A 288,358-nucleotide genomic window follows, 5' to 3' on the forward strand; every position below is an offset into this window, starting at 1 on the left:
GTGGGGGAGTGTGTGATAGCAACCCATTTCCAGCAGCAGCCACTAGGTGGTGCCACTTCCCTCTGAGAAGGGCATCAAACTGTGTGGGTGTGGAAGAGTTCTCAAACTGCTGTCAAAACCAGTTGGCTGTGCTCCAGTGTTGCTGTTTGTTCTGCACTAGTGGGGGAGGAGGAGGCAGAAAAGCAGGTCATTACAGACAGCGATGACAACTGCGACTACTCCATGTATTGAACAGCTGGGAGATAGAATAGGACCCTGCTGCTAAACTCTCCAGGCTTGTAACTCCCTTCAGGTGCAGTACTGACATGCTATGAGAATTACTACAAATGCTTGTATTTTACAGCTTGTAAACATCTCTTTCATACTGGTATAAAATCTCCTTTAAGCATGCCTGGAAGGAAGCCTGCACGAGTATTGGTTATTGGCAAAGGTTTTATACAAAGGAAATAGTACAAACACATTGCAATATTGCTTTAGCCCTCACCTAATTCATCTGTGTTAAAGTGGGAACCACAGTATAATGGGCTACGTAACCACTGAAGTTTATGTAACTTGGGTGGGAGATTTCCGTGATTCTCATGCAACGCTTTCTCTCAAAAAGAAGTTGCATGTTAGGAAGTCAGTGTAACCCCTTTTACACTGCCTAATATAGGGCCGTGCAAGGATGCAGATGAGCTCTTGTTTGCAGTGCTTTGAAGGCACTACTCCTCAGCTGATCTGTGACACTTTCACACGGGCTGATTATTATGCACTGAAGGAGTGTTTCTAGCAGCACTACTTGTGTGTAATCATCCTGTGTAAAAGGGCCTTAGGGGTATGGTTACAAGTGGGGGGGTGGGAAGCCTGTCCCAGCTGATGAACCGTCCTGCTCCAGTCATTGAGTGGCCAGTCCATCACCCAGGTTGTGATGTGTTAGCTTCAGATATCCCAGAGCCCGGTGGGGGTCCTGCCGCTCACCACGGGCAGAGGTAAGTTAGTACTTGTAGTCAATTTTCCCGCTGCCAGATTTTATAATCTGCCACACTTCTCCTTTTGATTAGCCATTGTCTAGCAGCAGCTAACCAATCCTCTCTCCTTTGACAACACATGAACATTCATGTGTATGCGGAGATCATGTAAGGCCACTGTATCACATCGTTCTGATGCCAGACTAAAAAAAGTCCATGTATTAGATTTAAGTGACCACACATGTACAAATGAGTGAACTTCAGGGTGCAGCCATATTTCGCACGCAGCCTTAAAGGGAACCAATCGGGCTGATATGGTTCCCTGAACTGCTGTTACAGCTCCTGCAGCAGCCGAGCACGTACTAGCTGCAGCAGAAGCTGTAAACACGAAAAAAAGGTGCATAACAGGCACCGGCGAGGAAGTAGTCATTTGGGTGGCTTCCCCCCTGTACCTAGTCACTGTGCTCGCAGGGATAATTGACAGGCAGAGAGGCCAGTAAAGGACCTCTCTGCCTGTCATTCATCCTCTTCGAGCATGCTGACAGGCAGAATGCGGTGACTAGATGCGGGCGGGGAGCCACCCCGATGACTACTTCCCCGCCGCTTCCTGTCACACACCCGGGGGATTAAAGTCCTTTTTTTCGGGTATGCCACAGCTGCTGAAGGAGCTGTATAGTGCAGTTCAGAGAACCATATCAGCCTGATTGGTTCTCTTTTAGCTGGGTTTACATGTCCATGATATACGGCACATAAGCTTCCTGTATATTACAGACTAAACTCTTTCAGAGCTCCCAGCATCATAATAAATTTATGATGCAGAGAATTCCGTAACAGTTAAAGCTCCATGATACTGTATTGATACACAGATGTGTCAGTTCAGCAGTGGAGAGCTAGAGCTGTTATGGAATTCCCTGCATCATAACAAAAAAAAAAAATGAGGCCGGGAGTTCCATAAGAGTTTACTCCTTGAGATACAGTCCGCTTACAGACCATAGATCACAGATGTATAAATGCAGCCTCAAGGCTGCATCCAACTTTTTTAGCCACTGATAAGCAAAGGCCACATGTTAGGTTTGCTCATCTCTAGTAAGGATATATTCATTCAGCACCTGCTGCAAGGAAAAGAAAGGGTAGTAAGTGAAGCATAGATCATGGGTGTTCAAACTCCAGCTGTTGCAATACTACATTTCCCATCATGCCTGGACAGCCAAAGCTTTAGCTGTCCAGGCATGATGGGAATTGTGGTTTTGCAACAGCTGGAGAGCCGCAGTTTAGAGACCCCTGGTGTAGATCAACATGATGGCTTCAGTCATGTACTGTTGCAAAAAAAAAATTAAAAATGCACCCATTGGGGGAAAAAAAAATGGCCCAAACAACCCTTACAAGTACAGGACCTTAAAGGGTGTACTACACAGCCTGACCTGCAATGTAAGCAAGCTAAATCGCTGCCTGCTTACCTAGCTCTTTGCCTTGATACGCCATCGGCCGTGCATCTCATTACTTGGAGAGAGAATTTTGACATGCTAAATGACAAGTGTTCAGCCAATGAATGAGCACTAGCTCGCTCGCCAGCTGATTCCTGGCTGTATTACAGAGGGAGATATTTGCCTTTTGGCACATTGGGGGAGATTTATCAAACTGGTGTAAAGTACAATTGTCTTAGTTGCCCCTAGCAACCAATCAGATTCCACCTTTCAAAGAATCTGTGAGGAATGAAAAGTGGAATCTGATTGGTTGCTAGGGGCAACTAAGACAATTCTACTTTACACCAGTTTTATAAATCAGTGTAATAGGATCTTAGTTTTACTAGATCTTGTATTTCCTATAATAAAGACTGTATTAGACAGCCCAACCCGCAGGGTAAGGAAGCCTATTACATGTCTCGATCTTGCAGGCAGGGCTGCACAGACATCATTCCCAATGTCCCTGCAGTCCTTGCCATAAAGGGGCGCACTCCAGCAATCTTCCCTCTCCTCTCCAAAGCCACCACAACCTGCTCAGCCAATTGCTGTCCCCTCTTATGGTGCGTTTACACAGAGATTTTTCTGACAGATTTTTGAAGCCAAAGCCACAAACAGACCATGAAGAGGTCAAAGAAAAGACTGGAAACTCTTGTTTTCAAATCCATTCCTGGCTTTGGCTTCAAAAGTCAGTCAGATAAATCTGTGTGTAAATGCAGCATTAGTCCCTGATTGGCAGAGCGGGCTGTCACTGCAGAGACGGGTTAGTCTGTGGAAGTGTCAGCGGGGACCCAGAGACTTGGCAGAAGGACCCTGGGGTAGAGGCAAGCATAAAATCTTTATTATTTTATATAATATATATATATATTATATATATAAATAATATATATACACACACACACTCACTGATGCTTGAGTGCCATTTTAATCAGCTGTCGGCTGTGCATCCGCTATAAGATGAAGCATTGCATGGCCAGTGATTTTTAAACTTGAAAGAAGGGCGAACGATTAATTGCTCCTCGGCCGATTTATTGCCTTTATTACATGGGAACAAAGTCACAGCAAAGCAATAATGATCAGGTTCCACCACCTATTATTCCAAGAAAAAATTAGCTACAAAATTATGTGGTGTATATCAGTCTAAACCATAACGTTTAATACTACTCTTAAAATATACGGACTCACAACAAAACATAAATTAGAAAACTCTGCCACATCACAATCAATGGCCACACTTATTTGATAATGCAGAGTGGGGACAGAGACAGTAGGACTTATGGTTCTGATGTTTTCAAGGTCAGCCGACCCCAAACTCAGTGATGGTCTGGGAAACAAAAAATCCCACAGTGAGTCACATTGATTACTGTACCTCAAAAATTAAAAGAACCTTGATAGCTGGGAAAATGCCCTAGTCAGCCCTTAATACAGACCAGGCTCTCCCTAGTCTGTCCCTGTCCCAAGACACAAGGCCATTGAAAAAATCCTATGAGGGCTCATACAGACAGGGATCACATCACCATAGTGCAGTCAGATGTGATCCTATCCAGACCCATGTTATACCAGGTAAGCTCCATTTACTTCAATGAAACAGAGTTGCAACCCCACCCAGGCTGGAGACAAGAGGGGGGAAAAGTGGCCATGTTTTTTTAGCACTGGATAACCCCTTTAAGGCAGCCTCACCACATGCCTGGCAATCTGGAGCCATGATAGGAACAGATAAAACAAGCAGCAGCTAGCGTCCTTGAGGCTGGAATTGAGCATAGCCCTGAAGCCACCTCTTGCTATTATCAATCATGATTGTGGTTTAAAAAAAAAAAAAAAGCTGCATACAATTTTTAATAAAGCAGACACCAGTATAGCAGACATATTGCACCCCACTTCCGTTTTGTAAAACCATGTATAAGATGTGATTCCTGGTCTTATGGCCATAATACACACTCTCTTTGGCTATTAGCACCAAGTAAACCATTCCATCAATCTTTCTCTACACTAAAACAAATCATGCATCCCCCTCCTTTTGACAAAGGAAGTCTACAACCATGCTTACACATCAAACCACTGCACTGTATTACAGCAGATGTTACTGTGTAACAGGGAATAGGAGTCTACAAACATGCACATGGTTGTGCAGGTGTAATGGAGCGGTCCATCAGGCCTCCATATACTAGTCATTGAAGATGATGTCTATATGTAAAAACACTATATTTGCTCTGCCATACTACATGCATAAAGTCTAGTTCACATTAGTGCATTTATGCCAATAATATGAAAACCAGTAATAGGATGACAGTATGCAGGAAAGATTTGTACCTCTGCTGTGTTCCAGACCACCTTCCCATTTTGGCTTAGAAATACTGATGACACAAGTGTGAATGAGGTCTATTGTAGTATAATTGCTGTCCCTCCCTAAAGTCAGAGTATGACCAACCCCACAGTAAATGTATGGGAATGGTGCACACGTTTTTGTATAAAATCACTTTCCTGTGACAGATTTTACTTACTATAATGGAATAAGAATCCCCTGGGTTCCTCTCAGATCATGTCATCTGGCATTCATGCTGCTTTAAGTAGAGTCCTGCCCTGTATTTTCCTACTTCCCAGTTTAGAACTGTGTCTGCCCTGAAACTATTTTGTGTGTGGAGCAGACCCACCCTCGCTGCAGCCCTGCAAACTGGTGAATAGGAGCATCAGATTACATGTGCCGAGCGGAGCAGCATGGAGCCAGTGATGTCAGCCACTTACAAACTACACAGCAAGGCATGTTACTCACAGGCAGACAAGCCAGCCTGTGCCTTATTCCTATCTTCCCTCCCCTTGTGTTCTCCCCTGTAGATCGTGTTGACATGACGGCCTAGATTGGTGGGGGTTGGCCAGCCTGAGCAAAAGACAGCAAACAGAAGTGATTGGGGAGACTGAATTTCAACATAGGATTTCCTTTGTTGAATCAAGAGAAGTCTCAGTTAGTTTATTTCCCTCTCCCATTGAGAAACAGACACTCATGGGAGAGATGGCTGTCAGATCATCAAATCTAATACGTGGAATTTTAAAATTAAAGTATCTATCATTTAAACAAACCTGCGACATGTCAGATTTGTCTAGAGATGAGTAAATCTACAGTAGTAGCAAAGTGCTTCATCATTCAGGTTGCTGCTTTGGAACTCCAGGTGCCTGGAAAAGCTGGATGCAGCCCTGGAAAACTTCTCCCAGGACTCCATCCAGCTTTTTCAGGCACCCAGAGCAGAGTTCAAAACCAGCAGCCTGAAAGCACGACGCTACTACTGTAGATTTCCTCTTTATTAAATGATAGGTACACTTGAAAGACCTCTGGGAATTTGTTTCTTACATGGTGCAGCATAGGCTATTAGTAGAGAATAACGTAAAGGTTCTTGTGTATGCTTGTACTTACCCGTTTTGGCATGCGTATGTTTTCAGCCATATTGATTTCTACTTCCACACTAAAGTGGTTATCTAATACTGCCTCCATTTCCCATGAAACCTCTGGTTTAGCAGTGAGAGGGGGGTGGAGCCAGATTATTGCCGTTCCCCAGAGGAGATCACCAGCCAGGTGACTGTCATACGTGGGTTGGTGTCATTTCACAATATATCCGTTTTGATGCATTATTAAAAGGAATTTTGCCATGATTCATATGAGAGAGAAGCAGCATACGCATGGTTGGCAAGGGGTCTGGGGGCTGTCAGAAGGGATCTGATGTGTAGTTTACAGGAAGTCAGCTGACTTAGGACAGACCACATCTGACACAAACACTTTTCTGCGGTGCAGGACGCAGCTCACATGACCCACTTACAGTAATGTGTGGGCTGCAGCTGTGCTGTAATGATGGTACTCAAGGACTAGTGCTCATGAGTGTGCAAAAAGGAAAAAACCTGGGAGTGTTTCATTAACCTAATAGCATTAAAGGGGTAGTGCGGCGGTAGAGAATTATTCACAGACTACACATTACAAAGTTATACAACTTTGTAATGTATGTTATGTCTGTGAATGGCCCCCTTCCCCGTGTTCCACCACCCCCACCCGTGTACCCGGAAGTGTGGTGCGCTATACTCACCTGTCACGTGCAGACACCAGTCTCAGATCTTCAGCGAATGACGTCTTCTTCGGGCGGCCGGTGAACAGCTCCGACTGTCCCGAATGCTGGCCGCCCTCTGCAGCGTCATCCGATGCTCAGCCGCGATTGGCTGAGCTTAACTGTGCCACGGCGGAGGGGGGACGGGCGGCAGCGACTCGGCCGTCCGTCCGAAGATGACGTTGGCACAAGATGGCGGACGGCCCTCGACACTGATCAGGTAATGTATAATGCACCAACACTTCCGGGTACACGGGTGGGGGTGGTGGGACACGGAGAACGGGGCGATTCACAGACATAACATACATTACAAAGTTGTATAACTTTGTAATGTGTGTTATTCTGTGAATAATTTCTGAGCGCCGCACTACGCCTTTAACTGCTATAAACAGCCATAGGCTATTTCCATGTTTTCCAGGACAACCTAGGGCTGCATCCAACCTCGGGAAGTCAAATGCAGAATGCTCAGGTTTAAATACATTGCCGAACCTGAACAGTTTGGCTTCTGTGCTCAACACTAATTCCGACACTTTAGTGGTCTCCACCAGTATTCATTCTCCTTCAGCAATGACATGATATACAAGAATTTTTCATCGTCGTGTCACATCACAAACATTAGGCCCAACTAGATTTGCCGTGTAAGCCTAGCCTAAATAAGCAGGAGTCCGACTCCTAAAGCCCCTTCAATCAGCTGATTTAAGGGGTCACAGTCCTCAGGCGAGAGGCACAATCTCTTTAAAGTTTATGGTGTGTTTACACAGATTTGTCTGACAGATTTTTGAAGCCAAAGCCAGGAATGGATTTAAGAGGAGAAATCTCAGTCTTTCCCTTATAACCTGTTCTCTGTTTATATTGTTACTGACTTTGGCTTAAAAAAAAAAAAAAAAAATCTGTCAGATGTCTGTCTGTGTAAATGCAGCCTTACTTCTGCTCATAGACTGCTCACAATCCTGTAGTAATTGTAGCAATGGTGCAAGGTAGCACTTTGATCACTTGAATGAACCACCACTTCTGTACCCTGCACTGCCACTGATAGTATGGTGACTGCAGGTACACAGCACAGATACACAATGAAGAGGCTTATAAAAATGCATCTGGCATGTCATACGGCACTGTGTTCAGCTATTACAGAGGCACATGGTAATCTGCTGTGTAGGGCCCTTCATATTTATCTATGAACGATAAAGCAAGCCTATAAAGTATGCACACGTCAAGCAATCCTGGCAAAGAATCTATGAGTAAACAAGGCACCTCCCAGCACGCTCACGTGGAGCTTTTACTATTAGGCGGTTTGTCACCAAACACATGTTCACTGCTGGGCTGTTATATATATATATAATACATTATATGTCAAGATCACTTGACATACAGAGGATCTGGCAACAGAGTGAGGTTGGTTGTGAGATATACTATAATGCTGATAGTTATGCTGGGCACCCTTCCCCATTGAGCAAACCTCAAGCACGCTCGGGTTTTTCCGACCCTAAACACACTGCATTAGATTACCAGCGGCTGAGGAAGTTGGGTGCAGCCCATGGCTATGTTCATCATTTTATTTTATTTGGATTGTGGGCACATTTGGGTGTGCCTGCAATCCAAGCCACCATAGAACTTAGGACAGCCAAGCATTGCGTGAACAGATTATGAACAACGGCCGTTGCTCACACTCTAGTGGCCAGAAATAATTGACACGTCAATTACCACAGCCATACCGAACAGCCGTTCAATGCAGTGTGTGAACAACGGCCGCTGTTCCCCATAGAGTTAAATACAGTTCATTATTTTAAGACAAGAACGGTCATTGTTTTATTTGCCAACAGTGTCTGTACTGGTCTTAAAAAAACAAAAAAAAAACCAAAAAAAAACACACTGTGTGAACGTAGTCATAGTCTGTATCCATGTTTTCCAGGACTGCATCTAACTTCAGCCACTGGTAATCTAATGCCAAACTTTTAGGTTTAGATGAATGAGCGCGTGCTCAAGATTTGCTCATCTCTAACATCCAATCAGAATCCACTTTTCCAATTAGTTCCAAAAGCTGTAGTGGAAAATCCCCACGGCTTGGTGTGGAAATGCTGTGGATCTTCTGCAGCAGCATTTGCTTAGAATGTAGCCGTACCCTTTACTATTTTTGGCTTACAAACGTCTATGAAAAATACCGGCCACTGTAGTGTCAGAGGAAAACTGTGGGAAACCATTATTAAGGTCTTGTTCACGTGGCAAAATTATCCCTGACAGTGTCTGAAATCCAGACAGGTCTCATGCAGATTTACCTACAACATGAAAATGTGCAGATAAGACACATGCAACATGTACAAGTAAGGGGATTTTCTACTCTAAAGGGGGGGGGGTGTATCTCATCTGGACTAGTTATGTCCAGGTACAGAGACCATCACTCAAATTTCAGGATCCCCGTTTTCTGAAGTCAATGGTAAAAGGTATTTCAATATGAAAAGACTGATTTAGATATTGGTGCATATTCAACATGAAAAATCTATGCAGATTTTATCTGTGTGAACATGCCCTTAGAGGGCTATGACACGTACTTTTAGACTACACATGAGGAGTAGCTGCTATAACATTTTGGGAACAGAGACACTGGCATTCAGTTTAGCATGATGCTGGAAAGTGTCATTTGTGTGAGTAGGGAATGTGACATGACCATGCCATCAGATAACGGGCCACATGGCTGCTTAAACACTGAAGAATGCATCTCCGCCTCTGGGAGCTGTAACCACATTCATTAAGGGTTAATGGCCCTATTCCACGGGTCGTTTAGAGAAGCAATATCGTTCGTATTCGGCCGATATCGGCCGCTACAAACGATATTCGTCCCGTGGAATAGAGTGCAACGATCAGCCGACATCGTTCATGTTTGCTGATCGTTGCAGTCGCTTGTTTTTCAACATGTTGAAAAACAAGCGACTGATATAGCAGCGATCTGCTGCCGTCGCTCTGTTGAATAGCCCCCCCAGCAGCTCCCCGCCACCCCTCCCGCACTCACCCGCCGCGCTGAATAGCGGCGGCAGCGAGCGGGAAACGAGGAGCAAACGAGCGCTAATAGCGCTCGTTTGCTCCTCCAAACGACTCGTGGAATAGGGCCACAAGTCCCGAACAACCAAGTCATTGTTTAGAGTGGCAACAGCCATCAGTCAGTCAATGTTAGGGATGTTCACTTTTACTGTAAAGGTGGTATGCAGATATTGGGTGATCGATACCCTTTACACAGCCTGTAGAGCTGCTTTACTACTACACTGTAATACAGAAGCATGGACGCAGTTCACACAATATTTGACAAACATATCTGGACTGCAGCCTCAACAGAAGGCTCTGATGACCTGCACGTACAACATAACTACACAATATAATTTATAAATATAAATCATCACCTTATTTTGCAAAATATCCTATGGGGAATACCAACTTGTGTGTGCCTGACATCCATATCAGTATATATGGCAAGCCTCAAACACAATGTATGCTATGCAATGTGTTTCTGTTGAACAGCAGAGCTCACATTCATTGCTCAACATGGGTGTGACTGCCTAAAGGCGTCTGGGGAATACGCTTCATACAAGGTGAATACTACAAAGACAGTGTAAAATCTGCATTATGCTACTACTGGCCAAACCACATACCAATGAGGAGTGCAAGAGTGTCACAATGTTTAGACGCTAGCAGAGGATCCGCGTGGAGGCACGTGACACCATGAGAAGGCTCTGGTATTGGAACAATGTCACTGAGTAAATAAGTTGTAAGTTGTATTTCAGTGTCAATTCTTCTATACAGGATCAACAGCAAGGGAGACTGATGACACAGCCGAACTGAAATAATCCAAGCGTCCCACACGACAGATGACCTCCCTCCATGGTACTAGGTTACGAGCAGATCAGTAGGGTCACTTATGAAATACACGACACACAGTATACCAATACTGGCCGATAATTCCACCACTTTATTCTGCATTGCCTATAACAGCAGCTGTCAGTCAGATACAAACAGAATATTCTTTTTTCTAACAGAAAACCACACGGCCCAAACCACTGACCACAGTAGGAACATTCTCATGTTATTTTAGTCTCTTACATCAGTAAAGGGAAATACTCCTATCAGACTGGTACTGCTTCAGACTACCAAACAAGACTTAAAGGGGTTATCCCAGGATATAACATTATCCTGTAGCCACAGAACAAGGGATCTGACCACTGGGGCCCCTGCAAGAGTACAGAGGCCAACTGTCCCCCAAAGTGCTTAGCCACAATAGAGAAGTGCTTAGCCACTTCTCTATTCATTCACTGTGAGACTAGCAGACATTTCCAAACACAAAACTCAGCGATGTTTAAAAGTCCCATATACAGTAAATGGAGTGGTGGCCAAGCATATGCTCTACTCAATTGGTTGACACTTGCCCCCTCCCCCCTCATTCCTTTGATCTGAGAGGGTCCCAGCAGTCAGACTTCCAACAATCAGCTAGTTATCCCCTATCCTGTGGCACACCAATTGAGTTTAATAGACTGCAAATGGTCTAGTAACTAGATGGAGCGAGCGAGCGCAGACCAGTCAGGCCAGCGCTCACTGTCGGTGCTATTACACTCGCCAACAGCGAGCAGCAGCCGGGGTGCGGGGAGCAGCCCAGGTGATCGCTAGATCGTCCGGGCAGCCCATAGAAGATAGCGACGGCAGCACCTCGCTATTGTGATCACTGATCTTTCGCCATCGTACATTAAATCTTCTATTACACAAGCCAATTAACAAATCGCTTTGTGCAATAGGGCCTTAAGACTAAATCCCTTAAGTGCTTCTTACATGAATCAGTAAAGTATATGAATGCTGCAGCCACTAGTTTGATAAACCATGGCAAAAAGCAAAGCAAAAGCCTGGTCCCAATGTCTGTATAAGACATATGTAGTTCTTAGAACGTCCGTTCTGTCTGCACATTGTGCCACCTACCTACATTACTAGTTCCTCTAAGAACAGACAGAAGGACAGAGTTAGTCATCTGTTCCTCTCAATGTACCAGGTGTCCTGATATGACCCAGGGTCAACTAAAAAGCAGCTGCTCGCAGCATAAAACGTAGGGAGATCGCCCACCATAGACAACAGTGCCCGTGTATTCCTTGTGCTATTTGCAAATACAGAGAAGCTGACATGAAACGCTTCCTCCAGCTATAAATAGTCATCACTTCCCTGGAGTAGCTGGAGGAGCCAGCTCATACATACGCTCAGAAGCAGAGGAGGAGCAATGGCCGCCCCCTGTAGGGACAAAGCAAAGAACGTTACCACAGCAACACCCGATGCTATGTCACACAAAGAGCAGCCCTCATGGAGGATGCCGCAGCTGTGGGCAGCATCTCCCTCAATGAAGCAAAAATCGCTACGACATTTTATGAATTACGTGGAAACAGCAACATTTCATCCAACATGTTATCTGCAAGTTTAGGATGGATTTACACATGACAACCGGATACATGGCCTATATCTTTATATAGATTCCCATAACAGTTCGGATGTATAAGAACCACCTCAGCAATAACATCATACAGGAGTGTATGTATCTATCAGAAGAAGGGACACCACCTCGCAAGCTATGAACAAAAGTTATGATGGCTGCAGGGCTCTCGGAGTAGGTGAAGTCTGCAGACTGTTTTTTTTTTATTAGAGATGAGCAAATCACCTGTCTAAACGAAACTTCTCCTAGTTTCCTAGGACTGGATTCAGCTTCTCCAGACAGCCGGGGAAGAGCGACAGAGCAGAACAGGGTTGAAAGGGTTGACAAGCCGCTTGCTGATCAAATAAAGCTCTTTGCTTTCTTTAGACGCGTGATTTGCTCATCTTTACATTAAATACACAGGGAGGCATTACCTGTTTGGTTTCCTTGGGGAAAAAAAGCCTTTTAAGCAATCTGTGGCACTCCAGATGTTGCAGAACTACAACTTTCAGCATGCCCTGAAACCAGGAAGCACCAATCTACAAAAACTTAGTGATTATTGGCCAAACCAATCCCAACATGATCTCTGGAGACATCGGTATCTGCAGGACTAGAACGATTTCTTCCTATGGCAAATTAAACTGAATAGAGGAGACTTTGTGAATCATTTACTACCCCCAGCACACAGCAGGATTGTTGGGCCCAGTGTTACCATGCTATGTAATCTAGCAGCGTTATTTAGTCGCCAAGATGGCACTATTCAGTAAGAAGCATTGAATAACAGCTCTAATTCTTTACATGTGAACCCCCACCATAAAACTTTAATGCTCCTGTCAACTGCAGGCAAGTATATTTAAGGCTTTTTCATGCAGCTCCTCCCTATACAGTATAATAGGCTATATATCTGGAAATACGCGTGATGTATATTTTCAATAAGTGCTGCAGCATACCAGTCAGCAATTTTGAGCCATCAGAACTGCTGACAGGCCTATACAAACATCAGGGCGGGGAGCCCTGCCATGCCTGATGTCCCAGCCATGCACCTTGCATGACCAAGATAAACATTGCTGAAGGTCCTGGCCACCTGAGCTGCCCAGAACACTGTGTACCAACATCATTCCTGCACCCTACTCTCAGCCAGCACTGATAGCTATAGCAGTCTCCAGATTTGATGCTAAAGCCGAGAGAAGCTAGGAACACCGAATACAGAGTGGTCTGCACACCTAACAAAAAGTGGCAGCTACCAAAAGCTTCAACAACCTGCCCGGTTGGACCTTCGTATAGGCTTGCCAGCAGTTCTGCTGATGGATCCACATTAAAGTTTTGATTGGTCTGGGTCTGAATGCTCAGACCTGTACCGATCAGGACATGGAGCAGGAAGAGGAATGCAGTAGCACTCCATAGGAGCCCATCAAAAGTTTTTTTTTTTTTCCTTCTTAATTCACAGCAAAGAGTGGATGTGCTGCAGCTCGTCTTCTCCCCACTTGTTCTCCCAATCGGTACAGGTCTGAGACAATGACTGATCAAAACATCTGACATGTCAAAAGTTTTTTTTTTATAACTACAGGTACACTTTAAAAGTATTCTGGATGTCACCACTTAACACTTAACAGTGATTGTTTTGTGACTTTAGCAGACTTGCCGAACTGTTCACTGAACCCAAATGCTTAGCATTTGACTCCTTGTTGCTGGAGAAGTTGGATGTCGCCCTAGGGCTGCCAGAACTGCCTAGGGAGGCATCCAACTTCTCTAGCTATCGGGAGTCAAACAGTGAGGGTTCAGAGAACACAAACACACACAGAAGATCAAAAGAACCACTCATTTAGAGGTGAATCCACACTAGTAATATTGTGGAAAAAAAATTGTCTGCAGCACAATTGTAACATGGCTATTTTCAATCTGAATGGGCTTGAGAGCGAACCACAGCAAAAGATTGTGCTTTTAAAAAGCCAATGCATCACTTCCCAGCTTCTTACCCTAACAGGTACCTATCATTTCAACCAACTTCTGACATGATGGCATCTCAGTACCATGACCTCCAGTATAAAGGGGCAGATAATGCATGGCTGCATGCAATGCGACTCTTCATCTTTGCTCTTAACAGCCACGTACAATTATAATTAAAGTCTATGGGATCTCCTGCATGTGAAATTGCCAAAAGAACCATAGACTTCCACTATAGACTGCTCACTAAAACTGAGATCTAATGGCACAGCACGTGCCCTGCTCCTTCATTCTAACAATTGTGTGAGTAAGCACCTGGACCCCAATGGACACAAGTGCCTTGCATTTATTTGGACCCGTAGCCCTGCTTGACACAAACACTGAAAATTCAGCTCTTCTAAATACAGGGTACACCACATTAGGACAGATCTGTAGATCCTGTAATAGATAGAACCGCAAACCATTTTCATCCAGAACTTACTGGTTACATGTGAAACTAGGTATACAGAGACTCATCCTGAATAACTAATGCTTTGCTGAAGACAAGCTCTCCCACAAGGCGTTCCATTTCCTTCCCATGTATAGTAAATAGAAACACGTCAGCAGTAAGAAGCAGCCATCTACAAGGTATTTCCCTGAGGGCCTACACTTCACATGCAGAAATACAGCAAGATATAATCAACATGAAAATAAATCATCAAGGACAGTAACCTGCCAAGTCTAAGTGACTTCTACTGGTGCCAACAGACCCTTAACAGCTTGACCAAGCCCCTACAGTGCATTTTGTGAGCTGACAAACAAAGCAGTTTTCTGGCAGCATAATTCATTGCCTATATGGAAGTACTAGAACTAGAGATTAGTACAATGTTTACATTTAGATATAGAGTCAGTGAGCAGGTGGACATGTTACTTGTCAGCAGACAGTGTATACATAATTGAAGGAAGCCATGCGCTGCTCACTAGTGTTCTGTAAAGAATCTACTAGGGAAGTCAATGTAAAGGAGGTCCCTAGCACATTTGTCAAGCAGCCTCTGCTCCGATGGCATCTATCTATGTATAAGTAAAAGATAAGGCCACAAAGTGAACATTTACTGATCAGGATGGTGGTAAAGTTGCAATTCAAGGGGATCTATAAACTGGATACCAATCTTGCTGAAAGAGAATAGATATTCCCCATAAGCAGCTGTTAAAAGGGGTATTCCCAGCTCAACTCGCATAGATAAACTTGTAGGGCATGTCAGGATATTTTGGCAAATGTGTTCTTGTAGAAACCTCTCTCTATGGGAGGAAAAGGAGAAGATGCAAGTATTTGCAAAAACATCCTTGATGTGTATGTGTTCAATTAAATAGCAACCGACTGAGGGTAAGGAGAAACCTGTAAAATGCGGCTGCTCCAAGTCCAAAAGCAGGTCTCACCTCTACAAGGAATGAGAGGGTTTCCTCCCCTATGCCCTAGGACAGGGATGGGGAACCTTTGGCCCTCCAGCTGTTGCAAAACTACAATTCCCATCATGCCTGGACAGCCAACAGCTCTCCAGGCATGATGAGAGTTGTAGTTTTGCAACAGCTGGAGGGCCAAAGGGTCCCCATCCCTGCCCTAGAACAGAGGACACACATAGGCAGAGATTAGCACTACTGGAGTGTTCGCCATTTGATTACCCGTGGCTGAAGCTGAATGCAACCCTAGGGGAATGCAAAACATGAATTCAGCCTATGGCAGGCAGCCTTAGGGCTGCATCCAACTTTACCAGTAATCAAATGGCGCACACTTGAATTCGGACGGACCTGAGCATGCTCAAGTTGTACTCATCTCTAACAGGCACCCTTTTTATTTGCAGTTAGAACCTTCGGCTGGCTTCTGGGACGTGTTCACCCTTGTTCTACATCTGCCAATCCAGGGGGATAGATAGCAGTGTGAACGCAGACTTACTATTGGCAGTCACTGCTGTAAGTATAGTACCTTACTGCATTTTCTTGCCAATTTTTACACCAAAGAAACAGTTTGGGTCCTGCACAAAAACTACAAGCCGCACCAATGGATGTTTATCAATTTGACAATGACTTCAAAACACACTCATCATTGGAAATAGCAGTATCAAACTTTATTGGAATCTCTCAAAACATCACAATTACAGAAGTCATCATCTACTCTGACTAACATACATACAACGCTGCAGATCACTAGATCAATCTCGCTTATAGAGCTGATCTGAAATGTATTACAGATCATACAGGTTAAAGGTCATTATATATGACAAACAGCCAGATAATACTGTGGCATAGAACGGAAAGTTTAACCCTTGCAGCAACTCACAATTAGCTATACCAAATCCACCCACCTGATATAAAGTATTAGAGACTTGTTGACAAAACTTTGTGAAGAATGGGAACAGACAATAAAGGGAAGTTTTTCTAAATCTTTCTTTCCAATCTCCATCAATAACCATGCCTGCACATCCCACACCACTCTTATGGCGTTTTACCTGACCTCAAAGATTACAAGCATCTGGTAGCAAACAAACAGTGCGGCTCCAGCTTCTCATGTAGTCCCAGTCATTCCTGCAAACAAGACAAACAGAATAAATGGAATGAAGTGATGCAGCAACACAATGAAACGATGCAAGACTGCAACGAAATAACCAATTACTGCAATTAAATGATGCATTCACATTGTCACTGCATGTGTGAACAGCCTCAGAAAGAAGATGAACTAATGGACAAATATCTATGTGTGTAAATCAAAGTCTCCATGACCACATTTCTGAAACTCTTATAAGCTTCTGGCGAGTAAATCAGCCATCCACTTAATGGTCTTAGAAGAGTTGTTCTGCACCACCAGGCTGCCGATTCCGTGGAGAAGTCTGTAATGAGACCATCCTGATAATAACTTGTACAAGACTAAATAGATCAATGGCTTACTCATTAGGTTAAGTGAATCTCCCTGTAGATCTGCTCTGCAATCACTTTGAGGGACTTATCCAGCATAATGCTACGTTTACACGAAACTATAATTCGCCCGATCGTACGATTAACGATGTCGGAGTAACGATTTTTTTTCATAACGTTCAGCGTTTAGACGGTACACTATCGTACGGAAAATTCGTTTTGAGATCGCTTAAGCCTATCTCACACATTGGTTAAAGGGGTTGTCCAGCGTGGGGGCTATTTTTTCATATGGCCGGGGAGGTGGCTGAAAGAAAAGACGTCCACTCACCTCCCCGGTTCCAGCGGCGGGTCCCGCATCGCTCCGGTGCCCGGCCGCTTCCGGGTGTCTGACGCAGGCCCGAGACCTGACATCTCAGGTCCGCTCAGCCACTCAGTGAAGGAGGCGGAAACCCCCGATAGCGGCCGGGAACCGGAGCAACGCGATGGAACCGGGGAGGTGAGTGGACATCTTTTCTTTCAGCCACCTCCTCCCCGGCCATATGAAAAAATAGCCCCCACGCTGGACAACCCCTTTAAGTCGGCGAGCGACTGTTCACACGGAACGATCTGTGAATTTTTTTGCAAACGATCAACAACAATTTGAGAAGTTGTTGAAAGATCAAAATGAACGATTTCTCACTCGTCGTTTGATCGTTCGCTGCGTTTACACGTACGATTATCGTTCGAATTTGAAAGTTATCGTGCGAATTCGCACGATAACCGTTCCGTGTAAACGCTGCATTAGACAAACATGGCAGATTTCTTCCAAAAGACAACGCAACACACCTGTTGTGGGAAGTGTCAGGTATCACAGCTACATCAAAGTGAATAAGGACCCAGTTGTAATACCACACACATTTTATCAATATAAACTATTCCACAAATACCAGTGAGGTGTACTAAAAGTGTTAGGAACAGTTTCCTGCATCTATTGACTAGTTGTAATAAATTAAAATACCTGTGTGGTGCATCCAAAGCATTCCACCAAGTGAGCACAGTACTCCAGTTTCCATGTTTAGCCGAGTTTCTTGGACTTTTCATAGTAATTGAGCTCACAAGTGACAGCAGAGCCACACTTCAAGGAGACATCTGTCCAACACAGTGATCATCCTCTCCAATCCTCTTCACCATTTCTTTGTGCATCTGTGCCTGGACACCGAACTGGAAACTCCAGGATGAAAATTTTCTGTAGGAATTCTTGCCCATGCTGGAATATCTCATGGTTACGCCAATTCTATGTGTAAGTTTTTATCTGGGAAAAAAAAAAAAAAGTCTAACTAAAGTCAAGTGACATCTCCACCAACACAAAGTCATCTCATCTCTACGGATGCCCATAAATAATGAGTATGTTCACCAACATCTGAAAATACCTTTGGAAAAGTTCCCCAGCGACCATAGGCGTTCCACATAACAGGCCATGGCAAATGGGAGCAGAAATTTAGGACAAACATTTCTCAGCCAGGTTTAATAATGGATTTAATCAAAGGAATACAGTACATTTTCTTAGGTGGAAATTAGAGATGCGTGAACCTCAAGCATGCACGGGTCCCTCCCAATCTGAGCGTGCAGCACTTTGATTTCCAGGACATACAATTTCAGCCACTGGTAATTAAATGCTGCACGCTCAGATTGGGACTGAATTCTAGGTTCGCTCATCTCTAGTGGGAATTGTAATGTGCTTAATGTGACTGTACCACTAGGCCCAGGCAGAAGCACTGGAGGCGGGCGACCCACCCTTAGTGGGAAGAAACCCCAGCTCCTCCATGACGTGACTCCATTAGAATCAATGGAACCCTATCAGAGGGGCGGGGGGTTCCTCCCACTAAGGGTGGGTCGGCCCTCCTCCTGTGCTTCAGCCTGGGCCTGGTGGTACAGTCACTTTAAAAGAGCCTCCACTTTTTTCTTATTACAGACACTCACTCTAATATAACAAGCAGTCACTCACCTTCCACATTACCTGCAGGTCATTCAGTGTGACACGCCATACATGATCAGTGACTGTTAGATGTCAGGTTCTGCAGCTCTTCCTTCTTGTTTGGAAACCAAGACCTGAGAGGAGGGAGGGGGGTTTAAAAAGAAACTTACTATACACACACACACTTATAAATGGAGTTGTTATGATATATTGAGATATATATATATATATATATATATATATATATATATATATATATATTAGTATTTATTAAACAAATGTACACAATTTCTATAAATGCTACAGCTACACAGTGAGGGGGGGGGGGGGGAGGAATAAAAATCACCAAAAACAGCAATCTTATCACATGCTGCTATGTAAAAATGTAAGCGTTGCTGTGATTGGTTGCTATGGAAGAGTGTTAGCAAAATAAAAGAAATCTACCCCAACAGTAACCAATCACAGCGCAGCAATCAGTTGAAAATCTGCTTTTATAAAATGAAAGCTGTGCTGTGATTGGTTGCTGTTGTGCAGATTTATGAAAACTAGCCAATCACAGGGCAGCAATCAGTCTACGTTCTGCTTCTGAGAAATAAAAGCTGCGCTGTGATTGGCTGCTACTAGAAAGCGGCTTTCCTGTTATATTACACGTCTAGCCCGGTATGAGTTCCTCATTATTATGTGGCGCAAGGCCTCCGGGATGCCGGTACACCAGAGCCGCCATTAGCAGCACGTAGCCGCTGTCCTTAGTCACCACACGGCCGTACAGCACAGGGTTAACCGCACGCGGAAGCTCAGCTCCTTTGACAGTCATGACTTCCTGTGACGCCGCTGATGTCACCTCAGCAAATGGATTCCATTGCCAACAACGTCACAGCCTTCATATGACCTCTGAGGCTGCTCAGCAGCTAATATCTTACCGGTACATGCCGCTACGGCGTCCGCACCGCGTCTACGTCCTGAGGGAAAGGCAATAGAGGCAAAGCAGCCGGTCTCCATGGCGTCTGTCCGTCTCTCGGAGCCCTATGCCTCCCGTACCGCTCGCTCCTCCTGCCCGTCTAAGCATAAAATGGGAAACTTCCCCCTTACAAAATGGCGCTGAGCCCTTTGGCGAGCGCATGCGCACTGGATGTAAGCGCGCACCAGTTCCCACCCCCTTGCGCAGCCCTTTCAGCTCACTCTAAACTCGGCTTTAGTTCCGTTTCCAGGAAACAGAGCGGCCAATTGTATGACAGGGACGGCTTCATCGCTCAAGTCGCTTAACCAATCAGCGTTCTTCTAACTTCATCCGGATCCTTGCTATCCAATGGTAGCTAGAGAGGGACTGACTTAGCGGAAAGCCGTCCAATGAGCGACGCCAACCTCTGGGAACCAATCAGCGAACGGAATTATTATACCTGTATTCCAGGCAGCCAATGATGTTTTTAACTTCGCGCAGCCAATGAGCGCCCTGTATTCTCTCACCAATCAGGCGCTGCGTCTGCTCCCCACGGCATGAGGATGAGCCAATAGTCTTCGGAGAAGGACTGGTTCTGCTCAACAGCTTGTTATTTCGTTTATTGCTTGCAGTTCCGTGCAAGTGGGGAGTTGTAGGAGCCGAGTGTGTGAGTGAAACTTTCACCCGTTTTGGGGTCACTTTACGGTTTTGGGGGTGCGCTATGGGGAGCGGAGACCGGTGGCGGTGCTGCTGGTGGTTGAAGGGGGGGCGGGATCCTTGAGCTCGGGGCATCCGGCTTGGCCGAGAGCTGACTTCTCCGGCGAGAGTTTGGAGGTATGTGACGGGACTGGGGACTGAATGGTCGGCGGCTGCGGAGCGCCGGGGTGTGAGGGGGACGAGGGGGAGACGGGGAGGGAAGTGCGGGCAAGTGTGAGCGGACGGCTCCGTGTGGAGATCTGCCGGGGCCGGGGAGGGGGGACCGGGCATATGGGGAGTCCGGCCGGGTGTCAGAGGGACCGGAGGGGGCGGGGGCTGCTCCGTACACACTACGGGAACTTGTACATGAGGAGGATGCGGGAGGTGACGGCTCTGTCATAGGCACCGGCCAGCAATGGCGACCTGACATTCCGCCGCCTGGATGAGGGAGAAGCCGACCCCCGCACACAGCCCGAGACCCCCGCACACAGCCCGAGACCCCCGCACACAGCCCGAGACCCCCGCATCTAACGCCAGGGACCCCTCATCTCCCCGGACCCCTACATGATGTCAGCCCCCCCCCCCCCTCATCTCTGCGGCCTCCACATCATGTCAGGGACCCCCTCATCTCCCCCAGCCTCCACAAGGTGTCAGGGACCCCCACATAATGTCAGCCCCCCCTTCATCTCTCCGGACCCCCACAATATGTCAGGGAACCCCTCATCCCCCCCCTCCACATCATGTCAGGGACCCTCTCATGTCCCCCGGCCTCCACATCATGTCAGGGACCTCCACATGATGTTAGCCCCCCCCCCTTCATCTCTGTGGACTCCCACATTGTCAGGGACCCCCTCATCTCCCCCAGCCTCCACAAGGTGTCAGGGACCCCCACATAATGTCAGCCCCCCCCTTCATCTCTCCGGACCCCCACAATATGTCAGGGAACCCCTCATCCCCCCCCCCCCCTCCACATCATGTCAGGGACCCCCTCATCCCCCCCCTCCACATCATGTCAGGGACCCCCTTATCTCCCCCCCCCCCCCTCCACATCATGTCAGGGACCCTCTCATGTCCCCCGGCCTCCACAACATGTCAGGGACCTCCACATGATGTTAGCCCCCCCCTTCATCTCTGCAGACTCCCACATTGTCAGGGACCCCCTCCTCTCCCAAGACGCCCCACATTATGTCAGGGACCCCCTCATCCCCTCCTCTCCCCCGGCCTCCACAACATGTCAGGGACCCCCTCATCCCCTCCTCTCCCCCGGCCTCCACAACATGTCAGGGACCCCCTCCTCTCCCCCGGCCTCCACAACATGTCAGGGACCCCCTCCTCTCCCCCGGCCTCCACAACATGTCAGGGACCCCCTCCTCTCCCCCGGCCTCCACAACATGTCAGGGACCCCCTCCTCTCCCCCGGCCTCCACAACATGTCAGGGACCCCCTCCTCTCCCCCGGCCTCCACAACATGTCAGGGACCCCCTCCTCTCCCCCGGCCTCCACAACATGTCAGGGACCCCCTCCTCTCCCCCGGCCTCCACAACATGTCAGGGACCCCCTCATCCCCTCCTCTCCCCCGGCCTCCACAACATGTCAGGGACCCCCTCATCCCCTCCTCTCCCCCGGCCTCCACAACATGTCAGGGACCCCCTCCTCTCCCCCGGCCTCCACAACATGTCAGGGACCCCCTCCTCTCCCCCGGCCTCCACAACATGCCAGGGCCCCCCACCCCGGCCTCCACATCATGTTGGGAATCCACCATCCTCTCCAGAGCAGCCATATCTTGTCAGGGACCCCCTGATCTTTAGACTGTCCAAGTCATGTCAGGCCCCTCTTAAATTCTTAAGACCACCGCAACATGCTAGGGATTACTTCATTTCCATCAGACTATCTGCAACATGCCAGGGGCCCCTTCATTTTGTGAGGGATACTGTGCGGTAGGAGGTGGCGGGTACTGTGCGTATTGTGCGGTAGGAGGTGGCGGGTACTGTGCGTATTGTGCGGTAGGAGGTGGCGGGTACTGTGCGTATTGTGCGGTAGGAGGTGGCGGGTACTGTGCGTATTGTGCGGTAGGAGGTAGCGCGTATTGTGCGGTAGGAGGTGGCGGGTACTGTGCGTATTGTGCGGTAGGAGGTGGCGGGTACTGTGCGTATTGTGCGGTAGGAGGTGGCGGGTACTGTGCGTATTGTGTGGTAGGAGGTGGTGCGTATTGTGCGGTAGGAGGTGGCGGGTACTGTGCGTATTGTGCGGTAGGAGGTGGCGGGTACTGTGCGTATTGTGCGGTAGGAGTCATCAGGTGATTGCTTTGATCAGTGCCACTGTAAGACTAGTACAGACTGGGGGGTGTACATTAGTATTGTCCATTAGGGGCCCTGTTGGCATTATTCAGGCAGCTCTGGAAAAGTTCAGTTGCCCACCAGCTAGCATCGCAGTTCATACCATAGGTGACCCCTGCGGAGATCAGTGCTGTCACTCACTTTACGGCATAAGCATTGGGGATACATATTCAATGTATTTCAATTCTTCCCCCAAAGTGATAGGAGGTGGTTTCCCAGTAACACCCAGGGTTTTCAGGGGGTTTGGTACATGTGCTTTTTAGCGGGTGGGCAGTGGGAATAACATTATTGATGAATTTATATCGCCGTCATAGGTAACGTGTGTTGTCTTCCTCTTTACAGTTGTAGTGAAGACAAATCTTCGAGCTGGAATCCCTCAAATAACCTTCGACGATGAAGGTAAGAGCCTAAAAACCTGCAGGGGGAACTGCTTTCCAGACAGCAGTGCTTTCTAGGTGGGGTTGGTACCATGCCGCCTCTCAAGGCTTCTGTGTGTCAGCCGTTGCATGGAGGATGGAACCTTTTCTGTCATACTTGTGGCTATGTTCCCACTACGTAAGCAGACCGGCCGTTCCGTGACCCGGCCGGGTCATGGAACGGCCGTCTCTGCAAAGATCTTTCCGGCCGCAGTGTTCTGATGCGGGCGCATCAGCGCGCACCCGCATCAGAACTTCACACAGTACACAATGAAGCTTGCGGCCGGAGCCGCTCGCTTCATTGTGTGAACTGACAGGTCTTTGCGGCGCCACATGGGGTCCCGTCCAGAGCGTATACTATGTGTATACGCTCCAGCCGGGATCCCACAGAAGAGCAGGCTGTGTTCCACACCGTACAAAGTACGGCTGTTGTGGCCACTACTTTTACGTAGTGTGAACATAGCCTGTAGCTGCACGTTCCTTTATTTTGTTTTCCTTCCATGTGACACATCCTCAAAACATATAGTAGTGTGTGTGTGTGTGTGTGTGTGTGTGGATGGATAGATAGAGATAGAGCTGCGTCTACAGATGTAGCAGTTATGTCACTGTTCATCATGTGATATCCCTGAAACTGCAGTGACGTGTAACATTGAGATCACACTGCAGTAAGGAAATGGTTAAATCAGGCAGCTGTGCTGCATCTATAAATGTTTTGCTCCTAGCCTTTTGAAGGGAAATCACTGGAGATTTTAGGCATTGTGACTCTCAGAGCTTTTACTAGGGTTAGATGGGAACTTCTTTGTTCCTCTGGTTCTTTACTAATCTATGATGAGTATGTTATAGATGTCTGTGCTCTTGTCAGGTAGCTTTGCATTCTGCTGTCTAGAGTAAACTATCACTTCTGTCATTTGTCTCTTTGGCTTACCTCTGTTGCTCATATGCACACTTCAGTTACTAGCTTGATGTGTGTTTGCCTCATATTTTTCTGTGTAAGTCACATGGGTGTTATAGGTGTTAAAAAGTAGGGCAGAGCTAACTGGATGCAAGACGTGATCTTTTTTCACTGTTGAAGACATGGGGTATGTTCATAGGAAGCTATGTACTTATCCCATCCACATGGTGGAGCCTGTGTAAACAAACACCCTCCTTTTGCAGTCCCTGAGATCAGCCCTCAGACCTAAACTTCTGTACTACAAAGCTGAAGCTTGTCTAGTACTCTCTTTCCATTAAAGCCCTCTAAATTTCATAGTCGGCCCGTATATTCCTTTGATTGTTTTTCCTTAGTCTTAGATTTATTTTTTACAGATCTGTCTGGTAAATTATTGTAATGTGTAGAGTGAATTGCGCAACATAAAAAGTATTAGATGCCTTGTGTAGGCTGCGCATACTCACTTCTCCTAGCCTCTGTAGTTGGGCAGTAAGTGACCATGACTTAACAGAAGGATCTGTAGGGGAGAATAGATGTTTATTAGCCTGAGCACATAAACCTCACACCCTGGATGTCTTATTTCTAGATTGACATCAGAGTTATTTTCTTTGTCTTTTGTTTTTTTTTGTAGTTGAGGTAGCTCTTTTTTTTCCTGCCATGTCTTTTAATATCTGCAGCTGTCCCCTGTGCCACATGGCAAGAGGTGTTAACCACGCAAGTTGGCCACATTGAAATGAGGCAGAACTCTCATTCCATTGTATCATATAGTAATTGCATTTATACATATAGGCATATGTTAAAGACCTATGTTTCTCTTTGTCTGTTTAGGCAGCGGATGAGCCTGCCTACCTAACAGTGGGGACCGATGTCAGTGCTAAATACCGGGGTGCCTTCTGCGAGGCGAAGATTAAAACCGTTAAACGGTTGGTGAAAGTTAAGGTAGGTTGTAATAGTAGCTCTACATAATTCTGTGCTTTGCAATGTGCTCTGTTCAGAATGATACCAGTAATTGTGGTGATAAGCTGAAATGTAAAACAACTTTCTTGTTGAACCACAACTGCCAGGATAATTAAACCAGTTGCGGAGTTTGGCTCCCATGTTAGGAGGGTGATTCTTTGCTAGCCTGTAACCTTTCAGCTGGAGTGCACTTTTGGATTTGCTGCATCTTCAAGATTTTTAGTAGTTAGTTCTTTTTTTTCCGTCAGTGGAGGTATAGTTCAGCACTAGCTATCAAGAGTCCTTTGCATACGTTCAATGTTCATTCATTTGCTTTCTTTAGTGTCTTTTGAAGGGGTCTGCATTTAAAAAGGATCTCCTTCGTTCCTATCTCCTTCTCTTAATGTGGCTCAGGTCATACAGCTTTATTTTACATCTGTCAGTGTAATGAAAACAACATGTCCATAACACTTACTATAAGTATCATAACAAAAAGCTAAACTTTAATATTCTTTTTTTTGCATGCAGTAAGGCTAGGGCGATGTGGCGATACGGCGATGTAGCCCCATTGATTTAAGTGATCCCTGCTGCATCACCACTAATGTGGTGACTTTTTGCTTCGAAGTTTTACCATGTGTTGTACATGGATTTTGCTGTGGATTTCACCTCTTGCCACATTGTAGGTGGAGAAAATCTGCAGCATGTGGAAAGGTTTAGTAAAAAGATTGCCTCTTCCCTGCTACTGTAATTTGCCCCAGATTTTCCCTGTGTGAGCATTTCAACCACATGTGAACTTAGCCTTACAAATACCACATATTTCTATCTTTAAAAGGTGATATATCTGAACTTGAGACCTCCACCACGTTAGATAAAATAGACACTGCAGTAATAATGTATTGATGCTTTCCCTGCTAAGGGCCAGTTCACACTGAGAAAAATCGGCGGCATTCTCCGCTGCAGAATACTGCCTGCCTCAGTGCCTCTTTGGGAGGGCTTGCACGCCTCCGCTACCTCCACTCTCCGCTCAAAGAATTAACATGTCAATTCTTTGAGCAGAGAGCGGTGGGGGCATGCGAGCCCTCCCATAGAGACAATGTTTGACACTGAGGCAGGCGGGATTCTGCGACGGAGAATTCCACCAATTTTGCTCAGTGTGAACTGGCCCAAAGTCTTCCCTGCACTGTGGTATTTCCAGTCACCAGACTGTGCATCAAAAAGTAGTGGCTTTAATCTATTTTTCATGAGATGGGAATAACCTTTTATCTTTATATTTTGCTGTTTTCCTTTACGTGCTGGTTTACTGTTTATTGGCCTCACCACCTTCACTGATAATCAGCCCGTATAAGATCAGCCAAGGAGAGAGAGAGAGAATGCCCGCTCATCTCGTCGACTGATCTTTTTTTTTTTTTTTGCGCGTGGTGCTAAAATTTTTTGTATTGGCCGCACATCTTTATGTGTAAATAGATGTGTGAACAATAACAATGTATTTAAATGGATGCGCAATGAATCATTTGTGGCCACAGAGGGCCAGAGATCCCGTTTGGACCCTTTCCTTCGTGTCATGTAGTGAAGTCGGTTTAGTTCTTCTGACACATTCACCAGTAAATGCAGTAGGACTACGGGCCAGCAGCATTGGTACAAAGTAAAATTACCTGTGTGTGACAATTTGTACATTTTGTGTCCTTATAAGGGTGAATTCACACGCTGCAGAGTTGTTGAAGAACAGATGAATGGGGCAGTCGGGGAAATTTCTGCCACAAATCTGCTGCCTGTGAATGTGCTCTATAGCTCTGTGGCTGTGAAGGGCCATAATAGATTTCAGTGCTGTTCTGGTAAGAAAAAAAAATAAAAATACTGGTTCATAAACTTTTGGTGATTCTATGCTAACAGCACAGCTTAATAAAGCTTATAGGTCTATGTAACACAGCACTTTGTCATCTACTTAGTTAAGAAATGCCAGCGGTGTATTCCCAGTGACCCACCTCTTCACGTCTGTGCCAGTTACTCGATAATTGGATTTTCAGACCTCTAATTGATTTATTCTTCTTTCCTCCACAAGGTCCTGTGTTTGACAGTGCAGGCACCAAAACATAGTTATCTGATTGTGGCTTCATTTACAGGTCACTCTAAAACAAGACAGCTCTACACAACTGGTACAGGATGACCAAGTTAAAGGGCCATTACGGGTAAGTTTGTGTATTATGCATCATCTTGTATGACTTATGTATGTATGTTCTACTTGTTGTTGTTGTTTTTTCCTCTGTTCATTTAGTGTAACTGTACTTAAAAGTTTTGGTCATAGAGAGGTTGGGTGTAAAAAATGGGGGTAAGTGCTTAAGTGAGTGCTGTCTCCTCTCGCTTGCTTGAGACCGCTTTTATGTAAGTTCAAATTTCAAGTTGAAAAACAAACTAGGATTCGGGTAAATGGCAGCAAAGTGGACATATACCACAGCTTGCTGTTGAGCAAGTTTGCTGAGATTTACCAGAATCCTAGTTTATTTTTTAGAAGCAAACTTACATTCAAGTGTAAGTATTTAAGAAAAAACTTTTGAAATGTCATAGCAACATGTCAGAAGTGTGTATTGGTGGTGGTGGGGGGGGGGCTAGGTGCTGGGATGCCCACCGATCGCTAGAACTAAAGGCCCTATTCCACGGGTCGTTTAGAGGAGCAATATCGTTCGTATTCGGCCGATAACGGCCGCTACGAACGATATTCGTCCCGTGGAATAGAGTGCAACGATCAGCCGACATCGTTCATGTCGGCTGATCGTTGTAGTCGCTTGTTTTTCAACATGTTGAAAAACAAGCGACTGATATAGCAGCGATCTGCTGCCGTCGCTCCGTTGAATAGGACCGTCGGCAGCAGATGCTGCTATATCCTATGGGCTGCCCGGACGATCAGCGATCCCCCGGGCAGCCCCCCCCAGCAGCTCCCCGCCGCCCCTCCCGCACTCACCCGCTCGCTGACGCCGCGTTGAATAGCGGCGGCAGCGAGCGGGGAACGAGGAGCAAACGAGCGCTAATAGCGCTCGTTTGCTCCTACAAACGACTCGTGGAATAGGGGCATTAGGGGCAGACTCACTCGGGCCCTTCTTGTTTGCTATAAACTGCTAATGCGAGCACTCTGAGCTATAATGGGAGCATATAGAACTTCTGGTATATGGAATTGCCGGAAGTTCCATAGACTCCCAACGCTCACAGTTTCAAGCTTGTCTGCCCTAAAGACTTACCTCTTCAGACACTCTTTCCCTAACATTCCCTAAACTTGTCTCCCCCTTCTACTCTGTATCTCCTTCAGTGACATGTACTTTCTACCTGTACTCAGACAATGGCATGTGACTGGCTCACCTAATCACCTATAGGATTCTATGTACAATGGCTGGACCATCGGCAAATAAAGCACTTGTTGTCTCTTGTGACACCCCTAGTCCTCCTAGTCCTAAAGCTCTTTTGAGCAGGTCTCTCACCCCCTTTGTATCTTTATTTTAATTATTTTAGTCTATAATGTGTAAATGTAACCTCCGTATTGTGTATAAAAAAATCTATTGGCGCTATACAAATAAATATTTATTATTTCGTAGACCGCTTGTTATAGTGGAGATGAAAGGTCTGAGTGCGGGTCTGCACCTTCATTCTAGCAATCGGTGGGGGCCGCAGCACCCGGACCTCACCGATACACACTTCTGACATTGCTATATGTCAGAAACCTTTTTCTTTGTATGACAATGACACTTTTAGCTGTCTCCAGCGATTGAGAAGAGAAAGTAAAGCGATCGGGTGTTTATTTTCTGTCATGCCTGCCCCTGCCTACACCGATATCATTTGTCAGAAGAGCCCCATATACTTCATACTGACAATGAAATCCTCTGCAAGTGGGAGGTACTGATGACAATAGTAAAGTGTATGAGGACCTTTTAGACTTTCTAAGAAACCCGTCTTAAGGGAGTGAGCAAAGACTGTGCTTATCTGAGAATTTCCTTGTATTTGGTCGCAATCAGTGGGGTCTCAGTGTCTAGACCCCAACTGATCTAAGCATCTAATATATCAGAAGTTTAAAGGTAATGTCCAGGTAAAAGAAACCATGAGAGAGATTCACATACTCTCTCATCTCATTTCCTCTCATGAGCAGAAAGGCTGCTAGTTTCTTATTGGGATGCAATGTTATTTTCCTCTGTGTATCCTCCTAACATGGTTTAATAATGATTTTTTCCACTGTGCTGGTGACTTTAGCCCAGTGAATTTTGGTTTAGCCCAAAATAACTGACCCAAGTGTGTGTAGGCGTGAAGTTCATTATAACCAGCTCACTGCATGGGATTAACTCGCTGTGGGTATACTTCTGTAGAAAAACATCCCGAATTATTGAAAATAAAGTGGGAGTGCAAATTATTTTTAGGATATACTGTACTATTATAAGGAGATAACTGGATTGAGTACTTGGTATCCTCCTCTCTTGTTAAATATGTGGTTGGCCTTGTCTCTCCATAAAGGCTTATCCCCTATTGACAGGACAGATTGCGGTGGGTCTCACTCCTGGGAACCCCATTTTCTTGAGAATTGGGGGGGGGGGGATGTTTTCCATTGCAATGGACACTTTAGCAGTTCTGTAGATAGTAAATGGTGCTGCCGTGTGTGTGTTCATGATGATGGCAATGGGTTCTTATTGTATTAGTCTATTAGGACAACTCATTTATTTATTTTTTTTTCTCATATGTTAGGATGTTCTGGAGGTCTCTCTGCTACAATAACATCCCGACAAAACTTCTTGTCTTTTATGTACACGTGGCACAGCCTGGTTGATAGAGATGTGCTGTGACAATCTTGTCAGGTCCTGGATAGTAATTGGTCAGATGCTAAGCACAGAGATGCTTTGGTAATGTTCTGTAGAACAGACAGAGAAGCAGCCTCACATAATGACCGCCCCATCTCACACTGCAGTGTTAAGGCCCTATTCCATGGGACGTTACGGCCGATAATCGTCCCATGGAATAGAAGGCAAGGATCAGCCATCATAGTTCATGTTGGCCGATCGTTTACTGTCGTTTGTCTTTCAACCATGTTGAAAGACAAAGACTGTGATAGCAGCGATCTGCTGCCGTCGCTCTGTGGAATAGGAGCAGCGGCAGCCAACCGCCGCTATCCTCTATGGGCTGCCCAGACAATCTAGCGATCACCTGGGCATCGAGCAGGGAAAAAGGACCAAACAAGCGATGACATCGCTCCTTTGTTCCTCAGTCGGCCCGTGGAATAGGGGCTTTAGTCAGAAGACCACTTTATAGTCATTGGCTTTTTGCACAGCAGCATTTCTAGGAACCTTTCTTAGCTCTGCTTATTTAAGTAAAGCCAAGCACAACAAAATGTAATGTTACTATGTGTATTTTTGGCTGTTCAGTATGGTTAGGAAGTCCATATGTGGATGCTGACAATAAGCTGCTAGTCGCTGCTCATTTAGCTCCGGCCCTCTGCATTTAGAGCATGAGATGATGTCTCATTGTTTTTTCCCCGTGCGCTGGACACTGGGGAAGAGAGATGGAGGTGGTTGGAGAAGACTGCAAGCTCAGCAAGAAGCACTTTACTTATGAAGGTTAATCAAAATTTAGGAAAGAAAGGTTCTTGTATACCCGGGGGGATTCTGGGTAGCCACCAGCATCAACTATTCTTTTATCTTTGAAACTTGGGAATAGTTATAATGAATGCAGTTATGGTATCTATTTTGAAGGTTAAAGTGTCTGTGTCGTTTGTAAAAACTTTTAACATGTAGGACTTTCTCTTTTCTGTTGATGTCAAGCAGATATGTCAACAGTTTAGATCGGTCCAGGTCTGACTGTGCAGGCCCTTACTGTTTGGTGAAATGAGCGGGGAGAAGACAGAGCTGGTGCACATCCTCTGTGTTAAAAAAAAAAAAAAAAAAAGGTCGGGCTCCATAGATTTACATTATGAGCCCGACTCTTCTCCCCACTCGTTTTCCCGATCAGTAAGGGTCTGAGCAGTCAGATCTAGACCGATCAAAACTTTTGTCTCATGTCTCTGACAGGTTAACATACTCGCAGCGGATTTTTCACACCACTGCCTGGTTAATACATTACAGGTCCGCGCTCCAGCCTGCTTCTGTTTCTCCCGGCTCCCTTACTTTAGAAGCAGACCGGAGAATGGACCAGTAATGTATTTTACAGGCAGCGGTGTGAAAAAAAAAAAAAGACGTAACCCTACAGAATGACAGGACACAGGATTGCTGCGGATTTCACTGCAGAACTCGCAGCGTGAAATCTGCTGCAATCCTGTATGTGTGAAGGTTATTTCTAATATGGTTATAGCTGTGTATGTATCCTAGTAATTAAAACATTGATAGGGGTTATCTGCAGGATAGGGGATAACTGATGGTGTGCGTCTGACTGCTGGCAATCACTGGTTTCAAGAATGGGGCAGCAGTGTACATATATGTGCTTGCTTTTTTTTCTTTTTTTGGGGGGGGAGAATGAATGGAGCAGCTGTTGGGCATGAACCCCCCCCCCCCCCCCCTGTGGACTTGGGATATCCCCAAGGGGACTTCTAGTCTGGTTAAACTGATAATGTGGTGAGGGTGCTTACATACTGCTGCTGGCCCCTACAATCAGCTATTACCAGTTTGAGAAGTGGGCTGGGGAAACCCTCGGTTCTTCAGCAGTGAAATTCGGTTTTACTTGTTGCAGCACTTAATAGTAGATGTGCCTTTCATTTGTTTTTTTCTTTTGTTTGTGTGCTTGAGTTACATATGTATTGCATATGAATGAACATATGTTTGGGCTGCATGTTGGTATACACTGGGTTGGCATACTTGTTGGTATACGCAAGGACTCAATAATGTGGTGTTCCCTACTTTTTAATGTCCAGGCAAATAAGCATGTACCAGCGGGAAGTGGCCTGAGCATAAACACCAGCTGACTACATTTAGGAGATTGAAGTAAATGTGGCAATGTGAACTTAGCCTAACTTTGTATTATGAACTTCAGTTTAGTTTTGCACAGTGTCACAGTTCAGTGAAACTAGATGCAAACAGCAGTGACATAAAGGATGAAAACAACCACTGTACGTTGCCTTTGGGGACAAATAGAAATACGTTTTTTGCTTTTAAGTGAGTTATGATAAATTCTGATCAGACCTATTGTAGTGTAGTGGGGTCCGTCATTTCTGGTGTTTAGATAGCACCTCATTCTACCCCAGTGTTGGCTAACCTTGACACTCCAGCTGTTGCAAAACTACAATTCCCATCATGCCTGAGCAACCAAAGATATGGCTTTGGCTGCCCAGGTATGATGGGAATTGTAGTTTTGCTACAGCTGGAGTGTCAAGGTTAGCCAACACTGTTCTACCCCATGCTTGCCGTCCAAAATACTTAAACCCTTTTGGGAAAGGAGTTAAATGCCTGCACGCTTCCAGATAAAAAGATGTATAATAATATGCAGACTCTGATTTTACACTTTGGTGTCTCACTGTAGGTTGGAGCAACAGTTGAGATGAAAGCACCTGATGGATCCCTCCAGGAAGCCGTAATAAGTAAGCTGACGGATGCTAGCTGGTATACTGTGGGTGAGTAAGATTTTGTCATCTTATTGCTAGATACAACTGCACAGAAATTCAGCCCTTTGATATAAGGTTTCCAGATAATATATATTCCAGATGGGATTTGTGTGTGTTGGTGCAAGAACCTGTCCATTCAACCAATCCCTGTCCCATCTCAGACATTGACATATATGTGTTTCATTTTGTAGTAATTATCTGGAATAATCATTTAAAGAGTAACTACTATAGTGACTCTGAAGTTTGATTGGTGTGTGTACGTGGTACTGTACTGACACAGCCGCGCTGTTGGGAGGTCTATGATTCCCTTGATCCTCTGGTCCACAGTGTATGTGATTCATGGAACGTGTGAACGTAACACTTTGTTGCAGTTTTAATCGTCAAAGTTATAGGCCCAAAGCCTGCAAAAAAATATATTCTTATTTCCTCCGGATGGCAGTTCCTGCCTGCACTCTGGTTGCAGACATCATTGCCATAGGACACTGTGCATGTGGGCTAACTATACACAAACGTCCAGAACACACTCAATAGATTAGCTACATTTTTACTACAAAGTTACAAATATTTTTTACAGTGCTTGACATTGACTTTATTGTGTAACTCTAAAGTTCATGTTGTGCTTGCCCTCAGCTCTGTCATGTTATCTTGCACTCCAGAGGATTACACATAAACACAGGTAAATGGTTTAATAGGTAGACACTGGAGACATGATGAGCTCTAAGTGTCCTGCGTGTTGTCACTACTTAAAGATTAGACATGTCCTGTGTAAAACCAGGAAGGAAGTCGCTGTATGAGTCAGTATACTTTTTCAGACCACATAATGGCTGCCTTCATTGTAGCGAGAACTTTTTGCCTTTTTATTAACGTTATTTATGTATTTATTTTTTTAAGTATTTGATGATGGTGATGAAAGGACCTTGAGGCGGACATCATTGTGTTTGAAGGGGGAAAGGCACTTTGCTGAGAGTGAGGTAATCCTCAAGCAATTTTCTAAATGAGCAAATGAGCATCCAGTATATTGAATACCAAGTACAGGAATTTTCACATTTTTTTTCTTTTAACATTTCTACTTCTTTCTCATGTAGACTTTGGACCAACTTCCACTAACCAATCCAGAGCATTTTGGAACTCCTGTCATTGGGAAAAAATCTAACAGGGGAAGAAGGTCGTCTCTTCCAATGTAAGTAATGATGATCTCCCCCCTGTGTAGATTTCCTATACACTGTTGTATTTATACTTTTAACCCTCTGCTCCTCTCAGATCAGCTTTACTCTGAAGAACCTGCAGTGTGAAATGGAAACTTTTTCTCTCTCCACTAGGGTATTGTAACATGATAGCGGCGTGATCAGAATTTAAAGCTTTAAAATATTCACACCTGATCATAATTCTTCTGCAATTCTTGAAAGCCTGGGAAATTCCAGTCCAGCGCACTGTTTACTGGTTTGCCAGCCTCTCTTTAATTATGAGGTTACCATAGAGATTACTCCCTTGTCTACTAAAAGCCCATTATGTTCAGTTTAAATATAGAGCACCTCTGGGTGATATTGGACTTAAACTATAAGCCGTCTGTGGCTCTAAATATTAAAAAAATTATGAAACTTTATCTGCCCATACACCTTCACTAGCTGTTGGGCAAGCACTTCAGCTGATGGCTAATCCTTTCTTCCCCCATCGCCATATGCATGTATGCTCTGTTTAGCTGAGCCTGCTTGCTGTGGCAGCTTATCTTTAGGGAGAACAAAAGGTTTGTGCTTTAAAATTCAACATGTCTGATCCTTCTTTCCAAGACAGAATGTTGGGGAGAAGCGAAGATGTGTAGGAGGCCTTAAAGGGGTACTCCGGGGAAAAATGAACTTTTCCCCTATCCACAGGAAATCGCGGGGAGCTCCGACCCCTGAACCCCCCGGCGATCTCCATATCAGACCCTACTGGCTCTGTTATGAATAGGGCCCCGGGTCGGCACGTGACCTGCGGCTCTATTCATTCCTATGGATGGGGGAAATGTTAATTTTTCCCGGAATACCCCTTTAAGTCATTTGGTATCCTGACTTATCTCATTATAATCAGTGAAAGCCTGACCTGTGGGCCCCCCACCAATTCCCAGAATGGGGTAGTGTTGCACTGGACAAGGAGTTCTGCTGAGCAGGATCAGTGGCTATCTCAACAGTCAGCCTCCCAGTAGTCTGATAGTATCACCCACTAGCGTTATGCCATCATGATTTATCACGGTGAACCTTCTTTCAGTTTTGACTGGTTATGGCCTGTATTTTAACTGAGGCACCTGCAGCGTGTTAACTCTGTAGAAGTACACTTCTGACATGTACAAAAATGAAAGTACCCTAAGCTCTTAATCAGTAGTGTATCCCCTTCTCTCCAACATACAGTCATATGTCAAAGAGTTAAAATAATGCATGTTTATGAGGAATAATAAAAAAGTTAAACTGTATAAAATCATGTGACCTTTAATTGACATTGTCATTCTAACTTTTAAAATCTGAATCAACAGGGGATGTGATATAAAGCATGTTTGCAATTTACAATAATTATTATTTTTAGTTATTATGCGTAAGCTATACTAACTTGTATCCAGGTCAAGTCTCCTAAAGGCAGCTTTTTATTCTTGTGCTCATTGAAAAAACAAGTCCAGGTCATCAGAGGGCTCAGAGAGAAGGCAGTCATGTGATTGATGGACACATTGAGCTGTGACTCTCTGTACTGGTCGGGACTTCATTTGTTTAGTCTCTTTTTTTTTCCAAACAGTACAAAAACTAAAAATCTGCCTTCAGGACACTGGACTTGGTTTTCTGGTAAGTATAGTTTTGTTATAAAGCCTAACAAAGTATATATATATATATATATATATATATATATATATAAAATATATATTTATATTAGTGGTGCCTTGGAATACGAGCATAATTTGTTTCGACACCGTGCTTGTAATCCAAATCCACTCTTAAACCAAAGCAAATTTTCCCATAAGAAATTATAGAAATGCAGACAGTTGGTTCCGCACACCACAAAAATAATGATTTATTATACTGAATAACATGTTAAAATTATGAAACTAACATCAGAAACAGTGGAATATGTCATATTATAAGTTTCTGTACAGTAATGGAGAGGATGGGAAACACAAGGGCTGACAGACTGCAGGGAGCAGGAAGGAATGAGCAGGGCAGATGTGGTCACAGTATAGCAGCACTGTCTGTCCGGGGAGAGAGGGGTTACAGCTATAGAGCTATTACCTCCACAGCCCTGTCCCCTGATGCAAGCCCCAGCCTGAAGTGGATCTGCTATGATTTGGAAGGTGAGGGAGACTTCCTAGGTCAGACTACAGTGCTGTAGACCCCGCTATGCAGACCATGTCCCTCCTCCACTTGCGCTCCCACCCAGTATAGGGAGCTCTTAAACCAAAGCAATGCTCTTAAACCAAGTCACAATTTTGAAAAACTGTGAGCTTTTAAACCAAAACGCTCTTAAACCAAGTTACTCTTAAACCAAGGTACCACTGTATATATATATTATATATGAATGAATAATATTGCAAACTTTCTTCATTTCATATCCCCTGTTGCCTTATGTTTTTAAAGTTAGAACAACAGGTTCACTTTTAAAAAAAAAATATATATATATTACAAATTTTATACTAACAGACATGCAAAATCATGGTGAAATGTATATCCTCATGATACAGAACAAATACTGTCTAGATGCAGCTTCTATTTTCCTTCTTTTTATTAATCTAGGACGGAAGATGAGAAAGAAGAAAGCAGTAGTGAAGAAGAAGATGAAGATGTAAAACGCATTGGGGATGAATTATTGGGAAAAGTTGTGAGTGTGAACTGCAGCACGACAAAAGAATGTTATACTGCTGTGGTGAGTGGCACCTTTTATAGTCTCAGGGTTGGAGTTGTTGGCTGGGATATACACCATGAGGCTATGTTCACACTTTGTAAGAGACTGGCCGTTTCGTGACCGTGCCGGGTTATGGAACAGCCGGTCTCTTCCCGGATCATCCCGGCTGGTACTGTAGTACCAGCCAGATGATCTTTCTGGCAGTGTTCTGATGCGGGCGCAGCCGAAGACTGGAGCCGCTCGCTTTATTGTGTGAACTGACAGGGTTTCCTACGGCCGCAATTCACTGAATTGCGGCCGCAGAAAACTGACGTCAGTTATTTGTGGGTCCGCATGGGATCCCGGCCAGAGCGTATACGATGTGTATACGCTCCGCCCGGGATCCCATTGAAGTAGAGGCAGTGTTCACAGTCACATAAAGTACGGCCGTTGTTGCCAATGGCAACAACGGCCGTACTTTTACGTAGTGTAAACATAGCCTAATACTCACTGTTTGATCTAGTCAGTATTTAGATGTCTGTTGGTTATTTTGGGCTTGTTAAGTAAAAGTTTGTTGAGTAAGCTTGTTGAGTAAAAATTTTAATTTTATCAAGGGGGAGAAAAACCGCTTTGCATCACATGGCAAAAGTTCCTATATTAGCCCCATATTTCACATATTTTTACTCTTTGACACTGATAAGCCATTAGCCCCATTCAGTGACCTAATCTGCACTCCTTTTTTTCAGTCACTTTAAAAAAAAATAATTCTAAAATACGAGCTGTAATTCAAACTATAAATTTCACCATATGGTAACATTGAAAAATGTCATGCTCAGGTTTTGTTCACCTCATGTTCAGGCTATGTGTGCAGCAACATACAGGGGGCTTAAATGAGAACTCCAGGCAAAGGTAAAAAAACAGAGAGGGCAGGGGTTAGTGAAAGCAAAATACTGATGTGATGCCAATCCTGCTGCCCCTGCAGCTCATGTCCCCCCACTGGTCTCCTGTATCTCCTGAACCTGTAACAATACGACCTGGCTTGGAAAAAGGCTGCTAGCCAGTCAGTGACTGAGGCAGGACATCCCTGCAGTCACTGACTGGCTGAGCGGGGTAGTTCCTGTCTGGTCACGACTATACAGGAACCTGGGAGATTCAGGAGGCTGACAGGAAGTGGTGGGCGCAGTCCTGTGGGAGCACCGGGTTGAGGAAGTATCACTTTATGATCACCCCCTACTCTCCATGGTGTTTTTTTTTTTGGTTATTTTTCCCTACCTTTGCCCGGATTTCTTCTCTAAAGTAAACCAATCACCAATCTTCTGTAGAACCTTTAGCTGATGAAACAAAGTCTTTTATTCTGGCACGCAAGATAGGCAGGGAGTCGAGAACTAGTCTCCTGGCCCATGACTAGTCATGGTTCTCTGCTTGTCAGCATGCTGCAGGGCTGATAAACAGGAAAAGAGGCTTCTAACTGTCTGCTTTTACTGTGAAGCATCCTGCAGAGCACGCTGACAAGCAGAAAGCCATGACTAGTCAACGCCCTATCTTGTGCACTGGAATAAAAGACTTTGTTTCATCAGCTAAAGGTCTTAGAGAAGACACAGAAAACATGGTAAGGGAGCACTTGGCACATCTTCTGGGCGCTGCTAGTAGCGTTAGCGTTACCCAAAAAATCTGAGTGACTGGTTCGCTTTAATGCCAAGAGCTCTCATTGTGAAAAATATATGCACTTTTATGTTTTATAGTATTAGATAATGATGTGTACAGAGCCTTCGAGAGACTGTCAGCAGGCTCATGATCCTATCTAAGGGTAGCGTAAACTAGTGACAGAGAAGCCGAACAGAATGATGTATCACTTACATTGTTCTGTGCAGCTCATCTAGAGAGATCCTCCTGAGTAACATGGACAATAAGTAGTCCTTTCCATTATGTGTGTGAAGCCAATAGACCTGGATATTCATGAGAAGCAGAAAACTGGCCAGATGGTTATTTCCCCTTTAAGTCTTTCTTCCCTTCGTTAGACTGCATTCACACGTGTGTAATATGAATGTAAGTTCTTGCCTGCCAGCAAATCTTATGACCCAAAATTACACTATATTAATTTACTATGATGTTTTGGCCTCTAGACCCACTGGGCAGGACATATAACACACACCAAACTATTACAAAAAATTAGTTGCATATATATAAATTTATTATTTTTCCAAAACTGTTCAGTGAGACATAAAAGGTGTCTGAAAAGCATAATAAATTTGGCGCACAGCATGAACGCCAGTGCTTTGGCACACTTTGAACAGGAATTTTTAGTAAATCTCCCCTTTTGTTTCTTAGGCTAATGTCTGTTGAATAGAAATGCTGAATAATGGTTGGCTTGTGTGTATTACATTTTAGTTTTGATGTCAGCATATACAGGAGGTTTTCTTAGTGGTATATACAAAGGCTTTGTATTGGATGTGGTGTTTTATAAGGGGTCTGGGAGATGCCAGTACATGCACAATGTGGTGCAGTATATAGATGCAGATGTGCTTTATTATCTCGGCTCATAATGATCAGTATATGCCCAGGTGCTGGTAAAGATCTGGTATTACAGCAAGGTTAATGTTACGGTCACTACACAGTGAACTTGGTAGCAGTCCTGTAAATGCTTACATTGTAATCCGGTCTTTAGCAACGTATTCCTGACTCTGTGGAAACAGTCGTCTCTATGTAACATCTGTTTATTGCCTCTTTAAAGTTGGCTTGGCACCAGCAGCCCTGTCTTAGCGGTTTAATACAGCATACATAGCTGGCATCCTGTCTGGGCTGCGTTGCTTTTCTTTGTTAGGAATTATCTAGAAAAGGCCTATTTATCCAGGTTGGGCTGGAAATTAAAGCCCATTGCAACACAGCTGAGAGGAGAAAAATTGAAAGCTATTGTCTGAGGAGGGCAAGGAGTGACGTCGGTGTGCACCCATTTTTTGTAAAAAAAAAAAAAATATATTGTAGGAAATGTTCAATGTAATTTTGCTTGACCGGCAATGCACGTGTGCAGATACACCCTTGACCATATTTTTTTGGCTCTTTGAGAATTGGTGCATAATATAAATGAGTGCAACTCGTGTGAGCGACATTTGATTAGCGGTGACTGCATAAATTAGATGCTGTACCCATATTTTCCAGGACTCCTTAGGGTTGCATCCAACTTTTTCAAGCCACCGGAATTCAAATGCTGCACGCCCTAGTTCAGACAGATCCGAGCATGCTTAAATTGCTCTCATCTCTAGTGTGCATAGCTATAAGTAGTTCTGCAGAGATTACTCTAACACTTCCTTCATCTTGCAGCAGGGGTATGTTTGATCAAGACCGTATTGGAGGCCAATAAATTAAACATTGCCATGTTATCTTACCTCAGTTGATCTTTGAAGTTCTTACAACATAAGGTATATCATAGGATGTCAGGAGTTCTGAGGGCTACAGCGCCTCCTCATCTCTTTTGATATGTCATCCAACTACCAAATTAAATAGAGTTTGTGCATATCTGATACATATACATATTTTTTGTATCAATTCTTTCATTTTATCCGAATTTTTATATTTTTTTTGTTCACCCCTTTCTTGCTTCAGGTTGTTTCTCCTAGTTGCAGTGACGAGACATCCGTGAAAAAAGACCAGTGTTTGGTTCGATCCTTCGCGGATGCAAAATTGTAAGTGATTTTTAAAATGTTCTTCCCTCTCTTAAAATATAGGAAGTTTTATGTTTGTGTGTAATTATAATCTCCTCTTACAAATATTGGGTCATCACGTCTTAGGCTATATTTAAAAAAATAAAAATTGTGACATCTTACAGCTTTCTTACTGACCAATGACCATCTGCAGTCATCTCATTATCATCATGAACAGGATTACAGTGACAGGTAACTCCTATATATAGAGATAACACAGGATCTACCATTCACAGCTCCCCTCCTCCTCCCTGCACAGTGACCTCTGTACAGGTCACAAACCATGCCCTTAATACTCTCCAGTAGATGTTAAAGGGAAGCTGTCAGGTGCTTAATGCTGAGCCACAGGCATAGGCTCCCTCATTACAGCACTCTGTGACTTACTTCAAAATCCTGTCGAATTTTGGAGAAATCATAATTTAAAAGAAGCCAAGATGAAAAGTTATCTGTAGTGGGTCTCTCACTAAACGCAGATAGGGAGAGATCTGTCAGTCAAGGCCAGAGGGACAGCGAGTAGCTGATTATCAGTGCCTCTTTTACTCCCCCCCCCCCCCCCCCTTACAATTGGCTAGGCTTTCAACCATGATTAGGGCCTGTGCAAACTGAGTAAAAGAGGCGGAATTGAGGGCCAGTTCACACAGAGTAAAATTGCCGTCTGTTTCAATGGGAAGGCTTGCGCGCAGAATTGACATGTCAGTTCTTTGAGCGGAGGGTGGCAGAAGGGAAGGCGCACGAGCCGTTCCATTGAAGCAGGCGGAATTCCACTGATTTTACTCTGTGTGAACTGTCCCTAACGAGCGAAGTCCGTGCAAAATTCTGCCTATTCTTGTGTTTAAATGTGCTTTTTATGCGCCTCTGCTCTCCATTCAAAGAATAAACATGTTAATTCCTTGAGCGAAGAACAGAGGTGTACGAGAAACACATGCATACACTGATTTGCATGCATACACTGATATGATTTTATCTATTTTCTGCAATTTTGAGGTGTGGGGGGGCACTTCTGTAAAGTCCCTGCTGTAACCTATAGCCATTTTTAAAATGAGCAGTGCCACCTTGTGGTCAAAGCCAATTGTGTGCTTTAACAATAGGCAAGGGCTACAGGGCAAGGCATAGTAAATTGCCTGTGGATGTTCACAAACTTACTTCCCCATAGGGTTTCTTATTAAATTTCCTCAAAGATAGGTAATATTGGTTGTTGCATTCTCTGGCAAATTTTATGTGAAATGCTGTAGAATTTGTTAGCTTTTTATTAATAAAGGTATTATTATTATTATTATTATTATTATTATTATTATTATATAATTTTTTTTTTTGACTGGTTAGAAAAAACAGTAACCTAGAAATTTGTATAATCTCTAGCACCCCCATGATATCGATGCTGTTCCTGAAGGGCTGCAGCACTAATTCATCTCTAAGGCCACTTCACCATTTTCCCCTGCATAGTACCTCCACAGCTACGTACTGTACAGTGGACAGCAGCAAAGCTCCATACATGTCAATGGGTCATTGCTGCAGTTCCCTGCACAGCAAGGTAGCTAAAGGATGGACTACCAGTGATTAGTGAGGTGGAAATGCCATCACTTTACAAAATAAGATTTTGTACTGTGATGCGCATTTAGGTTATAGATTATATTTATGACATGAAGAATAGTCTTTTTTTGTATTTTAAAATAATATTGGCAGTCATTACTAGCCAGTGATCATTGCCAGTGTTAAAGAATCAGGAACAGTGTTGTGGTTTTAATTTATAATGGAAAGCTCAGTACATATGTAAATAGATATTGATCCATACCTACTCCTAGTACACGGCCCAATACCTCCTATAAGCAAGCACTGATCTGTTAGATCGGTGCATGTTTACCGAGCCTATTACACCGCTTTTATAATCGCTTAGCTAGGGCTTCACAGACATTGTTAGCGATGTCTGTGCAGTCCTTGCCCTTAAATTGTAAATACGTTACCTCTCCACACTCCCCAGTCTTCTGTCCTCTGCTTGCTTCTCGGAGCCGCCGCTGCAGTTTCAGAGTGGATCTCTGAACGGACAGGCCGCTCAACCAATCGCTGTCTGGGCCAGTGATCTGCTGAGCGGCTCGTCAGTTTAGAGACCTGCGCTAAAGCTACAGTAGTGTAGTAGCTTTAGGAGGCAAGCAGAGGGCAGAAGGACACCGGGACCGTGTAGAGGCGCACACACACACACACACACACACACACACTATTACATGTAGTGATGCAAGGTCGAACAATGATTTTAGGTCCATGCCAAAAGACATGATCTGCCGATTGTTGTCATCGGCTGATCTTTGTCTGTATTACACAGAGCGATAATCAGCTTGATTCAGCTGATTATCGCTCTGTATAGTAGGGCCCTTATTCCAGTGCTTAAACATAGGAATTTGTGAATGTCGGGGATAAAAAAATTTCTATATATATTGTTTATTATTGCTTCTTTATACCTACTGTTTGACTACATTACTTTCTTGCGCTTTAATATTCATTCTCTCTCCCCCCCCCCCCCCCCCTTTTTTTTTTTTTTTAGCCATTCAGTAGCAAGGAAAGATATTGAAGAGCTGGACATGGAGGCACTGAAATCGGAGAGCTCTGCTAAGCCAGGTAACTGTATAATTGTGCCCATCTTGATTGTACAGATCATATTTTTTCCACATCCAGGGTTTGGATTTTTTTCTTTTAATACTGCACTTTGAACTGCCATGGGTTGATATAAGCAGAGACTGGTTTTGCTAAAAGTGTTTGTAAGCTTGGGGCCTAAGTGCATAGTGGATTTATATGGCTAAGCTACTTATTACAGTATGTAAAGCCAATAGGGTATTCTTGAAGCTTATATCATGCAGCTGCTACAAGTGTTGCTTTAGAAAAATTAGTAAAATCAGCTCATTGCTCCGGAGTCGCAAACTATGGTTTACTTCTAGTTTGCATCTTTTTTCTCTAGGAATGTGAGAAAAGACCCCAGAGACTGAAAAAGGCTAAAGATTGCCACAATTAAAGGGTTAACCCAACACTTTATCCCCTGTATCTTATCCTGTTGCTGGGATCCCCACCCATAATGGGAATAGAGGGTCCTTGTACCCTAAACGAATAGTGTGCATGTTCCATTCACTGACTGCAGGACTGCCACAGAGTCCTGCGGAGTACAGGCAGCAGCTTTCCTTTTGGGGATCTGATTTCTTGGGGTCCAGCTGTAGAAGTCCCTCTGCGGTCACCTATGCAATAGGAGCTTGTGTTTAGTTTAATACTTTATGACGCTCCTTAGAGGGGGACCGGTCTCTATAGCAGCTCTGGTTAATAGTGTGGGGTCTTTGATTCCCTCCCCCCTATATAACATTTGCTTAGGTTGTCAGGAGATTTTGAAAAGTTTTACAGTTTTGTGCTCAATTTTCTGTAAAAAATTGTTTCCAAAGTGATAGTTTTGGATAATTCTGTTGGCACAATCTCTATACGTGGATCTCAGTTTTTACAAATTAAAATGTTTGGTATTAAAAAAAATAGTGCCTTAAGACTAAGCTTCTCCTCCACCCCTCTCCAGGTATATTGGAAGCCATAGCCTTTTTTAAGTCCCGGACAGTACCCAGTAGTTGGAAAATGGACATAAGTGAAATATTGGAGTCTTCCAGCAGTGATGATGAAGAAGATGGGGATGCAGAGGCAAGTGATGGCGAACATAACAAAGAAGAAGAGGATGAAGCTGAGGTAAGTGTCTCGTCATCACATACTGTTAGGGTGCGTTCACACCTACAGGATCTGCAGCAGATTTGATGCTGTGTTCAGTTATTTAAATGAAATCTGCTGCAGAAAATCAGCTGCAGATCCTGTTGGTGTGAACGCACCATTATAGTGTATAATAATAAAGTTGCACCTTTACGATGCTTGTTTGATCTTATATGGGTATTGATCTTTAACAGTGTGGATTGAAGATATGTTTATGATTGTAGTTAAAGCGTTGCTGTCACTTGTACTAATATTTGGCATGTCAGAAGTTACAGTCGCATCCTGTCACACTGCAATGCTGAGATGCAGCAGTGCACTCCACTTCCCAGCCGGCTGAACATAGACTGTAAGAGTAAGAGTCAGATGTGATTGACAGCTGAGACGAGCAGAGACTGCTGCATCTCAGGATTGTAGTGACTTTCTGCAGTAAGGTCTCTGATGACATGTCAAAAGTTGAACTTCTGTTGAGTCATTGCTCCAAAAAGTAATCTTATACCTGTTTGTTCTGCTGTTGACAACACCTATTGCTCCCTGTTATTAGCCATTTCATGGTGGGAAAAGGTCGACTAATGGTGCATTATCCATGTTAATACAATACCCAATGCGGGGCCTCTTTAAGGGTGTGTTCACACGTACTGCATGTTCTGCAGTGAAATCAGCTACGGTATGCTGAACAGTTGTCCTGACAATGCTTTGGAGTTTACTAATATCAGGAAGTAAATGCACCTGCCATGTGACTTACATTCTGGACCCATGTCCCTTGCATAGCAAACTGTACTGAATAAAATGGCAGCAATAATACACTGCACATTGGAGCCTTCAGCAGTTGCCTGCGCTAGGTCACCTGACATAAGATTAGACATTGAATATAATATATTATTGAGATTTGCAGACATGCTTTGATATAGTTTAAGGGTAGCTTCACACATACCGTATCGCAGCGGATTTTTTGCTGCAGGTCCACAGCAGATTTGACTAAATGAATGAACACTGCATCAAATCTGCACCATCAAATCTGCTGTGGATCGGCAGCAGATCCCCAGCAGATTGGACTAAATGAATGAACACCGCATCAAATCTGCTGCGGATCAGCAGCAGATCCGACAGTGTGGATTAAATGCTGCGTTCATTCATTTAGTCAAATCTGCTGCGGTTCTGCAGCAGAAAATCCGCTGCATTACAGTCTGTGTGAAGCTACCCTAAGATTAGGTTCACTGTTTATTTTGTACTGTATACTGAACACCTAACATTTCTTTCATGTTATTTGAGGAGTTTGATTCTTTATTACTTCTGCTGGTCAGCATATAAAGATATTGATTGTTAACAATACTTATCCTGTTCAGCGTCAACAAAGCTGTCTTGTCAGCTGTTCAGCAATGTGATGTGGTGGTCTGTGTTTTTTTTTTTTTTCCCTTTCTTGTAATGAACATTGTTTCCATGTTCTTATTACTTCTCTATATCATGCAGTACTATTTTTTTTTCCCCCTCTTTCTCTTGGGTCTGAATTTATTTGGCGTCTTGTCTGGTGGCCGAGACTTGTAATTAACTTAAAAAAAATCTCAAGGCTTTTAGTATTTATCAGCTGCTTTATGTTCTGCCGGAAGGGGTTTTCTTTCCAGTCTTAAGAGCAGGAAAGGTTTTCTATGGGAATTCGCTGCTGCTCTGGACATGGACAGAGGTGGCAGCAGAGAGAACTGTGTAAACCCGGAAATCATACACCACTTCCTGCAGGACTAGCTGATAAGTACTGGATGACTTGAGATTTTTGAATAGACGTTAAATACAAATCTCTGGCACTTTCTGGCACCAGTTAATTTGAAAGAATTTATTCTTTTTGCAGAACTACCCCTTTTAAAGCGACTCTGTACCCACAATCTGACCCTTCCAAACCACTTGTACCTTCGGATAGCGGCAGTTACTGTCCTAAAAAAATACTTTTAAACTTGAAGCCCGTGCCAAACGGGAGTATCTGTGCCCTAACTTTGCACACCCCTCCGGACCTCCTCCCCACCCTCTTCATCATTAGGAAGGCTCCAGGCAGATTGCCTCCTATTTCCGACCTGTGGCAGCCCGGCACATGGGCTGGATCGTTAAGGACCTGTGCAATGTTCAGCATGGAGAAAATGTTTCAGTGGCATTCCTAATGATGAAGAGGGTGGTGCAAAGTTAGGGCACAGATACTCCCGTTCGGCACGGGCTTCAAGTTTAAAAGTATTTTTTAGGACAATAACTGCATCACCTGCTGAACGAGGCCGCAGGACAGATCTTTGATTAAAAGCAGCTATCTGACGGTACAAGTGGTTTGAGGGGGTCAGATTGTGGGTACAGAGTCGCTTTAAATTGAAACTGACAGCTAGAAGAGACATCCCAAACTGGTTACATAGTTATGTAAGCAGTGAGACTAAACTGTCAAAGAGATGTGGCCAGGGCACCTTAGTGCATTTTAGTTCCCAGGCCAGGTCTCTGTGACACTTCAAAGCTGTAATAAAAAGCATTTTATGGGTGCATTCACACCTACAGGATCCGCAGCAGATTTGCAGCAGATTTGATTGTGCAGATTTGTTGCTGTGTTCAGTTACTTAAATGAAATCTGCTGCGGATCCACAGCGGAAAATACGCTGCGGATCCGGTAAGTGTGAACGTACCCTATAGGTGATTGCAGCCTTTCTAACTACAATCTAAGTATGGATAATCTCACTGCCTACATAGCTATGTAAGCAGTTTGGGATGTGTTTTCTAGCTGACACATGTAGGGTCTAGAATGGGGTCTGAATTTTTTTAAAGGGGATTGCTTAAGAACACAGTGCTTCTTTCTCATATAATAGCATTGTGCTTGCATAGGGTGCTTTCATTGCATCCTATATTATATACCACCTACCATGACCCTTTCACAAAATCCTGCACATGCCCCTGACATTGTGCCCCCTTGATTCGGGTTTTTGGTGCCCTGGGTCATATGATTTTATGTGCAGTTCTTTCGGACTAGAGAAGGTTTTCTGACGCCCCATGGTGTGGATTTAAAATCTGCACCAAGTTGTCATCGGGGCAGAATAAAAGCCAGGCAGATTTTTCTGCAGCAGAGGAGGCTAGTGTACACTCATATGCAGGTCTAAATGGTTGCTGGTACAATATCCAACAAATATATCAATAAATCTGATGCATTATTGGTTGCACATGCTCCATATCTACACCAGTCACAAGTTGCCATAGGTTTGTGATAATATAGAAATAAGTATTTGTTGTAGTGGAGGCCCTGCTGCCTACTGCTTATCCCCAGCCACTCAGAATATGTGACTGTAGTTGGCCTACAGAGGATGATAGATTGCCCCCCTTTGTGTGCAATCTGTACCCTGCTAATTTCTTTTCTTTTATTCCAAGTATGTATTGTGCTGTCTTGTATGTTATCATACAGGAATGAGACATAATTCAACATCCCGATGGCTCTTTATTATAGAGTGTAGCGCAGAATAGTGCCTCTCTACAGCAATGTAAGGTATTGTATTGTCCCTTAGAAGCAATGGGAAGAATACCTAAGTAATAGTGATGTGAATGGCTCATTTTTTTTTCCTATTGGATTCCATGAGGTTATAGGGAGCAGTTACATATATTGTCTTATACCACACAGCTGGCTACATAATAGAAGTTTACTCCTACCCAGGCATCAAGGGAAGATACAGCCACCCAGAGTCTTATCTATGGTTTCTGTAGTCAGTGGCAGGCAAATCACTAGACCCCATAGATACCCTTAGTGACGGAGTCCTGCTATATATGGAAACTAAGGAGGTGGTGCAGAGGATTTTTGAAGATGTACCCCAGTGGTAAGTTTTATGCCAAAGCCCGGAGTGGATCCAAAATACAAACAAGGTGCACATCTTTTCATTTGGGCTACAAATACTGATTAACATACCATGTGTGAGCCCAGCCTCTTTCTTCCAATGTTGGATTGGTGGGAGTAATATTAGTCTATGGGCTGGTTCAGAAACATTTACCTTATACTGTCATTTTTCAGTCTTTGTTGTAAAATAACCGTTTTCAAACAATACAAATAGGTTACACATCCAGGCCTGGCAGTAGATGACTAGCTGTCTTAAAGGGGTTGTTTTATCAATAGACACCGGTGACATATTTAGCTAAAATTAAATGTCAGCAGTGGTAGGATATTGCTAAGCTGCTGTGTCTGCTGGCAGCTCAGTTCTGTTTTTTTCTGGGCAGCTTCATGGACCCCCCTGGCCCATTTGTCTTTCCTGAGACCATGTGTTTATCACTTAAGTGGCGTATGTCATGTGTGTGCATACATCAGAAAACCATAATAAAGGTGTCTGCAAAAATATTAGCTGCATGCCCGTAGAGAGGCATAGGCTGAACAATACTGTCTTTGTGGCTGTATTTGGTTTGCCTCACTGCAGTATACAACTTATTTGTGGGACAGAATATTATAATCTATGACGCAACGTTGTCCAGCAAGCGAAACATATGCTGCAGTATATACAGAACCTTACACCATATTCAGTCTATTCATTTATGAGCATGCTGTGGTGTGTGCTGTGGCTTCGCTGCATTTCCGAACTGTGCCGCTTTCCTCAACTTACCTATATATGGCAGCCATGAGGATTACTGTGGTAATGCAGGAGTATTGTTGCTGAGTGAATGCTGTCCACAGGTAAGATTTTAGATCATTGTGAATTTGTCAGTTCGAATAACGTTCTGCCCTTGGCCGGACGGCAACACATGCAAACTACTATGCACATGCGCCATCTATAAAACAGAAGTCTTATGGTCTGTGACTAAAAACAAATCTAGACGTGACAGATGCATTATAGAAAATGGAATTGCCGATGTTGTACCTATAAGTATTTTTCATTGTATGTTGCTACACAGCCATGTGACATTCAGTCTAAGGCTATGTTCACACAACGTATATTTTCATAAAATCATGGCCGTTTAATGGCCGTGATAATGACGAAAATATACGTCACCTTTCCTTTTATGGGATCCTATCTGGAGCGTATATGCTCCGACCGGGATCTCTCGTGGCACCGCCACTGACATGTCAGTAAATAGCGGCCGTAGAAAACATGTCAGTGCACACTGTGGAGTGAGCGGCTGCGGCCGCACGCTCCATAGTGTGCTATGGAGAGTTCTGATGCAGGCGCGCACGGATGCGCCCGCATCAGAACACTGCAGCCAAAAAGATCTTTTCAGAGACCTTCCGTTCCGTGACCCGGCCGGACCACGAAATGGCCGGTCTTTTACGTCGTGGGAACATAGCCTAACGTTGGAAGCTCATTTAGGTTACAGAGCAATCCAGTATCCAAAGGAAAGAAGATAACAATCTGATCTGTGGGAGCTGACCATTGGGACCCCCACCCCTCACAAGAACATGTCCGCTGCATGAATGAAGTATGGTGTGCACCATTCATCCTCTACGGGGCTTTCGAACGTTCCTCAGCACTGCCGCTTTGTAAGGTCCTGTCTGAATTCTGTCATTTGTTTCTCTTGGTCCCAAGTTTTTGAAAGGTCCCCATACACTGTAGACTTTTGTCAGCCAAATTTGGCCACTCATGGCAATTTCGGACATCATTCTAACGTGTATGGAACAGTCCTGAACAACCACCAACAGATGATGTTGGTAGTGATAGGGGTTCCATCATGATCGACCTTTATCACAACCAGTAAGATATAAGCCACAGAAAGAATGCTCTTGCTGCGGCTTCCACCTCCCTATAGAGAACATAATAGAGCTCGGCCGTCAGGTATTGAAGGTTTATGGCCACCATAACCCTAAATGCAAATGGGACGAACAGCTGGGAACAATGCAGACTTGATGCTACATCAAAGTGAGTGCAATGTAAAGCCCCAATTACATGGGGCGATCTCCAGGAGCAAGCGAGAACCCACTTGTTGTTTTAGCGCTCGCTTGCTTCTCTTTCCCCGCTCGCTGCCAGCGCTATTACATGAGCCAACAGTGAGCGAGTAAGTGCGAAGGGGGTCTCTGGGAGCTGCTGGTGGGCTCCTTGGACGATCTTTAGATCGTCGAGGGTGCCCATAGGCGATAGAGACAGTCTGCTGCCACCGCTCAGTTTCACGCAACGATTATCGTTCGAATTTTTGCAATAACAATTGCATTTCATCGATAATTGCCTCATGTAAACACAGCGAATCGACGAGTGAGAAATCGTTCATTTTGATCTTTCAACATGTTCTCAAATGGTCGTTGGTCGTTCGCTAAAAATAAGCAAATTGCTTTGTGTAAACAGTCTTTCACCGGTTCACCCTATGTGTGAGATGGGCTTAAGCCATCTTAAAACGATCGCAGTAATGATTTTCACTTCGTCTAACTGCTGATAGTTACAAAAACCAAATTGTTGCTTCAAAATTGTTAAACGATCGATTGGGCGAATTATCGCTCCGTGTAAACATAGCATTTCCAAAAGAAAAACGCAATGGAGAAGAACACGTCAAAAATTTAAAGAGTTATCTTTTAGCCTTTTTGTTAAGATGTGATCATCTCTGTATTTTTACACAACTGTTTTTCTGACAGGGAAATATTTATTGGATGGGAACAGTGTCAACTCCGGCTTGTATCATTGGCTGCAATTTAACAAAACTAGCATGGAGCAGCAAAATGCCCTGAAAAAAGACTGCAATGTGCCAATTTTTATTTTATTTTAGCCTTTTTTTTTTATGTGGGCAACAATGCCCCCTGATGTGTATTCTGCTGCTGAAACATGCAGTGTGAGCCCAGACTTACTGTGATCCACTAAAGCACAGGGCTATCCGCAGAAGTAAACTTTAAAGTTTCTTTTCAGCTTATTTTGGTTTTTACTGTAAAAATTGTGCAAACATTCCACTGTGGGAGAACAATAAAGTCTTGGAGTAACCCTTGACTTGTGCTACATCCTGAATTTACTGTTAAGCCTTAAAACTGTCTTCCCCAACCTGTGGTTTTCCAGTGGTTGCAAAACTACTACTCCCAACATGCAGAGAGAGCCACAGGTCGCAGAGCACTACCTTACAGGTACCAACAGATCCCTGATGAAATGCTATCAGACAATTTCATAGCTCAAAAGTAGCGGTCAGCCCTGCAGTCAGTGGCAGAAGTCACGCTGCCACATGTTGTCCTAACCTGAATGCAGCCGGTGCCTATGCAGTCCAGCCTCTCCGCTGAGTAGGAGCAGGCCCGTGTAACCCCTTTGTGTCTGGATTTCTCATAATGATCCTAGCTGCAGTATAATAATGAAGTCACTCAGTCAAGGATGTCCCCGACTCTCGTGTCCCAGAACAACCTGCCGCGACACGGCCTAAAGCTACAAAGTTAAAGGACAAGGGGCGTTGCACTTTGTATCAAATCCTAAAGACTAGAGTAAAATAAAAGAAACACTATGCACCATAAGTTACAAAGACTAGATAGACCCTCATGCTTTGCACGGCCATATGTATGGTTATTGTGTCTAGTTGTTCAGAAACATTTCCTTTTTCTTCCTCCCCTCCCTCCCTACATGCCTGCTGATGGTATTTTTTGTCTATGTGAAAACACAACGCTTTCTCCCCCTACTCGGGGGCTGCCTAGAGTGTTACCATGGAAACATGGTGCTGGGCATAAAGCACGCATGCTCTACGGAGACAGGAAGGTTGAGCAGAGGCTTGGCAAGCTGCCAGGGGAGGTTCGCCAGATGCTTTGAAACGGGGCTGTCTTTTTCTTTTTTCTTCATGTAATGTCTGATTTTTTTTTTATTTTTTTTTTTCTTTTCCCCTATACGGGAGGGAATAATGCAGGCAAAGCAGCAAGCGTGTAGCTATCCCGGGCAGGCAGGAGAGCTGTAACACCAGGCCTGTCTGAGAGCAGCAGCATTGAGGCTCGCCTGCTAGCTAGGACATGCATGAACAATTCCCATTCTGAAAGGGGGGGAATAAAGCTGTGGTTAGGTAAGCATTATGTGATGTTATTTCTGCTGCACCGCTCACATCCTGCTTCTGCATTGTTTTATCGGGAGGCTGCATGGCCGTCATCTCATCTGCTAGGGGGGCAGGGAAAGAAAAAAAATGCCCTGGAAAAGTGAGATGTGTTAGTGCTGGTCTGGAAGGGAAGTAGCGTGTGCATGGCTCTAGCAGATTGACATGAGGAGGCTGGGCAGGCTCGCAGACAATAAGTGGAATCTGTCACGCTGCTCATATCTTTTAATAAAGAGATCAAGAAGAATGATCTGCCCCCCTCTTGTTGTTGGGTGGGAGCTACTTTCAGCCTGCAAATCATCCATCGCTTGTTTGCTTTGCATGTATGTTAAGTTTAAGACGACCTGAGGTAAAGAGAGAAGAGGAGAGAAAAAAACTGCAAGGCCAAACGGAGATCCAGCCCCTTGATGTCTTCAGGAGTTAGGTGGCAGCAGAGCAGAATGGAGACGTGTTTTTTTCTTTTTTTCTTTTTTTCCCCTCTTTTAAGGTGGCCATAACAGTCCATGGCCTGCCTACATGAGATTTACATTAAGGGGGCTTAAACGTGAGTATCTTTCTTCTTGGATGTGGATCTTTTGACTTATTTGTGACAGGGCATCCAGAGATGATGGGGGGGGGGGGGGGGCAATGATTGATTGGCTGCTGCAATTTTACCCTTGCAAAACTGCAGGCCGTCTATAAAGAGAAGGGCTTCTGCAGGCAAGGATCTTGTCTTCTGGAGTTGGCACTGTCCTGGGCTAGGATGGCTGTGATCCGGCAAGGGTGATATGTTAAGCAGGTGGGTGTGGAGCAGCAGCTCGCCTTCATTGTTTCTGTCTTTTTTATTGATCAGTTTGATTTCCTTCTATATAATGTTTGGGGTTTCATACAACTAGTTTCTTGGGATGGGATAGGATGTATTCAGCCATTTAGCCCCCCTCTATGCTGTACTTGCTATTGTGCATGCAATTTGCAATGAATGTCCTCTTTTCTGACTAGCCTGCCAGCCTGTGTCTCTCCTTTCTCTCTCCCTGCTACAGCACAATGAAGGAGACATACACCCGTGGGCAGAGCACATCCAGCCATACATTTTCTCTTTAGTTTCTTGCATGGAGATATGCTATAAACATTTTTCTTTTATTCACATAGCATGATGAAAAATCGAATGCACAATACCAGTGTATACACAAAGGACATATCAAGCACGTGTGTCAATGCAATGACCTGCATACGTGGGCGATGGGGATGGCAAATGGTCATTGTATTTCAAACAAAATGTGTGTGTCACCTACAGCTGTATTCCAGTAAAGATTTCCCTCCATATACAGCGATATGTATGCAGGGAAATTAGATTGTAAGCTCCTCTGGGGCAGAAATAGATGTTATTGCTATAAAAAGGAACATCTAGACCAGTGAAAAGCTAAAAAGGAGCACATTTAGGATAGTATTAATATATCTGCTCCTATTTACACAAACTCTTTCTGTTTAACTTTATTCCACCTCTCTGTTGCCGTACTTTTGACCCGTGTTTATGCACCAAATTTATGGCATAGTGTGGTGCAAGTAACCTCTAATTGTAAGAGGGCGTGTGTGTTTGTTTTTTTTGTTGATGTTTTTTTTTTGCAGGACAATTTGTATTTTTTTAAAGAGAATTTTTCTACAAAGGAAGTATGGGTCCAACTGCTGGAACCCCACTGGTCACATGAAAAGGAGTCCTGTATCCCCCTGGTTGAACTGAGCAGCAGTTGTTAATGTTTGTTGCCACTCCATATCACTCTAGGCCTAGGGGCTTGATAGCCTGAAGATAGTGAAGCACTGTATTCTTATAATATACCATAGTATTTTTTTTTATGTTGTTGTTGTTGTTGTTGGAGTAGAATCAGAAAGTACACACTTAAAAAAAAAAAAAAAAAAAATTGACTGCTGCAAAGTTATGATCAATAATACACGTCCCGATAATAGTTTAGCAAGGGCTGCACGGACATTATTGCCGATGTCCGTGCAGCCCTTGCCCTAAACTGTTCATACATTACCCATCCACGCTCCCGGTTTTCTCCTGTCTTCTGCTCTCTTCCCGGCACCACTCGCTGCAGCTTCTCTGAGCTGACAGGCCACACAGCCGATCACTGACTGTGGTGGTCCCAGCCAGCGATTGGCTGAGCGGCCTGTCTGCTCAGAGAAGCTGCAGTGAGTGGCGCCAGAAAGAGAGCAGAAGGCAGTAGGGGATGGGAGTGTGGACAGGTAATGTATGAACAGTTTATTTATATATTGGCCACCTTGTAATAGCAATGCGCGGTCCGTGGCTGAGGATTTAAGATCTAGACCTAAAGAAGCAATCAGCCGTTAATCATTGTCTAGTTGTCTTGATACACAGGCCTGATTCGGACGATTATCTCTTCATGTAATAGGGCCCTTAGAGAACCTGTTATAACTTTCATGCCTACATAACCCATTGTTTTTGGGGGTGGTCCCTGGCAGCTTCTCCCCATCCCAAACAGGAGGCTAGGGGGCGAAGAAAAGCAGTCTGGGACCCATGTGTCTAGTAGCATGAAAGTGATGACAGATTCCCTTTAACTTTATTCTTATTCTAACATGATACTAAGTTTATATACTCTATTATTTCTTAGTTTTACAAAATTAAAATAAAAAAAAAGAAAGTATATCTATAGATCATGTAAAATAGAAAAACATACAAAAGGCAGAGCGCTTTATAGGGTGATACAGTACCAAGAATCAACAGATCAAGGTGAAGTATAGGTTACTGCTCACCTGGTCACAACCAACTATGAAGGCAGTCGCAATGTATATCACAAGAAATGGCCACAGCTGGAGATTAGCCACCATAACACCCACGAGTAAAGTTAAACATAGGAAGCTCCAAAGCAAAAAGAGGGAATAATACAGTACGACCAACAAAGATCTAGCACTTGTAAAAAATCTAGTCACCAATTATATTAAAAAAACACCATTAGTGAATTGGATAATGGTTAATGACTGCCTCCATTCTATCCTTAATGATAAAGAGGAGCTATTTCAGAAAGTTTGGCAGCCCTGGATGTCATATTTAGATCCCACATCTAGGGGCCTTGGGGTCACTTAGGTAGAGGTCGCTGCAAGGGTTTCTAGCGAGACATTTCTTCTTCTTTCTTCCTCCCCCACTTTTTTTTTAATTTTTTTTATTTTACTTCCTTTTTTTTCTGTTTTTATCTTGTCAGTTGGTGTGTGAATGAATGACTGAATGTAAATGTTCCTTGTTGAATTTCTAGCTTTAACATTGGCTATGGGCAGAAGTCCTCTTAGTTCTTAGGCCTATAAGTTTCAGTATGGTTCACTGTCTACTGTCTAGACTAATAGATGTAATTACAACATACAAATGTTGATTTTCTGTATGGTATTCCTTTTTTTTAGGCTTTTGCCTTGATTTCTCTTGTCGGCCTACTGTTTGTCCTTGTTATTAAGCCTATGTTAGGCTATTTGTATGTATACAATAAAAAAAAACTAATAAAACTCTTTGAAAACTGAAAAATCACTATTAGGGGTTAACCCAAGATAAAAATTATAACCTATCCACAGGATATCCACATACTGATGTGAAGGTCTGAATGTTGGTACCCTCACTGATCCCGAGAATGGAGATCTTTCTATTGGACATCTGAAAATTGCCAAGTAAAGTTCTTGACTATCTTGAGACGTCCTATAGAGAGAGACTGGGGCATTGAGGATGCATGTGCTCTGCCGTTCAACACAGGAAAAGGGACCTCTGTTTTGTGATCAGTAGGGTTTTCAAGAACTGCACTCCCACCATCCATTATCCTCTTTCCTATAGATAGATTGCACACCTAAGGATGAGACGTTCTTCTGTCCTCAGCTCATCCCTGTCACTTTTTCATGGCCTTTTTATTGGCTGAAGGAGTATTTCTAGCAATACTCCTGGCTCATATTCAGCCTGTGTAAAAGGGTCTTTAGACAGTCCGACCGTGTCTGTAAGTCGGAGATTGGTGTCCATTTACAGACTTCTCACAAGGCACAATCATTTTTGCGGCCCTTTCCTGCCCTTTTCCGTCGGCCGTACATCTTTTATTACATGGGGAAGTGTGTGGCTGATGGTTTTGCACAAGTAGGAATGGCTCGATCGGCTAATGATCAAGAGTTTACTTATTCCATGAGCAGTTCCTACCCCCACGTTGGTTGTCATCTGCCTTCCCTAAACTCCTGAAGAGCAAAGCTTTCCTAGTTGTGCATTGATTTGTCTGCCTGGTTATATCACTACATAGCATGGCGTTTGCTATCCAGGGATGTGAGGAAGCTGGGTAAAACCCATCTGTGAGAGAGACAGTGTCACAGTTGTCACCCAGGTTCTTCATACAATGTCTTATAAAAATGTTTTTATAATGACTGCTTTGCTGTGTTTCTTAGCCTTCAAGGAGCATGTTTAATTGTGGATCATTCTGTTAAAATGGCAAATCTGATGGTCTATGCTGTTATTTGAAAACACAACTTGGGAAAGAAGCCATAGTCAAGTAGGCTTACCATTCAGCTTTCCCTTTGCCCTGTCCTCTGTGGAAGCTGCAATGGTTGGCTTTTTGCATGTCACCCAGCTTGCCAAAAAATAGGATATGTAATAAGCTGTATTTGGAACAGGTTGGCCGAAGAGGGCACCCCAAAGACTTACAGGATTTTGTGATCTTTTAACTGGCTTATTATCTTCTGAAGGAATACTCCTTTGCAGTGTTGTCTGGGATTCCAAGCAAAAAAATAGCTGAACTTGCATTTTCATTAACATGTTTACTTCCCTTTTAAGTGATAGAGCTGCAGGAACCTTGTACAGTTTCTTATGTTTGATTTTCTTTCTTTTCAATGTAGCCAGAGGAAGAAGCTGACCCGGTTGAAAGGGACAACTTCCTGCAGCAGCTTTACAAGTTTATGGAAGACAGAGGTAAGTTGCAGTGAAGCCTGATGCTTCTGATGTGTATACATGTCTTTGGTGACCAGGCTACAGCCAGTAGTGATGAAACCTACAAACGCAGAGAGTCCTCTTTACCACTACCCTCCCTCTGTTTTGTGCTTGTAGACTAAAGCACCACCATATGTATATCCAGCAGGCATCAAGATGGCAAAGTCATCAGGTGAGGGCAAGTTAGGCTAGGTTTACATCTGTGTGAAAGGCTCTGTTTAATGCCTCCGTTTGCCAGTGCAAAAAGCAAGCGTCAGATGGGTCTCTGCATAAAAGTCACGAATATAGCCTGACAGATGCCGATGACTGTCAATTTTTCTCTTGTGCCGTTTTGTAGAGCAAACAAAAATGGTGTATTTTTGCTTCGTAACTCTGCAATGGAGGCCAAAGCAAAGCCTTAGATGTAACTCCTTTACTGGATCCTGCAATGGAGGCCAGAGCAAAGCCTTAGATGTAACTCCTTTACTGGATCCTGCAATGGAGGCCAGAGCAAAGCCTTAGATGTAACTCCTTTACTTGATTCAGGTTGGCAATACAAAGAAAGTGACTTGTATAGACCGAACACATCTTGTTTGCACGTCCATTTTGGATTCAGTAAATGTATTTGTCTGGCGTGGTGTTCAGGTACCTTACACATCACTGATTTCACTCATTCATACACTTAGTTCTCCATTACGTAGAAGGATTTCTTTTGAGACTTGAGTAGACTTATTAGAGTATACTTCCTTTTACTTTACAATAGAAACCTCACAACAATATTTTAGGCTCTAGAAGATTAGGTTTCCTAAAGCAGGTATACCTCAGAAGTGTGTACCTGCTTATTAACTAGGTGTGGCAGGAGTTCAGCTTGGCAGCTCATACCTGTCGCAACATGGTCTCCCTTCACTTCAGTTTTTATGCTGCACATTCTTCGTAACCTAAGCACAAATATAAATATATATATTAAATTTTTTATTTATTTTTGTATTGAAAACATGAAAACACGCTGGAATTGCCAAAAGTGGGCAACGAATTAAGGACTATGGAATCGAAGGATCACCAAGTGGACAGAAAAAAACGGAAAGGGGGCAGATCTTTCAGAAGCACCTGTTGATGCTAGTGGCCAATGCCAATACACCACCAATAAAGAGAGAACTTAAAGGAGAAGTCCGGCAAAATGTTTTATTAAAGTATTGTATTCCCACCCCAAAAGTTATACACCAATATACACTTATTACGGGAAATGCTTATAAAGTACTTTTTACCTGCACTTACTAATGCATCAAGGCTTCACTTTCTGGATAAAACGGTCATGTCAAGACCCGACTCCCAGAGCTGTGCGGGCTGTGGCTGCTGGAGAGGATGATGGCAGGGGGATGCTCAGTGTCCCTCCAGTGCCTTGTGTCCCTCAGTGTCCCCCTGCCATCATTCTCTCCAGCAGCCACAGCCCGCACAGCTCTGGGAGTCTGGTCGTGACATCACCATTTTATCCAGGAAGTGAAGCCTTGATGCAGTACTAAATGCAGGGGAAAAAAAAGACTTTATAAGCATTTCCTGTATATTGAGGATTTGTATAATTTTTGGGGGGCAATATAATACTTTACTAAAAAAATTTGCTGGACTTCTCCTTTAAGGATAAATTAAAGTCTATCTTGAAGGCTTACTACTTTGACCCAGTGACATGTTTGCCTGCTGCTCCCCCTCTTACAGTATGTAGTGACACAGGGAGAAGCTGTAGCTGCACCCCACCTGCCTTGCTATTTTGTTTATGACATTTTTTTGAGAATTGCAAAGAGAACTTTGCTAGGGAAAGGAAAACTAGAAGCCATTGGAGGAAGATGCTCTTAGATCTATATTCTTCATAGCAGGCAACTATAGGTACACCTTAAATGGGCACCGCACTTCAGAAAATGTTTCCATAAATAGAAGAAGCGAATATACCAAATTCTGTAATACATATTAAGAGAATGCCGCCTCCTCCACTTATTAGCCACTTCTGCTCCCCTATGCCTCTCCTCTTGCCGCTTTCTTCTCTGATCATTCACACTGTTGATTGCAAATGTCTTCTGAGAGCTAAGACACTGTCATCACTGAGTGATCAACTCATCTGCTGCCCATAGAAGCCTGTATAAGGACACGAAGGAGGCAAAAGTGGCTGGAGAGAAACAGTGGAGAATCTCCCCCCCCCGCCCCCCCCCCCCCCCCCAGTGCTGGAGTTACAGCAACACTGCTTATCGCTGTTCTATGTCTCCAATGTGGCTGCTGTTCACTAGGGTATGGTATAGAGAGAGGCAAGCAGGATCTCCTCTTTTGTGTGTGTGTATACATTGTATGGGAGACATCCTCACAGCTAGTATCCACCCCAGAGCTGAGCTCGGGAGAACCACCAGTTGCCTGTAAAGAAACTAAATCATATATAGATAGGCTAATAACTAGTAGTATTCCTCATGTACACACCGGATAGCTTATTTGAAGAGTCTCCTAAGGGCCCTATTACATGGGACGATTATCGTGCGGAAAATCGTTAGTTTATTCAAATTTAAACGATAATTGTCCTGTGTAATTGCAGGCAACGATCAAAAAATCGTTCATCTGTCGTTGATTGTTTATCTAGATTTGACCCTAAAATCATTGTTCGCTGTAATACCACATTCATTCACTGTAGTTCCGCATTTGTTCATTTGTTCAGTGTAATTGCACAAAGTCCATTCTTTTGCTGGGATCAGATGGAGTAAACAATCCACTATCGTTCTGTGTAATATGGCGAACAATTTCAGGTTAACGGTAAACAAGTAGTAAAGGCTGTAAAACAGCTCCCTATATCTCAGCTTCCTGGAACGTTTTGAGTAGGATAATGGGATAGAGGAGATAGGAGTATTGATGAACTGAATCACATTTAAATTTTCTGCTTTTGGGGTTGTTTTTTGTTACTGTGCTGTTCAAGCAGCAAGCTGCCCTCTAGGTTTGTCATGCTGACTCATTGAACTGGATTAGTCTTAGGAAAAATACGTAATTTCCATTATAGAAAAACATGTCAAGAGAACATCTCCCACACATTCACAGGAAGCTGGAATTAAGGGGTACCTGTCGCCTACGTATGGAGGGAACAGCCGTCTTGTGGGATGGAAGAGTAGTCAATGTTAACTGATTAGGAGTGAGATATAGCCCTTTGAAGCTAGTTCTCCGTCCCTCTCTCGCATGGCGGCAAGTAGACAGGAGGTTGTTCAGAACGAGATGTGTACGCATACATATTACTTGAGAAACTTTAATAGGTTTTGTCATTGTCATAGAGCGGTAGCCGAGCTAAATTTGTCATTGAGCTGTCCCTTCTTGTGCAACGTAATAACTCTGAGTTGATATGATGTGTGCGTAACCTTCAGTTCTATGATGATCCGCTGCTGTGTATCACTAGTAGCTGTGCCAATTTAGCTCTGCTTCACCCAGGGGTTACATCAAAGAAAGAGGGGCAGTCGGCAAAGGTAAAAATTGCACCTGATTATTGTGTTGGCTGGGACAGAATGGCTGATCCTTCCCGGCCGCCAACCTTTTACATAAAACAGAAGATTGTCAGCAGAAATGGACCACCTGGGCCCTGTAATCTGTCCTTTATATTGTTCCCTTTATTATTATATTATGTAGCTACACTATGTTTATTCCAGACAGGTTTATATACAGTTACTGTACAATTTCCATCATGATTATGCCCTTGTTTGCTGGAGCAATATCCCCTCAACTTGTGGCTCTCCAGCTTTAGGGAATTACCAATACTGTAATATTGATTACACCATAGCGCTATGTAGAAATGTATCTTTGTTTACAGTATGTGATAATATTGCTTACTTTTTGCCTTAGCATATAAAAGATGCTTTAAAACAGGCAAGATTAATCATCTACCAAAAGTGCTGGTTTACGTTTCATGCAGCTGTAGGCCATGTACCTCCTCATAAACCTGATTTCAGTTTTTCTACTTTTGCAGCGGCTGCCTCCAGGCTTCAGACTGTAGGCTGTCCCTCACCCACTGACCCGACCATGGGCCCACGCCGCGGGGGGTGTTCGTCTCCCCAAGGCAGTGACTCGTTCTGTAAGTTCGGTCGGTCTGTGTAGGGGCCCTAAGGTTTTTACTTGCCTCTTCGGGAAGGTGTCTGTTCCTATGCAATGTAATTCCATTTCATTCATAGACTTTTATTAAAAAGGCATCTGCAATATTAAGATCAGATATCCTTCTTCTTTTTTTTTTTTTCTTTTACCCACAGAAGTTAAATTGTCATGACCAATGGCAACTTTTAACCTGTAGTGTAGCTGTTCTTTAATGTTTTCAGTTTTGTAATATTCCTGGACTTTTTTCCGGCCACTACTACTAATGGCCACTACATCTCTAGGACAAGTCCATCTAATATTAAAAGGTTCTTTCTTCCTCAATCTGCTTTGCACTTTAATTTTCCCATTGTTCACCCTGGGTTCAGTAGTAGTAGTAGTACTAGTAGTTTACACTAAAGCCTTATACAGCTGTGTTATGTGCTTGATACTAAGAAATAAGGATGTTTCATATGTCAGCTGTCCTGGCCTGTCTGTTTTAGCAAATTCTTCCACATAAAATCATTTTAGAGCACCTTTTCTTAAAGCTTAGTACTATTCTTCTTTTATCCCTCATGGAAATGAATGACTTAAGAAGGCCATAGTGCATCTGTCACTTTAAAATTTCTTTTGACATGTTGTATAGACATGTTTGAATCATTGGGGGTCTGAGCGTTCATATCCCCCACCGATCGCTAGAACATGCAGGGAGAAGCAAGATTGAGCGCTGCTTCTTCCCTGCAACAGGAGATGGTCCCATAGACTTACTGGAAGTCTGACTCTGCACTTGTACACTCATCTAGACAAGTTATGATGATCGCTGATGGTCTGAACAGCCAGACCCTGTGCAAAACTTTTGGCGTGTCATGATTTTTATTTTATTTTTTTTTGCATGCCCATTTAAGACATTTTGCTGACCACCCTCTTTCCCAACATGACGTTTTTATTCTCAATCGTGCAGTAGCTTTCCTTCTCTTTTCTATTCAGAATACATGTACATTTAGCAGAGCCAAAAGTTTTACACTAAGTGCATTCTCTCCCAGACTTCCATGGTATGTGTATGGGACCATCTCCTGGTGTGTGCACAGAGTGGGGAGAAGCAGTGCTCAACCTCGCTTCTCCTGCATGTTCTAGTGATCTGTAGGTGTTAAAGTGACTCTGTAACCACAATCTGCCCATCCCAAACCGCTTGTACCTTCGGATAGCTGCTTTTAGTCCAAGATGTGTCCTGGGGTCTGTTCGGCAGGTGATGCAGTTATTGTCGTAAAAAACTACTTTTAAACTTGCACCCTTTGTCAAATAGCCGTGGCCTAGAGTATCTGTGCCCTAACTTTGCACCACCCCTCCGTCCCTCCTCCCCACCCTCTTCATCATTAGTAATGCCACTGGCAGGATATTTCCTATTCCTCTGCAGTGCCTTAACAATCCAGCCCATGTGCCGTGTTCACACAGATGATGAACAGGATAAAATCTGCCTGCAGCATTCCTAATGGTGGGGAGGAGGGACAGAGAGGTTGTGCCAGCCTAATGCACAGACACTCTAGGCCATGGCTGTTTGGCACAGGGCTGCAAGATTAAAAGTAGTTTTTTAGGACAATAACTGCATCACCTGCTGAACGGACCCCAGGACAGATCTTGGATTAAAAGCAGCTATCCAAAAGTGCAAGCGTTTTTGGGGGTGGGGGTGGGGAGACAGATTGTGGGTACAGAGTTGCTTTAAACTTTCCTTTGTCGATTAGGTCTACCCCTACATAGTCTGGCTATGTCCAGTCAGTGCTTACTATTTAAACTATAGACAAGGAAAATGGTAGCACTCAGTTCACAGTTTACATGGATTTCCAGGAGGAATAATAGAGGCATTCTAAGGAGGGATGCTCTCACAATATTTAGATCATGAGTAATATAGGAATCTGCTGGAAGACTTTTCAGGATAGCGGACAGGTCCTCTGTAATGCATCTAATATTGTGAATGTTACCTATTTTTATATACAGTACAATGTTCTCCGCCTATAGGCCTCTAAGATGACTATATAGTAACGACATTCACATGCTGGTTCATTGCAATATGTTCTATTGATTTGTCACCCTTTCTGTATGATTAAAATCTATACAAGTGACTATTCAGGTGTCAGCTTGTGTTCAGTTTTAAAATTCCTACCTTTTTTTTTTTTGTTTTTATCCAATTATTAGGAACACCAATCAACAAGCCACCAGTATTGGGTTACAAGGATCTGAACCTCTTCAAGCTTTTTCGACTGGTTTTTCAGCAGGGGGGTTGTGACAATGTAAGTAAAAAGCAAACTTTAAGCTAATATTCTGATGTCTAGTTAAATAATGTCAGTATAAATTAATCTATGCTTATAAATTATATATAAATTAATGCTTATAACTTTTTCATCAGATTGAAAGTGGTGCTGTATGGAAGCAGATTTATATGGACCTTGGCATTCCTATTTTGAATTCGGCAGCATCTTACAATGTAAAAACGGCATACAAAAAGTGAGTTGGTGTTGTGTCATTCAAAGCGTCCTGAAAAGTATTTTCCCCTTGAAAATGGAAATCTAATTTATCGTTTAATGGGCGACTACTATAGGAGCCCCATATCGCCCTTCTCCAGAGCTCGCTGTGCAGTCATTCTTTCACTTATTATGGGCTTTGTGAAGATCACTGTCAGAGGAAATCTATTGCTTACAAGAGCTTCTGCAATGCAGAAGTGTGTGTAGCTCAAGGAATGCAGCAAACTCATAGCATTCTATGGGTAATATAGCAGATACAAAAGCTAATTGTCTTAAAGTGATTATCCAGCGCTACAGAAACATGGCCACTTTCTTCCAGAGACAACATCACTCTTGTCTCCAGTTTGGGTGGTGTTTTTGTAACTCCGTTCTATTAAAGTGAATACAGCTTAATTGCAAACCACACCTGAACTGGAGACAAGAGATTTGCTGCCTCTGGAAGAAAATGGCCATGTTTTTTGTAGCACTGCCCAACCCCTTTAAGATGTCCCTATACAGAGCCCTGGGATACTTATTACGAGTTCACTCGTCCACCCTAGTTAAGCTGCACTTATTCTACCCCTCATGTGTCTGTCAAGTCTGTGTTCACCCCCTGTCTTGTAGTATGTTTTATCTTTGTGTTAGTTTATAGTGTTTCTTTTTATGGTTGGTTGGGGGCTGTTACCCCCTCTAATGAGTCTGCCTTCTTTACTTACCAGTCTCTAGGGAGCCGCACATATTCTTTGGCTATGCGGCGTAGTCTCATGGCTATCCGTTTTATTCCTGACCATTGAGTTATATTCTAAATTCTGTTGTGGGTTGGACCTACCTCTTTGCTCATATAGTTTGAGACCATGTTTGATTAATGTCTCCATTCTCTTTATATTGATATTGCAGACTGTTTGACTGTTATATTTGAAAAATAAACAATTTTATACAAAAAAAAGATGTCCCTATACCTCCAGTTATACCACTATACACATGAACACTCAGCCCTGCCCAGTTCGTGTTCTCTGAGAGAGATAAGCCACTACTCCTCTGGTGGCTTATCTCCCTGAGAACAAAAGGACCAGGTAGTTGAAATCTAACATTCCTGATCCTTTGCTCTCACAACGTCCTTTGTTTGGAGACTGAAAGTTGTACTGTCCTGAAAAAATATAGAAATCAGTAGGTTTGGATTACTTATCTCCGTGTATTGGGGCTTTTAGAGCTCTATAGCTCAAGCTATCTATTTATGCGTGTGTGTATATCTAGTTAGAGCATTTCAATTAAAAATAAAGTAATGTTGCTGTATATGACTTTTGCATTGATTGTAATTGCAGGTATTTGTATGGGTTTGAGGAATATTGCCGTTCTGCAGAGATTCAATTTAGGACTATTCACCATAATGACCCTAGACCAGTAGAGGAAATCCCAGCAAAGGTAGAACCAATGGAGAATAGTGACAAGAAGGAAGCCACAGAGCCCCCAGTCAATACAAAGGTTAAAGAGGATGATGACACTGATTCTACCAGTGAGAATGAGAATGAAAAGGAAGAGACAGAAGTCAGATCACCAAGGGTAACTACTATTTTTTTTCTTCTCCTAAATCAAAGTTATCTGAGTATTAAATGAACGGAGGTGATAGTTATACGACTGGTGGATGTTGGCGAATGCTTGGGCTGGCATTTGGATTGGGGAAGCATTTTAAGAAACTACAGCTCAGAAACCCCCTCTACATGATGGGGAAAAGTCAGGGCAGATCATAACTTTTTTTATTTGCACTTTTTCTATAGGGGAGGCGAAGGCTTGCTTGTAATACAGTTTTAGTCACAAAGGATCCTGAGGATTGTGACAAAAGGAAAGACAACAACAAGGAAAACAAAGACGTAGAAGAAGAATTGGAGAAAAGCGATGAGAAGAATGAAAATGACACTACTCCAGGAAGGAGGAGCTTATCCTGCAAATCAAAGGAGAGGAGAAGTCGGAAACAAGAGGAGTCTGACCGGGAGTCTGAAGAGGAAGATGATAAGCTCTGTGATGAGTGAGTGAAGCAATTGTCTTAAAGGTGGAATAGGACATCACTTTATGAAAAGTTTGGACCCTTACCAGGGAGCCTGTCATGCAGAGGAACTGCAGCAACGATTTAAGTAATTGTTGCCAATTGAAGTTACTGGTCTGCAGTGCCAAATAGTCTTGTTAATTCTCCAGATCAGTGGGCCTCTGAGGGATCTCCACTGACATTGCTGGTCCTGTATGCCATCACTTTGATGTGAAAATACCCGTTTGGGCCAATGGATGTATAATTGGGTGCCTTATATGAGGTTTTCATTTAGGTGCAAAGCCCTTACTTTGATTTCTTCTAGGTTGTCATTAGTACAGTCATGTTTGCATACTCATTCCCTATAGTAAAATAAAATATTAAAATAACATTTGTATTGCTGTGAAGTCCACTTGGAGTCCACTGATCTGTAAAAGAATGTCCCATATAAAATGTATAAACACATGCTTGCTCATTTAGTTACCATAAGTGTAAGCCAAAAGGAAAATGCAGGTCACAACAGACTGCTTTCCTGTTAGTAACAGTGGCCGTCTTTAGTTTGCCATGCCAACATAATAATTAGAAAGGCATTTCTGCCAAGGTCCACAACCTTCATAATAGTTTGTGCCTTTTCTTTCTTTTCCCTGTTGTGTTATATATATATAATATTATAATGTTATAATTTAGAAGTCCTGTGGCATTTTTTTACCACCTGTAATCTTACATATTGATTTTCTTGCTATTTACCTTGATATTGTTACCATGTGCAGAAGAGATGATGAAGAAGACCATAAAGGAGACAGTGAAGGAGATGAGGACTCTGAGGATAGGGACTGTCTCGCAGGCACCAAAGTGAAAGTCAAATATGGACGTGGGAAGACCCAGAAAATCTATGAAGCCAATATCAAAAGCACTGAGGTGGATGGAGGGGAGTTGCTTTACCTCGTACACTATTATGGTTGGAATGTAAGGTAAGTCAGAAAGCACCTTCATTTCGGGTGAAGAAAGGACAATTTAATGGAGAAATTATGGTATTATTGCATTTACCTTTAAAATTTGTTGATTAATCTACTTAAAGTGAATGTACCATCAGGTACATTCGCTTTAAGTGTAGCATATCAATAGAACGGCGCGGGTGCTATGGTCCTTTCTTTTGAACCGTGGCCCAATTCCTGCACACAGCCCGGGCTGACCAAACCCCCCGCCCCTCTGACGAGACTCCATTAGAATCAATATTAAAATAAAGCTCACACCTATTTGACTATTAACTGCATTGTCAGAGAGGAGGGCATATCACAGACTGTAAGAAGTTGTGTACTCTGGGGACCTTAAAGTGACACTGTCACCCCCATTCTGACCTCTCTACACAGGTGTAAAGGGTAAATTTAGCGTTTTTCATATCATATGTCCTTTTATCAACTGCAGATTGTATTAAGTGGGCGTGGCCTCACAGCATTAGCGCCACTTAGCCCCTCCCAACACTGCACAGTTGGCCCTGCCCCTTTGACGCCTATATGGTATGCCGACGTAAAGGGGGTGGGGTCTAGACCTTTCGGCCAGCCTGTTCCAATGATCGGCGAGGGGGCAGGGCCAACTGTGTCGTTGTGGGCGTTTTTATCAATCTGCAGTTGATAAAAGATCACTCATCTCTAGTTACCACATATTCATCTTGTGTCCTTAGTATTTTGCCAAAAATTATTTCACATTAAATCCCTTTATGGGTATACGTCACATTCCCATTATTTTACACTTCGTGTTATAATATTCTGTGATGTTTCCGTTTAGAGCTTTCATCTATGAGAAGCTAATGTTTTGTTTGTTAGGCAAACTGAAAAATACAATTTATCTTACAGATACGATGAATGGGTAAAAGCTGACAGAATCATCTGGCCATCAGAGAAAGGTGGAACAAAAAGAAAGCAAAAGAAAAGAACAAAAGTAAATATAAATGTTACATTATACATGCGTGATAGTCTCTAGACAGATTTGGTGTTTGGTTAATTTTGGAGAGGGTGGGTGGAGCAGATATACAGCACAGAACATTCAACTCCTCCATTCTTTCAGAATAAAGATGAGAATGAGGAAAAGAAGGAAGATGATAGAAACAAAACAAAGCGAGGACGCCCTCCCTTAAAGTCAACTCTCCAGACTAATGTGGCCTGTGCCTTGCCCAAGACTCCAAATAGTGAGAATAAAGCAGCCGGAAAAAATGTGAAAAACAGCCTGCCTGATGGTAACTTCTTGCCGAATGGCTTAGAAGGTAAGAGCACCGGTACTAAAAACCTACTGACCTAATTTATTGAGTTCCATTATTTGTATTTTTAAAAGACTAAATAGATCACGTTTGTAAAAGTCAGGTCAGTCTGACACAAGGTGTCAATCCATCCATATTACGTAGAAGTAGCTTGATGATTGAGCAATAGTGAAGTGTCTGATGAACATTTGCTTTACTGATGCAGCCATACACATTTTAAACCCTATTGTCTGTGGCATATGTTTAGACTAGCTAAAAAAAAAAAAATAAGAATAATAATAATCTGTGACAGTGCGCGAACGTAGAAGATATTCTGAGAGCATTTATTCCTAGAAGATCTTTTTTTAGACCATAGGACAAAGATTAGAGCTGCCATATTCTTTCCCGATGATGACAGGCTGTCATTTATTGAGTAAAAATTTTCACTGCTTAAAATATAAAACAAACTCATTTGACACTTCCTGAAACCCATACAAATTTGCCATTTTTGGTAGATTTAATTTATATGCATCCCTCCCCAATTTTCCTTGACACTATAGTTCTTGCTTTGGTTTGTGACTCTCCTCTAACATTTATATTGTGTTCTTTAGGAGCTGCACGGAGAAGGACGAGGAGGAGCTCAGGAATGTATGATTCTGATAGATGCTCTAATGGTGAGTTTACTTCACCGGCAGTATCGGTGGGTTATGTTGGCCTATGTACTGCTGACCATTATATATTATTATGAGAAGTTCTCGCTTAATCATAGTTAACTCTGGTTTTAGATTCATCAACATCGGATAGTGAGTCAGAGGAGGCTATCGAAAAGACACCGGTGAAGGAGGAGATTCTACCAAAGGTTGAAAAGGAGTCAGAGGAGGCCAACAGCTTGGCTGAAAACATTATCGAGCAAGAAGCAGCTCCAGTTGTTAGTGCTGTAAATGAGCAGGAAACAAGCCCGGTAAAGCCAGTCGAGACCTTACAGCAAGAGGTAGAAGAAAGTGAACAAATTGTTCAGAGTTACGGGAAGCAAACAGAACAAATTGTGGAAGTCAAGGAGACAGAAAATTTGCCAAAAAAAGGGCGAAGAAGCAAAACAAAAGAGCCTTGTGCGGAGACCATAAAAAGTGTTCCAGTAACTCCAGAGGACAGTGTGCTAGAACCCAAGGTAGAACCCAAAGTGGAACCTAAAGCATTAGACTTTTCATCATTTGCTTCCTTACAAAGTAAGGAGTTGCTCTTTATTCCAAAAGACTTGGAACTTCCAGATGATCAACTGTTAAAAGAGAAGAAAGGCTGTAAAAGGAAACCTGTGGAACAGACGTCCCCCGAAAAGAAGCAGCGAACGGAGTGTGAACCAGAGCTACCCATTATTACTGCAGAGGAGAAACCAGTAGAAAACTGTGAAGCTCTGGAGGCCATCAGCATCATGAAGGAAGAGCAGGTCCAGGATACCAATGAGGAAATGCCCTCTTTAACCGCCGAGCTAGAACATGTACAGAGCACTAGGACTGAGGACTATGACATGCCACTCAGCGAAATCACAAGGATCTCGTATAAAGAAGAGCAAGAAGACATAATGCCCATGATTGGACCAGAAACTCTGGTTTGTCATGAAGTGGACTTGGATGATTTTGATGAAAAGGACAAGATAGAGGACATGGTAATAGTGAAGCCAGAGCCAGACCCACAGACTGTGCTTGCCCCCACGCTGCAGCCAGCTATCCTCCCACCTCATACTTATTCTGAGCCTTCTCCCCTTGCACTGAGCCATGATGAGTCTCACAGTATAAAGAGTGAGAGTGACATAACCATTGAAGTGGACAGCGTGGCAGAAGAATCACAAGAAGGCCTTTGTGAGAGTGAATCAGCTAATGGCTTTGAAGCCAGCACTACATCTAGCAATTGCAGCATAACTGCTCAAGAAGCAGAGATGCGGGACAAAGGTAATATTTTCTTATATGCCAAGATTGCCATTAGCGTGTATCATTAACGGACAGGCGTTGGTCGTGCATTTCTGAGATATTCCTAAAATTGTGGTGCTCACATTTTACCTAATGGCCTGTCTCATATCCCCCCCCCCCCCCAGGGAAAGAGCCACTTTTGTCAGTGGGCTATGTTTGCTATTGTAGCCCAACTGAAGCATGACACCATGGACATGAGTGGTAATATTCCTTTAGCATTTCTGACGTAATGACCAAGTACTTAAAGGGGGTTTCTGGCCAAAGTAGACTGTACTATCCACAGGATAGTTCATAAGTCACTGATCGGTGGGGTGCCAGAATCTTTTTGCCTCAGTTCACTGTGTAGCTGTGGCAACTTGTAACTACAGCTCATTTGCTGTTCACTTGAAAGGGAGCTGAGCTGCAGTTACATGTTGCCACCACTACACAGTGAACGGAGACAAACTGCTTTCTGCCCCATTTACTGTTTAGTGCGGGTGGCGGATGTCAGCACCCTGCCAATCAGTAGCAGTCCCGTGGATAGCTCATCAGTCTAGTTTGGCTGGAAATACCCTTATAATGGGATTGATTTTTTTGTTTGTTTGTTTTCTTTTCTTATTATTATTTTTCAGGCCATAAAAGGATTAGCGACAGCAACATTGGAGCACTAGCAAAGAAACAGAAGCGTACACCAAAGCGAATAAATACGTCATTGAAGACTGAGAAGAATGGAATAGGTGAGATGTGCATACAAGATCCTTCTAATAAAAGACCTTTGTTATACCAATATAAAGGAGATACTTGCAGAGATCTGGCTGGTGTAGGAAACATTACAGGCAATGCCCCCCTGGGCAAAAAGTATGCAAAATAGCTCTGCTCCAGAAGGAAGAAAAGTGACACTTATAAGAAGTTTTGCTAGAAGTCATTGTTTGTCCAGTTGACTGGCTATCAGTCTCTTTTGTAGCTGAATTGTAGTTTTGTCTGGAGGGCTGCAGTCAGCCTTGAATTCTTTTTTTAATATTTCCTGCACCTAGCTATGAATCCTGCTTCATGATTGAATTTGTTTTTTATTTTTAGGGCAAAGCAGTGACAGCGAGGACCTCTCTGCTGTGGACAGTGCCAGTAAATGTTCTCCAGCTAAACATGTAAATGTCCCCAAGCCTCAGAAGATTATGAGATCGCCAGCAAGAGTCACGTCTCCGCACACAAAAGATATGGACAAGGATAAGCATCGAGAGAAACACCAGCACTCCTCAAGAACATACAAGTGGACATTACAGCTCAGTAAGTAGATAGTCACTCAATGTCCCTGTACTCAAGCACATGTGATCCATGACAAAGAAAAAAGTGTCAGAGGGAAATAATATCTCTATCTATCTCTGATATATTATATACTACTGCAGTTTAAAAAATGTATCTCGTCATGTTGTTATGCAACATTTAGTTGACTGCAAGTGGTTGTGTTTATAGTCAACCGATTTAGTAACAGGAGCAACTGTGCGCCGATCGGGTGAAAATTTCTAATGACAGGTATGCTGTCGACGTCTGGTTGGGGACCAAACATGGGACCCTCACCAATTACAAGAATAGGTTTCTCAAGAGCCTGTTTGTTTCTAGCAGCTGTCAAGCATGGGAACTGCTGCTCCATTTAAATTCTGAGACTGCCGAAGGTAGCGGAGTACAGTTCTTAGGTATTTTTGGCATTCCCATTGAATTTGAGTGGCTGTCAAGTACAGGCACTGCTGCTCCTTTCATACTCTTAACAGTGACATTGATCTTTTGATTGGGGTCCAACCCTGACTGATCAGACGCTTGTCACCTATCCGGTAGATAGATGATGATAAATCATAATCTTGAGATAACATTGCATTTAAACATTTAATCCTTGAACTATTCTCTGTCATGGCATCTATACTGGTTGTCAGTCACCCGTTGTAGCCGTTTTTGTAATATCACACTTGAGATCATATAAATTCTATTAATTTACATATATTTCTCATATTTCATAGGTGAGTTGGATAACATGACTGGAGCTGAGAAGATTGTTTTTCTCCAAGACAAGCTGCAAGAAATCAGGAAATACTACATGTCTTTGAAATCTGAAGTAGCTACCATAGACAGGAGGCGGAAGAGGTTAAAAAAGAAAGATCGGGAAGGTATGTTGTTTATTTATTGTTGTTGGTTATGTTGGGTCTTACATATTTCTTATACAACCTGTGCCTTTTGTAAAACAATAAATATATAGATGTGTGTTTTATAAATGTATAAATTACCATTACTTGAAAAATAATATAATATATATTTTTTTTCCCCCTTATTTAGCAGTGTCCAATACAGGAGCATCCATGTCATCTGCGTCTTCTGAGACTGGAATGAGCCCCTCATCGTCTTCTCCCCCACAGAACACACTTGCTCTGGAGTGCAGGTGATATGCGCCCTCACTTCCACCTTAGCAGCCTGCTGCCATGGACACTTATTTCCCCCCCCCCCCCCCCACATAAAAGCACTCAACCGGTTTTGACATTGCCAAGTTTTTTTTGTTTTTTGTCCAAAATTTCCTCTGCTGGATTGCTTTTTTTTAATTTCCATTTCATGTGTCTTTTTTTTTTTTTTTTTTAATAATTATTTAAATAAGATTATGATTTAGGAATAGGAGACTAGCAGTCAGCGTGCCACAATGGCTTCTTACATTGTTCAACCTGAAGATATTTTTAAGAGAATTTGACAAATGTCTGAATAAAATTTTGAGGGGGCCCCAAAAAAAAGGTAACCCCCCCCCCCCCCACACCCCCACATTGTGCCCAATACAAGAAAAGAAATAAGCAAGTGCATACAACAAACATCAGCATGCTATTCTGGCAGCTGCACTTTACGACAAAGCTGCAATTTTAGCTCCTGTTGGTTTTTTTTCAGGCTGTTTTCCGAAGCACTTGCAATGTACAGAACTGCCAAAGTCCAATGTATTCAGCAGAGTGCCCAGTTTTAAAGCTGTAAGCAAGACAAAATAAGTTGTGAAAGGGAATGTAGTGAACTGAAAACTACGCGAAGAAAACTTGTCTTCCACTTTTTACAGGAATTTAGAGCACAGCATTATGCAAATATTTTAAATGTTTATTAATGTTTACAGTGGAATTGTGAATACGTTTTCAGTGAACTATCTTATCCCTTGACAAATCTATTTTGTCTTTTTTTTCTATGTAATTTCAGAGTTTTTATTTTGTTACAAAAAAAGACAAAAAGAAAATATATGACAACAGCGAAATTATTTAACAAGATTTCTAAAGCTGAATTTTTTTTTGTGTAAAATAAGGTATTATCTTGCAACTTGTTAAATATATTTATTCAGACATTGGATGTTGTATTTTTATGTATTTTTTAAAATATTAATAAAATAAAAAAAAATAAGAGAAGGGTCTTAGATTAGTTCTCATTTCCAATAAACCTCTAGCTCTTAGTTGGGTTTGCACATTGTCATTGCCAAAAGCAGGAGTTATTTCTAACATTTTTTTTTTTTTTTTTGGAGGAGGGTGCAAGTCCTCTTTTGGCAATTAAAAAATACATCTACTCTGTGTAAACCCAGGCTTAACCTATTTTACTGCGTTTTGCTTTACGCACTGAAAATAAAATTTTCTGTATTCTTTGTTTCCTCCTTTTTAAAACCTCCTTGCTCCTTCCCGTTTTTAGGTAGCCCTTCTTTTTTGTACATTTAATATACTGCCAAACTAATTTTTTCTATCAATCATGTTGAAGAATTTATCTCCAGTTGTTGAGATGCAGCATTACAGCAAAGAAGCGTATACACATGAGGACTGTGGTTCATTCCATAGGCTAATACATTATGTAAATACTTCTTCCTGAAACCTGTATTTAAGAGTTTTTTTGCATATACATTATGTACAAAAAGTTTTTTATCAATTTTTTTATTCATGTTTGTACATTAAAAAAGAGGGTCTTTAACCCTATCTTGTGTTTAATATGTGTAGAATAATGTAGATTTCTCTAGAGCAATGTTTTTCCACCATCCAAGCATACCGTTGTCTTAGGCATAACCCACTATTCATACGGTCTGAACATCACTGAGATATCATCCATGATTTCTTTTTCATTTCTTTTCCATTTTCACATAATGAAGTTAACACCCGGAGCCTTTGGATAGTGAGGGAGGCTCAGACTATGGCTGGGTTGTGCAGAGAACAGCGGTCAGGAATGGTTCTAGACTGTATATCAGAAACTTGTTCACAATAGCTGATAATCTGAGCGAAACACTAAAATGGGTAATAATTGCTAAATTAGAGATTTCTTTTCTTCATTTTTCTGCATTGTGAACTTGTCTGATTCTTTCCAGCACAGATTTATGTTCTTTCTCAGCTGCCAGAGGGGTTCTACAGAAAATACTCCTGTAATATGCACTTTTTCTGTTTTTCTTAAGCAACGCAGAGTTGTGTATGTAAACAGCGCTCACTGAAGAGCATCAATAAAGGCCATGGTTTAAAATTAGCTTTTTTGCTCCTTTCTGTATGGTTTTATTTTCCTCTCTTAACCAAACCACACACCAATAATGTCATTCTAATACAGACATATGTGGAACTAAATTTAAGAGAAATTAGCCCCCCACCCCCTATGAAAAGTTATATAATTTTCTAATATAGTTTCTGTAACCAATTCTCACAGTTTACAAGATCTGATTCAGAAAAGGAACCTTCATACTGGGGTTTTCCAGGGAAAATTATAATCCACAGAATAGGTCAGCCAATTCAGCACAGCCGCAGTGCCTGCACTAGTTGCTTGGGTGTAGTGGAGGCGCTGGGTATTGTACTGCAGCTTGTATTCACTTAAATGAGTTTAGCTGCAGTACATAGGTACCACCACTATGCGCTATATGGAATTGGCTGGTTGGTGTAGTACAGGCACCTGTTTGGCCAAACAGCTGATTGGTGGTGGTGCTGGGTGTCTGAACCCCAGGGTCAACTACTACTGTTCTATCTTGTGGACTGTGAACTCATTTTTTTTCTTAAAAATCCCTTTAAGGTGTGTTCACACATACAGGATCCACAGCAGATTTGATGGCGCAAATTTCATGGCTAAGATTTGATTTGCTTTGAATCTGCCACTTCAGATCTGTTGTGGATCCCGTATGTGTGAGTGCACCCTAAAGAAATTGACCATAAAGGCTTATCCCCTATCCCATGAGTACAGGATTAGTCATAGCAGGGGGTCTAACTGTGTCATTTTATTAAGAATGGAGTACCAACCATGAGTAATTGAGACAAAGTGTACATTAATGTGTGTGTTTTGTTCATTCCCCCCCACCCACCACCACCTTTTTGTTTATGGAGCTGCAGCAATGACATGCTATATATTGCTTAGGCCAGTAATATGTAGGTATATGAGCATATTATTACTGCAGCCAAGTAAATAAAGCTGATCAGAACAGTGTGGGTTAAACAAGTGACTATATAGCTTATTTTTCTTATCAGTAAAAGTTAATTAACAATTATAAAATTACATAATTTCATGAAATAGTGCATTGCGTCCAGTTCTTATACATGCAGGGGTCTGATGCTTGAACCGCCACTGGTGTGAATGGAGAACCCTTGTCCCCCAAATAAATGGAGCAACTGCATGCTTGCTTGGCTCCTATTCCTTTCGCTTATCATGGGACTGCTTAAGATGGTGTACAGGACTCTGAAGGGTTAATACTTTTGGGGAAAAAACATTGTATTCCTTGAAATGCCTTCAGCTTCACTTCAGTCATCTGGGAGACAAGGGACTTCTGTTCTTGCATTCTGTGATACCTTATCTTGGAATAACCTCTTTAATAACTGCTTTCTTGTGGGCTTGGCACAGATACCTTTTGATTTTTATTATTAATTTGTTGCTACTCTAATCAAGAAAAGTTACATCAGACACTTTTTGCTCTCTGTGATAGAGATGGCAACAGTAAGGGGGGAGAGGGTTACATACCAGTTCAGATACTTAGCAGGAGAGAATTTATGGAGAAGAAAGCATATACACTGGCATCTATAGGCAGTCTGGGGAGGGGGGAATCCTGGGCTGTGTACAAGAGCAGGAATAGAAAGCCAGTATAGCATCCCATAGACTTAATTTCACTTCTTGAGACTTGTATTTTTCTTTTACAAAAAAAAACTATGGATTGTGTTTTTACAATTAAAATTAATTTACTTTTTAATTAAAAATACTTTACAAAGGGTATCTATTCCTCTATTCTAAAAAAACAAAAAACAAATATCCAGTAGAGTTTTACAAAACCCCATAGTGACACATTTTACAGGCCTGGGTTGGCAGGGTACTTCTGGGATCAGGATTTCTTCTAACGGTTAAATATCATGTTGCCATCCATTTTCAAAGTAAATGCATCCCATCAAGATTCATCTGTGGATCTGGCACGAGGGAACCTCCTCCAGAGAAGGAGATGATCTAAGTCCACTGAAATGAATTAGATAGAGTAAGGCCTCTCCTGTATATGACCTTGCTGTGCACTGGCCCACAGAATAGAATAAGCCGTATACTATCCACAGTTGTAGCTAGCATACTGACAGGTTTACCGATTTATGTGGGTAGAGCTTAAAGGCTGGTTCACACTGAATTAATGCAGCTTTTTTTTTTCCACACTCATTTGTACCTGTTGAGTATACTAAATATTTCATTAGATCCATACTGACATAGTTTAAGCCCAGAGAAGTCAATGGGTTTACATCTATATTTCTGCAACCTTACTAAAACTTGTGCCTCTATAATGGTTGCTGACACACCGCAGCAGAGGTTCAGAGTTCTCTAGGGCTGCATCCAGCACTGCATTTTTTTTTGTTTGTTTTTTTAAAACATAAACCACAATGTAGTTATGAAGCACTACTCCACCCTCACTGAATATTCTGACAGCTTTCAGAATGATCTATATCAACAAATAGCAATATACAGCCACAATTCATTCTCATAATCATGTTTATTTCACTGGCATATTATGACTTCAGCTAGTGAAATATGGAGTCCTCCCCTTGAGCTCCACATCACTTCTGTATTTTTGTCAGCATAAAGACAATGATATTTATTAGAAAAGTATTTAGAATGTCTAATGATGGAGACTTAGGGAGCACAGTATATGAGTGCTTCCCTGACCAGTCACTTCTGATGTCAGGCATTCTTCGGCACGATCAATGCTCAAGTCCTGGGCTCTGCTGGGAGTGGACCAGCACACCTGTCACTCGTGGGCGTCCTCTTCCGGGCAGCTCCTTGTTGTCTGTACTGGTAGGACCTTGAACAGAAAAGTCTCCACTTGGCTCTTATCGAGGCTGGCCAAGAAGTCCTGCTTTGGCGGCCAACGCCTCGTTCTGCTGTATGTGGTACTCCTGAAATCTCATGGATATTCTCTGTGTCATTTTCAGATACTTCTGTAGACAGTGCTCTGAACAAGTAATCTAACAGTGGAGAAAGCAGAGCGTAAGTTAGCGAAGGATAGATAAGTAAGGATGAGAGAATCGGCCGAGGTTTGGGTTCGTTCGAACCTGAACTATCGACTTCTGATTCCCGCTCCGTGGAGAGGGTGGATACAACTTTGAGGACCTCCTGGAAAACTGGGATACAGCCATAGACATAGGCTGTATCCCAGTTTTCCAGGCAGTCCTCAGGCTGTATCCACCCTTTCCACGGAGCAGGCAGACAGCGGGAATCAGAAGCAGATAGTTCAGGTTCATACGAACCCAAACCTCAGCCGGTTCGCTCATCCCCATAGATAAGCACAACTTTGGGAAATTTTACCAAATTTTCTAATGGTATTTGTTTACTAAAACTTTTTATGTATGTTGGAAAATATCATATCTTGGTCATATGACGGCTGGATGGCTGTAATAGCTGTTACTATGCACCCACCACATGACCAGCCCAAACTTTTATCCATTATTGGTTCTTAATGAATGACCGTAAGCAAAGGACTAGGCTTGGCAACCATTGTTCAGCCCACAACATTAAAAGAGTCATCCACACTTATAAAAACATGGCCACATTCTTGCAGAGACAGCACCACTCTTGTCCCTCAGTTTGGGTGTGGGTCTTGCAGGTCAGTTCTTCTGACAATGGAGCCTGAATTGTAATACCAAACACAACCTGGGGACGGGTGACACTTGTGGCAAGAAAATAGCTGTGTTTTTTTTTTTTTCTAAGCCTGGATAACCCCTTTAAATGGAGCAGCAGAAACCAGTGCTAAGAGATCAGGGATTAGGCATTCATCAGCTGTCCTATGGATAGTGTACTTGGTTATTGGTAGGGGTCTCACTCAAGCACTCCAGCAGAAGCCACCCTTTACTGCACCACCCAGCAGAAATCTGCATCTTTAACTACAATGAAGGGTCTGCAGTAGAGATGAGCGAACCTTGAGCATGCTCGAGACGATCCGAACCTGAACGATCGGCATTTGATTAGTGGCGGCTGCTGAAGTTGAATAAAGCTCTAAGGTTGTCTGGAAAACATGGATACAGCCAATGACTATATCCATGTTTTCCCACATCCTTAGGGCTTTATCCAACTGCAGCAGCCACCGCTAATCAAATGCCGAAAGTTCGAGTTCGGATGGACTCGAGCGTGCTCCAGGTTCGCTCATCTCTAGTCTGCAGCATTCCCATGATCACTGCGGGTCCCTCACAGCTTTGTACTGAAATATTATTTTCACTTAACAATATTATTGTAAAATAGTGAGAATAATTAAATAAGAACTAACTAGGTGTCCAAAAGCGGCCTATACATCAGTTCCCATGCATATTCCATATGGAAGTAGTGTATGGAGCAGTATAGGCTATTAAACTGTCTAGATGACCTCTGTGAATCTGTATGAAGAACGCGGACATACCTCTTCAGGTTTCACCTCTCGTGTAGTAAAATCTTTGACACAGTCCAGGAAGCAGTTCTCTGTCAGCTTATTATAGGTCCCAAGAAATTCTCTGAACTGTGAATAAAGAAATGACAGTCAATGAACTGCAGAGCTGAACCAATTACACATGAACCTGTGGATAGGGGAAAAGTGAATTGTTCCCAAAATACTCCTTTAGGGTTCGTTCACACCTACAGGATCTGCAGCAGATTTGATGCTGTGTTCAGTTATTTAAATGAAATCTGCTGCAGATCCTGTAGGTGAGAACGCACCATTAAGGCTAATTCTCCAGCAGACCTCAGTCCTGCCATCTCTGCCTATACACAGTGGCACTTACCTGAACAGGTATTGCTGTTAGTGTGGGTATGGGGCCGCTAAATTGGTCTGGACAAACAGTCAAAACAAATCCCCTCTCTGGAGGCTCTAGCGCTTATATGAATTGCAGAGTCACCATAAGGGCACCATGTAATGCTTAGGTGGCAATGGTGCTGCAAGTGAACTGAACATTTGCTGTCAAATTCACTACAACATCACAGCAGATCACTGGGAGTCACAGCAGTGGAACAACCTGCTAATGGTTTCTTTTTGGCAGACTCCCTGCAAGAAAAGGATACCCATCCACTGCACAGAGAAGCCTTCTGCTTCTGTGAAGGCTGGTGATACAGACACTGTAATGTATGGCTGCTTAGCAACAAATAACACAATACATCCCGCACCCATCAAGAAAGTGAGGTAACTATGAAGTCACATATACAGGATGACACGCCGTAGATGGAAGCTGCTCATTGTGTCCATTTACCTGTTTCATTTGATCAGCTTCTGAGATTTGAGCCGCCATGTCTTCCAGAATTTATAAATTATGTTACCTAAAAAAATGAAAATAGGGCAAGACATCAAATACACATATCTTAAATAAATCCTTTAAGGGTTAAATGTGAGGGGATGAGAAATTGTGATAGATGGGTTAAAGGGGTACTCCAGCGAAAAGCTTTTTCCCAGTAATTGAAACACATTACAAAGTTATAAAACTCTGTAATATGCTTCAATCACCTATCTGCCTCCCTTCCCTGTCTTTTCTCTCCTCAACCCCCCACAAGGAAGTGAAGTGAACTCCTTCTCACCTAATGACTGTGTGTTGACCCTAGGCTTTACTGTGGGAGCCATTTTGTGACAATGACATCATCAAGAGGGAGGCGGATCTAAGCCCTGTTAGGCCAGCCTCCCTTTGTCAGATGACTCAGGTTGCTCAGCTCTAATTGGCTGAGCAAGATGTAAGCCATCTAAGAGTTTTACAGAGTCAGTTAGACATCACAGGAGACAAAGACCACCATGGGAAAGCCCAAACCAGGAAGTAAAGAAAAAATGAAGACACCAACTGGAGCAGAAAATTCAAACGGAGAGCAAATTTGCAGGGATGGTAAGTGGGAAAACTATGTTTGATTGATTGCTTTTTTTTTTTTTATCAGCGCTGGAGTACCCCTTTAAGGTCATAGATTGCAGGGTTCCTCTCTGGGGAGGTCTCTTAACACATTTCTGACCAAGAATACAAATGACAGCAGGGTCATTCAAACTTATTGCTATTTAATTTAATGTAAGATTTCAACTTAAAGAGTGGTTTTGAAGGCTAAAACATGTAACTAAAGGGGCTGTGTGGGAAGCAGAAGACGGCTCAAGTTTTCGGCTCCCTGGTGCTCACTTCCTGCATTAACAGGGAGGGCGTGGTAGTGTATACTCCAATCATCACATTCAGTCATAACCATGCTCGAACGATGAGTTATACTTGTTAGGTATACAAGTTAAACACAGACCACCACTCTCCTGTAAAAACAGTGATATGGCTGTTGTATATTTATTTTGTAGATGTATAGAGAGATGGAGAAGATTTATCAAAGGGTGTAAAATAGACACTGGTGTAAACTGCCCACAGCAACCAATCACAGCTCAGCTTTCAGATCTAATAAAGTGAAAAAGGAGCCGTGATTGGCTGCTGTGAGCAGTTTACACCAGTGTCTATTTAACACCCTTTGATAAATTCCTGTTTAAAAAGAAACACTGCTGAATCTTATGGCACATACACACACCGTATACTATACCTATACAGTGGTACCTTGGTTTAAGAGTAACTTGGCTTAAGAGCTCAGAGTTTTTCTAAATTGTGACTTGGTTTAAGAGCTCCCTGTACTGGGTGGGAGGGGGAGTGGGGGAGGGGCATGGCCTGCATAGTGTGGTCTACAGCTCTGTACTCTGACCCAGGAAGTCTCCCTCACCTTCCAAATCATGGCAGATCCACTTCAGGCTGGGGCTTGCATCAGGGGACAGGACTGTGGAGGTAATCTCTTCATAGCTGTAACCCCTCTCTGCCCACATCTGCCCTGCTCATTCCTTCATGCTCCCTGCAGTCTCTGTCAGCCCTTGTGTTTCCCATTCTCTCCATTACTGTACAGTATCTTATAATATTATATCTTATAGTATTCTGCTGTTTCTGAATGTTTGTTTCATTTGTTTTACAGGTTATTCAGAATAATAAATCATTATTGGGGTGTGGAATTATCTGGATTTCTATGATTTCTTATGGGAAAATTTGCTTTGGTTTAAGAGTGGATTTGGATTACAAGCACAGTCCCGGAACCAATTATGCTCGAAATTCAAGGCACCACTTTATATGCCAGCAAGACCACTGCTTTAAGAGCAGAGTGGTGGTGTAAGCTAGACAATGAGCTGTCAGCATTGAAAGGAAAACAGCAGGCATATCTGGGGAAGGAGGCAAATTTGCTAATGTAATGTTTTTAATCTGATGAGCCCTATAGCTATGTTAGTTGAGATGGGAATACTCCTTTAAAGGGGTTTACCAAAGGCAAAACATTCTAATGAGAGATCCACAGGATAGTCACTGATCAGTGGGGTGCTGACGCTGGCATTCCAACCAATCAGATGTTCACTACCCACACTACACTGTAAAGAGGGACAGAAGCAGTTGTCTCTGTTCACTATAGAATGGCCAGACCTGGTTATTTCAGCTCAGCTGCCATTCATTTGAATGGGAGCTGAAGTATTGATGTGTTTACACAGAAAGATTTTTGAAGCCAAATAGTATGTGCACTCTACAGAATCCCGGTGGATCACCCGCCACGGATTCCGCAGCTCGGCCACGCGCATCTCCTCTGGTCCCATAGGCTTCATTTTATAGTTTGCCAGATTCCGCCATCCACCCGAACAATGAACCCGCTTATTCTTCGGGCAGACGGCGAAATCTGGAAAACCATAGAATGAAGCCTATGAGACCAGCGGAGATGCGCGCAACCGCCAGCGTCCACAAGCCGCGGAATCCATGGCGGGTGATCTGCCGGGATTCCGTAATGTGCACATAACCAAAACCAGGAATGGATTTAAAAAGCGGAGAAATCTCAGTCTTTCCTTTAGGTTATGTGCACTGCACACTGAGTAATTTTGACGGAAACTCCGTCGCGGATTTCTCTGCTCGCCTGTCTCCAGTTCAGGTGCGGTTTGCAATTAAGCTCCAGTCACTTCAATGGAACTGAGCAGCAAAACCCCAACCAAGCTGCAGACAAGAGTGGTGCTGTCTGGAAGAAAGTGGCCATGTTTTTGTAGCGCTGGATAACCAATTTAACTAGTGTGTTTTTCCTGAAAACTACAACTTATGCCCTATTCCCAGAATAGGTGGTAAGTATCAAGCTGATAAAGATCTGAGAACTAGAACCTCCGCTAATCATAGGAATGGGGTCTCATGTTCCCTGGGATGAACAAAGAGGCAGTCAAGCACTCCTAATGGGACTATCACAGGTAGCCAAGTACAACACTCCGCTTTATTGAGAACAGACCTCAGTTTTCATAATCGTTGGGGTTCCCTGCAGTCAGACCCCAACTGATTAGATACTTATTACCTATTACGTGGATAGGTGGGGAATCTTTGGCTAATCCCTTTAAACAGACAATTGTATTGATGGCCTATTACTACTTGGTCAGTTGGAGGACAGGATGGCTGCGGTCCAGCATAACATATAGTGGTGGGTGTTCAGGTGGCGGTCACACAGTATCAGTCAATGACATAGTGTGATATTTGCACTGTTTTCCATAGAGAAGAAAGTCTCAGAGATCAGACTACATAAAACAGTGGATAGCACAAGCAGAGATGAAGGCTAGGAGTAGTGATCTCCTGGATATATGTGATCTGCCGGAGATTTAATAACCACATGCTTCCTCCCATATCCAAGGGTGTCCCTAGGACACAGCAATGGAGACCATGTGACCATCACACAGGCTGCACCCTCTATATCCTGCCGCATAGTAATATATAATCGGGCGGGCTCCCCCTCAGTGCCCCGTACCCCCTCCTCAGCTGACCCCTCACCCCAATAGTCACTGACCTCCTACTTACAGCTGCAGCTCCGCTCTGATCTCCTCGTCCTGCAGGAGGAACACGTGGGCGGGGCGTCTGCGATTTCACCGCCGCACATTCGTCACAGCTTGGAACTCCTACACCATTAAAACGCTTAGTAAAATATTCTCCTCACCCCTAATGAATAATGGTGTATCACCCTATGATCCTCATTTATAGTCGCTAATGGAATTGCTAAACTTGTCATTTTTATATTTGTGAAATGTTGTAATGATAAACGCCAGGTAGATTTACAGCCGGCTACCAGGGAGTTCTTGTGCATCGCTATTACCCTTCCCGCGGAATCAAGAACCCGTTTCACGCCGTTCCTAGAGGCTTGCTATGTTCAGTTACATGGCCGGAAGTCCTAACGCCGAAATATGGGGACCATAGTATTTGTAATAGGTTTATTATGTTTATGTATTAGATTGATTGCTTACCTCTTTTCTCCTGGTTTAAGCTGAAACACAACAATCATTTTTGTTACAATCAAAATTATGGAAAATGTGTGTGGGTCCCTTCACCTGTCCAATTATGGAGAGGGCCCATTAAAGGGTAATCCAGGTTTAGAAAAACATGGCTGCTCCCCCCAGAAATAGTGCCACCTTTAGTCTGAGTGTAGTATTGAAGATTAGTTTCATTTAAAGGGATAGTCCGCTTAAACATAAATTTTTAATATGTTGCTTCCCATGGTGAGCCTAACAATTCCTTCCATACTTGTTATTATTTATTAATTCTCCTTCCTCCAGTTTTTAGCTTTTTGTCTGATGTAAACACGTCCCTGGCAGGCTTTATCTGCAACTTTGTAGCTTCTTTGTAATGGCAGGGTTAATCTGAGGTAAGGTTGCTGATGAACGCACTGTGATTAAAGAGGAAGTCCCATGAAAAGAAAAAACTGCGGTGGGGGGAATAATAAGCAAGTAAACTCACCCCTTCCCAGGCTTCCATTGCGCCGTTCCAGGATTCTGCAGCTGGAAACAGGGTACATCACATACCCGACTCTTCCAGCTGCAATGTTACAGCTTGGATGAGTGATTGCCTGCTCAGGCAGTCAATGACTGATGCAGGTCCCCCCCATCAGTCACTGATTGGTTGAGCAGGCAATCACTTAGGCGGGGTCTCACTTTGGGGGAAGAAGGGGAGACAGAGGAAAAACTCACAGTTTTTTTGTCTTCAGAAGAAAGCAGCAGTTGAGAACTGGAGGAAGGAGACTGAATAGATATTAACAAGTATGGAAGGAATAGTTAGTCTCACCATGGGACGCAATGTATGAAATGCAGAGCATACAGGACTGAGGATCGCTTTATGGACTGAAACATAAACATTTTAGTCACATAAAGATCACCAGATTATTGCTGCCCTATATATTCTCCTGGTGCCATACAACTGATAATCACTGAGTGAGTGCAATATTCATGAGCTTCACAAAAGTGTACCTGTCTCAAAAATTTTCAACAGATGTTGTAATTACAAGGACCCCAGGAATCTCTGCTACTAAATGTGGCCAAGAGCAGTGAAGGGAGACACCTAGTGGCCATATGTATAACATTGATTTAAACATATAAAACTTAAAAAAAATAAAATAAAATGAGTATATTGCAAAACTGCTTGCGGTTACAACCCCTGTTTAATTCTCAAAAAAAGAAAAAAATTGCCGCATTGCCTTGTTAAACATTCCTTCAAGGGGCAAAATATACAAGAATTATGCTGCGTTTACACAGACAGATTTATCTGACAGATCTTTGAAGCCAAAACCAGGAACAGACTATAAACAGGGATCAGGTCATAAAGGAAAGACTGGGATCTATCCTCTTTTCAAATCCATTCCTGGCTTTGGCTTCCAAAATCTGTCAGATAAATCTTTCTGTGTAAACGCAGCATTAGAATGCAAAAATGTAATGGGTTTCTGCAAGACACAATAGAACTCATGTGGTATGTCTGCAATTAATGGTGCGTTTACACAGGCAGATTTATCTGTCAGATTTTTGAAGCCAAAGCCAGGAACAGACCATAAACAGGGAACGGGTCATAAAGGAAAGACTGAGATTTCTCCTTTTTTCAAACCCATTCCTGGTTTTGGCTTCCAAAATCTGTCAGATAAATCTGCCTGTGTAAACGCACCATTAGTTCTAATGTGTCTTGAAGAAACCAATTAGCATTTTTTTTTTTTTTTCATTCTAATTTTTTTATATTTTGTTTAAACAACAGGTTTCTGCAGAGGGTGCGAGATATAATTGGCAGAAGAACAGTTACTGAAGGTGTATGGCCATCTTTACCCAAGCATCCTCACTAAACACTAGTAATCACCGCTTGGTGTACAGAGGCTAGCGTACTGTGCTATAAACCTTATATTTGTTGATGTGGGATATAAATCTTATAGTATTAGCAATATACTGCATAGTGATGAAACAGACTTATATCCCTTATAAATGCACATTTCTGAAAACATATTTAATAACCAAAATGCATTTAAAATGTTCAAGTATCTGTCCGTAGCTGTACAGGACCTTATTCACATTCAGACACAGTGCTTTCTGCTGACATCTCTGGCCGAGATGCTGCTGCTCAGGACAGTTCCTGTCCCGGCCAGAGATGTCAGCAGAGAGCACTGTGTCTGAATGTAAATAAAACACCACCTGCAGGATATATAGTAGCTTATAAGTATCGGAAGACTTGAGATTTTTTAAATAGAAGTAAATTACAAATCTGTATAACTTTCTAACACCAGTTGAATTGAAAGAAAAAATTTTTGCTGGACAACAGTCATTACACTAGGAAAGACATGGAGCAAGAAGTAAAGAAAAAATGTATACATGTTAAATTCTAACATCCGTGTATAAGAAAATATCAAGTTCAGCATCAAGGCAGGTGAGATTAACCCTTTAAGGACCGTGCTAACTTTCGTTTTTTTTTCGCGTTTTCGTTTTTTCCTCCATGTGCTTAAAAGGTCATAGCACTTGCATTTTACACCTACAGACCCACATGAGCCCTTATTTTTTGCGTCACTAATTGTACTTCGCAATGACAGGCTGAATTTTTCCATAAAATATGCTGCGAAACCAGAAAAAAATTATATGCGCAGTGAAATTGAAAAAAAAAACTCAATTATTTTTCTTTGGGGGGGCTTCATTTTTACGCCGTGTGTCCTATGGAAAAAATTAGTTGTTATATATGTTGCTCAAGTCATTACGATTAAAACGATATGTAACATGTATAACTTTTCTTGTATCTGATGGCCTGTAAAAAATTAAAACCATTGTTAACAAATATACGTTCCTTAAAATCGTTCTATTCCCAGGCTTATAACGCTTTTATCCTTTGGTCTATGGGGCTGTGTCAGGTGTCATTTTTTGCGCCATGATGTGTTCTTTCTATCGGTACCTTGATTGCGCATATGCGACTTTTTGATCACTTTATATTACATTTTTTCTGGATTTGATGCGACCAAAAATGCGCAATTTTGCACTTTGAGATTTTTTTGCGCTTACACTGTTTACCGTGCGAGATCAGGAATGTGATTAATTAATAGTTCGGGCGATTACGCACGCGGTGATAAAAAACATGTTTATTTATTTATTTATTTTTATTTGTAAAATGTGAAAAGGGGGGTGATTCAGACTTTTATTAGGGGAGGGGATTTTTTACTAATAAAAACACTTTTTTTAACTTTCCCTTACAGTAATATGAAGCCCCCTGGGGGACTTCTATATACACAGAACTGATCTCCCATTGAGATCGATCCTGTGTATATAATAGAGCAATGATCCATCAGATCGGTGCTCTATTATAATGGTCTGCTGCAGACCATCTGAACAGATTGCCGAGCCGGGATCAGCGTCATTCCGACGCTGAGCCCCGACCGGCTCATTAGAACGGATCTCCCCTCCGCGATCGCATCGCGGGGGGGAGATCCCCCACTGGACACCAGGGAGAGGGGGCACAGCTGCTATTCAAATGCAGCTGTCAGCTTTCACAGCGGCATTTGAATAGTTAATTAGCCGGCTGCGGCGATCGGCCTCGCCGGCTAATACAAGCGGTCCCTGGCTGCACTTAGCAACCGGGGACCGCGCGCTGCAGAGAGGGCTCACGCCGAGAGCCCTCTCTGTTTACTCTTAACGGCCGCATGACGGGTACACCCGTCATGCGTCGTTAAGAGGTTAAATGACTTTATTTTTCTTTACTACTAAATGTGCGCACACTGCGGCATAGATGGCAACGTGTTTCTGGCTGTGTAAGGAAGGAGAAACAGTTTGGCAGTGAAAGTGACTGTACCACCAGGCCCAGGCAGAAGCACTGGAGGCGGCTGACCCACCCTTAGTGGGAGGAAACCCCAGCCCCTCCATGACGTGATTTCATTAGAATCAATGGAACCCTATCATAGAGGGGCGGGGGTTTCTTCCCACTGGGGGTGGGTCAGCCGCCTCCAGTGCTTCTGCCGGGACCTGGTGGTACAGTCACTTGAAGCTCGGTGGAAGCGGTAAGCCAACTTTTCTTCCTTTCATTATGTGCTAAATTCTAACATGTCTGATCCCTTTGTTCTTAAAGTGTCACTGTTAAAAAAAAACTTATGATATGCCATAGGGACATGTCAAAAGTTTTGATTGGTCCATGTCTGAGTGTTCAGACCCGTACCGATCGAGAGAACAAGCGGGGAGAGAATGTGCTGCTGCACGTCTACTCTGAGTTAGAAAAAAAGAGTTGGGCTGCATAAAGCTCTGTTATAAGCTCAACTCTTTTTTCTAACTTAGGGTGGGTTCACACTAAGGAATTCTCACGGATAAACTCCGCGGAATTCCGTCGGCTGTCTGCGCGCCTTTCTGCCAGCTCCATAGACACCATTCTATGGGCTGGCGTATTCCGCTATCTGCCAAAAGAAGTAACATGTCACTTCTTTCGGTGGATAGCGGAATACGCCGGCCTATAGAATGGTGTCTATGGAGCCGGCGGAAAGGCGCGCAGACAGCCGACGGAATTCCGCTGAGTTTATCCGCGAGAATTCCGTAGTGTGAACCCACCCTTAAAGTGGAGAGTGGACGCGCTGCAGTGTGCCCCTTCCTTACTCATTCTCCCGATCAGTACGGGTCTGAACACCTAGACCTGGAGCAATGAACACTTTTGACATGTCTCTGTGACATATCAAGAGTTTTTTTTTAAAGCCAGTGACACTTTAAAGGGGAACTCCAGGTAGAGGGTAAAAAAATGAAACTTCTGCAGAAGCATATAGCATTATTTACATATCCATCCCAGTTTTGAAACTACTAAAAATCCATTTGTTTTGGGGGGTTTTGTTCTGTATTTCGTGCTTAAGCAGTTCCCAGATTGCAGTACTGGTTCCAGAATGCAATGCTTTCCCTCAGCTGTTCATCACAGTCTACAGTCCTTGCAGCACCTGCTTCTGGCTGGTCAGAGATGATGAATCACCCAGGGGATTGGGGGATCCAGCCAAGCCTCCTGTGACATCACGGCCTGCCCCCTGTCTGCATCATCAGCCTGTGCTCAGCAAACACACACAATGTGAGACAGAGGCATGTAATATTTGTCTCCTAAGGTGGGAGAGCAGTGGGAGCAGGAGACAATGTGAATTGGCACAGAGGCCAGTTTTCTTTACTTCCTGGATTTCTATCAGCTACCAGTGTGGCAGAACCGTACAGATATGGTAATACATTATATAATTTTTTTTTCTTATGTGGAGTTCCCCTTTAAGGAAGATTAGCCGCCATAAGAGGTGTCTGACAGCAGTATATTCCCTTCTGCTAACTGAAGACATGCACACTTGCATAAAGCGGATGTGTATGGGAAACTTGGAAAAGTTAACTGCTGGCTGTGACAGCTATCTAAGTTGTATGTCCAGCCATCCAGAGAGAAAGTTGGGGCACATTTTAGAAATCTGCATTGTGCAGTTCATCTTATTAATCCAGGAAATGAGTGGAGAATTGGGCATCACTATTGCCATTGTGCATAGGGTGAGTCCTTACACCGACTGACTGGAAAGTGTCCTGCGTTTAGACACACAACCCTCTGATCCACATTACTTTCTTTCCGGAACTCTGCATATACTGTTTGTTCCTCACGGAAGACTAATGTGCGCGGACATTCCAACCGTTACTAGTTGTAGGAGCTTACAGGAATAGCTAGAGGTCAATGTACTTCAACCTTTGTTGTCTCGTATGCGGCAGCCATTTTGGGAAAGACATTTCGCTCTGTTTTAACTAACAAAGAGGTCGTTGGAAAGATGGCCGTCTACCGTAGTGTAGCCTGCTGAACTAGCGACACATCATACATAGGTTGTTATACAAAGCACACGATTACCATACTGTCCGCCCCTATTGTCTTCCCCCTGTTGATGTTTTGCAGCCTAGTGACCGGGTAGCAGCCATATAGAGCAACAACGTTCTCCTGACTGGTGTGAGAGGGATGGGAGAAGAAGCCTCTGATATCAGCCTGGATTCAATGGCTAGCACTACCGCCAGTGATGTCCTCATCCGCTCTACCAGCCTCCATATGACCTCCTCCCAGAAGAAGATGGACAGCAGACCCTCCACTTCTAATGGCAGACTGGTGGCAGGTGGCAGCAGTCCCCTGCACACAGCTGAGGTTGCAGGTGGCCACCATTATACTGGGGCTGCCAGACAGGTGACAGCCATTGATGACAGTGATGGGAGGAAGGTGCACATCTCACTAAAGAGGCTGAAAGAGGTGCCAGCTCCTGTCCTGCCAGACTTTGCCTTTAAGAAGCGAGACCCTTCGTATGTGCCCCCGGCTCTGCCTGTAAATAAGTATCCTGAAGTCTCCCTCACCCTAGTGGATGGTAAGTTGGCACTGCCACCTGTATATCTGCCTGGTTATGGGAGCATTAGGATGTGTATGTGTCATTCAGGGCTCAAGGAAAGCTGGGTAACAGCCCAGTGCTAGCCACGTTATGGTCGGCTGTGTCAGTGGCTATGCAGCTTTTCCTGAATCGTGTTGCGTAGATATTACCAGATACAATTCGTTTCTAACACAACAACTGGAGACACTTTTCTTAGAGGGACACATTGTGCCGTCCCGCTATCATTCCTCCTGGAAATCTATGAATTAATGAATAACTGGGACTGACCATTCTACCTGTTAAAGGGGCATATTCTTGCACAGTGTAGGGGCAGCAGCACCACCACTGACAGATGCCATGGCCTTTCCTGAGTTGCATTCACACATACAGAATTTGCAGCAAAGTTGATGCTGCAGATTTTATTCCGTGTTCATTTAGATACGTTGATATCTGCAGCGGATTCTGTATGTGTGAATGCACCCTAAAGAAATCTTTTGACTTGTTGAAATCTCAGTCTTTTCTTTATGAGCTGTTCCCTGTTTATAGTGTGTTCCTGGCTTTGGCTTGAAAAATCTGTCAGATATCTGTGTGTAAAAGGACCCTTAGTGCGTTCTGTGAACATAACCAAGATGGCCTGTAAATTAAAGGGGTTATCAAGTGCTACAAAAACATGGCCACTTTCTTTAAGGGTACAAACACACACCGTATACGCAGCGTATTTACTGCTGCGATACGCAGCAGATACGCAGCAGATTAGATCTAAATAACTGAACACAGCATCAAGTCTGCTGCAGGTCTGCTGCGTATACGGTGTGTGTGTTTGTACCCTTATAGTGCGTTTACACAGACAGATTTATCTGACAGATTTTGAAAGCCAAAGCCAGGAATGGATTTGAAAAGAGGATAAATCCCAGTCTTTCCTTTATGACCTGATCCCTGTTTATAGTCTGTTCCTGGTTTTGGCTTCAAAGATCTGTCAGACAAATCTGTCTGTGTAAACGCACCATTAGAGGCAACATGACTCTTGTCTCCAGTTCAGGTGTGGTTTGCAATTAAGCTCCATTCACTTCAATGAAACTAATGGTGCGTTTACACAGAAAGATTATCTGACAGATTATCTGCCAAAGATTTAAAGCCAAAACCAGGAACAGAATATAAACAGAGATCAGGTCATAAAGGAAAGCCTGAGATTTCTCCTCTTTTCACATCCATTCCTGGCTTTGGCTTCAAATCTTTGGCAGATAATCTGTCAGATAATCTTTCTGTGTAAACGCAGCAAAACCCAGCCCAAGCTGGAGACAAGAGTTGTGTTGTCTCTGGAAGAAAGTGGCCATGTTTTTGTAGCGCTCGATAACCCCTTTAATGGCACCATATCGTGTTGCGTGTACAGGGAAAAAGGAGAAAAGAGCCCAGCTGCAGGCTTTTCCAAGCTTGTTCTAACAATTGTTTAGGGTAAAAAATCTGACATGTTACAAGGGTTTTATTTATTTGTTTTTTGTTGTTGTTTTTATTTTAATTGGTATTCTGGATACATATTTTTGTTAAATGTTTCTAGGGCCAAGCTGGGGAGAAAATTTTACTCTTGCTGCTTTAGTGAGGGACAAAGACAACCCGTTAGGCCCCCCTCTTGTATACAGTTGACTTGGCTCACTTGACTTGGCTCACTCCCACCTGTTATACATTCTTGGCGTGTTCTGTGGAAATACGATAAATATGTGGACATGGGACAGATCATACATTTTTGCTGTCTGTATATAATTTGAGAAGCCACTCTTTACTGCATTGAGTGACGTCACGCACAAAGCATTGGTTTATGCTGTAGGCGTTAGATGTAGGATCTACTGTAGTGACAGGATCTAAGTCATAATAGTCTGAAGGAAAGGCAGAAAAGGAGGGGAAAAAACCTTCAAATATGGTAAAGCTGTAAGAAAGGTTTGTGAGAGAAGTATTTTTTGAATAAAAAAACTGAACACAGGTGGGGAAAAATTCAGAAGCAAGATGAGAAAATATTACTTTACTGAAAGAGTAGTAGATACTTGGAACAAACTTCCTGCAGATGTGGTTGGTAAATCTACAATAACTGAATGTAAACCTGCCTGGGATAAACTTATATCTATCCTAAGACAATATTCTATATTTCTGAGTATTATTCATGGCCTTTAAATTTTTTTTTAAATAGAAACACAGTGACACCTAGTGTCTAAATTGTGAATTTATTGTATATTATGCCGCTCATATGTACACTCAGTGCAAATGATCGGTCCAAGTTAGAAGGAAGGTAACAATTTTTCTGGGGGCAGTTTTTTCTTTGGTATGTATAAGTCTTTATTGCCGATACACTTCACTGTAATGATAACAGGAAGGAAAGATGAACTAATATGAATAAATGCAATCTTCCACATTGAAATTGCAGCACCTAGAAGGAAAACCTGTAGAGTTATGGAAATGATGGAATTATTAGACGTGTTAATGATATGTCTCAGATACACTCAATAGAAGACAAGTCTGGAGATGCTTCAGGCTATGGTAGCATGTTTAGGCTTTTTAGGCTGCTTACAGTAGCACAAGTAACATGAGGCCCGGTGTTGTCATGTTGATAACTGACTCCTGCGACACTTTGGAGAGATGGCCATACCAATGGTTCCATAACCAGCAATGTAACACCGAACTCTTATTAAACCTGGAATGAAGATTAGAAGGACCCAGCTACTGTACATTTTTCCCAGCATACGCCATAATCATGGGGTTGCCCTTGTGGTCCCCAAACAAATCTCTGGCTATCATTGCATATTGCATCGGAGACAAAAGTGGAATTTATCTAGTTGAGGGGATAGACTTCCATGCCTCTGTTGCTGTCCTGATTTATACTATAATCTCTAAAAAAAAAAAAAAAAAGTGTGGATGTCCCATGTTTTTGAGACCTAAACGGCCCCCTTGCATTGGGGGGTCTTTGTCACGTGACGCAGGGCCTGTAAATGTGCTAATTGCAGCTTGTTCTTGTGATTGGTCGGGGGCTGAACATTCAGACCCTGGCCGATATAAACATTTGATATGTCTCTATGACATATCGAAACGTTTTAGTTTTTTTTCTGTAATAGGTACTCTTTATGGCTTTGACTTCTTGACGTTGCACCTTCAATGTGATGGGAATATGTTATGTTACATAATCCTTATCTTATAGATGCAAGAAGTGGTTCCATCCTGCAGAAAGCAGATTCGCCATCGCAAAAGGTAAGAAAGAGCCTTTTTATTATCGTGTAGGATGTATAAATGTGTAGATTGTATATAGCTGACTGTATAACAGCATGAAGGTCTGAATAATTTTCCCAGTTAGCAGTCTCTTGCTTTAGTCTTCAGCTCCTGGTCACACACTTCATGTAGCTGATGGCAAAACTCTTCTTTGGCAGGAAACACAAACAAAACTCCAATACACATGTACGTTTAAGCAAATGGTACATCGCTCATCCGTGCATTATAATCAATGGAGCTGTGTCACAGATGGGAGAGCGTCACATTGGGTTCTGGCGGGTCCACCTACAGTGCTTCATGCCCGGCTGGTGCTCAGTTATGTCTATTCATGTAAAAAAACAAAAAAAGTCATGTGCCTAGTAATACATTCGCTTTAACTCGACTGGGTATGCATATATTCTCATCTGAGTGGAGTAACTTGCACACCAAAGGCCTGATTTAGCAATCCCTGTGCGGAGGAGCAGTGGAGCAGTTGTCCATATCAACCAATCAGATTTAAGTTTTCATTTTGTAGAGGTCTTTTTAAAAATGAAAGCTGGGATCTGGTTTTACGGGTTACATCCCTGTATCTGCCTGTCATTTAGGAGAAGGAAAATTGTCATTGCCCATTACATTTCCTGCCATTGACAGCCAGCCACTGTCGCCTTTATCTGCAGTAGTGTCATCAATTAAAAAAAAAAAAAACTGAACTGGAAACGTATTGTTTAAGCGACAAATCCAGGTTCTGTTTGGGGCTCAGTGACAGTCAGGTTTGAGTACAGAGCACTTGTGGTGAGCGCTTCAGTCCTGTCTTTGCTGTGGAACAACACTGCCCCCTGCTGATGTGATGATCTGGGGAGATGATTTCCCTCAACATCATTTGGCTGGGGAGAGTCAGGAGGCACATCAGATGGGCGTTGGGTCTGGATGACTTTGCTTTTGTTTGTAAAATTTTAGACCTTGGCATCAGCTTATAAAATGGCAGCTTACTCATTCGTATTGTGATACCTGATATATCCCCGACGTGTGTGACTGTGCAGATGTAGATGTCTATCACTGACTTTGGACAAGTCTATTACATCCTCTCCGTTTAACTAATAGCACAACATAGGCTTACCGAATCTATGTTGCATAGAAGAAAACAGCATAACATATTATTCCCAGAATTATTCTTGTTCTTATTCTTTCTTCATAAGGTTCTTGTGACAAAGCACTTTAAGGACGACGCAGAAGAGAAAACTGTCATCAAGAAACCACTAGATGGCAGCATACAGAAAAGTAAGTCTTATCCTTATTGAGTGGATCCCTATCACACTCATATTTATAAGAGACAAATCATTGTCACCTTTTCCAGCAATTATTTTTATTGTCATTTCGTCACATGTATTTAACTATTACATTGGCATGCTTTGTTTTTAGTGTGATATAAATTCATTATATTGTTCTGTCTATACATTGCAGGTAAGGACGTTCAGATTTCACAGTTTACTACAGGCCAAAAAGAGACTTTTTTGGCAGCATTAAATAAAAGGTGGGTTCCTCTAATGAAGTATACATTTATAGAGCACACTGGTCTTGGGGCCTACTTTTAGTATATGTTCTTTTCCACATAGTCACTGTATGGGTAAACTGCAAAAAGACCCCCCCCCCCCTCCCATACAGCAGTGATTCTTGTACAGTGTGTTGTTTACTATTGGAGTCTAAACCAGTTGTCCTGATCTCTGTAGAGCACAGAGTGGTCCAGTGACCAAACAAGTTCCTGTTCAGCTGCTTGAAGATGTTTCTGGGAAAGGTAAAAAGAATGGGATCAGCGCTGAGAATAATCAGCAGACCAATGAGATCCAGATGGCTTCCATTGCTGCTGCCACGGCTGCTGCCATCGCTGCTGCTGCTCCTGTGCTGAAGGTGAGCGATATTTCATCACATGTCTCTATGCATGGATCTGCTGTTGGCTGAATTCTCATATATTGGATTAGAGAAATTTTCATAATTTGCCTAAGTGTGAAATGTTAGAATTTCCACCTTAGAACTAGACAGATAAGCAGATAATCTAATACTGTGAATAGAGGCCGGCAAGGGAATTCTCAGCAACCTCTGTAATAATCTGGACAGTGTCACCTATGGGAGCGACACAACAAGACAGAACATATGTGATGAAGTAATAGCTGTTCTCTTATCACAGCTTGTCACTTTCCTCGCCCATGTACTGATGTAAGGGTTGAGGTCATTTGTCATCTTTATTCCCCTAGGTTCAGGGTAATCTGGAGGCCCAAGTGAACTCCGTGTCCCAGCTGCTTAACAAACTCCAGGAGGCTGACAGGCAGCTGCAACTTCTCACAGAACAACACAGCAAGATCCAGAGCCAGCCACTGGAAAGATTGTATCAGGGGAGAGTCGGCGAGCTGGAGAGGCAGCTGACCCTGCTGACAGAGCAGAGGCTTCAGCATCTGGAAAAGCTCCAGCAGCAGCAACTGGAAATGCAGGTATATACTGAGAGATGGGGCTGTGTGCAATTCATGGGGTCCTACAGCTTTCTTTGCAAAACTAGAAAGACAGCCAATTACAGCCAAGGGCATCTCTGGCCATTCCATAGAGAATTAAAGGGGTACTCCGGCACTGATTAAAAAAAAAAAAAAAAAAAAGTCAATCAATGAAACATGGTTTTTACATTTACCATCCCTCCTGAGTCTGTCTCAATTGGAATTTCCCGCTGCTTGCATGTCCCTGAAGCTCCAGGTTGTGGCTTCATTTTTTCTTTACTTCCTGGGTTTTCCCATGATGGACTTTGTCTCCTGTGATGTCTGACTCTGTAAAACTATTAGATGACTTACAGCTTGCTCAGCCAATCAAAGCTGAGCAACCTGCGTCATCTGACAAAGGGAGGCTGGCTTAACAGGGCTTAGCCCCGCCTCCCTCTTGATGATGTAATTGTCACAAAATGGCTGCCACAGAAAAGTCTGTGGTCAACAGTCATTAGGTAAGAATGAGTTTACTTCACTTCCTGGTGGGGGATTGAGGGGGAAAAGATAGGGAAGAGGGGCAGATAGGTGATTGAAGCTTATTACAAAGTTATATAACTTTGTAATGTGTTTCAATTACTGGGAGAAAGCTTTTCGCTGGAGTACCGCTAAACGAAATTTCAGCCAAGCATGCTCGCCGCCGCTCCATTCATTGAGGTCAGTTGGGTCTCTGTTCTTGAGTTCCTATCAAGAGCATAGAGCATATCTTGTTTCTGTAGGAAAAGCGCTTCAAATGAGAAGTCCGGAGAAAATTTTTACTTAATTTAATAAGTATTGTATTGCCCCCCAAAAGTTATACAAATCCCCAATATACATTTATTACAGGAAATGCTTATAAAGTTCTTTTTTCCCTGCACTTACTACTACATCAAGGCTTCACTTCCTGGATAACATGGTGATGTCACGACCTGACTCCCAGAGCTGTGCGGGCTGTGGCTGCTGGAGGGGATGATGGCAGAGGGATGCTCAGTGTCCCTCCAGTGCCCTGTGTCCCCCTGCCATCATCTTCTCCAGCAGCCACAGCCCGCACAGCTCTGGCACAGCTATTTTTCAGCTTATAAGACAAGATTGTCAGGGGTTCGCCTTATATGCCGAAAACTGCAGCTAAATTAAAAAAAAAAACAACAATTAACTCACCTGGGGCTCGTTCCCGTCCTCCGCGGACCTCCTCTCCCATTCCCGATGCAGGCAGTGGGATGCACACTGACTGCGCCGGGGATCCCCAAAGCTCTCCCGAGCGGCTCATCGGAGAAGCTCGGAAACGCTTGGATTCCGGGAGGGCTTAGGGTACTTTCTAAAAATTTTGCCAATCTGTCAGATATCTGTTGGTGTAATAGGGCCTTAAGTCTCCCTCATCCGGGGTACGATGTTTACATATTCACTCATATCTTCCTACTAATGCATAGAGTAGGCTATTCAGGACTGTGGTGTTTTGTCCTGCTATGTGGCTCACCTGTAGATGCCAGCCAAGACCACCCAGACCAGTAATCTAAGACTGAGTGTTCTGCCTATGGCTAATCTGTAAGCTACGGACAAAAACTATTGTTGACTTATGAGAATTTGAGTGTTATTGTGTAAAGTACTGCTGCTAAGTCTTATCACAGTGTGGAAGATTGGCGACTCAGCCAGTGCTTGTTTTCCTTGGCACATACACCAACTTCCAGACACAATTTTACTAATTGCGAACTCCCCCCAAATTCCTTTGTTGTCATGCATTGGCTCAGACATTGCATTCCCATTCACAGAGTTTGTCAGATGATTTGGCCGCACTCCATGACTGGGGTCTTTGTGTAACATAATTCATGGATAGGGTTTATTCGCTACAGACATTGATCATTCATTCTTGTTCACTTCCTTTCTTTCTCCTGCTGCATGGTTGAGGTAAAAGACAATATTGAACAAACCTGATCCAAGATGGTAGATTGTTCACACAGTGCAGGTTTTTTTTGTATGTGATATATCTAAAACAGAAGAAAAGCTTGTGCGTCTGCTTCTTTTTGGACCCAGTCCTCAACTGAACTTATTTTGACTTATTTTGAATAAAAGTAATGCAGTAGTTGCACCAAAAGCAAACTGTGTTTATTAAAGGGGTTGTTCAGCTTTTTAATATCTTGCTGCTGTTATGTAGTAAACAATAAAGAGTCAATGCTTACCTGTCTACGCTCCCTCTGTGTCCCCCGCTGACTTCAGTGTTTCCACTTCCGAGACAAACTTGTCTGGGGAGTGACAGCCCACTCAGTCGCTGATTGAGATGGGACAGCGCCGGGACCAGTGATTGGCTGAGCGGGCTGTTGCTCTGGAGACAAGTTTGTCCCTGAAAGTGAAGGCCCTGCAGTCAGTGGGGACTCAAGCGATGCTGTAGAAGGACACTGGAGAGGTAAGTATAGTCCATTTATTGTTTTCTGCATAACAGCAGCAAGATATAAAAAGTTGTCTAATGCTAGACAACCACTTTTAAGCCTTAGTTTTTATGATTTGAGGTATACAGAGGGAGGGGCAAATGTGTAATTCTTAAAGGGTTTATCTGGCGCTAGCTCATTTTTTACATGTTGCTGCCATATAACAAAACATAACAAACATGTTATGTGTTTCCGCGCTCCCCTGGTGTCCTGTTGCGGTGTCACCGCTGTTACTGCTAAGACAAGCTAGTCAGCCAATTACTGGCCTAGGAGCTGTGCCATATCGGTCAGTGATTGGCTAAGGGGGCTCTCGCTTCGGGGACTAGCTCATCTCGCAAGTAAGGGCAGCTACAGACAGCAGGGACACCGGCAACAGGACACAGGGGAGTGCGGAGAAGTTGGCATAACAAGTTTGTTAGGTTTTCTTATATGTCAGCAACATGTTAAAATAACCCCTTTAAGCCCATTTACACTGATTAATCGTCGCCATCTCATTTTCATAATAAATTGTGCGGTATACACAGGGCAATGTACTGCAGGCAATGTGCTTTTACACGGGCCAGTTGTAGTTTGTATATGGTATTGCTGCTCACTTACATTGAAATGAATGGAGCAGAATTGTAAAACCATGCAAAGTATGGAAACAGATATGGTGCTGTTTGTGAAAAATATTTAGCTATGTTTTATTAAATAAGGTAAAAATTTTAAATTGCAAGAGACAGACAACCTCTCCTGCTCTGGACAGTTCCTGCCACGGACAGAGGTGGCAGTAGAGAGTGCAGTGTTAGAAGTAGCAGATGAAAAGCATATTTATTATTTAGACGTAACCAGTCGCTTCCGTTCTATTCAATATGTGCATTGCCATCCAATTTCCCATTGACTTCAATGGAGCACATTATTATATTGAAAATATTGCTATATCTTTACTTCAAAATGACAGCCATATTTTTATTTTATGTGTGTCCGGTGTGTGCCCAGAAAATAATTTTTAGGCGATTGTTGTAAATTCCACAGGTTACCATTCCAAGGAGCTTACGCATTTCTTTAAAACCTTTATTATTATTTCTCAGTCACAGTTTATGAACTCTGCGGTCAAGGTTAGTGCAAGTCATCGTGAGACTGTGGCTCCAGTTTGCTCTCATATTCCAGTCAGCGTTCCTTTGCCTCAGACTACTGCACCTCCAAAGAATAACGAGAAAGGTTTGATATTCCTTTTTTTTTATTCTGATTGCACCAGATGGGGCTTTTAACATATACTGTGGTCAGAATAGATGTCTTTAGAAAATTCTTTGTAAGTCAGCCATACAGTTATGTGACGATTCTTAATCATCTATTCAGAATTCATCATCCACCTCTGCCCTTGCGGTGATATCTTTTAAATGCAGACAGGGAGCTTTTGCAATCCCATTACAGTCTTTTCTTTTTTTTTTTTTTTTTTTGCATTACTCATTATTAAACATACATTTAGTAAACAGAAGCGGAGATTTTTTTAGGCTATGTTCACTTTACATTTTCTCTGCACATTCTAGTGATACCTTGTCATTCTATCAAATGCAATGGTCCCATTTGTCTATGTGTCAGTATACATTGGCAACCCTTTTGTTTGACAGATTGCCAATCACGTTTTTCTTAAAATGAGATCTGAATGATTTTGGACCTTGGGATATTCTGTTTTATATACAGAACTTGTTTTAACACTACTTTCTAGGTTGCTTTAATTCATTAGTTGCTATTTCGAGATGAGCGAACCTCGAGCCCTAAGGCTATGTGGAAAACATGGATATAGTTATTGGCTGTATTCATGTTTTCCAGACAACCTTAGGGCTTTATCCAACTTCAGCAACCCCCACTAATCAAATGTGTGTGAGCTGTTCTCTCTGCCCCCCCCCCCCCCCCCACCTTCCTTCTGAGACTGCTCATGTAAACGCATGTAATTAGCATCCCTGGCCGGCTGTATCTGCACTCTGTAATGCCGAAAGGGTTATTCACTTTGAGGTCGTCAGCAGTCTCAGAAGGGAGGGGGAAGGAGGGGGAGACAGAAAGCTCACTAACAGTTTTAAGTGTCTTCAGAAAGCAGCAGCTCAGAACTGGGGAAAGGGAACTGGATAGTTAACAACATGTATGGAAGGAATTGTTAGGTCTCCTGGAGGGGGAATGATTCAACATATATTTTACCTGAGTGTGGTAATGTTGAGTTAAAAATGTGGGGTGAAAGGTGTTTTATAGTGTTCAGCCTTTAAATCTAAAAGTATGTCCACGCTACGGAATCCCGGAGGATTACCCAGCTTGCGGCTGCTCACGGCCGCGCGCATCTCCGCTGCTCCTATAGGCTTCATTCTATGGTTTGGCAGATCCGCCGTCTGCCAGAAGAATGAACCCACTCACTCTTCGGGCGGACAGTGGAATCTGCCAAACCATAGAATGAAGCCTATAGGAGCAGCGGAGATGCAAGCGGCTGCGAACTGCGGAATCGGCAGCAGGTAATCCTCCGGGATTCCATAAAGTGGACATACCCTAAATCAGTAAGGTAGGTGATGTTTTCTGCCCTGGCTACACTCTCAGCTCGTACATTTATTATTTATTGAGTAGATATAGGTTCAGTTTCTAGAATTCGTTCAAAACTGTACACACAAAAAAAAAAAATCACACAAAACGTTTCTTTGGGGTTCTGTAATAAAGTTTTTGTTATGATGTTTTCCCACTAGTTACTGCTGCAGCCATGCAAGAAATGAAGCATAACACAGGAAAATCTCCATTAGAAACCCCAGCTCCTCGCAGATATGCTCCAGTACCAATACCTATGGGTGTACAAGTTCCATCAAAATCATTGATAGAAAAAGAAAATATGGAGGAACCCAAACCAACAACCTCTGGTGAGGCAGTAGGGCAAGAAGAAAACTCAAATACATAAATGATGATTGCTTCTAACCAGAAGCCTTCTGTATTATCACCTTGCAATGTTCATGTTGTCCTTGCTGCTTACCATTATTTATGGCGCAGCCACAGAGTGGCGCTGCTTCCGTACCTCCCAAGTTATGGAAATAGCTGTTTATGCAAGGCGTAGTCATTTCTGTGGGGGAAAAAACTGTCTTTTTTCAGAATTCCCTCTAGGTTCTAAGTAATGTTCATAGACCCTAAATGCATATATAGAAATGGGTTGGTCTTTGGGTAGTATCTTTGGATTCACTGTTTCTTAAAAAATGTAATGTAGTAATTACTTGTCACCCTTACATCTCACATGAGTATCATGTTTTTATGTTGCAGATAATGTTAATTTTTTACGTGAGATCCTAGGACATGACTATACTCCAGTACCAAGATCAACGTATAAAATCCACACGCCTTTAAACCTGACGACCGACAGTCAGCCCTTCAGAGACAGGTAATGAAAGCTTCATGACTCACTGAGTTTGTTATCATTCAGATAATGATGTCCTCTCCTGACATCCCACCCAAACAGATGACTAAAGGGGCTCTAGCAGTAAGCAGCAGCTAACCCTGATATTGCAGCTCATTCCATTGAAGTGAATGGACTACAATACTAGGTGCACTCTCCCTCATGATGATAACCCCTTTAAAAAATGAGGCCCCCCCTCTAGGCATAATGAGTTGATTATGATGGTTCTGTTTTTTTTAACCCATTACAACCAGCCTTTTGTCTAGAGGTTTATGTAGTAATACAATTGGACTAATCCTAGAGCAGGAGGTATTGTTATGTATCCCTTCTCCACTGTGGCTCATAGAGGTGGGTGTCTTTAGTGAATATTGTCACATTTACAGGCTACTTATGACATTTAAAGGTTTATTCTTATCTTATGAAGTGATGTCATATACAGGTAACTTGGATACGCCATCTTTTTTTCCATTGGTGAATATCTGCTTCTCTCGGACTCCCACTGATCCTAAGAAACAAGGGACTGTAGTGATAGTATTGCTCTATAACCCTCTTCCATAACATGGAACCACAACAAAGAGACTAAAAGGCCTTTTACATGACAGATTATCGTCATGGAGTGTTGCTACAGACACTGCTTCGGCCAATAATCAGCCCATGTAAAAGTGTTCGCGATCAGCCAAAGAGCAGGAAACCGCGTGATCCTCAGCTGATTGCATTTTTTCTGCTACACTGAAATATATCACTATACAGCAAACATCTTCCTGTGCACAGCAATATATTTAAATGGCAGCACAAACTATGCAGGTATCATTTGTGATTAATTGTGCCTTCTGAAGTCACTGCAAACAAGCGCCGTTCTCGCTGATCAGCTATTGTTTGCTTTCATAGACTGCCCAATATCAGTCTGTCTAAAAGAAGACCCTACGGCTGTGACTCCCAGGTTACTAGCCTTAGGGCCCTATTACACGGAGCTATAATCGGCTGAATAAGGCCAATTATCGCTCTATGTAGTAGAGAGAGTGAAATGATCATCGGCTGATCGTTTCTTTAGTTCCTGTGTGTAATAGCGATGCACGATCTTTGGGCCGTGTAATAGGCCCCATAAATGAGCAACCATTTAGCAGATTAGCGTTCGTTTACATTATTGATCAGGGTGTCGTTGGACCTTTTAGTGTGGTTATTGTTAGCAGCTGCTGATGTGGACATAGTGTGGTACAGAAGGATGTAGCTAAGTGTATTCTTTCAATGAGAGGTCATGTAGAGAATCAGGGCAAATGGCATGGTAAGCAGAGAACAGAAAGAATGGTAAAAGGGCAAGCCAGGTCAAACAAAGGAGAAGTGGGGAAAGCAAAGTGCTGAATAAGTGGAGATGGCAAGCCTGAGGGAGCAGACATGCTGAGAGTAGAGTCAAGTATGCTGCTAATTTTATGATGGAAATATTGATTTTAAGGTAGAACTATCTCTTTGGAAGGATGTCTGTTCCCGACTAAGTTCTTTAAGAAGTATGAACTTATTTGGAGCATTGTTCAGCTGTGGATTAGCATACACATGACACATGTAATAATGACATGACAGTGTAAGAATTATTCCTTGTAAATAGTGACACCCACCTAATTGTACGTTGTCATTATCCTCAATGCATACACAGATTTCTTCAATACCGAATAAATGCATGGAATCACATCCACCCCAAGTCCTCATTCAGCAGCATTGTGCACCATATCATCCGCAGCTTAGGAGCTTGTCGCCGCTCCAGCTTCCTCTTATAAATTTGACTTAACTATACTTATCCCATTAAGGGAAAAAAAAGAGCTTGAAAAAGTTTGAGCTGTAACATCTGCCGGTTCTGTCTCCATGACGACCAGCATTGTTATCGATTCTGCTCGAGTGCGCTAATTAGAGAAGCGAGCAGCTGGCCCTGCTCCAAGCTCGCCGCTACAGGAGAAGCACTGTACTGCGCTGTTGGCACGTCTTGAAGGTTGTCTGGGCTGCTTAATGTTTATAGTGTCTGAGTAGATTGACTTGTGTCGGATTCCAGCTGGAACGTCTCCAATATTCCGGGTAGAGGAGATTGATTTAATGAGATAACCACAGCATAGAAATGATCCTGCACTGCGCGTGACATAATAGCGGTAGCACTGTTAGACCAGGTGCATTATTATACTGTCGGGGAATCACAGCTATGCGTTTTATGTATTCTTCACCTTCTTCTAACATTACTATTTGTCTGATATATATATAATGAGGCAAATGTAACCTGCCGTCTGGTACGAAGTTGGCATGTCACCCAGCACACACACGAGCCAAGTTTTGCTAGACAGTAGCTACATGGCGAAGAGGATGAAGTTTTAATCAAGCCAGAGTCTCTTCTGATCATGTCTGTTTGATTCCAGCCACGTCCAGAGTAAGGAAGCCCGTGGTGCTCAGACGTCCTCCCTTACATCTAGTACTGCAGTGCAGAAGGCCAATGATGTATTGCAGGATTTAAATGTGTTAAAGCAAGAAATGCAAAGTATGATGAAGGTGAGAATCTACAGGCGTAGTGTCATCGGTGCCTATGTGTTCTTGTTTGCGATGTTTGTGTCTATATATTATTTACATGTAGTCACTTAGGGTTGTCTTATAATGATAATTCAAGCTGACATGATATGAAAGTAGTTGTTTCCACCAGCAACCACTTGCAGAAAACTGGTGCATATTGTCTAGGAGGGCTAGTCTGTCTCGACCAAGAAGACTTTGTTTAAACAATTTATTGTGCTCTTAAAGGGGAAGACCAGCGAAAATTTTTATTAAAGTATTGTATTGCCCCCCAAAGTTATACAAATCACCAATATACAATTATTATGGGAAATGCACATAAAGTGCTTTTTTTCCTGCACTTACTACTGCATCAAGGCTTCACTTCCTGGATAACATGGTGATGTCACTTCCAGAATAAAATGGTGATGTCACGACCCGACTTCCAGAGCTGTGCAGGCTGTGGCTGCTGGAGAGGAGGATGGCAGAGGGATGCTCAGTGTCCCTCCAGTGCCCTGTGTCCCTCAGGGTCCCCCTGCCATCATCCTCTCCAGCAGCCACAGCCCGCACAGCTCTGGGAGTCGGGTCGTGACATCACTATTTTATCCGGGAAGTGAAGCCTTGATGCAGTAGTAAGTGCAGGGAAAAAACACTTTACAAGCATTTCCCGTTATAAGTGTAAATTGGTGATTTGTAAAACTTTGGGGGGGGGGGGGGGAGGGGGCAATACAATACTTTCAATACTTTAAAATTTCTGCCAGACTTCTCCTTTAAGTGCAACAAATGGCTAGTAAACACAGTAATATATTTGAAAAAAAAACATTCATATATATATATATATATATATATATATATATATATATATGTATGTATATATATATATATATATATATATATATATATATCACCACCTCTTTAAAGGGAACCAATAAGTATATGGTTCCCAGAATGAGAGTATAGGTCTGCCGTGCAGCTTGCAGAGCATACTAGCTTCCACAGTAGCTTTGCAGAGGAAAAAAAGATGTTTCATTACGGCGCACGAGGGGCGGCAACTAGTTATCTGGGCGGGGAGCTTCCAGTGACTAGTGATGGCTCTCTGCCTTTCAGCCTGCAGTGCGGGGATGATTGACAGGCAGAGAGACCTATTAGTGGCCTTTTTGCCTGTCAATCATCACCACACTGTGCACTGACAGGCAGAGAGCCGTGACTAGTCACTGGCAGCTCCCTGCCCAGATGACTAGTTGCTTCCCCTCGCACGGCTTACTAAAACAACTTTTTCCCCGATGTACAGCTACTGTTGCAGCTGCGGCTGGTATGCTATGCGAGCTGCACAGTAGATCTATACTCTAGTGCTGGGAACCATATCAGCACAAGATGCCCCCTTGACTGCATGTCATATGTTTGATGGCGTTTTGCATGTTGTATAGCTTGCACCTTCTGTGTTCCCTGTCCTATGGCTCTCCAGGCTGTCAGAGCATGCTTGGCGTTACAAAGTTGAAGCAGCTGGAGAGCCACAGGTTAAGGAAAACCACACTCTCTTGAATGGCCTGCAATAATGATTTATTGTACATATCGTAAACTTAGAGCACATTTAGTGCTTAGTTATATGATATTTATTGCTGTAAAACTTATGTGGCTCTACGCTGGAGCTCCAAGGCTAAAGCAGACAGGTGAAATGTAATATGTCTTGTGTCATAATGGGATGCCAGCCAACAATGCCATTCTGTACTTTCTATGGCAGGCTGAGCATTATGACTGCCGAGAGCCCCATATAAAAGCTGTGCTGTATAGCTGTGGCTTCTTGATCTCTTTAGGTTTTAATGAACTTTTTTTTTTATTTCACTACAATAAAATCAATGTATCAGTAAGTTGTGTTTGGTATTAGTTGTACTATTGTAACTTAAATGCTCTTTTATAGCGTTACTGTCATTATTAGTAACTTTTGACAGGTTAAGAGTTACTGGTCGCATTGGGTCTTACTTCTAAGACCTGATGCAATGCTAAAATGCAGCTGGGGGTGTGTAGGGCGTGTCTCCCTCTAACTGTCAATCAAATTCAATTCTTTTACTTCCTTTATATTTTATAAAGTGAAACAGTTGAATGTTCTGCCAGCCAGGAGGAGCACTGCTGTGCACTCCGCCAGCTGTATCGGGATTGTAGTATCAGGAGTGAGACCCGGTGTGATCAGTGACTGGAGCTGGAGCAGCCCTCATCAATAATTACCAAAACTAATGGTGCGTTACACAGAGAGATTTATCTGACAGATTTTTTAAGGCAAAGCCAGGAATGGATTTGAGAACAAGAGAAATCTCAGTCTTTCCCTTATGACCTGTTCTCTGTTTATAGTCTGTTCCTGGCTTTGGCTTCAAAAATCTGTCAGATAAATCTCTCTGTGTAAACGCACCATAAGGGCTGTATTACACAGCCCAATTTAGTAATGTAAACGAGAGTCAATCGGCTAGCTCAGTGTTCGTTTACTGAGCCTATTTACGATAATTGTGCAGTAAGGGCTGTATATGTATATTGTTAGAGATGTCCGTGCAGCCCTTGCTTTAAAAGACTCAAATAGTAAAATATATTCATTGCCTTTCCCAGCTCCCCGTTGCCTTCCTCGCTTCTGTCTCCGTCCACCGGTGGAACTGCACATCTCTGAAGCGACAGGACGCTCAGCCAATCACTGGCCACGGTGGTCCTGTCTCGGCCAGTGATTGGCTGAGCATTTCCACCGGCAGTTGCAGACAGAAGCGAGGAAGGCACCGGGAGTGTGGAGAGGTATGTATATACTTTATTATTTTCTTTACCGGTTCAACAGCCGGTGCGTGGTGCGCGGCCAATAGCTGATGATTATGTAAAGAAAATAATAATCAGTTGGCGGCTGATGATTTTTGGTCAGGACCAAAAGAGACAATGAGATGATTGTTGTCATCGTCTGATCATTGTCTTTATTACAGCCTGATTCGGCAGATTATCGCTCTGTGTAATAGAGCCCTAAGGGCAGAAGTGATCAGTATCTGCACAAAGCTTGTGAAACCGTAGAAAGAACTTAAACTATTTATCCCACTACCTTATTGGAGCTCAGCTTTACAGTTGGGGATATAGTCACAGGCTTGCTGACTGTTTCCAATGACGGCTATTAGTTTCACAGTAGTAATAACTTGCACTGTAGTTATTAAATCCCGATACTGTATTCATCGTTGTTGCATCATTTTAAAAGTGTATATTCTTTTTTTTTTTATTTGTTTTAGGATGCAAAGCAGTGGAGATCTGAAGAGCCTGATCTGAAGGTGTGTGTGCTCACCGTGGTTTTATGTTAACCCCCTGCCCGGAGTACCCCTTTATTTTTAGGGTATGGCCGGGAAAGGGGTGGAAATAGAGGCTGCCGGTCACTTATCTCCCTGGTTCCAACTCCGCTACGACCGCTGAATGGCTGAGCTGCCTTGAGACATTCCGTCTCAAGCCGCAGCTCAGACCAGGATGCGGCGGCTGGACGGTGGAGCGGAGCAGCACGATCCAGGACCCGGCGCTGGAACCGGCAAGTAAGTGACCGTCTGCCTCTATTTTCACCCCTTCCCCAGCCGTACCCTAAAAATAACCCCCGCCTGGAGTACCCCTTTAACCTCTTTTATGCAGTAACAAGTTGAAGAACTTAGTTTAATAGGGGATTAATGTTGGGATTTTCCCAAAATCCGATTAACCGAGTTTTGTCTTTAGCCCAGTGAAAAGCCGACATTACTCTCAACTTCTCTGCCTAAATCTCCTGTGCTCTGGAGAAGAACGGCGAATCCCCCAAAGTCAATGACTGAAGATGCGGAGCGCATCTTAAGAGAAGTACAGAATAAAAGGAAAGTACTTGAAGACAATTTAGAAGCTATTGCCCGAGCCAACGATGGGGCCCGCAAATATGCCCTTGTCAATGCCCTGGCTACAGACAGGTAACGTTCCTGTTGGTAATTTACTGATAATTGGTTATTTAGCTTTGAGGTTACGTTGGTAATAATAAGCCTGAGCAGAAGAACATGGAGACTGTGAGGGGCCTTTTGGAGCCACCACCACTTCTAAGATAGACTGGTCTCAGGAGTGACAGCCCGCCAGCTAATCACTGTCCACAACGCTGTCCTGTCTCACTCAGTGATTGGCTGAGCAGGCGGTCACTCCCAAGGCAAGTTTGTTTTGGAAGTTGCAGTGGCTTCTGTTGCCAAACCCGAACATTTTGACAGATCCTCTCAAAAATAACGACGAACTAATGCTTGAATGAATGAGTCATTTTCATGCCATGTTAAAATTTTCTTCCTTTTACCTTGGATTTCTCATTTTTGTTGTCCTCCTCCTCAGTAGTGACGCAGAGAAAATTAGAATTCAAAAGACAGTAGATGCTTGGATTACAGAAATCACCTCGGAAATTCAGGTTAGTCACATTTTGGAAATTTTTATATTTTTTTATATAGATCACAAAGGGCCTGATCCACCTGCTTTTCTTTTTATATATACTTTTATAATACCCGTTATTGTTCACTGAATATGTCTAGTGACATACTTAAAATTGTAAAATAAAAAGCAGGGCTGTGGAGTCGGTAAGCCGCAGCTCCGACTCCAACTCCGAATTTGCTCAAGACCGACTCCAACTCCTGAATTTTATCAGGACCGACTCCCGACTCAGACTCCTGCTTCTTCATAAATGGCGGGTCATATACCAGGGGAGTTATTTATCACACTGGCTCAGCAGCTTCTCCCTAATGTCCTACATGATTTCTGAGGGAATAAGGAAACATATAAAGCAGATTCTCCTGTGTGTGCAGTGGATGCAGCCAGTCTCCAGCCTCCATGTCCTGAACAACTCAGAACTGGACTAGATGGAGCAGGGGGTCTTTTCCTGCTGACAGTCTTCTATGTTTCTAACTAAATATTCACCATACAAAAAGAAACACTGCTAACAATGCCAGATCCCTGTGATATAGAGGTCGGCCATAGTGATATACAGGGGTCACACATAGTGATATAGAGGTCACACAGTGATATAGAAGGTCACTGTGGGGGCACCTAATAGCACGCACACACACACAGTCTGCTGCAGCCATATCATACACCCACACAGCCTGCTGCAGCCATAGCATACACACACACAGCCTGCTGCAGCCTTAGCACACACACAGCTTGCTGCAGCCTTAGCACACACACAGCTTGCTGCAGCCATAGCGCACACCACACACACACACACACACACGTGACACACAGCCTGCTGCGGCCATAGCACACATACACACAGCCTGCTGCAGCCATAGTGTGCACACACAAACACACAGAGCTTGCTGCAGTCATAGCACACACGCAGCCTACTGCAGCCATAGCACGCACACACATAACACACAGCTGCAGCCATTGAACACTGAAGAAAAACACACAATATTATCCCAGAGAGAAAACACAACACTGAGGACAGAGGTTACTGCTATACTACTTTTGTGTTCTCCTCCTCCTCCTCCTCCTCCTCCTGTATATTACACAGGATATCTTCATATTACACTGCTGCTCATATACAGTCATCCAGCATCCAGGAAGGGAACAGCACAGATCTCCCCCACACAATGGACTCTTCCAGCTCAGAAACAAACTGCCAAATAGTGACTGACAACTTTTCCCTGACCACCCTTATCTAATAGGGCCAGTGTCCTATTACTGATATATTCCCTGACCAGCCTTATGTAATAGGGCCAGTGTCGTATTAGAATGTGGCTCATAATATATATTCATGAGCAAAACTTGTAAAATTCATATCAAAATTCAATTGTACTCTTTCTTATGGATCTGTATTTGACTCTGCAATTGCTTTGTTATATTGCTGTTAATTTTCATATATGTAAAAAACTGAATAAATACTACAATTAAAAAAAAAACAATTCTACATTTTTTAAAGATTTTTTTTTAAAGCTGGAGTCTGAGTCGGTACATTTTTTTCCGACTCCAACTCCGACTCCAGCCAAAGCTAGCTTCGACTCCGACTCCACGACTCCGACTCCACAGCCCTGATAAAAAGTACTAAAACAACCTGTTTATTCTTTCATTTTGCCATCTTCCTTCTATTTCTTTCATTCCCAACTTCAACTTCACCGTTATTGGCTTACCAGTGAGACCATTCAGAAAGTGATTGGACAGTGTCTGACTGTAGACCCCACCCCAAGTTGGTAACACCCACTTGTCAATTTATTAATTTACTTCTAGGAGGAATAACAGCAATGCAGTGATCTATGACAAAATGCATCAGCATTGCTATTTTATGGGGCATACAGGTATTTACATATGACAAGTCATCTTTAGGAAGATACCCATGGTCAATAGTCATTACAAAGTTATTTAATACACAAACCATGATGTTTACTAAGCAGCTTAGACTGGTGTCGCTACTACTACTACTTAATTCCTTTGCCAACATAGGAAGATAGATGATGTTTTAAGTTGGGGTGTCACTCACCAAAATTTATTTATCTTCCCTCTCCTTAGGATTGGGGTTTACTAGTGGGTATCTGACCACCGGGGCCCTCACGATTCAGAGAATGAGGGCACATTCACTCTGCGCATCCATTGAGGTTGGTGCTCCATTCATTCTCAATGGGGCTGCCAAAAGCTTCCGATTTCAGCGCTGAGCACTCCATTCATTGCTAGGCGATTGCGTCCCTGTTCTTAGGATTGTGCTAGGACCCCCAGTGAATAGCCTGTTATCTCCTATTATATGGAAAGGGCATAACTAGCTTAAAGTGATATTGTCACCCCCTTTCCATATCAGGAGTTCTGAGCACCATTCTTAAGCCTATATTGTGGACATGTCATATCTTAGCCTATAAAGGATTTCTTTGTGGTCTCTCCCCTCAAAAATGCAGTGCCGAAAGGACAGGGCTTAATGACAGTGGAACCCCATATCTCTGCCCACGTTGGCACTGTAGGCCCCACCCCCTCTGTGACATCATCAGCTAGGCCATTGGAATGGGCTGACCTAGAGGGTGCGGGCCTAGGCTTCTAGGTCTGCCCAATGGCTGAGGAGGGGGCGGGGCCTATACAGTGATGACGCCATGGAGGGGGGGCCTACAACACCGATGTGGGCAGAGTTATGGGGTTCCAGTGCTATTAAGCCCTGCCCGTACTGCACTGTCCACCAACAATAGCATGCATTTTTGAAAGAAGAGACAACAAATAAATCCTTTATACCCTTTGGCCCCGTTTACACTGAGCAAGAGCTCTCCGCCGTGGAATCCCGCCATGCTCAGTGTCTTGCTTTGAGTGAATGAAAAGGCGCACACCGTCTGCTTCCTCCCCTCTCCATTCAAAGAAGTGACGTGTGACTTCTTTGAGCGGAGAGCGGTGGCAGCGGAGGAGCACGCGCCCTCTCATTCACTCAAAGCAGGAATTCTGCTTGTATTCCACTTGCATTCTGCTCCTATTCTGCCAGAGCTGAATAGGCGAGGAATTTCAAGCAGAAAACTTTCCTCTACAATTCCTCGAGAATTCCTCAGTATGAACCTACCCTTAAGGCCCTATTCCACGGAACGATTATCGTCCGTATTCGGCCGCTACAGACGATAATCGTCCCGTGGAATAGAGTGCAACGATCAGCCGACATCATTCATGTCGGCTGATCATTGCAGTCGCTTGTTTTTCAACATGTCGAAAAACAAGTGACTGATACAGCAACGATCTGCTGCCGTGGCTCCGTTGAATAGGAGCGTCGGCAGCAGACGCTGCTGTATCCTATGCACTGTCCGGACGATCCCTGCTGTCCCCGCCGCCCCTCCCGCACTCGCCCGCTCGCTGCTGCCGCGTTGAATAGCGTCGGCAGAGAGCAGGGAACGAGGAGCAAACGAGCGATGAGAGCGCGCGTTTGCTCCTCTAAACGACCCGTGGAATAGGGCCATTAGATATGAAATATCCATAATATAAGCTTAAGAATGGTGCTAAGAACTCCTTATATGGAAAGGGGGTAACAATATTACTTTAAATGGGAATACCCCTTTTAAGTCAATGGGAGTACAGCAAAATGTGCAAAGGGGCCTGCTTGGCTGTTTTCAACTTTCTGAGCACCTCTGGACAGTACAAGAAAATAGGCTCAGGTTTTAGAGGTGGGACCCACTTGATAAGTGTCACAGATGGGAATACTTCTTTACCCACACCACTTTTGTCCATTCATCTATATCTATTAGTGCCAGAGGACACCCACAAATCTTGATTTGTTATATGGAAGTATTTTCTTACTGATCCAGCTGCTGGGCACTGCAATGGTAGACCTAAGACTAAAGGCCCTTTTACATGGGATAATTATCAGGTGAATGAGTTTTCCCAGGAATGCTCATTGCCAATTATTAGCATGTGCAAAACAGCTAGGGATCAGCCGGGAAACAGCTGATTGGATCAGCTGCTAGTAAAATAATTGATATTGTCCGCACATCACTCTGTAAACAGCATGAGCAGCTGATAATGAATTTAAAGGGCTGCAAGACTGAAAGCTCAGCAAACAAGAGCCGATCACCAAGACTTCTGCAGCTCATTGGCTCATCTAAAAAAGGATCCTAAAGCTAAAGATATGATTAAGCCAACCAATGAATGTGAAGATTGGAGGCGGAAACTGTTAGACTCCATTGGGGCTGGTTTAATTCCTCAAGTATCGGGCAGTTGGATGTTTCTCATGTACCCTATATGTGAACTGCTTATCTGACTATTCTGTTATTGTTACTACTGTTAAAGGAGAAGTCCAGTGAATGTTTTTTTTTTAAATATTTTGTATTGCCCCCTAAAAGTTATATAAATCACCAATATACACTTATTACGGGAAATGCTTATAAAGTGCTTTTTACCCTGCACTTACTACTGCATCAAGGCTTCACTTCCTGGATAAAATGGTGATGTCACGACCCGACTCCCAGAGCTGTGCGGGCTGTGACTGCTGGAGAGGTTGATGGCGGATGGATGCTCAGTGTCCCTCCAGTGTCCTGTGTCCCTCAGTGTCCCCCTGCTTTTTTCCCTGCACTTACTACTGCATCAAGGCTTCACCCTTATAAAAAGCACCTTATAAGCATTTCCCGTAATAAGTGTATATTACGGATTTGTATAACTTTTGGGGGGCAATACAATATTTTAATAAAATTTTTTGCCGGACTTCTCCTTTAACAGTTGATATTTTTTTTGCCCAGGATGAACTTGCAAAAGAAGACATAAGAAAAAAGAAATCAGATGATAGTCGTAAAGAGTCTGCAGTGAGGAGAAATGCAGGAAGTACTAAAGACATAAAAGAAAATAGATATCGGGACATCAAAGCTCCAGCAAGCGGTGCAGTGAGAAGTACAAAGCCTTCATCTGGGGTCTCAGCCAAGCCTCAGTGTAAGAAAAGTGGAGAGAAGCTCACAGGGCAGAACAGTCGAGCCTTGCCAAAGAAGGATGGAGGCTCAAAGGTGAGATCCAGGGGGACTTGATTAGTGAAAGGATTCTTCTACACACAGCTGTGTTCTCACCAACATTTTAGGCAGCTTTTATCTCAGATCCAATATGTTGTTTTTGTTTTGTTTTTTTCAATTTGAAAAACATTTTTGATAATTTAATACTGACATACATGTGATCCTAATAGACCACTTCAAAAGTCTTATGTGATCTCAGGGTGTCCACACTGCTCAAATCTGGGCTGATTTCCGCTTCCAAATCTCCCACTTACCCTTCCTTGCATAAAGCCACCTTTTATTGTTTCACAGCAACGCCCCTTACATGTGCAAGATACGGGATACTCGTCACATTTGTCCGGCCTATGGCTGCCTCATACCACAATGATGCTTTGTCCTTGATAGCCCTTTTGCACATGCACTGAATAGTCAGTCTGGAGATCTGGCAGGTGTAATATCTTTGGAAGGGGTTTAAGAAAAGAAATAAGGGCCTACTTGTTGCATTGAAGTAATAAGAGCTGGGCTGCTGTACTAGGCATGAGCTGGGTGTGCCCAAATCCTTCTCAGCATTATAGGATTATGTCCCTGTCGATCCCCCCCAAAATGATTAAAGATAATACTATAGATGGCCCATACACCTTTAGGGAAGCTTCACACGTACTGGATCCACAGCGGATTACACGCTGCGAGTCTGCGGATCCTGGTAGTGTGAAGTTGAATGGGTCACTTACCTGCAGCGGAATTTTCGTTTCGCTGCCAGTATGTGACCCAGCCCGTTTAACCCTCCGCCGTCCGCAGCCCCCAGCCTGGAGCATACATTACCTGTACACGGCAGCACTGATTGGCTGATGGGGATCTGGGAGCCTCACACACAGCCGCGGCGCTGAGCAGGTAATGTATGCTCCAGGCCGGAGCTGCGTCCACTTACCTCCGCTCCGGTCCGCACTGCACATTTCAAGTCTGCTCAGCCATTCAGCGGCAGAGGTGGGATCCTGCCTCTGAATGGCTGAGTGTACTTGAAACGTCATGTCTCAAGCCTGCGTCAGAGACCAGGAAGGGCCCGGGCAGCGTGGACCAGAGGGGCGCGATATGGGACTCAGCGCTGGAACCGGGGAGGTAAGTGGACATTGTTGACCTTATCTACCTCCTCCCCGGACATAGGCGAAAAAGACCCCCTGCCCGGAGTACGCCTTTAAGCCTCACCATCATCTGTCAGTGGTCCGTCAGGGGGGGCCCCATACACCTTGTATTGAGGGCCAAACCTGCTGACAAAAGTATGAAGGGGGGAATTTAGGAAAGGTGTGCCTAGTCTACATTGGGAAAAGGTGCAAAATCTGCACCTTTACCCAATGGAAGCCCCCATCATCTGATGGGCAGGTAGAGTCCTCCTACCGCGCCTGATTTATTATGATTTATGCCACCAAAGCAGGTGTTAATTTCCACGGCAGGCGGGCTATATGTTAGTCTTCATAAATTCTTCCCACTGTGTATGGGGACCTTTACCCATAACTAAGTCCTAAATAAAGTCCACAGTCAATGGACGTTTTACGCGATGCTCCTCAGCGCTTTTGCCTATGGATAACCATGTGAATTCTTTGTCTGGATCTGTCATGTCACATTTTTGCTGCAATGCAGAAAAACCCATGTTGCAAGATAGATGATTCCCAATAAAAACTCCTTGTAAAGTTACCCAGAACTCCTTGCAGTAGTCCAGAGCTCCATTGACAGTTCTGCTCGGCACCATTACACTGAAGAGTAGTTAATTTTACTATTTTAACTGTACTATTGCACTAGATTGATATAGTGTTTCGTGTAAATACTATGCTTACCTGGAATACAGATCAACAGAGAAAACTTAGTGCTGTGTAAATGCTGAGATTTCAGCCCTGAAGCCTGCAGGATTGTGAATGCAGCTGTGGACTATACTACAGATTGTAATGCAGGATAGCAATACAGGATGCAATGTATTTACAAAGCTACTCAACCTATTCTGTAGATGAATTCTTACAGGTAGACAGTAAAATGGGTGTTTAGAGGTGGATGCAGACTTTAAGAAGGCGATTTATCAAGACCGATGTATAAGTATTCCGGTCTTAAATTAGGCCCTGCCCCCGTTTCATTGGGCGAATTCACTAAGAGGCACACACCTCTTACTGAATTTGGCCTGCCGTGTGCCCGACCCTGCACCCGGGGTACCAACAGGTGTAGATTTGAAACACGATTTACGCCTCCCCTGCCTGCAAATCGGGGAAAAGAGGCGAATCTGCAACTTCTCCCTGGTGTACCCCCCAGCCATAATGTTGATAATTTTAGTTTGATTAGAAGACGTCTTTGCTGTAGGTATGGATAAATCCTGTACGGGCCTCCCTCCCATGCTCACATGACATGGTACAGTCCTGCAACGTTCTGTTCTCCCAGACCCCTGGCACATGAGTGACATCAATTGCATGCCGGGAGCTGAAACAACTGAACACCAAAGAACTGTGCTTGGTCATTTATGTGTGTGTGTGGGGGGGGTCGCATGTGCCTCGTAGCAGTTGTGTTGCCTGCCTCTATGGTCACTACACGCCTGGCTGTAGTGTCACACACTGATTCCAACACAAAATATAAAACACTGGAGCTTTGGTGCCCTTCTTTGTACCTGCAGTGGGTGAAAATCTCCAAAACTTTCAAGTACTTAGCGTTGGCTGAAATGTTAAAAAAAAAACACAGTATCGTATATGTGGTTGGCTGCATGCAGGCGAAAGTAATATTGAACATTAAGAAGTGAGAGAGGCCGCCAGTAGGAGACTTTCGATAGAAGTGTCTCCTTCACTTAAGGATCTTTCCTGACTGGAAAATACATTAGAATCTCGTAAATGTTTCCCCAGTGTGACACAGAAGCAATCCATCATCACTAATCCATCCAACACTTCCATACAAATACCCCCCTCCGTGCTGGAGATGTTTACATAGCCCCAGCTTGTTGGAGGACTACAGCAGGTAGCCAGTAAATCAATGTCAGCTGGGTTACCTCTGCAAATATTCAGGGGCCCCAGTACCAACGTGTCATAAATGGAGTATTTATGTATATTTAGATTATCCTATACATTGTTCCTATGGACTATGCAGTATACCTGATACCTACTAGGGAGTCCTGTTAGGGTACAGCCACACAGAGCTAAATATATTAATGCTGTCAATTCCCTCAAGGCATTGGTGTGTTTTCTTTTTACCAGCATGTGAATAAGACATTTTAAATCTCATTCACTTTACTGCTGCTGTAAATACTGTAGATTTTACAGCAGATAGTCCACGTGTGACCTTACCCCTTTAGGGTATGTGAGGAAAACAGATCTTTCAGGAAAATCCACTGTGAAATCCATGGCGGAGATTTGAGGCTTAGCTTTGGATCTCTGCTGGAGGCTTTCAGCGTGTTTTTGACACATTCGCCCACTATTTTAGATTCGGGTTAGCAAGTCTGCATGGATTCGGCATAGACTCTGCAGATAAAGGAACAATGGGAAGGAGAATTCATGCAGAATTCTCTTTATCTGTGAAGGCCCTATTACACGAAGCGAATATAGTCTATGGCCGATAATCGCTTAGTGTAATAGAAGACATGCACGATGTCCCCGCGCTCCCCCTGCTCTTATTCGCTAGCAGCCAGAGCATGTAATAGCGGTGGCCGCAAACAGAGAACCAGTAGCAAGCGAGTGCTGACAGGTCGGCGCTCGTTTGCTCCTCTGAATCGCCCCTTGTGATAGGGTCTTAAGAGAAAACACCTCAAGGTGATCACCTTGAATTGCATGTCATCTGTTCATGGAGTTCAGCACAGTGGTGTGCACTTTATATCCCAGCATGCTTTGTGCTTTTTAGGGCCGTATTACACGGGACGATTATCAATCGAAAATCGCTAAATCATTTGGATTTAAACGATAATCGCTTCGTGTAATAGCAGGCAACGATTAAACAACCAACGAGAAATTGTTGATTGTTTGATAGAATCTGGACGTATTTTCATCATTAATCTTCATAATTCTTTCGATCATCATTCGGTGTAATAACACGTCGTTCAGGCATTCCCTGGCCTATCAGCCAAGAAAGGACGAGCGCAAGAACGAGCGTAAGTAACGATCATCGTCCCGTGTAATAGGGTGAACGATTTAAGATCGTTTGTCATAGTGGTCTTTTGAGATCATTAATGTCCGAAAAATTGTCCCATGTGATACCACCCTTAGTGTTGTACATCCTCCTTCTCTTTGATGCTTCTGTTTCTCCAAAAAGAAGACCTTTCCCCCCAAAATAAGATCTAGCTTTGCAGGCGCTTTTCGAGTAGACGTGAAATGGTCAGCTGACCAGATCCCTTACACTGGGTGCTGAGCATTAGCCAATCAGTGCCAGACTTATGTCCCCCCCCCCCACCCACCTGCTCAACAAAAGCTGAAGGGGAGGCAGGAGAGGTAAGAAGAAGGGTACGTGGAGCAACTACAGAGGGGGGAGGGAGGTATACAGTATGTGGACTACTTGCAGAGTGGGGTTGTATACAGTACTGGGGAACAACTACAGAGGGGGGAGGGAGATATAGGGGACCATACTACAGAGGTCGGATGTATACAGTATGGGGGAACAACTACAGAGGGGGAGGGACGTATACAGTATGGGGACTACTTGCAGAGTGGGGTTGTATACAGTATGGGGGAACAACTACAAAGGTGGAGAGAGGTATACAGTATTGAGACCTAACTACAGAGGATCGTACAGTATAGGAGCATAATAACAGTGCAATGACTGCTAACTACTGCATAGAGGGGGCCACAGTGCGACAGCAATACAGTGTTTCTTCCGAAAATAAGACCTACCCGAAAATAAGCCCTAGCCCTTTTTTTGGAGAAAAAAAGTTATACAAGACCCTTTTTTTATTTTGGAGAAACGCGGTATAAGTAATTAGTAGTTACTGCTGTCGTTACTGAGCACTGATCGTATCCAAAAGTTACAGCTGACATTTCTGTTGATGCTTTACAATAATTTTGCGGGGGAAAAAAAGATGGCTGGAAATTTGGCAGTCCGATTTCCTAGGCTTTCATACAATGATGTTTAGCATTGTGCAGTTGCCTAAACAATCACACCTCTCATTTTCCTGACCTTGGTTTGTAAACTTCAGATGAGGGATGTGTCTGCTATTGACGTTAGAGGTTCCCTTCAATGTTGGCCGTGTATATAAACCATTATAGACAATGTGCATAGCTTAGCTGTGAGCAGTTTACATCTGGGTAGTCATATCCCACTTTTGCATTCAGATATGTGTGTACCTTGGTTTAAGAGCGTTTTGGTTTAAGAGCTCACAGTTTTTCAAAATTGTGACTTGGTTTAAGAGCATTGTTTTGGTTTAAGAGCTCCCTGTACTGGGTGGGAGGGTGTATGGGGGAGGGACATGGTCTGCATAGTGGGTCTACAGCTCTGTACTCTGACCCAGAAAGTCTCCCTCACCTTCCAAATCATAGCAGACCCACTTCAGGCTGGGGCTCACATCAGGGGACAGGATGGTGGAGGTATGCATAGCTGTAACCCCTCTCTCCCCGGACAGAGAGTGCTGCATGTATGTGCCCACATCTGCCCTGCTCATTCCTTCCTGCTCCCTGCAGTCTCTGTCCGCCCTTGTGTTTCCCATCCTCTCCATTACTGTACAGTAACTTATAATATCCCATATTCTGCTGTTTCTGAATGTTTGTTTCATCTATTTTACATGTTATTCAGAATAATAAATCATTATTTCTGGGGTGTGGAACCAATTGTCTACATTTCTTTGATTTCTTATGTGAAAATTTGCTTTGGTTTAATAGTGGACTTAGATTACAAGCGCGGTCCGGAACGAATTATGCTCGTAATCCAAGGCACTACTGTATATATATATATATAATATTTTTTTATTTTTGCTGTGTGTTACAACATGGCTATTCTTATCCAGGTCCCTCAGAAAGTCAATACGTCTGCAGTAATGGATGAAGAAATGCTGGACCGAGTGTATGGAACTCCTATATATCAGGGGCACCGCAGCACTCTTAAAAAGGGTCCATATCTTCGCTTTGGCTCTCCTCCTGCCAAGACCAAGCCACAGAGACCTAAAGTTCTGGAGACTGTAAGGGGTAAGGGACTTTTAAGTATTTAAAGGGACATCAAAGAAAAATCTATATTTTAAAGAAGAGTATTTATGTTCAACCCAGAAATATTCTGAACTGCACTTGGTGAGAAGTTCTTGTGAAAAATAGGACTGTTAAATTGGTAACTATCACTGTCACAGGCCTGCCCAGTCATTTTAGTCATTGTTGGGGGTCTCAGCACTCTGACCCCATACTGATCAATATGACTTATCGGAAGTTTGTTAAAATGATAGTTTCCCTTTAAAATTCTCTGTGCTTGCCTACAGCCACATGTAGGAGCAAGACCATTCAACATGCCAATAGTACAGGCATGTATAGGAAACTTTGTAATAGATCTTATCTTTTTCTACGAATACCCCAAAGTTCCCAAACCCCCCTGCCGCCGCCACTAAATTCAGCATTCCGTCTGGAAAAACTTCTGAAATTCATCTGGATTGGTTCTTTGAGGGGTCAGGTTGTGTGTTGCTAGTAGAAATCTATGGAAAGGGTAAATTAGAGGGGAGCTGCAAAATGATAGAGAGGCTGAGGAGGTGCTGGAAGCTCTTGTAAGTCTTTTATCTCACCTCCTCTTACACTGCTTAGTACTGCTCTATAATGTCCTCCATGCTGCTGCTGCTGCTCTTGAGAGTGTGCTATAGAGATATGGGGGAGTTCCTCTTCTGTGTGTGTATTGGGGAGATCATAGTAGCTAGTCTTCACCCACCAGGTAAAGCTAGGTTCACACTACGTTTTTGCAATCCTTTTTTTTTCATCAGTTTTTTTTATAAAAAACGGATAGAAAAATCGAATGTATGTGTGTGCATCCGTTTTGATCCGTTTTTCCATTGAATTCCATTATAAAAAAACGGATCAAAACGGATCTGTTTTTTTTACGTACACAAAACTGACGCACATACATGCATCCGTTTTTTCCATCCGTTTTTGCAAGGAAACGGATTACAAAAACGTATTGTGAACCCAGCCTTAGGAACAATGAAAGGCACTGAACTTTAGAGAACAGCTTATCCTAAAAAGTTCCTTGAAGTGACAGATACTTTAAGGCCTTTAATGATTTGGATTTTTCAGGTGTCAAGCTCAAGTCTGCGAAGATCCAGACAAGTTCCCCTGAAATAGAGAAGGCTGTCACAAAGTCCAGATCTCCAGAGTTTTCTGTACCAAAGAATTACAAGCCTCAATATGTATTTATTCCATCAAGAGAGGCGGATACATCCTACGCTCAGATGCAGGGACACCTTGTCGAAATGGCTATTCCACTGAGTAAGATGCTTTTAGGATTATTTATGAAGTCTGTGGATATTGGAGCTATAAGCTGCCAGGCAGTGGATATTTTATATTGTTTTATGACATCTGGGATCTAATTTGAAACATCATTAAAGGGGTTATCCAGTGCTACAAAAACATGGCCACTTTCTTACAACACGACTCTTGTCTCTAGTTCAGGTGCAGTTTGCAATTAAGCTCCATTCACTTCAATGGGACTTAGCAGCAAAACCTGCACCCAAATTGGAGACATGAGTGGGGCTGTCTCTGGAAGAAAGTGGCCATGTTTTTGTAGCGCTAGATAACCCCTTTAATTGTATATATCCATAAGCGTAAGCCACCCTTAGTTATTATTCCTGACTCCTGGCTTGATCCACCTACTGCACAATTGTCAAGCACATTAACTAAGGCCCCTGACTGTCAGCAAGATGGAAAATCATTCTCTGTGGGGTTCTAGAAACAATTGGCTCTGAAAAGCCATATTGTACATGAGAACTATAGCTACATTCATGTAATTCTGAACTCCGGTGACCCCTTAAAGTTTGCCTGTCTTTTTACCATATGGATTACCACAGAACCTTAATCTTCAAACGATACAATATTTTCATCTTCAAAGAGAGGAATGTTTTGAAAATGACTGTGTACCGTGATCCGAGTCCCCTCCACGGGTCCACAGCCCTGACATCATACAAAGGACCGCAAGCTCCATCCCACCCTAGCTGATTCATTCGCAAATCCCTCAGTGTTTATATAGCTGGTCTCTTCCATGTTCATTCATCCAAGAAGAATTATGGGTTCTTATTGGTTGTTATGTCACACTTCCTGGTTATCTTTTCAAGCTGGGGTTATGTATAAAGAGATTTAAAGGAGAAGTCCAGCGAAAATTTTTGTTAAAGTATTGTATTGCCTCCCAAAATCTATACAAATTACCAATATACACTTATTACGGGAAATGCAGATATAGGGGGAGAGTTATCAAACATGGTGTAAAGTGAAACTGTCTCAGTTGCCCCTAGCAACCAATCAGATTCCACCTTTCATTTTCCAAAGAGTCTGTGAGGGATGAAAGGTGGAATCTGATTGGTTGCTAGGGGCAACTGAGCCAGTTTCACTTTACACCATGTTTGATAAATCACCCCCATAGTGCTTTTTCCCCTGCATTTACTACTGCACCAAGGCCTCACTTCCTGGATAACATGGTGATGTCACTTCCTGGATAACATGGTGATGTCACTTCCTGGATAACATGGTGATGTCACTTCCTGGATAACATGGTGATGTCACTTCCTGGATAACATGGTGATGTCACTTTCTGGATAACATGGTGACGTCACAACCCGACTCCCAGAGCTGTGCGGGCTGTGGCTGCTGGAGAGGATGATGGCAGGGGGATGCTCAGTGTCCCTCCAGCGCCCTGTGTCCCTCAGTGTCCCCCTGCCATCATCCTCTCTAGGAGCCACAGCCCGCACAGCTCTGGGAGTCTGGTCGTGACATCAACATTTTATCCAGGAAGTGACATCACCATGTTATCCAGGAAGTGAAGCATTGATGCAGTAGTAAGTGCAGGGAAAAAAGCATTTTATAAGCATTTCCCGTAATAAATGTATATTGGTGATTTTGTATAACTTTTGTGGGGCAATACAAAACTTTAATAAAAATGTTTAGCTGGACTTCTCCTTTTAGAGCACAAAAAATAGTTTGAACCAAGCCAACAAAATTTTACCTTTTCGTGATGCTTCCACAGCTTTACAGCGCCTTCCTTTCATAATATATTATTATAGAAATGCTATATGTGCCATTCCCAGGACAAGGTGTTAGAAAACCCATCCACATGCTGTATACAATTTTTTTGCATGGATTTTTAAATCCATAGCATGTCAATTATGTTGCAGGTTTGTTTTTGTTTCTTAAAGTGATTGATTGACTGGATGTTAATTATATGTATGGGGATGCAGTAAAAAAAACTCAGCTCATGGTTCCCTGATCTTGAGTTTTCCTGATCTTCATTGCTTGTTCCTGCTTCGAAAGCAAGATTTCTGAGAATCTGCCTGTTTAGCCAGTCACTGACTGAGAAGGGACACCGCTGAATAGGCAGTTCCTGCTGAGACATCTTGGCTTTGAAGCAGGAATAAGTAGTGAGGAGCAGGAGACTGGAAGGCGCTGGAATGGAAACTGCAGGAGGAGCAGGGTAGTTCCGTATCAGGGTAGATAGCATTTCCGGTTGGTAGAAACTTTGAGAAAGAGGATGGCAAAAGAATCAGGCGCAGCCGGGAAACCGTCATCAGCAGGGCAGGCATAAACCATGATAAATTAGGCGCAGTTGGAGGTTTGGGATTATTACACTGACCTGAATACTACATGTAAACCTAGTACGATATGGCCCTTCACTTTAGATGGGTTGGTTGGATTATTCTCATAGTATCCCATGGCAGTATAGATGTTTAGCTGTAACCTCTATGAGTTGTAATACCCTTCCTGTCACTAGGTGTTACTGTTAGGCGATGTCACTGTAGATCATTCACAATGACTTTATCTTTTTTTCTGTAGGATCAATGGGTTTCAGTAATTGAATGTTGTTTATATTTTACATATTATGTGGATTCATATATAATATTTATTTAATGCAAGAGAAAAGAAAGATAACAACCCTGAAATTATTTACTCATGAAAGGGCCAGTGTATTAGACATAGGATGTTCTTTAAAAGTTAAAAATGTACTCCGGTGAAAAAAAGTTTTCAAATCAACAAGTGCCCGAAAGTTATACAGATTTGTAAATGACTTCCTTTTTTTAAAAAAATCCAGTCTTCCAGTATTTATCAGCTGCTGTATGTCCTGCAGGACGTAGTATATTCTTTCCTGTCTGACACAGTGCTCCCTGCTGCCACCTCTGTCCTAAGCAGGAGAGGATTTGCTACTGCTCTGGGCAGTTCCTGACATAGACAGAGGTGGCAGCAGTGGCATTGTGTCAGACTAGAAAGAATACACCACTTCCTGCAGGACATACAGTAGCTGATAAGTACTGGAAGACCTGAGATTTTTAAGTACAAGTAATTTACAAATCTGTATAACTTTCTAACACCAGTGAGTTTGAAAAATGTTTTCCCCTCTGGAGTACCCCTTTAATAGTTAATGACTTGTCAGTGCCCCCTAGTGGCACCATTGTACTGAAAAATGTTGGACAGCTGGTTGTGAATTTATTATTTATTGTCCTGTGCTACCGGTCTCTCACCTATGACATTTTGCTTTCAGGGAAGCCACGATTTGACAGGGCTGCTCCCCTACCGCACTCTGTAATTCTTGCCAGTCCTCAGCCCATAGTGAATGTTTCTGTACCACCAATGCCACCAAAGCCTAAGGCAGAAGTCGTGAAACCCAACATTGCTGTTATAGAGATGAGATCTGAGAAGAGGGATCCCCCACAACTTAGTGTTCAGGTACTGGTTCCATTTTCTATCCCTCCATAGTATATATGTGACCAAATCCACGTCACAACCTGATTGTGAACAGCTGTCCAATAAGTATTAAAACTTCAACTTTAGATCTAAGGATATGTTCACTGCTAATGTGCTTACTTTCATATCGCCGTGCCAGATACCAGTGGAGCTATGACAGGTAATGTTGTAGTGTCTTTTGGGCGGAAAGAATAGCAATATCTGCCTGTCCACAGGCCATCAGTGTCTGATCAATGGTGTGCTGGCCCATACACCCATACAATTGCTGAGCTGCAGTAACCCATGAATGGGCCAGCAATGTTCTAAATCCCAACTACCCCTTTAGTATACACAATACTTGTTCTGCCCTCAAACCCTTCTGACATTCTTGACCCAAAATACTATAATTTTTATTGTGTTATGCTCTTTAGTATTAACCAACACATCAGTATTCCCTAACATGTGGCACTTTAGCTGTTGCATAACTACATGAGGCCCTGACAGCCGAACAGCTGGAGAGCCACAGGTAGGGGAACGCTGATCTACACTATGTAATACACAATTGGGACTGCTCATTCAGGTAACATTAATGGCCTCTCACATGTATTTATTTGCTCTAGGTGTTGCCTTCTGTTGATATAGACAGTATTACTAGTGACAGCCCAGGAACAGAACAAAGGACCCCAAGTCCACTTCCGATGCATAGCACTCCAAGTCCAGATCCACCACTCCGTACACCCAGTCCTGTCAAAGCTGATATCCAGGTAAGAGTCTGTGAAAATGTTCAGTGACCAACAAACAGCACGCATCTTTTAGAGTCTACACATGGCAGAATTATTCACACCTGGATTTTGGTGCAAATCTTTGGACCGACCATATTCTTCACATGTGCTAAAAGAGATTAAAACGGTTCTCCAGCAAAAAAATTTTTCTTTTAAATCTGGTGTCAAAAAAGTTATATAGATTTGTAATTTACATCTATTTAAAAATCTAAAGTCTTCCAGTACTCATCAGCTGCTGTATGTCCTGCAGGAAGTGGTGTATTCTTTTCAGTCTGACATTGTGCTCTCTACTGCCACCTCTGTCATTGACAGGAACTGTGCAGAGCTGGACAGTTTTTCTATGGGGAATTATGCTGGTGGTGTGGAGTTAAAGAGGCAGGGTATAGAACATCTGTGCCCTAGGCCTGCAGTGTCTCTGTCTTCTTCTTTCCCACCTCTCTTCTTTGTCTGCAAACCACTGGGCTGGATACTCCTCTTCAGCAGGCTTAGGGCACAGATGCTCTAGCCCCCTATCTTTGACAATGCGCCACCAGAATAAAAGAAGTTTTTTTTTTACCCGAATACCAGCTCCAGGAGACAAGGCCAAGGACCAGGCGTGCATTAAGGAAAGCTACCGAATAGTACTGGAGGTTTGTGGCCTGTGTAAGTCTAACAAAACACAGTTATCACTGAACTCAAGGAGAACAGTGAAAAAAATTTCAATGAAGTACTCCACTGATGCCCCCAAAAATTTAAATATGCAAAACAGGAGTCCGTGGAGCCTCGGTTGCGAGTCTCAAAACACCACGCCACGGTGTGCCTCCATGATGGGGAGAGCACCACACCACCCTGATAAATAGCCCCTTAAGTCCCACTCGGTTACGAGTATTGGAACATAAATAGGGAAACACCAGGGTGGCAAGCCCTTGTCATGATCGCAATACTCGCACCTTGAGTTAGACATTGACAAAAAGGGGCCACCCTGGTGTTTCCCTATTTATGTTCCAATACTCGCAACCGAGTGGGACTTAAGGGGCTATTTATCAGGGTGGTGTGGTGCTCTCCCCATCATGGAGGCACCCCGTGACAACAGGCTAGAGATATCTGGCTATCCCGTGTTTTGAGACTCGCAACCGAGGCTCCACAGACTCCTGCTGTGTAAGTCTATACAGATTTGCTTTAATAGTAAGCTTTAAAGAATCATATGACAAAATTTTGAGGGTATTCATGGTCGCTGCTGCTCCATTCATTCAGAATAAGGCGCCACCCTTTTTGGAAGGGGAAGGGGAGGGTTATGGGTAACTTTATATTAGAATTCTTGTCAAAGCCAATGTTGAAGCCCTCATCTGTTCTTTGGCTAACAATTATATTCCCTGTTCCCCCCCCCCCCCCCCTTTCCTGGCAGAACATACAGTACTTTACATTTTAATAATGGGAGCTGGGTGGCTGCCAGACATCACTTGTACAGCTTATCTCTAGGGATTAGGTTCAAACCAGTCCGACCCTGTGCACGGTCTATGTTGTCGTATTAAAAGGGTTTTCTGGGAATTCGAGAAATGGGGTCAGACCTGGGGGATGGCTTAAAGCTGAAAAATCCTCCACTTCAGTGTTCTTCACTGTCACTGCAATAAGGACATCATAAACTTTTTTCAGTAGCACTGCAGTTGATCACTGGCCTCAGAGTTGTCTCCTTGGTATCATTGCCTATCTGGTATCATTGCTGCAGGCCAGACAGGGAGTTTAAATTATTATTGTTTCAACACACTTTGTATAAATCGTAGTACAGTAGTACACTGTAAAATATCTTATCAGGTAAAAATGCCTCCTCCTGATCCACTTATCAGGCTACATTTCTGCTGCCCTACTTCTAAACTCATCATTCATTCCGCAAAAGCTGCTTAAAGGAGAAGTCCGGCAAAAAAGTTTATGAAAGTATTCCATTGCCCCCCAAAAGTTATACAAATCACCAATATACACTTATTACAGGAAATACTCATAAAGTGTTTTTTTCCCTGCACTTACTACTGCATCAAGGCTTCACTTCCTGGATAAAATGGTGATGTCACTTCCTGGATAACATGGTGAAGTCACTTTCTGGATAACATGGTGATGTCACTTCCTGGATAAAATGGTGATGTCCCAACTCCCAGAGCTGTGTGGGCTGTGGCTGCTGGAGAGGATTATGGCAGGGGGACACTGAGGGACACAGGGCACTAGAGGGACACTGAGCATCCCTCTGCCATCATCCTCTCCAGCAGCCACAGCCCGCACAGCTCTGGGAGTCAGGTTGTGACATCATCATTTTATCCAGGAAGTGAAGCCTTGATGCAGTAGTAAGTGCAGGGTAAAAAGCACTTTATAAGCATTTCCCATAATAAGTGCATATTGGTGATTTATATAACTTTTGGAGGGCAATACAATACTTTAATAAAAATGTTCACTGGACTTCTCCTTTAAGTCCATCTCCAGATAGATTGGCTTACTGAAGTGATAGGTTACAGTTGCCCAGAGAAGTCTATGGTAAGGGTAGGAGGGGAGAATAGCTGAAGCAGCATGTTGTGTTATATCCCACCCTAGGGCTTGATTTACAACTAAGGGCCCTATTCCACAGGACGATTATCGTTCGCATAATCGTTAACGATTAACAATCTCAAACCACCGCTGTTGTTAAAGACCTGAAAACGTTTACTCATTTCCATGAAACGATAATCGTTACTTATGATCGTATTTGTGATCGTTTTTTCTTCGCTATTTCTTCGCTATTGTGTTCGTATCTACTGCAAACGACCGAACGATGTCTTATTTAATGCGAACGATTTGCGAACAAGCAACAATAAAAATAGGTCCAGGTCTTATAAAGCGATCAACGATTTCTCGTTCGGTTGTTAATCGTTAACTGCATTTCAACCGAACGATTATCGTTTAGATTCGAACAATTTAACGATAATCTGAATGATATTCGTCCGGTGGAATAGGGCTCTTACACTGCTTAGTAATGTCCTTCATGCTGCTTCTGAGGGTGCGTTTATATAGATATAAAAATTCAGGATCCCTTCTTCTGTGTGTCTAGTGTAACTCATAAACATCATAGCAGCTGGACGCCCTGTACTAGCTCTAGCGCCCAAATGTTAATCCCCAACACTGGAAGTGTCCAGATTTCCAAACCCACAGATTTTCATATCTGCTTCTCCTGCCGCTCACATTCAGCTTTGGTTGTCCATGCATGATGGGAGTTGTAGTTTTGCAACAGCTTTAGTCAGATCAACCTAATTTACATATTGATGGTTTTTATTTTTATTTTCTGCTAGAATAAAATATTCACAAATAAAACTTCAGACTATGCTACTGATCCCAAACCCTATCTGGCCACATGCTTAGTTTTACTACCACATTGCCGCTGACTGGTACTTTTCCTTTGTGTTCTGGTCCAAGCTCTTACCTTACTTTTTTTTCTAAAGATCCGGAACTTACTTTTACATTAATAATATGGGTGCTTATTGCAGGAAAATGCCCCATTCTGTATACAGTACAATACGTCACTCAGTACCTACAGGGCTATGCACTAAAGGTTAAAAAGAAAAACATATAAATGTATTTCACATACCATCTAATGCATCCTATTCCTGTATGGTGCAGTTGCCTATGAATGAGTTAATAGCTATGAAATCCATTAGGACTCCCATTACAAGCAGCACAAATGAATTATTCATCTTTTAATCACTCATAGCACATAGCGCACACCCCCGTCTGCGAGCGCTCCCTGCTTTATAGGTAATTTATTCATTCTTCATTTGGTTTTGGCAACTTTTCAATAATGTCACCAAACCTTACATGTGTCTAAGTAATGGAAAACATCTGTGTGAATTGTGATAAAACAAGCTGTTTCCATAACATTAGACAACAGATTAAATTACAGAGCGAGGTCGCAGTTGATTAAAACCCAGGCAGGCGGGAGACGGATCTGCAGTTCCCTTCTTGGATAAATAAAGCTGCGGTTACCGCGCCATTTACACGTTTCCTTTAAACATTAGCGTTACATGGCCGGTCATTTGTGTAGTCAGTCCACTATAGGATTACGCGTTTTATAAGGCCAGGCTGGCGTGCCATGTTCTAGGCGTTGATACATGTGCTATGAATCTATAGTTTTCTCTACAAAAACAAAAGTGGTCACCTTAGTGTTTGCAGATGGTTTTGTCTTCAGCTTCATATTACTGCTATATCTTGCGCTGGCCGGCGGCTATCGGTGCTGGCTCATTAGCATGTATAATGTGCATGTGATTTCACTTCAGAAAAGGCAGCTGCCAGACACCTCCATCTCTGCTGATTTCTGGGGGAACAAGTTCAACACTGTTGAATACACAGTGGTGCCTTGGATTACGAGCATATTCCGTTCTGGGACTGTGCTTGTAATCCAAATCCAAAGCAAACTTTCCCATAAGAAATTACTGATATGCAGACAAGTAGTTTCACACCTCAAAATAATTATTTTTCTTCTGAATAACATTTAGAACAGATGAAACAAACAATGAGAAACAGCTTATTATGTGATATTATAAGTTACAGTACAGTATAGCATGTGAAGTATAATGTATAGTAAGTGCATAGAACTGAAAAACAGCAGCAGTTTGTAGATACAGGATGGAGATGCAGATTCCCATAATGCAAAAGTTTAGTACAACAGGCTATAATAGAGAAGCAGGGCTGCTATCAGAGGTCTGTGTGGTCACATGACAGCAATAAGGTATGGGTGTGTGTTCAGCATGGACCAGGAAATGAGAATTACAGAGGATGCAGGAGATCAGTTACATAAACTTCTCTATAAAGCATATATGTGAATGAGTGTAAGTGCAGGCAGATTATAGCAGTAGTGTGTATAGCTGAGTTTTAGTGCAGGCACATTATAGCAGCAGTGTGTATAGCTGAGTGTGAGTGCAGGCACATTATAGCAGCAGTGTGCATAGCTGAGTCTAAGCGCAGGCACATTATAGCAGGAATGGAAAGGATGATAAACACAAGGACTGACAGAGACTGCAGGAAGCATGAAGGCAGGGCAGGGCAGGTGTGGGCACATAATGCAGCGCTCTGTCCGGGCAGAGAGGGGTTACAGTTATACGTATGTGTTTTGAGATTTTTTAATAGAAGTAAATTACACATCTATATAACTTTCTGAAAGAAAAAGTTTTTTGCTGGAGTGCCCCTTTAAGGAGATGCTGCCATTACTTGCTGCATTTGGTTGAGCTCAGGAGTGGGCAACACAAGGGCTTAGCTGAGCAGACAGGGCCAGGCAGGGCTGTGCACAGACTGTGCAATGGGCCAACAAGCAGGAGACAAACAAGCGAATGTGCATTTATCATTGGATTGGCCCATTCCACAGTATTGGCTATCAATAGTTGATCGGTTGAGTGCTAACACCCAACACCCCCATGATCAGTTTTTCACCGCCCACAGTACAGAAAGATCAGGGACAGAAGCAATTGGCTCTGTACTCCATGTATTGGCGGCACCAGGATACTGTATCTTCAGCTCCTATGCACTGTTGCAGTAATACGGTGCCGCAACTAGTAATAGCCAACTGATTACGGCCCTGTTCTTTCTGTAGTGTTGGAACCCGCCAATCAACTGTTGGAAGCCTATTCTGTAGATTGGAACTGTCCTTAATAGCAAAGGTTTTCTATGGGGATTTGCTACTGTTCTGAACAGTTCTCTCATGGACAGAGGTGGCAGCAGAGAGCACTGTGTCAGACTGAAAAGAATACACCACTTCATGCAGCACATACAGCTGCTGATAAGTACTGGAAGACTTGAGATTTTTAAGTAGAAGTATACAAATCTGTATAACTTCATGACACCTGTTGATTTGAAAATAAAAAATGATGGAGTTCCCTTTTAAGCATATGTATGTTTACAAATGGCATTTGCTTCTGAAGACACTGCAAACAATATTAAGAACTCATTACAAGTGCATAATCTTTAAGTATGTGAGGTCTCTTTTTACTTCTATTTAATCTGCGAAACATTTTGCCTTTTTTAGAATTAACAGATAAATGTGTACATCATTTGTTTCCTGTTCTAACTTTGTTCCTTTTGATTTTGTTTTAAGATGCCAGAAAATGTTGAAACTGAAGAAGAAATCCTGGCAATTCCCGGCAGCTCTTTACAAGAAACAGACATCACTCCGGTAAATGTCCACAAGTAGATTGTACTGATCCCATAAAGGGAAACCGCACCTCTCCTGTCCTCAGTTTGGGTGTGGATTTTGCAGCTTGGTTCCATTGAAATGAATAGAGATTAATTGTAATACCGCACACTACCTGAGGACAGAGGTGTTGCTGTTTTTACAAGAAAGTAGCTTTGTTTTTTCTAATACCGAATAACACCTTTAAAGGGAACCAATAAACCCAATTGGGCTGATTTGGTTCCCAGGAGCACTGTATACAGCTCCTGAGCAGCTGGCGGCACATATTGGTCGAGCTTGCAGAAGCAGCTTTATACCCGAGAAAATTAAGTTTAATCCCCCCCGCGCGCAGCATGTAGAGAGGCGCGGCAGTCCGTGTCTACTCACCACTCTGTGCCTGTGAGCCTGCATGGTGGGGATGAGTGACAGGCAGAGAGTCCCGTTATTGGCGCTTTTTCATGTCAGTCATGCCCGCAGAGTGCGCTGACAGGCAGAGAGCAGTGACTAGGCACGGCCGGGCAGACGCCTAGATGACTACTTGCCGTGCCTCTCCCTGCAGCACACGGGGGGAATAAACTTTATTTTCTAGGATATAAAGATGCTGCACAGCAGCTTTATACAGCGCTCCAGGGAATTAATTCAGTTCAATTTGCTGATTGGTTCCCTTTAAGAGAGGGTTCCCCAACCTGTAGCTCTCTAGATGTTGCAAAACTTTAGCTCCCATCATTCCCTGACAGCTATTGGGGTATGATGAGAGTTGTAGTTTTGCAACACTTGGAGAACCACAGGTTGGGGAACTTTTGTCGTGCTGAAGTTCGTGAACATAGGACTATAAAGGATAAAGGATCACTCAATAGAACTGGCCCCAATAACAAATACTCATTGATAAGGAAACATTGTATTAAAACTACTTTCTTTCTAGGATGACCAGGTAGAGGAAGTTCCAGAGCCTTTATTGGAGCTTAATGGTTTGGGGGATACAAATCCACCTCAGTATGGTGGAATACCTTTCCCTCCTCCAGCACCTTCTCTGCAGACTAATGCTGATATTCTTGATGGAATCAATACAAGCAGAGAGGCTCTGGTGAACAGATTGGCTGGCCGGTAAGATTTCTATTACTTTCTATATGCAATATCTGACTCTGCGTAATCACCACATTCATCAAGATCAGGGGTCAAACTGAAATACACAATGGGCCAAAATTAAAAAAATTGGACAAAGTCGCAGGCCAACCATGATAATTCTTGAAGCGCGAATTCCACGGTTTGGGCGCTGTCAGAGCAGTGTGCAGTGTTCCTGGCACTGACAGTGGTGTGAGTCTCCCAGCCCTGTGCACTATGATAAATGACATGACATGATTAAACCCCAACCCATATAAAAGCTAATCCCCCAAAAATTGCCCCACATATTAGCCAGCCCTTCCAATAGTGCCCAAATAGTAGCCAGTCCCCCAAGTGTCCCATATAGTAGCCAGCCCTCTGAAACTCTGTACTCTGAAATGCCTAGCAGGCCAAAAGTAATGGCACCACGGGCCAGAGTTTGACATGACTGATCTAGATGTTGGGAAGCCCTTGTTAAGCCCTTGTTGAGAAATGCCCCAATATTTTAAAGTCGTCTGTCATTGTTTCATGTGCTACCACCACTGAAGACTCTATGCTGGCGGTATTCTTCACTATGTGTTCACTACTATCATTACATAGTGTATGATTGTTTCATAATTTTGGGGAAAACTGCCTCAGATCCTGGGCCGGAGCCTCAACTTTCCAGCACAGGTGATGCTAAAAGAGAAAGGGCTACAGCATACTCCACTGAATATGAAATTATATTTATTTCTCTCAGGGTGGAGCTGGAAATCTTTGACAGAATCATCAGTGAAATGTATTCAAGGAGAGAGGATGTCATCCCTCACGTTACATTGTCCACCGACGAATCAGTGTCTGATAGCGGTAGGTTGATAGTTGTATTAGCTCCTCGTGTTGCATTTTAATTTCATTATATGCAGTTGTTTTGATTGCTCAGACTTTTTTGATTCGGCTCTGGGGAGTGAAGCGCACTCCTGTCTTTATCTCAGGAGCACTGTGGGTCTCGGCGCGGGGCATGGGACCCACTGCAATCAATAACTTTTGACGTGTCATACAAATGACAGTAGTGCTTTAAAGAGAATCTGTTGGCACCTGGAGCCACCCAAGGTGCTGACAGTGTGCTGTAGGTGTTATTACATCAGTTAGCAGCTTACCTGTGGCTATGCTGTTGGTGGAGGGGGTGCTGTACAATATCGATTTTACAATTGTAACCAAGAGTCAAAGAGAAGTCGTGGTGAAGCGCTCGTGCCGCACTCTGGTACACCCCACCACTGCTTCTTCCTTCTCCGTGAATATTCTGAATTACCCGGCCTCCAGCATGATTGTGCCATCTTCCTTGTCTGTGCATGCACCACCGATGTCACAGGCCATGCACCTCTTGCATTTGCCGTCATTGTTGACATCAGTGGTGCATGTGCAGACCAGAAAGATGGCTCGATCATGTAGAAGGCCGGCCAGTTCAGAATAATTATGAATAAGGTGGAGGAGGACGAAGTGGTGAGATGTACCAGAGTGTGGCACAAGTGAGTGACCAAGATTCTTTGTTACTGTTGGAAAATCGATATCGTACAGCATGACCTCCACTGACAGAATAGCCACAGGTAACCTGATGGTAACATAGTAAATAAGGTTGAAAGAAGACAAGAGTCCATCAGGTTCAACCCAGGGAAATCCTACTGTGTTGATCCAGGGAAGGCAAAAACCCCTATGAGGCAGACGACAATCACCCCACCACAGGGAGGATATTTGGCAACCCGAACAATCCATGGATCAAAGTATCACCGGAAATATAATGCCCATAACTTCTGATATTATATTGGTCAAGAAAAGCATCCAGGCCTCCCTTGAACCTATTTAAAGGGAACCAATCACCCAGAAAATCAATGTAAAGACAAGGATATGTGCTGATAGATCACCCAGCACACTTCCCAAATATGCCCCTGTAACCTCTGTGCCCCCCTCAATTAGACAGTAATCTTACTTTGTTCAGGTCACGCGCTGTATGTAAATTTTTGCTAAGTAGTCCTGGTGGGCGTATGTAGTCCTGGTGGGCGTATGTAGTCCTGGTGGGCGTATGTAGTCCTGGTGGGCGTATGTAGTCACGGTCCGGGGGCGTATCTAGTCACGGTCCGGGGGCGTATGTAGTCACGGTCTGGGGCTGTAATCACGCCCAGAGGGGCGTGATTCGGAGGCTTGCGGTCCAGTGACGTCATCCGGCGGCTTGCGTTCCGCGTCGCGGCCGCGCCGACGTGTTCGGGAACCCGCGCATGCGCAGTACGTCAGCGTCGTCTCCCGCCGTACTGCGCATGCGCGGGTTCCCGAACACGTCGGCGCGGCCGCGACGCGGAACGCAAGCCGCCGGATGACGTCACTGGACCGCAAGCCTCCGAATCACGCCCCTCTGGGCGTGATTACAGCCCCAGACCGTGACTACATACGCCCCCGTACCGTGACTAGATACGCCCCTGGACCGTGACTACATACGCCCACCAGGACTACATACGCCCACCAGGACTACTTAGCAAAAATTTACATACAGCGCGTGACCTGAACAAAGTAAGATTACTGTCTAATTGAGGGGGGCACAGAGGTTACAGGGGCATATTTGGGAAGTGTGCTGGGTGATCTATCAGCACATATCCTTGTCTTTACATTGATTTTCTGGGTGATTGGTTCCCTTTAACCCCTTAAGGACAGAGCCTGAAATGGCCTTAATGACAGAGACAAATTTTATGAATATGACCAGTGTCACTTTAGTCATTAATAACTTCGGGATGCTTTTACCTATCCGGCTGATTCTGAGATTGTTTTCTCGTGACATATTGTACTTTACATTTCTGGTAAATTGGAGTCGATACTCATAACAAATCTTTATGAAAAAAACCCAAATAATGTGAAAAAATGTGAAAAAATGCATTTTTCCAACTTTGAAACTTCTTTGCGTATACAGAAAGTGGTTATACCACATAAATTATATATTAAATAGCATTAGCAACATGTCTACTTTATGTTGGCGGCATTTATTAAACTATCTTTCATTTTTTTTAGACGATAGGAAGCTTAAAACATTAGCAGCAAATTTCCAAATTTTCAGTAAAATTTCAAAATCAGATATTTTTAGGGACCTGTTCAGGTTTAAAGTGTATTTGAGGAGCCTGTATGTTAGAAAGCCCCACAAAGCACCCCATTTCAGAAACTGCACCCCCCAAACTCTGCAAAAGCATATCCAGAAAGTGTTTTAACCCTTTAGGGGAGTCACAGAAATAAAAGCTAAGTGTGTAAGGAATTTGAAAATTTTAATTTTCTGTGCAGAGATTTTATTGTAATCCAATATTTTTCATAATTATAAACCTATTACCAGAGAAATGCACCCCAATAATTATTGCCCCGTTTCTGCAGTTTATAGAAATACCCCATATGTGGCCGTATTGCGCTATTTGACGCAACCACAAGCCTCAGATATAAGGGAGCGCCTAGTGAATTTCAACGCCTCCGTTATATTTGGTCATTTTTGACTGTACCACTTCAGGTTGGCAGAGGCTCTGGGGTGCCAAAACCTAAAAAACACCCCTAAAGGGACACCATTTAGAAAACTACACCCCTCAAGGAATGTAACAAGGGGTGCGGTGAGCATCTGGACCCCACAGGTGCTTCACAGATTTTCTGAACAATATGGCGTGAAAAAAGAAAAATTTATTTTTTACACTAAAACGTTGTTCTAGCCTTCAATTTTTCATTTTCTTAAAGGGATAAGAGGCAAAAAAAGACAAAAAATGTGTAGCGCAGTTTCTCCCGAGTACAGAAATACCCCACATGTGGCGATAGAGTGCCAAGGGGGCGCAGGACGAGCCTCCAAAGGGAAGGAGCGCCAATTGGCTTTTGGAAGCCGAATTTTACTGAAAAGGATTTCAAGGGCCATGTCGCATTTACAGAGCTCTCGTGCTGCCAAGACACTGGAAACCCCCCACAAGTGATTCCATTCTGGAAACTACACCCCTCAAGGAATCTAACAAGGGGTGCAGTGAGCATATGGACCCCACTGGTGACGGGCACAAATGTGGAACAATGTGACGTGAAAGGGAAAATTTTCATTTTTTCACTTTCATGGCACAAATGTGCCCATCATCAAGGGGTCCATATCCTCACTGCACCCCTTGTTAGATTCCTTGAGGGGTGCAGTTTCCAGAATGGGGTCACTTGTGGGGGGTTTCCAGTGTTTTGGCAGCACGAGGGCTCTGTAAATGCGACATGGCGTTCATCATCCATTCTAGCCAAATCCAACCTCCAAAATCCAAATGGTGCTCCTTCCCTTCGAAGGCTTGCCCTGCGCCCACATGGCGCTTTATGTCCACATGTGGGGTATTTACGGACTCGGGGGAAATTGCTCTACACATATTGTGTGTTTTTTTCTCTTTTAACCCCTTGTGAAAATGATAAATTCAAGGCTAAACCAACATTATAGTGTAAAAAATGTAATATTTCATTTTCACGCCACATTGTTCCACATTTGTGCCCGTCACCAGTGGGGTCCATATGCTCACTACACCCCTTGTTACATTCCCTGAGGGGTGTAGTTTCCATAATGGGGTCATTTGTGGGGGGTTTCAACTGTCTTGGCAACACAGAGGCCTTTTGAATGCAACATGGCCCCTCAAAATCCATTCCATCCAAATCCAGCCTTCAAAAACGAAATGGCGCTCCTTCCCTTCGGAGGCTTGCCCTGCGCCCACATGGCGCTTTATGTCCACATGTGGGGTATTTACGGACTCGGGGGAAATTGCGCTACACATTTTGTTTTTTTTCTCCTCTTTTAACCCCTTGTGAAAATGATATATTCAAGGCTAAACCAACATTATAGTGTAAAAAATGTAATATTTCATTTTCACGCCACATTGTTCCACATTTGTGTCCGTCACCAGTGGGGTCCATATGCTCACTACACCCCTTGTTACATTCCTTGAGGGGTGCAGTTTCCATAATGGGGTCACTTGTGGGGGGTTTCAACTGTCTTGGCAACACAGGGGCCTTTTGAATGCAACATGGCCCCTCGAAATCCATTCCATCCAAATCCAGCCTTCAAAAACCAAATGGCGCTTCTTCCCTTCGGAGGCTTACCCTGCACCCGCATGGCGCTTTATGTCCACATGTGGGGTATTTCCGTACTCAGGGGAAATTGCTCTACACATTAAATGTTTTTTTTATCTTTTAACCCCTTGTGAAAATGAAAAAACATGACAAGATTAATGATTTAGAGTAAAAATTTTACAAAAATTACACTAAATGTTGGTCTAGCCTTGATTTTTTTCCATTTCCACAAGGGGTTAAAAAAGAAAATGAACACAAAACGTGTAGGGTAGTGTCCCCTGAGTACGAAAATACCCCACATGTGGGCATAATGTGCCATATGGGCACAGGGCAAGTCACCAAAGGGACAGAGCGCCATTTACAGGCTGGAATGGAGGATGGAGGCCATGTCGCAATTACAAAGCTCCTGTGCTGCCAGGACAGTAGAAACCCCCGACAAGTGACCCCATTCTGGAAACTACACCCCATAAGGAATCTAACAAGGGGTGCAGTGAGCATATGGACCCCACTGGTGACGGGCACTTACGTAGAACATGTGCCGAGAAAATAAAAAATACAATTTTTTTCATTTTCACGTCCCAAATGTGGCCGTCACCAGGGGGCCATATCCCCGCTGCCCCCCTTCTTAGATTCCTTATGGGGTGTAGTTTCCAGAATGGGGTCACTTGTGGGGGGTTTCTACTGCCCTGGCCGCACAGAGGCTTTGTAATTGCATCATGGCATCCTCTAATGGGAATGGCAGCCATACCTACTTAGCTGGGGAAAAGGGACAATTCTAATTTATTTGGGGGGATTGGGCCAATTATTAGTTTATAAGGTTGGAAATGACAGGTGTCCATCAAACTCAACCTGTGTTGATCCAGAGGAAGGCAAAAAAAAACCCTCGTAAGGCAGACGACAGTAGCCTCATCACAGGGGAAAATTCCTTCCCGACTCCATATTGGCGATCAGAATAATCCCTGGATCAACGTGACCCCTGAAATAGGAATAAGGGACAGAATTTAGATAATGTAGAACCCCAGTGACGTGTGGTGCGCCTTGGAGCGATCCAGTATGCAGAGGCCGGGGTGATCAGGACGGGTGTCACACGGGAAAATGGTGTCCTTCCTGATCCCCCTGTTACGCCACACTCTGCACTTCTTCTGGGGTCTCCTGTTCTCCAGTGTGGGGGACGTCACCTGGAAAATGTTGTCCTGGTGCAATACGGGGTCCCTCATATCCAGAAGCGCTGGGTCCGCTCCATGGCTGCTAAATATTAGGGCCCTATTACTACTTCTGATATGTTCGGATCGTGCCGCAAGCTACAGTAGCTCAGGCAGCGAGGGACCGGAAGAGGGGGTGCTGGTATAAAAGTTATCCCCGTACAGGTGGTGACCTTTATCCAGCAGTGGGAAGATCAGTTCCCGAACGATCTTCCCACTAACTCCGAGGATGGGGGGGGAGGGGGCATCTGGGGGCTGGATTCGGGTGTCCCTTCCTACATACACTCTAAGGGTACGTGCACACTGCGGAATCGCGACAGATAACCCTTTGTGCATTCCACAGCTGGCACCCACCGGCGGACTGATGCAGGCGCACGTCTCCGTCCGTGTCGTAGACTCCATTCTATGCACGGGCGGATTCCGCTCTCCGTCCAACGTATTCATTCTTTGGACGGACGATGGAATCCGCCCGTGCATAGAATGGAGTCTATGACACGGGTAGAGACATGCGCCCGCATCAGTCCGCCGGCGGGTGCCAGCTGCGGAATGCACAAAGGGTTATTCTTCGCCATTCCGCAGTGTGCACGTACCCTAAATCTGTAAGTGTACCCAGAGGTACGCTCACAGAGTTTGTAGAATTTCACTCCATACCGTCATCTCTTATTGGGACGGTACTGGCGGAAAAGACGTGTCTGGGGGGCAGCGTACGCTACGCTACCCCCCAGACATGTCATTGGAGGATGAGGATGAATGGAGGAAAGAACGATCCCCCCCATTCATCCTCACTGGCTGTTTCGGTGTCGGAGGTAATAATAACGTATCCCTCTGACGCCGAAAACACCCTGGGGGCCATCTTTATACGGGGATTGGTATATGGGGTATGTAGTGGTGTAGTGTCAAACTTTATTCAATGTAGTGTGGTGTAATGTAGTGTTTTTTACGTGTTTTTTTACAGTAAGTATAAAAAAAAAACCTACGCCAACAAAGGAGTTGGTGATATATTCTACTGCCACGGTCTGCACTTATAAGCAGACCGTGGCAGTAGACTATAGAAAAAAAACACCCTACGCCAAAAAGGAGGAGTTGCTGATTAGCAGCGCACTTTCGTGCGTTGCTGATCAACACTCAGCGGCGATAGGGTGCGGAAAATAGAAAAAAAAAAATTTGAAAAAAAAAATAAATAAAAATTTCTACATTCTGAACATCCCTATAGTGGCTGATACGTGTATTACACATTATCAGCCGCTAGAGGGCAGCAGAGCGCAAAATACGGAAACAGCCGACGCTGGAGCCGAAAATAGCCGAGAGAAGCCGAACGTGACGTCACGGAAGAAGCCGAAGACCCGAACGAAGACGAGGATGCCGCGAACCCGGAAGACGCCGATCAGGAGCCCGGGACAGGTGAGTAATGTACAAATACCTGCTCTGGACCCCTCGGCTGCCTAGCTGAGGGGTCCAGGGCAGGTATTTACTATTTTGTGGGACTCTGATCGCCGTGCCACCGGCCCGATCGCCATTACTTTTTACAGTAATGGCGGTCGGTGCCGTCCTCGGACAGCACCGACCGCCATTTTTTTCCGGGTCATCGGGTCGCCGATGACCCGGAAAGGTTCCGATCGCCGCTATTGGCTGATCTGAATTGATCAGCCTATAGCGGCGATCGTAAGCACGGGGGGTGTTAACCACCCCCCGTGCCGTGAAGCTAAGATGGCCTGCTATGATTTATAGCAGGCCATCTTCCCCGACCGCTGTGTGTGAACACGCAGCGATCGGGGAAACATCGGGCGTAAATTTACGCCCTGATGCGCCAAGTACCAGGGCGCGAGGGCGTAAGTTTACGCCCGATGTCGTTAAGGGGTTAATGAATCGGCCATGACAACATCATGTGGCAGAGAGTTCCACAGTCTTACCGCTCGTACAGTAAAGAACCCGCGTCGATGCTGATGATGAAATCATCTTTCCTCTAGACGTAGAGGATGCCCCCTTGTCATTGTTACAGATCTAGGAGTAAAAAGACCACTACAAAGATCTCTGTACTGTCCATTCATATATTTGTACATTGTGATTAGATCGCTCCTAAGACGTCTTTTTTCTAGCGTAAATAACCCCAAGCTTGATAACCTGTCCTGGTACTGTAACCCACCCATTCACTTAATGACCATTGTGGCCCTCCTCTGCACCCGCTCCAGTTCACCTATGTCCTTCTTATATACCGGTGCCCAAAACTGTACACAGTATTCCATATGTGGTCTGACTAGTGATTTATAAAGAGGCAAAACTATGTTCTCATCTTTAGCATCTATACCTCTTGATGCATCCCATTATTTTATTAGCCTTGGCAGCTGCTGCCTGGCACTGATAACTAAAGTTGAGTTTACTGTCCACCAATACCCCCAGGTCCTTTACGGAAGTATTTTTACCCAGTGTTTTACTATTTAGCACTTAACTGTACTTATTATTTCTATGGCCCAAATTACTTTACCCAGTTTAGTATCATCTGCAAAAATGGAGATTCTACTCTGTAGCCCCTCTACAAGATCATTAATAAAAATATTAAAAAGAAGTGGACCCAACACTGACCCCTGTGGTACCCCACTAGTAACTAAAACCTAATCTGAATATGTTCCATCAATGACCACCCTCTGTTTTCTATCACACAACCAGTTACTTACCCATTTGCATACGTTTTCCCCGAGTCACAGCATCCTCATTTTGTAGAACAACCTTTCATGCGGCACAGTATCAAATGCCTTTTGAAAGTCCAGATACACAACATCCACAGCCTCCCCCAGGTCCAGTCTATAACTTACCTCTTCATAGAAGCCGATCAGATTAGTCTGACAGGACCGATCCCTCATAAATCCATGCTGGTGCTGCGTCATAAGATTATTTTCATTAAGATACTCCAGTATAGCATCTCTTACAAACCCCTCAAATACTTTACCTACTATAGATGTTAGACTTACGGGCCTGTAGTTTCCAGGATCACTCCTTGACCCCTTCTTGAATATTGGTACCACATTAGCTATGCGCCGGTCCTGTGGAACAATCCCTGTCGTAATAGAATCTTTAAATAATAGGAATAACGGTCTGTCCAACACAATATTTAATTCTTGCAAAACTCTAGGATGGATACCTTCTGGGCCCGGTGACTTATGGATTTTAATGTTTTTAAGGCGTCTCCCCACTTCTTGTTGTGTTAGGCAGGTGAGATTTATGGGAGGATTTATATTAACCCTAGTCATTTCGTCTGTTATGGGATTCTCCTCTGTGAATACAGTAGAGAAGAATGTATTTAGTAGATTAACCTTTTCCTCTTCCCCCTCCACCATTACACCCAGATTATTTTTGAGGGGACCAACATTTTCGGTTTTAAGTCTTTTGTTGTCACCTGATGTCATGTCACCTACAGCGCACTGTCAGCACCTCTGGTTGGCTCAGGGTGCTGATTCATTCCTTTTCACTGACACTTTTATATCAGTATGATCCACTCTAAACTTTGGAGCATTACAGAGAAATCTAAGTTAAAATAGCGGCTGCATAAAAAGGCCTCAAGTCACTGGGATGGTGGATGGTTCCAGGTGGCTTCTCCCCCCCCACCTGTCTGCATTGATCGATTGATCTCTCCTTATACCTATAAAGCAAGAGTAAAACCTCTTGGAGAAGAGCCTTACCTTACAGAAATGTTCAAATGAAGAAAATAGGGGGGGGGGGGGGTAGTACAGTTCTGGCCAAAAGTATTGGCACCCCGGCAATTCTGTCAGATAATACTCAATTTCTTCCAGAAAATTATTACAATCACAAATGCTTTGGTATTAATCTCTTCATTTAATTTGTCAAAAAGCCAAATTGGATATAATTCCACACCAAACATAAAAAAGGGGGTGGACAAAAGTATTGGCACCCTTGACTTCTCACCTCTTAGCCGCAGCCAAGGCGCTTATTCCGTTGAAGTGGAGACAGACACAACCACCGACATCGCAGGAATGGTTTCAAAAAGTAAATCAGATATGCAGATTTGAGGAGCTAGTGAGTTAGGCCAATAGGACCCATGACAGATACTTTAAACTATGGCAACCTTGGCTGGAATCCAAATACTATACGCAAAATACGCTCCTACAGTCTACTTCCCCCCCCCCCAGCCCAACCATGCCCTCAACCTCGTCACAAACTGATGCTGCCGGATTGCCTTTCCTCCCCCATACGTGAATCTTCAGGTGCCTGAGTTTCTCCACCTCTGTCCTGTGTCCTTGTGTGACCACATTGAGCATGGAGAAAAGAAAGATCAAAGAACTGTCTGAGGACTTGAGAAGCCAAATTGCGAGGAAGCATGAGCAATCTCAAGGCTACAAGTCCAAAAAACTCAATGTTCCTGTGTCTACCGTGCGCAGTGTCATCAAGAAGTTTAAAGTCCATGGCACTGTGGCTAACCTTCCTAGATGTGGACGGAAAACAAAAATTGACAAGATATTTCAATGAAAGATTGTGCGGATGGTGGCTAAAGAACTTTGACTAATTGTCAAACAAGTTCTAGCTGCCCTGCAGTCAGAGGGTACAGCAGTGTCAACCTGTACAATCCGTCAGCGTCTGAATGAAAAGGGACTCTATGGTAGGATACCCAAGAAGACCCCACTTCTGACCCAGAGATAAAAAAAAGCCAGGCTGGAGTTTGCCAAAACTTACATGAGAAAGCCAAAAACATTTTGGAAGAATGTCAGAAAGAAGGTCAGATAAGACAAAAGTAGAGCTTTTTGGGAAAAGGCATCCACATAGAGTTTACAGAGAAAATAAGAGGCCTTCAATGAAAATAACACGGTCCCTACAGTCAAACATGGTGGAGGTTCCCTGATGCTTTGGGGTTGCTTTGCTGCCTCTGGCACTGGACTGCTTGACCGTGCCCAAAGCATTATGAGGTCTGAAGACTGCCAACACATTTTATAGCATAATGTATTGCCCAGTGTGAGAAAGCTGGGTCTCCCTCAGAGGTCATGGGTCTTCCAGCAGAACAATGACCCAAAACACACTTCAAAAAACACTAGAAAATGGTTTTAGAGAAAGCACTGGAGACTTCTAAAGAGGCCAGCAGTGAGTCCAGACCTGAATCCCATAGAACACCTGTGGAGAGATCTCAAAATGGCCGTTTGGAGAAGGCACCCTTCAAATCTCAGGGACCTGGAGCAATTTGCCAGAGAAGAATGGTCTAAAATTCCAGCAGAGCATTGTAAGAAACTCATTGATGGTTACCGGAAGCAGTTATTTTGTCTAAAGGTTGTGCTACCAAGTATTATGCAAAAAAGGGGTCCGTGGAGCCTCAGTTACGAGTCTCAAAACACGGGAATAGCCAGATATCCCTCTCTCCAGAGAAGGAAGCCCATTGCCAAGGGTGCCTCCTAGTGGGGAGAGCACCAAACCACCCTGATACATAGTCCCTCAGGTCCTCACTCTGTTGCGAGCTTTGGGACCTAAATAGGGAAACACCAGGGTGGCCCCTGTGAGTCAAAGTCTAACTCTGTGGCGAGTATAACGACATAAGACAAGGGTTACCAAGGCTAGGCATCCATCCACAGACTGCAGTTTCGGGGTATTTGCCCCTCGTCAGTGTGGAGCAGGATTCTGGCTACTGGGGCAATGATAAATAGACCAACAAAACACAACAATCACTGAACTCAGGGAGAACAGTGAAAAATTTCAATGGAGTACTCATTTACGAGTCTCCATTGATTGTCCCATACAAAATTTGAATATGCAAAAAAGGGGTCCGTGGAGCCTCAGTTATGAGTCTCAAAACACGGGAATAGCCAGATATCCCTCTCTCCAGAGAAGGAAGCCCATTGCCAAGGGGTGCCTCTCAGTGGGGAGAGCACCAAACCACCCTGATACGTAGTCCCTCAGTACCTCACTCTGTTGCAAGCTTTGGGACCTAAATAGGGAAACACCAGGGTGGCCCCTGTGAGTCAAAGTCTAACTCTGTGGCGAGTATAACGACATAAGACAAGGGTTACAAAGGCTAGGCATCCATCCACAGACTGCAGTTTCGGGGTATTTGCCCCTCGTCAGTGTGGAGCAGGATTCTGGCTACTGGGGCAATGATATACTCGCCACAGAGTTAGACTTTGACTCACAGGGGCCACCCTGGTGTTTGCCTATTTAGGTCCCAAAGCTCGCAACAGAGTGAGGACCTGAGGGACTACGTATCAGGGTGGTTTGGTGCTCTCCCCACTAGGAGGCACCCTTGGCAATGGGCTTCCTTCTCTGGAGAGAGGGATATCTGGCTATTCCCGTGTTTTGAGACTCGTAACTGAGGCTCCACGGACCCCTTTTTTGCATATTCAAATTTTGTATGGGACAATCAATGGAGACTCGTAAATGAGTACTCCATTGGAATTTTTCACTGTTCTCCCTGAGTTTTGTTGGTCTACCAAGTATTAGGCTTAAAATGATCAATGATTTAACTTTTTTTTTTTATTATGTGACAGAATTGCAGAAGTGCCAATACATTTGGCCAGCACTGTATGTAGTATTCAAAGGTGTTTTGCAAGCAACACTTTTCCTGGATTAAAATTTGAAGATGTGATCCCTTTTTTCTTTTCTTTTTTTTTTCTTTTTTTTGAATCTTTCCTTAGAATCTGGTTCATTGTGCCAGTTTTCTCATACTGAAGTATTGTAGTATCCTTATACACCGAGACTAATGACACCCATGTGCTTTACAGTGGATGCAACTGGAGGTGAAGGCCTGCAGTTCGTTTTTGCTGGTATACCTGTAGAATCCGGCCTTATCCGCAAGTATCTTGAAGAAGCCCTGGCAGAGAATATCGCCAGAATACTGGCAGAACGAAGAAATAGACCTGTGCCAGCTTCTCCACCAAAGCAGACTGTGGTTCAGGTACATAAAATGCTGATATTTTCATGAATTTAGTGTTCTCTTATGCATGGATAGACTGTTAAGTGGGTTATGATGCCCTCTGCATGTTTTATGTATTGGTCAGGGGTTGTTTTTTGTTAATCCCATGTGTCCAGGAGAAGAACATGACATAATGTTTATTTTTTTTCTTCAGCCGGCACCTATTGAGATTACTCCAGTTCCGACACCTCAGTGCACTCCACCATCTTCTCCTCTTCTCCCTCCAAGACAGACAGTTGTTGTGAAAACACCGGAACTCTCCCCACAGACTTCATTAGCGGAACCTGAAGTTCAAGAAGAAGCAGGTTAGTTTTAAGTTGCAGCCACGTGATTTTTTTTTTTACTGTAAATTATACACATTTTCTGCATGGAAATTTTGCACAGATTCATGTCACCATGTGCCCATACCCTAGTGCCCGAGCTGCTGTGTGATCAAGCACTGATTACTTGGCTTGGTAATCATGCAGGGAGGGCTGCAGAAGCTGGCAATGCAGCCCATTCCTGCAGTGGGCAATGTTTTTTTTTTTTACATGTTGGCTCATTGGCTGATCACTAGCCCTATTACACCGAGCAGTATTAGGCTGGGTTCACACTACGTTTTTGCAATCCATTTTTTTCATCTGCTTTTTGCGAAAAACAGATGGAAGAAAACGGATGCATGTGTGTGCATCCGTTTTTCTATTAAATTCCATTATAAAATAAGGGATCAAAACGGATCCGGTTTTTTGATGTACACAAAAACATAGTCAACCTCATTTTTGTGTCCGTTTTTTTTTTTTTTATAATGTAATTCAATGGAAAAACCGATCAAAATGGATGCACACACATGCATCCGTTTTTTCAATCAGTTTTTCATCCATTTGAAAAAAAAGAGATTGCCAAAACGTAGTGTGAACCCAGCCTTAGCCTGCTCAGCTGATAACCACCCATGTGATAATACATATAGATGCTGGATTTTTTGTTTCCGATGTGAGTGGCTATACTGGCCACCCAGCATCCCAGAAGGTGCAAAAAATAAATAAATTCTGCAGGTTTCTAACATTTATATTCTGAAAAACTAATCTGTCACTTTTTTTTACCTCCCACTGTGAACTGGACATTTCGATCTAAGGATCTAACGCTATCATGAGAGGGACCTGTAAAGTGCTGAATTTTTAACACCCTTATGGGAGAAGATAAATGGATAGATTTCTTTTAAAAGAAATTTTAGGCTACATTCACGCCAATAAACTTCCTTCTACTTACATACATTAATAAACTAGCTGACCAATGTACTGACATATACCACAGCATGCCTTTGCAAGATGAATTGAGCTCACTGTACCAAATGAACTCTGAAAGTCCCTACATTCAGTAAATTTTCAAACACATACTTTTTTTTTGTGCGATTCAAAAGCAGATATGGCTGCAATTTTCACAGTCCTACAAAAAAAACGGCATTCTTACAAATGTAGTGATTGCAGTCACCTATAGGTTACATTCATTAGGTTGAAATCAATACAGTTCACAGGGTTATGCTGTGATACAGGGACATACAGGTTGGCTGGTTTTCTGATATATTCCATGTGTGTAGGGTTGTTTCCAGTTGTGCACATTACCTGGGCTGGATGAGACTTTAGACATCTCTTTCGTGTCCTGCAAATTTCTTCCATACAGAAATTGGAGCAACCTGTGGACTTTTATGCTCATCCTGATTTGTCACTGTATTATAGTGCAGACTACTCCACAGTCAATGTAACTAGGGGGTGTAATCGGCAGCAGAATTTGCATGGGTCCCTTTCCAATTCTGCTGTGTATTTGTGGTGATATCCATGGTGGAGTATCACCTTGTCTGGACCCATAGAGGTATAAATGACTGTGTGTGCAGAGAATACAATTTTAATAGTGTTTATATACTTCTTTTTAGGGCAGAAGGTCCCAATAACTCGGGTAGTGACCCCCACAATGACACCAGTAGCTTCTCCTACCAGAGTGAATACTCCCACTTCTCTTTTATCAGAAGATAATGCAGAACCATCTTCCCTAAAGAGTCCTAATGCATGGAGCAATACAGATCTGCCATTGGAAGAAGAAAACCCTCACTCTCTGAAAGAAGCCGTTCAATACAAAGACGCTGTGTGAGTAGTATCTTATATTTGTACACACCGGACTGTGAGCGACATCAGACAGAATGCAATAATCAGTTCACCACTTTATTTACAGGCTTCAATTCTTAAAGTTATGCATTTTACTTTCCTTTGACATATTAGTAGAGATGAGCGAATCTACAGTACAAAAGTCTAAACATTTTATATGGCAATACTATGGTGTATGGGTAGAGCACTAGCCTTGTAGGTAAAATCGAATTTGCTTTAAAGTCTGTAAAAATAAACCCTGTCATTTCTGTAAAAAGCCCCCCGATGCTTCTAGTATATGAATACACCACAGCTGTGCCATATGAAGGGTCCAGATGTTATAAGGAATTTTAGTATTTACATGGAGGAAAGCTGACGTAACTTCTTTGCACCAACTCTCTTACTACTCTTTAAAATTCAGGAATAAATTGACCACTGTGATGTTACCATTATCCTTGTCAGTGGGTTGTGTTTCTAAACTCACTGACACTGACCGTTCCTATTCACAATGGGAATAGTTATTGTCCTGAATGAATCTGAACCTGAACTGCACAATGCAGATTTGTAAAAATGGGCTCCAACTTGATGAATACCTGTACATCTTGGCACATACACATGTGCTTTGGCTTGGTCAGTTGGCAGAGGGGAATACCCTGCTGCCAGACACCTCTGATGGCGGCTTATCTCCCTTGAGCACAAAGGAATCACACGTTTAATTTCAACATGCTGGCCAGTCCCTTAAACAATAGATTCTTACTATTATTTACAATTCTTTACATATTATGCCAGGAGGTGACCCTTTGTCTGCCATAGGGATGGCTGATACAATAATGTTATATCATCCAGATGCTTGCCAGTTGTTACATCTAAATTGATCACAGATCTACAAGCGCATTTTGCTTCAACCATACTATTGCAAACATTTTTTCTTTACTTTTTGCTCCATGTCTTTTCTAGTGTAATGACTGTGGCCGAAGAAGAACCAAAGAGCTTGATCTCTCCTGAACCACAGAAACCAGTTGTTCTCTCTCCTAAACAAGTGATGTCACCTGCTCCTTCCACCTCCATCTCTTCAACTTCCACAGAGGGGAGCAGCGTGACCATCACAGAATCCGACACCACAGACAAACCGCTCTCAGAAGGGGAGGTCCTGTACAGCTACGGACAGATCCTTGTCCCAGGAGGTAAACGCATTGAGATAGAAGACAATTTAAAATGCATTTTAATTATTAAATGTGTTTTTAGAACATAACCGCTTCAGCTTTTTTGCAAAAAAAATAACTGTGTATATGCCTTCCTCTTTTCTTTTCTCCTCTTCAGCATCCTACTGGTCCCAGTAGGATGTGTCCAAATGTAGATACCTTTTTCCATACTGCATTGCCTCTCCTCTTCATCTACATCTGGATGCATCCTAATTACACTACGTAGTTTTCTTTTATAGTCTGAAGGTCATCTACCAATTATAACTTAGTAATACTAACTTTATTAAAGAAAGTATAATTTATTTTATTTAATGTTTTCATTGACTGGCATCTGTAAAGGGTGACAGAGCCCTTCTGCTGCCCCCAGTGGCTGTATTGGGAACTTCAGGGCCTCAAAATTGCTGGTTCTGACCCAGTTAGATATTGTGAATGCTGCTACATGCAGAGTAAGCGATTCCTGACCTCCCCTTATGTCTATTCTAATGCATGTTAGCATTAAAATATACATTGTAACTGTCTTTGTGAAGAGTGCTGCATTTGAGGTAGAGTGAGCAGAGATATCTGTCAATAAATTTCAGTTACACTTGAGCTGGTAATACTAGCCTAGTTGCCTTTATGTTTCTAATACATTGCACATATAGAGGAGAGAATCCTGCTCCCCTATATCTCTAGAGCACACCCTCAAAACCAGCAGCAGCATGTCGGGTATTAGCTGGGCGGATAGGTGCAAGCTGTAACCAGCAGCACCATGGAAGGCATTATTAAGCAGTACTGAGTGGTGGAGTTTGTGAGCAGCACCAGCATGAAGGACATAGAGCAGTACTGAGCAGTGCAGGCTGTAAGCACCAGAAGCATGGAGGGCATTATAGAGCAGTACTAAGTGATGCAATCTGTGAATAATCTCTTACACACCCACCAGTTAGATACTTATTGCCTTCTCTGGTGATAGGGGATGAATCTTAATCTTCAAATAACCTGTGAAACATGACCAGAGCTTAGAGCTCCAGACGCAAACTTCCAGGTGCTATCAGTCATGGAGATGCACTCTGCATGATTAAACAAATTCTTTTTTTATAAAATCTAAAAATCATATAATACTACTTAAACTCTGAGCAATAGGACAGAGTGTCACATATTTCATTCATCAATAGCGTATTAGTGAATTGTGCAACTCTACTTTAGTTGTTATGTTTTCCAGAACATTCTGTGATTTAGATTGTTTACAGTGTTTGTTAATTTTTAAACTGTTAAATTGAATAATTAAATTGTTTGGGGTTTTGTTCCAGCCTTGGCAGCCGGTGGACTGGTCTATCCAAACTTGACGGAAAGTTTATCCAGCACTCTTAAAGATGCCAACGACATGGTAAGAAGTGTTGATTTTGTCTATGCATTATTCATGGTTAAAAGTACCATTCTCTTTAAAGGGGTTGTCTGGCGCTAAAAAATCATTCACAGAATAACACACATTACAAAGTTATACAACTTTGTAATGTGTGTTATGTCTGTGAATGGCCCCCTTCCCCGTGTCCCACCCCCCCCACCCGTGTACCCGGAAGTGTGGTGCGCTATACTCACATGTCACGTGCCGACCACGGTCTCCGATCCTCAGCAGTGACGTCTTCTTCGGGCGGACGGCGGATCTTCCCGAGTGCCGGCCGCCCTCTGCAGCGTCATCTGAAGCTCAGCCGCGATTGGCTGAGCATAACTGTGCTCAGCCAATCGCGGCTGAGCGGCTGATGACGCGGCCACGTCATCAGCTGCTCAGCTGCGATTGGCTGAGCACAGTTATGCTCAGCCAATCGCGGCTGAGCTTCAGATGACGCTGCAGAGGGCGGCCGGCACTCGGGAAGATCCGCCGTCCGCCCGAAGAAGACGTCACTGCTGAGGATCGGAGACCGTGGTCGGCACGTGACATGTGAGTATAGCGCACCACACTTCCGGGTACACGGGTGGGGGGGGTGGGACACGGGGAAGGGGGCCATTCACAGACATAACACACATTACAAAGTTGTATAACTTTGTAATGTGTGTTATTCTGTGAATAATTTTTTAGCGCCGGACAACCCCTTTAAGAAAGGTATGACAATAACCTAGTGACATTGTCCTAACCTCCTATTGTCCCACTGATCCATAAAATCAATTGTCAACAGCACTCAGCTGGTGCTGTCTAGCTCTAGATAGCAATGCCGGACCCATAGCCAGAGATGAAGAGTACCAAGTACGGCATCTGGTAAAGCTATTTACAGATACAGTGCACTGAATACAGCATTGCCGGCGCGGCTGTGTCATCCCCTGCTACTTTATGGGCAGCATTAGGCTGTTCCTGATGCTGTGTACCTGTAAATAGCTGCACCAGATGCTGTACATGGTTCTTTCTCCTTTTCTGGCTATGGGTACCACATTTGGTATCACTATTAGGAGATAGATGGCATCTGCAGCAGGGAGGGACAATTCAACAATACAGCACCAATATACAGCTACTGTGTACAGATTTAGCATAGCAGCTGTAGTTTAGCATTTAGGGTGCAGATGAGGTGCAGGAGGGAGCAGAATAGGTTAATTAAATTACAAAAAAAGTCAATATTTAAGTCAAATATTTTTTATTTTCTAGAATTTTGTGGTTGGCAAAGCAATATTCAACCAAATGACAGGGAGATGGAAAAGAGCTGCTCAAGTGCCACAACCTAGCATGCGTCCTTCCAGCACTACCATAATTGAGATACAGAACCCTGTACATCAGTCTAGGGGTAGCTGGAAGGTGAGTGAGGGGGCGTGCAAGGCTGTGGCACTTGAGCAGCTCAGCTCTATCTCCTCCTACTTTGCTTTACAGTAATCTACAGTAACTGAATACAAAACTGCCTGGGATAAACCTAGTTCTGTCCTAAGATGATAATGACAATAAGGACAGACTGGATGGACCTCGGTGGTCTTTTTATACTGACAATCTTCTATGTTTCTAGCCAATGATGTCTGCAGCTCTTAGACGCCTTATGCATTTCTGTAATTTACTCTGTATAGGACACATGGTTTTCCATAGGGTAATGTACATGACTGTGTATGTGGTCAGAGCCCAGAATGCCAAATATGCAGATATGTCAGTATATAGTCTGAATTTGTGTAGGCTTCTAGACTTACTTTGTGCATGGACTGTGACTGTGGGTGGCCCAAGCATGAACACAGCTGGTTCCGAGGTGCCAACGGATCTGTGGATTCGCTGACTGCAAAAATCAATGTTTAGGCTATGATCGCACACAGTATTTTTGCTCTATATTTTTCAACCAAAACAAGGAATGGACTGAAAACACAGAAAGGCTATGGTCACACACTGTTGAAATTTAGTGAATGGCTGCCATTTAATGGCAAACAATTACCATTATTTTAAAACAGTGGCCGTTGTCTTGAAATAACGGCCATTATTATCATTATATGTTGGCCATCCACTTAATTTTAACAGTATGTGAACATAGTCTTTCTGTGTTTTCAATCCACTTCTGATTTTGGTTGCAAAATACTGAGCAAACATACTGTGTGGGAATATAGCCTTAGGAGGTTTTTGCATTAATGTATATGGCAGATTCACTTCAAGACACTAGCAGTCATGTAGTAATGGTGTAAGAGGCTTGCAGTGGATAATACATGATTTAGAGTCAAGATGGAATCACATTCTGCCATTATCACTGGGTGAAGGTAAGCGCCTCCCAGCCTTTAAGACTATGGCACTCCGTTTGGCCCAGTCTATGTTTTTGAGAAAAAAAAAAAAAGCTCCTTTAGGATGTCTTCATCATTGCCATCAAGTTGGTATTTTGGCAGTGCGTAGATGTTCTATCTGGCGCAATGCTGTCCATGAAAATACGTCATATTTCTTCCTTGCTATTACCTCTGGGCCAATACAGTAAGGGGTCCCAGCCTATCCTGACACACTTTCAGTCTTTTTACAGGCGAGGCCAAAAATTCAAATTCTTTTGTGACCAGAGCTGTTTGCAGGTTAAAGAAGTCATCTAGGAGAAATAGATACTTTCCTGGCTGTAGGACTGCAGAGGACATGATGGTAATGTATACTTACTTGTCCCGTTCCCCCATTGCTGCCAGATCACAGACTGCCCGCTCTGCACCGCTTCCTGTGTTTTCAGAACATCCGATGACGTTGCGCTCCCATAGGATACGGATGCTCAGTATAGTCAATGCTAAATGTCCATTTCCGGTGGGAGCGCAACATCCTGTGTTATAAAAACCGGTGCAGAGCGAGCAGCCTTGGATCCAGCAGTGGCGGGGTAATGGTACCAGTAAGTTTACATTACCAACATGTCTCCCACAGCCCCGGCAGGTTATGTCTGTGCGGCAGGCAAAGTCAAATATTTTTATTTTTTTAAGTAACAGTTACTCTTTTTATTGATGGATCATTTTAAACCTGAATTACAACTACAGTGGTACGTTGGTTTAAGAGTAACTTGGTTTAAGAGCTCAGAGTTTTTCAAAATTGTGCTTTGGTTTAAGAGCTCCCTGTACTGGGTGGGAGCGCAAATGGGGGAGGGGCATGGTCTGCATAGCTGGGACTACAGCACTGTACTCTGACCCAAAAAGTCTCCCTTAACTTTTTAAATCATGTCCTATCCACTTAAAGCGTAACTGTCATTTCAGGGTCATTTTTCTGAAAACATTAAATATCAACAGTACAAGCGATTTTAAGAAACTCTGTAATAGGTTTTATGTACTAAAATAGTTTCCTTCTGTACTGAAAAAGCAATCTCCCAGCCTCCCCCCTCACATCAAATGAAGCAGGATTTCTGTCTCCATTATGTGGCTATGGAGAGGGGAGGGGCTGTTAGGAGTGACTGAGCACGGAGCAGTCCTGCAGAGCACAACACCCTGCAATCTTCTCTCAGTAAGTTCATAGATAAGCATTGACCTTTCTGACACCTGAATTTAGCGTTTTAGGTGCCCAGAGAGTCTAAAAACAGCCTTCATGTCACCTCTTCCTGCTCGCTCATCTCCCTCAGCCCCACCCCCCTTCATAGGCTTACAATGGAGAGAGCAGAGCCCGTCTTCACTGGCTTCTCTGTAATGAAGACGTGTTTGCCTGATAATGCACAGATAAGAAGTCAGGGGGGGAGGCTGGGAGATTGCTTCTTGAGTACAGAAGGAGGCTTTTTTGGCTGATGAAACCTATTATAGAGTTTTTAAAAATCGCTTATACTACTGATTTCTGCAATTAAAAAAAAAACATGACAGTTATGCTTTAACCTCTTAAGGACATATGACGTACCGGTACGTCATATGTCCGCACTTGCACTTCAAAGCGGGGCCGCGCGGCGGCCCCGCTTTGAAGTGCCGCGATCCCGGGTGCCGCGAGTAGCCCGGGACCGCCGCTATTAGCGGGCACGGTCTGATCGCCATGCCCGCTAATTAGCTAATCGGAGGCAGCTGTCAAAGTTGACAGCTGCCTCCGATTACCGGAGGCAACGTTTCCCTGGGGTCTAGTGGGGGAGAACGCTCCTCCGGGACCTTGTCCCGGAGGAGCGATCTCCGTTACTGATGCCGGCCGGGGACGCGTCCAAGATGGCGCCGTCCTCGGCTCGGCACTCGTTAGTTTTTGGCTGCAGCAGCCGAAAGCAAGCGAGTGCCGATCTCATGGATCTCTGCAGCATATCTATGCTGCAGAGATCTCAATGAGAGATCCAAGTGTATATACTAGAAGTCCCCTAGGGGGGCTTCTAGTATATGTGTAAAAAAAAAAAATAAAGTGTTGTTAATAGTAAAAAGCCCCCTCCCCTAATAAAAGTCTGAATCACCCCCCTTTTCCCAGGTTTTAAATAAAAGTAAACAAATAAATAAATAAATAAACATGTTTGGTATCGCCGCGTGCGTAATCGCCCGAACTATTAATTAATCACATTCCTGATCTCGTACGGTAAACGGCGTCAGCGCAAAAAAATCCCAAAGTGCAAAATTGCGCATTTTTGGTCGCATCAAATCCAGAAAAAATGTAATAAAAAGCGATCAAAAAGACGTATATGGGCAATCAAGGTACCGATAGAAAGATCACATCATGGCGCAAAAAATGACACCTCGCACAGCCCCATAGACCAAAGGATAAAAGCGCTATAAGCCTGGGAATGGAGCGATTTTAAGGAACGTATATTGGTTAACAACGGTTTGAATTTTTTACAGGCCATCAGATACAATATAAGTTATACATGTTATATATCGTTTTAATCGTAACGACTTGAGGAACATGCATAACAAGTCAGTTTTACCCCAGGGCGAATGGCGTAAAAACACATTTCCCCCAAATAAAAGAAATGCGTTTTTTTTTTTTCAATTTCACCACACTTTGAATTTTTTTCTGGTTTCGCAGTGTACTTTATGCAAAAATTCAGCCTGTAATTGCAAAGTACAATTAGTGACGCAAAAAATAAGGGGTTATGTGGGTTTCTAGGTGGAAAAATGCAAGTGCTATGACCTTTTAAACACAAGGAGGAAAAACCGAAAACGTAAAAACGAAAATGGGCCACGTCCTTAAAGGGTTAAGGCTTGGGCTTACATCAGGGGACATCTCTCTTACATCAGGGGACTCTCTCCCCGGACAGAGAGTGCTGCATGTATGTGCCCACATCTGCGCTGCTCATTCCTTCCTGCTCCCTGCAGTCTCTATCCGCCCTTGTGTTTCCCATTCTCTCCATTACTGTACAGTTACTTATAATATCACATATTCTGCTGTTTCTGAATGCTTGTTTCATTTGTTTTACATGTTATTCAGAATAATAATTCAATAAACCATTTGTCTGCATTTCAATGATTTCTTACGGGAAAATTTGCTTTGGTTTAAGAGTGGATTTGTATTACAAGCGTGGTCCCGGAACAAATTATGCTCGTAATCCAAGGCACCGCTGTATATGTGTAAAACTAGGAACAAGCTTCTTAGCACAATTTTGATGAAACTGAGTGAACCCATCCACCAGTAGTAAATAAATCTGTAATAATTAATCCAGGTATTCAGAGTTTTCCTATGTCTTAGAGTTTGCAGCCGTCTCCTGTAAGTTTGGATGTGTATTGTATTAGGCTCCGTTCCCACTGAGCAAAGGTAGCGGAATTCCGCGACGGAATTGTCCGCCGCGGAATGCCGTTAGCCTCCCGCTCATAATGGGACTCTATGGGAGGCGCGCGCTCCTGCCCTGTCCGCGCTGAAGAATGAACATGTTGAAGAATGAACATGAAGAATGAACAGCGCGTACAGAGCAGCAGCCTCCCATAGACTCCCATTATGAGCGGGAGGCTAACGGCATTCCGCGGCGGACAATTCCGTCGCGGAATTCCGCTAGCTTTGCTCAGTGGGAACGGGGCCTAAGTTATTAAATGTTTTGCCCTATAGATATGGCTCACTTCTATAACTTTACATAATGTCAGCACTACAGATGATCGAACATCGGGAATTGTGAGGTTCGATCGAACTCGAACCTTCAGCCTTTGATTACCGCTGCCTTCCTATTCCGTTGGGAAGGAGAAGACAGCCCAAGTACCCCCTGGAAAACAGGGATACAGCCTAGGTAATAGGCTGTATCCCTGTTTTCCAGGCGGTACTTGGGCTGTCTCTACCTTCCCCACGGAACGAGAAGGCAGCGGTAATCAAATGCTGAAGGTCTGAGTTTGATCGAACCAGACAATTCCCGATGTTCGATAATCTCTAGTCAGGACCTGTCCAGTTATTGAGTTATGAGCCCAATTTGTTTTGGTTTTTTTGTAGCCAAATAAACAATCTAAATAATAAGTTCTTAATCTAAATAAAAAGAAGGTCACTACTGCTATCAGTAACTAAAGATTGTTCTTCAGGAATTCGATCCTCCCAGTGAAGGGCAGGTAATGGACAGGCCTGTTGGAGGAGCACATCAGGACACCCTCCGGTCTCTCTTGTCTAAATTCAATCAGGGTTCTGGTGCACGCCAAGAAGTATTCTATCATCCCGAGGTAACGTACTCTTCTTTACTGTAACATGCAGCAAGTTAATAAGGTTATGAGACTTATATAACAGTCAGTGTATGTGTGGTCGTTGTTTTTTTCTTTTTTATGGTGGGTCATGGTTTAGCCCATAGACTCCTTTTTTTTAGTATTTAGATTAGCAGCTGGTTGTATCTGCATGTCTCATTGCATCATTCTTGTAGACATTTGCAGATCACTTTTATTGTCTTTCCAGAAGTGTTTATTTACTTAGCTATTTATTGTCTTTGCTTTTAGAGCTCTGGGGATGAGAACAGCATGGGGGAAATCAGCGAAGGTCAGAGGCCATGTCTGACACCAGCGGCCGAGCAGATCCTAGCGGAACATTCTGCTCTTATAGACAGCACTGCAGGTCAAACTGCTGGACATCTACAGATACATCCATCATTCCATGGACTACAAATGAATATACCAGGTTATATACATTATTATTGTTTATTTATTCATGTTGATTATATAGAGCCAACATATTTTGCTTAGTTGTACAAGGCCTGTCTCAATTCACACTAGTCCTTGTTTCCTGTGGGGCTCACAACCTGATTTATCTCAAGCTGGAGACAAGAGTGGGGCTGTCTCTGGAAGAAAGCGGCCATTTTTTGTAGCGCTGGATAGCCCCTTTAAAGTATACCTACTAGCTTTGATCATGAGGATCTAGAAAAAGCAGTGAGAAGCACACAGCTGAGCACTGCTTCTCGCGGCTCTGTATGCTTGACAATAGAGTGTCCTATACACTTACTATGAAAATCTCACTTACACATACCTGGGAGAAAACTTACTTAGCAAACTTCTTCCCAGTTCATACTAACAATTGGTAGGGGCAGGACCCACACCAACAAAACTTTTGACACATGTCTAGGACACTGACAGTGCCCATTAAAGTTTTATTTTTTTTAAGTCTACAAAGTATATAGGTGGAGACTTAAAGCTGTTATCGAACGCTTATATTGTGGATAGATGATCAGCTTTCATCACAGAATAAGTATCTAATTGGTGGGGCTTGAACTCTGAGTCCCCACTGACCACTAGAACAATAGTCCCACCTATGCCTCTTTGGCTGGAGTGGTAGTATAATGTGCGTGGTCCTGCCTAGGACATTGGAAGATAGCTAACCAGTGTCTCCAGCAGTAAATGAAGAGGCAGTTTGCATATTCTGCCACTGCTGTAGTCAGATGGAAGCACTTAGGGGGAGATTTATCAAACATGGTGTAAAGTGAAACTGGCTCAGTTGCCCCTAGCAACCAATCAGATTCCACTTTTCATTCCTCACAGACTGTTTGGAAAATGAAAGGTGGAATCTGATTGGTTGCTAGGGGCAACTGAGCCAGTTTCACTTTACACCATGTTTGATAAATCTCCCCCTAAGTGTCACTGTGGTTTCACAAAACTTTTGACATGTCATAGAGACATGTAAAAAGTTTTGATCTTTCCGGGTCTGAGATAAAGCCAGGAGAAGACCGCACTAAGCGTGGTCCTCTCCCAGCTCTGTGTCACGCAATCAGTCGGACTTATAATGGAGCCCGACTAATAAGTCCGACTGATCACGTGACACAGAACCAGGAGAGGACCACGCTTAGTGCTCCATCTCCCGATCAGTACGGGCCTGAACACTCAGACCCGGACCGATCAAAACTTTTGACATGTCTCTATGACATATTAAAAGTTTTGTGACATTTCCCAGTAGTTGGACCCCCACCAATCAGACATTCAGAATCTGTCTGAGATCCCTGCAATCTCATAAACTGGGTCTGCTGCAGCCACTGTTTGGCATACTTTGCGCCGACTACTAGTTGCAGATAGGGGAGATGCCAGACGGGAGAGCGTAAGGCAACTATGGCTTTCCCACCCCCTCACCACCTGCCTAAGCATTTTATGTTATATAGTTATACATAGTGGAGAACCTCTTAAAGCCTCATATGTGATGTACACTTAGCATAGTAGACTACAACTGTATTAATAAAGCAGTGGGGGGCACTAAGTGTGAAGTAAGCTTATGCACAGTGGCTGCCGTCTATTCATCAAAAGGAATCTTGCAGCATATATGCACAGGTGGTGGTGGGGAAATCCTTAAAGGGTTTGTACTTGCTGGTCAGTTTTTCTTCATTTTAAACCTGTATTTGTACACTAAAAAGAAATTCTGTTGCCTCCCCAGGAATAAGCCAGGGAGACGCCGATAATATTAGTTCTGGGCCAATGAGTCTCGGTGATCTGGAATCTCAGCCCTTGCCTGCTTATTATCCACATGCCGAAGATTTGCACCAAATTCCAGCTGCGGCCAGAAACACCTCACAGGTGAAGACATGAATGCTTTGTTCTGTACTGACTTTTTTTTTTCTCTTGCACATGTGTTTTATATTTTGGGCTATTTCTACTCCTGGAACAAACAAGGACCCTTCAGTACCCAACATTTTATAGTCTGAGCCAGAAAAGAAACCCAAATTATACAACTTCACTCATTTGAGTAGGAAAACAAATGCCTGCTTCTATGACAAGGAAGAGGGGGGGCTGTTGGTGGGGAAAAACATACCTTCTTTTTTTTTTTTTTGCTACACATTTATTTATTAATGGTGAGTGTCCTGGTCACTTAGAAAACCTTCCACATGTCACACAGACATGCCAAAAGTCAGTCATACCCTTCTATTCCTTAGAAAGGGGCTTGACTGAGAGGTTTGCTGCAGGGGGAGAGGGGCACTCAGCCATGAACGGCTTCTGGCTGTAACAAACGATTGGGTCCAAACAGTCTGTGTGACATGTAATTTCTTTTAAGCGAATAGTGTCATTTCCTCCCCAGTAACCCACCTCAAGCCACTGGCACCTTTATGTAGTTGGAAATAAAAGATGTCCATTGCAGTGTTCCAAAAGTGCCTTGGTGCTGCTATTTTATAAAAAAAAAACTGTTATTCTGTTGCCAGTGGTGTTAAAGAGACGGCCTAGGGCCGAAACAAGTCTTTCTGCATCTTTCCCTCTTCTCCCATTTGCAAGATGCCCCCGCACTAGGTAACGCTCCCTGATGCCATCCGATTCTGGCGCATACACCGTTGCAAACTCTACTTTCTACACCCATGTCAGTGCCTCTGCGTCATCTTTATACCTAGAGGTCCGCCCTGTCATTTCTGCAGCTTGAGGCGGTGTATTCCAGCCTGGGGCATTCCTGCAATGGAGAGGGAAGCAGGCCAAGGGCACAGCAGCCATGGGTCCCACTGGCAACAGATTAAGACAGCTTCTCTTTCCATTTAGTTTTGGACATCTTTTACTAGCTTCTTGTCCTATACAGATTGCTCTGAGAGACTAGTGTTTGCATTAGATGTTAGTCAGTACACATTGGCTTCTAGCTTTACTTATTAGCAGCTCCATGCCACTTTCCCAGTTATATCTGCACAGGCTCCAACACCAAAGGTGCAAATGTATGTTCTCTGACAGTACAGTGCCACAATGGCCATCAGCAAGAACTGACCAGTCATTGGACTATGCAGCCCACATTGACTGAAAAAAGCGCTGCACTATAAATATGATGTGAATTAGCAGCCATCCCTAGGTCAGCTTGTGCTATTGCCTTAGATTTCTACCTTGCCTCTCTACAAGAAATATTACAGTATATGGTTCACAAGCTAAAATTAGTCACAGTGTTTAGTGCTGATAGGAGGGGAGGCCCTGCTCCATACATAAGGACCCCAGATGGTTTATCTAGAAGTGTGAACTAGGCTTGAAGTGCTGGAGGACCTTCATTACATTTACATTATCCTAAGAACGCCTAGGTGTTTATAAGGAGACACATCTACAGCCTTTTTTTTTTAACCAATTAGCTGCCAGGGTATTGCCGCTTGATGGGTTCTGGAAAGGAAGGTGTCACCAGCTGTCAGTTTCCAGGAGGCTGCATTGTGTGTTTTCCTTCTTTTCTTGTATCCCATTTTTAACACTTTCTATAATTATCACAGGGTCCTGGAGAACCTCAAAGGGAGCACCAGCCTGCGCCTACCCGCTTCATACAAGTTGGCGTGAAGTCAAGCGATGATCCACAGCAAGGTAAATGTTTGTCTGAGTTTTAACAGCCAGCGGTTTGGCAGAGGATGTTTTTCTATGCACATGCTAAGTATTCTGAGGCCGGTGTGAAAGTGCATTCTGCTGGGAGGTGTCAGACACCCCTATTGAGGAATGTAGAAGGCAAAATAGGTGGTGAATACTGCAGAGTGCCACCAGATGGCAGCACTGCTCCTGCAGTCCTACGCACTGAGGTCATAGACTGTGGTCGCTGGATATTGCTTTGTGGGTTTCTTTTAAGAATCTTTGTTCAGATCTGAAATTATTAAAGTGTCACTGTCGTGATTTTTTTTTTTGCAGAAATCAATAGTCCAGGCGATTTTAAGAAACTTTGTAATTGGGTTTATTATCCGAAAAATGCATTTTTATCATGAAAAAGCAGTTTGAAGCTCTCCCCCCTGTCTTCATTGTTCTCCTATGGAGAGAGCTAAAGAAAAGACCAAAGCAGGACAACAAAGAGTTAATCTACAAATCCCTCACCTGATATCTCTTGGGACCATCACCAGTGACCTGTCTGAGCTCGGATTACAGCTGTCACCCAGCTCCGTGCCTGTAATCCTCTGTTATCTGCTTTCTGCTGCCGGCTAACTCCCTCCTTCCTCCTCCCCCTCCCCTCTCCCTAGAGCAGACAGGGGACGTCTCCTGCAACAAGTCACAATTTTCAGATTTTTCAGAGTGGATGAAAAAGAGGAAGGAGGGGGGGACCTGGGAAAAGGCTTTTTACATGCAGATAATGGCAGATTTGGCTAATAAACCCAATTACAAAGTTTCTTAAAATCGCCTGGACTATTGATTTCTGAAAAAAAAAAAATACGACAGTGACTCTTTAAACATGAAGTCACATTTTATAGGAATGCGCCTAAAATGTTTTTTTCAATGTGATGTTCCATACAGCTGGCATTTTTCAGATATGAAGGGGATCTGCATCTTGCATAGTCCGAATAATCAGGAAGAACATATCCTTGTGATGATATATCTAGCACATTAAATGACAGATGCAGCTCCACCCCCTCATATGCCCTATGCCAGATATGAGACAGGGTATAGGTTTTGCCCAGAGTGTTCCTTTAAAATCAGTTCATCCAGATATATACTAGCGCTGCAGCCTCTTCATTATTGAAGGAGTTATCCAGGATAAGGAAAATCACAGGTACTTTCTTGGAGCAACATCACCACCCCTGTCTCCAGGTTGTGTGTGGTATTATAGTTTACCTTCATTCACTTTAATGAAGACAAGAGTGGTTGTGTTTCTAGAAAAAAGCAGCCATGTGTATCTATCTGGATAACCCCTTTAACCAGTGTTCGTCCATGCATGGCTATAGCACTAATATCAGTGGCCATGGCAAACAGCTGATTGTGGGGATGCCAGGAGATGGACCCCTGCCGATTTAATATTGATGCCTATCTTGAGTATAGCCCGTCGGTTTTAACAGGTTAGATTACCCCTTTGAATGTTAATGGCTGGATATATGATAACAAGCTGATAGAGATTGGACCCCCACCAATCACAAGAATGGAGTGGTAGTGCACATGGTCAGGCTCCACTCCCTTCACTTACTATGTGATCTCCAACAATTGCCAAAATACAGAGCTCAGCTGACTTCAAACATGCCATAGAAAGTGAATGAAGCATAGAGATTGTGGTTGGATTGCCTGCTACAGCAATATAGCTATGATAGAGAGTGGACTCCAGTGCTCGCTGCAGAGTCATCCTACTCTGGAGGACTAAATGCAACTTTATTGGTTCCTCTTTCACTTGCACATTCTCTGATAATGTGACTCTGTGGTCACTATAGTGATTACAGCCATTACAGGGCTGCATCCAACTACTTCAGCCACCGCTTATCACATGCTGCACGCTCAGATTCGGACAAACCTGAACATGCTCGAGGTTTGCTCATCTCCAATAGGAACCTTTATCATTGATTCCATTGTGGTGTTCTTTCTTGATTAATTCGCCCAATTGATCGTTTAACCATTTTGAAGCAACGATTTGGTTTTTATAATGATCAGCATTTAGCCGAATACATCGTTAGAAAATTCGTAAGAAAAATCGTTATTGCGATCGTTTTTAAGATCGCTTAAGCCTATCTTTTACATAGGGGTTATCTTTGAATGACTGTTTACACAAAGCGATCTGGGAATTTTTAGCGAACAACGAGCAACGATTTGAGAACATGTTAAAAGATCAAAATGAATGATTTCTTGCTCGTCGCTTGATCGTTTACACGGAACAATTATCGCTCAAATGCGATCGTTATTGCGAAAATTCGACCGATAATCGTTCCGTGTAAACGCAGCAATACACTGAACAATTAACAGTGATTTTAGGTTCAGCTCAAAAGATGAGATGAACGCCACATACACAATTTTTCGATCGTTTCCTACATTCACACGAAACAATTATCTTTAAAATTTGAACGTTGTGATCATACGTCATGCGGCCACAAGTTGCTGTATAGCCTTCAAGGAATTTTCTTTGACTATGATTTTGCCTCTTTAAGGACAATGCTACTGAACTCCGCACAATCCACCATGGAAAATGTATTCGGAGACCTGTGTTATTCCTTGAATGACATTAGAAAATCTAGTTTATCATTAATAGAAAAATATTCTCATGTTTTGTAGACAAAGCGGAGACTTTGGTAGAATTTATGTCTAATTTTGGGCTTTGTGGCACCCTTGAATCCCTTCCTTAGTTTATGCAGCTGTTTTACAGTGATTTAATGCCCTATTATTTATGTGGTGGTGAAACCACAGAGACTGTCTCTATAATGCTGGATTTCTATTATTTTTTATACATCTGACCATTGAATGTTTTCCTTCATGTGAGGCTCTATGGGGGACGGCCTGAGCAGATTTCCTCTGATGGATGATGTGGATAAGGATATAATGGATTGTGTTTTCCTATTGCTGTCTACAAAGAAGCTTGTAGTTACTAATGATGTGGATATACAACTGTAACCGTTTATTGTGAACCCTTTTAACATTTTGCCCAGTGACTTTAATCACATTTAACATGATAAAGAAGACTATATATATATATATATATATATATATATATATATATATATATATATATATATATATATATATGGCTTGGGTTGTCCAAAACCCTTCTGCAACTTTATTTCTCTATCAGGGAAAATTGTTCTTATGTCCCTAGCAGTAAAGTGAAAAAATGACACTCATTAAAAAAAAAGTTTTTATAGAATTTTCAGTGGAAAAGAGTATAATATTGTTACAGTGCAAAAAGAAAAGAAAACAATATGATTTTGTAATACAAAAGCAGTGACATACATAGAACTGAGCAAGCTGGCCTGTTAGAACCCAGAGGTCCTTAAACAGGAGACCAACATTATGAGGCTGGGTTCACACTACGTCTATTTCAGTCAGTATTGTGGTCCTCATATTGCAACCAAAACCAGGAGTGGATTAAAAACACAGAAAGGCTATGATCACACAATGTTGAAATTGAGTGGATGGCCGCCATATAACGGTAAATAACTGCCATTATTTCAATATAACAGCCGTTGTTTTAAAATAACAGCAAATATTTGCCATTAAATGGCGGCCATCCACTCAATTTCACCATTGTGTGAACAGATCCTTTCTGTGTTTTTAATCCACTCCTGGTTTTGGTTGCAATATGAGGAGCACAATACTGACTGAAATATACGTAGTGTGAACCCAGCCTTAAAGTATATTTAGGTTACAAACCCACTTGCCGGATCTGCAGCGAGTCTCCTTGCTGCGTTTTTGCAGCGAGACTCGCTGCAGATCCTGGCTCTATACTTTCAATAGCAGAGAAACTCGCAGCAGGGATGTACATCCCTGCTGCGATTTTGTCTGCAGCCCGCCCCATTAACCCCCCGGCCGCCGGACATTATACATTACCGGGTCCCCGTTCCTGCTTGCTTCGGGGCTCCCGGTGTCTTCACGGCCCGCCTGGCCAATCAGTGTGCTGCGGCGGGGCAGCGCACTGATTGGCCGGGCGGAACGTGCCGGGAGCCGCCGAAGCAAGCAGGAGCCGGGATCAGGTAATGTATATCCTGCAGCCCCGATCGCCCCCAGCCCCCGGCCGCACGATCGCCCGCAGCCCCCGACCGCACGATCGCCCCCAGCCCCGCAGCCCCTGACCTCACGATCGCCCCCAGCATCGCAGCCCCCGGCCGCACGATCGCCCCCAGCCCCCGGCCGCATGATCGCCCGCAGCCCCCGGCTGCACGATCGCCCGCTGGGGGCGATCGCGCGGCCGGGGGCTGCGATGCTGGGGGCGATCGTGAGGTCGGGGGCTACGTGCGATCGTGAGGTCGGGGGCTGCGGGGCTGGTGGCGATCGTGCGGCCGGGGGCTGGGGGCGATCGTGCGGCCGGGGGCTGCGGGGCTGGGGGCGATCGTGCGGTCGGGGGCTGCGGGGCTGGGGGCGATCGTGCGGACGGGGGCTGCGGGGCTGGTGGCAATCGTGAGGTCGGGGGCTGGGGGCGATCAGGGCTGCAGGATATACATTACCTGATCCCGGCTCCTGCTTGCTTCGGCGGCTCCCGGCACGTTCCGCCTGGCCAATCAGTGCGCTGCCCCGCCGCAGCACACTGATTGGCCAGGCGGGCCGTGAAGACACCGGGAGCCCCGAAGCAAGCAGGAACGGGGACCCGGTAATGTATAATGTCCGGCGGCCGGGGGGTTAATGGGGCGGACTGCAGTTTATCTGCTATTGCAAGTATAGGGCCAGGATCTGCAGCGAGTCTCCCTGCAAAAACGCAGCAAGGAGACTCGCTGCAGATCCGGCAAGTGGGTTTGTAACCTTAGGGTGGTTTTGACACAAGGGAGGGCATTTATGAAGACTGACGTAAAGACCTTAAATTAGTCCCCCCCCCCCCCCCCCCCAAATGACCCAACAGATTCAAAAGAGGTGCATGCCTCTAAGTGAATTTGCCCTGACCTGCGCCTGAGCAGGTGTCGATTTTTGCCATGATTTACGCCATGGTAAATCTGGTGTGGGAGGAGGCCACCCCTCCTCTCCACCTTGCCGCGACCTCGGAAGGTGTACGCCAGGGAGAAAGGGGGAATCTGCGCCTTCTCCCTGGCGTACGCCACGGGTGCAGCGTTTATAAATCTCCCCCCCCAAGGTGTTTTTTTCTGGAAAAAAAACAAAACAAAAATCAAAGTGTTAGCTGGGAGTCAACTTGCAAATATAAAATGTTATACCCACAATGCTTTTTTTTGCATTTTTCTAAACTGGGAAAAATGAAGGTGAAAAAACACATACGTATAATAAAAAAAACATCACAAAAACGGCATAGTTAAGAACAAAAAAGTGCAGATTTTTGCTACTTTTTAAGTCAAAAATACAGTTTGTAAAAAGTTTGTGCGACGGAAGCCTTACGGCTGGGTTCACATCTGTATTAGGGCCTCAGTCACAGAATCAGCTCATATAGCCAGACAGAAAATACAGTCACCAACGCTGCTGGACAGCAACCCCAAACCAAACAGACCCCATGTTAATGGGTTCCATAGCGGTGAATTGTGCAGTGGACCAGTTGGTTCCATTTTCAGGTGCTGAATGGAACATTTTAAGGTGGCCCCGAGACAGAGCATCGGAGGTGGTAACCTAGCCCATGACTGAAGCTAGCCATACATGTAAGTTAGTGGTTTGTATATCTGACCGTGGCCTCTCCTGATCCCATCTGGAAACATTCACACTTGGCCCGAGCATGTAGATATTCTGAAAGGGGAAAACATCCACTTGATAGACTTTTCTAACAGCGACTTATCTATTGGAGAACAAGATCGCGCAGTTGAAAAATAACATACCCAATCCTTCTCTCCAACCAACATCTGCAACCATACGTACAGTAGTTAGATGGTCGACAAATGTGACCTGCTGCCACAATGTGGATATCACTGCCAGTGTCTGCCCACCCTGTTACACCGTCAATACCATGGTGATATAGGGCACGGAGGAGGCTCAGACTGCTGCGTTCTCCTATGTCCCATGTGTAAAGGAGGCATATAATTATGGCGGCATCCATTGCCATGACTACTGGTGTAATCTCAGTAGCAGCCTTTTCCTGCTACCATGATGTCTATGAATGTAAGATGTCAGCACTGAACATAGCTGCTGAATGTCAGGACTATGTATAGCTAGTGAATCTGCACAGGCTTCCACAAAGGTAACTTTTGTCCTTTCCAGTTAAACACCACTTTATTTTTCCTATAGACATATGTGCACAGAGAGCCGTCCATGCTCCATTTGAGGGAAAGCATATATATCTATCAGCAACGGAACATATGGAGCCTTTGACTGTAGGAAACAGAGCGAGCAATTGACAGGAAACATTAACCCCGAGATGTGAGACCTTTCTTCATACATACCTGCAACAATTAGGAATAGTCGGCGATGTTTGACATGCCTATGGCCGGAGGGAACAGAATAGCTCTTTTATTTTTACCCGGCGGTGATTACTTTAATGCCTTCCCGGCTGTACATTGTTGGCTCTGTATTACACATACGCTAGAATAAGACATTCTTGTTCCTGGCTGTTCTCTCTGGCAGCTTATTGTCTCAGACCTATGATTTCCCACCGAGCATTGCTGGAATAAAGTCAACAGGGCCCTGTCAGACTAACCTTTCAAGTTTCTAGTGGAGGTCACTTGGAAGTGGGGACCCCTTGAAGGGCCAGGCAGGGCCGTCTCAGAGCTCAGTCTGGGGTTTGGCCTGCAGCACAGCCAGAGCGTGCAGGTCAGTACGCCACAACCGTTCCTCTACAATTAATCCTTCATCCTCCGATTCTGACAAGTGGAAATCATTGGTTTGGCTTCACAGGCTTTTGTCGCTTTCTGCTGAACAAGTCTCCTGCGGCATTCAAGAAAAGAACATTAACACAAAAGGCAAAGCTGCTTAGGAAGCATCCATCGGGGATCCAGGAAATGGGGCTCTTTGTTTAACTGTTTCGGTAGTTTCTTTCGCCAGCAGACATCGGAAGGCAGAGTTATCACAGGCCGGATACAATACATCTGGATGTGGTCAGCAACCTAATTCACCCAGCTTTATGTATTCGGCAGTGGGTTTAAGCACCTACCTGCCCAATGTATATAGAGGAGGGGGAGTAACCTGGAACTAAGGGCCATATTACACGGGACGATTATCGTGTGAAAAATCATTATATCGTTCGAATTTAAACGATAATCATTCTGTGTAATTGCAGGCGACAATCGAAAAATCGTTCGTATGTCATTGATCGTTGATTTAGATCTAAACCTAAAATTATCGCTAATCGTTCGCTGTAATTCCACGTTCGTTCAAGTTCCACATTTTTCCACTAATCGTTCAGTGTAATAGCACATTGCCCATTGTTTTCCTGAGATCAGAAGGAATAAATAATCACAATAATGATCGTATCTAACGATTATCGTTCTGTGTAATATGGTGAACGATTTCAGGACCTAAAATTATCGTTAATAGTTCGCTGTAATTCCACATTCCTTCGCTCAAGTTCCGCATTTGTTTACCAATCGTTCAGTGTAATTGCACATTGTCCGTTGTTTTGCTGGGATCAGAAGGAATAAGCGATCATAGTAACGATCGTAATGAACGACCGTCGTTCTGTGTAATATGGTGAACCATTTTAGGTTAACGATAAACAATCTCGTTTGCGATCGTTCATCGTCAGTCGTTAATCCTTAAAAATTGCTCCCTGTAATAGGACCCTAAGGCCCATTCCAGTTGACATGACAACCATATGTTGCCCAGCTTTGCCATAAAGTGTTGCCAGGAAAAACCCAAGGAGCATGTTAATGTGCTGATCACTGCTGCTGCCAACAAAAAAAGAGGGAGCTGCGGTGTTAAGGGCTTACTAGCCATCCTTTTAGCCAGTCAACAACAAGAGTGGAATCCCCTGATGATGGTAGGAACACTGCTTGTATAACATTGATATAGGCCGGTAACCCTGCACACTGCATCTGGTTTTTCAGAGCTAGCAAAGGTGGTGGGGGAATGTCCGACAGCAAGTGAACAGTCAGATCTTGAAGTTGATGTATTAGGCCCCGTTCCCACTGAGCAAAACTAGCGGAATTCCGCGGCGGAGTTGTCCACCGTGGAATGCCGTTAGCCCCCCGCTGATAATGGGAGTCTATGGGAGGCGCGCGCTCCTGCCCTGTCCGCACTGAAGAATGAACATGTTCATTCCGCTAGTTTTGCTCAGTAGGAATGAGGGTCAAGTGTATGAACTGAGACCACATTCATATGTCCGTATATTTTGTCCATCATTGTAAATCCACAAACTGCGCTTTTACAGATCTGTGATTTCAAATAGAAGTTAATGGGAGCATTAGTAATTTGTAACTGGAGGTAACATCCACTTGTAATATATGCACATCTTCCATAGACTGTACTGTACTACAAAGATAGAAACATTGGGGGAGATTTATCAAACATGGTGTAAAGTGAAACTGGCTCAGTTGCCCCTAGCAACCAATCAGATTCCACCTTTCATTTTCCAAAGAGTCTGTGAGGAATGAAAAGTGGAATCTGATTGGTTGCTAGGGGCAACTGAGCCTGTTTCACTTTACACCATGTTTGATAAATCTCCCCCATTGCTGTTAATTATTGTTCAATGTTTTTATTAAAGTTTTACAATACAATTATTAGTACCGTATTTTCCGGCATATAAGACGACTGGGAGTATAAGACGACCCCCAACTTTTCCAGTTAAAATATAGAGTTTGTGATACACTCGCCGTATAAGACTACCCCTCTTCCAATGCACACCAAATAAAAATTAATAAAAAAACATCAGACAGCAGCGACATCTGAGAGGTAGAGAAGGAGGAACAGTAATACAGATAGAAATGTGTAGAATTTTAGTCCTCTAAACCACAAAAAGTCCCAACCTTTACGTGTCACAGTTTTAATAGATAAAGAAATAAAATAACATCATATAATATCAGATTGTCTTGTAAAAATATATGTATAAAATGGACATAAATAAATATATGATGGTTTTGGTTATTAAAAAGTCATATACAACATATATAGATCGAAAAAGATAGCCTTAAAATGATGATGGTTAAAAGTCAATGTGTTACCGCTGGGTACTGGCCAGTAGATGTTATTAGCAGTGTTTCAAACCTCAGATTGTTTTGGACTTGTGGTCCTTTTCATGTGACTCACAGCTCCCGGTACCTGGTGCAGTGAGACATTCGATAGTGTCCAGGTTGAGTTACACTTATTTCATTATACGTATAGAGAATGGCGTCTATGACGCCGCTCACCCGTCCCGATTGAGGTGATGGCTGCTGTCGTGGCTCTCTCCCTCCTACAAAGGCTGACAGTTGTAGTCACTTCGATCTGGACTGGAGATGCTCTTGCAGCGCGTCCTCGTGGTGTTCGGCGTTCGCGCGCCGGTATCCGGCCTCGTTCTATGTCACAGCCTCGTTCTGTATCCCGGCCTCGTTCTGCGGCCTCGTTCTCACTTCGGGTATCTCCGTCTAGAGTGAGATACTAGTAGGGATACCAGATTGTTGCCGTGAATTGGTGCCGTAAATCGGTCGGGTGAGGAAAGGTGGTGGGGGGCCCCCCGTGGCGGTATAACTTGCGAGTTGGAATATTGGAAAATAAACAGTTCATATATTGCGCCAAACGCGTTTCAAGGTTATAATAATTAACCCCTTCGTCAGTGGCAGTGGTAAGCAGTAGCAATAGTGGCAATCTTTGTTATGTCCTCCTTGAGGAATATTTATAGTGAGTCACTCGTTGGTATCTCAGTAATCTCTCATTAATCAGATTGATAACAATGTCGGGTAATAGAGAAAGCCCGGACTTGGTGGAAGTTCTCAATGATGTTCAGAGATCTTATAGGTTCTCATATAGTTATGTAGTTGGACACTTATTCTGGACGGATTTTGTTACAAACATACAGTAATAAGTTAAACATCAAATTTCTATGAGCAGACAGGTAGGATGTAGAGTTAGTCTTCATTACACATATAATGTAGGAACATGCAGACGGGACATGAATGAAAAGGATATATCGTAAAAGACGCTCAAGCACAACATACTGTGTGAACAGGGGTAGTTATGCATTATATGTATGTAATGGGAAATGTGAACGAGATAAAAGAATTTCTCATGATAAGTATACAACTATGAAATGGTGAATAACTGGAATGATAGATCATGGGGAGTCATTTTTCAAACCGCTTGCAAGACGTATCATATGAATCAGGGACCACAGATATAAATAAAAATAATAATAATAATAAAAATAAAGAGAGAGTTACTGGGACCAGGGTGGCAGAGTCAGTTCCGGCGCCGTATTAAACGGCCAGGCACGGAGGTGACTGTGGCACCGAGGTAGCCGGGGTGTATAATAATTATATGCAGAAGATTGTGTAAAATATCTAATAAGACTGTATGTATTAAAAACGCTCAAAACAGAGCATACTGTGTGAACAGGGGTAGCTGTGCAGTATACGTATATGCTGAGAAATGTGAAAAAGGTAAAAAATGGTAAGTATACAATTATGAAATGGTGAATAGCCAAAATGATGAATCGTAAGGAGTCATTCATCATTCAAACTGCTCGGAGAACGTATGAATCAGGGACCTCAGGAATAACTATAAAATGACTGGGACCAGGGTGGCAGAGTCGGCTCCGGCGCCGTATAGAACGGCCAGGCACGGAGGCGACTGTGGCACCGAGGTGGCCAGGATATATAACAGTAAATGGGAATAATAGAAATGAAAATAAAAATGAAAATAAAAATGGAAATGAAAATGAAAATAAAAACAAAAATGACTCATAAGAACCCAAAAACCTCCATCTCGGCATTCAGGCCCCTAGGTTCGAGGCTGTCAAGTTCAAAAATTCTCTGGGACTCTATCCTTGACATTTTACTAATAAAATCACCCCCTCTCCAGTCCTTTTGTACACTTTGTAAGGCTAGAAAGGATAGTTGGGAAGGGTCACACTGGTGTACCTCTTTAAAGTGGGATGAAAGGGGGTGAGTCATTTCACCTTTTCTAATATTACGAATATGTTCCGTAATTCTAATTTTAAGTTGTCTTTTGGTCCTTCCCACGTATTGTTTGGGGCAGTTGCACTGAATAATGTAAATGACTCCTTTGGAATTACATGTCAAGCACTCCTTGATGTTCACCTTGTAATTGTTAGATGTGGATATGACGCTTATAGTGTGTCTAGGGGTAGATGTATTTTTACAACCCACACATGTACCACATTTATGAAAGCCCGGTGTTTGGAGCCAAGACCTGGAGGTGATGGTATTCTGACTTCTCTTCATGACGGTAGGGGCCACCTGGATCCCCAAATTCGGAGCTCTGGTGTAAACTATTGGAGGTCTTTGGGGGAGGGAGAGTCCTACTGTTTTGTCTCTTTGGATTAGATGCCAGTTTTTTGTAATAAGCTTTTCCACTTTCTTATAATCTGAATTGAATGGTAAGATGATAGATTCTATTCTTTCTGTAGGGACTATGTGTGTTGAGTTAAAGAATGATTGGCGTTCGAGACCCCGGACTTTAGCTAGTGAGTTTTGTAAAATACTGTCCGGATATTTCTTTTCTTGGAACCGTGTTGTTAATTTCTGGGCCTCGATCTCAAATTGATCAGGTTTTGTACAGTTCCTTTTTAATCTTCTGAACTGACCTGTGGGGACATTTAACTAGCCACCTGGGAAGGTGGCAACTGTTGAAGAGGATATAACTGTTTCTAGCTGTCGGTTTTTGGTACGTTCTACATTCTAGACCTTCCTCTGACGCAAGTATATGGAGATCAAGGAATTCAATTTCAGATGTGCTAATTACCGGTGTTAGCCTTATATTCCAGTCATTCTGATTGAGAGTATTTATAAAGAGCTCAAGATCGTCACGCGTGCCGTCCCATATGACAATGATGTCATATGGGGACAAGGCCCGCGCCCAGCCTGGGGGCAACTGCCGTCTCTTCCCAGGTGGCCATGAAGAGGTTGGCAAAGCTGGGCGCGAATCTGGTCCCCATAGCGGTGCCGACTTGCTGGAAATAGTAGTCCCCCTCGTAGTAAAAGTAATTGTGTGTCAGAATAAAACTGATAAAGTCCAAAATTAATTGTATCTGATCGGATCTCATATCGCTCTTATCTAGATGGTTCCTAACTGCCTCTATTCCTCGTTCATGTTCTATAATTGTATAGAGGGAGCTGACGTCCATTGTTGCCATGATGTGGTTAGTATTCCATGGAAAGGCTTCTAATAGCTCGATAGTTGCTTTTGTATCTCGCAGATAATAGGGGGTCTGTTTCACATAGGGTTGAAGAAGTTTGTCTATATATTGTGAAAGGTTTGAAGTGATAGATCCTATCCCTGAAATTATTGGACGTCCTGGTGGTTGTGTTGGGTGTTTATGAATTTTTGGTAAACAGTAGAATACCGGTAATCTAGCTGGCGTATCTGTGATGAAACTATATTCTTTATGATTGAGAATGCCCTCCTCTAAGGCTTTGTCACATAAAGGTAAGAGTTCAGAGTTCAGATAGATAGGATGATGTGGGGTCAGATCTCAGTTTTGTATATGTTATCTGATCTGCTAATTGTCTAAGGCATTCTTGGTTATAATCTACAGTGTTTTGAATGACTATAGCTCCCCCCTTGTCTGCAGGGCGAATGATGATATTTGCGTTAGTTTGTAATTCCTTAATTGCTTGTCTCTCCTTATAGCTTAAATTATGTTCAAGTCTCTTTGTGGGGGTTCATATGTCGTAGATCTGTGGTTACTGCTCTCTGGAATGCTGTGATATCTGGTCCCATTTCATGTTTAGGATAAAAATGTGATTTGTTCTTGCAATCTGTATGGATGTATGGGTCTGTGTTTTTGGGCGATATAATGTATGGTCTTTCTTCTGCCTGTTTTAAAAAATACTTTTTTAAACATAATTTTCGGACATATTTTTCCAGTCCTATATATACCTCGAATTTGTTACATGGTTTGTTTGGGGCAAATTTTAACCCTTTATTTAAAAGTGTTGTCTGGGCTGTTGTAAGGGAAACTGAGCTTATATTTATGATGGAGTCTGAGTCTGCGGGGGATTGGGATGTAGTGTCTCTATCTTGCCCAATTTTGTTGGTGGTGGTGGTATGTTCTCTATGTCCTCTCCTTCTTGTTCGGCGTCTGCATGTTCTCTTTTTCTCCTTGGTATTTGAACTGGTTGGTTTGGAAGTTGTAGGGATGTTGAATTGTTGTCTGGTTTGTAATGGCGTGGGTAGAAGTGGTCTCCTGTAGTTGTTCCTGTTGTAAGTGTTGTTGTTGTTGTAATGGTGGTGTTGTTTCATGTTCTGTTGGTACGTGTAGTGTGGTTTTGGTCTCCTCACATAGGGGGGATGAATTGATTGCGAAGTTCTCCCTAAAAAAGGCTGTGTGAGTGGAGTATATCTGTTTGTGATGGGTATGGTATATCTATTGTCTATCGTGTGGTTTTTGATGTTCGTATCATTAGGGTTTTGCTGATGGATTTTGTCTTTTTTCTGGCTGTTCCAGAGCATTTTTCTTGTTTTTTTATACATGATTTCTGACTCAATTTTATCTAGTTTCTGACACAGATCTGTTTGGTAGTGTCTCATACATGTCTCGGCCCGGAACTGACTCTGCCACCCTGGTCCCAGTAACTCTCTCTTTATTTTTATTATTATTATTATTATTATTTTTATTTATATCTTTGGTCCCTGATTCATATGATACGTCTTGCAAGCGGTTTGAAAAATGACTCCCCATGATCTATCATTCCAGTTATTCACCATTTCATAGTTGTATACTTATCATGAGAAATTCTTTTATCTCGTTCACATTTCCCATTACATACATATAATGCATAACTACCCCTGTTCACACAGTATGTTGTGCTTGAGCGTCTTTTACGATATATCCTTTTCATTCATGTCCCGTCTGCATGTTCCTACATTATATGTGTAATGAAGACTAACTCTACATCCTACCTGTCTGCTCATAGAAATTTGATTTTTAACTTATTACTGTATGTTTGTAACAAAATCCGTCCAGAATAAGTGTCCAACTACATAACTATATGAGAACCTATAAGATCTCTGAACATCATTGAGAACTTCCACCAAGTCCGGGCTTTCTCTATTACCCGACATTGTTATCAATCTGATTAATGAGAGATTACTGAGATACCAACGAGTGACTCACTATAAATATTCCTCAAGGAGGACATAACAAAGATTGCCACTATTGCTACTGCTTACCACTGCCACTGACGAAGGGGTTAATTATTATAACCTTGAAACGCGTTTGGCACAATATATGAACTGTTTACTTTCCAATATTCCAACTCACAAGTTATACCGCCACGGGGGGCCCCCCACCACCTTTCCTCACCCGACCGATTTACGGCACCAATTCACGGCAACAATCTGGTATCCCTACTAGTATCTCACTCTAGACGGAGATACCCGAAGTGAGAACGAGGCCGCAGAACGAGGCCGGGATACAGAACGAGGCTGTGACATAGAACGAGGCCGGATACCGGCGCGCGAACGCCGAACACCACGAGGACGCGCTGCAAGAGCATCTTCAGTCCAGATCGAAGTGACTACAACTGTCAGCCTTTGTAGGAGGGAGAGAGCCACGACAGCAGCCATCACCTCAATCGGGACGGGTGAGTGGCGTCATAGACGCCATTCTCTATACGTATAATGAAATAAGTGTAACTCAACCTGGCCACTATCGAATGTCTCACTGCACCAGGTACCGGGCGCTGTGAGTCACATGAAAAGGACCACAAGTCCAAAACAATCTGAGGTTTGAAACACTGCTAATAACATCTACTGGCCAGTACCCAGCGGTAACACATTGACTTTTAACCATCATCATTTTAAGGCTATCTTTTTCGATCTATATATGTTGTATATGACTTTTTAATAACCAAAACCATCATATATTTATTTATGTCCATTTTATACATATATTTTTACAAGACAATCTGATATTATATGATGTTATATTATTTCTTTATCTATTAAAACTGTGACACGTAAAGGTTGGGACTTTTTGTGGTTTAGAGGACTAAAATTCTACACATTTTTATATGTTTTTTCTTGCCCATTTCTAGGTAGGGGCTTTTTTAGGTATACCTCAACCCATTTAGATACTAAGACTGTGAGCTGCGCCTGTACATTCCTCCTTCTAGTAATACAGATAGGATACAAGGACGGCCAGAGGTGTGTTTTTCTGGGTACAGCGCCACTCCAGGGCCGTTTCTAGGTAATTTGAACTACAGGGCGAATCTTGCTAAAAGTGCCGCCCCCCCCCCCCCCCCAAGTGATTCCGGGGGGGGGGGGGGGGGAATTGTTACTAGGGAGAAGCAGTGTGTGTATTACGGCTTAGTGCTGTGTTGTTCAACCCTTTTCAACTTGGGGCAAAAAAAAGTAAATCAGTGACTCACAGGTGACGTCTTCTTTGTTCTGAGGCGTCAGTTTCCTTTTCCTCTCCTTCTGGCCCGGACCACCATGATGATTTCTTGCAGCTATAATTTGTCTCTTCTGAACCTGCCAGACAGACATCTTAGGCTCCGCACTTTTACAACTTCCACTCTTTTGTGTCATGTGCAGTATTCAGTAGGTACCTGGGTTGCCTCCTGTATGTAGGATCCACTGTTGTACCCCATATAGCAATAATGCTACCTGCTTTGCCTCCATATAGTAATAATGTCTCCTGCTGTGCGTTCGTATAGTAATAATCCCCCCTGTGCTGCATCCGGCATAGTAATAATCCCCCCTGTGCTGTCCCCATAGTAATAATCTTCCCTGTGCTGTCCCTATAGTAATAATCTTCCCTGTGCTGTCCCCATAGTAATAATCCTCCCTGTACTGTCCCCATAGTAACAATCCCCACTGTGCTGTCCCCATAGTAATAATCCCCACTGTGCTGTCCCCATAGTAACAATCCCCACTGTGCCCCCCTCCATAGTAATAATCCCCCTGTGGTCCCCCTACTATAGTAGTAATCCCCCTGTGCTCTGCCCCTTAGTAATAATGCTCCCGTCTGTCCCATAGTAAAAATCCCCCTATGCTGTCCCCATAGTAATAATCCTCCTTATACTGTCCCCATAGTAACAATCCCCACTGTGCTGTCCCCATAGTAACAATCCCCACTGTGCTGTCCCCATAGTAACAATCCGCCCTTTGCTGTCTCATAGTAATAATCCCCCTGTGTTGTCCCCATAGTAACAATCCGCCCTTTGCTGTGCCATAGTAATAATCCCCCTGTGCTGTCCCCATAGTAACAATCCACCCTTTGTTGTCCCATAGTAATAATCCCCCTGTGCTGTCCCCATAGTAACAATCCCCACTAAACTGTCCCCATAGTAGCAATGCCCCCTGTGCTGTCCCCATAGTAATAATCCCCCCTGTGCCCCCCCTCCATAGTAATAATCCCCCTGTGGTCCCCCTCCTATAGTAGTAATCCCCCTGTGCTCTGCCCCTTAGTAATAATCCCCCCGTCTGTCCCATAGTAAAAATCCCCCTATGCTGTCCACATATTAATAATCCCCTCTGTGCTTCGAACCCCCCCCCCCCCCCCCCACACACACCATGGTAACAATGCCCCCTGTGCTCCCCCCGTGGTAACAATGCCCCCTGTGCTCCCCCCCCCCATGGTAATATTCCCCCTGTGCTCCCCCCATGGTAATAATCCCCCAGTGCTCTGCCCCTTAAAGGGGTAGTGCGGCGCAAAAAAATTATTCACAGAATATACAACTTTGTAATGTATGTTATGTCTGTGAATAGCCCCCTTCCCCGTGTCCCACCACCCCCACCCGTGTACCCGGAAGTGTTGGTGCATTATACATTACCTGATCCGTGTCGAGAGCCGTCCGCCATTTTGTGCCAAACGTCATCTTCTTTAGGGAGAGGATGTGCAAGGGGGCGGCGGCGGCGGCATCCTGACAGGTCCTGAGCGCTCGGCGGAGCGCGGTGCGGGAGGGGGAGCTGCGGTCGGGGCGAGTGAAGAGGCGGGCGGCCGGGGCGAATGAGGAGGCGGGCGGCTGGAGCGGGTGAGGAGGCAGGCAGGCGGGTGATGAGAGTGGAGGCCGCTGCAGGTGGCCTCTAGAAACGGCCATGCGCCACTCTACCGTATTTTTTTTTTTCCATACCCCGGACGCCTGCAGCTTTCTCTGCCCTTCATACGGTTGTTGCATATGGCGGAAATGCTTTTTTTTTTTTTTTTTTTTTTTTAAAGCTCCCTCCACCCTATGCGGTGACTGCAGATTTTACAGTCCGGTCCCAAAGTAATCTTATACGCAGAAAGATACTGTACATAAACGTGAACATATTATCACAAAATATTAAGGTTACAATATTGTGTTGTAACATGCTAATTTATATCTGAGGATATCATTGCTGTTAGTTTTATTCTATATCATTAATAAATGAGTTAAACAGATGGGGGCCCAGTTCAAAGTAAGAATCATTGACCACCACTCTGAGTACGATCATTAAGCCAGTTTTCAATCCATTTAGAAACTAAAGCCCCTATTACACGGGGTGACTGAGAGGAGCAAACGATTTGCTCTTCGTTCCCCATTTGCTGCTGCCGCTATTACACGAGGCAGCAGCAAGCGGGTGAGTGCAGAGGCGGCCATGGGGAGCTGTGGGAGAGCTGCCCGGGTGATCGCTAGATCGTCCGGGCAGCCCATAGCAGATAGCAGCGGTCTGCTGCCACAGCTTCTATTCCAGGGAGCAATCGTTGCTACATTCGTCGTTTGTCTTTTAACATGTTGAAAGACAATTGACAGCAACAATCAGCTGACATCATTCATGTCGGCTGATCGTTGTCTTCTATTACACAAGATGATTATCGGCTGTAACGGACGATAATCATTTCGTATAATAGGGCCTTGAACGTTGTAAAACCATAGACCTTAATTTACCTATCAGACGTCCATGCTATTGACTATTAGCAGAGCAGGTCGGCTGGGGGACGGTAAAACAACTATTTGCATAAGAATTGAAGTCTAAATATCTCTGAAACAGCTCCTAGGATAAAGGAAACAAACTTCCCTTCATCCTTGGCTCCCCGTGCTCTATAGGGAGCAATGAGCTGGTTAAATACCTCTACCCTTTAGTTTTGATGCAGCTTACAGTATGTTTGTTTCTTCACACTTTCCTGTAAGCCGTGTGGCCCCTTGGTCCTGGATTCTTTTCGGGGTTTACATTGCGTTTTGTTTTTATTGTTAAGAAGTTTTCAAAAATAAACAATTTATAAAAAAAAAATCTACCCTGCTGATAGTTTCCCTTTAATACCTATCTATTACACTGGCCTTATGCCAGTTTCTGGACACATGCTTTGGTTAGATTGTGGGGGACTAGAAGTGATGCGTTTACCATCTGTTCAGTGCCCCCTTTTAAACAACAGGGCACATAGTGATAATAGAGTTTCTCCATTATATATGATTATTACTTGACTTGTAGACTCAAGCTAAATAACAAGCTAATAGCTCTCTGTTAAAATACTTTGTTGTGGTCTACTATGTGCATGCCATATGAACTTTTTGTATGCTTTATGCACAGCTTGTATATAATACTGACTAATTTGTTCCATGCATTCCGTGTTTTTTGGGAAGAGACAGAGTGTGGGTTCTGCTGGCCGGCCTCCCGCAACATATCCTTGAATGGGAGCAGATGGCAACGAAGAGCTTGTGACCAATTTCCGTTATCGTTTTGCGTACGTTCCCATTTAATGAAGGAAAATAACATGTTGTCGGCCCGCTTGGCAGGTCTCTCTCCGCAATTCAAGCACTTTGCTTCATAATATCTTCTGTTTTCTAGTTATAACTAAAAATTTCCAAGTGGGTTTTTGGTTTTATCTGCAAAAGGTGAATTTGTGTTTTTTTTTTTTGTCACCGAAGGAGGTGGTGGAGAAAGGAGAATATAGAGGTAAACTGAATACTGGTCCTCACAGTCCTGGTCAGGAGCATGCAGTAGTCCTGCAGGGCAGGGGCGTAGCTAAAGGCTGATGGGCCCTGGTGCAAAATGTTAGCTTGGGGCCCCCCCATCTCACCCGATCAGGCAAAGTCCTATCTAACGTTATATCCAATTACTCTAATGTGCCACCATGTTCTAATGCCCTGTCACTGCCTCCACCTCATGTACTGCACTACTGCCCCCTATAATGAATGGACTGTACTGTGTCATTGTCTAATCATTGTATTCCAATCTTTGACTCTACAGCTGAAAAACTACAACTCTCATCATAAACCGCCAGTTGGAAACGATGGGGGTTGTAGTGCTGCAATCTGAAGAGCCAAATGCTGCAAAACTCCCATAATAAACTGTCAGCAGGGCACGATGAAGTTTGAACTTCTGCAACCTGGAGAAGTCACCTGATATCACTTGCAGTCCTATGTAACACCACAGATAACAGTGATATCCCTCTGAGAACAGATAATGTAGTAGTCACCTGCAGTCCTATGTAACACCACAGATAACACAGTGATATCTCTGAGTACAGATAATGTAGTAGATGTCACCTGCAGTCCTATGTAACACCACAGATAACAGTGATATCTCTGAGTACAGATAATGTAGTAGTCACCTGCAGTCCTATGTAACACCACAGATAACAGTGATATCTCTGAGTACAGATAATGTAGTAGTCACCTGCAGTCCTATGTAACAGCACAGATAACACAGTGATATCTCTGAGTACAGATAATGTAGTGGTCACCTGCAGTCCTATGTAACGCCACAGACAACACAAAGATATCTCTGAGTACAGATAATGTAGATATAGACCGCCTGTGTAGCCCCCCCATAGTATAGACCCCCTGTGTAGCCCCCCCACAGTATAGACCCCCTGTGTAGCCCCCCACAGTATAGACCCCCTGTGTAGCCCCCCACAGTATAGACCCCCTGTGTAGCCCCCCACAGTATAGCCCCCCACAGTATAGACCCCCTGTGTAGCCCCCCACAGTATAGACCCCCTGTGTAGATCCCCCACAGTACAGACCCCCTGTGTAACCCTCTCATAGTATAGACCCCCTGTGCAGCCCCCCCAGTATAGATCCCTTGTGCAGCCCCCCCCCCCGTATAGACCCCTTGTGCAGCCCCCCCCCAGTATAGACCCCTTGTGCAGCCCCCCCCCAGTATAGACCCCTTGTGCAGCCCCCCCAGTATAGACCCCTTGTGCAGCCCCCCCCCCCCCCCCCCCCCCCCCAGTATAGACCCCTTGTGCAGCCCCCCACATCGCAACATTTATGTAAAAAATGAAAAAATAAATAAATAAACTCACCTCACCTGGATCCTTGATCACCCTGCCAGCTTCTCTTCAGTTCAGTGAGCTTCCGGGTTGCCGGCCCTGGCCGGAAGCTCACTGATGCAGGATCGCGGCACCCGGATTTCTCCTCTATACTGCACGGCGGCTGACATGTGACGTGATGACGTCACATGTCAGCTGCCGAGGAGGAGGAGAAGTCCCGGCGCCGCGGTCCTGCATCAGTGAGCTTCCGGCCAGGGCCGGCAACCCGGAAGCTCACTGAACTTAAAGAGGTCCGGCGGCCGCGGCCATTTAACTGCACGGGGGAACCAAGCCGGGGGGCATATGCCCCCCGGCCCAGCCCGCCCCTGCCGCGGCCCCCCCGGATTGGGGGAGCACAGGAGGAAGTGGCAAGGGGGGCCGTGCAGCCCGGTCGCCATGGCAACCCCTGCAGCTACGCCCCTGCTGCAGGGTGATGGTCTTGAAGAAATATTGAAGAGAACACAAAGAAACCCACTTGGTGATCAGCTGGTCACTGCAGGTTTGGCTTCTTTAAAGGAGTATTCCCATCCTAAGTAATATAGTTACACTTTTAGGTTAATATAAATACCTCTTTTTTCCCTCCTATTGTTGACAGCTCATTGTCTAGCTTACCAACCACCACTCTGCTTTAAAAGCAATGGTCTGCCTGGTGACCTGTGGTGGTCAGCTGTTATCAGAGAAATCTGACTTTAGAATAACAAGCATGGATATGCCAGGTTTTCTAGAGCTGCTCCCTAGTGTGGCTTATAGATTAGGACCCTCTTCCCCATGTTGTCTATGTGACCTAGTAAGGCATGTGCTCAGGGTTTATTGTGTGAGACCACTTATTTAATGTTCTCCGATTTCTTCCATTTTGGTTGCAGTAGCGTAGCTCCCACCCCACAGTTTCTATGCAGCAGATGACCCCATGAGACCGACCTTAGCGTGCGTTCACTTTGAGCAGTCCATGTGGAGAAGTTCCCTCCGCCATAGACTCCATTCTATGTTCAGGCGAATTCCGCCGTCCGCCCAAAGAATTTACATGTCTATGACATCACATGACTATGGGACGGGCGGAGATGCGAGCAGGAGCACGCAGGAACTTCTCCACATGGATTGCTCAATGTGAATGCACCCTTACCCTTAAAATCAATTGTTAGAGTTGAGATTTACTGTCATTTTCAGACCCACTCTATTGTTTTCCGTGAGCTAAGATGACACTGACTCCTCTCTCCTGCATGGATCTCAATATTTGCATGATGATCTTCTGTAAAAGAAGCAGCTCTTGGGAAACACATTTCTAGCTCATTTCAGGTAACGTCTTGTACCTCTCAGATGGGAGCTGCCCAGTGTGTGTTATCAGTGACTTGTTCTGTTCCAATCCTGTTAGGTTGATGTACAGCTGCAGAACATCACAGACATGAAAGCACATCCTGTCTCTCCCTTTCTCCATTATTGATCAGTTATGTAACTTGTGCTTGCTCTGGAAACTTTGTGTTTTTTACTGTTAAAATCATTAGGATATGGATTCTTCAAACTGGAAGAAAATTCTCCCTAATGTCACCTATACATTTCTGCCCTTTCCCCAGCCTTTGGCTTTCCAGCTGTTGCTTAAAGTTTCACTGTCGTGAAATTGTTTTTTGCAGAAATCAATAGTCCAGGCAATTAAGAAACTTTGTAATTAGGTTTATTAGCCGAAAAATGCATTTTTATCACGAAAAAGCAGTTTGAAGCTCTCCCCCCTGTCTTCATTGTTCTCCTATGGAGAGAGCTAAATAAAAGACCAAAACAGGACAACAAAGAGTTAATCTACAAATACATCACCCTTCATCTCCTCTGACAGTCAGCACTGACCTCTCTGAGCTCTAATTACAGCTCTGTGCCTGTAATCCTCTGTTATCTGCTTTCTGCTGTCGGCTAACTCACTCCTCCCCTCTCTATAGACCAGACCTGGGTACGTCTGATGCACCAAGTCACAATTTCCTGATTTTTTGCAGTGGATGGAAAAGAGGAGGGAGGGGGGGGGGGACCTGGGAAAAGGTTTTTTAAATACAGATAATGGCATATTTAGCTAATAAACCCAATTACAAAGTTTCTTAAAATCACCTGGACTATTGATTTCTGCAAAAAAATTAAAATAAAAAAAAAATACGACAGTGACTCTTTAACCCTTAGACGACCCTGGACGTAGGGTTACGTCATGGAAGTCTGTCCCCAGACGACCCATGACGTAACCTTACGTCCTGGGTGTTTTTCCCGCTATGAAGCGCGCTCCGGAGCGGAGCGCGCTTCATAGCAGGTGGGGGCCGGCTGCAATCAGCAGCCGGGACCTCACCGGTAATGACACGCTGCAGCGATCGCGCTGCCGCGTGTCATTAACCCCTTAAACGCCGCGATCGCGTCGCGACCGCGGCGTTTAAGTGTAAGTGACAGGGGGAGTCCCCTGTCACTTACCGATCGGGACCCCCGCAGTGTGACTGCGGGGGTCCCGATCGTTAAAAAGGACTGCCGGAGGTCTCTCACCTGCCTCCGTGCGGTCCGATCGGCGATCTGCTACACTGAGCCTGCACAGGCAGGCTCAATGAGCAGAGCGCCGATAACACTGATCAATGCTATGCCTATGGCATAGCATTCATCAGTGTAGCAATCAAAGTAATGTATGTACAAGTCCCCCAAAGGGACTTCAAAAGTGTAAAAAAAAAAAAGTTCAAAACACTATTACACTACCCCAAAGCCCCTCCCCCAATAAAAGTCTAAATCACCCCCCTTTCCCATTATATAAATAAAACATATAAAAATGAATAAATAGATAAACATATAATATACCGTAGCGTGCGTAATTGTCCGATCTATTAAAATATAACAAGCGTCATTGCGACCGGTAAACGGCGTACACGAAAAGAGGGGAAAAAGTGCGCAGATTACCGATTTTATGTTACATTATATATTAAAAAAATCAATAAAAAGTGATCAAAACGTCCGATCTTCACAAATATGGTATTAATAAAAACTAGAGATCATGGCGGAAAAAATGACACCCCATACAGCCCCGTAGGTAAAAAAATAAAACCGTTATAAGCGTCACAATAGGCCCATTTTATTAATATTTAATTGCCAAAAAAAAGGATTTCATAAAAAAATACATATATAACATTAGAGAATCTGTGTAACCTGCATATGGTTGTGTTCGGGCTGACCTATAGAATAATAGTGTCATGTCGCTGTTACCATATAGTGCATTACGTAGACACAGGAACCCCCCAAACGTTACCATATTGCATTCTTATTTACGATTTCACCTATTTATATCTTCATAAATAATATATTTGGGATTCCATCATACATGTTATGGGAAAATGAATGACGCCATTACACAGTACAACTATTCCTGAAAAAAACAAGCACTTACATGGCTTGTAGATAGAAAACTGAGAGTGCTAGAGCTCTTAGAAGGGGAGGAGGGAAAAACGAAAGCACTAAGATCAAAATTTGCGCGGTCCACTGGGTCATTTTGGGCCTGGTCCTCAAAGGGTTAACTACAAATACCAGCATTCTGTGACAGCCAACAGTATTCCTGTTTCTAAGTACAATGATCAGAACTGGTTTAAATTCGCATAATATTATCAGCCACAATAATAATCCTGACCACTTAGTGTATAATGATCTGAAGCTCCCAGATGGAAACTTTACACATACCATCACCCTGGGCGACTACATCATGAAAACTGGCAAGTCAAACAATGGTGTCTTATTTAGCCATAATGTAATCAGTACATGATTACCAGAATCATGGTGTGAAATCTGGAGCCAAGAGGAGACGCCAGGTAACCAGTCCAAGCATGTGGCCTGGTCTTTTGTGCATGTCCAAGAGCGGATGGTGACGTATAAGGATATTGCAATAGCATGCAAAGATAGCAATGGCTACTCACTAATACACTCCACCCCGTGACGCGATAGTGAGTCTAATTCTTTTGTCAAAAGTGCACTAGTGCAAGCTCCTTAGGAGACTCAGCCTGTAACCCTTAAAGGGGTTATCCAGTGCTACAAAAAACATGGCCACTTTCTTCTAGAGACAGCATCATATTTGTCTCCTGTTTGGGTGCAGGTTTTGCAACTTAGTTCCATTGAAGTGAATGGAGCTTAATTGCAAACCGCACCTGACCTGGAGACAAGAGAGTTGCTGTCTCTGGAAAAAAAGTGGCCATGTTTTTGAAGTGCTGGATAAACCCCTTTAAGGAGCCATTCTAACGCATGCTCCAAAGACCTTGTGTTGTCAATTTAGATATGGCACGGTTCTTGAAGCATGAAATCAATAAAGGCATTGTACACACGGTAAGAGTAATGAATTGAATCTATATATAACAATACCCTACACCATATATCTTCACCCCACAGAAACGCTCAACACAATGCCCTATAAAATGATAATAAATGACATGCAGCAGCAATACTGGTACGGCGCGATCCCCAATATGGTAGAAAGGTAGTAGAAATATCACATACACATATTTCCATAATGCCGGGTAAGTACACAGCATTCCCTGGTATTAGATTCACCTATCGCGTCAGTGGTACTTCCTATCATTCGTGGTGAAGTGTATTGCTAAATAGCTGTTGTTGTGTTTGCAAGTCATTGTCATATCATTATATGCCACCCACCACTCTCCATATGCTCCACAATCAGCTGGTATGGCATGTAATGCAAGGACTAAAGGGGTTCTCCCATCCACAAAACTAATGGTCCCACATAATGTAGGGTCATGCTGGGTCCTCCAGAGCAGAAACTACTCGGTTCTGATAAATTGAGGGAGGTGTGGGGTCTAGAGCAAGGAGACCACATTATATGATATGTTGAGGATATATTGACAGGGGTTGTTCTATTCGAACAGCCATTTCCTCGATGGTCTACACTAAGAGCGCCCCTCTCTCTCCTGCGGCAATCTGCTCTCCCTTGGGTCCTCATCTTTACACCTACCTCTATTATTACCTACATCTCGGATATATCCTGTAATTCCTTATTGTGCATTTCTCTCTCACCATTATGGAGTTGAATAGTTTTATGTAGAGTTTTATTCTCACGGTTCCAACTTCAAGTGTAAAATATTCCTGGGTCACCCACATAGTCATCCCATGGCCTGGTGTTCTCAATCCCCCCATTGTAGCCGTATGACTTGTAGGTGACAGGATCTGATCGGCTGAGATCCCCCAGGTCTGTGGGAGCTGTTCCTCATTTCCTGCCTTGGAGCGCCGTGGCCATAGCCGCTCGCTCCTGCGACTCCTGATTAGATTATGAGGCTTTTTCAGCACAATTAAATTCTAGAGACTAAACAATAACATATAAAGCGCTGATGGTAATTCAATTCACAGCTCCATCCATTTACATTCCCTCTGTTGTACAAAGTGAGATTTGCCGTACATCTACAGAATTCAATTATGTAATTGCTTCTGTGAAAGCCGAGCCGTGCGGCCTGCAGACTCGTTAGGTTCTTACCTGTATCTATGTATCCATCTGCTTCAGTCCCACCTGGCGGGGTTGTATACAGTACTTTATTATTTAAAAAGATATCTATACAATAATCTGACGGCTAGTTCTCCCAGCGCAGTTAGGTCAGCTGTGTGTGCACATGTGTATTCAGTGGAATAAGACACTGCCAGAATCCTCTGGCAGCCACCTATGTTCTATGACAGGGATGGAGAAGCTTTGGCACTTCAACTGTTGCAAAACTACAATTCCCATCATGCCTGGACTACCAAAGATATAGCTTTGGCTGTCCAGGCATGATAGGAATTGTAGTTGTGCAACAGCTGGAGGGTCAAAGGTTTGCTATCTCTGTCCATATGAGAACAAAGGATTCTGCATGATGAAATCGTACCTGCACAATCCTCCTCTCTCCTGACATCTGTTTTTAAGAGATTGCTCACTAACATACATTAGATAGCTAGCTGGCCCCACCAAAATTGGCCGACTTAGCTGGCAGTAATCTAATCTGTATAGGCCCTTGAAGGGAATTTGTCAGTAGGCCCTATCTGAGGGATACATAAACACAGTGACAGATTCCCTTTAAAGCGAATACTGCAGACATGAAATAAAACAAATGATACCTGTCTGACTTTTTTTTTTTTTTTACATGGTCCAAGAGCTACATTATTCGTGGGGTCTAAAGGTTGTTCACCAAAAAAATTGCTTTCAAATCAACTGGTGCCAGAGATTTGTTATTTACTTCAATTAAAAAAATCTCAAGTACTTATCAGCTGCTGTGCGTCCTGCAGGAAGTGGTGTATTCTTTCCAGTCTGGAGAGCAAGAGAGGTTTTCTATGGGGATTTGCTCCAGCTCTGGACAGTTTCTGACATGGGCAGAGGTGGCAGCAGAGAGCACTGTGTCATGCTGGAGAGAATACACCACTACTTGAAGACTTGAGATTTTTTAATAGAAGTAAATTACAAATCTCTGGCACCAGTTGATTTGAAAGAAAAAAAAAATTGGCGAACAACCCCTTTTACTTCAAGATTTACTTCTGTTTACAAAGCACAATGTGTAGCAGTCTATCAATGATTTTAATGCCCGTACAAAAAATGCAATTAGCCAACAAACAAGAAATCGATGATCGCTGACATCTTTACATGGACCAATTATCAGCAGTGAAGGTTCCTGTCTGCCAATTATCAGCCTGTGTAAAAGGAGCTTTAGCTAATGGTTGTTTACAAGGTTATAAAATCATATTTTCTTTCTAAGTTCAAGAGTCATAGAGGCTGTGCTGAGCTGCAGCATGCATGTCTCCTCCCTTCCCCTCCCATCCCTGCTTGGTTTCTAGCACTGAGCTTTGTATATCAGCCATGCAGGACTGGGGGAGGCCTTTATGTTGCAGCTCAGAATTGCCTATATAACACTTGAGCTTGGAAAGAAAATTTTATTTTATAACTTTGCAAACAGCCATCAGATAAGAGACCGATATAATTTGTTTTAATCTTTCTATCCGCCCATGTCTGTAGCTTTGAGCAGGAGATTCCCTTGAAGGAACCTTCTCCCAGAGCATACATTCACTTGGAATATAATTGAGAATAGCAGGGGGCTCTTAAACCCACCTTAAATTGTTTAAAAGTCTATTGTTAGAGGAAACAACTAAAGGGGCGACCAGAAAATGACCAGCAGTTTACATTAAAGTGTCAGCACGGCCGATGCCGGATCAGGTGTGATTCTGTGATTTTCTCTAGCCATCCAGCTACGAACCACGCTGTGAAAGAAGTGCGCACGACCTCCATTCTGATCCAATGGGGAGAGGAATCAAGCAACGGCCATGCAATTTTTTCCTCATTTCCTATTTAGGTGTCAGTAGGGTGTACTTGTTTGTATATTCCAACTCAGTATATTATGGTCCCTGATCGAATGGCTTGTCCTTGTGATAGCCATATTTTGAAAGTGTGAAATCTCACAATTTAACACTAGTCCACAGCCTGACCTGTCAGTCACAATCCACATCTTATAGACCCTGGCTTGTTGTTTTAGCTGTCTTTGTGCAGCCAGCAGCCCACTTGGCCTCTACACCTGTAATTTGTGTAAGTGCCTTAATCCTAATGAACAAGCCCAAAAGATGAATAGTAGAGCTGTGTGTCTCTAATGTGTTTTATAGGAAGTGAAGTTTGTCGCTTACTGTTTAAATGGTAGACTAAAAGCTTTTGTGAAGAACAGTGCGAAGGTGTGATCATCCACAAACAACCACACCAACTTGTATTTACCTACCCCTATATTGCACTCAAAAAGCTGTTCTAGGATATATACAGTACCATTGCTCACTTATTAGTCTAACCTTTTGTCATACCATTAAAGAGTAGCAGCATGATATCCCCTATGGTTACACTAAAAAATTTACCAACTGTTAGACTAAAATATTGATCAGGTGATCGGGGTGATCTTCTAGCAATCATTTTCTCTGCAATGGCCTCAGCAGGTGAAATAGAGCATTGCAGAACAGATCTTTAAATAATTATATGAAATGGGGGCAAGGTCCACCCTTATTGAGAGGGAACCATATCCGACATCCTATAAGTATACAGAATGCAAGAACAAACAATTAAAGCTATATTCTTGCTTCTTTAATGTCATTGGGTATTAGGGTGGACTTGCCTTGGACACAGACTAACAACCGACACAGAAAAAGTTTCCTTTAATCAAGTATTCTGTCATTGTTGTCGGCTTCAGAATCATGCTCGTAACCTTGCAAAGCAGCGTCCTCTCTCCCACGCCGAACCCTGAATTATTTATCATATGGTGACATGTAGCAAATACACCTGGCTTTGTCTGTGCTGACTTTATAAAATAAAAGCTGTCATCTTTCAGTACAGCGCCGCAGGTCAACTTTGACAGTCCTCACACCACTTTGTTATAACAGTACATTAGGGCCCCTCTGCTCTCTCTGTTTAGCCTCTTGTGTGTCATCTGCAGTATAATTTCATTATCACTTGAGGTTAGTTAAGACTAATGCCTGGATATCTCTAAGCTTTAGTCTACAGTGTTATAATAGAAGGGGAAAATGGCAGATTTAAAGGGATTTGGAGTCTTTTTTTCTATAAGGCAGCAGGTGTCTGTATTTTTATATCTAAATTTGACATGGGAAAAGGAGGACCGAGTATGTTGGATTTCAGTTGTACGATACCTTTGTGTTCTCTATTTAAACTTGGCTGAAAGTTCATGTGTGTGGAGGGATCGAAAGACATAGTTGTTGGTATGGTATAGGACAGGGATGAGGAACTTTGGCTCTCCAGCTGTTGCAAGACTACAATTCCCATCATGCCTGGACCTTTGGCTGTCCTGGCATGATGGGAATTGTAGTTTTGCAACAGCTGGAGGGCCAAGGTTCCCCATCCCTGGTATAGGAGAACAACTAAAGATATAATATATGTACGACCAGGGATTGGGCAACTAAAGATGTCATTTAGTCCTAGTCTATCAAGCGGTAACAACAATAAATGTAAAATATACTGACAATAGTCTTGATATATCATGGCTTTGGTGTTAGACTCTGTATTTTTGACAGAGAATAATAATTGGTGAGATTATTAGTCGTTCTCTTATTGTAATTTTTCTTCCCAGACGTTGCTGTAATTGAATCTTTAATTCAATTTATGAGTTATGAATTTCATTTTTTAGCTGAACTCAACCCATTTTTTTGTTCATATGGCTATAAATGATATTCTCCTTATTTCTTTTCTCCACAACATTGTAGAAGCTGTTAGTAGATGAGTAGGGGTGCTGTATGACACTAGCTCCAGATGAGGGCCGCTGCATAGCCTATGTATTTGTGTGTAGATTATATATCCATTGATATTTTTGTTTTATCTAGGTCTGGTTCTGGTCCTATGCTCATTATTATCTCCTGTACTGTCATCTCCTTTGCAAATCCTTTAAATCATTAGGGTCTATCGGTTATTTGTTGGCATTCATTATACAATGCATAGGTGTGAACGGAGTGTAAACAAGTGTTTTCACACATAGCAATTTTTATAAAAATGCTTTTTACATTACATTACATCCGATGCAATGTTGTAATTGTACTGTTGCTCAGCTATTGTCACTTTGTCATCATGTCAGACTAATCTCATTGATTTCTTTCACTTTGTCACAAAAGTGCTGGATGAAGGTGGTGCCATGGATATTGCCTATCGGGGATTCAGCAAAAAAGCCTTTCATACAGTTCCCCACATGAAGCTGATAGAGAAGTTAGAGATAATTGGACCTGATAGTTCAGTGAATTTGTGGTTGGCTGAAGGATAGATTTTAGAGGGTTGTTGGTAATGGTGTGTATACCGAGCAGCAGCTACTTACAAGTGGTGTGCCACAAGGGTCTGTTCTGGGTCCTGTTCTTTTTAATATGTGTGTAAGTGACATAGGAGAAGGTTTGGTAGGTAAGGATAGTGACATAGGAGAAGGTTTGGTAGGTAAGGATAGTGACATAGGAGAAGGTTTGGTAGGTAAGGATAGTCACATAGAAGAATGTTTGGTAGGTAAGGATAGTGACATAGGAGAAGGTTTGGTAGGTAAGGATAGTGACATAGGAGAAGGTTTGGTAGGTAAGGATAGTCACATAGGAGAAGGTTTGGTAGGTAAGGATAGTCACATAGGAGAAGGTTTGGTAGGTAAGGAAAGTGACATAGGAGAAGGTTTGGTAGGTAAGGATAGTCACATAGGAGAAGGTTTGGTAGGTAAGGTTTGTCTGTTTGCTGATGACACAAAAATGTGCAATAGGGTTGATATTCCTGGAGGTGTCAGTAATATGCAAAATGATTTAGCTTTGCTAGATAAGTGGTCCAAACAATTGACACTGCAGTTCAATGTTTCCAAATGTAAAATAATGCACTTGGGGAGGAGGAATCCTCTATCCGAGTATCATATCGCCAGTTGTGTGTTGGCAAAGACTTCAGAAGAGATGGATTTAGGGGTAGTTATTTCTGACAGCCTCCAGTGCAACCAGGAGGCAGGGAAAGCAAATCGTATGCTGGGCTGTATAGCTTGAGGTATAACTAGTAGGAAGAGGGAGATTGTGATCCCGCTGTATAGAGCTCTGGTGAGGCCACATCTGGAATACTTTCACCTAAAAAGAATATTGATAAAATAGCAAAAAAGAAGGATATTCCGTGCAGGCTACCGTTCACACTCTATTTATTGGTCCATAACGATAATGCGTTTCAAAGCTATAACAGCTTCTTCCTCAGATCACAGGACTACAATCTGAGGAAGAAGCGGTTATAGCTTTTAAACGTGTTATTGTTATGGACCAAAAAATAGAGTGTGAACAGTAGCCTGTGCGGAATATCCTTCTTTTTTGCTTTGTTTTAGTATTCTTTCCGGACCCCAGAATGGTGCACGGTATCGTGAAATCTGCTGCCGCCTGTGTTAAGCTGCTGTGCGTTTATAAGGTTGTTGTGGCCCATACACAACCTACTCAGGTGAGCAGGTCCTTTGTTGAGGATTACCCCTTGCTGAAAATTATCACCCGATGAGGCGCTCTGCCCTCTTTCTTTTGTTTCTTTAGCAATTGATAAAATAGAACGAGTCCAAAGACGGGCTACAAAAATGGTGGAGGGTGTGAGGCATAAAATACAGGAAAGGCTAAAAATCTTTCATACTGGCCGATTATGGCTAACTAGTGGTCCTAGGAACGTTCATTCAACCGATCAGCCACCGATCAAGCCCGCTCATGGGATTTGCTCTTTTGTGCAGCTGTAAAAATAATCTTTATTGGCCGCACATCTCTCTCTATAAACAGGAGATGTGTGGCCAAAAACAGTACATGTTAATGGCCGCACAAATGATAGAGATTGTTTGTGCAGCCCTGACGTGCGGTTTAACCTGCCTTGTAAAGACACTGCAAGTGGGTGCCGATCTTGCTGATTGGTGCTCATTTGCACCCATATCGGGCCTTCTGAAATGACACACAAGGAAAAAAATTCTGTATAGTCGGTAGGAAAGAAGGAAAAGGGGGACCTGATCGAAACCTTGTAATAAGTAAATGTCATAAATAGGGTTCAGGAGGGAAATGTTTTTAATAAGAAACTGGACTCAAAAACAAGTAGTAGATGCTTGGAACAAACTTCCAGCAGATGTGGTTGGTAAATCTACAGTAAGTAACTGTAAATCCTATGAGATAAACCTATATCTATACTAAGATAATAATGAAGGACATAATCTAAGGGGGGGGCTAGATGGATTAGGTGGTCTTTTTCTGCTGACAATCTTTTATTTCTGCACAGTGGATATAGGATGCACACTTGACCAGTGTTATACACGTCCTTGTTACGCAGATGCCACAAAGCATCATTTATAGCCCAGGATAGAGAAGTGCCACATAGCCGTTCCTTGTTTGCCTCAGTCCTGCCTGACTTATTGTCTTGTGTTAATTCTCTGGGGCAGTGGTCTGACTTTGGTGAATGAGCCAATTGTTTTCCTTTGTGTTGCCCATCAAGTCGGCTCTCCATCTGGTTTGTATCAGACTGTTTTCACAGCCAACAACTGCTGCCTTTTCTATATCCTGACACTCAAGGGCCCCCTGCTATCAAAGCATTACTGTGATAGTATGTGTGTCTGGGTGCATACAGCTGTGCACCGCAGCTTGAAACCATTGCACAAGAAATACTCACTTAGAACTTGAACTGTCTCCTTCATTTCTAACAAATAATCTATATATACCGGTGAGTATATAAGAGCTCTCACACCTATAGCAAGACTCCTATGTAGGGGTCACCGCATTATTAATACAGTAGAATTCTTCTCTCAAAAATATTTCATACAATACAACTATCGCTAGCCATACTATTTATTATTGTGCCATTTTTGTATTGGATTGACTTTTGTTATGTAGTGAAGAGTCCGATCTGGGGAAGAAGTTAGAAGTTTGACTGACTTATAAACTTCACAACCTTAGCACTACTACATGCGGCTATGTCTGGCATTTCAGCTAAGGCCCGCTTAGCTGCTTGCTGCCTCTCGTAAATCTACATCTATATACCTGTATTGTATACCTGGACAGTAAAGGGACCGGTACAGTGGCATCTTTACTCTGCACAATGCTGCCACGGTCACAACATTGTTGGCCTATCTGACAGAGATGACTATAGATGTATTAAAAATAAATATAATTCATGTCCTCTGTACCATAATCCATCAGGGTTGTCGCTGATGTCTTCTCCCTGCCCCACCAGCCTTGACTGATAGATCTCTCCTTGCTTGGGTATAAGAGAACAGTTATTAAGGAAGACTGGCAGGATGGGGAGAAGCCACAAGGGACGGCCCCAATGTCTCGTGGTTCAGGCAGCATGAAAGTGATGACAGGTCTTAGCCATATTTTCCTAGGACTTCTGGTTGTCCAACCTTGTGCTAAATGTGCTTTCAATATCAATGAAGGGGAAGGAAATGCATCTAAATGCTGTCATCTATACCTAGTGTACAGTGTCCTACCACCTCTTACCCTCTTAAAGGGGTTATCCAGCGCTACAAAAACATGGCCACTTTTCCGCCTACTGTTGTCTCCAGTTCAGGTGCAGTTTGCAATTAAGCTCCATTTACTTCAATGGAACTGAGTTTCAAAACCCCGCCTAAACTGGAGACAACAGTAGGGGGAAAGTGGCCATGTTTTTGTAGCGCTGGATAACCCCTTTAATAGGTAGGGCATATGGTATACCGCAATAACTCCCTGCTTAGACATTAAATGTCTTGTGCACTATTTGGCAAAGTCAGTTGTACTCTGATAGAATCCAGTATACACAGTGTCCTCATGCTCACGTTTCTAATCATTTACCATCCCCAATCTTGTTGGCCACATTTCCACATTCCTTGGCCGTTCTCCCCGATTCACATTTCCTCCGATGCTTACAAAGTCTGTAGGATTACCTATCCTCAATAGAAGGACTTACAAGCTGCAGCACTAAGTGTCCTAATAGCATCATCCTGGCTCTGAAGACGTCACCTTTCTGGTACAGCGCTTAGAAGCTGACAATCCTGGCTTCTGATGGAGGTGTTAAATCCTCCTTGCTGTCACTGTCTGTCATAAACCAGAGAAACGCATCTCATTCCAAATCGGGCAGCAGTCATTTGCAGATAGCTCCTACTTGTGCATTGGAGAGCATTATCCTCCTATCGCCCAGACAGAGAGGTGTTTGCCAGATGAGTTCAGCCTGATGTCCTGGGAGAAAGCTATACTGGCAGCCCTCTATCTCTCGCCTAAGTAACAGCCTATTTATGGTGCTCTCAGACCGGTTACGTGTCTGGTCGTATTCTTATACATTCTTGCCTCCTTACTGCAAAATGCACAGTGCCGTTCTGATATTCATAGACCATGTATACATATCGGCCACTTATGTATTAGAATAACTGCTTGCAGATTTAGCAATTGAACTGAAATTTTGCCACAGTTTGCTTTACATAGACGTATTATTTCTACTTGTAGGATATAAAAATTGTAGGTTATAACAATTACATTCATATTATCCAGATCATAATTTTTTTATGATTTTTGCAGGAATACAGGAAGACTCAGACCGAACTCTAGTAGAGCCCAGCGTTTACCTCAACTATTCAGGTAAAACTATGTTAGATCACTTTACTAAAAATTACTCCTTACCTCATAGAACAAGCTCTGAAGTCTTGGCCACTAGGCGTCTCCCTGCCCTGCAATCTGCTGTCCACTACCCATTGTTAGAGGAAATCTGTCTTTAGTAACGGCTTCAGCAAGACGAATTACAGAAGGTTGGACTGAGGTTCAATACAGGCAAGGATTTGTTATGCATATGTGTGTCATTGCTTGTACAAACCTTGGGGAGAAATCGCTATGGCCCTTACTACTTATCAAGAGGACCTTGAGGGACAATACTAAGGACAAGCCGGCATTTGTAAAGCCTAGGTACAGCACAGCTGGTCCTTGTCTGACCTAGATGCCTATACAGGCTTATATAAATGCAGAATCTCTTACCTTCTAGCAAGGTATGACATCCTCATGTATACAATAGACTTTTCACCATGGATCATGTTCTAATTGATGCTTAATGGCCTTTTTAAAATACTTGTTTTGTATACTAGACGCTAGAGATGATTTCATACGTTGCTGTGGTTTTTCTCAGAACAAACTCCCTATCCCCGTAAGAGGTGTGGCAATAAGGAGATTAGGCTGCTGAGTGACATGCAAATTATCACATAGTATTATCATCATTGTACAAGAGTCTGAAATAAAGGGATCTGGATCACTATGGCCAATTATGCCTTACGTAGAAACGACAAGCTTTTTATTTCTTTACTGGGATTATTCTTTCATACTGGCTTTCACTTATAAGCAATTTCCTTATTGCATCCTGTGTTTAAGATTTCAATCTCAAAGGCCCCAAGCAGGATTCTTTTTACAGTGTAATGTATGTATCCTGTAGATTTATAGAAGCTGTTTGTACACAGGATGCCTCTGTTTTCTGCTCACTGCTTTATATACTATACTGGTGTAGCTTACTCTTAGCAGTGGTCTTTATGCATCCATCAGTGTAAACACTACACTAAGGGCCTATTACACTGAGAGATAATCGGCTGATTAGTACTCCGAAATAATCATTGGCTGATAGTTTCCATAGGTTCAGACCTAAAATCATCAAGCACCGCACATTGCAACATGTAATAGCGATGCGTGGCTGATGATTTTAGTGTATAATAATAAATATTAACTCACCTTACCGTGTTCCCGGGCGTTCTCTGAGGCCTTCCACGCTGTGTGCAGCTCTGCTTCTGCTCCAGTCTTTGCAGTGACAGGCAGTGGCCTGTCTCGGTCAGTGATTGGCTGAGTGGCATGCGGCCTGTCGCTGCAAAGACAGAAGCAGAGCTGCACACAGCGCGGAAGGCCTCAGAGGACACCTGGTAACTCACTAAGGCTCCAGAGTAAAACTGGCGGAATTGAACATGTCCATTCCTCAGCACGCGCAAGCCTCCCATAGACTCCCATTATGACACGGAGGCTGGTGGGAATTCTCCGCCACGGAATTCCGCCAGTTTTACTCTGTGTGAGTCAATATTTATTATTTTGCGTGATGCGTGATGGGTTTTCCGTCGCCATTCCATAATGTGCACGTACCCTTACTCTGGAAAACCTGGTACAATTGTACTTTACAACAATGTAGTGTGTAATTCTTTGTTTCTCCTGTGGTGGCACTACAGGGAATTTTAACACACTAACCAAATCCTGAACACACTATGATCTGCTTTTTGTTGCAGGACCTTTCCAACAAAAAGGTATTTTTGTTGGAAAGGTCCAACAGTTGGAAAGCACCTGACAGCTTAGGAATGTGTAACAAAAAAATATAATTTATGCATACCTCTCCACGCACACAGTGTTCTTCTTGCTTCTGTCACTCCCAGCCGCTGAAGCTTCTACACTGGTCTTTGAAGTGACAGGCTGCTCAGCAAAAGGCTGGCTGTGGCACAGTCCCATCTCGGGCAGTGATTGGCTGAGCGGCCTGTCACTTGAGAGACTGGTAGACAGGTATGTTTAGGGTATAAACCCACACACCGTATATGCAGCGTATTTACTGCTGCGATACGCAGCAAACACGCAGCAAAAACGCAGCAGATTAGATCTAAATAACTGAACACAGCATCAAATCTGTACCAACAAATCTGCTGCGTATTTGTTGCGTATCTGCTGTGTATACGGTGTGTGGGTTTGTACCCTTAAGGTTTATTATTTTACACTTACAGTGACTCTATACCCACAATCTGACCCCCCCCCCCCCAAACCACTTGTACCTTCAGATAGCTGCTTTTAATCCAAGATCTGTCCTGGGGTCCGTTTGGCAGGTGATGCAGTTATTGTCCTAAAAACAACTTTTAAACTTGCAGCCCCGTGCCCAATGGGCGTGGCTTAGAATATCTGTGCCCTAACTTTGCACCACCCCTCCGCCCCTCCTCCCCACCCTCTTCATCATTAGGAATGCCACTGGAACATTTTCTCCATGCTGAACATTACACAGGTGCCTTAACAATACAGCCCATGCAAGGGCTGCAAGTTGAAAAGTTGTTTTTTAGGACAATAACTGCATCACCTGCTGAACAGACCCCAGGACAGATCTTGGATTAAAAACAGCTATCCGAAGGTACAAGTGGTTTGGGGGGTCAGATTGTTGGTACAGAGTTGCTTTAAGGCAAGGGCTGCACGGACATCGCTAATGATAGATAGATAGAACTGCACAATTATCAAGCTGTGTATAAGGCTTAGTAAGCAGATCAGAGCTCGCTTATCCTTATCCTTAATGTCGCCTGATTGACAGCCTATAAACAAATATTGTCAAGAGACAGTCTAACGTCAGTATAATGTCAATATCAGATTCATCCACAAATAATGCTATCAGAAGAGGCTGTTCACAATGAGTATTGTTAACCATCTGCAATATAGACTGCCCAGTATTACTATGCAAGTAAACAATATTTAAGCCATCCTGTACTCTTTTCCTAGTGTATAACCTTTACTGTCATATCTTACTCCACTCCCATAATTTATCAGTACAAGCTGAATACATATAGCGGATTATAATGATACATCACCAAAAGAGATGAGCCATTCTGTAGCATTCTCTAGTGCAGAATTTTTCTACCGGTGGCTGCAGAAGTTGAATTCAGCCCCAGGGAGTCCTGGAAAACATGGATATGGCCTATGGCTGTACCCATGTTTTCCAGGCAGCCTTTGTCCTACATTCAACTTTTTTCAGACGGTAATCGAATGCCGCACTTGTGTTTGAGATCCGCATATATTTCTACTAACCATATCTCCAATAGCATTAAAAAGACCCCAAAAGGGTAGGTGCTAGCCCAAGCTCAACAGTCTACTTTAATATATTTAATATTTTAATATATATTCTATGTTTTCCATCAGAAAAGTTGCATTTATAGAGCGGATATCTATCTAGAACCAGTGTTTGGTAGTCATTTTCGCAACCTCTCCCATATTGTCTAGCATTCACACCTTTGGCTCTGTGATCATATATTCTGTTTATTAGTCTATGTACTTGAAGGGGTTTTCTAAGATTACAAAACATGGCTGCTTACTTCTAGAAACAGCACCACCCTAGTCTTCAGTTTGTGTTCTATTGCAGCTCCATTCAATTGAAAAGAATGTTGCAGAGTTGTAATAACCTGAGGACAGGTGTGGCACAACTTTTAGAAGAGGTAGCTATAGTTTTCTAACCCCATTGAGTACCTTACCAGAGCTTTGTATCCAAGTTTCCACTCTGTTTACCGGGAACAGTTGTTACCTACGTTGGGCTAGACACTACCACTTCTGCCCAGATTTTCTTACCTATGGTTCCCACATTATTCTCATGGGTTCAAGAACATTTTCAAAATCAGTGCTCCCCAAGCAGTCTCAGTTTCCTTTTTTTTTCCCTTAAAACATTTCCCTCCTGAACCTTATTTAGTACTTCAACATACTTAAAGGTTTTGACCATGTCCCCCCTTTCCCTTCTTTCCTCCAGACTATACAGATTCAAATCCTTATATTTCCTGATATATTTTATGTCTCACACCCTCCACCATCTTTGTAGCCCATCTTCAGTCTAGTTTTATTTTATTAATACCCTTTTTAGGTGAGGTCTCCAGAACTGGACACAGTATTCCAGATGTGGTTTCACTAGCGCTTTATACAGCGGGGTCACAACCTCCCTCTTCCTACTGTTTATACTTCTAGCTATACAGCCCAGCATACCATTAGCTTTCCCCACCGCTTAGCTGCACTGGTGACTCATTTTAAAGTCTCTAATCACTACCCCTAAATCCTTCTCTTCTGAAGTCTTTGCCAACACAGAACTGCCAATATGATACTCAGATAGAGGATTCCTCCTTCCCAAGTGCATTATTTTACATTTGGAAACATTGAACTGCAGTTTCCATTATTTGAACCACATATCTAGTAAAGCTAAATCATTTTTCATATTACTGACACCTCCAGGAACATCAACCCTATTGCACACTTTTGTGTCATCAGCAAACAGACAAAGATTACCTACCAAACTTTTTTGTCACTATCCTTACCTTCCAAACCTCCTATGTCATTTACAAACATTAACCGTTAGAGGACCGGGCCAATTTAAATTTTTGCGTTTTTGTTTTTTCCTCCTTGTGCTTAAAAGGCCATAGCAGTTGCATTTTTTCACCTATAAACCCACATGAGCCCTTATTTTTTGCGCCACTAATTGTACTTTGCAATGACAGACAGAATTTTTTTCATAAAGTACACTGCAAAGGCAGAAAAAAAATTAGATGTGTGGTGAAATTGAAAAAACGAAACAATTTTTTTTTATTTGGAGGGTTTTTGTTTTTACACTGTTCGCCCTGGGGTAAAACTGACTTGTTATACATGTTCCTCAACTCCTTACGATTACAACGATATGTAACATGTATAACTTTTATTTTATTTGATGGCTTTTAAAAAATTCAAACCATTGTTAACAAATATATGTTCCTTAAAATCGCTCCATTCCCAGGCTTATTGAGCTTTTATCCTTTGGTCTATGGGGCCGTGTGAGGTGTCATTTTTTGCACCATGATGTGTTCTTTCTATCGGTACCTTGATTGCACATATGCGACTTTTTGATCGCTTTTTATTACAATTTTTCTGGATTTGATGCAACCAAAAATGCGCAATTTAGCACTTTGGGATTTTTTTGTGCTTACGCCGTTTACCGTGCGAGATCAGGAATGTGAGAAATTAATATTTAGTACACTGATCTCTCATTGAGATCTATACATATATTTATACTGCATAGATCAATGAGATCGGCACTCAATTGCTTTTGACTGCTGCAGCCGAAAGCAATAGAGTGCCGAGCCGGGATCAGCGCCATTACGGGGCAGACCCTGGCCAGGTGAGGACATGGGGATCACTCCTCCGCGACAACATCGCGGGGGGCGGTCCCCCCACTAGACATCAGGGAATAGGCTGCAAGAAGTATTCAGATGCAGCTGTCAACTTTGACAGCTGCATCTGAATACTTAATTAGCAAGCACAGCGATTGGACCGTGCCCGCTAATAGCCGCGGTCCCGGGCTACAAGCGGCACCCAGGACCGTGGCCCCACTCTGAAGTCCCCTAGGCGACCCAGGACGTACGGGTATGCCCAGGGTCGTCTAGGGGTTAAAAAGAATAGGACTCAGAACAGACCCTTGTCGCCACCACTTGTAACCAGTCTTTGCTCATGCCTAGAAACTTTTATAAACCCACACACCGTATACGCAGCAGATTTGTTGGTATAGATTTGATGCTGTGTTCAGTTATTTAGATCTAATCTGGTGCGAGTTTGCTGCGTATCGCAGCAGTAAATACGCTGCATATACTGTGTGTGTGTTTATACCCTAAGGCAGACAGTAGCCTAGATGATAACATAAGTCTTCAGTATATATATAACACCTTTTTGTAGTACATCTAGATTCATGGTTCCAGCATGCAATGTTTTAGTCTGTGTTCTTTGAATTTGAATATATTTACAATGACAACCTAAAGGCGGACTCTTTCACTGATGGCGCTAGAATACTCGAGCCTATACCGCTGGGAGTCTCATTATTTGCTTGGTATAAGGTGTAATTTAGTCTAACACCTGTGTTCTTCATCACATTTCCTGCCGCATACCAGTTCTGTGTGATTCTGCCAATAGTAAGTGCTCTGTGTTTTTCTCACTTTGTAGATGGTGATAAATCAGAACACTTTAGCTCACGGTGTGTTGATTGCTTTGTGCTGTAAAAACATTGGCGGAAAGTTTTGCAGGTGCAGGAATGTTGGAGCAAAATCTCCATCTGCACATTATGTGATGGTGGAGATTGTCTATTTCCCATCAGGTATATTTGCCTAGTTAATAGTGGGGCGGTAGTTAGTCTGTAAGCTCTTGCGTGCAGGGCTCTCACTCCTCATGTATGGCTGATAATTACATGTGTATGTCTGTAATGTCTTTTTTTTTTTTTTTCTTCTAAAGAATCTGAAACTATCTTACTTAATGCACTTTTAGCTTTAAAGTGACTCTGCCCCCCCCCCCCAAACCGCTTGTACCTTCAGATAGCTGCTTTTAATCCAAAATCTGTCCTGAGGTCTTGTTGGCAGGTGATGCAGTTATTGTCCTAAAAAACAACTTTTAAACTTGTGTCAAACTGGCGTGGCCTAGAGTGTCTATGCCCTAGGCTTGCATCACCTCTCTGTCCCTCCTCCCTGCCCTCTTAACCATTAGGAATGCCCCAGGCAGGATTTCCCCTAATCATCACTTGTCTGAACACTGCACATGGGCTTTAACGATCCAGCTCATGTGCACTGTTCAGACAGGTGATGAATAGAGATGAGTGAACCTCGAGCATGCTCGAGTCGATCCGAACCCGAACTTTGGGCATTTGATTAGCTGTGGCTGCTGAAGTTGGATAAAACCCTAAGGCTATGTGGAAAACATGGATATAGTCATTGGCTGTATCCATGTTTTCCAGACAACCTTAGAGCTTTATCCACGTTCAGCAGCCCCAGCTAATCAAATACCGAACGTTCAGGTTCGGATCGACTCGAACCCGAAACCCAGTTCGCTCATCACTAGTGATGAATATAAGAAATTGTCTAAGGGCATTCCTGATGAAGAAGAGGGTGGGGAGGAGGGACGGAGGGGTGTCACAATCCTAGGGCACTGATACGCTAAGCCACGCCATTTGGACTCAGGGCTGCAAGTTTAAAAGTATTTTTTTAGGACAATAACTGCATCACCTGCTGGACGGACCCCAGGACAGATCTTGGATTAAAAGCAGTTATCTGAAGGTACAAGTGGTTTAGGAGGGGGAGATTGTGGGTACAGAGTCGCTTTAAAAGCACATCAAAACACCATGAGTACCCCTCCTTAAAATATATCTAATATCTATGTCTATCCTCTTTGAAATAGTAGAGTCTGTTAGCTCTATATTATGCTCAGAGCTTGACAGGCAGGGAAATATAGAATACCTGTCTCTTAGGAGTAATTTACACGTTCTGTGCACGGCCCGTATATATGGACAATGTGTTACAGAACAGACTTTGATAACTTTAAATCTTCACGCTACTGTACTGACACACCCACTTAGTGTCCTTTTACATGGCATGATTATTGGTAATGAGTGTTCCTATAAACGCTCATTAACCTGATAAATCGGCTGGTTTAAAAGAGCCAGTGATCGGCCAATGTCCCAGCATATGCTTGTTCAAGGGCTGATTTCATATTTTGTACAGCCATATAAATTGTTAAATTAAAAACATGCACTTACCTGTACCTCCTTGGCTCCACAGCTGCTTCCTGGTGTAGAGACGGAACTTGGGACATGACTTTCCAGGCCATTCTGTTGCTGTAGCGGTGTCCCGGCCTTTGTCGCTGACTAGTTGAGCAGGCCTTTCATGTCCCAGGTCGCCACTCAGACCAGGAAGCAACCAGAGACTGGAGCGGCAGACTGTACATGTAATTTTTTTCACCCACCCCCTTTTGGTCCGTTTTGAAAAAAAATTATGGCCCTGTCCAGACTTCTCCTTTAATCAAGCCTTGTGAATGGTCTGCAGATAAGTGCCAATCTTGCAGATCGGCACCCATTTTCTACCTCACATCGGGCTGTGTAAAAGGGCCCCTAGCAGCTGTTTGCAAAGGTATAAAATCATATAAAGTATAAAATACTTTGGAGGGGAATCTGTCAGCTGCTCTTCACATTCCAAATAGCTGACACTCTAAGGGTGCATGCACACACTCTGTAGATTAGAATAGGTTTGGAGTTCCGGGAGTTTCCGATGCTGGCCAGCAGCTTCACACTCGTTGCATCCGTAATCTAGGGAGCGTGTGCTTGCAGCCTAAGATGGCTGTTTGGTCAAAGAGACACTTTGTATCTTTCATATATCTGTCTGTGCCTCTAACATAGGAAATTGCTTTGGGAAAGCCTCTTTGATTGACTCTTTGCATTGAAGAATAGAAGTATTTTTCTGCATTCTGTAAGCACAGCAGGTATCTTTTTTTTTTTTTTTTCCTAACCGTGTCAGAAATTTGGAAATGTTACAGCAGCCTTATAATTGAATCATAGAAGGAGGCGGTTTGCATGCTGCAGCTGAGCACAATTTATAACTATGCAAACAGCCATCAGCCAAGAGCCAGGTATCATTTGTTGTATCTCCCCCTGTCTGAGCATAATACGAAGCTGGCAGAATAATGTTCCTAGGGCACTTAATGTTCCTAGGATCTGCTTCTATTAGAGAGGAGAACTGCTCCCCCTTTGCAGAGCTCAACAGAACAATGGATTACAGGGTCACCCATTAATTTGTGATAATGCACTTCCTATGCAGCGGCTTCCCTCCCTGATGAGTTTTCCCTTTAAAGTGGCCATGGACAAGTCAACTATTCCATCATCTAGAGAGGTAGACATAGACGTCCATCTCTAGTGATCCCAGATTATTCTTGGGTCGATAGTCATCATGACTACAGAACAGCCAGTATGCCAAAATTATCCGAATAATCTAAAAATAAAAAAAAATTACAATAAAACGCAGATACACTTTATTAAAGTTCACTTTGAGTCAATTTTCCCATTAATGGACCCTTAATTGTAATTGTAAATGGCCAAGATTAGGAAATGTCTCCAGCTGATTTATTTGGGCGTAGAGCTTTAATTTCACCTCTATCTGACCTGGAATTTTTCTAGAGCTCAAAAAAAAAATTTGCTAAAGAAATCAGAATCTTCTTTGAGGGAATGTAATATATTAAATATTTTGAAAAGGTTAAACATTCACAATTGAGGTGTGGATACACAAGGCAGAAGACCGGCCATTGTATTAAACCATCACAAATCCCCATTGTATTAAACCATCACAAAGCATTTTTGGAGGATTAAAGGGAACCTGTCACCCCCCGTACCGGGGTGACAGGCTCCCGACCCCCCGTTAGAGCCCCCTATACTCACCTAATCCCGCCGGGTACCGCTTCTGGAGGTGGTCGGGTGACGAAGATCTTAGCCGCTGCAGCCCGGTGCGCGCGCTGAGAGATGAGTCCAAAGCTCATAGAGAATGACACGAGAGTCCAGCGCTCCGTCATTCTCTATGACCGTTGGATTAGGTAAGTATATGGGGCTCTAACGGGGGGTCGGGAGCCTGTCACCCCGACGCGGGGGGTGACAGGTTCCCTTTAATGTTTATATGTTTAGTATAGAGAAGGGAACGTTACCGTGGTTGGGGCCACCCTGTTAAGGAGGTGGGTCACCCCAAAAGGCAGGGACAGAATTAACCCATTAGGAGTGGACAGTATGCACTGTGTCCCTCTGTGTACCCTGTTATTTACTTCGTTCCCTCTCATATATATCTAGGATGGCATTGTAGACCATGTGTCTGGTCTTGTGGCATTGTATAAGTTTTTAATCAATATCTTATTAAAAGTTATGTTTTATTCCTAAGCGCTTTGCCCTCTTTTTTGAAATCTCGTTATAAAAAGGAAAACAAAAATTTTGAAGGCATTGAGGAAAGCTACGATAGCCGGATACTGAGAAATATGAGATGCATTTCATCCTTTATATAGCAAGATGCACTCAGGTGTGTCTAATATCTCCATCTTGTACACATACACAGGAATCAGTTTTATAAAGGGGTTGTCCAAGAATAACTTATTATTACTTTAAAGGGATACTCCAGCGGGGGGGCACTTTTTTTGCAGGTCCCGCACGTGACGTCTCAGGTCCGCTCAGCCAGTCAGTCATGGAGGCGGGATCAATTTAAAGTCCGCTCAGATCCCGCCTCTGTCACTGGCTGGCTGAGCGGACCTGAGACGTACCGTCTCTGGGCCGCGTCAGACACCAGAAAGCGGCCGGGAACCAGAGCGCCGCGATGCAGGACCCGCCGCTGGAACCGGGTAGGTGAGTGGACGTCTTTTCCCTCAGCCACCTCCTCCTCGGTCCCAGCAAAAAAGTGCCCCCCCCCCCCCCCCCCCCCCCCCGCTGGAGTACCCCTTTAAGGCTGGGGGTGGTGTACATATAAGAAAGGACAGACACTCACCTACCCCCATCTCCCGCAGCTGCCACTTTTAGCCCTTTCTACTTCATTGTTGCATGCCTGCAGTGGTGTAACGTCTACTAAGCGGATACTTCCTACTGAGACAACACATCACAGGAACAAGAGATGAGCAGGGACTAGATTCATCAGAGCTCCAGCTGCAGGGACTCAGGGTAGGTGAGTATCACAATGCTCCTCCAGTCCATTTCAGCTGTCTATAAAATGCAATACTATACGGCCGGTCTGTTACGCCATGGCCTATGTCTGTAATTATTACAGTAATTTCTTTTCAGTCATTTACATGTCATGGGATTTTTTTGGGACACAAAAATTATCTAAAGCCTAAAAAGAAATGTAAAAAAAAAACTGTTCCAAAAAGCAGGCATGGCCGGAAGTTTAGACTATGTTTTTTTTTCTTGTAAAACATGTGGCCTTTCTCAGAGGGCATCTGATTGTCTGGTAAGAGAATTGTCTGTGGTTTCACATAATTTGGGATCAGCGATCGGCCTAAACATTTAGTGGCCTCATAGGCCTTAAGCCCCTATTACACAAGGCGATCTGCAGGAGCTCTTCGTTCCCCGCTCGCTGCTGGCGCTATTACACATGCCGACAGTAAGTGGGTACATGCAGGGGGGAAATGGCGCTGTGTGCTGCAGGGGGGCTGCCCGGGCGATCCTTAAATTGTCCTGGCAGCCCATAAAAGATAGCAGCGCTCCTATTGCGGGGACCGATGGCAGCAGATTGTTGCTATTTGGATCGTTGGTCTTTCAAAATGTGGAAAGACAACGATCTCGGCTGATCAATGCCTTTTATTACACAAAGCGATAATCAGCTGTAATGGCCAATAATCACTTCTTGTAGTAGGCCTTTAGCCATTGTCCTGACTTGGCATTGAACTAGAACATACATTTGGCAGGCTCAATCACTCCTACTGATAGAGTTGCTGACCATGGTGACAGCCTAGCCTCTCTGTTCGACCACTTGTATGCACAGTAGCTGCTGACTGCTACAATCCGCTCTTAGTATGTATCTTCCTACATGGCATTAGCATTACATTGAATGGCTTCACCTAATACAAACCCAGCTGCTGAAACTAGTAATCTTTGTTGTAGTCTGAGAATATTACTGTTGACAAGGCCTATTGAATCACCCCAACACTTTCCATAACCCCCTCGGCTTGTAGGAGATAATGTAGTCTGCAGAACATATTACCAGCTACATTTGGGAGAGTTCAGCTCAGTCTTTCAGCACCCCGACTTCAAACACTTGGCACTGACAAGCCAGAAACCCCACAGGACTCAGGATATTCTTTCTTCAAGGAACCTAGAAGCAGCTGTTGAAACAGTGACATCATAGGCCGATGGCAGGCCTCCACCGCTTACTGGCAAATCCACTTCTATAAGCATCAAATTGTGTTTTATGGGGGTAGAACAAACTACTAGTATAACGCTCAGCTATTAGCTCCTAAACTGTATCCAGGCTACAGAACCTACATGGGCCTGTAACTGTGGCGGACATCACAGGGACCCAGGATGCCCCCGGGTCTCTGCCTTTACTTCTGGGGTTTATTAGATCAGAACATCTACTGTTCTCACTGAGAAACCCACTCATAAAATTTGATATCTCTGTAAAAGTTCTATAATACATTGTATAGCAGCATGTTATATGAACAATAGCTCTTGCGTTCAGCCTTAGGGAAAATCTGAGCATCCGAATTGTTAACTGCTTTTCCACTATTTCCACCTTAAAAACAATCCCAGTCCTAGTGTCATGTTCTGTAATACCAGCAAAGGACAATAATATGTGGAGTCAATGCTACCACGATTACAATGTTACAAGGATAGAGACAGATGACTCTTTTCTAGCGGCACCACCACTGCCTGCCATGTGGACTGCTCCCAGCACCCCCAGCAATCTGGCTGCTGCAGTTTACACCAGCAAAATCATCATTTGCCTTGCAGGAACCACTACAACAAAACAGTAGTATGACTGCCATTTAGGTGAATGATCATCTATGAAATACATGGATTGCCAAGCAATCCTGACGGGACCTATTGACTTAAAGGGGTATTCCTCTCAAACATAACTTTTGATATGTTTCTGCCCATAGTGAGACTAAGGGTCCTTTTACACCAGGGATAGGGAACTTTCGCCCATCCAGCTGTTGCAAAACTACTATTTCCATCATGCCTGGACAGCCAAAGGCTTTCCAGACATGATGGGAATTGTAGTTTTGCAACAGCTGGAGGGCCGAAGGTTCCCCATCCCTGTTTTAGGGTCCATTTACATAGAAAGATTATCTGACAGATTATCTGCCAAAGATTTGAAGCCAAAGCCAGGAACAGACTATAAACAGAGATCAGGTCATAAAGGAAAGCCTGAGATTTCTCCTCTTTTCAAATCCAGTCCTGGCTTTGGCTTCAATTCTTTGACAGATAATCTGTCAGATAATATTTCTGTGTAAATTGTCCCTTACACGTACAGATAACCGAGCAATTTATTAGACAGATTTTGAAGCCAAAGCCAGGAACAGACTATAAACAAACAATTGGTTTATAGTAAATAGTAAACTGTCAGATATCTGTGTGTGTGAAAAAACCAATTCATTTCATTTTTGTTATTATCTATTCAGTCTCCTCTTCAAAGTTCTGAGCTGCTGCTTTCTGCTGAAGGCGTACCTGTGTATAAGCCTCTGTCTCCCTTACCTCCTTCCTCCCTTTCAAGACGGCTGATGTAAACAAGTCCCTTGCTTTATCTGCAACTTTGTTTGTAGCTTCTTTATAATGCTGGAAGGGTTAACCTGAGGTCAAGTTGTTGATGAACTCACTGTGATTATCCCTCCTAGCATTACAAAGTTGCAGACAGGAACTTGTTTATATCAGCTGTCTCGGAAGGGAGGGGGGTAGGAGGGGAAGACGGAAAGAACAGCTCTCACACAGTTTTTTTGTGCCTTCAGCAGAAAGCAGCAGCTCAGAACTGGGAGAAGGAGACCAAATAGATAACAGGTATGGAATAAATGGTTAGTCTCACCATGAGCATAAACATATGAAAATTTACATTTGAGTGGAATACCCATTTAAAATAGAATCCGTTGGTGAGCAGGGTGTTTGTTTTTTAGAAATCTCCACAGGAATGGATTTGAAAAGAGGAGAAATCTCGGTCTTTCCTTTATGACCTGTTCTCTGTGTATAGTCTGTTCCTGGCTTTGGCTTCATGGGCTGCAGCAACGTCCCAACTCTGTCAATGACTGGCTGAGTGGGCATTGACTGGGAACTTCTGAGTGCAATTGTTTGTTTTAAGCTTTTAATTCACCAACAACCCTTTATAGCTGAGTTCCAGTTTCTGACAGAATATGTGGACAGGTTTGGGAAGAAAGCATGCATTTTTTTTAATCCTATACAACCCCTTTTAAGCTTGACATGCTGGTGTTAAGTGTTGGTCAGCCAAGTACTGAATACCTTGTTACAGCACAGTTAGCTGTTTTCATATAAATTACCATTCCCTATGCTAAGTCCCAATAAACTGGTGTTTGGCGTTACTATTAACACATCTCCTAACAGAGGTGTCAGAGTCCTTTGTACTTTCTTGGACATGTTTACTTAATCCCTAAGTGATTGAGGAAGTCATGATGTAAAAATAATGGTAATCTTTCTGGCACATACCCTATAATACAAGGGCATGAGCTAGGTTTGGCCCAGCGTGTCGCTGTATATCATGTCCTAATAGACATGGCAATGTCTACACCTCCTCTACTCACCACACATAATGCCATCATTGCTACAATATTAGGCAGTAATGCAGAACGGATGCCCCTGAGGTGACCCAAGCTCTTTTATGATCCTATCCATTGGATATTTGTCACAAGACACTTTGAAGATGCTATCATGGTCCTCTTCTGGCTGTATTTCCCAGACATTGGCTATGTGTAAAGATGAAAGAGATTTAGGCATGAAAGTCTAAAGCAATAGATGGAGCTCTTATAACAAGAACTATACAAGCAGTACATTTTTAGGATCGACTTCCCACAAGCGTAACATGTACACATCTTTGCATCTGTATTACAGCTGCAGGTCCTCCTGGCCTGTCTTAGGGTCCTATTACACGGAGCGATATTTAACGATTAACGACTGACAATAAACGATCGCAAACAAGATTGTTTATCGTTAACCTGAAATTTTCACCTTATTACACAGAATGATGGTCGTTAGTTACGATCGTTACTATGATCGTTATTGCGATCGTTACTATGATCATTTATTCCTTCTGATCCCAGCAAAACAATGAACAATGTGCAATTACACTGAACAATTAGTGAACAAATGCGGGACTTGAGCGAACAAATGTGGAACTATTAACAATAATTTTAAGTTCAGATCTAAATCGACATATGAACAATTTTCCGATTGTTGCCTGCAATTACACAGAGCGATTATCGTTTAAATTCGAATATAACAATTTTTTGCACGATAATCGTCCCATGTAATAGGGCCCTTAGAGTTTGGTGATCCAAATTGACTGCAGTCTTGGAGAATGTGTGACCTCAGTATGGAGGCAGAAATGCATCTGTAATATGTGAGCGTGAAAACGGTTGAAGGTTAAGGAAGGCATTTTGTAGTTCTGTTTAGCAAAATCTACATGATAACATGATTGCATACAGATCATTGTATTGATTTGGATTGCATCCGAAACTTAAATAGGGTTTTCCAGGCAAAAAATAATGACCAACTGGTACTGATCAGCACGGCTTCAGAAGCCTCAGATTCATACATTGTTTGTATTGGTGTCACTGGGTTACTACAGTCCAGCCTCCATTCACTTCAATAGGAGTTGTGCTGCAATGACCCAGCACCATCACTACAAACAGTGTACAGAGCTGAGGCTTCTGGGCCGATTGATGGAGGTGTCAGGTGTAGATAGGCCATGAATGTTTCTTGCCTGAAAAACTTGGTAGCACTGCAAGAAAAGTCTGCATAATCCGGCCTAAGGCCACTTATAGAGATGAGCGAACTGGGTTTCGGGTTCGAGTCGATCCGAACCCGATCGTTCAGTATTTGATAAGCTGGGGCTGCTAAACTTGGATAAAGCTGTAAGGTTGTCTGGAAAACATGGATACAGCCAATGACTATATCCATGTTTCCCACATAGCCTTAGGGCTTTATCCAACTTCAGCAGCCACCGCTAATCAAATGCCGAAAGTTCGGGTCGACTCGAGCATGCTCCAGGTTCGCTCATCTCTAGCCACTTACTCACACTTTGCATCAACTACATTTTTTTTCTGGCATTATTGACAAAATTGTACAGTCCTTGGCCACTGCTTACAGGCGTGGTGTAGCCACAAGATGTGGATCCGTCGCACACCATACAGATATTCTTCAGAAAAATCTTTGTGTATGTACATCTTGTTTGGGAGTTGAATCCCAGACTTTGCAATAACCATGCAGTTGCATTTGGAACAAGCTAGATTATTTGTTGTTGTTGTAGACTTTTAAATCATCAAACTCTCCTTTACACCCCCTCCAAATAATATAAAAAAAGTTCTGTTTATTGATTCTGGATGTTGATTGATTGGACGCAACAACATCCCTTTGTTTACCCAACCCAAGTGAGGTGCCGGCCAGCGGGGGCAGGATCTGGGGGCTGTTTGCCTATCTAATTGAATCAGCCCTTATTTTGACAGGAAGGTCCTGACTTTGTCCGAACTGTACACAATATAGATCTGTAACTCGTAAGTCATTCAGAAAGCAGCGTGAGCAAATACTACAGTGGGTGAGGCCACCCATTCCTGACCTGTTATGTATTGATCTCTGCTCCCTAGCTGTGAGATTAATCACATCACAAGGAGGAATTATAGTAGATAGAGCCTAGATTACTTGTACATGTCTGTACAGCCAGCCCCTGAACTAACACTGCTAATCCTTGCCTTTTCACTCTGGAAGAATCTCCAGTGATAAACCAATAGAATACAGACTGATGATACAGGGGTATATCTGCAAAGTGCAGGTCATGAATTGTCTATATATGAAAGCCACAATGTCTGGAGCGTTACACTTTGTAACCTTTCAGAAACGTTTACAGAACAATAACAGACCGTAGGTGGTTATCTTTAGTGAGTGCTATTACCCGCAGTGCTGTGAAGCTGTTCTGCTACCATTTGAGCTGCCCCTGCGGTGAACCAGCTACCTGCCTGGTCCATTAGACACTCCTCTCTTACTTCCAGAGCACCACGGCAGAGAGATTTGCAGAAATTACAGTTATTGTAATGTTAAGTGTTCTTTGTGACGCAGTTCGCTATTTTCAGCATATTAATCTTTGTACCTCCAGTAGGGGCCTAAAACTAACCCTTACCGGATAGAAAGAAAGAAATTACGTGGAGGGGTGGCGGAAATTGTCAACAAATTGCTCGGAAATACTTGGAGGAGGTGATGGTGGCACCTTCAGGTCTGCAGGTAGAGGATGAGGCTACTGAATTATATATAAAGACATCTGGCAGCATAATAGTATGTAGTTATAATCCGATGCCAGCTTCTCTCCATATTCTGTGTCTGGGAATGCATTCCTTTTCTGTTTTGTGGAAACTTTTCTAATTAAAAGTGATGCCAAAAGCCGATGTCTGCGGCATTACAACGGAAAGGTTTGTCTACTGTGCAGAAGCTAGCTCCTATCCACCCTGTATTGATTTTTCAATATAACGTCTATCCAATATAGATGCATGTGGTACTCATGTAGCTGGATGGAAGGGTGCCCTGGCAAGGGTATATGTGCCCCAGGTGGCATTGGGGGTGCCAGTAAGAAGCCAGGAGACCGGTAAGGGGGTTCTAAACTGACTTTGCCCTAGGAAATAAACGCCTTACTATTCCTTTGCCAGGTTACTGTGTGTAAGAGTTTGGTTTGGGTTAGGGGTACTTTTGCTACAATGCTTCTTCCTGTGACAATAGGCTTTTAGGGCCCGTGCACACATGTTCATTCTTTGAGTGGAGTGCAGAGGCGCACAAGAAATCCCATTGAAGCCTTAGGACAGGCAGAATTTCAAGCGGAATCCACCGTGCAGACTCCGCTCGTAAATTCCATTACTTAGTAGAAATGTAAGCAGGAATGTTCCAATTCACCACCAACAAACCTGAGAAATCCTAAGAAAAGGTAAAGAATTGAAACAAAGGAGCATTATAGCTTTATATCTTTACAGTATAAGGGGTTAAGCTTTATTTACACAGAACTGGAAATCTTATTGGCTGCACCTTTTTCTTGATAGCATGCAGTGGTGATGGGAACCATTCACAGTTGCCTACCACTCATGGTATGCAGAAGTGTTTCCATTAACTACACAGGAGCTCTGTAATGGAGAGCTGAACAGCTGTTTGTCTAGGACCAATGGCATAGTTACAGAAGTTGCAGTTAGTATGAACAACCCCCCCCCCGCCAATCTAAAGGCCCTTTTACACCAAGCCATTATTGGCCAATAATTGCTTGGTGTAATAAGTAACGTTAAAGGTGAAATGATCGAAATGTTAAAATGATCAGCCGACATGTACGACATGAAAACAGTGCTGCTAGCCACGATATGCTGGTCGTAACTCTGTATAATAGGAGTGGTGGCAGCAGAACACCGCTATCCCCCCCACCCCACAAACACTCTAACCCACTCGCTGTCGGTGTGTGTAATAGCACCGAAGGCGAGCAAGGAATGAAGAGCAAGGGAGTGCAGACCTGACAGGTCAGTGCTCACTTGTTCCTCATATTGGGCCTTAACATTAAGCCTGCCTTTATTGATCAAGTACAGTACTTCCAATTACTTTGCCCGATTATAGTGTTTCTCCAAAAATAGGACCTACGCAAGAAATAACTGAGTAAAGATGTGTTGAAAGGGCACCGCTTGAGAAAGAAACAGCACTATGAACTCAGCATGCCAAAATATTATAGAAATACTCTTTATTGAGCAACAAACCACTTAAAAACATTAAACAGATTCTGTCAGCTGTAATTCATGTTCCAAACTGCTGACACTGTTCGATAGCTGATAGGACAAGGAGACACATGATACCTTTCATATATCCAGCTGAGCTTCCAGAATGTCTCCCTTTTCTATCAGCTACCTTTACAGTGTCAGCGGTTCGGAATATAAAGGACAGCTGACAGATTCCCTTTAAAAACATTCACATAGCAAATCTCCAATTAGGTGTGCTTGATACTTTGTCCAATACTGTATACAGCAGAAATGAATATCGGATGGCCTCGCTCCAATAATAATTATAAGATCCTGCCTTAGCACAGTAGAACTATGCAGTTGTACCGTCCTGTCTATTCCCCCCATGCATTCATCTCCATCATCACTTTACAGAGGAAACAGAAAGCGAATACAGACAATGCTACAGCCTGGTGAGTAACTATTAGATCCCGGGTATGTAGCATTAACCCTTCTGTTCACTTCCACCAAGGATCTTAAAATGTGCTATTTTTACCAACAAGTATTTTAGGCTCATTCCCTTTGGTCTTACGGATAGGAGTCCTGGGATGTGGGTTCAAATATGAGTGATGCTGGCCATGTGTAAGCATCACAGGGACCCATCCCTGCCCTAGACCACCAAGTATACAAACATTAACCACTCCACTGCCCCAGACCTCCAGAGATGTAAACAACCTTCAATGCTCCATATCTGGATGCTGCTTCATACTATTTGCCTGGATGTTATGTAGCCCTGTATAACTGGCTGGGTTTCTAGATTATTAGGGGGAATTTAGAGGAATAGTTCCGTAATGCAATTCTGTATTCCTAGTTTAGAGGAAGTCCAGGACTCTGACTTCCTTTCTAACTGGCTACACAGGCTTGCAGAGCATTGCCAATGATGCAGCTAAACGTTATGGGGACCGACAGCCCAGGACTGCTCTAGGTAGGGGGCACAGCTGAACTTTTGTATCAGGGCCCATAAGACTCTAGCTGCGTCCTACCTATGACCGGCAATGTACATAACTCCTAGAACCAAAGCAGCCAGGTAGTGATATTCTATAAAGAAGGTGTGATCAGGAAGCAGTCTACCATCTAGTAAAATCGCCGCGTACGTCTCCTTTCTTCCTTATATGGAGGGGAAGATTTTCATGCGGTTAACGCTATACTGGTTCCTTCATGTGGAGAAACACTTTTCCTTTCGCAAGAAAACAAAGCTTTCAGAGCAGCCACAAAGCGATGATTTTTCCCTTTTTATTAGACCCTCTGCACCGCGCACCAGCTGTAATTATAAACACAATGCAGGAAATCGGCCACAGCTCCAAATCCTCTCATGTTACTTGGCAGAATCCAACGAATCCGTACATGGCTTCAGCACATGAGGGGGAGCCCCTGACGCTGCCTCCCCCCCTCTCATTTTTGCTAACAATGCAGTGGGTGAGAAGCAGCCAGCAGACTGCGTCTGGCACTGGAGCCATTGCTTGTGATCCTAGCCAGACACGGGGATATAATGCTCTGCAAAGTGTCATTATCACCTCCAAAACCAAGTGGCTGCGTGGTCAGGGTAGAGGGGACTGTAACTAGAGCACATATGCCTGCCCCTTCATTCTGCAAAGAAAAAGTATAGGCTCTCTGTTCCTGTAAGATTTAGCCATACTCTGTACAAGCCAAAAGGTGCTCGTACACCTTCAATAATGCTCAGTTGGTTGGAGCAAACATTCATATGTTCCTTATGGGGAGGGGTACACTGCAGCCAGACGACCAAACTGACTGAAATACTGTGTTCCAACTCAGCCTTACAGTTCCGCATTGTTGCCCTGTCCGTATAGCGGATGTGTTGTCCATCCCTCATCATGTGGAAATGCTGCAGTCACATTTTGCTGCAGGTCATGAGGGTCCCCCACTGCTCACCATTGTTGCACAATGATGCTCTGTCTGCGGCAACCAGTTACTATGGATAAGGCACAACAAAGACTCACCACTGCTGCCCTATTTTTTTTTTCTAGTATGAACCCATTACTAAGGGTGAGAAAATCCCTTTAAATCTTCTGTGTTTGTGCATTTTCCAGCAACAAGGTAATTGTGCACGTCTATCTTCCAAGATTACATGGAAGAAGAGTCTATCAACCTTGAGTAGCATCGATCGGCAACTAGTTTCTGTCCATGCAGATAACAGTAGTCTGATAACTTGTAGGATTATCAGTCCATTGTCCATTGCTGCTAAACCTTACAGTAACGGTGGTTCAGTCTATTAGGTTGATGCATTTTAATCCAGGAGATTACAATATCGTCTGATGCGGTACTTAGGTCTAATAACTCAAAGCCTTCATCTTCTTATTCCTTATCTTATCGGCTCTCACCTTCCAGTAACCTGTTCTCCAAACCTTCTGTCAATCATTGGCTTTGGTTTCCCGATCAGACCTCATTGCTGCCGGGATTATTGACACACCTCAGGCTTTATCTTTATTGCTCACCACTATATCCCTTGTGTAACATTAGTGTAACAAACAAGCACCAAGGACACCACTCGATAGATTACCTCATCCACCCGACCCTGCAAACATCAGGGTCCTCTCATAAATCTGCTGTTAGGAAGATTTATCAGCAGATTCTTTGCATTGTGCTACCATCACAGCGCCTGCAGGGGGCATCACTCAGCTGCTTAGACTGATATAAAAATTCTTGGTGGCCATCTCTATATCATATATATATATATAATGCTCAGGTAAGAAAGATTGACCCATTAATCAGCAAATCATAGGATGTCAGGCCACAAGTCTTCAGTGTAAGGGCCAGTACTGGGACCTAGCGGTATTGCATGCCAATCAGGCTTAAAGAACACATATACTCTCGAGCAAACAGTCAAATATAGAAGAAAAATTGGGCAAGATATTGGTTGGTCTACTGCTATTGCATATGTATCCAGTAGCCTTAGTTTATATCTTTTCTGTACTATAAAGCCTACACAATTGGATTTTTGCAGAGGCCCGCTCACTTCATACATATTGTTTCATAATCTCCTATTTCTTCCCTTATAGGAAAAGCAAATGAGCCTCTGAAAAAGATGTCTGTGACCCTCCCCTCTACGATGGAAGATGACGAGGATGTGAAGTCTACCCTTGACTCGGATTCTTCGGAGGATGGTATTTTCTGAAAAAGAAGCACAATAAGACTGAGCCAAACAAGGCCGAAATGAACTGCTGATCCTAGGTGGATGTGCAGAGGGCAAAGTGTCGTCATCATGATTGTGTGGATGAATACTAGATGATGTATTATGTGTAAATACTAAGAGGTTTTATTTTTATGATGTAATTTATATATTAAAACATTGTGATTTTTCATTGTCTTGCTTTTTTTGGGTCTAGATGTAGTAAATCTGGATGTCTTAGTTTGTTTCTTTTATAAGTCTTAGCCATCCCTATTTTTGGTCTTGAAACCACTTGTGATATAGGAATAATCACAAGGAATAATTTTCTAGGACTTCATGATGCCAGGTAGCCCAAGCCCTACAGTCCAGACCCACATTTATAGTTCTTCTGGTTGCCACTCGAAGTAGTTGACAACTTGCTAACAGACATCACCAGCAGCAGCTTGGCTGAGCACATGTAGTACAATGTTTTCTGCTGCACTGGAAGATGTCATTTTTACTTCACATGACTATGTATAATGCCTGGCGAGCCCATTCCCAGAATGCACATCAGGAGACACTGAACAAAAGAGGAAATGCTGAAAGACTCTACAGCAGCCTGCAGATTTGTGAATGAGAATAGACTTATACAAGCTACAGGTAGACAGGAGAAGTAAACACATGGGGGGGGGGGAATACGCCGGTCTTATATTAGGCCCCGTCCCCCACCAGGATTCACTAAGAGAGGCGCATGTCTCTTAGTGAATCTGGTGGGCTGGGTGCCCGAACCTGCGCCCGGCTTACAAAATCTACACCTGCTTTCAGCAGATGTAGATTTGGATCATGATTTACGCCGAGCAAATCATGATACATGAGGCGCTGGAGGAGGCCACGCCTCCTCCCCGCCTTGTAACCCCCCCCAAGCTCCCTCAGCCCGCCCATCAGGCGAGCGGGGCATACGGCAGGCGTACGCCAGGAAGAAGGGGCAAATCTGCACCTTCTCGCTGGCGTAAGCCTCAGGCGGACGTTTCATAAATGTCCCCCAATGTGTTACATATGGTGCAATATATTACATTACAGTGTTATCATACCCCTGTGAGGCACTACATACACCTCTATTTGGCTTTTTTACACCACGTTTTTTGTAGTGTCTACCAGGGTCATACATCAACTGACTTGTGACAGATACCCCCCCTGTATAGCTATGACTTATTTCACATCTATCATGCATAGACTTCTAGGTCTACAGCACAGTATACTTTAACAGGATCCTATTCTGGAATAGCACAGAAGTCTGAGCAGAAAATTTGCACCTGAATAGCAATCATAGAGTCCTATTAGAAGACCCGAGGCAATCTGAAAACTAGCAACGATCTCAGTGATCGTCCTTCGTTAACAAAGCATTTGCATGGTTCTTATCAGTCGTGGATGCCTGTCTGGCAATTAGCTATCAGCCACACGTTACATGGGCAAAATGTATACTGATGGCCAAGGATGTTTCAGCAGCATAGGAGAACGGGCAAATTATCTGACAAACAAGTGCTTGCTGGTTCGTCAGCGATGGTCCTATTTAACTGGCTGATTCTCCTAATTAGCTGATAATTATCAGTCAGAAAAAAAATTATATATATATATATATATATATCCCCATTACATGACTTGCACCACATTTACTATGTGCTTAATTTAATTTTTCTATAATTTTGCTACATCTGATAAAGGATCTTGGCTTATCAGAAAGGTGGATGTGGCTCGAGTGCAACAAAATTTTGGTAAACAATTTTAACATAAAATGGGACAGCAGTTGGCCTAGTCTCACATGTGTCAAACTCAGGCCTTCCAGCTGTTGCAGAACTACAATTCCCATCATGCTTGGACAGCCAAAGCTAAAGCTGGTCTTGTCTTTGTCTAGTCCAAATTTTCTAGTCCCCCAGACACTGTATATCAAATAGCATTAGCCGCCATGAAAAGATTTGACATAAATCTGTATGGAAAGGAGAGATCTCAGCACACAGGACTTCTTCACTTCAAAAGTTATATATTAAGCAATCTGCCAACACACTGCACACTCTGTGGCTACACCTAACTCACTCATTCTCAACTTTATCAACAACTATTTAAAATCTGTGACCACCCATAAGATACCACTACATAATAAGTCTTTTGGCTTTTGGGTCTGTGCTTTGAAACAACTATAAAATAGGGGTCAATGACAGGACCAGTGCACTACCCTATAGGACTAGCCACCTGTCGCCACACAGTCACACCATCTTGCTATGTGTGTTAAATCATAAATAAATGTAAGAAACCAGATTTTATAAACTAAACAGCCAATTCAGTTCTATTTGTTACAGCGCTTAAAATGACGTCATCTGCAGAGTAAATACAGACTTGTCATATCTGGCAATGTGTATGAGGAGTATACTGTGACCAAAATTTGATGGCAAAATGGGTAAAACACCTTTCATTTACATTGCACAGAAAACTATGTGGCCTTAAAGGGCTTTTCCACTTCAATCCCTACTTGCTAGGTGGGTACTTTTTTTAAAAAAAAATTTTAATAAAAGTTATATACAGTGGTGCCTTGGATTATGAGCATAATTCGTTCTGGGACTGTGCTTGTAACTCAAATAACTGCAGAAAATTGGTTTCCCACCTCAAGAATAATGATTTTTTTTTTTTTATCTTGAATAACATGTAAAACAAATGAAACAAACATTCAGAAACTGCTGAATGTGTTATAAGTTCCTGTACAGCATAGTATCAGCATGTGGAGTATAATGTATAGTAAGTGCATAAAATAAAATATAAAAACTGTGGCAGCTTGTAGAAACAAGATGGAGCTGCAGATCCCCATAATGCAGTAGTGTAGTACAACAGGCTAGAAAAGAGAAGCATGGCTGCTGTCAGATGTCTGTATGGTCACATGACAGCAATGGGTAAGGGGGGGTTCAGCATGGACCAATCAGGAAGTGAGAATCACAGAGCTGTGCAGGAGGACAGTGACAGAAACTTTTCTATACAGCAGTGTAAGTGCAGGCACATTACCGCAGGAATGGAGGTGATGGGAAACACAAGGGACTACAGGGAGCATGAAGGAATGAGCAGGACATGCTGTACGTGAGCACATACATGCAGCATTCTGTCTGGGGAGAGAGGGGTTACAGCTATGAAGAGATTACCTCCACAGTCCACACTCGCACTCCCACCCAGTACAGGGAGCTCTTAAACTAAAGCAATGCTCCTAAACCAAGTCACAATTTTGAAAAACTGTGAGCTTTTCTTGCAAAGTGCTCTTAATCCAAGTTACTCTTAAACCGAGGTACCAGTGTGTATACATTTTTAAATTGAATGGCAGCAGTAAGGAGTGACATGGCCCCTCTGCTGCCACCAATGGCCCTAGGGAGTCCTGTAAAACATGGATACCAGCCTATGGCTGTATCCATGTTTTCCCAGTCTCCCTATGGCTGCATCCAACTTCTTCAGCCACCAGTACTTAAATGCCAAACGATTGGACTCGAGCATTGCTCGAGTTGCGCTCATCTCTATATTTTACCCTTAATTCCATCATGATGGCCTAGGGTGCGCTGCATTTTGTTAGACCAACTTTATGTTACAAAATACCAATAACTGGCTAGAACTTGTTGTTCTGTAAAGTCGGCAGTCATTATATTTTGGGTAATAAAACAAGACCATTGAGCTTGAGCTTGAAATAACTCCATAAATGCCAAAAAAACAGAAATGAGCGAAAAAAGATAAGAGAATATACATAGCCTAGCTATAGAACTCTTTATTCTAATGTGTCTGGAATTAACATAATAAAAAATTAACAAGGCTTTAGGAAATCTACAGAACAAGTCTTTCAAGTCTCGAGGTTTGCAGAGAGCGGCTCGTCCTACGCAGCACAAGAGGCTTATTTATTGACTTTAGATTTTTACGCTTTTTTTGGCTGAGAATTTGGGGGGTCTACTTGCTTGGGGTAAAAACACAAACGCTCAGGCAGCAGTTTGTCATTTGCAGAAACTGCACTGAATAGGCCAGAAAAACACAGAGCTGATATTATGTGCGAGGCGACGTATTATTTTTGCTGTTGCTCATTTTTCGTGATTAATGGTGGTCAAGAGGGGCTCAGATTACAAGGCCTTTTTCTTGTTTGGAATCAAGAAAGTGAAAACCGGAGAAGCTGCCTGGGGTTGTGTGTTTAGTATAGAAGGTACAACCTGCAAGTCATTTATATGTAATATGATAGATGGCGGGGGTTGCTATTTTGCATTATGAAAGTAAACCTTGCTGACTTATACCACTCTCACTCCATTTGGCTGGTGTAATACATAAATGTACTAAGCATTTGTATATGTAGGTAGATCAGAAAATACAGATAGAGTCACAGCCTCACGGACAGAATTACATCAAACATCAAGCTCAGTACTTGTGTTCCATGTCAGCCACTGCTGGCAGTATACACAATGTTCAGAGGGTTACTCCAGGCAAAAAAAAAAAAAGAAAGAAAAAAAAAACGCAATTTGACAACCTCCCCCCAAGAAGTGGTCATAACTAACCTGTCCTTTGTATAAGGAAATTCATATACTGATAAGGAAGAAGTAATGGCGTATATTAACGTCAGGGCAGATTAGAATACCCTTTGTGCAGACCTATAGGAAGCAGTAAAATTAGACATAATCTTTAAAGGAGTTATCCAGTGTAACAAAAACATGGCCACTTTCTTCCAGAGACAGCACCACTCTTGTTTCCAGGTCAGGTGTGGTTTGCAGTTACACTCCATTCACTTCAATGGAACAAAGTTGCAAAAAAATTGCAGTTACACTCCATTCACTTCAATGGAACAAAGTTGCAAAACCTGCACCCAAACTGGAGACAAGAGTGGCCATGTTTTTGTAGTGCTGGGAAAAAAATAATAATTTGGATGATATTCCTCTCAAGCCACCCAAAACAGGATCATTTAATCAACTGCTATTTCTTACATTTCCTCTCTTTGCTAAGCATGCATGTATTTTCAAGATAGGGAGAGGGGAAGAAAAACAGCCCTAAAGTCTTGACCACTAAGTGTCTCCTTTGTACCTGCAAGCTGAGCCAGTCTGCTGGCTGGAGATAATCCATAAAGGTAAATCAAGGCTTCCAACTTATCTCTAACCATTCATATTAAGCTTAAGGGAGCTCTCCCTTGTGTAAATAGCATTGTATCTGCATAACCACAGTGCTGCAGTGTAATTTTCCTCCCTTTTCCACTTTCCTTAGCTTTGCAGCAGCTAGAGTAACCCCTTCATTGCTGCTGTTTCTTGCCTTTCTGCTCACACACCTTGCAATCCCAGTGCATTAGTAATCCATTCTCACTAAACCTGCAATTTATAGTTATGTACAGTTTACAGCCCTGGATAAAGGGTCAGCCTTTTCATGTGGTGGCATAGCAGTAAGGACTGAATATTATGCTGTACTTAATCTTTCTTAAGTAGCCTCCCCTAGTGGTGCCTGTAGGCATTTGCTATATGAAGTAAAAGCAAACCCCAGGAACTCTGATATTTTATGAAAAGCAATCGGCATAATACAATAAAACAATACAATAAAAGTATATTTAATCAAAAAGTTTTATAAGTCATCAGATATTTCATACATAGCATTTGTATAGTGGGGTTTCTACCTTCTACATTACATGATGTGGACAACTTGGATTCAATTATAAATCTGCCACATGACTTTGAAGCATTGGGAATAAATTCTCGTCAAACTGTCAACAATTTTGACAGGTTTTGGAAAAAGTCAGAATCAAGAGTCTGTGACAATTTACTGGTAACACACTGCGCTGTATTCAATCAGGGCCCGACAAGGAGGAATCGCTCTCTATGCCTCACTGATCATGTAATGGTAGCATCAAAGTCACAGTACAGGCTCTGGGCTTGTGGCTACAGTCTACCACTTTGATACCTCTGCATTGAGATAGTAAGACCTCTGTGGTCAGGAGGAGGTCAGAAAGGAAATCATTAGGGAAAAGCAGACAATGTACCTGCATACATACATATATATCCTGAACACCAACATGTAAAATCAGAGCAGCGGGATGGTAGGGCTCCTAGAGATGAGCAAATAGATTCTGCATGAATTCAATTTGTTCCGAATTTCATAAACAAAACTGAAAATTCTGCTGTACAGCTACCACTAGCTCGGCACTGCTATTTATCTCCTGGAGTTATCATGATTCCTACTATGCGGCTGCTGCTGAAACCCCTACCCTGCATAGGATACATATAAAGAAAAACAACCTTGGAAGACTTTAAAGAGTCATACATGAATTTTCAGGGCAATTTGTGACAGAATTAAAGGGGTTATCCAGCGAAAATCTTTTTCTTTCACATTAACTGTAAATTACTTACTTAAAATTTATTTAAAATTGTTAAATCTTCTCGTACTTATCAGCTGCTGTATGTCCTTTTGGAAATTTGGCATAGTGCTCTCTGCTGCCACCTCTGTCCAAGACAGCAACTGTCCAGAGCAGGAAAGATTTTCTATGGGGATTTGCTGCCATAGGCATAGCATTGATCAGTGTGGTAGGTGCTCTGCAGATTAAGCCTGCCTCTGGCAGAGGGCTGATCGGATTGCATGGAGGGAGGTAAGCGGGGGTCATGACCAGTAAGTGACAGGAGAGGCCCCTGTCACACTTTAAGGGGTTACTGACAGGCTGCAACACAATCACTGCAGCCTGTCATTAACAGTGAGGGCCCAGCTGCTCACTGCTATGAAGCTCACTCCACTCCGGAGAGCGATTCACAGCTCCCTAGAGACCCAGAGCTTAAATGTACATCCAGGGTCGTCTGGCAACAGACTTCCAGGACGTACATTTACGTCCAGGGTCGTCTAGGGGTTTTTTGAACTCCACTGAATCTGATTGCCAGTTCTAAGTGGTTCAAATCAAGTTTCTCCCAAATGGCTAAAACATTCACCCTCTCCTTAAAACGGGTTGTCAAGGCCATGACCCACCACGGCCAGTAGGCGATTCCTGCATATTGAGATGTTACCAGTGGACAGACAGCAGTGGGACCTGGGCACCAGCAGGGGATTAGGCCTATTTGGATCACATATTTAAGCCACCCTGAACCCTTTTAAAGCAGATTATTTAAAAGAAAAAAAAATTTGACGTCAAGGACATGTAAAAAGTTTAGTTTAGTCCACAGATAACTAGAAGCAACTAGAAGTGCTTGGCTGAGTGCATGACTGCTCTTCCAGAGTCATTGAGCGAGACGGTTCTATAGTAAATCTATGGAGATTGGGGGGTGAAGCACACAGACTGCTTTTTCCAGATGATTCTAAAGATCGATAGGGGTCTGAACACTCAGACCCTGGCTGTTCAAAACCTTTGACATGTCCCTGTGACATATAAGGTTAAAATGTCCAACGTTATGCTAATTCGACCTGTTCGGGTCTTTTCAAGTATGCCAACTGTGTAATCTATGTCTGCAGACATGTTCCCCTTCTATCTGTCCCCCTACTTAACTACCTATGGAAACTGAAGCAGTAAAACAGACAATTACTTAGGATTTACTGTAAAGGTTGGAATGTACTTTCAATGACATGCATGTGTTTTCAAATGGAGAGAGAGGAGTAGGCCGTAGATGCCTCTGGACAGAGGCGTAGCTAATGTCTCCTGGGCCCTGGTGCAAGAGGCCAACTTGGGCCCCCCCCCTTTCTCGACCAAGTGATGCTATTGGTGTGTGTGTGTGTGTATGTATATATATATATATATATATATATATATATATATATATATATATATGTATATATATATATATATATATATATATATATATATATATAAAAAATATATATCTCAAGACTGATATTACCAATAATACCAGCATATAGGAAATATTATCACCATACATATTACCGCCATACTGTCACTAACCAAATCCTGTATACTGTGACCAATATTGCCAATATTACCAGTACACAAGGGGGAAATATTACCACCACAACCACTACCATCACCACCATATTGTTACTGACCAAATCCTGTATACTAAATCCAATAAAACACTGTACCAGATTACAACAAATAACACCACCACATACTGACTAACATCACCGCTGCTACTGACTAATACCACCACATACTGACTAAAACCACCGCTGCTACTGAATAATCCACTGAACACAGACCAATATCACCTCTACCAGTCATATAGAGGAGGACGCAGCTCCACACAGGTTCTGTACACCATATACATTACTGTGCAGTTACATCAGGTGACTCACAGGGGACGTCTTCTCTGATCAGTGTTCTTCCATTTTCATCTTCTTTCTCCATCTGCCCTGGGCCATCATGAGAACTTCTCAGAGCCACAAATCCACAGAATCTGCCAGAGGAACATATTAGGCTCCTCACACTGGCACCATCCTCATCTCTCTACAAACTGCACATCTGTATTGGCCCCTTTAAGCCCTCATTTAGTGGGTAGACTGACTCTATGTGACCCCCCTTATAGTATATGCCCCCTTTGTGTGGTCCACTATAGTACATGCCACATTGCATACACCCCCTGTGTAGTCCCCCTTATAGATGGCCCCCAATGTTTCCCCCTTATAAATGGTCCCCCCTGTAGCCCCCTTATAGATGGTCCCCAAGTAGGCCCTTATAGATGGCCCCCAATGTTTACCCCTTATAAATGGTCCCCCCTGTATCCCCCTTATAGATGGCCCCCATGTTTCCCCCTTATAGATGGTCCCCCCTGTATCCCCCTTATAGATGGTCCCCCTTGTATTCCCCCTTATAGATGGTCCCCCATGTATCCCCATTAAAGATGGTCCCCCTTGTATTCCCCCTTATAGATGGCCCCCCATTTATCCCCCTTATAGATGGTCCCCCATGTATCCCCCTTATAGATGATCCCCCTGTATTCCCCCTTATAGATGGTCCCCCCTGTATTCCCCCTTATAGATGGCCCCCATATAGATGGTCCCCCCTGTATTCCCCCTTATAGATGGTCCCCCCTGTATCCCCCTTATAGATGGTCCCCCCTGTATCCCCCTTATAGATGGTCCCCCCTGTATCCCCCTTATAGATGGTCCCCCATGTATCCCCCTTATAGATGGTCCCCCTTGTATTCCCCCTTATAGATGGTCCCCCATGTATCCCCATTAAGGATGGTCCCCCTTGTATTCCCCCTTATAGATGGTCCCCCATGTATCCCCCTTATAGATGGTCCCCCATGTATCCCCCTTATAGATGATCCCCCTGTATTCCCCCTTATAGATGGTCCCCCCTGTATCCCCCTTATAGATGGTCCCCCCTGTATTCCCCCTTATAGATGGCCCCCATATAGATGGTCCCCCCTGTATCCCCCTTATAGATGGTCCCCCCTGTATCCCCCTTATAGATGGTCCCCCCTGTATCCCCCTTATAGATGGTCCCCCCTGTATCCCCCTTATAGATGGTCCCCCATGTATCCCCCTTATAAATGGTCCCCCATGTATCCCCCTTATAGCGCAATTCCCGGCTCTGCACAGTCCTGTCCCCGGGAGCACATACATCAGTGAGCTTCCTGTGTGCCAGGGATGGTACTTCCGGCACAGGGCGGCACTAGTTATAGACACTCTGTGTGCCGGAAGTACTTCCCCAGCGCACACTGACCTCACTGGTGCGTGTGCTGCCTGGGATGGGACCGTGCTGAGCCTGGAGCCGCGCGTCAGACGGTGGCCCGTCCCAGCCTCCCTCTTGTGATCGCAAGCAAAACTGCTTGTGGTCACAAGGGGGAATGGGGGAATTGGGGGGGGGGGGGGCCTCGCGGGCCCCCCTTGGTAGTGGGCTGGTCGCGGCGGCAACCGCTGCGCCACTGCCTCTGGAGGTAACTTATCCACTTGAGAACAAAAGGATCAGGCACTGATTCATGTCTGATCCTTCTCTCCTCTGACATCATCATCTGTCAGGAGGCCCCAATACACATTGGATTGCCAGCTGTATTTGTATATTTTAGCTGATAGTACACTAAGAGATCAAGGACCTTTAGTGGTGAGATCTTGGACTCGTTCTGGTAGATTTAGCAAGTCAGCTTTTGATAGTTTGTCTATTTGTAATTGTCATGGTGTCGATGATAATACAGACCATCATTGGCCGCTAACCACTAGTTGAACAATTCAAGCTGTTTGGACTTTCCAGCCAATAGCAGGGCGGTCAGACACACGATATGAAGCCTCTTCTTGTTATTCCTGGGCACATTCCTCTCCTCTCTACAAACAGATTGCTAGATTAGACTAAACAACTTGCAGGCAGAGCTGTTTGGGTTGCACTGACCTCCATTGTTTTGTTCCTCCCCGTATCACATTTTTCACGTTCCTCTGCTCCCTATCAGATACATTTGCTTGCGCTGTTTGTGAAATGCACCAAATGGCAGGCACTTAGCCCCAATTTTGCCTCTCTCCGCAACGTGTCTGCTGCGTTGCTTACAGTAAACGACAGCATCTTCTACAAATAAACGTATGTGACAGATGCTGCCAGGCAGACGCGGCCTCTTTCATCTACATCTTGTACGCTTCACATTGCTTGTAATGTAAACGGATGGTCGTTTGTTCCTATTTGAGATGTGAAACAAAAATAGCTGATAGGAAATGGCTGTCAAATATAGAGCTGCATGAGAGATACTAATGGCATCAAGATGGGGGCGGGGGGGGGGGGGGGGGGGGGGTCATTTATAAAGTAAGGAAGTTATTAAAGTGAATGTCCATCCTTTAAATTTACATAGGCCCAAAATGCTGAGACCACTAATTCATCTTTATAGCCGGTCGGGCTTCAGTTTTTTCGGATACAGAGCTACAAATCTTCAGTATACATACACATAGTTAATTGATAAGCGCATGGCTACCAAGCAGCTGCCATTAGGACGTTCTATGCTTATGCATACTATTTCACTAATAAGTTGAATGTACAAATAGTATGCAGTAAACTCCTAAGCTCCCTCTAGTGGCAGCCAGAGATAGAATTTTTATGGGAAATGCAATAATTGTTTTATGTTGTGGTGGGGCTGATCCCAACTTTACTCTATATTCACAGGAAACTACTGATGAACATATATATGTATGTAAATCTGTGCTTGCACAACACTGCATTAGAAATATTGTAAATTATATTATGCTAAAATTATCACTTGGCTTAGGTATTTTCCCTGCATCAGATGGGCACCATAGACTTACTAAAGGGTTTGTATCATGCAGCGAGCAGCAAGACAAGGAGAAAAGCACCAAGCCAATCACTTCTAGCAGTCATTGGGGGTCTGAGCACCCAGACCTTGATCAATCAAAATGTTTAAATGACAGGGACACTAGGTAAAGTAATTACTGGCAAGCTAACTTGATCCACTGAAAAACATAGAAGTATATTAAAAAAAAAAAAAAAAACAATACAAAAGGGTCTTTAATAGAGATGAGCGAGTACTAAAATGCTTGAACGTACATTACTTGAGTGGATTATTTTCATATGCTCGAATGCTCAATTTGAATAGCGAACCCCATTAAAGTCAGTGGGAGACTCATGCGGTGTCTGATACACCTGAAAACCTTAGAAAGTGATGGAAACACCATAGAAATAAAACTGGCACAGCAGGGGAAGCATGGATGGATGCATTAAAGACTCCCAGGCCGCTGTATTAAAAGTACTTTTGGATGAGAGGGGGCAATATTGTACACCAGAGCTGTGCCCAGAACCAATCAAACTATTAGTGCCAAGTCAGTGGGCACAAAGCTACCCCCACAACACCTCCTGGAATTACTCGTACAACACCTCCTGGCTATATTCCTGAAAATCTCTTGGCATTACTCCTACAACACCTCCTGGCATGGCTTCTGCTATACACTAAAGACATGGCACATATTGTATGTTGGAATACCTCTTTATACTGAATGTATAGCCGCTGTGGGTGAACTGTGGTATCCCACCACGGGTGTTTTTTGTCTCTACACCACTCGCAAAAGTCTGTACTTCAAAGCAAAAGTTGTAATGAAGTAGTACCTAAGTTTTGCCACTAGATGTCGCTAGTATGTATATTGTGTACCTAAGTATTGCACAGCTGTAGATAACTAAAGGGTTATTGTTTCTAGGATCTGTGCACCAATGGGAGCTCCTTCTCTTTTTTTGCCTATCTCTACCCTTTTTCTCTTGCACTCTCTTCTCACTCACTCACAGCACACGTTACAGATGATGTAGGAAGAAGTCACATGGGGAGAGGGAGTGTAGCCACTCCTTAGGGAGTCTTACTCTGGCTTTGGTAGAGGAAGGACGCAAGCCAGAACAGTCCCTGCAGTAGCCAAGTAGGGCCTCCTGTCCAGTCTTTGGGTTGGTCTCTGTAGTGAACGGATGCACATGAGACACCTTAGCACTTTTTTCTTGACAGCAGCACTTCTACACTATGCAGTGCTGAACGCACAATAAGAGAGGACAAGTCAGGTATCTTCTTAACCCACGCCGAGAACCAATCTAAAGTGCAGGACAGTATCCTGAAGAAGGAGGAACTAATCTGGATAGAGCAAAGTTGTTAGAAGCCTACGCACTATCTTACAGAGCGGGCATCATCGGAGAACTTTGACCACTCTGCTCATCCCAGGTAACAAGGTCTGGGGCTTGTGTCACCCTCTAGGATGGGTCGCTCGACACTGGTGGGCGATAGGGGGGGAAAAACCAAAGAGTCAAAACATGGGCACAAGTACTCTCTCTACTCTCAAGTGTTCTACTTATTCTCCTTCTAACGTTCCGGCAGAGCACACTTCTACCTCTCTCTAGATCTTCCTCTTCGAACCTCTTCTACTTCTCAGCACAAAACTCAGTCAGCACGGCTGTACCTCTCCTTGAGCTCTCAGCACAGGTCGTGTCACTAAAGATTAAAGTATATTATCAAGTCAAGATCCTACTGTATATCACTATATTAAGCCATCCTGCAGTAAAGAAGAGTGTTTTTATTTTAACTGGACTCAGTGGTTATTTGATAAGCACCTACACAGCCATTGCATCTGCCTTGTGTCATCTCCCCTTTCTGTGGGTGGAAGTACCAGTAGTCCGGGTGGGTCACGAGTCTACTCCGGACCACCGTGATAAGTGCCCAATGGACCCCCTTGCATCCCGGCAGGTTACTGACCACAGGGGAAAGGGTATAGCCAACCTATCTAAAATAAAAGCAGGTGTGCCACCATACCTGTGTGCCCAACCGGCACTAATGTCACGACAACCTAACATATGGCTGAGATATATTCCGACCAACCACCACAGGAGTGGAGTCACCAGTTAACATCTAGCAAGTGACTGGTCGACCATGCACCACAGAATCAGTTTTCCATAAATCCTAATAAACCAACCAGGAGGGGGTGGCCCTGATCAACATCCATATCTAAAGTATTGAAGCCAAGCACAGGAGAGGACTTGATTACGGAGTATTACTAGCTATATACCAGTATCACTATTACTTATAATACTGGTATATTGTATGGAATGTTGTTGGTTTTTTTAGTCACACTGACAGATTACTAGTCCTTAAAAAGGACTTTTGGGTGTTTTATAAAGTTTATCGCCAGTACCTCACTTACCACACTAAAGACCCTATTCCATGAGCAAACGAGCGCTATTAGCTATTACATGTGTGGGGGGGCTAAAACGGGGGATTGTTAGATCGTCCGGGCAGCCCATAGCATACAGCAGCGGTCTGCTGCCCCCGCCCTATTCCATGGAGCGACGGCAGCAGATCGTAGCTGTATGAGTCGTTTGTCGTTCAATATGTTTGAAAGACAAACAACGCAACAATCAGCCAACATGAATGATGTCGGCTGATCATTGCCTTCTATTCCACAGGGTGATTATCGGCCGTTACAGCCGATAATCTTTCTGTGGAATAGGGCCTTAAGCCCCTACACTTGCTTTGTTCCTGCTCCCTGTCAGCTAACAGAATCGAGGATCAGGAGACCTGGGTCTATGTACACCCAGGTCACCTGATGCTGCTGGCCAATCACAGCTATGCTTGCAGCCAACATGTGCCAGACCCTTCCTCATATGTGTTGGAAAATTTAAGCTGCCAAACATGCGAGGAGGAGATCATTTTTACTTGAGCACCACGTGGTACTCGGTTGAGTATAGAGCACTTTTGAGTACCCAGATACTCGAGTGAATAGTAAAATTAAACGCTCATCTCTAGTCTTAAACAATGCATGGATAGATGTTAGACATTGTAACCCTTCATGCAGTAAAATACCATGCATAGTTAGTTCAGTTTTAGGGGCCATGCCTCATAGGTTAACCTTACACCTCCAGCATCCTTCTTTAGGCTGCCCATTCTGATGACTCCAATTTCCTGCATGAAAACAACTAAATATATCAAGAAAATAAGGTTTGTGTAGGAAATTCTCAAGCAATCGTCTATGTGTTTTTTTTACGCCTTGAGCTACCAGTTGGTTCCCTTGGGCATGGTCCTGGCTCACAGAGCAGAGCTCAGCCAGATAGAGCGGCCATAGTAGGAATGCCACAAATTACTTTCAGGATAGAGGTTCACCAGCTCATAAGAAAGCAGTTAATCTCTGGTCTGGAAGGTGAAAGGCTAATTCACAGTAGTAATGAATACCATAAGTGTCCACTCTGCCAGCAATAGCATGCCATTCATTTCATGGATTTTCATCAAAGTGGCATGTGTAAGTCATGGACGCCCATTGTTGGAGCACTTAGAAACTGACAGCAGAGGTTTCTTTCCCTTTTTGTCGCTATGATTTCCGAGCTGAACAAGCGTGACTATCTCCAATAATATGGATCTTCTCTAACCTCACTTCAACTTGTTCAAACCATCGTTCCCCCAGTATGCTGGGTGCTGACGTTTTTTTGATTCAAACTTTTTGTTAAGTTTTTTAAAACATACATATAAATTTCCACGCAATTGCTGGTAGTATACGCGTTAACGATAACGTGAAAACAAAAATTTGGAATTCTCTGTGCATAATTACAACGCCAAAAGAAGAGATATCACGGTCTCTAAAAAAGTTTGTGGTCGGCGTTGACGTAAGGCAGGAATGAACAAGGCTCAAATAAGAATTGGCATATGACAGTAGGCAGATTATGACAGGTGGTTCTAACCAGGAATTATATAAATCATGTGTATATCAGATCAGCTCAAAACCAAGCAAGGTTAGAGTAATTCAGGCCTTATGGCTCAGTGTGAAATCTACTAGATGTTAGAAACTAGATGTTAGAAATTAGAAGGATCTGCTTGTTAATTCTTTGGGCGGACGGCAGATTCCTTTTGAGAATATCATTGAATCTATGGGACAGGTGGAAATTCAAGCAGAGTCCAGCAAGTTTCGCGCTTATTCCATGATGTGCACATACCCTAATGGTGTAAAGTAAAGGTGTGTAGTTTCTCTGGAGAAGACTAGTAAGGGGAATGCAAGGAAGAAAGATTGTCTGGATCCAGCAAGTCAAAACATGATCAAAACTTTTGATCGGTCAAGGTTTGGGTGTTTCGACCTGTACTCATTTCTAGAACAAGCTGTGGTTCAGTCCTTCACTCACCTGACCATTGCAATCTCTATCTTAAAACCAGTTCCATTATAGTGTAAGGAGCTCATTTTCAGCAGTGAGACAGGCAGCCAGGTAGTGAGGGGCCTAACCATAAGCTTTTCCCGATTATTTTAACACTGATGGGCATTTAAACACTCTGACCCCAATTGATCAAAACTTTTGACATGTTATATGAGAACAAATGGCTGTTTTCCTAGTGCATTCAATAAAACTGGTTGGAAGGAAATGAGGCCAGCTGTAAAATAGCTGTTTTTCAGCCATTTTACACCACCTAAAAAAATCTCAAAAACCTGTATGAGCATACACCCTTTGTGTTGCAGAACACAGATTATTCCCAATTCCAATATGGTATAAGTGTAAAGCTAAGGTATCAGGATGCAGACAGCTTTGGTTGACCAAACTATGATTGGAGTTTCCTAAATGAATGATGGGGGAGGTAGAGGTCTCTATTACACGATTCTATATTTTCCTATAAGGCAGGGTGCAGACATGTGGCAGACCTGCAGCTTTCGCCAATAAGGAAGCTTAAAGGAACCTGTCAAATTAAAAATCTAATCTGCATGTATCATGGTATAGAGCAGGAGGAACTGAACAGATTGATATAAAGTTTTACAGGAAAAGTTCATTCTGGTCTAAGTAGTCAAGTGGGTGGTCCTACTTAGTGACTGACCACTGCATGTATGCATTTATAAACGGTGGTCAATCATTGATTAGCTCCGCCCTCTTGACACAGTATGAGCAGAGATTTCCACTATTAAATGAATTATCATCCTCAAACTTTTCCTATAAAACTGTGTATGATTCTGCTGAGCTTTTCCTGTTCTATGACATGATACCTGCACAAGTGGTTTATATAGGTAAAAGTGGAGAGCTAATCTATAGGACTTCCTACATGTGGGCCCATATTCTCTTTTGTCAGGGGTGTCAAACTCAGGCCCTCCTGCTGTTGCAAAACTACAATTCCCATCATGCCTAGACAGCCAAAACTTTAGCTTTGGTTGTCCAGGCATGATGGGAATTGTAGTTTTGTAACAGCTGAAGGGCCTGCGTTTGACACCAGTGTTCTAGAATATGTCTCTTTATTACATCAGGGGTGCAGTATAGGTTTACCGTTTCCTATGATGGGGTTCATGTGGGTTTACAGCTGTGTTCCACTCCAGAAATCTTGGAGAATCCCTTTAAAGCTATCCTAGCAATATTAAATTGAGCTGCGTGGGTTCTAAGCCTTGAAGCTCCGTTTCCATGTAAAACAGGAGGATTCTCAGCATATGCTTTGAATTATTCATTTTATTTGGCACAGGTTTGGAACTATTTCATCGCTGAACAACATCCTGTGCAAAATGTATATCTTGTCTTGTTACCAAATGGAAAAAACCCACACATGATGTAAAACTAAAAGAAATTCATCATGTCAGTGGATATTCTAACTACAAGCATGAATGTGTAGATGTGTCATCTGAGGAGGATTTTACATGGTCTGACCACTAGGGGCATCAGTAACATTTATTAGTCAAACACATTTAGCAAATTAGGCTGTAATGGTGGTTTTACACGGAGCGATAATTCGCCCGTTCACACGATTTTGAATGAACAATGTTTTTTTCTATAACGATCAGCGTTTAGACGGTACGATACATCGTACGGAAAAATCATTATGTGATCGCTTAAGCCTATCTAACACATAGGTGAAATCGTTGAAAGAATGTTTACACGGAACGATCTGCAAATTTTTTGCAAACGATCAACGACGATTTGAGAACATGTTGAAAGATCAAAATGAACGATTACATTTACACGTGCGTTTACACGTACAATTATCGTTCGAATTTGATCATTATCATGCAAATTCGAACGATAAATCGTTCCGTGTAAAACCACCATAAAACTATGTTCACACATAGCATCTAATGTGTGTTTAATTAGCGGTAATTAGAGCTATTTTGTCACAAATTCACAATTTCTTGGTAAAGTCATTAGGACAAAAATATTGATATTTTATTGCAAACTACGGAACTCAAGGCAAAACTGAGCTAATTAATGCAAATTAAATATGCATTAAATGCTAAATGGGAACGTAGCCTAAAGGTCCATTTACACAGAAAGATTATCTGACAAAGATATGAATCCAAAGCCAGGAACAGACTATAGACAGAGATCAGGTCATAAAGGAAAGACTGAGATTTTTCCTCTTTTCAAATCCATTCCTGGCTTTGGCTTAAAATCTTTGGCAGATATCTGTCAGATAATCTTTCTGTGTAAATGGAACCTAACTGGCCATATAAGGAGGGTTAATTGCATATAAGGTGTCCTCCGCCCATTTAAAAGTGACAGTGATCAGCTGAAGACCAGGCCCGATTATTGTCTGATTGCATCTTTTGAGTCTGCTAAAAAAATGTACAGTATCTCCCTCTCTAAATAGGGTTTGTGTGGCCAAGAAAGATAAAAGGAAACTGACAGCAGAGATATGTACGTAAGATATGCATATATCTGTGCTGTCAATACATACCAGCAATGCTGCTTGTGATCCGGCATTTGGTTCTCAGGTCCTCTGGCCACTGGTATAACTTCAGGCCCCACTTCCTCCAGAAAGATTGACAGGCGGAGGAGGCAGGGCCTGAATACACAGCCGAAGCAAGGACCAGAGAACCAGATACCAGATCACAAGCAGTGTGCCTGGTAGGTATAGACTGTAGATTGTGATCTGAAATTGGACAGCACAGAAATATACATATCCCAGACCCCAATATATACATATCTGTGCTGTTAGTTTCCAGGGCTGCATTAACGATACAAGGATCGTTCATGCAGCCCATCTGCTCATGCGTGTAAAGGCACAGCAAAAAGTCGCCGATCTCACTGATCAGCACTAATTTGCGTCCCCCAAGGCTGAGAAATCTTTGTGTCTAAGAGGAGCCTGAGATGACAAGACAGGTGAGGTAGACAATTGCTTATATATTGACATACACAGGAGCCTTCTATCTAAGGTAAATGTTGAAAATTCCTAATCCAGTGAAAGGCAGTAACTGAAGGGGTTACCAATTTCTAATTATCATTTTGGAAATTATATTATGATTAAAGTGCGTCTGTGACCAGGAAATCAGGGGTATAGCAAAGTCCATGGCTAGACATGGCTTCTCATCAGGATTCTGGACATACCTTTTTGATCTTCGTAGTTCTTTTTGTTAATAAGGAAATGAGGCTCAAGTGCCCGAGGGGAATTCTCCAGCAGGGAAGAGCCCAGGGTGAGCCAGGCCATTTCTTCTTATTCCCTGCCTTCATCCCCACCTATATATGCTACTACCCCACTTTGACTGGCAGTGGGTAGAGAGGGAGAAAACAACAGGAGACGGACTGGCCATCTGTGGGCTCTTGCTGTACTGTGTTATGTACATAACAACAAAAAGGCTTATATTTTGGCATGAAAAAAAAACTATGGATATAAAAAAGTTACAATAAGTAAGGTAGGTTATTTATTATAGCTACTTTATTCCTACTGTGCCCCGTTCCTTATTTATGGGATTTCTCACCCCCTTTCCACTATGTTCTCATATGCAGCAAAGAAAGCGCTACGATACATAAGATTGCTAAAGCACACAGAAGCATGTGACATAGACATCTCCATAGTAATACAGATGAAGTAGTATAAGAAGCCGATCATAAATCTGGATTTAGGTGCATTTATCTCCCCAGTGTGACCAAATAACATTAGCAATACAGTGTGCACAGGCAAACAAAACAGGCAAAGTGAAGGAAGCAGAGATGAACTTTTCTAAAAACTGTTTTATGACCAACTCGCCTCCCACAAAATTCTAATGAAAAAAGTGTTAAAAAAGTCATATTGTCACCAAGATGGGGACAATAAAACCTACCTTCACATACAGTTGTGCTCAAAAGTTTACATAACACGGCAGAATTTTTGCTTTAATGTCCTTTTTTCCGAGAATATGAATGATAACACAAAAACTTTTTTCCACTCGTGGTTAGTGGTTGGGTGAAGCCATTTACAGTCAAACTACTGTGTTTTCTCTTTTTAAATAATGACAACCAAAAACATCCAAATAACCTGATCAAAAGTTTACGTACCCCAGTTCTACCATGTAATGACAGCTTGAAGTCTTTTGTGGTAGTTGTGGATGAGGTTCTTTATTTTCTCAGATGGTAAAGCTGAGATCTCCCCAGAGTGGCTCAATGATATTGGGGTCAGGGGACTGAGATGACAACTCCAGAACCTTCACTTTGTTCTGCTGTGGCCAATGACAGGTCAACTTGGCCTTGTGTCTTGAATCATCATGTTGAAATGTCCAAGTACGTCCCATGTGCAACCTCCAGGCTGAGGAGCGCAAATATGCCTCCAGTATTTGCTGATAACCGTCTGCCTTTATCTTTTCTTCAACTTTGACCAAGTTTCCTGTGCCTTTGTAGCTCAAAACATCAGCTATCCACCCTGCTTTACAGTAGGAATGGTGTCCCTACTGTAAAGGCCTTGTTGACACCAAATGTAACGTTTATGGTTGTGGCCAAAAAGTTCGATTTTGGTCTCATCACTCCAAATGACCTTGTTCCAGAAGTTTTGATGCTTGTCTCTGTGCTGTTTGGCACATTACCGGCAAGATACTTTGCGGCATTTGCACAGTAATGGCTTTCTTCTGGCAACTCAACCATGCAGCCCATTTATCTTCAAGTGCCTCCTTATTGTGCATCTTGAAACAGCCACAAAGCTGGTTTTCAGAGAGTCCTGTATTTCAGCTGATGTTATTTGTGCGTTTTTCCTTGCATCCTAAACAATTTCCCTGGCAGTTGTGGCCGAAATTTTTGTCAATTTGTGTCAACTTCTGTGCATGTTATCAGGCTAAAATCACCAGGGCATGTGAACTTGTCATGTGGATGTTTTTTGTTGTTATTATGATTTATAAAGATATAAAGAGAAAACACAGTATTTTGACAATAAACGGTTTCACCCAACCACTAACCAGGAGTGGGGAAAAAAAGTTTTTATGTCATCATTCATTTTCTCTGAAAAAAAGGACAAGAAAGCAAAAATTCTGCCGGGATATGTAAACTCTTGAGCACAACTGTATGTACTGAGTGTGTATATATATATATATATATATATATATATATATATATATATATATATATATATATATATATATGTGGTAAATGTATGGGTCAAAGAATTTAGCAACACAGGGCAAGTTAATAAAAAAAAAAAAATCTGAATAGTAAACTCTCCAAAAATGTTTGTTACAGTCATAATAGTGGTACTAGGCAGCAGAAGAAGTCCGGCGACAATTTTATTAAGGTATTGTATTGCCCCCTAAAAGTTATACAAATCCCCAATATAGACTTATTATGGGAAATACTTATAAAGTGCTTTTTTCCCTGCACTTACTACTGCATCAAGGCTTCACTTCCTGGATAAAATGGTGATGTCACGACCTGACTCCCAGAGCTGTGCGGGCTGTGGCTGCTGGAAAGGATGATGGCAGAGGGATGCTCAGTGTCCCTCCAGTGCCCTGTGTCCCTCAGTGTCCCCCTGCCATCATCCTCTCCAGCAGCCACAGCCCGCACAGCTCTGGGTGTCTGGTCGTGACATCACCATGTTATGCAGGAAGTGACATCACCATGTTATACAGGAAGTGAAGCCTTGATGCAGTAGTAAGTGCAGGGAAAAAAAACACTTCATGTGCATTTCCCGTAATAAGTTTATATTGGTGATTTGTATAACTTTTTTTTTTTTTGGGGGGGGGCAATACAATACAATTTGGCCGGACTTCTCCTTTAACATGCCACACAATGAAGGATTGTAATTACAAATACATTGACAATAGTTAAATAAAAAAATCACAAAAGACTAAACGTTGCAGGGGAAAAAATATATAATTGAGGGTGACCTCTAAACACTATAAGGGTCAGGGAATCTGTGGAAGATACACATACAACTTACAATAAACTGTTTACAAGTGTGTAGCCCTTTATTCCTCTAATCTCTTGTCTTTTTAATGAGAGGGGATTGGCTCGGAGCTCATGCCAATGTGAAAACCATTTGCAGAACCATCAGCAATCTGAACCCAAGCTTCTCATTTCAGGAAGTTCCTAATTTTCAGGCTACATCAAATTGAATTAGTTTCGGTCTAAAGCCGGGAGTGCCATTCATTGAAGTGTGAGCGTAATTTACCTCCATGTGATCCTTCTATCATCTGCAGCTAAAAACAGACCTCAATCTAGAAGGCTAGATCATGCATATTCAGTCCGATCTGGGGAATGTAATTGGATTGGGTGACAGATAATTATTCTCCAGCATAAGGCCAGCGGGGTGATAATGGGTTGTGTCAGGGGGATGAGTTATTTATCCATACGATCAAAAGAGGATTGTGAGCATGTCACTGAATGGGTCAATGTGTTATTTATCCTGCTGGTGACATGAAGCTGTTCTTAGAATTACAACGGCCCGCATTGAGAGTTTGGGGTCTCTTATCTTAGAGGAACAAAAGGCAATGTGGCCCATTATACTTTAACCTTTATGTAGCTCCATTCCATAACCATTAACATGCATAATACATCCAGTTTATAATATTTCTTATCTATGCTGTGTAAAAGTGATAAATGTTCCATCAATAATTATTTAGTCTACTGGGATCTCCAGCGCCCCCTATTCAGAATGTTCAAAATAGGGAGGACTTGTATGGAGATATAGCCAAGCATGCATGCTGCAGCTCCTCCCTGTAACTCATAGGGAGGTGTAAAAACAACTGATCTTCTAGATAGGGGAAAATGTTCATTACTGTAGTGTCCAGTTACATGGAGCCTATAGTCATGGCCCCATACTTTAACTTTTGTGTTCCCCAAATTTCATATATAAAGTGGCTTGCATACTGGCACACTGGGAACCTGTGGCATACCTCCAATGGAAGCAGACCACATGACCACAATGTTAGCTGATCGTTGTTTTTCAACAGGCTAAAACGCCAACAATGAGCCTGTTAACGATCTGTTGCCAACGCTCTTGCAACAGGAGCAGCAGCAGCAGACCTACGCTGTCTCCTATCGGCATCCCCCCACTCTTACCCTCTTCTCCTTGCTCGCTGTTGGTGCGACTAATAGCACCGGCAGCGAGCAGGGAACAGGGAGCAAGCGAGCTCTGACCTGACAGGTCGGCGCTCACTTGCTGTCCACATTCACCCGTGTAATAGGGGCTTCACTGTTTGGGGTACAACAAAAGAAGTACTATATTTGTGTGGGACACCAAGAGGGCATTATAAATCTTTGGATCACCCTCTGAGAAAACAAATATGTTGCTGGAAAGGTCAATGTTTCATAGAAATCATAGGTTTTAACCCGCTGAACCGAGGATAACTAGTCATCAGAGCGGTCTGTGGTGGCTGCTCCCTGCCCTGCAAGGCTAAATTGGCAGGTGCCAGGGATTATTCCATTTAGTCTCATTTCCATCAATTTTTTAAAATATGGGGGGATATTTATTAAACATGGTGTAAAGTAGAATTGGCCCAGTTGCCCCTAGCAACCAATCAGATTCCAGCTTTCATTTTCCAAAGAATCTGTGAGGAATGAAAAGTGGAATCTGATTGGTTGCTAGGGGCAACTGGGCCAATTCTACTTTACACCATGTTTGATAAATATCCCCCATGATTTCTGTGAAATAAAGCAGCATTTGAGTGAATCATAGTTTGTTGTGAAGCCTGTGTTATTCTGTCATTTCAGGCTTTAAAGCATATGGCTGCCCATGGTTTAGGCATAATGAAACCAGTGACAGGATCATTTTAAGAGGTCCACCGGCAACCATCTAATGCGCGTAGGAGTCTTCACAGTGTCAGAATAAACTAAGAATCATTAGAGCATCACAGCTTGTATCGTAGGGCAATAATTTAGTAGATGCGAATGAGAAAGAGCACACAGACTGATAATCAATGAATCAATTCATCATTTGCAACACTTGAAATATTTACCAGACATAAAAAAAGAAATAAAATTTCAATCTTGCTGGTTATTAACTACTACAATGATTTGCCATAAAACATTTATAGGCAAGTAACAGCACATGTATACACAGGCGTGTATACATGTATGGTGGAATGAATGGAGCAGTCTCCATTCATTCCACCATACATGTATACACGCCTGTCCTCCTAATGCATTCATTCCACAACCGATGGACAGGAGTGGCTCTGTTTTGGGGAGAAAGAAGCTATGTTCTTCTAGTCCTGTACAATTATTCCCTCTAAATATACAAATTACTAGAGATGAGTGAAATTGACGAATGGGTTCGCACAAACCTGAACAATTTGAATCCCACTGCCTAAAGAAGATGGATGCAGCCTCAAATGGCGATCGTTTAGGTTTGTGCGAACCTGAAATTTCAGCAAGTTCTCTCATCTCTAAAAAAAAAAAAAAAAAAAATTATAAAAAAAGGTACTGTACAGATTCTCTACCGATTCATGTGTTGACCTTCAATTGTTCAATTGTTTTCCCAATGGGCCTAGTCTGATGTGGATAGCTACCTCATACTTCCTGTATATCCAGAATACAGAATCCATAAAATGAAGGTCTCTCTTTCACACCCCTAAACTAATTCATTAGCGATAGAGCTACCCTCCACCTCTGATCTGCCTAGGAACACAAGGGCATATGCAATAACACTTTATATTCCCAAGGATCCTGTAGCCATGTATACATTCCAGCTGTTCGTCCTCCTGACTAATTTTTATAATAGGTTACCTACCAAAGGTCAGCAAGTGATTATAAGATTTAAGCTGCACCCATCTACATCAAAGGCCCTGGCATCAATATCAGGCTACTCCTCCTCATTATGGCTCTTGTTATTGACCTGGGCGGTGTCAGGTTCCATACATAAGAGACCTTGCCTAAATCAATACTCCTCCATGACTAAAGGCAGTACAGTGATGTTTGCCTCAGTTGTATACGAGAATCATTGGCGCTCCCATATGCCTTGGCTTACTCGTAAGAATTTTCCTTTCTAGAAGAAAACTTTGACTTTCTCAAGGTCATGGCTGAATGGGGAAGTTCCATTACTGACAAATAGCGTTTCCTTCTTCTAATTGCTTCTCATTTGCATATCATCACACGTGTGGTCCAAGCACTGGGGGCACCAGGTTTTATCTACATTATGCAAATGGCTTTATCTGGCTAATTAGAGGGATATATGGGAATCCACTGGCAGCCTAATCTTTTCCTCAGGAACAGCAGGGTAACATCGCAAGATGCTGTAAATATATTTCTGGTTTAATCTGTTTCCTGGCAGCAAACTGCACCATGAAGCTGACTGTTTTGGCACGGAAGAGGTCGTTATGGAAAAAACACTCCATTCAAGGTCAATTATTATGTGAAATACAAAAACACTCAAAAGGCATAAAAATAAAATATACTAAAATAATAAACCAATGATACAAATAGTAACAGATCGTTTTGAAAATATCTTCTCATCTACCTACCAGATAATGCTGGAGTGGGCAGTAATATCTCGGCTACCATTTACTCTTACAGTCAATATTTGTTGTGGCGCTTCCATCTAATTCATTTGCCCAGAATTAGTATAACTGCTAAAGCAGAAGTGTAGTGCACAGAGATGGAGATGCATTTATTATGCATGAAGCACCGAAAATTACCGTAAAAATATACCTCACACAAAAGGGGGCTATGCCTTCAGCCCCCTTTTTGCACATCTACAGTATGTCATCCTGATCAGAAGGCCTTCAGGAGGCTTTAGGAAACCATCAGTATTTTCCAAGTTTAAAAGGGTTATCCAGTGCTACAAGAATATGGCCACTTTCTTATAGAGACAGCTTCACTCGAGTCCAGTTCTTGTGTTGTTTGCAATTAAGCTCCATTCACTTCAAAAGGGCCTGAACTAGAGTAAAGGCCGTACTGCACGTAGCGATTATCGTTCAAAGATTCTCTATAACGATTGTTCGATAGCAATAACTAACAAATTTGTAGCGAACGATTGTGAGGTCATTACATTCACCGATTACTGTTATGAACAATCGTTTTTACGTCGTTATATGGTCGCTAATCGTTCCTCAGGACGACCCACACAACATATTTTATCCGCGAACGACTTATTACAGAAACAAATATGTGAACGCCAAAAAACTACCAACGATAATTTGTCAACTTGTGGAAAGACAAAAATTTTTCATTCGTCGTTTGATCGTTAGATGTTAATATGGACAGATTATTGGTCATTTTTGATCGTTTTAGCAAATTTTTAAATGATAATCGTTCCATGTAATAGGGCCCTAATGTACCAACAACTAAATTTGTTACACTACCTGTTGGGGTCATATAGCTATGAGATTTTAGCCCCTTTACTAGAGATGCCACCCAAGGGCCACAAAATGATGTTAAGCAGCTTTCTTAGCCACCTGGACCATAAGCTGGGAAACTTGTGCCACATACTGTATGTATTTCTATAATGTTACCATTGTAATTTTGCCATTATTCCAAACTATCACATCTGTATTAAATAAAAATTAAATGCATGAACCCTAACTAAACCTGCTTTTATATATTTTAAGAGGCAAACATATATATGAAATAAAAATCAATATAATGATGTGCAAAGTGAATAGTGAACAGTGCTACTGACTATTATCCTTTTATTGCACTGAACACTACCATTAGAGCTTCCATTATATGCTATTACTTTGCAGTGTTTACTATATTAATATAATGGGACCCTGAGAGGTTATAAAGATTCATTGGCCCCTGTTTTCAATTAGCAATAAGGAGTAAATACAAATAGGGCAATACTGGTATTTTACAAGGCCTGGGGGTCTTATTTCACATGCAGCCTCTATAGGCTTAGGTTATGGTTGTACGACCCACGACATGGTCCTGTATCTTAGCATCTGCACAGTTCTCTGCTTGTAATGCAGCCACAATGATGACGACAGGACAGATGTTTGGGTAGATATGGTGGACACTGGACAGGTTCTTAACAGCACCTTGTAAAGACCATGACCCTTAAAAATACAAAACATATCTAAAGAAGAGAAAGGTAATGAGATGCCCCCATACTTTTCACTATCTGTGTTAGGCCACAAGACCCAGACCAACCGTGATTCCACTGAATTTAAGAGAATATAAAAGAGTTTATGGGGGGGAGGCAACAGGTCTAACAACTGTATTACAGATGCTAAACCATGACCATTGTTCATCTTGTTCGTCCTTGGACCGACCTGTTGTATCAATTCCTTCAAGTACTTATTATTACATAGGTGAATAACCTAGTTGGCCTGCCTATTCTTAGGGTCTTATTAGACAAGGCGATTTTTAACAATTAACGATAAACAATCGTAAACAAGATCGTTTATTCTTAACCTGAATTCGTTTACCATATTACACAGAGCGATAGTCGTTAGTTACCATGGTTACTATGATCGTTTGCTGATCCCAGCAAAAGAATGAACAATGTGGAATTACACTGAACGCTTAGCGAACAATTAATGATGATTTTAGGGTCAGATCCAAAGCAAGGAGACCCATGCACTAGATGCTCAAGATTTCTGGTAACATCCCATGTGTGGTGTATAGGGGGCAATGTTTGTAGATGTAGGTTTGGTAAATATAATGAGAAATACGAAGATCGTAGCTGACAGCTTCTGTAGGTTTGTTGGTACTATAAAAAAAACAATATATATGACAATACCATTGTGCAATGCATGTGTCCTTGCTTCTTCATTTGTCTAATAGGCAGTACATTAAAGGGGTGCTCTGATGTCTCTGAATAAAACAAACCAAAAAAATACTAACAATGGATTAACCCGTCATCACTGGTTGGTTCTTCCGACAGCCCAAGGTGTATTATACCATAATAAAAAGCCTATTCTTACCTATCCATGCTCCCCCGGGGTCCTCCTCCAGCGTCTTTGGGTTCCCTATTGGACGTTAGGCTGAGCAGGCTGGAAGTGGTGGCACTATCGCTGACTGAAGCAGGACAGCCCTGTGGCCAGTGATTGGCTGAGCGGAATATTACTGGGAAGTGTCTGTGGGAGCGTTCAGCAAGTGACCCAAATTTGCAGCAGGAGGACCCCAATAGAGCATGGATAGGCAAAAAATAGGATTTTTATGATGTCCTATATAAGGGCAGCAATATATTTAAAAAATATTAGAGGGCTGGAATACCCCTTTAACTCTAGGTTGAACTAACTTTCAGCTGACAGTTATTTAAAATGTATGGCCACCTTAACTTCCAATCTTACATAATGGCAATATCAGCGCTGCCCTCACCCTCCTTGGATCTTACAGCAGCTCCATGGGCTGCTTCTTTAGTACATACATTCTCGGGGGGCGCCCAGTTAGGATTGCTGGTGCCAGGGTGTACTTGATTATAGTTAGCAATAGTCTACGGAAAGCAAAGATACAACTCAATTCGCTTTCCATCCGCCCCCCTATTAACCAGGCTTTTGCATTTTAATAAATCATTGAAACGCCTGCAAATTACCGCCTTTACATGTTCCAATGAATGTCATTTTTCTACTGTGCTAAAAGCTCTCTAATGGTCTCCGATAGCTGCATGCAGCCACTAGAGCGCCATGCAGGGTATTGCTGTTGGGGCTGAAAGGCAGTAAAAAGGGTCTTTTGTACAATTCATTGCCAGACAATAACCCTGCGGACAAAAGACGTAGTTACTGCCGCTGATCAGCTCAGAGACTGAATAAGGACCCAGCACGCAGTGACACGCGTCTCCATAATGAGATGCAATCTCTGACTTATTGTTATGGAATTAGTAGTAAAATACTGTGGGTAACCCCTGACTGTCCAAATACCAAAGATATATCTATAGGAGACGTACAGTATATTCTTTAAATTTTATATATTTTTATTGTAATTTGTTGTACATTTTAACAAAGACCTGAACAAAACCGCAATACTGTGACTGGATAACACTGCCACACCAGATCTGACCAATACCACCATACTGTGACTGGATAACACCGCCACACCAGATCTGACCAATACCACTATACTGTGACTGGATAACACCGCCACACCAGATCTGACCAATACCACTATACTGTGACTGGATAACACCGCCACACCAGATCTGACCAATACCACCATACGGTGACTGGGTAACCCCGCCATACCAGACCTGACCAATACTGCTATACCAGACCTGACCAATACCACCATACTGTGACTGGGTAACCCCACCATACCAGATCTGACCAATATCACCATATTGTGACTGGATAACACCACCATACCAGACCTGTCCAATACCACCATCCCCCCCCCCCCCCCCCTCAAAAAGACACCAGATTTACTGGCAAGTCTGAATGGGAGGTGGGAGACTAAAATAAAAGTTGTTTCCTTCCCCCTGGTCCCTGGTGCTGCCCCACTGCAAGGTGCTGCCCTAGGCACCGGACCATGGGTGCCTAGTGGTAAATACGGCCCTGACTGGGCCACAGGATGCATGCTCCCCGTCCTGCCTTGATTGACTGATGTACCGGGCCTGGCTTACCATCTCTAAACGTGATCTACAGCTGAGATTCCCTTAAAACATAAAGGGGTTGCTCTTTGAGAACAAAGTTGTTTATGCATGTATGCCGTCTGCACTTGTTGTAGTCACAGACACCATTTCTGATCACATGCCAGAGAATAGCTATGTATGCTGTGCATGTATGTACTTAAGGTGGCTCCAGCGTAAAGCTTTCTATTAGACAATGAGCAAATCCCCCCACCTCCTTACATATATCAGCTACACAGAGCCAAGGATATTCCTGGAAAGTACAAATCATTCTAATGGGTCACAATATTCGTCTTTCAGTGTTCTTCTTTGTGAGCTGGATAATGGAAGTGTCTATATAAAATGTATTTATTGTATAAGCTACTGCGGGCTCCGCCGGTGGCAGTCATGTCACGATGCGGAAGACGATTGCCCTGAAGTATAGTAACAAAAGACGACTCTGCAGAACGATTACAGTGGATTACGCTGCAGATTATGACTTTTCAACCAACAAAACAAAAAAGTTTATTCCCCAGTTTAAAGATATATGTTATAGCTTGAAAAAAACCCAACATCTTAATCTCACCAATTATATTTTACTCACTAGTTTTAAAGATGATCTCTTTAAAATAAGGCGGATTAAGCAAAAAAAAAATATCTCAGCAAATTTCCAGCTTCCAAAGGCAAACGTTAAAATGTTTTGTTATTTCGGTTAATAATGTAAACAGTATTATGTCTGGAAGCCGGGTAGGAATAAGTGGGGCGAGCTGTCCTGCTTGCTTTTGTGTTACATAGTGCTGACACTGCCACTCAGCACTTTACAATATGAGCCAGTGTGCGGCGCGGCACTAAAACCTGGATTATATCTGCAAACATAACTGTGGAGATGACATGGGCGCCAGCGGTAGACAATGCCAGCCAACAGCAGGTGGATTAAAATGCAAAGGCGCATGTTGTTAATATTGTCTGCATTTGTATAGAACAGGAAGAGCAAGCTATGACTATGTATCGTACATCTCCAGAAGACACAGAAGGGATGACTTTATATGTCTCCTACAATAATATACAGTAGGTGACATAGGTTAATAATGGGCTTGCTCTTGTAGGAAGGATAAGAAATAACTTCAGTGAATAATAAGGTACCAATAAAAATCAATAGGACAACTTTGGCCATGTTCAGAAAATACCCATCAATGAATTCACTAATTGCCTATATATAATTGCCAATATGAGGAGTATATATTAAGCAGTGGCTGGTTACAAGTGGAGTGTTAAGATAAGGTAAGTGACATAGGAGAAGGTTCAGTAGGTAAGGTTTATCTGTTTGCTGATTATACAAAAGTGTGCAATAGGGTTGATATTCCTGGAGGTGCCAGTAATATGGAAAATGATTTTGCTTTACTAGATAAGTGATCAAGACAATAGTCATTGTTTTGAAATGTAAAATTACACACTTCAGGTAAGGAATTGGCAGAGTATTGTATTGGCAGTTCTGTGTTAGTGAAGACGTCAGAAGAGAATGATTCATGGGTAGTCATTTCTGACAGCCAGGCAGTAGGGAAAGCTAATCGTATGCTGGTCTGTATAGCTAGAGGTATAACCAGTTAAGAAATCACAACTGTTTCTTCTTCATAGAGTCTATTGTACTCCAAAATTTCTATATGATATAGGCCTGTGGACTGACTCTAGGTGTCCTCGATGTCAGATGGAGGGAGCCCATATAATCCATATTATGTGGAGCTGTACAGAACTGGAGAGATATTGGAAAGGAGTCCTTGCTCTAGTTAAAAAGGTATATCATATCACGGTACCCCTTGAGCACTTGCAGTGTATACTGGGTTTGATTATTGAGTCAGCTGAACCCACTGGAGCGGAGTTGGCAATATGTAGAATACTATATCAGGCCCGCAAATTGATTGCCCAGCATTGGATACAAGCTGAACCCCCTACTGTGGTTGAATTGACTAATAAGCTAAATAATGTGATACAACTGGAGAAAGGGATATACAAAAAAAGGAAGGCCATGAAAAAATATGAAGCTATTTGGGGCCCGTGGATAGACACTCCTGGTTTGCAGTCTCACTTTCTAAAGCGTAACCCTATGGAAGCTTTTCTATTGTTGGCCGATCAAAACACAGAAGCTATGCGGAATAGGCCTTAATGGATTTGAAACCCTTAGTGAAGCTTTATTAACAGTGTTGCAAATGGTAGACGTGCTGGAATGAATGTTGGTGTGAATGGGGTGTATGAGTGGGACTCCCTGCCTGTTAAACGTACTACTTGAAAAATTGGTTATATAAAAGAACGTACTATTGTATTTGTATAAGATATATTTTTGTGATGACTGTGTTTTCCTGATTGAAAATTGGGATGTTGGAAGGACATGTAGTCCTATGGGATGGGGGAGGGAAAAGTTGTGGGAGGGAAGAGAGGGAAGGGTTGGGGAGGGTTTTCTTTTTTTCTTTTTTGTAAAATTGAAAAATGTTTAATCAAAAATATCTGATTAAAAAAAAAAAAGAGGTAAAACCAGTAGGAAGAGGGAGATTGTGATCCTGTGTTATAGAGCTCTAGTGAAATCACATTTGGAATACTGTGTCCAGTTCTGGGTAACTCACCTACATAAAGATATTGATAAAATATAATGGGTCCAAAGACAGGCTACAAAAATGGTGGATATTCTTTAATTTTATGTGGATCGGTCACACAGAGATGTCAAAAGTTCTGATTAGCCAGTGTCCCACTGCTGCTCCACTGATCAGGAGAACAAGTGGTGAGAAGCTTCACTTCATAATGTATCTGCCTGGATAGAGATTGCTGCAAGCAGGGGAGTGAAATGAGCTACTACGCACTTCTCCTGATCAGCAGTAAGGGTATGTGCACACTACAGAATCCCGCTGGATCACCTGCCACGGACTCCGCAGCTCGCCCCTGCTAGGGGATGCTGGCATCTCTGCTAGTCCCATAGACTTCATTCTATGGCGTGCCAGATTCCGCCATCCGGCCAAAGAGTGAACACGCTCATTCTTAAGGCGGACGGTGGAATGTGGCAAACCCTAGAAGCCTATGGGACCAGCGGAGATGTGCGTGTCCACCAGTATCCGTGAGCAGGAGCGAGTTGCGGAGGGTGATATGTCGGTATTCCGTAGTGTGCACATACCCTCAGACCCTAAAACCGATCAAAACTTGACCCTGTGATCATTGTCCCTGTCAAAAGTATTTGTTAATGAGAGTGCCCATTAAAACCTAAAACATATCAAGAAAGACTTAAAAGGGTTCATTTAATTTTTGATAAATTGCTTCCCTTGATTAAATTGTAATAAAGGCCCTAGTCATGTTTCCCAGAAGTCCTCCTACTACGTCTTCGGGTCCCATGCTGAGAGCTCCGGGCAATACTTCTGAGACTGAAATGTCTTGGTAGTGACGGCCCGCTCAGACAATTACTGACAATAGGACAATTCCCCGGCCAGTGATTTGCTGAACAGGATGTCACTGCTGAGATAAGTCAGTCTCAAAAGTAGTGGCCATAGTGCTCAGTGGAGGACCCTGGGGAGGATGGTTAGGTAAGAAGAGGTTCTCAATTACGTTCTATGCAAGGGCAGCAATATATAAAAAAAAAATATATGCTACCCCTTTAAAGAACTATGTCTGTACAGTTTGGAAGAAAGAAGGGAAAGGGGAGACATGATCAGAATGTTGAAATATAGTAAAAAGTTAAAAAGGGGTATTCCAGAAAAAATTAACTTTTTCCCCATTCACAGGATACAGGATACAGGGATACGGAGATCCCGGGGGGGGGGGGAAGGGGTTTGGTAAAGAGGTCGGACCCCTGCAATCTCCTACTTTTCATTTTTCCTGGAATACCTCTTTAAATAATGTTCAGGAGGGAAACGTTTTACATTAGAAATTGAACATAAGAACAAGGGGGCACAACGTGAAGGTTAGGTGGGGAAAAGATCAGAAGCAACATGAGAAAATATTATTTTACTTACAGAAAACAGAGGCAGATTACAAAAAAACATCTGGAAATGAGAATAATGTAAATTAAATAAATAAAAAATTATAGTAAATTCAATTTAAAAGATGTGTGATTTGTCTTTAGGACATGGACATTTGGGATGCATTCACACTGCTTTTGGGTAGTACATCACCAGTGTACGTTGGGATAGCAGCAAAGAGGTATGTCTGTTTATATATACTGCAGTGTATTTGCAGTGAGCCTAATAAGCTTAAATTGACTCTGTACCCACAATCTGACCCCCCCTAAACCACTTGTACCTTTGGAAAGCTGCTTTTAATCCAAGATCTAGCCTGCGATCTGTTCGGCAGGTGATGCAGTTATTGTCCTAAAAAACTACTTTTAAACTTGCAGCCCATGCCAAACGGGAGTATCTGTGCCCTAACTTTGCACCACCCCTCTGTCCCTCCTCCCCACTCTTCATCATTAGGAATGCCACTGGAACATTTTTTTCATGCTGAACATTGCACAGATGCATTGACGATCCAGCCCATGTGCCGTGCTGACACAAGTGGAGAATAGGAGACAATCTGCCTGGAGCATTCCTAATGATGAGGAGGGTGGGGAGGAGGGACAGAGAGGCGGTGCAAAGTTAGGGCACAGATACTCCCATTGGGCACGGGGCTTCAAGTTTAAAAGTTTTTTTTAGGACAATAACTGCATCACCTGCCAAACGGACCGCAGGACAGATCTTGGATTAAAAGCAGCTATCTGAAGGTACAAGTGGTTTGGGGGGTCAGATTGTGGGTACAGAGTCGCTTTAAAGGGAACTGGCCTCACTTTCATGCTATCTAAACCAGTCACTGAGGCAGTCCTCAGAACCTTCTGCCCGCCTTGCTGACCCTGATAGATCTCTTGCTATATCCAGATAGGAAGCAATCTATCAATCAAGGCTGATGGGACATGGAGAAGCCACCAGCGATGACCAGCATGAGTGACGACAGTCTTTCTTTAGTAGACTAAACAGCATACCTCCCAACCGTCCCGGATTTCGCGGGACAGTCCCGTTTTCGGGGTTCTGTCCCGCGGTCCCGGAACGGCCCCCCGTGTCCCGCATTTTAAGTGGCCCCAGCGAAAAAAACAATAAATCAGTTACTCACCTGTCCTCCGGTCCCAGCAGCTCCTCTTCCGGCAGAACGCGCACTCCCGTCATCCTCCGGGGCGGGCAGCGGGGTATACAGAGTCACTAACTGTACCGGAAGTGACCTGCTCATGACTCACTTCCGGCACAGTCAGTGTCTGTATACCCCGCTGCCCGCCCCGGAGGATGACGGGAGTGCGCGTTCTGCCGGAAGAGGAGCTGCTGGGACCGGCGGACAGGTGAGTTACTGGTTTATTGTTTTTGCCGCTGGGGCCACACTAATGGGGGGATTGGCTACTCTGTGGGGCGCTATATGGGGTATTGGCTACTATGTGGGGGGATTGGCTACTATGTGGGGGGCATTGGCTACTATGTGGGGCATATATGGCGGCATTGGCTACTATGTGGGGCATATATGGGGGATTGGCTACTATGTGGGGCACTATATGGGGGATTGGCTACTATGTGGGGCACTATATGGGGGATTGGCTACTATGTGGGGCATATATGGGGGCATTGGCTACTATGTGGGCACTATATGGGGGATTGGCTACTATGTGGGGCATATATGGGGGCATTGGCTACTATGTGGGGCATATATGGGGGATTGGCTACTATGTGGGGCACTATATGGGGGATTGGCTACTATGTGGGGCATATATGGGGGCATTGGCTACTATGTGGGCACTATATGGGGGATTGGCTACTATATGGGGCATATATGGGGGCATTGGCTACTATGTAGGCACTCTGGGGGTTTGGCTATTATGTGGGGCACTATATGGGGATTGGCTACTATGTGGGGCACTATATGGGGGGATTGGCTACTATGTGGGACACTATATGGGGATTGGCTACTATGTGGGGCACTATATGGGGGCATGGCTACTATGTGGGGCACTATATGGGGCATTGGATACTATGTGGGGCACTATATGGGGCATTGGATACTATGTGGGGCACTATATGGGGCATTGGATACTATGTGGGGCACTATATGGGGGATTGGATACTATGTGGGGCACTATATGGGGGATTGGATTCTATGTGGGGGATTGGATACTATGTGGGGCACTATGTGGGGGATTGGATTCTATGTTGGGCACTATGTGAGGATTGGATACTATGTTGGTCACTATATGGGGGCATTGGATACTATGTGGGGCACTATGTGGGGGATTGGATACTATGTGGGGCACTATAATGGGGGATTGGATACCATATAGGGCATTTTTGGCGGGATTGGATACTGTATAGGGCACTATTCAGTCAGCAGCATGTGGTGACTGTAGGGGAGTGGCTATGGAGGGTTGATATAGGGGCGTGGCTATGGAGGGTTGCTATGGGGGTGTGGCTATGGAGGGTCGCTATGGGGGCGTGGCTATTGGGACCGCGGCGCACATGTCCCTCTTTGCTCTTTGCAAAAGTTGGGAGGTATGTAAACAGTCTACTAGTGACCACCTTCGGGACAGTTCATAAACATATACTGAATGTGTTTCCACCCATTGGTAAAATAATTTGACAGATTTGAGATTTTGCCACATTTGTAGAAAATTATAGGGGACACAATTCTCTGGTTGTATCGGCAACATAGATAAACAAGCTATTTGGTTTGCTTTTTCCTATTCGTTATACATATGTGGTATAAAAAAGTTACAGAATGACATTCAGGTAGGTTATTTTTTTAATTTTTAATTTCCTGGAAATCAATTTCAACCATAATTGGATCTATTTTTAATAATGGACTTCTTATGCACTAAGCCTCTTAAATATAGAAACCGAGATGCCTATCTTCAATATTGATACCAGCCAGATGTACAATTACATCCCACTCACGTCCTCCCCTCCCAGCTCCAGCAATGTATTAATCAAATGTGGTTTATATCGAAGAAGAGGGAGGGATTCTCTGATGTCCCTTAAGAATAACATCCTCATTGTCTGACATGTCGACACTGCGACTCCGAGACACATTTATTTTAATGTGCTCTGGCATGTTTCGAGTTATATCTGAGGGTGGATCTGGGGTTTATTTTTGTTTTCTATTTGAATAGAATTTTTTTTTTACAAGGAAAAACAGAACATAAATCCTTTGTGGACTCCATTCTGAATCCTGGTCTTTATTAGTAAATGAATACTATAATTTATTGTGTTACCAGGAATAGAAAGAAATTGGAATTTACTCATCTGTGTACTGTGTATGGTCATGGGACTGTATTGGAAAGCACTGGATTGCCGGCACGAAGTGTACCTGTCATGTTGGATGCTGAGCCAATCGGCGCAAAATCCATTCTGCTGTCGAAAGTTTGGGTATCCATGAATATGGCCATGCTGGGTTGGTACTGTGTGCGAGCCCTAATGTGATCCAATATGGCTAGTGCACGGCACCAACCAGGCGTAGTCATATTCATTGATATCTGAACTTACAGCAGCAGAATGGATTTCACGCCAATCAGGTCAGCATACCTTATGACAGGTAAGCTTAAAAAAAGACCTGCAGCCAAGTTACATGTTACTATTATTACATAGCTTAGGATCCCCCATCACATAGCTTTTTATTTTGAACATTTTATCATGGCTGGCTTATGGTGTTTAAATTCTGAACATTCTAGTCTGGTTCTATAATTCCCTACACAACAGCTTTCTACACTAACTTCATACTGTATTAGGCTTGAAAAATGTCTTTGCATACAACTGTATGTGCTCAGAGCACACCTATAGTCCTGTAATGCACGCAGATCACCTATGGTCCTGCACTGCGCAAACAGCACCTACAGTCCTGCACTGGGCACACAGCGGGCACACAGCACCTACAGTCCTGCACTGGGCACACAGCACCTACAGTCCTGCACTGGGCACACAGCACCTACAGTCCTGCACTGGGCACACAGCACCTACAGTCCTGCACTGGGCACACAGCACCTATAGTCCTGCACTGGGCACACAGCATCTACAGTCCTGCACTGGGCACACAGCACCTATAGTCCTGCACTGGGCACACAGCACCTACAGTCCTGCACTGGGCACACAGCACCTATAGTCATGCACTTTACACACAGCACCTATAGTCATGCACTTCACACACAGCACCTATAATCCTGCACTGTGCACACAGCACCTATGCCCCTGCACTGCACAGAGAACACCTATAGTCCTGTGCTGAGCACACAGCACCTATAGTCCTGTACTGTGTACACAGCACCTATAGTCCTGCACTGTGCACACAGCACCTATAGCCCTGCACTGTGCACACAGCACCTATAGTCCTGCACAGCGCACACAGCACCCATAGCCCTGTAGTGTGCACACAGCACCTATAGTCCTGTACTGCGCACACAGCACCTATAGTCCGGCACTGTGCACACAGCACCTATAGTCCTGTACTGAGCACACAGCACCTATAGTCCTGTACTGTGTACACAGCATCTATAGTCCTGCACTGCGCATACAGCACCTATAGTCCTGTACTGCGCACACAGCACCTATAGTCCTGCACTGTGCACACAGCACCTATAGACCGGCACTGTGCACACAGCACCTATAGTCCTGTACTGAGCACACAGCACCTATAGTCCTGTACTGTGTACACAGCACCTATAGTCCTGCACTGCGCATACAGCACCTATAGTCCTGCACTGTGCACACAGCACCTATAGTCCTGCACTGTGCACACAGCACCTATAGTCCTGCACTGCGCACACAGCACCCATAGTCCTGCACTGTGCACACAGCACCTATAGTCCTGCACTGTGCACACAGCACCTATAGTCCTGCACTGCGCACACAGCACCCATAGTCCTGCACTGTACACACAGCACCTATAGTCCTGCACTGCGCATACAGCACCTATAGTCCTGTACTGTGCACACAGCACCTATAGACCGGCACTGTGCACACAGCACCTACAGTCCTGCACTGTGCACACAGCACCTATAATCCGGCACTGTGCACACAGCACCTATAGTCCTGTACTGAGCACACAGCACCTATAGTCCTGTACTGAGCACACAGCACCTATAGTCCTGTACTGTGTACACAGCACCTATAGTCCTGTACTGTGTACACAGCACCTATAGTCCTGTACTGTGTACACAGCACCTATAGTCCTGCACTGTGCATACAGCACCTATAGTCCTGTACTGTGTACACAGCACCTATAGTCCTGTACTGTGCACACAGCACCTATAGACCGGCACTGTGCACACAGCACCTACAGTCCTGCACTGAGCACACAGCACCTATAGTCCTGTACTGTGTACACAGCACCTATAGTCCTGTACTGTGCACACAGCACCTTTTGTCCTGTACTGCACACACAGCACCTATAATTCAACACTGTAGGCAATCTATGCGCTGCTCCATATTTCACAGTGTTATAAAAGGTATTCCTCCTAGAAGAAACTTATCTGCGAAAAAACATCTCTGCATGATGTAAATGTTAGCGTGAATAGAGCTTTACACACATTAGAAGCTGTTCCGAGGGAGGAGAGATGGATTACACACATGCTGCTCATTCATCTATGGATGAGATATCTAGAATATGACATATCCTATTATTCTTAGCACCTCTAGCAGCATACTAATAAGCACTTCCCCCTCCTGTGGCTATAAGATCAGCACCGGTACTCTGAGCATTACTTTAATGTCTATTACCACTTGTGCTCCGCCAATTGTGCCCTATTGATTACAAGCCATAGATTCAGAGTGGCTACTCACAGCCGGTTAGTAGAGCGGATTATGGTGCCTCAGCTTTTATACTATATACTGTTCCACCGGACTGCTCATGTCCTGTTTTAAAGGAACCATCCGATCGTAACTCTGAGTTTAGATGTCCATAAAAACAAACTTACAAGGCTTGGAAACTCTGTTTGTAATTCCTGGTAACAAGTGCCAGATGTTTTATTAGTGGGAGCAATTTGTTATTTTAACAGTATACGAGGTCCTAATTACATACATGCCAGCAATACTCCAGCAGGAACAGAGATTTAAGGGGCACCGCGTCATGTTCTGTTGGGGTGGAAGCATGGAAGCTTGTATAATAAGAGTCTCCAGCCAATAAACTTACACCTAGAAATATTAGTCTTGTATTTCAGTGTTGGATTGGTTGCACTTGGTTACAACATGGAGTTGTTTTACCATACATCATTTTAAGCCCAGGTTATGACCTTCTATCATGATAATATTATACCACCCAGGTTATGACCTCCCATCATCACAATAGTATACCACCCAGATTATGACCTGTGAAGGTGACCATAAAGGTGATGTTACTTTGAGTAAAAACATTGTAATCCCTAAAATGGCTTCAGCCTTGTAACTGCTTCTGGAAGAAGGAGAAGAATGCTGGCAGCACAACAATAAGCACAGCACCTTGAACCTACATCGCAGCCACAATACAGACGCAAGAAAGAGACATTGTTATATAAACAATATATGGTAAACAACACGTTGTACCAGCCTGACTGTGCAGGACAGAAAACTGTTGACCATCTATGGATTGACCTATCAGAATGTGATATGTATGTGTCTTGTGACTTCAAACCCCGCCTGTATTGAAGTTTATATATTTCATGTGAAACCAAATAAAGCTGAGTGTGCAGCTCAGTTTACTTAATTTGGACAGGGATAGTCACTTGGGAATAAGGCAGATAAAAAGCAAATCTTGCCTTATCACTATCATCAAAATAGTATACCACCCAGATTATGACCCTCTATCATTACAATAGTATACCACCCAGATTATGACCCTCTATCATTACAATAGTATACCACCCAGATTATGACCCTCTATCATTACAATAGTATACCACCCAGATTATGACCTATCATCACATCAGCATACCACCTAAGTTATGACCTTCTATCATCACAATATTATACCACACAGATTATGACCCTCTATCATTACAATAGTATACCACCCAGATTATGAATTTCTATCATCACAATAGTATACCACCCAGATTATGAACTTCTATCATCACAATATTATACCACCCAGATTATGACCTTCTATAATCACAACAGCATACCGCCTAAGTTATGACCCTCTATCATTACAAAAGCATAACTCTAAAGCTGGCCATACCCATGGAACTTTGCTTGGTATTGTTATGTTATGACCGCTTGACAGTCCGATGTGTGTAAAATGAAAAATTATGGTCAATTTTCACCAATCATTATGTTGTGTGTTTGCCCAACTTTAGCCTAACTTTAAGAAAATTTGGACAACTACCACCACATGTAAAATTTGGGTTTTGTAAAAAATTAATAAATATAAGACCATTCCCACCCAAACTTTTGGATAAACTAGCCTTTGAAACCAGCATTCCAGAATAAACTGAAGCACTAGAAAGAAGAGGAACAGTGTGCGGCGCACATCACGTAAAACTGCAGCTTGCATAGGAATATAGAAGTGGTTAAATGGTGGTACTTACCTTGGGCGGGCATGTTACGAGCCCGACACCACCAATCTCTTTTGTTAGCAGTCTGCTTCCCTTCCAGGTACATGAGCAATTCTGTGCAGGAATCAGAGAAACATGAACACAATCAGAGGTCTGATGTGTGGAGTTTTTCCTGGAGGATTAGGTGCTGCACGTCCAAGATCCTTATAGCTAATGAGGTGATTAAGAGGGACCCCCTCGAAACACGTTATCTGCAATAAAAACGGGTTTATCAGACCTACTATGACTCCCATCACTGCTCTAATAGGGTCTAGAGATGAGCAAACCTCGAGCATGCTCGAGTTGATCCGAACCCGAACCTTCGGCATTTGATTAGCGGTGGCTGCTGAAGTTGGATAAAGCCCTAAGGCTATGTGGAAAACATGGATATAGTCATTGGCTGTATCCATGTTTTCCAGACAACCTTAGAGCTTTATCAAAGTTCAGCAGCCCCAGCTAATCAAATGCCGATCGTTCGGGTTCGAATCGACTCGAACCCAAACCCGGTTCGCTCATCTCGTTAACAGGGTCCATTTTGCTTTAACGCAATGCAATGCTTGGCGAAGACATTAAAGGGGTACTCTGGAGACTAAAAAATAATTTTTAATACATTGTTTTAATAAAGTTAGATTACAAAGTAATATAACGTTATTTAAAAAATCATAGTTTTAATTAATAGTTTAAATGTACATATACACATCCGTTGACTGGTAGCAGTAAGGGGCGGCACAGCCATCAAAGTTTGTGTTGGGAACTGCAGAGCTACCTAAGCCCTGCAGTTCCCAATCACCTGCTCTGATTTAGCAGCCCCCCCCCCCATGTACTATATATTCTTATTACACATTATTCAGCAGGTGTATATATATACATAGAAAACTATACTTAAAAAAAAGTTATATTACAAAGTTTGTATTATCAAAAAAAAAAAAAAAAAAAGGAAGTTAAAAAAAAAAATCTCTGTGGATCCCCTTTAAGTAATTATGTCAACTGTTTTTTTTTAAGTTGATTTGTTCTTTAATGTTCACATATTTCTGATGAATAGGTAATTTCCAGCATTATTATGATTACCATTACGTCTGAATGTCCAAACTAATGAATGCTGTTTCTTCTATGACCGCATACACATGCACAGTCAATGTAAGCAGTACATTGTGTTCTACAGATCATTTACAGAAATCTTTTTGTTTTTTATAAAAATGACATTTCCAATGTACAAAGTAAAAAGCTAAAGAGCAGGTACAATCGTTTAACAAAAGAAAGGATGTGTTTTCCATTAAAGCTCCTAGATTAATCCGGCGGCTGAATATCCATTCAAATTGGAAAATGTGCTTCTATTATCCTGTTCAATACTTCCAATACTAAGAACATAATGTCCAAACAGCAGAGTCATTATCAGTGCATCAGTCTATAATGTTTCCAAATTAGCGATTGGCTCCGGTGAAGAAATCAATTCTTCCGTCTTCTTCCCTGGAGCTCAGATAAATGGGCAGTCGTGTGCAGAGACTACACTGTCAACCGCTGTATTATTCATGCGTGTCTAATGAACAGGAAGCCCTACAATTGCCATAGTCAGCCTGGGATATTTGCTATAATATAAACAGATATCATCTGTCTGTTAATAAACAGTTTATAATGATATGACAGTGATGACTTTGGCACAAGTACTTTGTGTAAGTGAGTGGCAAAGTCAAGATACTTGCCACCGACTGTTGTCTTTTCTGAAGCCTTTTGTGTCTACGCATACAATCTGGACCAGCAGAAACAAGATGGACAAAGGTCTGATAAATGATGTCCAAAAATGTTGGACTATTAAAATAAAAGAGAATAAATGGTATCTTTATTGATGTGGGTCAAATTACTGAAAGTTCCATTATCTAGATCTAAAGGGCCGTTTACATACCCCGATTATCAGCCAGGAGCGTTGCAGCAAATGGTCCTGTGGACGATAATTGGCCCTTGTAAAAGTGACAGCGATCAACTAAGGAGCAGGAAAACACCCGATCCTCGGCTGATCGTCTGTTTACAGCAAGCCTCAAAATTTACTGTCATTGGCCGCACATCTTCCTGTGTAAACAGGGGATGTGAGGCCAATAACGATAAAGCGAAACAGACAGCACATATATGCATATTTTCGTGCTGTAAGTTTCAAGATCACACAGCAGTACATACATTACCTAGGGCGCCGCTTCTGGGATCCAGCATCCTCTTCTTCGGCCTATCCTTCCAGCTGCTGTCTCAGGCTTTACCTCCTCCGGCTGTTGAACATTCTGGAAGAGGCGGCAACCAGAAGAGACAGTGGCTAGATGGGAGAGCCAGATGATTGAGAGCTGGAGCCTGAAGGTATAGCAGCTGGACAGGAGGGCTGGAGAAGAAGGATGCCAGATCACAGCAGTAGCGCACTAGGAAATGTATGTACTGCTGCTGTGTGATCTGGAAACTGACAGCACAGAGATATTTATAGCTGTAAATTTCCATGGCTGCACAAATAATACATGAATTGTTTGTGCAGCCCGGAATTGATTTCTTGTTTAAAGGCACTGCAAACTAGCGCCAATCTTGTCAATTGGCGCTCATTTACGGAGGTCTGTGGCCAAGAAATTAGCTAGTGTAAAAGGACCCTAAGGGATTGTGGTCCTCTGCAGTTCAAATCGTTTGGCTTTGACTGCAATGGTTCATCTTTGATTCTCCCAAATAAAGCCAATAAAGCTTTGGTCTAGATATTGATGGGTATAGTCTATGATATCTCACATACACCTCACACAGAGAACAGGGAATCCTGCTCCCCTATGTCTTTATACCACACCCTTAGAAGCAGCAGCAGTATAGAGGACATTATAGAACAGAACTGAGCAGTATAAGCTGTGAAACAAGTCACTGGGTGAGATCTAATGCTCACGGTAAGCTCTTGTATAGTCCCTTTGCTTCTGGCTTTTTCAATGTACTCCTCCTCCCATCCCCCTTTTAGCCTCTCTTCTCTCCATAGATTTCTATAAGCAGCATGTAACTAGATCACTCTCCTCTCTCAGGACAGTTTAAGCAGTTTTTTTTAAAGTGCATTATTATTTTTCGGATGGAGGGTGAGCAGGAAGGGGCCTAAAAAGTAGAGAAAGAGGCATTTCCTCTCATATAGTCGGCCCCTAGACTGCGGACTATTGGGAAAAACCATTTGCCATTTGCTAAATCATTTCTCTCTTGCATTTCCTAATGTAAAGAGTTGCTATGTGCTGGAATTCTTTACTGCACCATTCGATGGGCACTATGCCTCTAGTTCATTTACCCTATGGGCCATCAATGAAATTCAAACAAGATTTTTATGAAACGAAAACATTTTCCACAGTTTATCAGCCTGAAGTAGTGACGTCATCGGTATATGAGGTCTCTCCATTGAGTGTACAGGACGTGCCCACTTCAAGGACTGATTAAAGCTAACAAAACAAGCTTGTATTTTTTTATTTTTTTTTTGCTTTGTTTAGATCAGCAATGAGTCACTTGTTATCTTGCAGTAAATGCCACTATTGAGGAATATGATTTATTTATACAGAATTAGAGGAACACATAATAGGAGAACTGTTGTAGAAACAATAGCGGCCAGTAATGTCTCACGTGTACATGCTGTAATAGATGCCCATGAGCATTTGATTACATATACACTCCATAAAGGCAAACAGAAGAGTCTGAGATAACATGAAGTGGTTTATACTAGTCGGTATAACAAGCAGTCTGTCAACTCCTAGAGAAGACATTAATAAAAGATCCTGCAGGGTACATGGCTTTAAAGGACAACTCCGGCGAAAATTTTTTTTGGCTTATTTAACACACATTATAAAGTTATATAACTTTGTAATATGGTTAAATACCCGGTCTGGCCACCTGCACATGCGCACCAGCAGCCTTTTCATTGGCTGGAGCGCATCACATGGCTTCCAGCTTGCTGAGCCCTGATTGGCTGAGCTTGCTGGAAGCCATGTGATGCGCTCCAGCCAATGAAAAGGCTGCCGATGCGCAAGCGCGCTGGCAGCCTTTTCTCTCTCATGGACCCGGAAGAAGGAGACATCGCTGGACGGCGGAGGCAGGTGACGGTGAGGCGGACGGCGGGCGAATGGAGTGGCGATCGTCACTGGAGGGATGGTGAGTATGGTGTCTGTCTGTGTTTTTTTTTTGGGGGGGGTCCCGCCGGAGTTGTCCTTTAATGGTATTTTAGTCACTGACTGGCTGAGCGGCCAGTTCATCAGCTAGGTCGTGACGTGGCAGCTCCAGAGATCGGCGGGGGTCCCGAAGCTGGTCCCACTGCTTACTGCGGGTGTGGGGAGAGGTAAGTTCTTCTAATCAATTTCCCCTCTGCCCCTGGCGGCTGCAGGATTTTATAAACTGCCAGACTTTTTCTTTAAGGCAAATCTACCATCAGTACATTCACATGGAGAGAACGGCGCCAGCGTGGGGAAGCCGCTGCCGCAGTCCTTTTTTTGAACCGCCGCCCGATTCCAATCTATGGTGCCGTTCTATTGCCGGACACTGTCCGGGGAAACCTCTGCTCCTCTATGATGCAGCTCCATTGATTCTAATAGAGCCATGTCATAGAGCGGTGGGTGTTACCTCCTACTGGGAGGACCACGCCACCGGCTTCCCTGTACCAGCGCCGTTCTACCCACGTGAAAAATTTGAAGCAAATGTACTGATGGTACATTCACTTTAAATTAAGATGTCTAAATCATATGTATCTCAATTTTACCCTAGCAGAATGATAGTTATCTATTAAACAACACAGATAGGAGTAGGACCACACAAACACAATACTTGTAGTTAAAGCAGCATTGCAGAGAGTGTTCTGTATCTGTTCTGTTGGTGCAAAATCTGTTTCATCAAATCTGTGTCAGTTTTAATTTGTAGTACACTTATTTTATATCTTTTTTTAAAAAAGCAGTGCATCAAGGGTTTTGTGTTACTTTTGCATAAAGTCTCTTTAATTACAGATGAACATTTTTTTAAGGGGTTAACTAAATGTGAAAAAGCAGTGCATTAGAGGGCTTCATTTTTGCACACAGTCTGTTAACACCGGGTACCGTAGCCGTTCATGTTGCCGCAACTCTGAGATTAAGGGGATTATACACGATAAGAAAAACACAGTTCCTTTCTGCAAAAACAGCACCACACGTCCTTAGGCTGTGTGCTCTACCACAACTCAGCTCCTTTCATGTCTATTGAACTGAGCTGCAATACTACACACACAAACCGAGGACAAAGATGGTGCTGTTTATGGAAAAAAGCAACTATGTTTTTCAGATCCTGGATGTCCCCTTTAACTTTGCCTTAAAGGGGTACTCCAGCATTTTTTGTTTTGTTTTTTATTTTCAAATTGACTGGTGTGAGTAAGTTATATAGATTTGAGATTTTTTTTGCCAGAGTACCCCTTAAACCCCTTCATGTCAGCAATCTGTATATTTACATTCCTACTCCACATACCCAGCTCTGTAGGAATGTACATATACGTTCCTGACTGTGAAGGGGTTTGGTGAGTGTGGGACCGCTGTAGTGAGAGCGGCCCCGCACACATCAGTATCCCGCGACCTGAGGATAATGAGAGGCAGTTGCGATTTATAGTGATCACAGTGTTTAAAGGGAATTCAGTGACAGGACAAGCTCCTGTCACTGAGTGATAGGGACCCCCGCAGCCACAGGTGGGGGTAATCCACTTACCTCCGTCCTGTTGGATCGGCCATCTATGGATAGAGTCTGCACTCAGGCAGGCTCTATGCATAGATCTCCAATAACACTAATCTATGCTATGCTAAAGTGGAAAAAAAAATGTAATCAAAAAAAGTTTTTAACAGTATTAAAAAAAACCTTATACCCCCCAATAAAAGTTTAATATACCTCCTTGCCCATTATAAAAATAAAAAAATAAAATTATTATATATCGTAGCATGCGGAATTAACATATTACGTTATTATTCCCACACGGTGAACAGTGTAAACGAAAACCACCAGGGTTGCTGATTTTTTTAAAATGATATATCAGAAAAATTTTTCTAAAAAGCGATCAAAATTTTTCTGTTACACCAATATGATATTAATAAAAACTAGAGATCGTGGCGTAAAAAAATTACACCCCAACCAGCCCTGTAGGTGGAAAAATTAAAACGCTATGGCTCTTACAAGGCGGGGAGGAACATTGCATTAATTTGGCCCGGACATCCGTACATCAATGGGCTCTGTCTTGAAGGGGTTAAAAACAAAAGTACTTAGGTGACCTAACAGTGTTATACAGGGCATTTAGGGCCCTTGGACAGAGTTTAAGGCTACTAATGATGTCTAGGTTCGATTCGAGCTATTTCAGTCCAATCTAAACTTTTTTGCCAAAATTTAGTCCAATGAACCAAAGCTTATTTTTGTAGTAGAAAATGTTTCCTAACCTATGTGATGTTTGTACAGAGCATTGTATAGAAATATAAGAGTACATAATAGCATAATTTGCACAAGTTAAAAGAAAAAAAGCTTTATTCGTACAATTTTCTATCGGTTTTCCCCGCCATCATTGCTGTCATTCAGTAGGAACCATGAGAGCTTACTTTTAGGGTACAAAAACCGATACTAATGTGAGGTGAACCCCTCATCCAACCAGGACATCAATGAAAGATGTAGTTAGAGCTTACTTATGTCTGGTGGCAATGTAGTCTTGTAATTTGTTGTACAATATGAACCGCTTGGCACTTGTAGAGTTAAAGTATTATGTGTTACATGACATTTTCAAAGTGATTATTATGGCTTGTCGCCTAGAATAAAGTGCTGTTGTTTGTCTATGGACTCCAGACTACATTACATTGTTGTTTAGTAAAGAAAGCTAAAAAAGAAGAAAAAAAAGGGTGGGGGGAAGGGGCCATTATAGGTCGACAAAAAAACTGAACGATTATGGAACTCGAGTCAAACTCCCCAAATTAGTGCCTGGATGTAAACTTGAAAGTACTATAAAGGGTGTAGGCAACCTTGGCTCTCCAGCTGTTGTAAAACTACAGCTTCCATCATGCCTGGACAGCAAAGCTTTCCAGGTATGATGGGAGTTGTAGTTTTGCAACAGCTGGAGAGGCAAAGTTCCCTACCGCTATACTAAAAGCTACACCATGATCAAGCCTAAGGGCCTTATTACACGGCGGATTGCTAATCAGTCGATTGTCGCTCCGTGTAATAGACACAGCGATCAGCTGATGAAACAATCATCGGATAATCGTTTCTTTAGGCCCGGACGAAAAATCATCCTTAAACCGTTAATACATTACCTTTCCATGCTTCTGGTCTTCACCTTTGCTCTGCATGTGTCACGGCACTGCACGCTGCAGCTTCTGAGTGGACAGGCCGCTCAGTCAATAACTGGCCAGGGCCACCGCAGCCAGTGATTGGCTGAGCGGCCTGTCAACTCAGAGAGACTTCTCTGAAGCTGCAGTGCACAGTGCTGGGACTTATATAGAGCGCAGGAGAAGACTGAGAGCGTGGACAGGTAATGTATTAACTTTTTGGGCAAGGGCTGTATGGACATCGGACTAACGATGTCCATGCAGCCCTTTTTTAAACGATTATCAGGCCATTTAATAGGCCTGGTAAACCAGCACCAATCTAGCAGATTGGCGCACATTTACAATATTGATTGGGCTGTCAATATTCATTGGGCCCGTGTAATAGGGCCCTAAGTTAAAAACAGTTGGCTATAAGGGAGATAAACAAAAACTGTGGTTAAGCTTAAGGCCCTATTCCACAGAACGATTATCATTCATAAACTCGCTCCAACAACCAATGGGGTAGAGGATCACACGTGTTACAGTTTCATGGTGTGTTCCTAGCCATGAATGCTCGTCATGCACACTCCCCTTATTAAAAACGTCATTATATGATGTGTTTCACACCGGCGTGTAGATTCTGGTGGTACCGCTGCCCAGTTCTTAAGATCGGCGTCATTTTGTGTATATGTAAGCAGGGTCACCCAATGCACTGGAGGCAGACCCAGCGCCCCCAGTGTACTGATATCTCCTCCCGCTGGTGACGCGCAGCCTTCTGAATCAGGTGCTTCGGGTGACCCTGTCTGCATATAGAGAAACTGGTGCAGATTGTGGGAACTGGGCGGCATTACCAGGATCTACTTTTCGATGCAGAACATGTTGTATTAATTTTATTTTATTTTTTTTTACTAAGAGAAATGGTACATTCGCATTAAGTAAATTCCACTCCAAAACAGTGTCCCATTGTATGCAGTAGGATTCCTACATTTGGATCTAAATGATAATCGTTCGGCTGAATAGCAGTTAACGATTAAACGACGAAAGAGAAATTGTTGACCGCCTAACCACTTGCCTCTTCAGCCTGTTTTGGCCTTAATTCCTGGGGCCTATTTTTCAATTCTGACCTGTCTCTCTTTATGTAGTGATAACTCTGCGGTGCTTTTAACTATCACAGTTATTCTGAGAATGTTTTTTCGTGACATATTCCTCTTCATGTTTGTGGTATACTTTGGTTGATACACTCAGTAGTTTTTTGTAAAAACCACAACGTTTGCACAAAGATTTGAAAAATTTACATTTCTTTATATTCAAAATTCTCTTTTCCTAAGAAAGATAGTCATGCCACATGAACTAATTATTAAGGCAACATATACAACATGTTTGCTTTATGGTGACGTCATTTGGTGAACGTCCTTTTACTTGTTAGGATGTTAGCGGGCTTTGAAATTTTCAAATTTTTCAAATTTTCATGAAAATTTCAGCTCTGATTTTATTAGGGACCAGTTCAGTTCTGAAGTGGATTTGTGGGGCCTGTATGTTAGTTACTCCTGTAAATCCCTCCACTGTAAAAACTGCACCCCTCAAAGTATTCAAAGTAACATTTCATAAGTTTATTAACCCTTTAGGTGTTTTGCAGAAATTTAAGCAAGTTGGAGGATAAATTTAAAATTTTTATTATTTTGGCAGATATTCTATTTTAATTTTTTTTTTTCTCTTACACAGCAAATACTGAGAAATACCACTCACTATTTATTTCCCTTATTCCAGTGTTTCTAGAAATCCCCCATATGTGGCCGCAGTGCGTCACCTGATTCAACCACAGGCCGCACACGACAGAGACCTGGGGAATTTTGTGGCCTTTTTTTATTTCAGTTTTTTTTTAGCCATTATACCATGTCACAGAGGCCTTGCGGTGCCAAAATATTTGTGTAAGACAAGTTGACGTTTCCAACGGTAGCATTCTGGGGGACATGTGACACCCTAATCATTTTTTATAAAATTTTTTATGAGGTGGTATAAATAAAAAATACAATTTAGCAGCAGTTTTTCACCATTTTTTTGTACGCCGTTTATTATACGTTACATATGACATGTTATCGTTATACGTCAGGTCGGTACAATTACAGTGATATCCATTTTATACAGCTTTTGTTATAGTTTATGGCATTTATACTATAAATACTGTTTGTGTCTTGCATATTGTAAGAGCAGCAATCTTAATTTTTTCGCCAGTGGAGTTATGTGAGTGTTTTTTTTTGTGACATAAGCTGACGTTTTTAGTGGTGCACCTTTTGGGTACATGTGATGTTTTGATAGCTTTTATCTATATTTTTTAGGGGGTGGGATGGGAAATGTGTATATTTATTGATTTATATTTATTTATTTATTTGTGTAATTATTTATTTGTGTATGTATGTATGTATGTATGTGTTGGTGTTTTACTTTCACTTTGCAGGTGCCACTATATTACATTACAGCACATGATCAGTGCTGTAATGTATTATAGAGAATGAATGAGCTGGCAGAATCTGACAGCTCATTCATTGATCAGGTCCCTGCCTCAGTGCAGGGGCCTGATCGGTCTCCTCCATAGCAGCTGTGGAGTCTATGGGGTTAACTGCCCGGGGGGAGCGCGGCTACCCTCCGGGCAGGGGCAGCAGGAGGAGGCTTTGTGACACAGCCTCCTCCCGCTGCCCAATTGCTGCTAGGGACAGCGGGTTGAGGCAGGGAGAGCATGACGTTCTGGGAGCGTCATTTTGCTGGAAGTACCCACATCCCATGACGTAGCGACGACAAAACGACCGCAAGAAGGATCATAAGTAACGATTATCGTTCCATGTAAATGGGTGAACGATTTCAGGCTGTTCGCAATAGTGGTCGTTTGAAATTATCGTTAACGATTATGCGAACCATAATCGTCCTGTGGAATAGGGCCCTAAGCCTAAAGCCTGGTCTGGACACCAACATTGTGGTTCCTGTGAAAGTATTCTCTAAACACGGGGTGGGATACAGGACCAAGCTAAGCTGGACTTCAATTCCCAAGCATGTTCTGTATCTACATGCACTAGACTTGATTAAAAAAACAAAAACAAAACTAATGTTCTTGGCATTCATTGACTGGGCACAAGTCTTGAGCAAGATTTGCAGTAAATCCCTACAAGACTCGAGGCAATACATCAAGAAGCAGTCCCGAGTCAGGCAAGCTCAGAGAGAATTAATGAGAAATACATTTGCAGCTTGAATACCCGGACAGTAAGTAGTGGAGCCATAAACAACTGTAGCTACAACATGGAGAATATTTATAGGTTAATTTTCTGCATTTTATTCTCACTGGTTTCAAAAGGATCGCTCAAAACTGTGCTGAATACTAAGAAGTTAAGCTCTCCTCTACCACTGCAGCCAGCATCGCGTCAGAACAGCGCCTGGTTGCCATGGAAATGGAGTGAATTCTCTGTTCCTGATAAACATAATACAGACCTCTCTTTTATTTATGGGGTGGATAAAAGAATTAGTCACATTTATAAGATTTCATTCTTTACTTTGAATCAGAGATGGAATTTTGGAATGGCTTCTGAAGGTCGTCCCATCACCTGGTGGATTGAACCATTCTGAGAATTCTTCCATTCACTCTCAGAATAACTGTCTAGTAAAGCATAATATATTTTGAATAGAGAACCGCCAGAAATTCCTTTTGCGAGCTACGCAAATTACCGGTCAAACTTGTTAAGATTTGCGAATCAAATCTTAATGAATTTCATTAAAACAGCCAAAACTATAGTAGCTACCATACTGGGACTATTACAGAAGGGCGAATTTGTTAAAGCATGTTGTTGTACAAGTGTCAAAAATCTGAAAAATCACAATTTAGAAAAAATGTCAGTCATCCAATTTCCGCCATTCCTCTCTTTTCTCTGTCCCTATATCGCTCTGTTAATCTTTCCCTGCTCTGCTCTATGTGCCTGCTGCCATCCTACTCTCTCCTCCACACACAGCCGACTGGCCACCTCTGTTACCGAACCGCCTTATATAGAGGGGGTGCTGACATCACAGAGGGGCCTTCAGCTGATTGGATGGGTGCTAGGGATTATGGTGAATCCCTTCTTACCGCCAGTGAAGCTCTAGACAGCATGTGCAGCCGCCATTCTGTTTTTTTTGCAAATTTCCTTAACAAATCGTTGGGAATTTGTTTCACAGAAAGAAGCGAATTGACAACTAGATTTGCTGTGAATCTTGATTTTCCAGATTCGCTTTGCTTATCTCTAATCCTGAACTGTTTTGTTCTACCAAGATTCTTCTTTTAAGACCACTCTCAATCCATCAATATCATCCTATTTGTTAAAAAGTTAAAAAATTTCTCCCAATCCCGAAATTTTTTTTATTAAAGCATTGTATTGTCCCCCAAAAGTTATGCTTCACTTCCTGGATAAAATGGTGATGTTACGACCCGACTCCCAGAGCTGTGCAGGCTGTGGCTGCTGGAGAGGATGATGGCAGGGGGACACTGAGCATCCCTCTGCCATCATATTCTCCAGCAGCCACAGCCCGCACAGCTCTGGGAGTCTGGTCGTGACATCACCATTTTATCCAGGAAGTGAAGCCTTGATGCAGTAGAAAGTGCAAGGAAAAAAGCACTTTATGTACATTTCCCGTAATAAGTGTATATTGGTGATCTGTATAACTTTTGGGGAGGCAATACAATACTTTAATAAAAATCTTCGCCGGACTTCTCCTTTAATACTGCCTATGGGCTCATGCACATTGGCACTGAGCCCCTAAATTTGTCCATAGACATAAATGTGTGCAGATCTGATGGGATCTCTCTCCCGACGGCAGATATTGGAAAAGACATGTTAAAATTCAAAGTGCCTGACCCTTCTCTCCCCCACATCTGCCACTACTAGATCTTTCTGCTGTCGGTAGATAGGCCTCCACAAGAGAACTATAGCTTTCTCCCTACTCCTGCACTCTTGGCAAAGTTACTTCCAGTTTAGATGACTTTAGCTTTTCTTAAAAAGTGTCACTGGCAATTTTATTTTTTGCAGAAATCGATAGTACAGGCGATTTTAAGAAATTTTGTAATTAGATTTATTAGGAAAATATTCCATTATCTGCATTAAAAAAGACTTTCCCCAGGTCCTCCCTGTGGGAGGAGGGAGGAGGGAGATTAGTTGCCAGCAGAAGAGAAGAGAACAAAGGATTACACTGCAGGACCTGTGTGAAAGTGATGTAGCTGTAAACTAACTCTTTGTTGTCCTGTTTTGGTGCCTCATCCCCCTCCACCCCTCCCCTCTCCATAACAAAACCATGAAGACAGGGGGGAGAGCTTCAAACTGCTTTTTCATGATAAAAATGCATTTTTCGGCTAATAAACTCAATTACAAAGTTTCTTAAAATCGCCTGTACTATTGATTTCTGCAAAAAAAATTAAACGACAGTGACACTTTAAGACCGTCAGAATATGTGTATGTTCTGCTGGTATGCTAACATTAAGAGCAATTGGACAGTAAGGAACAAGTGTGAAGTCACCAGATCCTGATTTTTTCTGACTTTTCTTTTAGATGTCATCACAGTTTTATATTGTTGGACACAGCACGCCACATACTGCAGCACCTCCAAAGGCTCAGAGTCCTTGCCGTTTCCTTGTTGCATACTGGCCCTTGAGCATTTTCTCTTAGCATTTAGGTTTGGACTTGCTTTAGGCTATAATAAGTTATTATGAGACGCTATTAATTTTATGATAATATATAGCTACGTTAAATACCTGCCCCATTTTCAATCTTTCACGACTTGTGATTACAGGCCAAATACCAAAAATAAAAACCAGAGAGACTTAAACCTAAACAACCTTGGGGCCAAGGTAGGAGCTGTCATTGTGCAACGGAAGAGCCATCTTTACCTCATACTGTTATGCTCTTCAACAAAACATCTGGCCGCCTCAGGACTTGACAGGTTGGTCTCTCCAATGGATGAAAACTGTTGACTTTGGATGCAACGTCCAAGTCAATTGCCAAGATCAGTGCAGTAGAGGGCCTGGACGATACGGAAGGATATTGTTACACAGTATCTCCAGTGTCCCACATCTGGTCTTAATAAAAGAGCTCGGAGTAAAGGGGGGGAGGGAGGTGGAAATTCTCCATGGACTCCATTTCCTGATTTTAGCATCAAGCTCATGAGCTATGGATTAGTCTGCAGCTGATCATTTTTTAGCAATTTGCATGTCAGACCAAGGAAATGCAGAGTTGAGCCTGCTGGCGGGTTAAAGGGAAAATAGTGCAGATTTATAAACCACTGTGTTTTCTTAATCTTTGATCAAACTTCACAGTGAACCTGAAAATCCATTGTTCTTCACAAAATTAGGGCTCATTACCCTCCTTGCTACTCGGCTAAATAGTCACTGCTTTTAGAGCGGCTTACTCCATGCTACATATGGAAAATACTGTTCACACTTACTGCCTCAAATGGTATAATTTTTGGGGGGTTGGGGGTTGTCTTCAGAATTCCCAACATTTTTGCTCTTGAGCTGGGTTTGCTATTACAGCACACAAATATATTATGGATCAGCGTTGTACATATTCGTTAGAAGCCAAGCATAGAAATCTATGTACTCACTCTATCACCTTAAAAAGCAGTGGCCTGTTCCATCACAAGACATATTATGGAACCAATCTCCCTTAAAAGCGTTCTCTCCATTGCGTTAGAACAGCCCCTTGGCAATAAAATGATCACAAAGTTTCCCCCAGCTGCGAACCCCGACAATCAGCTGTAATTTCTCAGGAAACTGTGCAGTAAGGGTACAAATACACGGCCCAATGCAGTACCGCAAACTAGCACTAAATCAGCTAGAGCAATGTCTTTAGTATAACATACATCCAGTACCTATCAGCTGCTGTATGTCCTGCATGAAGTGCTGTATTCTTTCCACACCGTGCTCTCTGCCGCCACCTCTGGCCATGATAGGTACCGTCCAGAGCAGTAGCAAATACCCATAGAAAACCTCTCCCACCACCACATCGTATATTATTATTTAGCAAAATTGCAATGATTGTAAAATTATCATTAACAAGGCGATGGAAATCCCCCTCCATATCCACGATTGGTTATATAACTCAGGAGATAAATACTACCTATAAATATGAAGAGGCTATAGCTTTTGGCAATAACTCTATTAAGAAATTTTGGGAATTGTGGTCACCCTGTGAGTCCATACTACTCACAATAACTTTTCACTCACTTATGCATAACTTAGTTAATTGATACATGCCTGTTCTTTTGAATTACATGGTTATTTTATGTAATACTTACATTATTGCTTGTTATGATTCTTTTACTTTTCCATTTGTTACAATATACTGTTTATTGTTGTATGGCTATTCATAAAAATTTTGTTAAAATCAAATCAAATAAATTGAAACAGAAAACCTCTCCTGCTCTGGACAGTTCCTGTACCGGACAGAGGTGGCAGCAGAGAGCACTGTGTCAGACTGTGAAGAATACACCACTTCCTGTAGGGCATACAGCAGCTGATAAGTACTGGAAGACTGGAGATTTTTAAATATAAGCAAAATTACAAATCTATATAATGGTGCGTTTACACAGAGAGATTTATCAGACAGATCTTTGAAACCATGACCAGGAATGGATTTGAAAAGAGGAGAAATATCAGTCTTTCCTTTATGACATGTTCCCTGTTTATAGTCTGTCCCTAGCTTTGGCTTAAAAAATCTGTCAGATAAATCTCTGTGTAAACGCACCCTAACTTCCTCATTTGATTTGAAAGAAAGATTTTTTTTTCGATAGAAATACCCTTTAGCTTCATCATAGTTGGCAGCACATTCCAGTTTATATGGGAAGATGTGCAGCCAACTAGTGATTATTAAATGCCCACACAAAAAATGTGCCACTTTTACTATGGCAAATTATTGTCAATAAATGTTCTTGCCTAACAATTATAGGTTCAAGTAAAAGGATCAAGTGTTAGGGCCAGTTCACACAGTACAAGAGGCAGAATCCCACCAGTGTAATACAGGCTGTCTATGGGAGGGCTCTCTTCTTCACACTTTGAGGACCAGGCCCAAAATGACCCAGTGGACCGCGCAAATTTTGATCTTAGTGTTTTTGTTTTTCCCTCCTCCCCTTCTAAGAGCTCCAGCACTCTCAGTTTTCTATCTACAGGCCATGTAAGGGCTTGTTTTTTACAGGAATAGTTGTACTGTGTAATGGCGTCATTCATTTTACCATAACATGTATGATGGAATTCCAAATATATTATTTATGAAGATATAAATAGGTGAAATCGTAAAAAAGAATGCAATATGGTAACGTTTGGGGGGTTCCTGTGTCTACGTAATGCACTATATGGTAACAGCGACATGATACAATTATTCTATAGGTCAGTCTGAACACAACCATATGCAGGTTACACAGATTCTCTAATGTTATATATATATATTTTTTATGAAATCCTTTTTTTTGGCAATTAAATATTAATAAAATGGGCCTATTGTGACACTTATAACGGTTTTATTTTTTCACCTACGGGGCTGTATGGGGTGTCATTTTTTGCGCCATGATCTCTAGTTTTTATTAATACCATATTTGTGAAGATCGGACGTTTTGATCACTTTTTGATTTTTTTTTATATATAATGTAACATAAAATCGGTAATCCGCGCACTTTTTCCCCTCTTTTCGTGTACGCCGTTCACCGATCACAATGACGCTTGTTATATTTTAATAGATCGGACAATTACGCACGTTACGGTATATTATATGTTTATCTATTTATTTATTTTTAGATGTTTTATTTATATAATAGGATAGGGGGGGTTATTTCAACTTTTATTGGGGGAGGGGTTTTGGGGTAGTGTAATAGTGTTTTGAACTTTTTTTTTTTTTTACACATTTGAAGTCCCTTTGGGGGACTTTTACATACACTAGTTTGATTTTTACACTGATCATTGCTATGCCATAGGCATAGCATTGATCAGTGTTATCGGCGCTCTGCTCATTGAGCCTGCCTGTGCAGGCTCAGTGTAGCAGATCGCCGATCGGACCGCACGGAGGAAGGTGAGAGACCTCCGGCGGTCCGTTTCAACGATCGGGACCCCCGCAGTCACACTGCGGGGGTCCCGATCAGTAAGTGACAGGGGTTAATGACACGCGGCAGCGCGATCGCTGCAGCGTGTCATTACCGGTGAGGTCCCGGCTGCTCACTGCAACCGGCCCCCACCTCCTATGAAGCACGCTCCGCTCCGGAGCGCGCTTCATAGCGGGAGAAACACCCAGGACGTAGAGTTACGTCATGGGTCGTCTGGGGACAGGGTCCACGTCCAGGGTGGTCTAGGGGTTAAAGAACTGACATGTCAATTCTTTGAGTGGAGAGGCGCAGAGAGAGTAGGCGCGCAAGCTCTCCCATAGATTCCGCAGCGGAGAAGTCTGTCGCAGAATTCAACCTCTTTCACTCTGTGTGAACTGGCCCTTACAGTTTCCCTGCACCCCCACAAGGAATGAAGCATTACACAAAGCCCCCACTTAGGAACAAAAATTGAAATTAAAAGAGGGGGCTTGGTGTAATACAGGCTGTCTATGGGAGGGCTTGCGCGCCTCCTCTCTCTGTGCCTTTCTTCTTAAAGAATTGACATGTCAATTCTTTGAGCAGAGAGCCCTCCCATAGACAGCCTGTATTACACTAGCGGGATTCCACGGTGGAGAGGTCCTTACAGTTTCCCTGCATCCCCACAAGGAATGAAGCATTACATCAAGCCCCCTTTTTTAATTCCAATTTTTGTTCCAATTCGTTTTTGTTCCAATCTCAGACAAACCCTTAACAGGAAAAATCCTCTATGTAAAAAAGCAGATTAAGCACAATAGACTTGTTGAAGAAATATCGGAATGATATCTTGACACAGTGAATGCTATATATAGGGCTGATGATAAACTTGCTTGCGGGATATTAGGGAATTTAAGTGAGGTCCTGATACATTGAAAAAAAAAAAGGACTTTATAAACTTTTTTTTTCTTTTCCAGCTCGCTAAATTATAGCCAGAGGATATAAGAATATACAATACTTGAGTGGGTGGCGGAATGTAGCAAACAACATCATGAATTACTAATAAGTCCCCAACAAAAAGTAGTGCGGAGAGTTTTAGAAAAAAAATTGGTAAGAAAGTTTTCAACAGAAAGCGAGTACGGAAATAAGGTCACAATACGGGGAAAGGAGAATACTGCTATAATGAGGAGATGGTGAGAAGGAAAAAGGACGAAGTTACTTTACGGGAATATTTGTAGGAGAATTAAAAATATCGGATTGGGGAGGCTTTTACAAAAGGTGTAACCTGCTTTAGCACATTTATTAATGATATCCGTTGGATTTAAGATTATTATATTATATATTTTTTGTTATTGTACAACTCTGGAATACTTGTGGTTGCAGGAAGATCCCAAATGGATATACTGGACCAGTTCCTTACAGATAGAAATTAAATGGGAAGTGCATTACCATTCTCTCTCCCAGATCACTGGTGTTCCCTGGGGGAGGGATCTGATTATTATTTAAATAAGATCATCATTTACACGAGAAAGGCTGTGCTTAGCAGAAGTAGGGCCATTGACATTGACTAATGTTCTGCTAGATCGGCGCTCGCTTAATGAGCCAATTGCACGGTACGATAATCCTACAGCAAGGGCTGTATATATATTGTTAGTGATGTCCGTGCAGCCCTTGCCTTAAGTGTAAAGTTTATAATTTTACACTTATCTGTCCACGCTGCCCGATGTCCTTCTAGTTTCTGCCTGGTTCCCACAGCCGCCACTGGAGCCTCTGAGATGGTCTTTGAAGTGATAGGCCACTCAGCCAATCGCTGGTCGAGATGGGACAGTGCCCCAGCCAGTGATTGGCTGCTGAGTGGCCTGTCACTTCAAAGACCGTATTAGAAGTTCCAGTGGCAGCTGTGGGGAGCTGGTGGAAGCTAGAACAACACTGGGGAGCTTGGAGATGTATGTATAAAGTTGATTATTTTTTACACAGTTATCAGTTGTCAGCCATGCATCACTATTAAAAGTAGTGGCATGTGCCAGCGGCCAATGATTTTTAAGGAGGGTTAAACTGCAGCGATCAGCCGATGATCATTTCATTGGCTGACCATTGTCTTTATTACACGGAGCGATAATCTGCCGAATCATCCTGATTTAGCAGATTATCGCTCCATGTAATAGGGCCCTAAGGCGTAAATCCATTAAAGGGGTTATCCAGTGCTACAAAAACATGCCACTTTATTTCAGAGACAACACGACTCTTGTCTCCAGTTCAGGTGCGGTTTGCAATTAAGCTTCATTCACTTCAATAGAACTGAACAGCAAAACCCCGCCCAAGCTGGAGACTAGAGTGGGGCTGTCTCTGGAAGAAAGTGGCCATGTTTTTGTAGCGCTTTAAGGCCTATCCAGCACAACCACAGTGGAAAAAAGAGTTGAAGTTTGGTGCACGCTGTAAAAAAAAAAAAAAAAAAAAAGAAAAAAAGAAGTCTTTTTCGGAGATTTATAAAGACCAGTGTCTCACACACTGATCTAAGTGCATCTGAGCCTTTTGAGGCCCTAACTTAAATCTAAGCCAGCTTGGAGCTGGTCATTGAGCTTGTTCTCTACAGTATGGCCAAGTGGCTGCCACATCAGCAACTTGGTCCCCCAAAATGACCAGGATGAAGCCCACCCCTAAATATATCTCCCCAGTAGCTGTAGGCTTCCCTTGAACAAAAAAATTATTTCCCAACCCTGCATCTAAACCCTAACCAAAGCATGGTGCCTTTTTGGAACTACCTCTAATACCCAGCATCTGGGGTAATTTTACAGACTGTATAAGGGAACTGCATAAACAGCAGTTGCTGGATATTTATAGGCTTGACCCCTACAGCTGTATCATGTAAATAGCGTGCAAATCTGCATTAAACTTTATCTTCCCTGTGCAACTAGTACACAGTCTCAATGGAGTACAGACTCTAATTAGAACAGGCTGTGTCTATTAAGGGGTCTGAAGGGCAACCACAGGGAATTCAATACCCCTAGTATCACTGCATGCTGTTACGGGTGCACCCCTGCTACTAATGGCAGGGATTCTGATGACATCCTATGAAGGCATTTCTATAGATTGGCACAATGTGAACCATGCAAACCATGCAGAGGTGTACGGACCCCAGAGCATTGATGTCCCCCATCATTTTGATGCACAACCCCATGAGTGAGCAAGGGGAAAAATAATCAGCTATCTTTCCTAATGTTCACATATACATAGAATTAGAATAAAGCCTCAGCTTTGCCGAAAATGGAGATTGCAGCTAGCTGGGGAGGGAAGTGCCTAGCTTTGTGCTTCTCCTGGTTCAATCTAGGGATTGGGGTGGTCTAAATACCCAGGTCCCTACCACTCAAAACATTTGACAAGACCCTGCTTCATGTTTATGCAAATGACAGGGACACTTTAAAGTGACACTGTTGCCCCCTTTTTGCATTATGACTTCTCTACACAGGTGTAATGGGTAAATGTAGCAGTTTTCATACCATATTTTATATCATAGTCATGGTGCTTGTTCCAGAAAAAAAGTGATCTTTAATCATCTGCAGATTGTGCTACTTGGGCGGGGCTTCATGGCCACAGCACCACTTAGCCCCTCCCACATCACCACCGTAGGCTCCGTCCCTTTATGGCGTCATGGCTGCATAGGCCATTGGAATGGGCCGACCTAAAGGTCTAGGCCCCACCCCTCTAAGTTGGCCCATAACCTGAGGGGGCGGGGACTACAGTGGTGATGTGGGAGGGGCTAAGTGGTGCAGATGATAAAAGATCACTTTTTACAGGAACAAGCACCATGATGTATGATATAAAATAAGGTATGAAAACGGCAAAATGTACGCCTTACACCTGTGTAGAGAGGTCAGAATGCAAAAAGGGAGCGACAGTGTAACTTTAAGTGTCGCCCTTAGACAACCAAAAAAGTTGGGAGACATGCCACAAGAGGTGGTCTGTGATAAGAGAAACATAGCAGCTTCTAACCAAAACCACCTCCACACCTGTCCATGCACTGTGTCTAGCATTGTATCTCAGTTCCATTAAAGTGATTTGGGATGACCAGCAATACCAGAAGTAGCCTGTAGGTAGCTGTGGCACTATTTTTTTTTTGAATGAGCAGTCATGTAAATGTAAATGCATGCAAATTCTTTACCAGCAGTATGAAAATTTTTTTAATGTCTTCTAAAGCTAAAGTATATGAAACAAACAACAACAGAACTTAAGTATGGCTGAATTTCAGGCAGTACTGAACCTAGATCATCATAGGCCTTAAAGGGGTTATCCAGCGCTACAAAAACACGGCCACTTTCCCCCCTACTGTTGTCTCCAGTTCAGGTGCGGTTTGCAATTAAGCTTCATTTACTTCAATGGAACTGAGTTTCAAAACCCCGCCCAAACTGGAGACAACAGTAGGGGGAAAGTGGCCATGTTTTTGTAGTGCTGGATAACCCCTTTAAACGGTTACTCCAGCAAAACAAAAAATCTTTCAAATCAACTCGTGTGAGAGATTTGTAATTTACTTATATTAAAAAAAAATCTCCAGGCTTTCAGTACTTATATGCTGCTGCATGTCCTGCAGAAAATGGTGTATTCTTTCCAGTCTGACACAGTGCTCTCTGCTGCCACCTCTGTCCATGTCAGGAACTGTCCAGAGCAGTAGCAAATCCCCATAGAAAACCTCTCCTGCTCTCCAGACTGGAAAGAACACTATAGGACATACAGCAGCTGATAAGTACTGAAAGACGGGATATTTTTGGCTGGAGTACCCCTTTAATTATCCATCATTCTGAGAATAAGAATTTGCTCCAAAAGTTCAAACTGGACTCTATCTTCAGTCCTGTTTACAATGGCATCAACGTGGGTTCATTTTAGGATCTGGAATGCATCCGTAACATCCAAATAACCTGAGTTCAAAACAGCATTAAATAACCATAACCTAAGGTTATCTTTGATTCTGTAGACCTGCAGGGGGTTGGTTGTTCCGGCCAATTCCTATAAAGCATGAGCGCTGACTAGGAATGAAATCCATACCACAACAAGATGCCAATGCTGCCAAAATGCCATTGTACATTACTACATTCAAAAAACAGCCTAGTTACCCTTGGCATACATAGTTACTGAGGAAGTAAGGAACGTATGTGGAGACTATCAATCCAATGTTTCTGGAAGGTGTAAGCTTAGGGAAATGTTTTGTTGTTGTTTAGTCAGTTGCGCCTAAAGTGGATTCCTACTAAAAGTGAGATTAGCCTAGGTGATCACTACTGCTCTAATGGACAGTACAGTCATGGCCAAAAGTTTTGAGAATGACACAAATTATATTTTCACATGATCTGCTGCCCTCTGGTTTTTATGTGTGTTTGTCAGATGTTTTTATCACATACAGAAATATAATTGCAATCATATTATGAGTAACAAAGCTTATATTGACAGTTAGAATGAGTTAATGCAGCAAGTCAATATTTGCAGTGTTGTCCCTTCTTCTTTAGGACCTCTGCAATTCTCACTGGCTGCTCTCAATCAACTTTCGGACCAAATCCTGACTGACAGCAGTTCATTCTTGTACAATCAATGCTTGCATTTTGTCAGAATTTGTTGGTTTTTGTTTGTCCACCCGTCTCTTGATGATTGACCACAAGTTCTCAATGGGATTAAGATCTGGGGAGTTTCCAGGCCATGGACCCAAAATCTCTATGTTTTGTTCCCTGAGCCATTTAGTGATCACCTTTTCTTTATGGCAAGGTGCTCCATCATGCTGGAAAAGGCATTGTTGGATGGCTGGGAGAAGTTGCTCTTGGAGGACATTCTGGTACCATTCTTTATTCATGGCTGTGTTTTTAGGAAAGACTGTGAGAGAGCCGATTCCTTTGGCTGAGAAGCAACCCCACACATGAATGGTTTCAGGATGCTTTACAGTTGGCATGAGACAAGACTGGTGGTAGCGCTCACTTCGTCTTCGCCGAATAAGCTGTTTTCCAGATGTCTCAAACAATCGGAAAGGGGATTCATCAGAGAAAATGACTTTACCCCAGTCCTCAGCAGTCCACTCCCTGTACCTTTTGCAGAATATCAGTCTGTCCCTGATGTTTTTTCTGGAGAGAAATGGCATCTTTGCTGCCCTCCTTGAGACCAGGCCTTGCTCCAAGAGTCTCCGCCTCACAGTGCATGCAGATGCACTCACACCTGCCTGCTGCCATTCCCGAGCAAGCTCTGCACTGCTAGTAGCCCGATCCCACAGCTGTAACACTTTTAAGAGACGTCCTGGCATTTACTGGTCTTTCTTGCCTGGAGCCTTTTTGGCAACAATGGAACCTCTCTCCTTGAAGTTCTTGATGATGCAATAGATTGTTGACTGAGGTGCAATCTTTCTAGCTGTGATACTCTTCCCTGTTAGGCCATTATTGTGCAGTGCAATGATGACTGCACGTGTTTCTTTAGAAATAACCATGGTTAACAGAAGAGAAACAATGATGCCAAGCACCAGCCTCCTTTTAAAGTGTCTAGTGGTGTCATTCTTGGGGAGTGGGAGTTGTACTTTAAAGCACTGGAGGCAGGCCAGACCATCCCCCAGTGTGGCGTTCTGCCCTCCCCTCTGTGAAACAGGTCCGTTAGAATCAATACAGGCGCGTTACAGATGGGAGGTGTTTCGTCACACTGGGGGCAGGTGGCTGGCTCATATTTTTACAACCTTTTTTTTAAATATTTCACACTTTATAAGTCTCCGTAGGGGACTATTACATGCAGTCATTGGAGATATACTGTCCAATGCTATGCCATTGCATGAGGCAGACTGTTAGAAGATTGCTGATCGGACTGCAGGGAGGCAAGTAAAAGACCTCCCACATTCACACAAACCGATTGAGAACCCCACAAATGTACTGCGAGGGTTCTGATCGGACAGTGACAGAAGCGCAGCACCTGTCCCTCTCAGTTAAGTGCCATAATCGTGGCACTGAAGGGGTTCATAGTGGGGGGCAACGTGAAAGCCAGTCCTCATGCTCTATGAAGTGATCTCAGCTCCTGAGTTTGTTTCATAGGGCACCTGCACATCATGAGGTCCCGGGAACACCATGATTTTTTCCAATTTATAGTGTGAGGATCTGCCCTCTCCTCCATGACTCGCATCCATTGATTCTAATAGAGGGGATTTCCTCCTACTGGGGGCGGGCCAGCCCACCTCCAGTGCTCCAGGCTGGACTGGAGCTCGGTAATAGAGGTGCGCCGTGCACGGGAACTGGGCTATTCATGGTAAAAACAGAAAAGTGATGTCCCGCTGGTACATTCACTTTAATTGTATACAGTACTCTGTAGACGATATTGCACTACATTTAGTGTAAATGTGCTTGTGTAATAACCAGCTACAGTTTATGGACGTAAAGATGGCATATGATAAAGCGGAATAAGAATGAAGTGTACAGACCCCCTTGAAAGCTTTTTTGCCCTGAATGCAATATGTTGTACTTGGAAATACTCTTCCTGGTAACATTCCTAATAAATAACATGAGGCTGTAATTATATGGAAAGGACACTTTGGGTATAGGTCGGCAAGGTCATACTCATGGGTATAATATTATCACTTATAGAATACGTACTATGGCACACTCACATCTGTTGAAGTCATTGTAATAATGGTAATAATCCAGACGTCATTGAGGAAATCCCATACTTGCTGTATACATCTCCAATGCCCTATTATACGAGTCAGATCTCATCCATTAGACCTTTCACGTGTTTTCAGCTTCCAGTAATCTTGGTCAATGAATATTACGACATAGGGATTGGTAATAACATTTAATCTTTTGTACAAGGGAGGATTGAGGTTGGCTTACTTCTACTCATTGCATTTTAATGAAAAATATGACTGCTTTAGACTGGCCTTAATATGTTCTGTAAGTGATACAACAGTGTAGTAAAATCTAAAGAGAAAAAAACGATTGAGTTTAAAAGAGTCGTATGTTTTTCACATTGAAAATATGAGAAATGGTAATTCCTTACATTATAGGACGTGGTAAATTCTGAAGCTCACGAGGGATTGTAGTTACTGTCTCTTTATTAAAATTATAGCCGGCAGCTATTTCCTACCTTAGATGTACAGCAATAAGGAGGCTGCAGATTTCTAGAAGTTTCACCCGGGCTCTGGTGCCTAAAGGGGGCTCACAGGCCCCTCTGTCATATGGGACAAGAATTGGCACATAGTAGATGAGGGACCCAGTTGGAGACTCTGCATCGGTGCCAAAGAGCTACAAAAAGATTCACCCAGCAGATATAAACTCCCCTCTCTCTTACAATGCACTCGCTGTTTTGGTTTCTTTATGAGGCTATGCTTACAGTACTTTGGCCAAAAAAAATAGTAAAAACAGCCCACTTTTGGTAAGTTTTGGTCCGTTTTATCAGCCATTTTTTTAGGCTTAAAAGAGGCTGAAAAAATGGTGTGCGTCATAGTTAGGCATGAAATACTGCCAGGCTCCCTATGTACAGTGGCATATGAGTCACTTACTAATCCACCTTTGCCCGGCCACAGGCAGCAAGAACTGGTGCTAGATTTCCTATAAAACAACACATCTGCTTTTTCCATCTTTTCCCATCTTCCACATTGGGTCTACCAGACTTGCCTTGACCCCTTTCTTAAACAATATTTGACTCTTGGACTTCATTTCTGTCTTGACTTTATTGTTGTCTCCTTCAAAGCAACACTGGGTGACCCCCCCCCTCCCCCCAGGCCCCTCCTATATGGTGCCACTAAGGGCCCTATTACATGGACCGATAATTGGCCGAATCAGGTCGATTCAGTATGATTATTGCTCCGTGTAATAGAGGCAATGATCTTCGGCTGATTGTTGGTTTAGGTTTGGACCTAAAATCGTTGCGCGCTGACTGCACATCACTACGTGCAATAGCGATGTGTGGCCGACAGTTGCCCAAACACCTGATACCTTACCACTCCCCGCTCCTGGTCTTCTTTCCAGTGCTCCGCAGCTTCCTGGTCCAGGTAGGTGCAGTGTCTGAGCGACCTGTCAGCTGACAGGCCGCTTAGCCAATCACAGGCTGCGGCAGTTCCCACAAGCTGCGGAGCATAGGAGAGAAGACCATGAGAGGAGAGAGGTTAGGTCTTAGGTGTTTGGGCAAAGGCTGCAAGGACATCGCTAATGATTATTGCCTGTTTATCGGGCGGTATAATAGGACCAGTAAACGAGAGCTGATGTAGCTCGTTTACTAAAATGATCAGGCCGTAATCGTAATAGTTCTTATATAGTACTTCTGTCAACAGCCCAGCTAAGGATGGCATTAAAGAGGACCTGTCACCCCCCGTGCCGGGGTGACAGGCTCCCGACCCCCCGCTACAGCCTGATCCTGTCGGGTCACGGAGATATCAACTCCCAAAGCCCGGCGCGCGCGCTCACAGGAGAGTCCGATGCCCATAGAGAATGACGGAGCATCAGACTCCCCATTCATTCTCTATGAGCGTCAGACTCTCCTGTGAGTGCACGCGCACCGGCCTTCGGGCGCTCATATCTCCGTGACCCGACCGGATCAGGAAGCGGGACCCGGCGAGATCAGGTGATTATAGGGGGCTGTAACGGGGGGGTCGGGAGCCTGTCACCCCAGCACGGGGGGTGACAGGTCTCCTTTAAGTCAATGCAACACTGTACACTGGAGGGAGCAGGTAATACTAGATGATGCATAATGTACATAAAACAAAAAGAGTGATTCTTTAACCCTTTCAGGATCAGGCTAATTTTGGCTGAGGTTGTGCTGACCGCAGCATCTATGTGGTTAACTGTCAGGACTGGAGTGTGGCTCTGGTGCTGACATTTGCGGTGGGTCCCTGGCTATCACAGACCCTAGGTCATTCTAGGAGTCACAACCTTGAGATCCTCAAAGCGTCCAAGTCATTAGAAAACACTTTGGACACGTCATCGAATGTTCTGAGTATTGAGACTCCCACTGATCTATAAAACTAGCTGGGAGATGCGATCCCCAAGCTCCAGTATAAGTTTATAGAGCTTGTCTTGTGAAGCAATGGCAGCTAGTCAGGGAGAGGCACCTCTCTCAAGCTGGTCTTAAGTGGTGGGGGTCTAAATACTCTGACCCCAACTGACCAAGACTTTTGCTGTCTCTGCAACACATCAAACTTTTTTAAATTTTTTTTATTGGAATGCCTAATTTCAAGAGTTGAAGTCAACAGGATGTAAAAAAAAAAACATAAATCTCCAAATATTGCTGATGTATTCTTTTTCTAATAGTTCTTTGGTATCATAAGTAAATGTTGTATACGTATTAAAACACAGGTAATAATACAAATATGCAAGTGTGGGGTGCATGATGGTGGTCTGCAGGGAATGCAATAAACTATGCATTATTTTCATTGTAGGACAGCCTTGGGTTATAGGAGCTGAAATGTAGACGTGGTAATGGATTGACTGGCAGGTGACAAGCGAGGTGCTGAAAGCTTAGTTAGGAGCTATCTATGCAGAGTTACTATTTCAATTAAAGCCCCATTAATAGGTCACTGTGATTCCCTGCATTGTGAAAAGTAACCTGGCTCTAGCACAGAGCCTACAGGCGCACCAAATGGAGAGGTCAACACAAAGCAATACAAAAGGTCAAGATGGAGTCACTTATGCTCCATTTGGAGAGAACAGAGAATAAAAAGAGTCCTTCATGACTTGTCTCAAGGGGTAGAAGAAGGCCTACAGGAAGAAAAAAAAAAGCTGAGGTATATGGAGTGTGTCACTTTAATTGGGGTATGTTAAGATGGCACGAAATACAGGTGGAAAAGTCTGATGTATTTTCAGCTCGAGGCTAGGTTCACTCTATGAAAAAGCAACGGCCATATTTCATAACTGCCATTATTTGAGAAATTACGGCCGTTGTTATGAAATACTGCCGTTGTTTTTACATAGTGTCAACCTAGCCCGAAAGTTATGGATTTGCCTGGTTCATTTGAGCTAATAGGTAACAGAGCTTTCATCCATGTGGAATTGGAATCAAGAGGACAAAGTAACCCCCCCCCCCCCCCCACACACACACACAAACACTCCATCTCCCAAATCCAAAACCCAACAAATACATGTTCCCCAGAAAAGGCACGGGTCAGATACCAAACTGACAATACCAGTAGGATCATCTTTACCTAGGACCCACACAATTCCATATTTGTTTTTTTTTGCCATCTTGAGTTTCACAGTTTTTTGTGACTCTCTTTAAAACAGAGAACTAAAAATTTCACTTCCTTTATATATTATCGTATTTTCTAGCGTATAAGATGACTTTTTTAACCCCGAAAAATCTTCTCAGAAGTCAGGGTTCGTCTTATACGCCGGTTATGATCGCTGCATATGGTGGGGGAGCTTTAAAAACGTCCGAAACCCCACCCGTAAAAACAAACAATTCAACTCATCTGTGGCCTGTTCCCAGCAGCCGCGTGTCTCCCGTCATGTTTCCAGCGCAGGCAGTGTGATGCTGAAACACTGCCTGTGCCGGAGGTCCCCGAAGCTCTCCCGGCAGCCGAGCGTCGTTGGAGAAGCTTGGAGACGCTCGGCTGCCGGGAGAGCTTTGGGAGAATGACAGAGGCGCCGGAAGTCCCCGAAGGCTCTGCCATTCTCCCAAAGCTCTCCCAGGAGCAGAGCTTCTCCGAGCTTCTCCAATGAGACGCTCGACTGCCGGGAGAGCTTCAGGGACCTCTGGTGCTGGCAGTGTCCATCCAAGAACATAACTGGAGATGCGCGGTTGCCGGGAACGGGTGACAGGTGAGTTGATTGTTGTTTTTATTTTTCTTCCAGATTCAGTTAACCCCTGCCTGACTGCAGCTAGTAAACCCTGCTGCGGTCAGGCAGGGGTTAACATTTTCAGGCGTATCAGACGAACCCCTGAAAATCTAAAGAGTCAGGGGTCGTCTTATACGCCCAGTCGTCTTATATGCTGGAAAATATGGTAATTTTTAATTATTAATCTAAAAATAGGTGCTCCTGGTCCAGCTAATGTGTACAAAGCACATGGCCCTTTTTGTCAGCTTGCTAGCCCCCTCGCATTGTTCGCCCACTTAAGGGACATTAAAAGGAAAGCTTATCACCAGTACATTAGATATTGAGAAAGAATCACCCCGGTGATAAGGATCTGTTGGTTATCTGAAGGCTACAGCCTCTGAACACAGGCCTGAAAAGCAATCTATTCTGTGAGGCTTACCAACTCGTGTGAATTGTAGATACAAAGCTTTGTACTCAAAAAATCAGTCAATAGTTGTCTGTTTCTTGTCAACTTCAAACAAGCACCAGAGCATTGGCCGAACTCTTCTCCCCAACTATGTAATCTGGCCACAACTTTTTGTAAGTGTTTGGTAAGTTTTCTCTTCTTATGTTTCTTATGTGTCGGTTTTGTATGTTTAAATAAAAGGGCTGGTTTGGTTTCCTCCTCCATGTGTGCAGTATTTGTCTGTCGTTGTCAGCCATTGTTTACAAAATCCTATACACGTGTCGAGTTACCGCCTCTTCGGATTTCATTCTTCAAATGGAAGAGCAAAAACAAACTTGTGTGCCTGTTGTGAATTAATTTCGGGAGGCTTGGGAGCCTTTGGGTAGATTGCTGTTTTCAGTAGTTTGGGCCATTAATGCATTTTAAATTACTTTCTTTCATCTCGCAATCCTTTCCCTATCGCTTCATGCCTTCCTTTCTGCTTAACTCTTTGTTTACACTACAGAATACATGACAAAAAGGGATTACTCAAATTAAATATTGTAGCAGCCTTTATTTTCTATGAGGGAGCAGAAATGCAAGCCCAGGCAAGATTTTTATTAAAGCATAACCCTACCTTAAATTAAGCATAAATTAACGCCTTAAAGATTAAGTTTTTTGGTGTTGTACTCCCTCACCTTATATTAACCATAATTCATATTGTTTCTATTGTGTGGGGGGATTGTCATCTGTGTTGATTTTCCCCCCCCCGAATTTTCCCTATATTGACCTCATTGTATGGACCATTCAGAAAAGTAGAAGATGTCAGGAAATCTGGGTGTCCTCCTTCATACTCAGTACAATATGCTGGAAAACTGGGTGACCTCCATTATACTGACTAGAAAATGCTGGAAAGCTGTGTGACCCCTATTTTACTGACTATAAGATGCTGGAAAGCTCAGTGATCTTCTATCATACTGACTACAATAGAAGGTGCTGAAAAGCTGGGTGACCTCCTTCATAATGACTATAAGATACTGGAAAACTGTGTGACCTCCTTCATACTGACTACTAGAGATGAGCGAAACAGATTTGTTTTGCTTCGTACGAAGCAAAACTGATCTGTGATCATATCCCTCAGGCTGCCATCTCCGTGCAGAGGCAGGATATCGTTCAGGGTACGTTCACACGTACCGGATCCGCAGCAGATTTAATCTAAATAACTGAACACAGCATCAAATCTGTTGCGGATCTGCTGCAGATCCTGTACGTGTGCACGCACCCTTAAAGGGAACCTGTCACCCCCCGTGCCGGGGTGACAGGCTCTCGACCCCCCTATACTCACCTAATCCCACCGGGTCCCGCTTCTGGAGATGGTCGGGTCACGGAGATCTCAGCCGCTGCAGCCCGGCGCGCGCTCCTCAGATTAATCCAACGCTCAGAGAATGACGGAGCGCTGGACTCTCCTGTCATTCTCTATGAGTGTTGGACTCATCTGAGGAGCACGCGCTCCGGGCTTCGGGCGCCGATATCTCCGTGACCCGACCATCTCCAGAAGCGAGACCCGGCGGAATCACGTGAGTATAGGGGGCTCTAACGGTGGGTCAGGAGCCTGTCACCCCGGCACCAGGGGTGACAGGTCCTTTTTTAAAGTCCAAAAACTAAAAGAAAAGGAAAAAAAATGGAAAAACAAAAACAAAAAAACAGCACAAAAATGCCTGAAACAATTGCTAAAAAAAAAACCTAAAACTGCTAGAATGACAAATTAAAATGGCTGGAAATGTACCAGAACCATTTAGAAAAGCCTCCCCAAAACATACTAAAAAGCTTCCCTAAAAATGTACCAAAACCTGCTGACATGTGGTCTAAAACTGTGTGAACAAAACCAAAGTGTGAATTTGCATGTGGCACATTTGTTCCAGAAACTTGTGTGACTGAAACATTCTATTCATCATGATTGTTTTGACAGCAAGCACATGGATTTGGGCTATATTCTCTCTCACACACACACCATTTTAGGGCATCAACTTTTTGGGGAACATTTACTAAGGAGTCTAATTTGTGTGACCCTTCTTATGAGGATTGGCATATATTTTGTATCTTATTGATTTATTAAAATGTAGCACTGCCATAGTGAACCAAACAAAGGCCTGCCACAGTTTGTGCGACTTTTTAAAAAAGTCAAAAATGATAAATTTGCGTGCTAATGCCGGATTATGCAGACTTTTGGGTGAGTACTCAAAATAGACAAAAAAAATGTACCCATCGAATACTGGTTTATAAATAGAACCAAAAACGGGTAAAAAATCAAATTCACCCAAAAATAGGCACAAAGCCCCTGAAAACAACCCCCCCTCCTTTTTCTGTCTTTCTTTCCGACATTATTTTGTTGTTGATATTTGAGCTGTGATTATTTTTTTTGTGTGTGTGTGTGTGTGTGTGGGGGGGGGGGTGACTTTCTTTTAAAGCCATAAAAATTTTTAATAAGTTTGTACAAACAATTGTTTTACTATTGAGTTCAATAGAAAATAAAAAGGAAACCTTACGGCCTAAAAGGCAGACAAAAATACTGTGGATGAACATAGCCTTAAGATGAATAGGTCAGTCGCAGAAATTCGGCAACAAATCTGCTGTGTCATGTGACGTTAACAAGTTGGTCAGTTTTAGGGACCATTCAAGTTGTTGTCAGGGCAGTGTATTCATTGCTTTAAATTATCTAGTCAGGCATCAAAATAAATAATAGAAACGCTTTTGATCTTAAGATGTAAATCAATGCCGGCATTAGAGTAAATCCCAACACCCAGATTTCATGCATGTCCGAACATAAGAACAATGTCTGACTATACGGCCTCCGCTGAAAGCTACAAATGCTCCATTCAGTGAGTCTTTTATCAAGCCCATGTAAGTTTCTACTTTGTGTTTTTCTGACACAGACAGTCCATCTCAGTGTATCTTATAGAGCGGTAGCAATGGTGGAAGCCGGGGCTGTGCCTTATACATCCCTATTAGCTAAGGCCAAGAGAGACTTCCATACACAGCAACGAATAAAAACATTGGGCATGGTGGATGGTAGGAGAATTAACATTGTAATTTAAGAGA

At 43.2% G+C, this 288,358-nt stretch overlaps 3 protein-coding genes and 1 long non-coding RNA gene across 10 annotated transcripts; 2 read left to right on the plus strand and 2 right to left on the minus strand.

Annotated features, from left to right (window-relative positions):
* Positions 1-15,944: 15,944 nt before the first annotated feature.
* On the minus strand, positions 15,945-19,867 carry LOC138771486 (uncharacterized). Its single transcript, XR_011359626.1, has 4 exons — positions 19,625-19,867; positions 18,735-18,838; positions 17,748-18,041; positions 15,945-16,423 (listed from the first exon to the last, which is right to left on the minus strand). It is a non-coding gene; the product is annotated as an uncharacterized lncRNA (long non-coding RNA).
* ARID4A (AT-rich interaction domain 4A) lies at positions 19,537-73,875 on the plus strand. Of its 3 annotated transcripts, none has more exons than XM_069951228.1 (25): positions 19,537-19,626; positions 23,015-23,071; positions 24,845-24,955; positions 27,073-27,138; positions 32,426-32,516; positions 33,399-33,478; positions 33,593-33,687; positions 36,257-36,386; positions 39,945-40,024; positions 42,579-42,652; positions 43,584-43,747; positions 56,561-56,633; positions 62,895-62,989; positions 63,106-63,203; positions 64,522-64,759; positions 64,975-65,222; positions 65,990-66,190; positions 67,073-67,157; positions 67,284-67,479; positions 68,064-68,126; positions 68,238-69,398; positions 70,028-70,132; positions 70,473-70,679; positions 71,405-71,551; positions 71,718-73,875. In XM_069951228.1, exons 2-25 carry the CDS (start codon positions 23,066-23,068, stop codon positions 71,822-71,824), a joined length of 3,921 nt encoding a protein of 1,306 aa, XP_069807329.1. In that variant the 5' UTR covers positions 19,537-19,626; positions 23,015-23,065; the 3' UTR covers positions 71,825-73,875. The 3 variants fall into 3 exon arrangements, with proteins under 3 accessions (XP_069807329.1, XP_069807328.1, XP_069807330.1); XM_069951227.1 differs by lacking the exon at positions 19,537-19,626 and adding an exon at positions 19,952-20,308; XM_069951229.1 differs by lacking the exon at positions 19,537-19,626 and adding an exon at positions 20,442-20,475.
* A 2,408-nt stretch (positions 73,876-76,283) lies between these two features.
* TIMM9 (translocase of inner mitochondrial membrane 9) lies at positions 76,284-82,754 on the minus strand. Of its 2 annotated transcripts, none has more exons than XM_069950217.1 (4): positions 82,673-82,754; positions 79,076-79,142; positions 78,256-78,351; positions 76,284-76,831 (listed from the first exon to the last, which is right to left on the minus strand). In XM_069950217.1, exons 2-4 carry the CDS (start codon positions 79,112-79,114, stop codon positions 76,697-76,699), a joined length of 270 nt encoding a protein of 89 aa, XP_069806318.1. In that variant the 5' UTR covers positions 79,115-79,142; positions 82,673-82,754; the 3' UTR covers positions 76,284-76,696. The 2 variants fall into 2 exon arrangements, with proteins under 2 accessions (XP_069806318.1, XP_069806317.1); XM_069950216.1 differs by having other exon boundaries at positions 82,662-82,744.
* A 6,232-nt stretch (positions 82,755-88,986) lies between these two features.
* On the plus strand, positions 88,987-216,414 carry KIAA0586 (KIAA0586 ortholog). 4 transcript variants are annotated; one of them, XR_011359456.1, is made up of 32 exons: positions 88,987-89,480; positions 92,662-92,711; positions 93,905-93,986; positions 94,170-94,239; positions 94,436-94,613; positions 94,958-95,191; positions 98,697-98,826; positions 100,332-100,499; positions 100,891-101,008; positions 103,417-103,546; positions 106,786-106,824; positions 107,252-107,472; positions 107,873-107,945; positions 112,714-112,971; positions 118,901-119,078; positions 120,159-120,350; positions 123,604-123,788; positions 124,406-124,549; positions 130,647-130,724; positions 131,644-131,825; positions 132,562-132,668; positions 144,802-144,974; positions 145,147-145,297; positions 146,899-147,109; positions 148,064-148,290; positions 149,595-149,671; positions 156,136-156,270; positions 156,538-156,715; positions 158,450-158,589; positions 160,233-160,320; positions 194,736-194,875; positions 216,112-216,196. XR_011359456.1 is itself a non-coding variant. In XM_069949280.1 (32 exons), the coding sequence occupies exons 1-32, from the start codon at positions 89,087-89,089 to the stop codon at positions 216,225-216,227; spliced, it is 4,767 nt and encodes a 1,588-aa protein (XP_069805381.1). In that variant the 5' UTR covers positions 88,987-89,086; the 3' UTR covers positions 216,228-216,414. The 4 variants fall into 4 exon arrangements, 3 of the variants coding, with proteins under 3 accessions (XP_069805381.1, XP_069805382.1, XP_069805383.1); XM_069949280.1 differs by lacking the exon at positions 194,736-194,875 and adding an exon at positions 194,627-194,686 and having other exon boundaries at positions 216,112-216,414; XM_069949281.1 differs by lacking the exon at positions 194,736-194,875 and adding an exon at positions 194,627-194,686 and having other exon boundaries at positions 107,876-107,945; positions 216,112-216,414.
* Positions 216,415-288,358: the final 71,944 nt, after the last annotated feature.

Source organism: Dendropsophus ebraccatus, chromosome 13, assembly GCF_027789765.1.
Source record: "Dendropsophus ebraccatus isolate aDenEbr1 chromosome 13, aDenEbr1.pat, whole genome shotgun sequence".
Classification (NCBI taxonomy): domain Eukaryota; kingdom Metazoa; phylum Chordata; class Amphibia; order Anura; family Hylidae; genus Dendropsophus; species Dendropsophus ebraccatus.

Bases quoted from the DNA above. Each gene is read 5' to 3' on its own strand.
- TIMM9 (XM_069950217.1), bottom strand. From the start codon at position 79,114: ATGGCGGCTCAAATCTCAGAAGCTGATCAAATGAAACAG. The intron at 78,352-79,075 runs GTAAATGGACAC...CTTTATTCACAG, and splicing joins AAGCTGATCAAATGAAACAG to TTCAGAGAATTTCTTGGGAC. The intron at 76,832-78,255 runs GTATGTCCGCGT...CTCCACTGTTAG, and splicing joins GAGAGGTGAAACCTGAAGAG to ATTACTTGTTCAGAGCACTG.
- ARID4A (XM_069951228.1), top strand. The intron at 67,158-67,283 runs GTAAATATAAAT...CCATTCTTTCAG, and splicing joins AGCAAAAGAAAAGAACAAAA to AATAAAGATGAGAATGAGGA. The intron at 70,133-70,472 runs GTGAGATGTGCA...TTTTATTTTTAG, and splicing joins GACTGAGAAGAATGGAATAG to GGCAAAGCAGTGACAGCGAG.
- KIAA0586 (XM_069949280.1), top strand. From the start codon at position 89,087: ATGGGAGAAGAAGCCTCTGATATCAGCCTGGATTCAATGGCTAGCACT. The intron at 98,827-100,331 runs GTTTGATATTCC...TTTTCCCACTAG, and splicing joins TCCAAAGAATAACGAGAAAG to TTACTGCTGCAGCCATGCAA. The intron at 131,826-132,561 runs GTAAGATTTCTA...TATTTCTCTCAG, and splicing joins GTGAACAGATTGGCTGGCCG to GGTGGAGCTGGAAATCTTTG.